Genomic DNA, 269,727 nt, shown 5'->3' on the forward strand with positions numbered 1-269,727 from the left:
ATTATGATCCGTGATATGGTCTCATATGAGACTCACTCCAAATTAATTATATGGATTATACTAAAATTAGATTATTTATAATTTTTTTGTCTATAAAATGATAAGAATATAGATTTCAATTATTAATAATGCATAGGAAATCCTTTTTGTTTTTTGGTAATTTTTCCTAATGTATATAAATGGATAAAAATAAATCCAACCGAATATTTGGTTCCCCGACATCTTGTCATTTATTCCTAGCTCCAACTTTGATCGGCTCAAATCAAATAATGGAGTAATCGAGCGAAAAGACTCAAATGCCCATTGTCCTTTTCCACACAGCTAAAAATTAAGTGGCAAAACATGGGAAACCAAAAAAAACCACTGGCTCGTCGCCGCGTAAGTACTGACAATGAAGGAGGCCTACCAAATTGGATAAAACTCGATAATTGACGTGTCTTGTCCGATCATTTAAGGAAAATTAGATTTTTGGTCATTGGACTGTTTTTTTATTTTAGTTTTGTAATTTGATTTTTATCTAATAATTTGTATATTATATATTAAAATTTATTTAAGTAAAATGATTTTTTTTACCTTTTGTTATGAAATATTGAATGCCGTATCTTTTTCTTTATTAATGCTTAGATGAATTTTAACATGTGTAATATGAGATTTATTTGTATGATATTTATCATCTAAGAGAGAATCAATGTCAAATAAACAATATTGACTGATTTATTTATTTACTAACCCTAACCCAATGCAAGAATTTATCGTAATGAAATTATGAAATGTGATATAATTTAAGGGTGAATTGATAGCTACAAGAAATGATAAAAAGATATTTTTAAGGGTGAATTGACATACCATAACATGTGAATTATGTGTACATAATGAGGTAGAAACAATACACAGATGTTGTGTCAAATAATGAAGAGTTTGATTTTTCATATCAATATTTTCGGGGTAAAAACTTGTGTGAGACGGTCTCACGGGTCATATTTGTGAGACGTATATCTTATTTGGGTCACCCATACAAAAATATTACTTTGTATGCTAAGAGTATTATTTTTTATTGTGAATATGGATAGGGTTGATCCGTCTCACAGATTAAGATCCGCGAGACGATCTCACATTTGTCGAATAATGTTTGTTGAGTATTATGAACAACAGGATTTATAAACAATTTTTTTCAAATTCAAAAATTTACCTAATTTATATAGAAATATAACAACGGATTTCCCCGTCATTTAAAAAATACGGATGCAAAAGATAAAAATTATGTTGGAATACAAAAATAAAAATATGAATATTCGAGTATATCCACAAGTTTCAGAGTCGAGAGGGCTCGAGGTGGAACGTGGCTGTCTGGTCCCACAAGTTAGACCAATCTATTAATGACGCCAATAAGAGCCTACTCACGTGGAATGATCCACGACCGGAATTTATTCCCATGCATTTTGTGCTTCAATATATATTTAAAAAAAAATATTTGTTCATATAAAATCAATTTTATAGTCCAAACAGAAGCAATCGATCGTATATAATTATATGGAATATCCTAAATCTCAAAATATATAATATGAAAATTTTTCTACGTTACTTAATAAATAAATTATATATTATTATTCGTCAATGCTTAATTTATTATATATATATATATATCATAAACAAATAAATATAGGCAAAAACTTGTGTGAGACGGTCTTGCTGCTCAAATTTATGAGACAGATATCTTATTTGAGTTATTCATTAAAAAATATAATTTTTTATATTAAAAATATTATTTTTTATTCTCACATGATATCCACTCATAAATATATGTATTTTGAAATAAAACTCGGAATATGCGGAGCCTGCATCCGCTCTGGTATTTAATGCCACCAACAAGTTGGGGAATGTATGTTATAGAGAGAATTGAGTCTTCGATTGCAACAAAATAATTCGCGGCCGGAGGTATGTCTAGAATTCGCATAAACCACCGGATGCTTACTTACGAAATCGGGGAGGTTGAGTTATCCGGTGACCCTGGAATTAATTTATCCGACACAGTTTTTGAGTTCTTAAGCGAAGAATCTGAGAGTCTGTCATCTATCTGCACCAGCTTCAATGATGAAGAAGAAGAAACAGAAAACGAAAATGAAAATATAAATGGAAATGCTAAAGTCGATGACAATAAATCATGGGAGACACAACTTCAGCTTCTACAAGTGATTTAATTTACAACCTCGTTTATTCGTGCTCGCCAATCTTTTATGGATTTTTCTAAGCTAAAATTTTGAGTACATGTTTAATGTTTTTGTAGGCTACGATATCCAGAACAAGTTGTTTAGAGTCAAGAATCAGGGAAACCGTTAAGGAAGAGTTGAAAGAAGCGCAGCAGGCAGGAAACTTCTGCGCCTGCAGGAAGCCGGGACAGAAGGGTTGCCGGAAATGTCTCATGGAAGTTGTTTGCCGGCGCCTGCAAAGTTCTGGTTTTAACAGCGGAATTTGCAGGTCCAAGTGGAGAAGTTCACCAGATATCCCCTCAGGTATATACATATATACAATACCCACTGTTTCTAGCTTGCTTTACATCTTTGGGAAGTTTTCATTGATTTGCGTCATAAATTTTTTTCAAAAAGTTTTTAATCAATTAGACATGATTTGCCAAAATATCATAATTTTTGTTCTTTGGCTAACAACTGAGACAATCATCATGATGCACATATGCGAGACGTTATTTTTATATATGTATTAACAAATTTATTTTGTAGATAATAATGGTATTGGTATACATAATTGTTTTTAAGATGATCAAGAAACATAAATGGTTGTTAGCATAATGATTAGCGAGAAATTGAACCGATTATGAAGAGCTGGTAATAAAAAAAAGATATGGTAGGGAAATGGAAAGTACTTTGAACCCACTAAGGATGATAATATAATAAATAAAATGACGGATCTTGTGAAATGGTTTAATGAGTATGTATTCGTTAGATGGTCCGATCCTATCTATTTTTACAATAAAAATTAATATTTTTTAATGAAAAAATAATGTTTTTTCATAAATCAGGTCGATATATATATATATATATATATATATATATATATATATATATATATATATATATATATATATATAAAATCATCATTTTCTCTATTTTCGTTAGTTATATTTTTAGTATATATAACGAAAAAAAACCCTCATTTATATAAAAATCAGACAATTGCCATGAAAAAGTTTATGTTTATGCAGGCGAACACACATTCGTGGATGTAATAGACACTTCAAACCCCAAGAAAGGGGAAGTGAGGGTGATCATCGAGTTGAACTTTCGGGCCGAGTTCGAGATGGCGAGAGCAAACCCGGAATATGACAAGCTGGTCGAAGCCCTCCCCGAAATCTTCGTGGGAAAAATCGAGAGGCTTCTGGTATTGTTAAAGATCTTGTGCACCGCTGCCAAGAGATGCATGAAGGCGAAAAAACAGCACATGGGACCATGGCGAAAGCATCGTTATATGAAAGCTAAATGGCTTAAAACTTGTGAGCGGTTTGCCGAGGCACAGACTCTCATGTGGCCGGAATATGGATATACCGGCAGGGTGGCGCGGCCGAGGGTATCGTTGCTAACGGTGGATCTTAAGGAAAGTTTTACGGATTTGTATAGAACTTCTGCTGTTGAAGCTGCGTGAATGAATATCTATCATTTTGGACCTGACATATTCGATTGTGGTACACGAATAAACTATATTTTAAAAATCTTTTGTTATGATTTGATCGATAAAAGTGTATATATTCCCCTTAATGTGTTTGACTCCCCAACTTGGGATAAAACACATTTAAGATAGATAGCTTAGATGTGTTTAATTAGCGGACTTGTGTGTCTATATATATATATTATGGTGTTGATAATTTATTGTTATGTGCACTTTATTTATGAATAAATATGACATATTTTTTATTTTTTATATATAAAGTGAAATGTAGATAACACAAAATAGATTGTAAATATCAATTCCTATGTATATAAATACTTCAATGATAGATAGATTAAATCGGGGTTCAAATCGTTAAAACGTTATATTTCAACGTAAATTTTGTGTTACACGAAAATATTAACTTTGTGGATCAAAATTTTTATTTTTCACTTACTTACCTATGTTCAAAATTAAAGAAAATATCAAATATCATGGTGCTACTTACTTACTTTGTTGTGTGGGCTGTACAGACCAGTTTTCGGTTTCTCCTAAAGCCAATTAAAAGAGACAAAAAGGAAAGATCATATTTGGGCTTTACCAAAAGCCCATAATCGGGAAAAAAAAAAAGAAATTTGCGGTGAACGTGGATCGAACACGTGACCTTCAGATCTTCAGTCTGACGCTCTCCCAACTGAGCTATCCCCGCTACATGCCAGACTTTGAATTAATTATTTATAAACAAAAACATATCATTTAAGCATAGAAAAGGAATTCAAAACATATCATTTAAACATATCATTCGTGAAACTGAGCTGATATTCGGCTTACTGTTTCACAAATTGGAGTACCAGGCTTACATATTAAAAGTAATTCAATTAATGATTAAATTCGCCTTTTAATTTTCTTAGAAAAATTACCATTTTTAAAAAAAATAAGAGAATAAATTTTTGTCAAGTGGAGAATTTTATGATTTATGCAAAAACAATTATTTTCATGTTTATAATTCTGTCCAAAAATAATAATTTTTTTTCCAACTTCATGTTCATCCCTGGAAACGACATTTCCCTATTGTGTTCAACCTTCGGTCAAAATTCTTCGGCCCGGTTATAATCATAACGACCCTCAACATTGTCTCACCAACTAGTCAATCAAACCCATCGTTAAATTATGCACAATCATTCAACCCACTTCCAAACATATATTAAAATCGAAATGCAACTTAATTTTTAAGATTATCACTCATAATTTTGTCTATTATTTTTACACCAAATGATTAAACACCATCAACCAATCATTATCGAGTACCTTGTAAATTTCGATCATTAGTGTCCGAAATATTTCATAAACAGAAAAACTCATGTATGGAAAATATATGTTTAACCATAGACTCTAGTACCGACAAGAAAATAATAAGAGATTCACCTCCCTTGTACGTATGTATTGGACCAAGAACTTGACAATGACGAAGACATTGCCTGCCCGAACTCTTCAAATGTTGGGTGTGAATTGAAATCGTCGCCAAAGGTTTGTGGGAAAATGCACCAATCTTTAGTTTCCATCATCTTAAGTAAAGGAATGTCCGAATCATCGTCTTCGGACTCGTTAAACTCGTTCTTCCCTTCGAGGATTTTCACTACCTGTCTCATTTTTGGTCTCGAATTTGAGTCTGGATGTGCGCACAACAAGCCTAGATGAAGCATTTGTTCCACTTTCATCTGGTCGAGCCCATCTCTTTTCCTTAGTCGTGCATCGACCCCGTTGACCACTGCCCCCTTGCTCATCAAGTCCCACATCCACTCTATAAGAGGTGGCTGGCCTTCTTCAATTGGCCTTCTACCACAAATGGTTTCCAAGATCAGTACTCCATAACCGAAAACATCGGTTTGTGTGGATACTCGGCCACTCTTCACCACCTCTGGCGCTATGTACCCAACTGTGCCAACCACACGTGTAGTGCCAGCCATCTTATTGTGATCGTGCATTCTTGCTAATCCAAAATCACCTAGCCTAGCATTCATTTGTTTATCGAGTAACACATTGCTCGCCTTTAAATCTCGATGCAACACTTTGGCCTCCCACCCGTCGTGTAAATACAAGACTCCAGAAGCCACTTGCTTTAGAATCCTTAATCTATCTTCACAACTCAACATCTTGCTTTCCTCACAATCGAACAACTTTTTGTCTAGACTTCCATTTTCCATGTAATCATACACTAAAATCAGGCTGCCCTTTTCTTTCTTGCACCAACCTCTCAATCCAACCAAATTTCTGTGTTTCAATCTCCCGAGACTTGATATTTCAGCCAGGAATGCTCTAATCCCTTGGTTGTTTTCAAGCGAAAAACGCTTCACCGCAACCTCGGCTCCTCCAGGCAACACACCCTTATAAACTTTCCCATTTCCTCCAATCCCAATAACATTTGCATCAGAAAATCTGTTTGTGGCTGCATCAATCACTTGATAAGCAATTCTATGTGGCCAATACTCGAATTCCCATTCTTCCATTTCCTCCATCTCCTTTCTTATCCTCCTCTTCCTTCTGACCAACAAGAAACCAACTAATGAACAAGCGAAGACTAAAAACAATAGCCCCAAAGTAGTTCCGGCAATGAAGCCTTTTCTTTTGTGTAATGGAGTCTTTGGGGGCTCAAAAGACGGTAAATCTTTAGTGATCAACCCCTCACTGAACGAAAAGTTATCGTTGCTAAAACTCCAAGCCAAAATCTTGTGACTTTCTACCAGAGCCCCTGTGGATGATGTGAATCCAACAAACATTTGATCCTCAAAAATTTCAGAAAGATTTACAGGAACACTCAACAAAGGTTTCTTAGGCCTTTTCACCCCCACAGGCGCCATAGTAGCATTAACAATACCATCAACATAATCAATCCAAACCTGATAATTTTTCCAATTATTAAGCTTCAATTTCTTGAATGAGTTTGAATCAGAACTACCACCTCCGTCATCCTCCAACCGATCAGGCCAATACCCCGCCTCGTAAGCGCTTACAGACGTGAGAGAATTAACATCAATCCCGACATGATTATCGTTAATATCGTGAAACTCTTGATTCTTAAACACATCAAACTCAACTCCAAAGACATGATTACTCGGAAGTCCGTTGTTACTGAAATTAAACAGGCCCAGATTTTGAGAAGAGGTCGTACCTTGAATCCCAGAGTGAGGTACGAACAAGAAAACTATGCCGTGTCCCGGGAGCTTGCCCACGTAAGGCGCCATGACGAAAATGAAAGACGTAGAAAAGGGAAGCACAACTGATGTATTCTCCTGCTTCGTGACGACTTTTGTCGGGTATAGAGCACGACCAATCGAGAAAGTAGTGTCATTTGTAAGCGTCAGAACGCGGGATTGGATTGTGGCGTTCCCGTAAAGGGAAACGTCGGAGGAACCGAAGCCATTGAAGAGAAAATCAATGGCGGAAGTGCGGCCGATGATGATCAGAAATATCATTACTATACGTTGGTTATATGGTTTCTTCATGGTAGTTCTAGTGAATATGGAGCAGAGAGGTTGACATGGAGGAGGTAGGCGGACCTCCATGATAATAAGAGAAAATAACATTTGTTCATTTTTAAGTAGACAATTTTTTTTATTTTTATTTTTTATTTTGCTCCCTTCTATACCAATAACACAAAATAATTCTTTGACTAAAATCGTGTTTCTTTCTTTAAATAATTATTTGACATATATGCTGGATCATATTTCCACTTTTATATATATATGTATACACACACACTACATTTGTTATTTATCACTTAGTTTTATATAGAGCCAATTTTTGCAATAAAAAAGAATCCAACACATTTCTCACATATATCTTGCCTCTAATAATAACAAGGGTTTAGACTAATAGCATCAATATTATATAATTCGTAGTATTCAAGTTGGTGGAGTAGTAATCATTTGACTAATAGTCAAAAGTTTGTTTCATCCTCGTAACATTTTCTCGGACGAGCATTTCACACATAATTTTATCAGAATGATTAACAAATATAATGTGATTGACAAATTATCATATTAATCCAAAGGTTATCTAAGTATACAAGTAATGATAACAACGTCGTGAAAAAATAAAATAAATAATCTGTCCTTTTTCCTTGCTTCTATTATCTACCTATCAAATCAATTAGGGTGTGAGACCTAGCAATGAATTAAAATATACAAAATAAATGATGATTTAAAAAAAATATATCAATGGTTCTGAATATATATGTCACGAATAATGGTCAACTTTCAATAAATCGGTTTTAAACTATTAGTATTGTTAATATACGTTCGCTTTATTCCAAAAGAAACTCTTTGTTCCACGGATACATCTTCTAACAAGCCGCCAGCCGGCCGGCCAAAGAGTTAATTCATTAGTTACATCAAATAATAAACGGTAATTAATATTTGAAATATTATGTGTTATCACTTCAAATTAAATTTTCAGTAATTCCTCAAACCAAAATCGCTAATTTTCTATTAATATTTCATTTCTAATATTTAATTTCTTTTCATAATACTTTTTATTTGTAAAACCTGCACCTATTGTGCTCTAATAACAAAAAATAATAATCCAATTGAATTCAAACATTTACAATAATGTTCCGCGACTCGTTTGAACTGATTATACCATTTCATTTATTTATTACGAAGAAATGGCAATTTGATGATCATTGAGAAGAAGGTTGTGAGTCGAATTTTTGAGTGAAACTCAAAATAATCTAAAATCAATTTTACTTGAATAAAATTTAATAAATCAGTTCAACCTATTCGCTATTGGTTGAGAAAATGTAAGATTTGAAAAGACTATGATGAATCAAAAAATAACTATTTGGGATTTGGAATTCATTGTCTAATCGATTTAAAAATTTCCGCATTTCCGCTTCAAATCTATAAATCAAAATACAATCTTATTGGTTAGAGTTTTAAGTCTTTGAAATGTGAAAATTATAATGAAATTTAAGAAAAGTCGTGTGAAGAAAACTGCTACTTGATAATAAATACTACATTAATTAAAGATATATAATAACTTACGTAGATTGTCAATAATGGAGTCTTAAATCGTATTTACACCGGTCGGGACTTTGCTTCCGTGGACTAAAGTTGGGAAATTGAAATTTATATAATCGTTCTAAAGTATTTCTTAGCAAGTGATGTAATTAATAGTGTATGCAATTATTTTTTTTATTAAGTATTTATTCATTTTTTGTATAAATAATAATTATATTTATATAATATTGAATTTTGGTCTTATTATATTTTATTTTTAGGTGAATAAAACAATTAATTACTTAACTATTATTCAAATATGATAACATATGAAAATTAAAGATATCACTCGTTCCTTATATTCATGGATACATGTGTAGAAATTACACATTTAAAAAAAAAAAATTTAAGGTTGTTTTCTTGATTTACTAATCAAAATATTTGTGGGCGTATTTTAATTGTAAATCATTATCTGTTTAATGGTTCGACATTGATCTGCGGGTGGATACAGTTTGACTTTTGATTACGATTGAAAAGATGTCGTTACTCATATTCCTGTTGAAATTATAATCAAATCTGATGGACGACTGCATGCAATTTTCTGAGATAAATAAATTCTCGTGACATACCTTTTTTTGTGTACAATGAATGTATAAATATTGGAAGTAATAATTGTTCACGAAAAAACAATCGACACTTATTAGTTAGGCACAATTTCGATTTAAAATATTAAAGTTACAACATTATAGTTAACTATAATTTTTGTTAAATCGACAAACATTTAAACATGTATTGATGTCAGAGTCAAAGTTATATGTTTGATTTTCATTGACTGTGAGGATGTTTGATTTCCGTGGAATACAAATAGTGTAATTATTGAAAAATAGACTAGCAGTATAGAGTATTTACCCATGTTTGAGAGCAATCAACATCTAAATCTTAAGCTGCTATTAGATTTAAAAAATTAGAACTTTATTATTACCATTAATTATTTTTTTTGCTCTTGGTAAAGCAAACATTCGATCCTACATAAAAACATAAATACCACCCTTGGCTATTTTGAGTTATAAAGTGAATAAATCTAACTACTTTTTATTCGTTTAAATAATCTAACACAAGCTAAGAATCTCACCTTGCAATTATGATCTATACCTCTTCATCCTCTAGAAGTGTGTAATTCAAAACGATAAAAGAAGCATGCAGAAGACAATTTTTATTGCATAATATTAGGTTGCACTGAATGAATTTGAAATATGGCAAAAACTTGTATGAGACGGTTTCACGGGTCGTATTTTGTGAGACGGATCTCTTTTTTGGGTAATTCCTAAAAAAATAATACTTTTATGCTAAAAGTATTACTTTTTATTGTGAATATCGTTAGAGTTGACCCGTCTAATAGATAAAGATTCGTGAGGCCGTCTCACAAAAGACCTACTCTTGAAATATATGAATTTTGATTACAATTTTATTGTTAATAATGAAAAAATATATGAAATAATAAATTTATTTTTTAATTATTTATAGGTAAAATATATAAAGTATAATTGACGAGTGAACTTGAAATTAATCACAATTAACACGAAATATTTGAAGTAAAAAATTTGAAGTTTATGATCTTATTTATTTGAAACGACGAAAATGTATTTGAAATTCATCAATCATATAACTTAATTCATTTTATTAAAATAATCTTAATTTTTAAAATAAATTTTCATTGTACTTGCATTATCACTTTATTTTTTAGCAAGCTTTCCGGTGAAGGCGGCTTCCAGGGACGTGGGAAAGAGAGGAAAGACCATCAGTGTGATAAAATGACACGAGCATGGAGCGAAATTTTGACGAGGAATTTCGAATTATGAACAAGCGACCCTTCAAACTTCCCAGGATGAGACTTGTAGTCAATGGCTATGTCTCCATTTGTATCTTCTTCTTTTTTGTGCGTGTGGGATTCCTTAAACTAATGTTACATTTTTACATATTTAATCAGACTGAATATTAGAAGCTTCGAGATTCTAGATTAGATCTAATCTAAATATTTAGGTCACATTCAAAAGTTATAAACCGTTGAATGTTTAAGTTAATGTACGTTGTAGCAACTAATAATGCATATATGCTATAATTGTCGAGATACAACAATGTATCATTATTGTATTCGCAATGTTATAATTCTTAGTTTTTTTTAATGATTATTATATAACTGATTTATTTGTTATGTCTATAATTTAATAACAATATGTTTTCTTAAGTAGAATTTCATATATTTTATTATTATTAATCATAATTATTAATAATAATTAAAAATGATATGGTTTTAATAATTTAAAAAATTAAGAAACAAATAAATAAAAGGAGGCGGCGGGTTTGTTACCACTGCCTCTCGTTTAAACCGCAAAATAATCTAATCGTCGTGGTTCGATCGCTCTATTTAATAGAGACAATTATTGCAATCAACAATCTCCTTCCTAATAATTGCATTCTATGTAATCAATGGTAATCGAAATCATGATTTTGACTCTAATACCAATTGTAAGACCAAACGTTTGCAAAAAATTATACCTATTTAGTAATGAAACAACTCAAATCTTTCAAATCAGAAATATTTATTTTTTAATTATTTTGTTTTTATTTATCAACTTAAAACCCTATGAAGGAACGAAGAAGCGCAAACAGAAAGCGCGATTTCAAGGAGAAACTAAACCCTAGATTCAGATCACTCAAAACCCCGCAAAAGAACTCACGGGGAAGTGACAACAATGGCAACTCGACGTTGCCTTCAATCCTTGACCCGTTATTTCCGGTCATCTAAAACCCTAATCCCCCTTTCTCATACCCGTGCCTCAATCTACTTCCTCCACCAAATCCAGAACCCGAAGCCTATCAATCGCATTTGCGAATATTTTTCTGCCTCTTCAGACCACTCTCCGTTTTCCCGGCATTTCTCATCCACGCCCACGGATGATGACGACGACAGTGATGAAACTCACGATGAAGAAGAGGAAGCTGAAATTGGGGATGAGGAAGCTGTTTTGTCACCTGAGGATAAAGACCGAGAAGCTGCTGAAATAGGGTACAAAGTCATTGGTCCGCTCCAAGAATCTGATCGGGTTTTCAAACCTTACGAACCCGTATTCGCAATTGTTCAGGTCCATTCATACGTGCTCTTGGTTTTCTTTTTCAAAGCTGGGTCTCTGTACCTTTTCGCCAAAAATGTTGTGTTTATGATTACTGTATTGAATTAGATATTTGTTTTGAATATGTCTGCACAAGACCTTGATCTTATGTTTTTCCTCCAATCAAGCCCCTTTAGTTTTTAAGATTAAGATCATTATTCCCATTAATCCCATTTAATTTCTAATATCTTAGATTGGGTCGCATCAGTTTAAAGTGAGCAACGGGGATAGCATTTTCACAGAGATGTTGAAGTTCTGTGATGTCAATGACAAGGTTAGCGTTGTATTTGAAAGCTTGTGGTGTTCTACCTACAAATATACCAGAATTGTTGTTAATCTTCCTTCTACGATGTTAAAGAATAAGGTTATGATTGTCCCATTACCTGCAAGGTCGAGTTTTCGAAATTTGAGTTCTAAGGTGTATGGGATCGGAGGTCATATTTATTAAGTTGGTCTTGGTTATTACTTATTAGTAAGGTCCTAAATTCCCTGTTATTGGGCCAAAACGATTGATTCTGAGCCTATGTTCCCTGTTCTCTGAAGCCTTTGTCAGCATTAAGTTACAACTTTATCTGATAAGGTGTTAACTGCATTATCTTATCCCTCACAGCAACCTCATCATTAGGTGAATAGGTGAAATCCTTTTCAAGTATCAATGTGTTTGTGGCGTTCTTGGTTAAATTGCTTTATGTAAAACGACAATCTGGTTCTCATCCTTGCATAGTATTCACAGGAAAACTCTAATATTTATTATCTAGGACTAGGGCTGGGGCTAGGATATAAATTTTGTGCACAATTCTGGACTTGCATCGGATGAAATTTAATATCTTGTAAATATTGTTTTGATTTCTATGTATTACCTCTAGGTAATTGAAAAAATGAAGTCTTAATCTTTTCCCCCGGTGTTACAAGTTTCGACAGTCGAATGGTTTTGAAACTAAGAGGACTAAAAATCAGTTTTACTTGTATCTCTGTTGATCTAATTATCAATCTTTCTACTCATTTTTTTAAGTGACCAGCGCTAATTAATTGCTTGAAGTTGGTGTAGTCTCAGTTGAATTAATTTTCTTTATTGACATGTTCTCGCAGTTGATTCTCAATAAGGTTCTTATGTTAGGCTCAAAGTCACAGACAATCATTGGCCGACCGATTTTGCCTGATGCAGCTGTTCATGCTGTTGTCGAGGAGCATGTAAGAGATTCTAGATTATGTTTAGTATTTACTCATTGGTTGCTGATTCCGACATCTGACTACTCATCTCTTACACTTGAAAATTTTGCGAGCCTGCCTTTTCTTTTTCATTTTTCAAAATTTCACCGTCTCGTCTTGGATTTTTTATCCAAGAAGTTCAAGTTCTGATGTTTCTTTTATCATGCAGGCATTAGATGCAAAAGTGATTATATTCAAGAAAAAGAGAAGGAAAAACTATAGAAGAACAAAAGGTCATCGACAGGTAATTGGGATTTCTATTAGATAGATTCCATTGCTAAATCTCGATGGATTTATGTCACTTCACTTTTTTATCGTGATTTTTCTTAATGCAGTGCTTGGAACTTGTAGTTCATTTCTGAAAATAAGAATCTGACTTTTTCCCTTGGAAATTTTAGGAGTTGACCAAGTTAAGGATAACAGATATACAAGGAATTGAGAAGCCAGAAAAGGTAATACCTTTAAAGACAGAAAAAAAAGAGAAGCTGAGGAAGTTGGAGATTGCAGCTATTTAGAACTCCAAGTTTGCATGGTAGAGTCTTTACCTATGACTCGTTACAACACCTTTGACTTTCTCGTCATTTTTTATTCTTTATAGAGGTTTTGTATCTAAATATTGTCAAGTTTGTTAGTTAAAGACCGAAAAACTTTCTGTTTCTTATCAAAAAAAAAAAAAAGACCGAAAAACTTCCAATTCAGTATTATTATTTTTTTGGAAGAAAGTATGATGTTTCGTATTTGTTAAAAATCCATAAGCCTTGTGTACAGGCTTAAGCCACAGTTCTTGCACTAGGGGGGGTGCCAAAGCACACTCCTCTTCTGGGCGCATGCCTTGGCCCTAAAGCTAGTGCCTGGTCCACCTTAAGGCTCAAGGCATGTCTTGAGCGTTCCTCTGATAAAGTATTTGAGCTCAAGTCCCAGAACAATTGTGCCTTAATGCACCTAGCACCTCTGATGACTAGAGAATGTGTGGCTTACATTCTCTTTGAAATTACTTTATTTTCTAGGCCGTGGTCATGAATTCCCATGGCTGTTCATCGTTCGTGTATTTATCGAAGGCAATTCATTATTACTTTTTTACCTTTGCCGGCAAACGTGTAATTCTTTATTCTCCGGATGAACGTCTTGCAAGCAGTTATGGATGCAATATCTGGCAAGTGGGAAGTCTCCAAACTTCCAAATCTGAAACTACACCGAAAATTATCGATGGTGTCGAGATGGGAGTCCCTTTTCCAGAAACTTTGATCGAGTGAATCCCAGTCAAGATTTTATAGTCACTGGTTTACAAGAAACATTTTAGTCTTATATTAACTTGCTATCTTTCGGCTACGTTTGCTGAATAATTGTGTAATGCTAATTTATTCTTAATTGTTGAAATTTTCAAGTATGGAAGTGCACTGCCTCCCATGGGATGATGTAATCCTTTCAAATGAATTTTTTTAAAATCAATGTCATGTTTGCATCTCGTTTTCTCCAATTTTTTTATATTTTATAAAGTGAAATCTTTCTCGTTCTGTTTAAATAATGGCTATGCTTTTATACTATTGGTTAAGTTATATATAATAATTGATTTGGTCCGTCAATATGACATCAAACAAAATTTACATTTACAACCTTTATATTTTAACTAAAATGATGCAACAAACAATCTCGAAGATAAGGAAAACCTGCTTTCTTTAATTTAGCTACAAAATCATCGTATAAGTTTCAAAAATTATCTTTCCAAAAACCAAAAATTAATCACACACATCCCGTGTGCCAAATCATTAGTATTCTATAAAATTAACGGAGACCTTCTAATGGTAACTTTCTTCTAAAGCTCCAGGAATATAATATTCAAATAACTTTTCTAAAGCATTTTGAGGAACCCTTTTTGAAACTTCGTGATGCTATAATGGAATTCTGTGTCATATTAATAGTTTCTCCACTCTTAAAATGCATGTATTTTAATCCCCATTACAGAAAGCAGCCATAAAAAAATTGAACCTTTTTAGGTTATTATAGGTATTGGCTTATGCATTAGTGATATTTTCCCCTGGAATAAAGACAACTGAACCGAGTCAAAAACTGTAAATTTGATTTAGCCTCTTGCATGAATTACAATTTACAAGAACCAAAACATCAGTTAGATTTTTAAGCCTACTCTGTGTTTAGGCGTCCCCTTATGATCCACCATCTTTTCCGTCAACCAACAAGAGGAAAATGGGTCGAAAGAGATGAGTATGCTACCACATGAAAGGGGAATCGTCCGCAAAGATATGCTTTGCATATTCCTAATAAACTTTATCATATACAATAGAAATAGTTGATCCATCTATCATCTCTCACAATATAAAAGAATCAAACAAGAAAGTCAACAAATAAGACAACTATTTTAAAAGTGGGGTGGCATAGTTTTCCTGAAGCTGTCAACTGTTTCCATTAGTTCAAAAACACCAAAAATATACTCTCATTTGCTTTAAAAAGCATACCCAAGTTCCAATCTTAATACATTTTCTCAAGCAGTTCCAACAAGGTGGACTCAAGTGCTGCCTTTTTAGTGTGACATATTTACTATTTTATACATAGAAAATGGCTCGATTCATAGGTTTGCCACCTTCTTGATAGGATCATGATGAAGATGCATAATAGTTCTTGTCCCAAGTGTGATATATCCCCAAACATTTGGACGGTTTAGAAATGGATATAGATAGTGCTCGATTGAAAAGCAGATCCCAAGTTTTCGCTATGGCCCATAATATCATTCACTTTATCAAAAACAGGCGATTGAAATCCCTAAAAAACCAAGTGTTGAATCCCTTTGTAATCCACTAAATAAGATGACAATCTAAAAGGGCCACGGCATAAACAGAAGTGGAAAAATTTGTGAATTGTGAGGAGCATATTCTCTCTTTTTAAAGAAAAGGGTTCTTCTATATTTTAGTTTTTTTTCGTTAAAATTTAATACTACATTTTTTTTAATATTTTACATCAAAACGTAACATCGAGACCTATGTATGTCATTTTCAGTAGTAAAATTTATGCACTTGCAATGTGGTATTTCCAACTAACATAGTGTTTCATACAGTGATTTATTATTAGCACAGTCACAGACAATAACGTTTAAAACTTATTATTTAGTTTTGTTTGATGATTAGGAATTACTGTCATTATTATTTAGATGTGCATCCGGAAAATACTCAAGAGCAGGTCTTTTGTAGACGGTCTCACACAATAAAAAGTAATACTTCTTAGTATAAAAAGTAATATTTTTTCATTAATAAACCAAATAAGAGACATGTCTCACAAAATACGACATGTGAGACCGTCTCACACAAGTTTTTGTCAATACTCAATATGCGTAGTAGCTTACAATCTACATATACAATATAAATCCGCAGAATATTGCAGACAAACACAAATTGAGAAGATTTTTATCTCAAATTTTACACACTCAACTAAATCAACTATCTGATTGATCATTTAAAGCTTATGTTTTCCTTTATAATGGTCAACGGCCTACCAAAGAGAGAAAACAAATTTGTTATGAATAATGATTTTAATTATAATATAAACTTTCAAATTTTACAATAAAAATTGAAAATTTTAGATTGCATAAGTTAGGAAAAATATATAGAAAATTTAAACTTTTTCGTAGTGAGGGATGATGAACCCTCACTAATAGAGTTTGGCCGTTAATACCACCTAACTCAACAATCTATATCATTTATGTTTTAATAATAATACGAATTTGAACATTCATATCTCTTGATTACATAGTCGAAAGCATGTACTTAAATTAAATTTATTGTAAAAAAAAAGGTAAAAACTTGTGTGAGACGGTCTCACGGGTCGTATTTGTGAGACGGATTTTTTATTTGGATCATCCATTAAAAAGTATTACTTTTTATGCTAAGAGTATTACTTTTTATTGTGAATATGTGTTGGGTTGACTCGTCTCACAGATTATGATCTGTGAGACGGTCTCACATGAGACTTACTCAAAAAAAAATTATGCGATTACTAATATGGGAGGGTAAGCAAGATGACAAACAAATTGAAGGGCTAAATGCTAATGACCTTAAACAAATGGAAGGGCGAGAGATTAATCTTGGTAATTGGAATATGAAAGAAGTCGTTTTATTTTATTTTTTTGAGAGAGAAATAAATCGTTTTTATTTTAATTTTTTAATAGATAAATAATGTGTGCAATTGTTTTAAATCCTCATAATAAAACTTAAGTTTGTATTCAATTATTGTAAGAAAATATGTGTGTCTTCTCTAATCAAAAAAAAAAAAAAATATATGTTTTTACACTCCCTTGCTCACATGTTTTCAAAAATGAAAATAGGTACAACATATAAAAAATATGGTATTGATATATAATATTTGAGTATTAATTGTTTTAAAACAAATTTTTTGTAAGATGGTCTCACGAGTCAATTTTGTGAGATAAATTTTCTATTTGAGTCACTCATGGAAAATATTAATTTTTATGTAAAAAAATATTATTTATTATTGTAAATATGACCAGTGTTGACAGGTATCACAGATAAATATTTGTGAGACCGTCTCACAAAAATTTTACTTATATTATTTTATATATGATACAAAAGATAAGACTTTAAATATCAATTTTATTATTATCAACATTTGCTACATATATTTGAGTACTAAAAAAATCATATATCAATATTAAATCTAAAATAATTGATACTCAATATCATACATTAGCATCATATTTCAATGTTTTTACTAACTTTATGCGAAAAGACAAATATGTCATTAATACTAATATTTGTTATACAAGTTTGATTACTCATTAACAGTTGGTATTTAAATATCATATATTAATATCATATTTGTAATATTTGTAGCGATTTTCATCCGAAAAAAACATGTGGATCTATGAAATGAAAAGTCTTTTTTTTAATAAGGAAGTACAAATATATAATTTTTGTGACAATGATTGAAGAGGTTTTAAGATTTAAAACAAATTTACTATTCGATTTTATACGATATAATATAACAAAAATTAAAACATTCTATGGTATATTCCTTGTATTCGATAAGATCCCTATGGATTAATTACCGGTCCCCAAACAACCGTTACGCAATACACTGAGATGATCACAACACACGGAAGAAATAAAGAAGTGGAGTATTGCTTTTTTTTCTTCAAGAATATAGGAAAAAGAATCATCTTTTGCCATGTTTGAGAACTGCAAAAATGGACTGATGGAGGGAATTTGGAGGGTCTCTTGTTGGCCTCTCTAAATTCCCTCGAGCTTTTGCTTTTTATTTTTCTTCTTACGTCGAAACCATTTATTCATCATCTGTCTTTTTCTTCCCTTTTTGCTGTGGACTCTGGCCAAGAATTTGCGGGAAAATTGGCAAAATAATGCTAAAGAACTGAACAAAGTGGGAGAAAATTAACTTGGCGGTGGTCAGTGTTCCATTTTATTGGATTCTGACAGCTTTTGGAGGAGGAGGTTTCTGATTTAGTGCTGTCTGGTTACATTTGGTAGTGTTCTTCTTTTGGGTTTAAGTGTTTCGTTCAGTAACCTTCAGTAAAATTATAAACAGGTAAGCTTTTTTGTCATCTTGAGTTTTATTTTTATTTTCATTTCACATTATTTTTTATCTTTTGTTGTTATTTTTTTTTAAATGTCATTCTTTTCATGTTTTACATGATGATTTTCGTCTCGGATGGAACGTTAAGATCCTGATGTTCATGTATTCATTATTAATATGTCATGTGTTATTTTAGTACTATTCAATATACAGACAGGATAATGAAACTTGTGAAGAATTTTATTTGGACTCTGATACCATTTTGATAGATAGTTGTGAGACTTCTATTCATGTCAATTGTATTGGCTTCGTGAGAATTTCGGTACTCGATCGGAATAATAGAGAGAATTCCAAAGAAGCCCCTCGTCATCTTTCAGTCAATTCATTACAGGGATGCTCATTATTTTCATTCATAGATTATCTTTATTTTACTCTTGTTCTGATGTCCAAGTTATTAGCTTTAGTACTTAATGGCTTGTTTGTTGAGAGTAAAGCGAAAATTGCGTAGATTGAAAGTACATTGAGTGGTTCTCTGCTTACATTATCTATTTTATTATATTGTGCACATGCAGGTTTCATGTTTATGCATAGTTAGCCATGTGAAAAAGCCAAGATGTTCAGTGTAATGCTGCAGACAATAAAATCAGATTTCTGTTATTGTCCAGTGATTAATTGATGTTACCTGAACTTTCACTTGTTTGAGAGGCAAATTTCACTTCTTTGGTGTAAAGTGGAGCTAACTGAAAATTGGCTACACTCGGGCAAATCTCCTTTGGCAAATTTTGGCTTCAGAAAGAACCAGAACTTTCTTTCAAGCCATTGAACTACATATATTATCTTCCAATAGTAACTCCAGCTAGGCCGTGCCAGTTTGCATCAACAGTTGAGGAGGGCAGCAAGAAATTTCCAGAACTCATGAGATTGAACTCCAACTGTTTTGATTGCTGAATTGGGATTTCTTTTACTAATTTGGCCGCATCTATTGGTAGAACTTTGTGATACTTTTTGTACAATCTCAGTTGGGAACCAGAGTTTTGAATAGACTTCCTTTGATTCCTTTCGTGGGCAAATCTCCTTTGGCATTTTTTCTCCATCACTGGAGAAACTCTATATAGATGGATTACAAGCAGAGATAAACCGTAGAGGTAACCTGAAAAAAATCTGTCTATTGTTGATATTATCTTTCGTGGACTACAGCATCTGTCTATCAAGAAACAGTACCATGGATTCTCTGCTCAGTGATTTTGATAGCCACAGCGAAACCAGCAGTTCTGATGATCAGGACGACCTTGAATCCTTATATGGAGGGCAGGCCCGTTCTATATTTTCAAGTCTTGAGGAAACCATCGAAAAGATTGATGATTTTCTCTTGTTTGAACACCGATACCTGCAGGGGGACATTGTTTGCATGGCATCGGACCCATCAGGGCAAATGGGAAAGGTCATCAATGTGGACATGGTTGTGGATTTGGAGAGCATTTTTGGAAGCAAAATTCAGAATATCAGTTCCGAGAAACTCCAGAAAATACGTCCTATTTCAGTTAACGACTTTGTGGTTTGTGGAATGTGGCTCGGAAAAGTTGAAAAGATAGCTGACAGCGTGACTGTCTTATTTGACGATGGTAGAAAGAGCCAATTATCCGCCAATGGCCCAGAGAAGATTATTTCCTTATCTTCAGATTCTGTTGAAGATCCCCAGTATCCTTTCTATCCCGGTCAAAGAGTTCAGGTCGAGTCTTCTTTTTCTAAGTCAACTAATTGGTTGTGTGGTGACAGAAGGGGTAAAGGAGATCTAGGAACCGTCTGCAAAGTTGATGCTGGGTTAGTGTATGTTGATTGGCTTGATTGTGTTGGCATAAACGGCGAGAAATGGCCGGCTCCCCCTCGTTTGCAAAATTCAAGAGATTTATCGTTTTTGCCATGTTTTCCCTATGGAAATTGGCAACTTGGTGATTGGTGTGTTCTTCCAAATGAGCATAGTTTGCCAAGCTTATACACGTCTCAGCTGGTTGAAGGAAATAAGAAACCTGAAACAGCAAGTGAAAGTAAGACTGTTGTTATTGTGAAGACAAAGACTATGGTTGATGTACAGTGGCAGGATAGCAGCCAATCACTAGGACTTGATTCATGTACACTACGCCCAGTCAATATTCTTGATGTCCATGATTTTTTGCCAGATTCATTTGTGCTGGAAAAGGGAACAGTTGACAATTTGCAGGCTCGTGAAAACAAAAAAATAGGTATTGTCAGATGTGTGGATTGTAAAGAACGAATGGTAAAGGTGAAATGGTGCAAGTCCTCTGTGAATGAAACTTTTGATGACAAAATACACGTGGAAGAGATTGTGAGTGCTTACGAATTGATCGAGCATCCAGATCATTCGTATTGCATAGGGGATGCAGTTTTTAGGAAGGGTTGGTGTGTTGGTGGTGTCACAGATTGCAGTTCGTTGACAAACTCTGACCTTGAAAATGGCGGCGATCAGTCTGAATATCTCAGAAATATTTTCTTATCTCGCATTGGGATTATACTTGATTTAATAAATGGAGAAATTGAAGTAAAATGGGCTACAGGTACCATAAGTAAGGTATGCATTCTGGGTACTTCGTTATTAAAATTCTGCTGCTTCGGTATTAAATTCAAAAATTCATATCCGCACTTTTCTTGAAGTACTAATTTAAATATTCAACATCATAACAGGTTGCACCATATGAGATCTATCAGGTTGATAAGTGTGAAGGGACGACTTCTACTCCTATGCACAGCAGTGAAAATGTTCTGCAACCTAATGAGGTTATTCAAGTGAAGGACAACCAGTCGTTAGGCCAAAAACTAAAGGTAGCACCAAGATACTCTCTCCCTTTATGTATGTTGCATGAATATTTACTATCTTACACTTTCAAGAACGTAAAACTTGTAGCAGTTAATACCTGCTACTCTCGCGAAAAGTGTAAAAGAATCAGTCACTTGCAGTTGGGCAAAGATGGCCTGTGATGATCCTCGTAATCTCTGACAGGCACGGATTCAGCAGTTTAGGAGAGGGGTTTAGATTAGATGATGGAAATATTTATGGTTTAGAAAAATTATGCATAAAATTCCAAAACAATACTAGTTTTACTGGGTCTGTTCATTGTGCTATAGCTTTGTTAGATATTTTTAAGAGCTAAAGGTACACATACCTGCCAGGATATGCTCGGCTTGGATCACAACAATTCAAAGGACTCAGGCTCAATTTCCTTTTCTGAAGCTGCTCTTAGTGTTTACACCAGTATTACTTCAAGCCTATTTCAGTCTCTAAGTACAGCATTAGTTGGCGCGTATAGATGCACATCTATGGATGCCAGAAATCATGGGAAACCCATGGGGGAGGATGCCTTGGAACTTTGCAATATGCACGTCGGTGGCCAACTTCTGGTGATAGGTGACTCGGAGACACGTCAAACAATTACTTCAGAAGAAAGTAAAGAATCAAGTGGTGATACCACATCACCATCTTGCAGCAAGCATCCAATACCTTTTAAGCAGTTTGATATTGTAAGTGGTTGCTTGGAACACCACTTTGTCAATGCATCTGGGACGGACCTTCAGTGTTCCCAGGTAAAAGAAAGAAATATAAGTTGATAAAACCAGCTCCTCTTATCCAACTCTAGGTTAATTTTTATTTGTTCTGACGAACAGATGAAAAGAGGTTGGCTGAAGAAGGTTCACCAAGAATGGAACATTCTGGAAAAAAATCTTCCAGGTGAGAAGTCGCACATTTTTACGGCTTTACATATCTGATGACATATTCTTAATGCTAAATTGTTTGGAAAATCCATTCTCCTATCATCCAAGAAACCGGGAAACAGTGAAATGTGGCTTCTCTATGTTCTTGACAGAAATGATTTATGCACGTGTGTACGAGGATCGAATAGACTTGCTTAGAACTGCAGTTGTTGGGAGTGCCGGGACTCCATATCACGATGGATTATTCTTTTTCGATGTCCACCTACCTCCACAATATCCCAATGAACCACCCGTAAGTAAAAAAATTTAGTTGTATACATCAAGTTGCACTATTTATGAACTCCATATTTACGCAGATGGTGCACTATAACTCTGGTGGACTTCGGATCAATCCCAACTTATATGAGTCGGGAAAAGTTTGTCTGAGTCTTCTCAACACATGGAATGGATCAGATACCGAAATTTGGAATCCAGCATCCTCCACAATACTTCAAGTCCTCCTTTCTCTCCAGGCCCTGGTGCTCAATGAAAAGCCTTATTTCAACGAAGCGGGTTATGATTCTCAGATAGGGAAAGCCGAGGGCGAAAAGAACTCCCTTAACTATAACGAAAATGCTTTTCTTGTCAGCTGCACATCCATGCTATACATACTACGCAAGCCACCTAAGGTATGTTAATCTATCAAGTCGAGTCTTGTGTATGAATTCTTGAATCTCGAACTTAGTTCTGTCGAAATTTCGAACAGCATTTTGAGGGACTTGTCAAGGAACATTTCAGTCAACGCAGCAGCAGCATTTTGTTGGCTTGTAACGCATATATGGAAGGAGCTCCAGTAGGTTATCCATTCAGCAGCAGGGAAACTGAACAAGAAAATCAGAAAGGAAGCTCCACTGGATTCAAGATTATGCTTGGCAAGCTCTATCCTAAGCTTGTGGAAGCATTCTCTAGCAATGTATGTGTATAATATCAGGTTCTATGTGGCTCTGTTATGATATTTTGTTCCACCGATATGCGCTACACTTCTTGTTCATATATCTAGAAAAAAATTTATACGTGTAACATGAGGAGTACAACATTTTGGAGCCTTGAATAATGTATAATAATGTGTGAAGAATAGTTTAAGTATGCTCTTTGTTTGTGTGTTGATTTGTAAGAAACTGAAGAAGGCTTGCAGTATTGTCGATGAGTGTTCGTCGAAAATGATGGCTTGTAATAAAAATCTGTACATCGGCTTGTTTTATCAGACGTCACAGAATATGCATGTGAGTTTTTATTTTTAGTTGATGACTGTTTTTCTCAACATTATTCATTTTGTTATATCATGGTAGCTATAAATTATTGTGGTAACATAGACACATGCATACATGCACGCAGACATACATGCACGCAGATTCATCCCAGTAATAATGAGTTTTGGGAATTTAATTTAATTATATTTTTCGTTATCAATATTATATATGTGCTGCATAAACTCTCAACTCATTCAGTATTATATATAGAGGATATATTCCCAACTTGTAAACACCTGCTCTTTAAAAGAGCAGGCTTGCACGCCTTATTTGAGACAAGCAAGGTAGACGGACTCTTTCGTGTTGGAAGGGGAGAAGAGGCTTTTTGCACTTCGCGTGCTTCTACAGCGTCGTAGTAAAAAGAGTAACCAACCACCTTACCCGCCAAGATCTTCTGCAACAGGGTACTTGGCGTCCATTTCACACTCGCTTTCTTCGGGAAGGAATAAAAAAGCAGGTTATTCGCAGAATGAATATCAAGACTTTACAAGGATTTTTTGGTTTAGAGGGTTAAAGCAGAATTTCGGATTTTGGACGCTTAAAGATATGCTCACTTTTTCGAATATTTTAAGTTAATAAATCTAATTAAACACGACCAATGAATTAATTAGCAACTCAGAACGATATACATAAAGCCACGAAATCAGTAGGATCATAGACACAACAAATCCATGACAGACAAAAGGAAATATGGATGATTAAAATAAAACAGTGTCCGAATCTAAGACTTGAGAGTGAATAAATTAATGAGATTATGAAGAGAGTAAACAAGTATGATAAAATAAACAATTGAAGCCACAAAACCAGCAATAAGAGCAGCTGTAACATGGTCACAAAATTTAGGAACTTGGCCGCAAATTGGTAGCCAACCCGCATTACTATTTCCATTCTTTCCCACTTGGCCTATAGCCAAGCATGCCGACATGCTAGAATCAAGCAACAATGTCATAACCTTCAAGGAAAATACGCACGAATAAAACTTTTCGAAGCATATACATTTTTACAATCACAAAATAGAACTTTTTTCCTTTTATTCCACGAGTATTATGGAAAAAAAAAAGGATTAACAAAGAAAGCTTACCAAATCGAGAAGAAAGACCAAGTGGCCGTAAGAAGTCTTAACTGGGAGAAATGATAGTATAAAGGTGTAGCCACTTGCTATTGCATTCATTATCACAAAATAGCTGCACAATCAAATACTGTTACGATCACACGTCCATTTTTAAATAATCTGATAGAAAATCCGTTCCCAGTTCAAACAAAGATACAAGGAGCCGTACGTTCATTAACGAAGATATATACTATAAAATTAATTTAAAAATGTGCCAGTGAAATGAACTTACTTGAAAGCCGGAGATTTCTTGTAATTGGCTTCGAATTTGACGCTAAAAAATTCAGCGGAGTCATGGCTTGTGACCATGATCAATGTGGCAGAAACTGTAGCTCCCAATGCCACCAGCCTCAGCACAAACATGGGAATCCTGCCTCTATAATCTAAACCCATCGACAATAAATATGCAGGTTAATTAAGTTTACTTCGAGCAAAATAATGTTTTTAACTTGAAACTTGAAGTGTACAAAGATATTTAAAGTTGATTTTTTTTGGCAAAGAGGGTTAGGATTAAGGTAGAAAATTGAGTGTTAGGAAAGGCTGATAAGTTGGGAGGTGGAATTTGTTTTCTTGAAAATCTTGGATGGGGCCCTTATATTCTTGGTAACCTAATGAAAAAGACAGATAATATTAATGATACTATTTAATATAGCAAAATAAAAATGTGATCTCGTTATTTATTCTTATTATTTTTGGAGTTTGACTTGCTCAACAGCACAAGTGTAAAAATGTTTGACCTTGATAATGGGTGTGCAAAATTCAGCTCAACCGTGAAGCCAAGACCCGAGTTCAAATTATATTTTTCGATTTGTAAGAAAGTTTTGATTTCATATTATATTTTAAAAAAAATAAATTGCTTATCTTCATAAAGGATATCTAGATGCATCACTACTCATTTCATGTCTGGTTGAATTTTGCTTTTAAAGAACTTGATATCTTCTCAAAAACATTTAATATGATGTAAGTTGTAGAAATTAAACTTGAAAACATTGCAATTGATTAAGATTTGGTTCGGGGCATTTTCATAGAGTTAGTGCTCACGTAATATTACGACATTCTTGCAACTCTTTGAATTTTTTTTTTAAAAAAAAACCGTTTGAGTGTTGTCTTGTCAGTTCAACTGCTCACCGGTTAAGAACTTAGGATGGGACCTAACTTTTTTTTTTTGCCACCTTTATCTTTGTCGGTATGTATGGAGATAGATCATATGTATGCATTGGTTTTGTTCAAAGACCAGGAGAAATGACTAAAATTTAAAATTCATATTACCCAAACAATGACTTACACGCGTATCAAAATTAAATTTACCGATTGAATACGTAGCAGGGCAAATTGTTCGTGTCCCGTAGTTTATAATTTTTAAATGCATCACCCTTTTTTTGAAATTGAACATCAAGAGAGAAATAAATTTTCCTGTTTGACTATGAAACTTGTCGAGGAAAGAATAAAAAAACTTAATCTTGTCTCAAAATAACTAGTTTAAAGAAATTCTGGAAATTCACAAGGTGTCTTGTTTTAAAAGCATCAGTGGAAGTGCAACATTAGAAAAGGACAGACAAATTATCGGAAGAGCAACTTCCAGTCATCAGGAGGGAAGTCCTCGTCTGAAGCATTTCCCGGAAAAGAGCCCAGAATCTTCCTTAGAATGAATGCTGAATTTTTATCATCCTGCAAAATAACAGACGTTCAATTAAACTTCAAGTTGATTTAACATATTCTTCTCTTTCTTTGCCGAGAGTATTCAATCGAGAAAATGTAATCTTATTTTAATTCTCCTGATGCAAGGGTTATAATAGTAGGAAATACCAAATAGAATATTATAGAAGATCTCTCACTTAGTTGTTCGTATCGTGTGAATGATCTTTCCTTCTCTTCTTCATACTTGGAGATCACCTCTGTCGATACCGAAATATAATGCAAATCAGGTACTCTTTATAGGGTCAGAGATGAATGAATAATACGCATAGGAAGTACCTTTCAAGGCCTGAAGATGCATAGCTTTCTCCTTGCAGAACTACCCACAAATTTCTTGAAACTTGGTTGTCTCGTTCTTCGGTAGATTCTCACACTGCAGGGATTCAAGAAATACATGCATTTAAACTGAACCATGGAAAACGAAATGATCTTGAAATACTCATAAAAGTCCCTTTCATTTCTCTGTGTGTGTTACCTCTTTCAAGTTCTTGTCGAGTGTCTTTGCAAAGTTCTGCCTGTCAAAGCAAGTCATGGTTGAAGAAGTACCCCAAAGTTAATGACAGGCAAGAGTCAGATAATTAAAGTGCTATCACCTTTCTTTCTCAAGCTTTGATTTCAATTTATCCAAACTTGACTTGATCTCTGAAGACACACTGCCAGGAAAATCACATATAAGGTCATGCATGACCTGGCTTGAAATTTTGGAGATTCTTATAGCCAAGGTGACCCAGCATGGCAGCATTTCATCAATAGTGTGAATGCATAGGAACATGATCACTCATTGTGAAGCGGGTTTATTTCTATTACAGAACACAATTCTGATTGGAAGCTATTTATGTTGAGAAAGAAAATGAGAAAACAAAAGTCGTGAACATGAATTTGACCTTCTTTTTCTCTTTGCGATGCATGCACACTCTTCTACAGTTACAAAAGTGAATAAATTATTTGAACTCATATAGTTCTGCTTATGTTACCCAAAAATTGTTTGATATGCATACATATTCCTGTGAACTAACATACTGTGATTCTGATAACTTGCATATGCATTCAGGGTAAATAAGTATAACAAGGTTCCTTTATCAATGAGATTTCTGAAGAACACGTGATGGAAATGGCCTGCTAAACGTTTCTACGTTATCAACCTGATTGATGTTATATTTGCCAAGATAAATTACACTTACTCCACTATTAACTACAGAAATTTAGAAATCACGATTGTTCTCGAACATTCTTCTACATGAACAGATATCCAAATACGCCTAAATCTGAGATTTAAAAAAAAGCTAACAAGGAACTATAACGATCAACAACTTCGTAATAAGATTCAACACATTCTGATCATATCACAAAATCGATGCAGAAACAGCATAAATATTTAGATCTAAAGAGAAATGCAGAGTCTCGCCTTGCAATTGTCTCCTCGTTCGCCTTCTGACCATCCTTTTGCACCTTCTCTTTGACATGCTGAAGAGCACACAAAATTCCTTTGATGTCACTGGATTTTCACTTAAAACTACATCATCTTATGGAATTTGTTAGTACACAACAATAATAATCGGAAAACGGAAGCCAACTTGGAGATAGCGGCATCAAAATCATCGTCGACTATGACTCGCTTTCGTTTCAGATTAATCGACTCCAACACTCGTTTGGAGATCTCCTTTTCTGCTGACAGTGCGAGTATTCTAGGCTCTGATTCTTCCCCCGCACGATCGCTGCTGCCGTGTAATTTGTAAATCTGTCGGGGTGGGCCGACCGCCAAAAGTAAAAACGAGCTAGTCCAACTTAAATTTGGGTTGAACCTTCATGTTTTAGCCCAATTGGATTGAAGAAGATATTTAATAACATTTTTTTTCTTTGAGCATGTCTTTTATGAAACGGTCTCAAGAATCTTCATCTGTGAAATGGGTTAATACTACCGATATTCACAATAAAAAGTAATACTATGAGCATAAAAAGTAATATTTTTCATGGATGACCCAAATAAGAGATATGTCTCACAAAATATAATTAATGAGAAGACCGTATCACACAATTCTTTGTTTTTTTCTTTTTCAAAAAAATTAACTTTTTAAAATTTTCTTGTATTAATATTAAAATTTTATCTATTTATATATATATATATATATATATATATATATATATATATATATTTCAACGGGTAAGATCTTGACACACATACAATTTCAAAAAAAAATGGATCCTATATATATATGCATGGACAAATCTTGGTCATCCATCTTATAATGAGAACAATGCTCACATACGTAACATAAAATAAATCAGATAATGACGGGGATCGGGGGAGTCAAACACATGTGTTTACTTTGTGGGTTGCATCTGCCACATTGCTTGCATTTGTTGCCTTCTTCTAGAAGAACTTGGAACTATTTCGGATCTAGAAGAAAAGTTATTTCTCAGATGCCGGCCCACGTTGATTTCGTTGCTCATTTATTTCTCTTTTCTTTCTCCTTTTGAATATTATTATGCAGCATTCTTTTACTTTAATTTCATACAATATCATCTTTTTATAATATAGAGAACACGATTTATTCATTTCATTAAATATTTACACACACACCAATAAATCAATAATATCATTTAATAATAATAATTTTATATATTGTAGACACTACATATAAAGTAACAAATCCAATAATTCATATGGTAAAATTATTTTTGTGAATCAAAGAAAAAAAATTATATTTATTGACTAGTTATATAGTGAGACGATCTCACATATTAATTTATTGATTAGATTTCTCATGAGATGGTGATATTTCAACTCTGTAAATATTTAGAGTCAAAAGTAATATTTTTGATATGAAAAATAATTTTTTTCATAGTTCGGATAAATATGTTTCATAAAAATTGATTCGTGAGACGATTTAATAAAAAAAAAAATTTAATGTAATTTATTATGTATATCGTGTGTGTTTTTTGCTGTTTGTATATTATAATGATTTTCTCAACATCTAATAATGTTTTTTTACTAGTCGTGATTGTAAAAGTTTTAATAATTAATGCGCATTTATTATAATAAATAATTAATGCGCATTTATTTAATGCTCATGCGAGAATCGTTGTTTGATCTAACAAGTTCTCTACCTTCCACCTTTGCGCTTGAGGTACCAAATCGAGCTGCTGATTGTGTTCTATCTGATTATTAATTCTGATTTTTAAATTTGATCTCCATCTTTTTCACAATCTTTAATTTTAGCGATCGGAAGTTTTGCTTCTTGATTGTGTTCTTGGGTTGTTTTTTTTTTAATGTAAATTTATCAAAAGAATTTCGGGGTTTTATCGTCTCTTTGTTGCTTGGATGATTTTTTTTGGGAAAGTACTGGTAACAATCCGTAGTTTGAACAAAAGGAGTGTTTTGTGCGCGCTCGCATAATCACTGTCAAATTCTTTTACTGCTGTACTCTGGATCATATGCTCCGAGCAGAGTTGTGCATCAGCTCGGCCAATCAATTAGATCGACGTAGAAAATTGGGTTTCTCTGGGTTTAGGTTGGATACGAATCACGCTGAATGTGTGAATAATGTATGGGTACTTGTTCGGGATTATCCAGGAAAATTTCCATTGATTTACCATTGAAGTTGTTATGTTCTGAAAGATTTGTTATTGAGATGCAAAGATTTATCTTATGTTATTTTATTTCAAAAATTAAGTTTATTTCTATATGATGTAATTTTATCACCTTTGAGAATCATCGTTATTCCAATAAAACAATTTTCCGCGAATAAATTTCCTGCTAAGTTGAGAATTTGAAGTTTTCCACCATGTAGGTTGTAGCCGTCCTATTAGAATCACAAAAGACCTCTCTGTATTGAATTTGACCGGTTTTTAGTACTTCATCTCTTGCATACCACGCAGTAGTTCCATATGTATCTACCTGAAGAAATTCGTCCTGACAACAGATTCTTTTCTTTGCAGAGTCTAAAGGATCCCAAGCCATAAAGAAGTACGAAAATTCAGCTAATGGCGTTTCAGCAGTACTTTGTGCAAGAATGGAGACCTGAAAATATTTCTGCTTGTTTCGATTGCAGCATATGCTTGGATTTTGCTCGTGATCCAGTGGTGACGCTATGTGGCCACCTCTACTGCTGGCCCTGCATATACAAATGGTTTGATTCCCAGAGCGTGTCGCTCCCCCCAAATGAGCTCCCCCAATGCCCAGTTTGCAAGGCCGAAATTTCTGAGAAAACCATGATCCCTTTATACGGCAGGGGACTATCTTTTTCCAAACCTGAACAAGAAGCCGACACCATCCCTCCTAGACCTTCTGCCAGTGGCATACAGCACCTCCCTTCACATCAGAATGAGCGGAATATACCAGATTCTTCATCAACCTTTCATTCTGACTCGGTGGGTATGTTTGGGGAAATGGTCTATGCAAGAGTATTTGGCAATTCGCAAAGTTTATATACGTATCCAAACTCGTATCACTCTGTTGGGAGCAACAGCACACGGTCAAGAAGGCAAGAGATACAAGCTGATAAATCTTTGAACAGGGTTACCATTTTTCTGTTCTGCTGCATTCTCTCCTGTCTTCTGTTGTTCTGAGCTTCATGACCATATATATATATATATATATATATATATATATATATATCTTTTGTATAATTTGTATAAAATTTTGGGACTTTTTTCTTTTTCCCTGTTTGTCGAAGAGATGATATTTTGCAGTCCTGTATAACGGTGACTTCATTGAAATGATATTTGAATCACGATAATTAGTTGTTGATCTCGAACAAATATTTGGAGACGACACAAACACTGGCAAGAAAAAGAGTCGAGTCTTTGCAATAAAACAGAATGAGAGCACGATCCCGCAATACCTTGTAGGCTTCACTATAATCATGGCTTCCGTAGCTTGTCTCGAGAGCCCGTAACCCCCCAAAAAACAGGCAGGATATCTCATCTCATTTTAAATATCCCATGTACCTTAATATGATATAGTGTCAAGACTCACTATTGTGTATTATACTGTCACATGGATCATCCCATAATATTTTGTAAATTTCACACTTTAATCATTTATTCTTAAGTGCGAAGAAGGTGTACTAAATGTCTCACATGGATAAATAGTTGAGAATTGTATTTTAAGAACTTGAATATTCATCTTCCTTGAACTGGCTTTTGAGTTGAGTTAAGTGTCCATCTTACTATATTTTTTGTAGTATTAAGTTCAAATCTAAATCTTACCATATTTAGCTTTTGATATTGAGTTTTAATTTTAACATATCACCACAATTGATTTGTAAAAAAAACTTATAAACGAGCGCCAAATGTAAATGTACCAATGTCGAAAAGTTTCATACCTGAGCTGTACTGGATTTTCATGTTCTCGTGAAAAGCCAAGAAACTTCCATCAGAAAGGTTGTAGAAAGTGGCATCAGATCTCCAAGAACGAAAAGTTTCTGTAAATTCTCGTGGGGAGCAGTTCAAACAGCTGCTTCTTCCCTCACACGGCTTGGAGGGTTACCGATTTTACTCTCGGAGACGGCCGACATTTTGAGGCAAAGCTAATTAAGGGAAATATGGATATACATCAAGAGTATCTTTTTAAATCTAAAATATCTCTCTCGTGAGTACTCGCAAAAAAAAACCATCTACTATATATTATACGATGATCACGGTCGTTATTGTTCGATTTCTCTGTTTATAAATCCGTTTCATGCGATTTTCTGACACTTGATTGCATAATTTTTGTGATCCACAAAAAATTGTAAATGTCCAAAATGAGTTTTTTAAAGTTAAAGTTGCTCGAAGTTTAACTCGGATTCCGATCAAATATGTTATAAGAAAGACTAAATGACTTGCCAGCTTCAAAAATAGTAATGTTGCGGAGGATGGAACGGGTTCGGGGAATCCCCGGATCTGAACTTATTATTATTGTTATTAATATTATTATTATCGAGGCGGTTCGATGTCCTTGAGCTATTTCGAGAATATTCCTGAACCCGACGCCGAAACACAAATATTAGTCTCCAAACCCACCTCATTTTAGGTTTTTCCGGGATTCCTATCTATGTGGAAAATTGTCAATCATATTCAAGACACTAAAATTTAAAATTTGTTTATTTTTAAATAAGTTTTTTTAAAAAAATTACATAAAGTTAATTTTCCGTTAAAAAAATGTAATTTGGGGATTGAGAAAAATAATCATGACACTAATTCATCTAATAAACTTTATATATGATATAAGGTCCAAACTTTATATATGATTTAATATTTGGACACCGGAAAATTCCAACATCTAAAAGATGATATTGAAAATTAAAATTAGCAATTGACGTTTTTTTGTTTGAAAACGAAAAAAATATTGGCTAAATTTGTGGCATTAAATTTTAATTTATTTGCATTTTATTTTTGTGACTTGATTCAAGCTATAAACCCCCTAGTAGACCAAATCAACCTCTACTTGGTTAAAAGTGTCGGTTATCCAACTTTCCATGAATAAAAGTAAAAATAATCTAGATTTCTTCACGCACGTACAAAATTCAATTATAAATCGGTTCTCTCTTTTATTACTCGTTTGTTGGTTTTTGGTTCTTAAACTTCTCACGTTGGATACTTCTTGATTGGTAGTCAAATGATTATGCTCCAACTTTCGAGTTGAAGTCAATTTTAATTTATGTCTTGCAAAAAATGCATTTCTTACATTAGTTTCTTCTAAAGCAGCTTTAGATTGAAATATGTGAAAACCAAGAGAATGCATTTATAAAAAAATTAATATATGTATGCATAAACAATAATTATTCTATATATCCAAGTTATCGTGTTCACGGGCTAAAATAAACATGGAAAAATTGCAAAAAGCAAGTTGGTGCAGTTTTGCCAAGAAGAAATACAAGACGATACATTCACATTTTGTGAAGCACTAACATTTGGGAAATATTTCGACCTATATCATATACATCTTAAAAGGTGGTCAAGAACAAGTTACCTGTCTTTGTTTAACCATGCTTTCCAAATGTTTGGATACCAATGAGGTTAGATTAGGATCCTCAAAACCAAGTTCCGGGCCGAGCCTGCAGCAAAAATACACACAAAAAAAGACCCCATTAACCTATCGATCCATTGCTGTACCTTCTATAGCTATCGTAGTTTGAAATGATAACAAGGTTGCATCTTAAGGACTGCTTACTTTGAATCAAGAACTATCTTCTGAACTTCTCTGATGGCTGAACTTGCGGCGTATAACGATATTTTTCCCACCTGAAATTATTATATGGTCCAGATTACTTCAACAAAACAATAAAGACTGACAACTAAGCAACCCATGGGATAGGTGGTGAAGAAAACGAGAATAACCCTGACCTCCAATATTTGAAGTTTTGCTTCATGGTCATTTGGAAGACCTCGAATTTCTTCAGACAATCTTACAGCCTCAGGTAGACTTTCAGGAGAGAGAAAATCGAGGCCCAACTGAACTGAGGACTGGAAATTGCACGATTGAAATAAACAAGCTTAGTTTACATTTGAACTTTCAAAAAATCTTCAGATCCTTAACTATATGAAAAAAGTGCCTCGGCAATCAGATTTATGCAAGTTGCTCCCTAGTAATATACACAACAGAATCCCTAAAAACTTTACTCCCCAAATTCATGCTAAAATGCTACTAAGGTTCAAAGCGGATCCAAGATACCATGTTAGTTAAAGAACCAAGCAGGCCAGAGAGAGATATCGAGATAAGGCTCCTTGAAGAAACTGTTATATATTAAGGACATATTCAAGGCAACAATGTTCCAGGTCACTTAAAGTATAATCACATCTTTAATCGTAAGGGTGGAATAAGATGAGAACCATTTGGGACTAATATGACTGATATCTTTTCAGCTCGAGCAAACACGTAAATAGCTAGTCAAACATGCTAACAGAAGAATAAAATCTGTGACTCACTTGAATATGCCTTGCTTGGAAAGCACATCCAGCAGGGATGAAGATAGCTTCACCTATACGATGTTCAAATGACCAAGGCTCCACTCCTGAGAAAAGAGTAAAACTAATTCAACAAAAAAAAATACATATCTCTATAGTAGCAAACTAGCAATACATTTTAGACATGCAAAATTATGCTCATTATGGAGTAAAAGATGTATTCAAGACAAGAACGTTTGGCACGACCGCATACATAGCAAAAAACCAGTCGCCCAAGCAACTGTATAGTCTGCAAAAGTTATAAACAAGCCATAATCATAAAAACTTTGCCACCTACCAAATTCTTCTTTCAGCTGTCTTCTGTGATACCTATTCAAATATATTACCCCATCATAAAGAGACCGAGATACCTAAAGTAAAAGAGTACATTAGCAACAAAGACAATCATATGATCTTTGTAAAGGATCAACTTTAAGTTGCTAAACCAAGAAAAATAAATCACATTATCATTAATGATATCGTCCGTCCTCCCAAGTTCCTTCCAGTGACTTCTTATATACCCAATCAGTAGCGGTACATCCTTTCGGTGGAACACATTCCATAAACCTCCAACTTGAGACTTGTGAGAACTGTTTTCTCCAGCTCTATTCTCCGCGTAATTGACAGCTGTCTCTTTGTTAAGGAAACTTCTGTTGGTTTCGTGGACATCCCTTTCCATTGTATCAGTTAGATGAACAATTGTGACAGGACCATCCTCTCCACCAGGTGATAATTTCAAGTGACTATCAGGGTTACTACATGATTTTTTGTCAGCAGATATTCCTCCAGACGTTTGCATTGTCTCATTCTTGGTAGGCATACCTAGTAAGTCCACTTCACTAGTATGAACCAAAAGGAATACCTGATCACAGAAGGGAAGAGCTTAGTCCTCTAAATATCTTCGACATGGCAGTTGGATGTAAATTAAAACAATCTGAGAAGAAAAGGACAGGGTATGATGAATTCCTCGGTGGGAATTTCAGATGAGAGTAAGGGCAAAACAAAGAAAGCTCCAACCTCTGTCCTTCTATCCACTATTCTCATCCTTTAGGATTCCTTAAGGCCTTAACTCATGAACATGTGCAATGGGTCGGTCAAAAAAATAGCGCAGAACAACAAAATTACACAATTATACAGCGCCATTAGCTAGAAATATTGCAGAGATAAGAAACTCGTCTCTCACCATGTCACGCATATTAAGATGAAGATTATCTGTCGAATCACCCTGACCAATCTCTTCGCGTATCCCATAAGTAATAGATATCCTAGGACCCACGTCATTCTGCAAGGAATAATGAGGCAATTTTGCAGCAACATTTAGGAGACCCCACTTGGAATGGATGAACTCGAGCAAGGGAAGTTTACTGATGAAGTCAGATCTATGGCACAACAGAAACTCTTCTGAAGCACTTGGAGAAGGCCAATCCTTCAATTTTAACAACTGTGGCAGACCGTTTTCATGAATTCTACCATCAAAGTATCCCTTCATAAACTCCCCGAGTTCAATATTAATCTGCAATTCCCGTAGCAAAAACAATTAAAATGCAGGTTTTAGAGAGTGGCAGAGCAGCATCAAATTTGAGGATAAAAGATTAAGCACGACACTAGATACCAACAAAATCAAGCAAGTTAATTCCAATCTACCTCAGTCCAATCAAAGTAATCAACAGCTCTCACAACTCTGTCGGCATCTTTAGTTTTCTCTTCGTTCATCTTTTTAATTCCTTCCCATATGACCACAGGATCCCAGCTGGACATTGCAGATGTATCACAAATCTCCTTAATGATAACAGGTTTCCCCTTGTTCCAGTGCATTCTGAAGTCTCCAATCCCTTCATTTTTAATATCTTGTGAAGATGGATGATACAAAAGATTATCATCTTTCTCTCTATTAGCAGCCTGGCATTGCCTGAGGTCAAATCCAGTTTTCTCCAGGCTATCAGAATTACGTACCTTGCAACCATCGACCATTTCTTCAACATTTTTTACAAGTTTTGCAACCCAATTCATCTTAAAGATGCGCTTTAAAGTTAAAAGGTATGACCCACAACCCCCATATTCCTTTTCAGGGCACGAAATGCTGCCATCAGCATTAGCTTTCCAATCAGGATACCTTCTAAACAAATTTAGCTTAACATCTGCTAACTTTATGTGCCCAGATATCGTTACTTCAACTTGATCATCACTTTCACCAGTAATGTCATTCAATTCCAACTTTTCCGAAGGGTCGGATGCTTTTCTAATATCCTTGCAGCAGTTAAGGCACAGATCATATGAGCACTTTATGCAGTGTCGATGATAATCAATGATGGGCATCCTGCAGGAATTGCTGAAAAACAGGTGTTACAAAGATTCACAAATCATATTTTATTCGATCAAAAGAAATTTAATCGGCTCAACATAAGCATACAAAAAGAAGCGAAAACACATTTGTGACCAGAAATATGCCATTAGCATTCCCCGCTCACCAGGGAGAAGAAAACTGATAGAAGAATAAAACATTTTCAGTATGATAATCTTCATACACTTACCAACACATCTGCTCATCAGCACTTAATTTAGTCCTGACAAGGTCTATTCCGTTTCCTGCAATTGTGATAAAAAAATAATTACCAACATGGAAGATGCAATCCCCGGATCAGCCTCAATATACTACTAAGATCCAAATGCAACATACCTCGAAGTCTTTTTTCCAGCTGTACCTCAGAACACTGTTCAGAATGAATCTTCTTCACTATCGGAAGCACTGCAGATAAAAGACAGTAGAGGTACTGCAATTTTTCTTTGGCTGGTATTTTGCGTATCCTCGTCTTCCCAGAACATATATAAGAAAATGTTAGGAAATTCATAATACATCTTGAACAACTTGCAAATTATCAAAAATCCTAAGGACAAACTGCTTAGGGAAAATATAAAACCTTAATCAGATTATCCCCTCGTAAGCAAACCCTACAACTGCATGTACCACGACATGCAGGACAAACCCTTTGAATCTCCTCCACTGGGATGCCAGGATACCTGACAAATAATGGGTCACGTGTAGGGGGGAAACGAGAAACAAATCCTTCGAAAATTATAATTGTCTCACCAAGTAGAGACGCAACAATCACAATATCCTCTTCTATCGCATTTAAGGCACCAAATCATTTCCCTGTCACTACGACGATATTGATGGCAAGGTTGTCCCCTAGTATCATCAGAAGATTCCAAGCTTCCATCAGAAGTCCCCTGAAATGAAAAGTGCCCCTCAATAGAATTTACAAATGACAAATAAGCATTCTACTTAAGAAACTAGTGGTAGGAACTGAACAACTGTTGTATGTAATTGTGTCTAAACCTCAATCACAACCTCCATACGGTGAAAAAATAAACTTCCAATCAAGTCCTAAAAAGTTTTGGAAGGTAGGACAGACTAGAGAAACACAGGGAAAGTAGAATGATTTGATTTTGCGTAGAATCGACCACGCCACTCACCATTGTAGGACTAACCTCAAATGTCTTTTGTGATCTGCTTCTGGATGAATCCACAGCAGAAGTTGGCGGTGTTCTACAAGACCTTGGACTTTCCTCATACTCTGATCCGTCAAGGTCATCGGTTGACCTTAGAGAACTTCGAGCTGAAAAGCTCCTTCCTGAGGGTATTTCAGGTGAATAATTAACCTGTCCTTTTAGTAATTTATCCTTTTTCTTCGTACCAGAGGCCAAGCCAGAATGGTCCCTAAATTGTGCACTGAGTGGTAGATCCATAACGTCACTCTTGCTTTCCACGTTGACATCACTTCCACCAACAAATTTCCTCTTAGTTTTCTTCATACTCGCACGTATTGCAGAATTTGCTGCCCTCTTCTTTGCCTGGATGTAATGCTTTTCGCAAACTGTCTTATCAGGCATGGACATGGCGGTGCATCTCCATTGTTTCCCATCGGACCTCTTACACCGCAAATCATCAGGAATCCCAATATTGTCCTCACCTACGCCAGAGGACAATTGGGGATGGTCCGTCATAAAAGTGTCTTCTCAAGATTTTATTGCAAGAAAACACTCAAAATCGTGTACTCTCTACCTGTCATCATCACAGTTCAAACATAAATTTTAAAAGCAAACACCCTCAACAAGTAGCAATTCATCTTCGATTAAACCAATTCAACAAAGAAATTCCCTTTGAACTATAGAACTAAACCCAGCTAGAGAATTCGACATAAAGATCACGGACTCGTATTATCAATTAACTTCGAAACAGAACATAACCTTAAAAAATCAGATAGATGAGCCCGAGCGTACCACGTATACAGGTTTTATAGTGTGATATGCGTTTCACCAAGCGCCGACGGGGAGAAAGAAACAAAGAACAGGCGCCGGACCTATCCACCGGAGTTGGGGCAAACAAATCTCAAATTAAGAATTATCATTTTCAAATTGTGGGAATTTATCGCACGGATTTTGTGTTTCAAAAGGAATGAAAGAGACAATAAGCAAAATTGATTTGGATTGTTACTCAGAGTATTTTTAAATTATGAAAATCTGTTCGCGCATCGCGTATGATTCGACTATAATATTTTCAGAATATACAAATCATTTAATTTTATAATTATTTTTTTACTTTACTAAAAACCTCCTCAACTCATTCCATATTTTAAATAATAAAAAATCTAAACAAAACTTCTTTTTTTTATCGAACAACTTTTTTAAATTGAAAATAATTTCGCGTTAATTATTTAGAATTATTTGATCAAATTAAAAATAATAATAACACATACAATGCGTATGCATATTTTACTAATTATATTATTAAGTTTGAGACACTCATAATAACAAATTTTTTGTTGTTATTGATATATATGTAAAGTATCAAGATTTTAATGTATGTCATATGTAACTCAGCTGATACAGTATTTGTTTTTTAAACGTCAAGTTGTAGGTTTAATTTCTGTTAGAGTCTTTCTTTCTTTTTTTCTATTTAATTTTTAATTTATACATAAAAAAATATAGTATAGTCTCACATTATTTCTTATAATTATAGTTTTATCTTTATTGAAATATAAACTAAATAAATTATAAAAAAAATATTATACGTGTGTCGATACACTAGTATTAATAATCATGTCTGACCAAACAAAAACAACCTTTAGGTTGTCCATGTAATAGAAAGAAAATATAAATTATGAATGCAAAAATTCGATTTAGAATTAGTAAAAATTGTAGAAAGTTGTAAACAAATACATGAAATGATTCTAATAATGTATTTCTTTTTACCAAATTTATGTAAACAATATCCAATCAATTCGTTATGATTTTGAAGATAATTATAAAATCAGAAGGCATAAAATATTATATAAATATTAACTAAGTCGACGTAAACTTTTAGGGGATGTATTGGTTCTAAATTTTTTATGGTTTTTATGGAGTTTAAAATCTAGAGATATTTAAATTAGACTTTTATATACTCTATAAAAGTCTAGTGGTATTCTATGTAAACACAGAATAACTATAAGTTTATAAGTTTATCAACACACATACAAGAATAACTATAATAAATTAAATATATTAAAATTTTATATAGTTATCCTAATTACAAATATTTTAACATACTTATTATTTATTTACAAGTACAAATAATTGTATTGTTTATTTTTTTATTTTTGACATATAGCTTGTATATTACATGACTATTTATATTTTTGAAGTTTTCAAAGATCATGTATATTATTTATTTGTTAATTAACTCTATAAATATGATTTGATGGGTAAATATTTTTTAGTGGATAGTGGATATCCAAATCGATGTCAATTATTGACTCTTTTTTCGAGATGTAAGATATTATCTTCAAGAATTCATAAGTCAAGGTCATCATCCTGAAGGTGTTAAAGAATTTTTCGATCTTCATCATGATTATTTGAATAATGTTATTGATTGAACATTTGGCATATTTAAATCACGGTTCAAAATATTCAAGATGAATTCTCCATTTCCATATATGAACCAAAAAGAGCTTGTATTGACTCGTGCTGGATTACACAATTTTCTTTGAAATAAATGTCGATTTGATGAATTTCAAATTGAACCAGCTAATGAAACTCAATTGTCTTCATCGACACGAATTTATGTATGTGACAATTGTGATCGGTTATTTGATACTCAAGAACAACAACGAGCAAATACTAATGCATTCAGAGATATCATAGATAATGGAATGTTGAGCGATGTTGATCAAGTTTTCAATAATAATTAGATTTTTTTAAAAATAAAAAACTACTCATTATTTTGATTGTATCTTTAATAAAATTTTATTTTGAACTTATACAAATATTGTTCATTAATATGTTGAATTGACATAAAGAATTGAAAATTTTATTTCAATCAATTGTATAGTTCATTTGTCGTTTTTCACAAATTAAATTGATTTAACTCTTAAGTAAGTAAAATTCTTTTACATTCATAAATAAAAAATAATTTAAAATTGAAGAGGTTATATATGTCCAATAATTATTTGAATGAAATTAATAAAAAAATAAATCACAGTTATAAATTACAGAATTCACATAATTCTATGAAAAAGTTTACAAAAATCTTGAAAAAAAGTTTATAAGAGTCTATGAAATTTGTTTTACAATTCTATAAGATTCTTCTATAAAATTCAATAAAAATCCATCTTGACCAACGATTTCGATTGGGAAAGCTAGCAAGTGCACTAGGTCAAGTTATAATATAATTGGATAGAATCCAAGTCGTTCCCACATAGACTATTGTCGAATTATTAGGATATAAATTATTTAATTTAATCTAAGGTAAATAGAAGAAGTGAATTTTGTTAATAGTTAAAATAAATGAAATTATTCTGAAGAAAATAACGCAATTCAATTAAATAACAAATTAAGTTTAGTAGAAATTCAAATAAATGACCGAAAACACACAACGATACCAAACATCAAATATTGACACGTATTGAATTTGATCTAATAATTATTATTATTTTAAAACCACGATGAAATTCCTTATCTTAAATCTATTTTTAGAATTAATAATCTTATTTTTATTTAACATTCCAACTATTTCTAATTGAATTTAATGAAATAAAAACACATTCAACCAGGGGCGGAGCCAAAGAGTCCTGTACCCGAGCTTAAGCCCGGGTGACCCAATTTTTTTTTAAAAAAAATTAATGTAAATTCATATAATTTTGAAATAATATAATATTAACCCGGGTAAATCAATTTAATATATTAAAAAATTATAGAGTTTAAAATTTGTCAACAACTATGAAATTCTAGCTTTTTGCTTAAAATCGCACACATAACTCCACAAAAGTCCATCATTTAAAAAAAGTTTTAAAAATATAGAATGAATACATCTCCTTAATGATGCATTAACGTAAACATCTATCCGAGAGTCCTATTCTAGCTAAGAGTGAGTCTCATGTGAGACCGTCTCACGGATCTTAATCTGTGAGACGGGTCAACCCTACCCATATTCACAATAAAAAGTAATACTCTTAGCATAAAAAATAATACTTTTTCATGGATAACCCAAATAAAAGATCCGTCTCACAAATAAGACCCGTGAGACCGTCTCACACAAGTTTTTGCCTCTAGCTAAAAGACCACCAGTCCACCACATTGTAATAAAATAAACCCATATCATCGCATGGTTGAAACTGGAAAAAACTTGTACTTTAAAAAGTGGAGGATTGAATCTTTTAAAAATTGTTGAGATCATTAAATAAAGAGAAATAAATGCAGTCGCGATCGACCCTATGGAATAAGAAGATGGTTGGCCCATCAAGGCTCGAGCTGTGGCCTTTCTGCGCATTAACTGTAAAAATTGTACAATAATGCTATTTGAGTGTCTTAACAAGAGTTACTAAAACTTTTTCAAGACTTGATCTGGACGTATACTCAGAGATCTCTCTGTATCATGCGCAAGAGCTTCTGTACAATCTCAGACATTGGTGGCCGGAATTCTGGTTGAGGCTGTGCAGCAGAAATAAACAGATTATTTAAAACGTGTCATTTTCTTTAATTTCAACAAGTCAAAGATTAAATACAGCAAATGTTGATTTGGGATTGGGGAAGATAACATTCGAATAAATTTAACAGGGCCGTTCGATATGTTTGATAAAAGTTGGGTACGGATAAAGAATCGAGTCACCTGGATACACAGTGATACTATATCAGCAAGCCGAGATAGAGACTTGGTCGGATAAGCACCAGCTAAAGAAGGATCAACCATTCTTGATAATGCATCTATATCATGAAGCTGTGAAAATGCCCATCTAACCAGATATTGCTCCCCTCGTGGACGCAACCTGTTTTTGAGAGTACATGTTAGATTTTTCATACATCCGCATTGGCATCTCTTATATTGTGTTCCAGCAAAAGATTTTCTAACCTGTCATTAGCTTTTCGCCCGGAAAGAAGCTCTAACATTACAACCCCAAAGCTGTACACATCACTCTGCCAAGAATAGTTTCCCAACTCGAGTTCTGGTGCACCATAGCCCGAACCTTGCAACTAATCAAAATATTTATCTAAGTTCCGAGTCAATGCAGTTCCGAACTTAATATTTAAAGGTGATTATTCAGATTCAGTTTTTCTTTATGTATCTAACTTTTACAAACTATAAGATTGTAAAGTGTCTAAAAAGAGTATACCTGAGTGAAGAAGTTGGATGACAGCAAAGGAGCCAAACCACAGTCAGAAACTTTTACGGCAACATCATCATCTAGTAACACATTAGCAGACGTAAAGTTCCCATGAACAATTGGTGGTTGACACACCTCGTGCAAATATCTTCAAGCAAAAACAAGGAGAATGAGACTCCTAATATTAACAGTTCAAGAAATGGCCAGAAAAGGTATTCAGGAGTCTATGAGCATTTATCAAACTAGAAACTTCAGTGACCTCTCAAACATCATTCTTGATGAAACTTACTCAAGGGCTTTTGCAGCTTGAAGTGCCAAATGCATGCGATCATTCCACGAAAGCTTTTTATTGATCTCGTCATCCAATGATAGTGCCTCATTAAGCATCCCATTACTGCAATAGTCGTAGACAAGAAGGCGTTGTCCATGCTCAAGGCAGTAACCTACAAGTTCAACTATATTTGCATGGTGAAGTTTGGAGATAGTTGACACCAGCGCGAGGAATTGCCGATCATTCAGTCTCCCTGAAGCGGCTTTGTCTAGTTTCTTGACCACTAGAACCTGGAGAATCAGAGGAGTAACCTTGTGAAAAGATATATACACACGTTAGGAACAAGAGAGAAAAAAATTTAAGGTACAATAAACAAGTACTATCCCTTTTAGAAACAAAAAGTGAAAACCACAGCTCCGCCGAGAAAATCAGATTATGTTAAGGTACAATCACAATAGATATTAGTATATCAGGTGCTCTGCAACACCCAACCCCCACCCCCCCGCCACATGCACAAGCATGCACCACCAACTTACTGAGTTAGATTAGTGGGAGCCATGGCCACGATGCAGTCCTTTTTGTTAGAAGCTTTTCGGGCATGGTAATATTCTCTCAAAAATGCACAGATAGCATTTCGCATCTTTACACAAATAACATAATTTCTATCATTACACTGTAGTCCTCACAATAAGCACAAGAACCTTCTCATTCAGCAAGGTGTCCACTAAATTAAACTACTTACCTTTCCATCAGGAAGCTGGGCTCTGTAAACCGAGCAAAGCGTGCCTTCCCCAATAAGACTTTCTCGAGCAAAGCTATTAGTGTACTGTTGAAGAGATGCTATTGTGAATAACTTGGCAAAGTCTACAATCTCGGAAGCATTTTCTCTAGGGGTTAAACATGTAATTATTGGATTTGTAACGACGCTTTCAGAAGGAACAGGTGCCGTGGGGGGGGCATCAGGAGGAAGTCGTTTCTCATCCAATCTTGTCGTACTTGAGCTATGATCGATTCCTTGCTTCATAACAACGTCCTTTCTAAGACTATCTTCAACAATTGGATATAAAACCACTTCCTTGGGCACTGGAATATTAAAGTTACTAAGGTGAAAAAGGAAATGATAATCCTCAAATGAAAAGAACAAAAACCTTGATACCCCGTCGCATATCGAACTGTGAAACGAGATTAGATGGCTTTGTAAATCTATTGCACAGCATCTTCTAGTAGGATGGGTTAATTATTTTTGTGAATGGAAATAGATGCAAAATAATTCTTAATAAAATGGCAATATAAAAACTCTCGCTTGTGCAGATTGTGGAATTGGGAAGGGAATGAAACAAAATTAAGAAAGTGAATCACCTTTCTGAACTTGGTGAAAAGGCTTTTTCAAAGACTTGTCCTGTGTGTGAGTATCCATGAGAACATTGTCCATTCCCATACTGTGACTGTTGGCGCTTTTTTCACTCAATCTTCTTCTACAATGTCGAGACATAAACAGACATAACACCAAGGCAAGTATTCCAGTCACAAGCGACCCTGCAATACCAATCCAAGTAATGTTACTCTTCTTCTCTTTCCTTCTAGCACCTAGTAACTGAGATGCTGATGGTCCATCTGCTTTAGTTCCAGGAGCTAAAAGAGGAGAAAGTACTTCGGAATGCGATGGGGGAGAGGAGGCTGGTGGAGATGGTATGATAGTAGAGTCAAAAGGGTTTCCATCTCTTCTGCACCACAAAAAAAATGTGAAATACGTTGCAAAATTATGAAAAAAAAAGGCTCGCAATAAGGGAAAAGTAACAGATTTAGAGGTTCATAGTCCAAGAGAGAGAAAATAGCTAAACAATGAAGAATTATCTTGAGAGTTTTACCTGAAATTGGGAACGCTCAGCAATTTCTCAGGGATAGTCCCAGAGAACATATTATTTTCTACGTTCCTGAGCAGAATTCGAAAACCCAATAAGCATTGAGATAAACACTTCATAAAAGAAAGTTGATTGTATTTCAGAAAAACTAATTTCAGATATCCAAGAACCATACAAGTCTCTCAGATGAAGATTTTGAAGAACATCAAGTGTTCCAGAAAGCTGATTGTTTTGTAAATGCCTGCATTAAACAAATATGGGTAACAGCAAGTATTATGGTACTTCACTAGTAAAAAAATTTTTTCGAGGATCATGTTTTTAGTCAAAATTCAATGGTATATTATTTCAGCTTACAAATACCAAACATTTGCTTTCATATGAAATCTTATAAACAAATTCAAATTCCCCGACTATTGCTTCAAAATCGGCCACTTTATTTTCATGATAATGACATACTAGGCCTGTGAGAGAATTTGAACTGAATCACCACAAGATTGGGGGAGCAATTCTATAGATTCTGCAAATTGATGATTTTTCTACAGAAAAGTAAGCTAAATTCAATTGCTTATTACAAGGAAAAAAAATGTTGGAAACTGAAAGTTGCCTAATTTACGAGCAACAAAGGAAATTACTCACAGTGTGGTAAGAGACGATAAATTTCCCATCGAGTATGGCAATTCGTTGGTCAGACTGTTTCCTGATACATCGCTGCGTCATCATAATAAATGACGTCAAACATAAATAGACCTAGTAGATTTTGTGGGATCTGCCACTTCCATGAACAGAGATAACTCACAAGTTAACCAATCCGCCAAGCTGTTGAAAGACATCTGGAATTGGTCCGGTCAAATGATTGTCGCTTAGAGAACTGAGAATGTTGAAAGCTAAAAGTTCAATGACCAATAATAAACAGCAAAATCCACCATTCATTAACAGTTTTATGGAATAAAAAACTTACAGATTTGTCAATTCGCTTAAAGAGGATAGAGTATCCGGAATGGTTCCAACCAACTTATTACCTGAAAGATTACTAGTGTTTGTGGTTTTAGGGAGGGGGGACGAGGAGGAATTTCAGAATAGTGTATCAACAAAAGTTAATTCCGAATGGAAGAAAACTTGAGATAAGAAACATACAAGGTTCTAAGAGTGATGGGCAAATCAGTTGGTATACTTCCTCCAATGTGGTTGTTGCTTAGGTCTCTGCTTTTGAGAAAGAACAAATTCTTTCATGAGGTTCCATATAACTAGTAATGGCCCATTCGATGAAGTGAAAGCACAGAATTTTCTTTCAACGACTTCACAAGTAAAGGCGAAATAACAGGACAAATAACAAGGCAATAAAGGAAAGATGCCAGTGGAAATGAACTCACAGCAGTCTAATTGAGGTAAACGACCCCAAATCATCATCGAGTTCACCTCCCAAATTCGCACCACTTAATGTTCTATCAATCAGAGAGTACGAAAGTCAATCCACAAATCAGTTCCATACCATACACGAGCGTAAAAAATAAAATAAAATATGTATATAAAGAAATCTTACATCCCTATTATGTTTCCATTTTCACACTCCAATCCTTGCCAATTCGGAAGCCCGCACGGGTCTACTCCAAAGATGATCGGTCCAGGAGGTGGCACGCCCAAAGAAGCATATAAATTTATTACAGCATATACTGCGAATACAGAAGAGCATAGTGAAAATCAAAACTGGAATACTGAACCAATAAAAGAAGAGAACAGTTTTTCTTTGCATACAGTCACGAGGGTCGGTGTAGCCACAAACCAAAGGCGCTGCAAAATGAAACAACAAACAAACAACCACCCACATCCGGATCTTCAAATACAACCTAGGCCTCATCAGTCATCAGCTATGGCCAGCCTATAGTTAAAACTTTCCTGCTTTTCTTTCTGCCAGATTCTTCCACAAAAATCTTCAGTAAAACCCCTCAATAACTCGAATAACCGAAGAATCAGAGTTCATAAGCCCAAAAAGCAGAAACCAAAATCCTTAAAATCCCAACGCAAAATTTCTTGTAGCCAAGACAATTCGAGAACTGCAGACTCCTGGAACGTACACAAGTCACACACTTTGTGAAAGCAAATTATTCATAAAAGAAGCCAACCATCTGGGCATTTGGGAAAAGCCTTAACAAGAACTCCTTTTGTCAAAAACAATGCAAAATATACGCATACAACAAACCGCGAAATCTTGACTGTGATGGATGATTATAAAAGCAGGGGCTTTGCACTCTGTTTTCTTGCTTTCCCTCTCAAAAAGTGCTCATAGACAACTTTAAAGAATTTGACGTTTGGTTGTTGGTGAATTACAGACTTACTGCCAATATCCCTTTTCATTTTAAAAAAATTTGATTAGGATTAGCACTGATCCGATTACGTTTCTGTTAAACAAATACTTATCCATAACAAAGGGGCAGAGAAATGACGCAGTTTTGCTGGGCACCGGAAGGCTGGAACTTCATTGGAATACTTTATATTAATTTGAAAGAAAAAAGAAAAGTGGATTATAAAAATAAAAAGCTGTGATATTGGTGTGGTACAATGGCTTCTCGAACATGTAGTGTAGGCTTACTCATGTTGACAATTTGATTGTATTATACATTAAAAATTAATTACGTGGATTGCAGCAATTTTTTCCATAATTATTACATGTAAAACAACTATAAATAAACAAAATGACAAAATTTGGGTAATATTTGATATGTTTTTCATGAAAACTTAATCGTTTGATGTGAAAAATAAGATATATATTAATTATTTATCTATCATTTTGTCAAATATTTGGTTAAGTTCTTAAAAAAACTCCACATTATAATCATTATCTTATTTAATTATATTGATGGGTCATCCATGAAAAAATATTACTTTTTATTGTGAATATTAGTAGGGTTGATCCGTCTCATAGATAAATATTCATGAGACAGTCTCAGAAGAGACCTACTCTAAAATTTTTGGTATTGTAAAAACAATGGTTTGATTATGTAACTGGTTTTTAAACTAAGATTATATATTTCATTCTTGATGGTTATGAATTGACTTGTACCATCACGATCAACTATAATATTCGACTAAGTTACATATATTTCGTGCTATAATTTCCAGTTTGTATGGTTTGACAGAAGAAGACAACAACGAAAACTTTTAGCATCAGAATAACAATTATTGTATGACAAGCGACAATAATGATACTTGGTAATTTTCAATTTGGACTTGATTAGAAAAATGAAAGAAAAGTGTGTACTCCATGTTTAGATCGTAACATTTATTCTCAATTCTCAAAGAGCCAAAAGTATATAGCTTTTACAAGAGGCCAGCTATTTTTTTTGTTAGCAGATCTTTTGTGAAACAGTCTTATGAATCTTTTATATCTGAGATAGATCAACCCTATCGATATTCACAAAAAAAATAATAATCTTAGCAAAAAAAATAATATTTTTTCATAGATGATTCAAATAAGAGATCGGTCTCACAAAATACGACTAATGAGACCGTCTCGCGTAAATTTGTCTTTTTTTTTCCAAGGGAGAGGTGAGCTATCTTAGTCTCGTTATCCCACTGCACACGTTTCTAATAATTCAATCTCACGTTTCATACCATAAGTGGCAGAAAAAGGGATGCAGGTAAATGTAAGTGGCCACTTAATGACCACTCTTCCTTTTAATATATAAAATCATTCGATGGTTAACTAATTTGGGGAATTTTATTTTATTTTTTTTTGGTTAACTGATTTTTGTAGAAGAAAAATCAAAAGACGATACAAGATTTTCTAAATTGGTAATGGACGTATTTTGAAGGAACTGTGGTAGATATTTTGCAAGCTTTTTAGGAGTTAATCGGACTTATAGCGAAAGAGGTGTCGCGGAACAAACAATTGAATTGGTAGAGAATTTTAAGAGTAAATTTAACTCAAAATTTTTTAGATAAGGGATATCATCTTAGTTTAAGTTTGCACTCAAATTGTTCACGATACAGGATATCATTTGTAGTTAAGTTTGAAATGTTTCGAAGGTACAAAAAAAAAATCCAGAAAATCTGATACATAAAAGAGTCAGAGTATGTCTCTTGTGAGACGGTCTCACGAATATTTAGATATTCAAAATAAAAAGTAATACTCTTAACATAAAGATAAAAATTTGTGTGAGACGGTATCACGAGTCGTATTTGTGAGACGGATATCTTATTTGGGTCACCCATGAAAAATTATTACTTTTTATTGTGAATATGAATAGGATTGACCCGTCTCACAGATTATGATCCGTGAGACGGTCTAACATGAGACCTACTCTAACATAAAAAGTAATATTTTTTCATGGATAACCCACATAAGATATTCGTCTAACAAAATACGACTCGTGAGATCATCTCACACAAGTTTTTGCCAAAAAATAGTTATATACGGGAAAATGTTAAAAGATGACATTCTTGCAAGTTATTTTATCAGGTAAGCTTTGAAGATTCCAAATTCAACAAATTATGTTGCAACAAAACAGGCAATAGAATCAGGATTCCAGTTCTTTGAAATGAGGACTCTTAGAATACGCATATTGAACAATAGATCTTCCAGCACATAAAAACGTAGGGCACAAGCCCAAAAACCTCTAAAAAAATTCTACAAAAAATATACTCTTCATTCTCAAGGTAATTTCTCATTTTATGTTCAAAGAAAGAACTTCATCTGGTAATCGTTAACGACCCACAAATCTTGATTTTTAGAAGTTGTTGGAGTGACTGTTGTCTACTCTAATCAGCCAGCTAATCACAAGATCCCTTCAAATGGGCTAATACCATTTATTTGGCTACATCAATACTAAAAAATTCTACGCAGCTCGATAGTAGTAAAGAGAATTCATTTATGTACAACAGAGAAAAACTTCAAACTCAAACTACATTAATTATATATATGCGTGTGTGTGTGTGTGTGGATATATGCGCATGCACGCGTTTGTAAGATAACAAAAGTGCTTAATTATCATTATCAGATGAAATAGCGAGAAGTTCATTTATGTTGGGCATTAAAGAGCTGACCGGAACGTGACTGCAGAAGCGGGGTGCATGTGGCGCATTTAGGTGTTGTAGGGCGAACGAGAGAGACTTGAACTGGGAAGTAGCTCAGATTTTAAATTGCCGTAACTTGGAATACTAGCCTTTGATGTTGATGCATGGAGCTATCCTCAAAATACGATTCACACACAAGAATTTTAATTTCATGGTAGAAGTCTTTTATTTGGTCATAAAAATTATTACTTATTTTTTTATAAATATAAACAGAATTTATGGATTCAAACACATATCTCGTTTGTAGGAAAAGACAATTATATAAGATTTAAAATCTACTGTCCAGTAATAACAATTATCCAGATTATAAATCGAATTCTGTGGAATCAAATTTGTGTACTTGGATATTAAAAAGATGATAGAGATGTAATATATAATATAATACGAACTGATTGATTGGATTTATTTTATTTAAGACAAAAAAACAAAGATTTTGCACTGTTCATTAAAAACTACTGTTGCCATGTCTCTGTCTGGTCAATTTCCTTGCCAACTAGACAAAGCCGCAAAATCTCTCCAACCTAGCTAATAAATTCATGCAATCTACGATTGGCCTCTTTCAACTTAATTCTCTCATTAAACACACTTCCCCTTCTCCAAACTCGAATCTCCGCCGCCGGGACGCCGCCGTTGCTCTATCACCAACTCTTAGCTGAAAAGAGTCCCGATGGGAAGCTGCGTTAGCACCAACCTCACCTCAGTACTTCCGAAGACAGTGAATAAACATCGCAAATCGAAATCAAGAAGCACAAGAAAACAATTCCGTGGCACTGGCAGCGGCGAGGCTCGCGGCGTGTCCCCGCCACACATTGTACGATTTTCAGATGAAGAAACAGTCAAAGAAGTCCTCTCCGAAATCCCCACCGTTGCTAAACAACTGTCACCTTTACCCAAACAAAACGAAACTCCGTTCATTAAGGCCGCCCATTTTTTGACAGACTTTTCCAAGATTCCATATGAAAAGCACCCAGAAGGTACCGTCACGAAGCAACCATGCGTGGCGTTCGGGGGTAACGAGCTCCCGGAGGAGATGCCTGAGATCTGCAGCACCCGTGGTGGCGGTGTTGGTGGTTTGGAAAAGATTAAGGAGAAGAGAGAAAAGAAGAGCAATGGAAACGATGAAGTCAGCGACGTATACCAGAAGTCTTCGGCGAAGCTCAAGAGCCGTCCCTCCAGCGAGGTGAAGAGGGAAAAGACGTTGGGGAAATCTCCGGGTCGGGCGACCGAATCTTCAGTGGATCGTTCAAGACCCGGATCCATATCTTCGTCCGGGCATGGAAAGAGAAAGGACATCGGTGAAATCTCCGGAAGACGGTCAAGGTCTCCGGTGAGTCGAACGAACGGCGGTTCGTCGAAAACCGACCTAGGTCGGAGCCCATCATCCAGAAGATTGGGGAAATCTCTTGGACGGGTCGGATCCGGGTTGGGGGATAGACTCCGAAAGGTGGACGAAGGGAAAGAGAATGGTCGAGACAAGCGGCCACTGACAAGTAACGAGATGCTTGAAAACCCAGTTGTATCCTTGGAATGTTTTATATTTCTCTAGTGTAGGGATTGTAAATTTTAGCCTTGTCATGGCTATTTTGGTCTTTAAACTTGTCTCACTCCAAGATTTGTGGTCTTGTACGAAACAGTGAAAGTCATAGGTCGTGTTCTTTTTTAAAACAAAAGGCTGTGCTTTTTTAAGTATGGACAGGATAGGTACAAGCACAGCTCGAATTGCGATATATGTGTTGAATTTTAAAATAAATATCTCTAGGATTTGTATCATTTTATTTTTAATTAAATGAGATATATATATAATGAATTTCAAATGATCTTTAATCCAATCGAATGAGTCAGGAGCCAACGAGTATCGCAGACATCTTCAAATATGAATATTGGAAGCAGGATTAAATGAACAAAAATGGATAGGATTTGAACAAGTTTATTGTCAATTCCAGAACAAGACAGTAAAGTCCACTTCATTTGAACTGACATTTGCGCACCTCAACCGGACTAAATGTTATACCAAATACTTGCACCTTTTTAGTTTCGAAACATCTTATAAACAAAACAAACGAAATGCTCAAATTTCTAGATACAAAAAGTCTTGGAACTCGACTAGATTCAACGCTATATACAATTTTAGAAACACTAGTCAAGTGCTAGTTTATAGATTATATACGTGACATCCATTCATCATATCATAAATTTCAAGTTGGGCTCAATGTCTAAAGATATCCACATTCTGCATGCTGGCACGATGTTTTCAGGTAGAAATCGGCAAAAATGCAATACTTTATAGTTGTTCCTGTCGATGGGAAGGCCATGAAACGTGCTCTGGAGGCAATGGAACAGGGGCAGGGTTTGCAATGAACTTTGGAACACTGTCACCGGGCATCACAACAGAAATAACTTTGGGTTGGATAGATATCTGAAATCCCAACAAAATTTAGATGAGAGTTATAAAAGAGAAATGAATGGTTTTAATTTGGTGCTTAGAAGCAGCACCTTTGGCTAAAAACCATCCACGCTGTATCCCTTGGTGATACTTCCTCTACATCATATGTAAATTTCCCTCCCCATTATAACGACACCTTAAAATAAGGACTGATCAAACCAAAAGCAGACTAGTCGACCCTGATTATTGATCTTAATTGCAGATGTATCTTACCTAAAGCCTAAATCTCAGCTGAAGTCATTATCCCAGGACATAAAACTTTGCATCCTTGCGCATGTTGTCCAATATAAAGACAGGGCAGTTCCTTTCAAGGCACCATATCTTACTAAACTCACATGTAAACACTCGTGGGAACATACATAGTTGTTGAAGCTATTCAAGGGCTTCTTTGTATGATATGATAAAGGTGAATGGAAGGAAATAGCTGAACAGAGAAACGATGAAATTCCCAGGATGTGGACCAATTACATCAATCATAAACAGCGATGATGGGCAATGGGCCAAGAGCAGATTATATACATCCTCGAGACTAAACTTCAGAACAAAGAACTGTAGTCAGGCTGATGGATCATAGCTTCAGGTATACTGTATCAATCCTACCTCTGAACATTTAGCATGTTCGCATTGAGACGATGCAACAACAAATGTAGTACAAGACTTGAAATGGAAATGTAGACCAATCGACCAGCAAAACAATTTCATGGAAAGGCTGTTTCTGTGTATGTTTTGCAGAGCTCTGATATTACCAAGACTTTTTCTAAAACCAAATCTCACCAATCCTAAAGTTGCCTAAATTTTCCATATTTGCTTAAAGTTTACTCTTATCTAATTTTGTTATAGGCAATAGCTTACCAAATACCGATCAACAACCAGGTTTAAAGGGGAAAAAAGGGCACATTATTCCGGAATTCCACTAGATAGATCTATAGCAAAACTACGCCAATCAGAACCTACACATTTCAGGATATTCGCACGCGCACTTGCTTTTCGAAAATTCTGGGCCTCATGGGACCTATAGAGTCTGGAAACAAATGCCTCAAAAACAATAGCACTGCATGTGTTATATATATCATAGTGTCCTTGTGGGTCCGAACAAAGACCCCTCAAAGGAAATATACAAGTTGCTTCACTCAACTCTGATTTCAATATAATTTATTTGGATTTTTCCCCTCCACACTTCAGTCGATGAAAAAGAGAATGCAGGTTGGGAAACAGAAAAAACGTGAAGAAAAACTAACTTTTAAAAAGAAGCAATGTTGTCAAATAGATAACGTAGGAAAAGGGAAGAAAAAGGAAACTAGAAACGACTTTCTGTAGTAATAGTAATCATCACCAGACAATTGTCAAAATTTGTCATCGGAAGTGTCAAACATACCGAGCTAATCACCAATATGGCAAAAACAGTGTAAAACGAATAAGAAACTTACTTTAGGAGAATTTGAGCCGACCTTAGAATTTGCGCTTCCAACATGACTTTGCGCCTCAACGTCGGAAAGTCCCCGGCGGCCACCACGGGGTGGCGAGGCCTCTGGTGAGGTAGTTCTGATGAACTTTTCAAATATGGCCATCACAATAAACATGGAAATGAGAATAGCCGTGGCAACAAACCCAAAAGAAACTGCATTCACAGAATTATCAAAATGCGTCAGATGCTCATCTCTCTGCAAGTACAACGGCGCACCACTAGGCGCCAGCGGCAGCTGCCATTCCCCGAAACCCTCTCCTTCACTTCCCATATTGGAACGTAACCTCCGCTTCAAGTATTTCGCCTCGCACAAGAGTTAAGCTTCAGCACATTCAACACAGAGTTATTCCCAGCAAGATTCAAGCTTTATCATCTTAAAAATTAAAACAATGGATTTTTGTGGGTAAAGCATACCCGAAAACACACTCTTTCAACGGACAATTGGAACAGTTTAAGAAGACGAGCGGAAGCTTTTCCAAGGGGCATGAACACGCATTTTATGAAAGCACGAGTCGTTTCAAATCGTGATTATGCGCAAGATTCTTTGACGGGACAAAGACAGAGAGGGGAAGAGTAGCAACATGGGCGACTTAAATCTTTGGAAAGAGGCGGAGATTGGAAAAAAAAAGTGAAGCTTTGGGATTTGGAGCTTAGAGGTGAAATCGATTGCCTCCAGTCTTCTATGAAGGATTGGGAAACAGCGTACCTCTGATGCTGCCGCCGCGTTTTTTGACACCTGCCTAAGTTTCGCATTTTAACTCGCCAGCATTTATTATATAATTGAATTAATAATAATTTTTCTATATTTATTTTTAAATTTTTTTAAAACAAATATCATTAAAGAGTTTAATTAATCAAGTCCTCAAGCTTGTACAAAATTTTATTATGCTTATAAAATATTATGCAAAAACTTGTGTGAGATGGTCTCACGAGTCATATTTTGTGAAACGAATCTCTTATTTTGGTCATCCATGAAAAAGTATTACTTTTTATGCTAATAGTATTATTTTTTATTATAATTATCAGTAGGGTTAACTCGTCTCACAAACAAAGATTCGTGAGACCGTCTCACAAGAGACATACTCAAAATATTATATTAAATAAAATAAATTTGTGACCTATTTGAATTGCACTTTATTGCTATCATACATGCTTTTTCTTTAGTGTACGTTTCTGGGTTTTAAATAATTATTTCATAATGATTATTGTTTATTAGGAATTGGTGTAGACTCGAAGTAGATCCAAAAATCTAATATTCACATTGAAATTCTTTTTTCTTTTAGAATAAGTAATTTAGATTGTGTAATTAAAATATGTATCAATGTCTTAAAAGATAAATACTAGTATTAAGGTTAATTATTTGTATAACAAGGTGCCATAGTTTGGTTTTGCTTGATTTAGATAATAAATACATAGTATAATTTAAATATTAAGGCATCACCATCCATGTCATTTATAACATGGTAGATCTACGTCAGAAAAGACAAAATGATATTTTGTATTTGAGTTTTAATCATGTAAGCTAAGTTAATTCATATTTTTTTGTCCGAATATTGATGTGACTCGCGCAATAAATTTGGTCGCTAATTTAACCGGATACTAAAACCAGTCTCCAACAATTAGCTACCAAATTTTGATGCCAAGAAAATGGCTCTCTAGTCGGCATCAAGAAGTTGTGTGGAATGGGTGCAAATAATGTAGTCGATTGTCAATTACAAGTTAGCCCAAACTTTCTATAATTGCAATCCATCACATCTATAAGGTACAGACCTAGCAAAATAATTGGTGATGGCATCATCAAATACACATATTTTGTTCTAAACTTGATATAAACAATAAACTGTAAAACATCCCAATACACATAAATTTAGTGAACTAAAAAAAACGAAACTTTTGTTAGTGTTTTAATGCTGATGGAAGATTGGTTATAACTAAGTCTGGAATCTGTTATTTTTGTAAGATCGAATGTTTATCATTTTATCAAAAATTATAGTTTGTGGTAATGATACAATTTAAGATACGAGTGATCAGTAGGGTTAGTTTTAATTTGTTTTGGACAGCGAGAAATAAAAGCAAATTAGGTTAAGTTGGTCGATTTGGAGACAAAAGAAAACAAAATTATGGATTTGATTTATCGAAGGAAAGGTGCCGAAGGAGAGCGAACATTTGTGGCCCCAAGAAGCATGCAAAATCAAATTCGGACCCTGCGTCCATGTTACATTAGACACAAAGACCCATAGAATGAAATTACACTTCTCAGTCTTCACCAACTTGCAAATTTCTCTACTCGATTTGTGATTCCAATAATTACGAGATCTCCGTTTAAGTAATATTTGTAATAGCTTATTTTAAGTATTTTTCAGTTTTTTAAAAAATTAAATGTTCGAAAATCGTGTTTAGAAGTTGATTTTCAAATTCTATTTTTATTTATATATTTATATTCAAACTCAATTTTTACTGAATTTGAACATTTTGATTATATCCAATATTTGTAAGAGTTGAGTTCATCCAATAATCAAACTAGTCGTACTATACCGAACTTTTCAAAAGTTAAAATTTTACTCATTCCCTCAAGTGGAAGTACAAATCTTAATGATGGATGAAGTTCATGGAGATGAAGTTGATAGAAAAACAAAAAATAATCAGATTTTAATAAATAAGGTGTTTACTGTGTTACAATAGCAGGATACATTATTTTTTAAAAATACGCTTTAGAAATTTTTTAACATATATAGTTTTTTAAGAGTAGATTTTGGAGTAATTTTCTCGAGATTAATATGTAACGTGTGAATTAATTGTATATATATTTTTTAAAATATAACTTTATCAAATTCAAATATATTAATGATTTATAATTCGGACTCGGCTTCATTGTTTATATAAAACTCAAAATTAAATAATTTATCAGTTTTTTTAAAAAAAAACTAAATAATTTATTTAGTAAAGCAAAAAAATAAAAATAAATAAATTGTTAATTTTGATTAAAATAATCAACATCCAGCCGACACATCAACTTTCCAAAATTGCGAGCCTTCTGAGGTTTCCACCCACAAACGAGACAATGTCTCGGAGGAATCGTTCTTAAGTTCATCAAGGTCATGTCCAATCACAAAATCTATTTTAGCGTAAATTTTATATTAAAATAGTGGGATTTTTGCATCAAATACAACATCCATCTCCAACTCATTTAATCAAATCTTACACCAAAAATAATATTATCGAAATATTCTCTTTATTTTACATATATTAATTATTATTTTTTATTTAATATATTTTTAATTATGAATAATGTTGATATTACATATATTAATTTATTGTATTTGCATTTGTATTTAAATTATGTGTTTCAAGTTACATCCGTGTTTCAATTTAGTTATGAATTGTATTGACAAATTATAGCGTATGAGTCAAAAAAATAGGCTGCCGCGAGTGTAGTGTAAAAAAAAATGAAAAAAAAAAGGTTCGAGTGAGACGGAAAATAACTTTAATTTGTGACAATGTCCCAAATATTAATTATTTTGCCTCTAAAAACCATGGATAAAAAGTGATAATGGAAGACAAAATCAAAAGCAACTTCTCTTTTTTCCCCCACTTGAAAGAAAAAGGAAAAAAAGAAAAGAAAAGAAACATTTGATATAGATATCTACTAGGATTGTGATAATCGCCAATAAATTTCTAACCATTTTTAATAGGGATGTAAATGATCCAAACCAAGTCGAACAGTATCAGGCTGAAGCTTGGCTCGTTTAAGATTAATTCAAGCTCAAGCTCGAGCTCGAGCTTGATTCGAGCTTTTATCATCTGGCTTGAGTTTGGCTCGTTTAAGATTGATAGAGCTCAAGCTCGAGCTTTATTCGAGCTTTTATCATCAGGCTAGAATTCGACTTGTCTTGAAATTACTAAGCTTGTGAATAGCTCGAGTTCGACTCGTTAAAAGCTCGTTTATCATGTTAATCAAGCCGGACTCGAGCTTGGTTTATTAATAGCTCGTTTATCATATTTAACAAGCTTGACTTGAGCTCGGCTCGTTTTCGAGCTCGTAAAACATACAATTGAGCTCGAATTTGAGCTTGTTAAAATTAAATATATCTATGAACTAATTTTATATTAGACATAAAAGTTTAACTTTTATTAGTACTAATATTTTTATTTGTCAACTCAACAAATGAGTCAAGCTCGAGCTTACGAGCCACCTAAACGAGTCGAGTTCGAGCTCGCGAGCCTATTAACGAATATGTTTGCGAGCTCACGAGTCGAATACGCTTAGGCTTGAGCTTGGTTTGATTAAGTTGTCGAGCTCAAAATCGAGCTTGAGCTTGGTTTGATATGATTAACAAACGAACTCAAACAAGCTTTTTATCGAGCCGAGCTCCGAATAGCTCACGAACGGTTTGATTTGTTTACATCCCTAATTTTTAGGATGTTCTTGGATAGATCATTTAAATGAAGTGATTTGATTTGGGAATAAATTTGAAACTTGGCTTTGATACGAGTAACAATCACAATTCAAATTATATTCACATTGGAATTCAGAAATTTAGAAATTTTTCAGTAAAACAATTGAAACGTTGTATGATTTTAAATATTAGAATTGCATTATATTCACAAGTTCTAATGTTTGATAAAATGACAAACACTTGCTCATACAATCGACATCATAACCAATGTTGCAGGTTTGATAATCGTTAATTGGAATGAAGGTAATTATTGGGAAAGAGATTTTTAGGTGCAATCATAGTCCATGCTGAATAGAGCAATCGAAACACAGTGTTGGAGTTACTATACGATTTAAAAGATTAGTGTGTTGTGTTGTTTGAGTTGTTGTACGGTGTAAAATATTAGATTGCACTGTTACAATCAGATATATTTTTTTCATAACAACAAACATATTCAGTTCTCCGGTAGTCGTAAACCGATCAACACATAGCATAATAACTTTTTAAAGCGCAACAGATAGCATAATAAAATTTGGAGGGATCTAAATATCTAATGAGAAGAAGAGGCATTTGGATCGGATCCGAGGCTGTTCACTGTTGCCATTAATTTTATATTTTAAGAACATCTTGTAACCCATTTGAAATCCACATTGAAAACTTGATTTGGGCAGCTGAGCTCTTTGGAGCTAGCAAACCGGATCGTCAACCCAATGGCAGGACAGACCTAGACAGATTTTAGTTATATTAGGCAGATCAAGGTGGGATGACCTGCCGACGCACCATTTGGTGGGACAAGACGAGCTCAAGAAATTGTCGACCCAACACACCTATTTAGTGGGATGGACGTATCCATTTTGACAGCTCTAGTTCTATGTTCAGGAAACACAAAACAATTTACGTCCAACACGAACTACATTAATTGTCAGAAAGCATCTAGTGTAAGTGTGTAATAGTTCAACTCTAAGTATCCAATAATCCACATTTACACGATCTTATGAGAGTCTATACAAACCTTAAAAAAATAAAAAATCAAATGCTCCTAACACCAGCACATGATCTTATAAGTAGAGGAGTACGTAAATTCCCTTTGAATCGTCTCACCTGATTCCGACCATTTGGAGCTTTCATATATTTTCCATACCGCCAGGTGGGGAAACCTGAATTGTTCAGACAGCAGGATCTTCGAGCATAGCTGTAGAAAAATCATTGATTCGAGGATAAGAAACTTTCTCGTCTAGCTGGTTTTGCACCCATGTCAGTATTTTCAATAAGCTTGGAAGCTTAGGATCTGTTAAAATCAAATGGATAACAGAATTAATTCCCCTCACTTTTCCTTATAATGCAGCAGCTTCGTGGCAAATGAGACAATTTTAACATTTTTTTGTGACAATACCAAATGAAAACAATCTCAATAGTTATTCGTAGAATCATATAAATATGAAATGTCAACGATGATAACAATGCAGAATTAAAGATCAAGAACACGCTCCATGAACACCCGGGCAAAAGGGTTTGGAGCATGGGAGTGGTTAATACCAACCTGGGGAAGTTGAACTAATTAAATTGCTGTAAAAATATTGAAAACGTAAACTCACAAACAACTTAAATTATTGAAATTCTTGAGATGGGTGTCTGGTGATATTCTGTTAGAGTGAATGTAATATGGTGACAACTAATTTAATCATCCGTTGGGAAAATTTTAGAAATACATTAGTCTTGCAGTTGCTGTACTTCAAAATGATGAATGAGTTGGGAACGATTCATGCTTTGAAAAATGGAGATATTTTTCTCCAAAAATCGGTGATAGTACACATTTTCGGAAAAAAAAGAGAGAGACGAGGATTTTCATCTCCAAAAAACAAAGAGTCACCTGGTTTTCAGGATGCATCATCATGAACTTTTTATAACCGCTCAATAAAAATTAAAGAAAGGACACATCATTAAAAGTATTCCGAGAAAACTATTTTTTTAAAAAAAAAACAAAAGGTCATCAGAGAGAAAAAAATGGCCTTGCTTCAGTCTGTCCTAGTGCCACTCTTTTGGCGAAACAAACAAAAAAATTAAGTGGGCTCATTAGATCACCGCATGAGATAATCATCTCCCTTTACCTAGAGTAGTCAGTTCCTAAAAAGTAAAAAACGGCAAGGATTTACAATATTGAGCAGAGGCAACCAAGATCACAAAACTTTATAAATTTGATGATATGTGTCAGACTGACCTTTTTCATGGCTTTGGCTGGTAAGGATGGCTGCATTCACCTCACTAGCAGTCTTAAGACGCTGTGATATATCTAACAGGTCACCCACAGGGCAGTTGTTGACATCTTCAAAAGCAAGCAACGCAACAGTTCTCTCCAACTCTTCTAGAAAGACTCGCTGAATCGATAAACAGTTCTTAATGAGCATCAGTTTTTTTTTAAAAAAAAGGAACATTCTTTAAATAATTTTTTTTCCTAAAAAGGAACATTCTAACACTATAGCACAATGTTTGGGAAAACATGACCGCAGGCACGCAGATCATAGACAGAATCCTTAAAAAGTGCTGAAACTCTTTAGATCTACATCAAAACAAACAAATAATAAAAAGTACATTTTCCTCTCCTCTTGGAGCAAGTTCCTCTTGAGCAAACTCCAAAGCCTCTTCCACCTTTCCATTACGGATCAATTCTATCAACCGTTGCTGTTGGAGATGGAAAAACAGTTGGGGATTTGTGTCCAATATCTGCATTCAAAAACATCTAAATTTATACTTGCACTATTAAAACCCGAAAAGCAAGCTGTCAAATCAAGTTATTGCAGCTAGTGTAATTGTATTTAATAAAAATTCAAGACTAGACTGCATCAAAACTCCGGGTAGCGAACATCTCAACTTACCTTAATTATGAATTCCCAGATAAACTATCAGATTCCTCGTACAAAATTGTGAAAGTAAAACAAACAACTAAAAACAAGGCATGAAGAGAATGATTGCATCGGATCCCAGGGAAGATCTTTACAACTGTAAAATATTATCATGTAGTTCACTGATTATGCGACCAAAAATAACAAAAAATATTAAAATCAAAATCTTGATCACCTAGCTTGGAAATTAACCGACCAAACAATTCCAAGTTCTTCTAGATTGTCAAAATTAAAACCATTTAATTCTCATGAAAACATCCAGAAGAACCAAATAAAGATCAAACACACCTCGGGGTTCAAATCGTTAACTTTCTCAATAGCATCCTCAACATTACCACTTTGCACCGCCTTCTTCACTGCCATGCGGTCAGTGATGGTTGCAAGATCGATTTCTGCTGTATATTTCAATAAGGCGAATCAAATTTATTTTAAGAAAACATGACTGCCACAAAATATGAAAAGATTTGCACAAAAATTTGTCACTTTAAAAAAATTGATAAAAGGATACGTTCAGTCCCAGATTCCATTCGGAATTTTTCAGCAGCCTCCACATAACCCTCGGTCACCAGAAAGTTCATCACCAATTTGTTCATATCCTCTTTTCTAACCTTGACATCACTGAGCCTCTTCTCCCATTCATCCCTAGTTATAACTTTCTTTGATGTAGTCTGCAAACATTAACCAATCTACAAAGTAAATACATTTAAAATAATCAAAATACCCAACAGAAAACAGTCATTTATCAGTGGTAAGATTAATAAATAATTAACCAAGCGATTAGAAAAATATAAACCCTAAACCCAAAGGAAGAAAGATGAATTCCTCTAATCTTTCCGACTATGAACCCGTAAAGACGTATGCAACAAGGCATTATTCCGTACAAAAAAATTTATTCATCATCAAGAATTTCATAATATCCAACGCCATAATCAATACGCATTTCCAAATCAAATCAGGCAAAGAAGAAAAGTAAACAACAGAAAAATAAATCTCGGCACAATTATAGATCCGGGTGATGGGTCGTAAACATAACTACAAAAGTAAGTAAATACTAAAAATCCATGATAAAATCTGCTCATAGTTGGAATAAATTCGGGTTCAATAACGTGAAACAGCATCATTATTCTTCGTTTTCAACTGGATTTTGGCCACGGCGGCGGAGTCGATGGATTTACCATGGCTTGGATATCAGCAAGTTGCCCAACAACGATCCAGAACAATGACATCAGCTTTCGCCTTCATAACCCCATGTAAAGATGTTAATCTCACCCCTCTTGATTTACCTTCCAGTAATCTAATTGGTTTTTACTACTGTTGATAGGGGACAGTACTTGTATTTACCTAATTAATCTGCTTAGTACGTCGATCCATTTCCCTTTGTTTTATTTTGCAATATAAATAGTTGTCTGAATTTCGTTGGGTCGGATTGAACCGGTTTCGGATTATATAAAGTAAAAAGGCCAAACCAATCCAATAGCATAATGGATTAGATTGGTTTCGGATTTTTGAGATGATGTATATGATTCAAACCAAAAGCAATTCAAAATGAAACGGATTCTTTTTTAAAAACCAGTTCTGGACCTGATTGTAGCGGTCCAGATTGGTTCCGAATCAAGTTTTTTAAAACCACTCCAATCCAATTAGAATATCGGATCTCCTTTAACCCTAAACCACATTAACTGGTTTCGGATTGAACCGGATTATACCGAACCGGTTCCAGATCGATAATGATATGTTAACCATGACTAAATAAATGATTAAATCGAAATTACACTAGTTGCTAAAATGGTTTTAACCACATTAACTGGTTTCGGATTGAACTGGATTATACCGAACCGATTCCAGATCGATAATGATATGTTAACCATGACTAAATAAATGATTAAATCGAAATTATACTAGTTGCTAAAATGGTTTTATCTATTCCCCTCAAGGATATATGGAGAATTGTTTTTAAATCTCCGACATCATAGTTAAATGTGTTATAAATCTCTGTCAAACCGAAAATTTCTCTACAATTACTGATTCAGACAAAAAAGTTTTCGCACTCCCTGACCCACAATTTTTTTTTTGGATAGCATTTTGTACAAAACATTGAAAACATGAAACATGTATGTGATATGGTAGAACAAAATGTTATAGATATGGTACAAAAGATAAAATTTTGAAGATAAATTTTGAGTATAAAATTGAAATAACTATATTAATATTAATATTTTCTACACTTGTCTGTGTGTTCAAATGTCATATATTAGTACATGACATCAAAGATTTTTACACTGAAATATCATAAATTAGTATAATTATAATGTTTTGTATCAATTTTAATCCGAAAAAACATGTGTCATTAATACCAAAATTTGTTATACATGTTTGTGTATTCAAAAATCATATATTAGTATTATATCTGAAACATTTAATATTCTAATGTCATATATCCAGGGCCGTGCCTATTAAGAGCCAAATGAGTCAAATGACTCGGGCCCATCTCTTTTTTGGGGCCCGAAATTTTTAAAAAAATTATTATGATACTAGTTACTAGATAGCTCAAAACCAAGTATTTATTAAATAGAACTTGCTTAGTATGTTATCGATTTATTTCCCAATCTTCCCAATATTCATCTGCAGACAAACCTTAATCGACTCCAGTCGTTGCGTCGTCTCTATGTTTGATTGAAAGACCCGTGAGGAGCTATAAGTTTATATTCTTGTATTTGCTTTGTTCGGAATTCTAATTTTTATTGTAGTTTTTTATTTTCTTCGAGGTTTTATGTGATAACTATAATCTAAGCTTTTTGACTGAAGTTTTGGTGGATGTAATGCTTATCCGTCTTTCAAATGCTCATATTACTTGTAAAATCTTGTTGACTGTCCTTGTCACAGTAGCAAGTGCAGAGCGAAATTTCTCAAAAATAAAGCTCATCAAAACTTTTCTCCGATCAACCATGTCACGAGAAAGATTGAATGGATTGGCTATATATTATCGATTGAGAAAGAAATTACTGAACAATTTGATTATACATAGTTGATTAGTATTTTTAGCTCTAAAACTGTTAGGCGGGTTGTTTTTTAGTTATCATTTTGGACATGTTTGATATTTTTATTTATTTAGTTTTTTATATCGTCTTTGACGTATATTGATTTAATTTGAAAATTTGCCATGGAACTAAAAAAAATATGAACAAACATTATTATTCAAAGGCCTCATTTTAAAAGTTAGATTTAGGCCCAAATATTGTTAGGATCGGCCCTGCATATATCAATATTATATTTTCAATGTTTTCTACCGAATTTTCATTTGAAAAATGTGTGATTAATACTAAAATTTGTTATACATGTTTGAGTACTCAGAACCCATATATTAGTATCATCTCTGAAACAATTAGTACTCAAATATCATATATTAATAGTCTTTTTTCAAGGTTTTGTATCAAATTTTCATACGAAAAGAAATGTATTATTAATATAAAAAGGTACACAAAATCATATATTAGTGTCAGATATAAAATATTCACTTCTAAAATATCATACATTTGTTCCAGATTTTTAATATTTCGTATCGTATTTAAATACACGTAAACCCATAGAGTGCATTAATTTTTTGTTTTATTCAGAGACTGTAGAAAGAGAATCGGTCTGATAAGAACTGAAGACACATTTAACTATTGTGATTTATTGATAATTTGCTCAAGTATATATCTATATACAAATCAGAAAATATATGATGCAATGAAAAATGTAACGTATCAATTAAAAGCATCTTCAATTTTTTGAAAGTTTTATAGTTTTTTTCTGATTAATGAGATGCTAGCATCATGGTATGATTTAAAATTCTCACTTGTGAGGTCATGTAAAATCATGGACTTCACGTTATGTAAGAATGGGTCATATTCAACCGCTTTTTCTGATAATGAAGAAATAACTAGCTAGAAAGATAATCCTTCAGCTTTGGTCGAAAAATGTAAATTTCAGTGAGTTTGAAATCTCGTGAAAAAATTTATCAACTTTGCAAATGAAATGTTGGAAATGCAACTAAAGTCCTGTATTGAAACATAAAAAATAAGATGATATGTTAATAAGATGAAATGATATTCCGACAATATGAAATTTTTTGTTAGAGTTCAAAAACAAATCTACGAAGATTTATGTCCAAAGTGGACAATATCATTACATTGTGAAGATATGTGTGTTTTATGACACAACAAATTGTATCAGAAACATGGTATATATCGAATCATACGGGTGGAATCCTCGGATACTAAAATGAAAGAGATGGGGGCTCCCGGTAAAATCCTAACCGTTCTCTCCAACGCGGTGAAGAGGAGTGACCTCGTTTGGAGGACGAATAAGACATGAAGAGAGGTCCAAACCTTAAGAAAACTTAAGAAAAATGGTAAAATTTCGTTTGAAAAGAGATTTATTGGAAATGCAACTAAAGTGTCACATTAAAAGAGGAGAAAGACGAATAAGACATGAGGGGAGACCCAAACCTTAAAAAAACTTAAAAAAAATGGTGAAACTTCGTTTGATTGGAGAATTATTAAAAATGCAACAAAATTTTCACGTTAGAAGATCATGAGTTAATAGACATTTGGGTAAAATCGAAAAATAAATGTACGAGAGTTTATACTTAAAATAGATAATAATATACCATTATAGATATATGTGTTTCCATTGACACAATTTCGAAGAAAATGATTAGTAGCCAAACTAAATTGCCAAAGCAAAATTTGATGGGAACTTGGACTTAAACCTACTGCGACAAGGTTCATTTTGCTTTCGATTGATTTTCTTGTCACTCACACAGAATCGATTGAGTAAAGTCTCAAGTTCAACTATATATATAGCCACTACTTAATGTCATTTGTCATTGAATATCCGATGAAATTTAGTTATTTTCACCACATTCCAAAATCAAATAGAGCTCAAATTGTACATATAAGGTGGGATCGAGTCTCACAAGTAGAAAACACAAGTTATTACACACACGAGTTACAGTAGTGGTACTACAGTAGAAAACATAAGTTATTATTACACACACAAGTTACAATACTGGTACTGCAAAGTCCTCCTTCAACAGCATTAACCCGAATACAGCATGGTGATTAGACATGGCCTTTGAGGAAGTTGATGATAAGGTCGTTCACTTCATCAGGTGATTGCTCTTGAACAAAATGAGTTCCTTCGGGTAAGTACACTATTTCCAGGTTCGGAACAAACGTTTTCACCGTTCCGCTCTTTATGTAGTCACTTATTCCTGGAATTTTGAAGACATAGTCCTTCTCGCCCATTATCAGCAGAGCTGGGACATCCACTTTTGGATCTGGTATATCTAGCTCCAAACCGAATGACCTACAGCGGCATGTACAATCATGAGCCATCACAGAAACTGAATCAGATCAATGTACTGTCTTAGTCCTGTAATTGTTTATGTATCAATACCGTTACATTTGTTCCGTTCCCATCAAACAAAAAGAGTCAGAGTGGATGACACATGGTCAAACCGAAGCGTTTTTCTGATTTCCGTTGTGTAGTTATATAGAAAAGGTCACGTGGTTCAAGATGGCTCTGGTTAGGATGAGCCGCGACTCTGGGGAATAGAGGAGAGGTGTGCGTGGCTGGATGCAGGGACGAGCGGCTGGTGCGATGGTCAGGGTACGGTCAATTACGGTCCAGGAGGGCTGGGCGTGGTATGGTCCATGGTGGCTCGAGGGTGGTTTGGGCTTCTTTTGGAGACACGCTCTCCAAATTAATTGTGAGAGTTGTCACAAAGTTTGATGAGTGCATCCTGGAATTCGTTTGTTTAAATCACCACCAAATTAAGTTTTCTATCGTACACAATCTCAGCTCCTTACCCAATACCCAAATTTGGCCAACTTCACTTTATGCATCCCATGCAGAGAGGTAGAACATGAAGTCTAATGAAGACTCGTCCACGACTCTTACCCAGCTCCACATAGATAGCATCGAAAGGTAGTCACTAATGCCAAATGTCGCACACTCGTGCCATAGGACATCACGCAAGGTTGCCTAATTCAGCTATACTACCACTACCCAAGTTGGATGTCTAATAAAATACATAAGTTTCTCACTCTAAGCTCATAACCACTTATAGTTTATATTTCACATTGCACATCCACAATTAAGGTATCACAAGTCTTACAAGGCCCAAACATATATTCTCAACACCTGTGTTAACATTAGAAAATTTGCCTGCATAATAATAGTACAGACCAGTTACCTATATGGAACTTTCAATGCAGTTCTGAAACCCGATTTCTCATACAATTCTCCATAGACTGCAAGATCTTCCTCACTAAACCAATGAGGCAGAGGATCCGATGGCTCCACCAAGTCCATGATCTCCTGGTTTTCACTGGCTATCGGAATATCACTCTTGGAAAAGAGAATATAGACATTCCTAACCACTGTTTTCGCATCGAGTCGACCAAAATCAGCTTCTGCACGCCCAGGTTCCTATGAGAAAAGTTAACAAGAGTTGGAATGGGTACACTGCACTAGTAAAACCACATTAAGATGATATTGGCCAAAAACCATGTTGAAACGAATAGGTTAAAAAACCCTGCAGATTATGAAAAATGAAGCTCACGCCCTCCTCTCTCACTTGTACGTTAAGTGAGAAGACCTGACTTTATATAACTAAATTTGTACATCCATTGCATGAATCCAAAAATACCCTTTCTCCTACTAAGAATACTTATTGGATTACGAGCTTCCCCTCTAAAACTCCAGATACAACTACTCAAAATAATTGTAAATCTAGTTCACTTCAAATTGTGTTTTATCACGTGTGTTAGTTCTATTTGATATTCCACCCATGATGAAGATGATGGGGGCTTTTAGCTTGTCTTTGAAACGGGTTTTGCGGCAATATTTTCAGGTGGACTTCTCAGCCTAATCTTGTTCTCATAATGCAATCAGTCTCTTAACTTAGGAAATAGAGATCGCATATGGGTCAAACATTAATTCCCGAAGTTAGAAGTCTGGCTATATAAATATTATTGAAATAACCTGCCATCTTTTAATATAGAAGCCCTCAGGTAGAGTCTGATGATGTATGGGAGGCCGCGGCAGCGTGAACGGCACGCCTAAGGTCACAAATCCAGAAGCCCTTTCTCCGTGGAGTAGGCAAAAGAGTGACACAACGGCAGCTCCAAAATCTTTCCCGATCAGAAACACCTAATATTTATTGAATACAATTCAGACAACAATTTCACCCAAAAACATGAAAGAAAAAAAAAAAAATTACCCCACAGTTTTTCTAACACCTCGAGTTGAACCTCTCATTATAATGTACCTTGGAGATTGAAAGGGCGTCCAGAAGAGCGAGGAGGTCAGCCACAAAGTCCAAGAAAGAAGAGTTCTCGGGTTCCGGGGGCGGGTCGGATAACCCATATCCTCTGTAATCGAATGCAACGGCTCGGAAACCAGCCGAGGCGACGGCGATCATTTGGTGGCGCCACGAGTACCAAATTTCAGGAAAGCCGTGCAAGAAAACAACAGGCGGCGAGGAAGAGTTCCCTATTTGCGCCACGTGGAGCTTCAGTCCATTGACTAGTACGTGCTCGTGCTTTATTTCTTCCATTATCGCCAATAATGTTTACAGTAGATGCAAGAACACGAGGTTTGTAAAAGAATATGTGGAATCTTTAGTAGTTGCAGTTGGCTGAAATAATTGTGCACACATGATTGACAAGTCAATAATCAGTTTTTCTTTGTATTAAATTAATGTAAGCTTGTGTCTGTACACATGAAAAAATAACGATTTCAAAAGTATATATATATACTCGTCACTGAATTAGATTATTATTATAGAAGATAAAAAGGTGTTTAATGTTTTAAGGAACAAGTAATTGCTCGTATCGCTTGTTTATGATTATTAAAAAATTATGCAATGAAAATCATTTTGCATCGTTGATCTATATTTATAGATCTTAGATAAAAATCATGAGGCTGTCTAAATACCATATGATTTTGTGTGAAGTGGGATTTTTTGTTAAAATTTAGAGGAAAGAAGCCCATTAAAGGTAGTATAATTTGGACCAGGCGTGGGCCAAAACCAGGCCCATAACAAACTCTATAAATTCTTGTCCAATTTAATTTTTATTTCCTGCGTTATCAGCAAGACTGCCACCGCTTGTCGTTCGCTCGGATTCACACGAAATTGCAAGTGCGCCTAAAGATGCCAGCGGAAATGGCTAACGGTGTCATCGACACTGTCTCATACCAGAAAGGTGATTTGAAATCTCAAGATATTGGCAATGCCACCAAGAAATCACGGGATGGCGATAGGCGCCGGAGGCGGAGGAAGCAGAAGAAGAACAACAAGGCGTCGAAAAATGACCCCGCCGGTGATGACAGTGACACCGCTGCGGAGGACGTTAAGGGAACTGTTGATGACAACTCCAAAGAAAACTTCGATCCACTGAAGGTTGTAACCCTAGTTTCTTGGATAAAAATATATTACTGATGATATTGTATTATATTATATTATATTATATTACATTATAAACACTTGCGGTGATGCTTGTTTTGTTTAAACCTTTCGTGATCAAGAAAAATAATCTATTTCTTTCCATTGAATATTTATTTTGATGATGAGATATATGTGTCCTGGTGTTTCTTAATATTTTCTTGAAATCCTATTAACTAATTCATTCTAATATGTATATTTCATGCACGATTTGTCACCACTATGTGTGCAAGGGTAAGAATTCTGAAGATAGCCTCTCTTTTTTGTTAGGTTGGTGACAAAACCTTGAATCTTCTCATCTTATAGAAACTATAAGAAGCACCAGGAACGATCATGATTTACTGTTATTCTGAAAACTTTTTTTTTCCTAATGTTGTTCATTTATTTTTCTCTGTGGGAACTAAAAATAATATCTATCTTTTGACTGTAGATGAAACTATTATCTGTTTTAATAATGTGATAGCATGGACGTGATTAAGATGGTGTCAGATTTATCATGGATTTTACCATTACTTTCTGTTTATGTTCATTAATCGACAGGTTCAAGAGCTAGTAGAGGTTGAGTATGTGCCAGAAAAGGCAGAATTAGATGGTGAATTAACTGAAGAATTCAGAAAAGTCTTTGAGAAATTTAATTTCAAGGAAATTGCTGTTTCTGAGGTGAGAATGTGAAGTATAATTTACTTGATTTGATGTTAATTTTGGGTTCTTGAGGTTTCCTTCTTCCTCGGTTTTCTCGTCCCATGTTCTTCTGGGTAGTAATAACTCCAATTTTTAGGAGAATATCAAAAAGGATGATTCTGCACCTGATGCAGCAGCCAAGAAGAAGGGTGACTCAGATTCTGAAGAGGAGGAAGAAGAAACACAACAAAAGGAGAAAGGGATCTCTAACAAAAAGAAAAAGGTTGCTACTTTATACTCTATTCACGATGCAACTGTTTTTTTGCATCTTTTGAGAAGGAGGTGTTTTTTTAATCAAATTGTTATGTGTGTGAAATCTCCAATGACATTACCAAGCTAAACCACCCTTTCTGTTTATAGCTCCAACGTCGAATGAAGATTGCTGAACTGAAGCAATTATCCACCCGGCCTGATGTCGTTGAGGTATGTTCGCATTAATAATACTTGTTTGACAGTTTAGATACTTTGTGGACATTGTGCTTAAAGTAATTTTTGTTCTCAAATTTTGATAATTGAGCACTCTTTTGCCTTTGATATTTTATGTTGGCACTTACATTTTACTTTGGCGTGAAAGCTAGAGTTAGACATCCCAATCCCATTTAAGTTTTTTGGTAATAGTTTTAGCAAATGGTTTTTCCTAAACAAATTGCAACCATGTTGATTTTCTAAGTCACGAAAACCTCCTTTCTTGAGAACAGCGAATCATATTCTTTTATATTAGGCACTTATGTCAGTCAGTCAGTGTGATGAAGATGTGATGATCAATTTTCGTTGAACCTAATTTTGTGATGGTTATTATTTCAAAATCAATTCTTTGGCAGTAATTATCCAACACTTATTGACTTTCTAGGTGTGGGATGCCACTTCTTCGGACCCTAAGCTGCTGGTGTATTTGAAATCATATCGCAATTCTGTTGCAGTTCCCCGACACTGGTGTCAGAAGAGGAAATTTTTACAGGTGAGCTACCGCAGATGATATACTCAGTTCATTAAATACATTTGTATAACCCAGGTTTGTGTATAATCTATCTGTTAGAATTTTTCTGGAAGGAAAATTTGGGGGTGATTGCATGATGGGTTTAGGGAAGAGTGTGATGGATGATAAAGTCAATGAGGTTTTGTCTTATACCTATATGTGGTTCTTGCAGGGGAGCGGCTGTGGCACTCGTGGAGCCTCAACATGTAGGTGTTTGGCAAGGGGAACCTTGCAAGAACTTCCTTTTGTAGACTTTGCTAGTTTGGGCTGGGGTTTGATTCATTTATAATGTTCTGTCATAGTAAATGAAAGTGCCTTAGGAAAGTACTCCATTCAGGATCTAATTCTGTAATTTTTGGCAGCAGGATGACAATGAATTTCTTGAGATTTTGTTACGCACCCATGCTCTTTAGTCTTTCCTAAGATTTTTATACTGATTTTGTTACTTGGTACATCTGTCTACAATTCGTTGTCTTTTTAGTTGTTAGCTCTCATCTCATTCTCTTGTTTTATTGGTTTTCAGGGAAAGCGAGGTATAGAAAAGCTGCCCTTTCAACTACCCGACTTTATTGCCGCCACGGGAATTGAGAAAATAAGACAAGTGAGACTTATCTCCTCTTTGTAATCGTATTTGTTTTCTTGTTAATCTAAGTGTTTTATGATGGTGGAATCAGTAGCTCAGGTATAATATTAATTGAATTATTAGATTTATGGGCCAGCATCACATTTATTAAGTGCGTATCTGCATACATGACATATATATTCCATTCTGTACTCTGCAGCAGGCTAATGGTGGTTTGGGGATTGTGAAAGCCTGTTATTGGCCTTTTATTTTGTTGTACCAAAAAAGCCCCACAAAGTATGCACATTGTATGAGGCACCCGTCCCAGCCAATCACATCTTAAATGCTCGTCAAACACTTGTATACCGTGGTCTATATCTGTCTTCTCTTTGTCTGTTATTTGATATTATGATTTATAGCCAAGATTGTGGCTTCCATATACTTCGTTATTTTGGTTAATTTTCACCTTGTTCTTGGATCTTCACGTTTTCAAAGCTTATGTGATTATTAAATTATGTTTTGTTGCTGGGTGCAATATTTAATCTTTGATCCATGACATATTTAATCTCCAATCCGTGACAATATTTTGAATGAAATTAGCTTTCTGCCATTGTGTATAGTTGTTGTTTTCACTTGACACTGACCTAGACAAGTTATGGTACAATCATGGTGCATTTTCTCTTGGATCTTTTTCTTGTAGTTTTGTCTTATGTCTGTTAACAAGTTCCTGTGTTTTGGCGTTTATATGCCAGGCATACATCGAAAAGGAAGACAGTAAGAAGCTGAAACAAAAACAACGTGAGAGGATGCTGCCAAAAATGGGAAAAATGGACATCGATTATCAGGTCTTCATTTATGTCAACAAGCTCAGGAAATCTTGCCTCGTCTTATTAAAATTTTCAATTGTAGTTTCTACACAATCCTATCTGTTTAATTTTTGTAGGTCCTCCATGATGCCTTCTTCAAACATCAAACTAAACCCAAGTTGACATCGCACGGTGATCTGTATTATGAGGGAAAGGAATTTGAGGTATGAAATTCATATTATATGTGTTATCCAAAGCTGTGATAATTCTGAGGTGACCATCCTTTAAGATTAATGATACACTCCTATTAGTTTTCTATGATATACTTGTGTAAGGTTTATTTGTAATTATAATGTTACCTATGATTTTAGTTGTGATACAATCTAATATTTTGGGTTATGGCGTTCAACTAAATTTGCTGCCGTAATGATTGTGCAATGAAATGTTGGTGTTTGTGTTTGGACTTTAAAAGGTGATTGTTAATGAATAAGCTGTGGACTATATATATACACATACTTATGTACGTATATTTTATTCTCTGTTGAATGGAGAGATTGTGTTACTGTTTCACAAACAATACACTATCGGTGTAATCGATCTTATTCTGATTCAAGTCTCTGTCATTCTCTTTTATTTGGATCATGATCATGCACAGGTTAAACTCAGAGAAATGAAACCAGGCATGTTGTTGCAAGAGTTAAAGGAGGCTCTAGGCATTCCTGAAGGTGCCCCTCCACCTTGGCTCATCAATATGCAGGTTTAGCAGTCTCACTTACTACTGTATTTTCAGTTTCTTTATCTATACTGCTATGTGAGGTCTCTTGCCATTTTCCAAGTAACAGATTCAGTAAGCTTATTATTAGTTGTTTCTTTTCCCATGGCAGAGATATGGTCCTCCACCTTCTTACCCTCATCTGAAAATCCCTGGTCTCAACGCTCCAATTCCCGCTGGAGCTAAATTTGGATATGGACATGGAGACTGGGGTAAACCTCCTGTTGATGAAGTGGGTTTTACCTTTATTTATTTTTTACTTCAATCTGTTCTGTTTATTTTTTAAGTTCCCCTGACCTCGTGTTATTTTTAACTATGAATAGTATGGACGCCCTCTGTATGGAGATGTTTTTGGTGTTTTGCAACAAGAACAGCCTAGTTATGAGGTAAACAAAATTAGCATACGAAAATTGATAACAGTAGTACTCTATGCTCGCTTTTTTGCTCTATAATAACGAAATTATGTATATTTTCTTTCCTTTCATCTCCTCTTACTCTACATACTGAATTGACTTTTAGGAGGAACCAGTTGATAAGACCAAGCACTGGGGTGATTTGGAGGAAGAAGAGGAGGAGGAGGAGGAGGAGGAAGAAGAAGAGGAAGAGGAAGAACAGATTGAGGAAGAGGAACTGGAAGATGGCATTCAATCTGTTGATAGCCTTTCAAGGTAATTATCTGCTATACTCCCTTGGTTGATGTCTTCCTTGAGATTAAAATATTTCACAAATTGGTGAAGTGGGAATGACTACTGTCATTGTAGGCATAAAAGTATGTGGCTTTTTTGGTGTATATTTCCTTTTTGTACTTGACCTGAAGTTCTCTCACCTTTTGCTTCGTTCTTGTTGGTGCATTAGCACTCCTACTGGCGTTGAAACTCCGGATGTTATCGACCTTCGTAAGCAACAGAGGAAAGAACCTGATAGGCCTCTCTATCAAGTAAATACATTTTTTGGCATTTTTCTTAATTGTTGGGGAACACTTTCTTTTGTTGCTTCTGAAGCAAACTATATTTGTTTTGTGTTGGGTGAAGGTGCTTGAAGAAAAAGAAGAGAAGATAGCGCCAGGAACCTTACTTGGAACAAGCCATACGTAAAGCATTGACCTCTTTGTGAATTGAACTTTTGCATTTTGAAATTTGAGCTGATATTAGACTCATTTCTTGTCAGGTACGTGATTAACACTGGCACACAGGACAAGGCTGGTGCTAAAAGAGTAAGAAAATTGATATCTTGGTTCTTTTTCTTGAACTTATTGATTGCATAGGTACAAGTTGTGATGTTGATGTTATTTGGCAAACATCTCGTTTAGTAGATCCCTGCTGTTAATTAAATCTGATTAGTGTTTCTGTAGTTAAGATTTATTCAATCTGACCATAGCTTTCCCTCGGGTGATGAAACAGTGAAATGCAAAAGGACTCTTGTTGGCCTGTCTGACTATTTAATTGGCTAAAATATAAAACGAACATGATTGATTCGTAAGGCATCCTATGAGTATCCTGGAAGCATAGTGTTAACATTATTTAACTGTGCTTAAGCTGTTGTGATGGCCTTTGATTTTTAATTTAAAATGCATTCTTTTCCATTTGAACTTTCTCCCTTAATCTATTTTTGATCAGGCGACTGATGGCTTGGAGATTTATCTTCTTTGACCACACATACCCTGAATTTGCAGTTGCATATTATTATCTCCTGTTGGTTCAGTGATTGGGGTATTTGATGCAGCCTAAAAATTCTGCAGTCTACATTGGAGGAATATATACGCGATGGAATTGAAATGTTACATGTGAAGTGTGACTTCAGTTTCTATTATTTTGAGCGTGAACTGAAATTCAATTGAAGTTTACTAGCTTTGCATACTTATTTGATAATATAGATTATCTTACTGTTTATTTTCATCAGGTTGATTTGCTTAGAGGTCAGAAAGCAGATAAAGTCGATGTCACGTTAGCCCCCGAAGAGTTGGAACTCATGGACAATGTTTTGCCTGCCAAGTAAAATCTAGCGCTCATTTGTTTCATTCAAGTGACTGCAGATTGTATTATAATATATTCTTGTGCCATTTATTTCCAGGTACGAGGAGGCGAGAGAAGAAGAGAAGTTGCGTACACAGCGGGAGGATTTCAGTGACATGGTTGCCGAGGTACAATCATTTATTCCTTTGTTTTTCTCTCCATGTTTTGAAGGGAAGAGCTTCTTTAACTTGTTTTGACATTTGTCCAGAATGAGAACAAAAGAAAACGAAAGATGCAGGAAAAGGAGAACAAATCGAAGAAGAAAAATTTCAAGTTTTAGGTGTGCGCGAGTTCTCATGCTAAACTTGCGTGGTATTACAGTATGAAGAATCCTTATACTGTGTGTAGTGCGTTTATGTTTGATGACATTTGAGTGCAAATCCTTCCTGTATTCCTACCGATCTTTTATGGTATACTATTCTCGTATAATATTTTCGAGGATTTGTTTGTAGTTTACGACAAGTGCTTCACTGATTGTTTTATATTTGATAATCTAATCTTTTGGTAGCATATTTTCCTGGCCCATTAGATCACGTCATGCAGCATCAATACTCAATAGGCTTTTATGTTGATTACGTCATGCAACGTCGATTTTCTCATATGTATTTTTGATCAATTTATGTATTATTTTTTTTTTATTATTATTTATCAAGAGTATTCAGGGCATTTCATTGAGATTAAACATTATAATCCAGTCTTCGTAATCAAAACAACTGCAATATTATTTTTCTCACTCTTTTATGCTTTAAATCTCATTAAAAAACTATCTTTATCTATTTTATCATTAATTTATCTTATCATTCACTTAAAACTTTTAGTACCTGAATGTTGAGATATTGTTCCTTTTAGTCCATTATTATTATGAAGTTGTTTAGCTTCTTAATTATCATCTAATTTGAAATTTAGAAATACTATTGACCTTTCCATTTGATTTTTTCAATATATGTTGCGTGCAATTTAGTTGTTTTTTTTTTCCTTTTTTTACTAAACTACTTCAAGGATGTATGTCAATGGAAATTGTCATTCGACGTTGCATGTTATGACAATCAAATTATTCCATAATGATACAAGGACCATGTTAGTTTTATTATTACTAAACAAAATGAAACGATCAAGGGAGTGAATGAGTAGAAGCATAGACGAAGAAAAGAAAAGGAAAACATATTCTTTATCGATGTGGATAATAATGAATGATATAAGCAAGACACTAAAAAATCAACATATATGCATCACACAAATTATAACACAAACTTGCACACAATTTGTTTATGCTTTATACAAACCCAATGTAAATTTAATAACAAATCCAAAAGATATCAATTTCTGGATACATCTCTGGCCAGTGGAAAAAAAATATAATATCACGCCATTGATCAAGCACCTGTGCATTTTAATTCAACACACACATCGGTTTTTTTGTTGTAAACAATCCAAACCTGCTGAAGACTAGGTAAATGAATGTGGAAGGCAAAAACAGGAAATGATACTGTACAAGGGGCTAGGCGGAATGAAGAATGGAAGAAATAACATCAATGGATACATGTTGGATAGAGCTCGAAGCATGTTACTTCAGCATTTTCTCGATAGGTGACAAGATGCACTAATGTTGTGTTTTGGACCGTGTTGTATTTGTAGGATGACTTATCTTTTAAAATTCATGCACTGCGGATTGAGGCCTATTTCTTGAGCTTTGAAAGAGCTACTCTACTTCTTAGCGACTGGAATTTTCTTAGTTACTGCAGGAGTCGAACCTCGAGCAGCTGTTCTTTCAGCGATTCTCTTTTGGCGCTCAAACAACGATTCTTCCTTTCTTCTGCGCTCCTCTTCCTCCTGCAAGGAAAAAAATGCATCTCACTCAATGTCAAAACAAAAATAAAGGATGATAAATTGCAGCCAAATCACTTCGAAGATACATGGTTGCGATACCTTTTCAAGCTTGCTCTTTTGAACAGTTGATCTACTTGTGGAAGATGTTTTCTTGCTCTTGGATAAAAGGTCTGTCCTGCTCTTAACAAGAGATCCCGCCAAAGGTTTAGGATTTTTTGCAGGGGAGCTTGAAGTCTTCTTGCCATTGGTGCTCTTACCATTCACAGGAAGTCCTTTTCCCATGGGACCATTGGCTTCAACGGTTGGATATTTTTTATCAGTTTCAGCGAAAGAAATTTCAAGTTGATAATCCATTTCTGGAGCCCAGGATGCCCCCGTTGAATCCTGTGACTCCCTAACAAGAACCATACAAAGGTCATCAGGCTCACTGGACATTGATTTTTCAAACCTGGAAATATTTGAATCTCCAATTCCGGGATGTGTTGACTTTTCAACTTCTGAAACCATGCTAATATCAGTTTTCCAGTCAGAAACATAAGGTTCATCAACTGCTGATCTAGACTGTATTATGAAGGAATCATCAACCACGGGAGTTCTAACAGCTGTTTCTTTTTTAACAAAGCTCCCTTCATAGGGCGCAGGGCCATGATCATTAAATTCTACTCGTTTAATGTCACCTGTTCTTGAAACTTGGGACAAATTAGCAACAAATTGATCTTCGTCTTTGTGGTTTTTCAGAACAGATGATTCGGAAACAAAATCTGCGGGAGTTCCCAATTGACTCATTCTTGAGTCTTCTAATTGTCGTGAAAACATCGCACTCTCATCTTGAGAAACAGTTTTCTTTATACCGGGACGAATATTTTCAACGTTCATAAAATCTGTCATTTCTGTTCCATCATAGCCTCCACCTCTCTGAATGGCAAGAACAGAATCATCAACATTCAATGGTTGTTTCTTAATTTTCTCGGATTCAAAGTCTAAAGTTACACCATTAGAAGTTGGCTCCTCATGACTCATTAGAAGATTCTGAAAAGCATCCCAAGTATTATTTACTTTCCCTCCAGAAATATTAGCATCAAACTCGTTTTCTAGATTCTGTTCATCGTGACTGTTTGATCCATTCTGCACATGGACTCCCCGTGGCCCCTTATTTTTACGTGCTTTAGCAAGTGCATTGTCTACCCCCTCTCTAATGGACTCTTCATCAAACGGAAAAGCCCCTCCCAATGAACCATCTGAGATTTCATTCTCCTCTCCGTTGTGCCTCTGGGAAGTTATGTAATTTATGTTCCGGATAACGACTGTTTTGGAGGACTTTTTCTTGTTCTTTTTAACATATCTTTGCCCCTTTGAATAATGCTTCTTGTCATTCTCTTTAACCTCTTCATAATCTGTCCCAGAATAGGAGTCACTAGATTCAGTTTGTTCATCCCCTTCAGATGTATCTGTCCCTTTTGCATCCGAAGGTTTCTCTTTCTTCTTATGAGATTTCCGGTTTTGACTATCTTTTGATTGTGGAACAATCCCACCAGGAGATGACCATCCCATATGCCCTGGATAATATGGCTGCATCCCTGGAAAAGGATAACCCTGGAAGTTGTGCATATACTGAGGAATCTGGTTCATCCATGGTAACCGCGGCTGAGGTGTCTGCTCTGGTGCAGGCAGATTACTCGCTGTGGGAGAAAATTTTAAAGATTTAAGACATACCAATTGTATGATACACATGATTCCAATTTTCTCATAAAACGTTCAAGTTTTCTGAAAGGGATACTCAGTAGCCATGCTATGCATGCCAAGAAATTTGTCTCATAAGCATTGATAAACAAAAACATCCAGTCGAGAATTTGTAAAAACAAAAAGAAAGGAAGTAAAAAGCACCTTTACTTCCATCTGAAATTGGAGTGGAAGCCAAATCAGAGAGAGATTCGGACAAGCCAGTGGAAAAACCATTCCCATTAATACTTTCACCTGCGAGCAAAATTCCAGGTGATCCCATATATGAGAATTCAGTTGCAGCAGATGCTTGCATTGCTGCTAATTCATCCATCCATTGGTCATCTGACTGCTTCTGTTTGTACAGCTCCTTAAAATTAATGCATGCTTCTCTATACAACGAATTTTTTTTATAATAAAACAGTTAGTTTAAAAAAATCCACCTTTGACAACATAAGATCATGCACATTAAAACGGGCTCAATTATTTTACTGTATACAAACAATTCAAGAAATAACTCTTATTGAGGAAAACATTTGAATGATTAAAGAAATCAATATCTTAGCCTAGCATTAGAATCTTATATTTGAGCCAGACTACCAAGCCACTGACACATGTACTGTGTCCACAATGTAAAAACATTTAGAGAAACAAAACATATTTGTAGAACAAGTGATACAATAAAAAAATCATTGATAAAAATTAAAATATAACAAAAACTGAGCATTCTTTTTCCTTCTGCAAGAACTTTGAAATGGAAAGACAAGGATAAAAACATGAATATTGTAAGTAAATAAGGAAATAAGTTTTGAAGCATCTCTTCCTGCACGCACGCGCACACAACAAAAGGAAGATCGATAAAAGTTCACCTCAAACGTGTGGCTCCAAATGTGTCTGCAAAGGAAATGAGATCATCAATGGTGTCCATTTCATATCCTGCTACAACTGCACGAGCATAAGCCATGGCTTGCTCTTTAAGGAGTAATCCTTTTCGAGTGTCCATAACACGCTGGAGGCGAATCCTACCCAAAACAACGACTTACTGATTCACATAACAGAGCTATTAAATACAGTAGTGATGCACTACATTTGACAAGTGACAACAGATACCTGGAATTTTCTTCCGGTGCAGCCCCGTTAAGTCCTTCTTCAGAGGATGACTAGAAGAGCCACGAGGAAATATAGGGTGTAAGGGGGGGAAGTAACAAAGATGCTCTGAACTACTAACCACTTATTGACATCAAAATAAAATACCTTCGCGGAATTGACCGACTTCTTTGTGATCCCATCAACAGCCGATAAACTTCCTACTGATAAAACAAGTAGCTTCTCTAAAAAAAGGCCAAAAAACAAGTAGCTTGGTAAATATTCGAACACTACACACATAGCTATAGATCAAGATATTGGCATCATGCTTGAAGACTGACAAATGTTTGACATGAGTGAAATATTACAGAACTAGAAAGTGTGCAATATGTTTTATCTTTTTTGTGTGCATCAATGTGTATGTAAACCATATACTTTCAATAAGTACATGCCGCAGCTTACCTTCCCCTGGATGTTCTGTCACCTCCTTCTTAAGAACTTCATTAGATTGAATTGCACTTTCAATCTGTGCAATTTCTCGTTCTATTCGAACAACCGTTTCAAGAATTTCAGGTGTACTCACAAAGCGCACAAATCTACGATGAAATGGAAAAGAAAGCAAGTTTGTGTTAGTGAATTATATCTTCTTTGAGATGTATCATAAAACCTCTCCCAAAATTCACAGAAGAATTTGATCCCAACCCAAGAAGTGACTTCCTATGATTTGGATCTCAAATTTCATCTTCAACATTTGTAATTCAGTCGAGTAAAAACTTGTTATCAAAATCTATCACCGTTTTCAATTAAAACTATTGCGATTAAACCAAAACCAGTTAAGAGTTCACAGCAACAGCAATTGATTTTTCGATATTGCATCAACGTCAGGGAAAAAAGATCTGCTTGAGTGAGGTTCAAAATTTCAGAGACTAATTGAGATATTGTTAAATTACCTCTGAAATGTGGCTACGGTGAACCATGAAGCATCATCAGCAGCCGTTGGTAGAAGTTTTATCGAATACCCACCTTTTGAAATCTGATCTTTTGCATAGTTCAAGTGAGAGATAAATGGTTCCACAAGCCCAGATGCAATTTTCTCACTTATCTTCCCAGAAAACACCACAAGATCGCATCTTTTATCAATTTCATCAAATGCCACATCAAAAAAGTAAACAAATTATCAAAATTTCACCCAGAGAACTAAAAATAAACACACATTTCACGATATTTGCACCAAAGAGGGCAGCAAGAAAAAGTGTACCTTGTTCTTGTTGGCGTGAGCTGAAACAGAGCATAGTCAAGAAGGGTCTTCGAATCCATACTCACTCACAATCAAGAAAGATCGTAAATGAATGAACTTCTAAGATTGTAATATGTCACGAGTACGAGTTCATTGAATGTGACATTTACAAGCTTTTCAAAGTCTTAACTGGATATGAGAAAAAGCCAGCCAGAATTGATGCAGCAGTCCACATGGGATCTGTGTTAAACTGGTGAAAGAGAGAGCGATGGAGTTGGAAATTGGATTGGATGGGAGGTTTTGAGCGAGGGAGCGGTTTTCTTGATTAGATTAATACGGATATGGGGCCCAATCTTCACGTTGTCCCCACCTCCACCATTATTTTACAATTGCTTTTCAGGAGGTTTTCGACGAGCACGATCCTTACACGAGCTTCATCTCAAAAATAAAATATTTTAATATTTAAAATTTTAGTTTAACGAAATTAAAATTTTGAGGACAAGATGAGTTTATTATATAGCTCAAATTCTCTCTTTTTTTTTTTCAATATTTTGTTTGATATGCTTTGCATTTGGATAATGAATTTCAAACGTATTTAAATATATATTTTTTGTTTTAAAAAAGTAAAACCATAAACTTCACATCCACATTTACATATATATAATGTTTTATATTAAGGCAAAAACTTGTGTGAGATGGTCTCACGGGTCGTATTTGTGAGACATGTCTCTTATTTGGGTCAACCATGAAAAAATATTACTTTTTATGCTAAGAGTATTACTTTTTATTGTGAATATGAGTAGAGTTGACTCATCTCACAGATTATGATCCGTGAGACGGTCTCACATAATACTCACTCTTATATTAATTATGATGTAATTCAAATTCACCTGATAATGGTATTATTTGAAATTCTTTCTATTATATGTAACTGATATGTAAATAAGTAAGACATAAATTTAAAATCTGATATATTATTTTATTTTCTATAATAAAAATATAATTGAAATCCATAAATTTCAGATTCATATCAAGTTTCCCCTAAAAATTTTAAAAATTAATTATTAGAAATTGGAGCTTTTCCTACACCTTTATCTGGACATTTCAACGAATAGTGTCACTTGCTAATAAAAGTGAATCTCATGTGAGATCGTATCACGGATCATAATCTGTGAGACGGGTCAACCCTACACATATTCACAATAAAAAGTAATACTCTTAGCATAAAAAGTAATATTTTTCATGGGTGACCCAAATATCAGTATCACAAACACGACCCGTGAGACAATCTCACATAAGTTTTTACCTACTAATAATTAGAGGACTTGATGAAAAAGAACGCATCCTAGATGTGAAAAATGCACGCAGATTGATTACAAACGATCAAGAATCGAGCAAAATTAATTATCTACAAGAGTTTTCAATTCGTTTTCGCAATAGAGTATAAATTTTTTGCTCCTTTTAATATTCAAAGGAAACACATTAAAGATTTGTAGAAATTTTTATTTGATTCTTTTTAGAGGAAAATTTGAACCACTTCAAGAACTTTACAGCTCAACTGATATCAAGATTGCTTTGTCAAGATCTATATGTTTAGGAGGTCTTGAGTTCGAATCATGAGAATGTAAAAGCTCCAGTATCTTGGTTGGAGAAGTTTTATGAATAATGGCGCATAAAAAACTTGTGAAAGAAAAGACCCAAAATCAGGATATCCCATTATCGTTACAATTTACTTAAACCTAACATTCCATAGGAAAACCATTAATGATGATAACCTTTCCTAGTAAATGAACAATAAATAATACAAGTTTTGTGGTCCAAAGAGAAATAATGTGCATTGCTTTATTTGGAGGTAAATGGGGACATGTTGGTTGGGTTGTCCTTATCGCTTTGTAGGAAGGTTAATTTGTAGAGTAAACAAATAAATCATTGTTATCTTGATTGTTGGCTCCTTTCAAATTTTTAATCCCTGATAGAGATTTCATTTTTAGACTATTATTTTATTTTTCGTCTGAGATCAACTAATAGTAACATAAATATAAACAAATTGAATAGAATAAAAACTAGAAATATTTTAATGTGCTAATTCGATCTTGAATCGCATATATGAACTCGATATATTAGTCGATCCATTCGCGACCATCATTTATATATAAATTCTAATATCATGCCTAATAGTGGCGGGAGAGAGGCAACAAGCAAAAGTGGTGTTTGAATAGAATAATTCGATTTGAAGTTAGGAGATTGATTTGAGAACGAGTTTGAAATGATATTTGTATTAAATATATTTCAAGTCCATCGTAAATATCATTATAAGCATCAAAAGGTATATATCAACAAAATAATAATCAAAAGTATATATGTCACATAATACCTATAAATATCAAAAGTATGTATGTCACATAATACCTATAAATATCTACACAAGATTGGTGTCACTGCCATCAGCTTGATTTTGCTTGTCCCTGAAGATAAGAATCATAATAAAGTTTCGATCAGCAGGAACCTGCACCATCCTCCCTCTTTGGCTAAATATCCATCTTTTGCTTACAGTCATTAATATTAATATTTGGAAAAAACACGTTGAAAACAAATTTTATCATATAACTGTGTGTCTGAGTTTGTGTGTGTGTGTGTTTCTTGACAAAAATTTGTGTGAGACGGTCTCACGGATCATATTTTGTGAGACGGATATATCTTGTTCGGATCATCCATGAAAAAATATTTTTTTTTATACTAAGAGTATAATTTTTTATTGTGAATATCGGTAGGATTCACCCGTCTTACAGATAAAGATTCGTAAGACCGTCTCACAAGAGATCTACTCGTGTTTCTTATGCATTATGTGTAGATGAAGATGCCAATTTAGGTTTGATTCGATAGGTCAACTCCACTCGTTGTGATAAAAGATGAGTTGAGTCAATGTTTAGCAATTTATTTGGAAGTGAGTTAAAATGAGTTAGCTCATTTGGGTTATGGATTATGGCATGCTGGGTCAAGTCGGGTTAGCATGCCATTTATGTTCGTTACTTTGTTTATATATTAGTTTATTGTTATTTTAATTCTTTACTATATTTGTCTTTGTATATTTTGTGTCCAAATAACGAAAATGATACACATATTAAAATAATATTTTTATTGGTGACATATCAAATATTGTAGAGATCAAGAATGAAGAAAAAGAGCGAAAAGGATGGAGAAGAATATTATGAAATAATACAATAGTTGATACATTTTGAAGAATTGCATATTATTTATTTAGTTTTTTAGGACTTTTGTTAAATTTTAATTACTCTCAATTTCTTATGCTACTCGAAACAGAAACAGAATCAGAATCAAATGAATCATTTAAGAAATACTCCTTGTTATAACTTATACATATACCCCACGAATTCTCAGTCCTAGAAACTTTAATTTACACTATTTGATTTATAGTTCCCAAAACATATTATTACATGTTTATATAAAAAAAAAAGATAAAAACTTGTGTGAGACGGTCTCACGGGTCGTATTTGTGAGACGAATCTCTTATTTGGGTTATCCATGAAAAAGTATCACTTTTTATGCTAAGAATATTACTTTTTATTGTGAATATGAGTAGGGCATATTAAGATCCGTGAGACGGTCTCACATGATACCCATTCTTGTTTCTATTCCATCACAAACCATGGACATGTTTCATCATCCCTATCCGGGGATGGTTAAACCTGCGGGCTCGAATCACAAATTCATACAAGAAGATAGTGGAAAAGCGATATGTTACGATATATTATCTGGGATTCATGGTAATCCACACATAATATACGAATTATCCACGACCATGCCGGGCAGCATAATATCCTCTTTGATGCCACCCGAGTCGAACAGTGGAGTCGGGTCGGGAACTCTACCAGGTAAGCTATCAAGAATACGGGAAGAAATATGAGCTAAGACGGCGAACTGGAAGGAAGATTCTTCGTTTGCCTTTGAAAGATCTGCCAATAAGAAAAACAACCACGTGAATGGGCGCCGGAGGGGGTCCCCGGCGTGGCCACTCCGATGCTTAAGTCAGCAGGGTACTCAAGCAATAAAACCAATGTAGCCAAGTGATGGCTGTGATATTGGTGTGCAATAAATGAGTGTGTTAAATGTTCATTAATATCTGAATGAAGGAATAAATGCAAAACCTGGTATTTATAGTGGAGGAAATAATGATGACCTCGTTTTTTGGGACGTGCGCATTAAATATACTAGGGCGGCTGATTATACCCTATTGTTCTGACATGTCAAATCATATATTAGTCATATCCCATCTGTCCAGTCACTCATTAATGTTAACAGGTCGGCCGCGTGTATTTTATTAAGTCAACATCATTAAATGCCTCCCTCGCTTCGAGATGTCAGAAGAGAAGTTATACCAGAACTCTGGTGCCATGTCCTGAATCAACCACTCGGGAGATGGGCTGTCCTGACCCGGGCATCGCTCATGGGCCTGACCCATGACCCGAGCATTCCCGAGATCAACTGCCCGGGACATATCGGGGTATCATCACTCTTCATATGGAATCGGATTGGAATCCAATAGTGGGATATTTTCAAGGAAGGATCATGAATCAATGCATGGGAATAATCAGGAAAATAATACTGACAATTAAACTGGTGATAATAGAAATGATGGGTCCAACAGTTCTGTTTCATTGCTCAATCAACATAATTCATTTCTCAAGGGATGGGATTATGCACCGTCGTGATTATATATCATCATGATTGAATCGATAGCTGACGTTATAGATACACATCTGTTCCTATTAATATGAAATGCGCGCAGTTTGATGAGTTGTTTATTAAAAAAAAAATTATAAATATTTTGTGATATAAACAGCATTTAGAGTGTACTCAACTATTTAAGCTCAAAATGATATTTGTTCGTCACACACTTGTAAAATAGTATGGACGATTTTTGATATATAATTTAAAGTTTAAAATCATGTAATCTAAAGTGTACAGATGGTAAAAAAAAAGTGAAACAATATATTTCTTTAAAATTATTATTAAGCACGACGTATTACTAGAGATTTGGTTTTTAGGATAACTGATTTCGACATAAAGCACGAATAACAATATAGCATGAAGAAACAAGTTGTCTTGTTTTTTTTTCGAGGGAATAAGTTGTAAGTCATGGAAATCAATTTTATTTACGGGAGGAATTTTCGAAATATGTGTCAAGTTAAAAATAAATAAATTCTTATCCCTTCAACTTAGATAGAATTGAGTGTGCCTAATACTCGAGATAGCATTTAGGCCTGTCTCGTTTTTAAATATTGTTTCGGAAGGAATTTTTTTGTTATATATAACAGAGAAACTATACAAACTAAGTTTTAAAAAAATTATTTTGAATATCACCTGATTTTTTAAAACTCAATGAAAATATATTTTGAATATCATCAGACTTTTATAGAGTATGCACAAATCTTAGTTTAATACTTCTAAACTTTTAAAATCTATAAAAATCATTAAAAGTCAATAAATCTTCTACATTGAATACACAACCCTTGATTGATTTGAGAGTAGACTATATGCTTATTTCTTCCAAGAATTAACAGGAAACACAGACTCATTATAACATAAAATAGTTTAATTTATGCTGTATTCAGAGTAACCTGATCAGTGTAATGCATTATGCATGTCATTGATTTTATATAAATTTACACGAATTTATAAAAGCTATCATCATTTTGTTTCACCGTAAATTTTGCCATCTGGAAGGTAAAGTTCCACGAGGGGTGTATGATCTGTTTATACCACTGAAAAATGCTTGAGAACAATGAACTCCGGAAGATCAAAAGTTGCCACCGTGTAATGAATTCTTATACCAGGAAACGAATAGAAAAAGAATTAACACCCATGCAATTTAAAGTCGTGCAATCCTATCAACTCAACAGCATAACCTTTTTTGGTCACTGAAACGTCCTCTCCCAAGTCTATGCCTCTTTCTCCACCAAATAAATCCGAGGGTGTGACCAACTAACAATCCCAATAATCAGAAACTGGTTTCTTAGAAGCTAGGATCCCATCAGCGCTTGCAGATAATGAAAAGGAATATTTACGAAAATTCAGGTGTTATCTTGGGGTCACCTGAGTGATTGTCGTGGGAAAAGTACTCATTTGATGGCTAGTTGAAGCTTCTGAGGACTTGTTATTAACCGTTGTGCCACTTACCAGACCCGAGGTTGCAAAGAAACCGGGAGGTGTGAGTTGCTTTTCGTTAAGACGTACATTTTTGGAGAGCATTTCAATGACCTGGCTCATTAACGGCCTCCTGCTACCATTTGCTTGGGTGCAGAAAAGGGCCACTTTCATGTACCTAAGAACCTGGTCCTCTGGAAATGCTTCCAATTCTGGGTCGACTAGATCCAAGAGTTTACCTTCTTCGTGTAGCTCCCATGCCTGTGAAGCAACCAATGCCGATGAGAGAAGGAATTATAGTGATAGGCACAAACAATAAAAAGAACTCAAAATAATATAATGGCTTGGAAGGATGCAACTTCAGGAAAAAAATAAGCAATTTCGAGCAGGAAATGAAGTTTACTGTCGAGATACTAGTCCATTTTATCTAACTTATGAGGAGATACTGTGTAGACAAAAGGTAAATGACTCAATCTCATTTTTGCTGTTCAGTTATCAGAGGATAATTAAAATCAAAAGTGATACAAAAAATTACAACCAAATATTCCTAACCCATTCGACAAGCAATTTGTGCATTCCCCCATGATTGGTGTTTCCACTGCTCCTGCCACTTACAACTTCGAGAGTTAGAACCCCGAAGCTGTATACATCGGCCTTCATAGTTAACTGGCCACCTAATGCATATTCAGGTGCCAGGTAGCCACTGCTTAGAACAACCCCAAGGTACAAATTAGGACCATAACTTTCAACGTTGCAGTAAATACAACTCTCAATTAGCTGTCAGGACTACAGTGCCATTATTTGTTGTGGTGTAGAATCAAAGAGGAAAATCAGACATACGTTGTTCCTGCTATTTTTGTGCTGATGTGGGTGATATCTTCAGGGAAAAGTTTAGCTAATCCAAAGTCTCCAATTTTAGGTCGGAAGTCCTTGTCCAGGAGTATATTACTAGCTTTGATATCTCTGTGCACAATGCGAGGTACAAGTTCTTCATGAAGATATGCAAGTCCACGAGCAGTTCCCAAGCAGATGTTAGACCTCTTTTCCCAGTTCAGAATAACAGACCTGTTCATACCTGAAATACAGGCAAGCATTATGTTCAGTCTACATTGGATACTGTGGGAATCTTTTAAATAGATTCAAATGTCACAGTACTCTATCCAATTACCTAACAACGCTCGATCGATGCTCTTATTCTCTAAATATTCATAGACCAAAATGTGGTTGGTACCGTTAATGCAGCACCCAACTAACTCAACTAGATTTGGGTGTTTAACATTGGATATAGTGTCAATCTCAGTTAAAAACTCACGCACTCCTTGCTTTGACCCGGTAGAAAGTGTCTTCACAGCTACTTTCTTTCCATTTTTTAGGGTTCCCTGTGAGATTGCAGTGGGTTTAATACGAAGAAAATAACAATGCAGGAATGATAGTTGAACGTTTCAATGTCCCATCATCTTAATAGTTCATAAATATGCGACCATCAAACAAAATAGTACTGGTTGAAGCAATTTTCTCTGCCTACAATACAGACCATTAAGAGAAAAACCAGCATGGAGATTCTTTGATTTCCTCTATTCATGTTTATTTGCTTAAATTAGAAAGATGATAAACAGTAAGAAAGTAGTTAGAACTTCGATGCATGTTATATCTTAATACCAGCAAAGGGTGGTGAAAATCAGATTACATACTGGCTGAAAGATGAAATTTTGCTGTGCAATATTTACATTTTAAAGTTATGTCGTTCAGACATGATGAATAGAGACTATGCGGCATTGAGTTAATACCTTGTAAACTGTCCCAAACCCTCCTCGTCCTATTTTGTTACTGTGATGGAAGTTGTTTGTTGCTTCTCTTAACTCATTGTATGAGAAGTTCTTCGTCTTACCAATTTGGGGCCCTAGACAGATATCTAAAATAAATCAATCAATCAAAGGAAAAAAATATACCAAGTAATAATTTCTGGACCGTCCTTAGAAAAATATTGAATGGAAATAAGCACCATTACCAACCACATGATTATATTTTCAGTGCCCCTACATGTTTCTTAAATTAAGATTGACGTTTGCACATCCAAGCACTTGCCCAGATCCCAAATATGTTCTAGATGGAAGTTGCAGATAGTTCAATGAGTGTGTCACACATGCAAGCTCATTCATACTCATGTTTCCCGCGGCAACCTTACCAACTTTGTGTGGTAGAATTAGGTTAAGTTGATGTTAACTCAGATTTATTTCCATGCAGTCCAAACATTCATATATCTGTGGCAGCACATGACAATAAAACTGTGAATGAGGTTCATTTCATGTAATTTGTTTGATCAAGTGTTTAAATTTCGATGCTCAAAGACAATTGAGCATCTCATAATGATTGAACAATGGTTCGGTGATGTAAAGCTCGTAACTTGTTACATCGGTGATATTTTGAAATACTTATTGATGCTTTATTACTAAAATGTCAATATGATTGCTACTATAGCCATAGTCACAACACTAATCATCTCGCTACATTCAAAATATTCACATCAGATCACATCTTTAAGTAAGGTCCTCAATGTGAATCCTCGTTTTCCATCTACATAACTTCAAACAGTTCTTTTTAGCATTCCAAACTTACAGCCTCTTCATCCAACTTCACCAAACTATCAACAGTGCAAACAAAATCTTCAGTTAATGGTCTACATGGTGGAAAATTTTGAGTTAGAAGTTAGTCATCTTTCATAAAAAAGCAACAATGCCAACATGATGAAGCCGCTTTGTGACTGAACCATCAGCATCCATGGAAATTAAAAGCAATCATGAAATCCCACCCTCTGCCTCTGGCATAAAGGGTGTATCTTCACCAAAAACTACAACGCAGAACCTTTAGAACTTGGTAGTTTTACATTGAAGATTGCAAAGAATGTGGATGAGTTAAGAAGAACAAACCTTCTTGGTCTTCTGTCGACTGACGAGCATCTTTATTCTGTTTCTTCTGGTGCAAAGTTAAGGCACCAAAGCAGCAACAGCCCATGTCCCTGATGGTCTATTGCACTAATCTGCCTACTCCAACACTGGTGTCTCAATCTGGAGAACAAAGAGCTACATGAGACATTTCTATCAGACATCACTAGTTTTTTCCACAGAATTTCTCCAGCCATCAGCTAGCCCTGCACACTATCCAAAGCATGATTGTATTCAAAAGTTCACGTGTTGCGAACAGCATTCTCTTGTTATCTCGCGAAAGGACAGCACAGTTCATACAGCGAATTGGAATTTGGTATCCATTGGTAATTTATAGTAATTTCAAAAAATATAAGGATCACTTCCCAAATATGTTAAGCCTCCACTTCACGTCTATTGCCCTCCATCCCTCAAATCCCTGGTTTCAGAATTAATTTGGCAAAACTCAACTATTTTCATGCAAATATTTACAAATGTTCAGCATCACAATGTCCAAACATGAAAATTTTACAGTAGCGAGTTCCAATGCACCAGTTGACTAACCAACCAAGTTCCACCCCACACCGACCCCCACCCCCGCCTACGCTCAGATAAACACACGAACCACGAACACAACGCTTAACCTCTTAGAATCACAAGATTAAACCGGTATCATATTTTGATTGACCAGATTAGTGCACACTCCTCTTGATAACACTACAAGGTGCATACAGAAAAGCAAGGCAACCACTCCACCGAGATCGCCTACCTTTGATTTAGACACAATTCGCATAACTTGAATTTCAGCACGCAACACAAACCCAGGGGCACAAAAACAATTAGTAAACACACAGACAAGTAAAATTCAGCAGTCAATACAGATACTAACAAATTATTCAGCGAGATCGGAGCTCGATAAGAATGAAGGAGTCTGCGAACTCTGAAAGCTGCAGCTGGAGAGCGAAGAGCGCCAGCAAACGTGGGCGTATCGCGTGTAGCGATTCAATCATACAGTGTGGAATCGCGTTTTTGGTCGCTGTAGAGGCGAAGAACTTTGGCGAGAATAGAGAGAAAGTGTCAAGAGTCATTTCTAGCGCGAGCAGTCTTCTCCCTCAAAAATTAAAACCAATGCAATTGACACCCCAAAACAACATTAGTTTGACTCATTCCACCCGGTTTATTTATTTATTTTTTTTTTTTTTAAGAGTACCTGGGCTGTAGCCCGGGTGATTTATATATTTTTAATTACGTATTAAGTTAAATTAAATGATTTTCTAGTCGGTAGATATATCCATGAATAAAAAAAGTCCAACGATCTTGACTTGATCCATTTTATTCAGCTTTTATGAGGCTACCCTAAAATGAAAACATTCAAGATACGAAATTGTAATTAGATTTGTCTTATTACCAATCACTCGAATCCTCAACCTTAAATCAATTTGCTCAAGTACACTCACTATATATTTGTACAAAGTTGAGTCAAATCCTCACCTCAAATCTTATATTTTTTTCAAGTTTTGAAATCTTGCCAATTCATTGTATCAATTCAATTAATTCCAATTTATAAATGCATCAGTATTAATTTTTTAGCTGATCTCATCTTATTCTATTTGAACTCATAGTTTTGTCATAAGCTTGCTTCACTTGCATCATCTTCTACTTATGTTTAGCTTAGGTTGGTAACCAAAAGAATATTTTAAATGGTTCGACATTGACAAGATTTATATTATCGATAAGAAGGAGCACCTGATGGAATATGAAATGCATCATTTAAGGTGTCAGCTATAACATTATGAGCTCGATATAGTTTGTCACGAGAATTTTTAAAAAATATCCACTATCTCATAATTATGATTTGTGCCAAGAGTTGTTTGAAATAAAAAAAAATTGTAAAATTATAATATGATGGTATTGAGAGAGAGATAGATTATTTAAGTATTAACTAAGATTATGTAACTAATAAATATTATACTTTAAACAATCATAAATCAAATTTTTATGGTACGTCAATTCAGCTTATCTTTTTATTTTTTAGTTAAAAAATATTTAGATATAACCATTTTATTTAAGATTCATAATTTTCTTTGCAAGGTGATGGAGATATAAAATATTACAATGTCAAAATTTTGACCGTAGTTTTCATATTTTACGAGTTAGCAAAAATATTGAAGATCTTGTTAATAAAAAATATTTTTAAATTACAATGAACATATATCTTATTATTTTAATTGTCGTATATTATTTTATTTTTCGTTAAAAATTCTACTCTGAGTAATGGCGGAGCCAGGATTTTTAGTTAACATGGAATGCCTCCAAAATTGTGTTGGTCGGTACTTTACAAACAAGCCTCCATCTGCCAAAAAAAATAATTAAAAAATGTGTTGGTCGGTCTCATAAATTTCTTCATTCTAAGCCACTCTCGAATCTCTTTTCAAATCAACTTTATTACCTCAAGCAGAAGAATAAATGTGATGTTGATTCATCCTCCCCGTTGCAAAAAACACATTTCTTATCATGAATATAGCATTGTCGGCTCGTGTGAGGAGCTTCCATGAGCGAACAACCGAAGTGTGACACGATATTTCCAAAGCCAATTACCAACTTTGTGTACAAAGAAATCATCATATGCACGGCTTATTCCTCTACACTGACAGAACCAGCTCTCAAGTATCGTTGTTGCATTCCCAACCGACCCCTGCCCACAATCAATTCGTCGCGGATTTTCAATAGTTGTTTAATACTTGGTGATTCATCCTTGTGTCATCTCCAATCCCAATCAGTTTCAAATTTGATGTGAGTTCGACGAACTCATTTAACAAACAATGAACCAGTCTGTTTGTGTATCATCCAGAGTGTCTTACCAAAAAGTGCATTGTTCCAAGTCAACAAAATCTCAATACCCATGTCTCTGTCTTCCTTAAGTTTACGAAGCGAGTCGCAAGGATGTTTTGCATGTCATCTCGTTTTAATGTCCGTATGCCATCTCGTAAAAAATCGAGAAAACATAAAACTCATATATATATCAAATTAAATCTTTATTCAAACCTTGTTCATGTACATTTTGAAGGAGTTTTACATTTGAATTTTATAAATATAAGATTTTAAAAATATCATTATTTTCATATGGAGATTATGAGTTTTTTTTAAAGGTTTTCGTGGGGACTGAATGAAATTGAATATTTACTACCATATAAAAAATATAGCAGCTACAAATCTAGTAATTTATACTCCTATAAAAAATTTGACCCAAAAGAAACGAATAACCTAAATATATAAAATTTCATAAGTTTTTTTGTTTCAATGTGTGATGTGTGAATATTCCATCCACATATTGCTGTTTAGTCCCAATTTGAACTTCCGAATTATAAACTTTTTTTCCCTTCATAAAACTGACCGTAGAAAATGGACATTTTCTTAAAAGAAAATGTTGAGTAGATCAATATGTCTTTTTTATAGAAAAGTTAACTTTTCATATTGCACATATGAAATTGTCAATTGATGGAATAAAAGTCTTTATCTGGATTTTAGCTGGAACAAGGCCTCGTACATAGAAATAGCTGGAAAATTATATAATGTTGGGTACTCACGAGATAATTATTCGGTTGACAATATAAACAACCAAACGAAACTCGTTCCCATTATATGCTCTTGGAGAAGAAAACAATAAAGAGGGAATAAATCCCAAAGACTGAATCGCTTTAAGAGGTTGTTCGGAAAAGAATAGGATGACATCGTGTTACGGATATTGAAAAAAAATTATTTTTGCGTTCATGTTCATTTTTATTGGTCGGATTTCGAAACCGATCTGAATCGAGTTCGGATTGAAATGAATATTGCATGGATATTGAATTAGATTGAGTTGGTAGGCAGTAAATTCATAATCATATTAATCTGGTGTGATTGTTATGATTCAATTATATATTTCTTTTGTTTGTTTTACTCCATAAATAACATAGTCATTGAAAAAAATTGAAATATTAATTCAAATTATGATTTAATTTGATTGGGTTACAGATCTGGTAATTCCGATATGATATCATATGAGTTTGATTCAGTTTCATTATTATGTCATTCGAAACAGTGTAATTCGTTTTAGAACTGGTCCAATCCAATTCAATAACATGTACTTTGTATCTAGTGTATTTGACACTTATCTTTCTTATCAAGTGCAAAAATAATAACACGCAACATAAATAAGTTCCAATTTCATAAATACATGAGAGGTTAACGCAAAACCTTTAAAAAATTATATAACTATTTGATGTCATTTTTCATTGACTTAGTTTTATCCCAGAATATAGGATGAAATCCAATTTTTAAGTAGTAGTACGTCAGTTTGACAGTTTATGCTCTAGTAACTTTCGAAAATTGTATTTTTTAAAAAATACAATGATTATGGATTCCTAAATTTTGTACAATAGATGTCGAGCCACATAGGTTGGATTGAAGATAAAATTTGTTGAGTTCTTAGATATACGTAGTTAATTTGCCGATCTGGCTTATAAAAGTTAGCCGGTTGACAAAAATTGCTAAACCTTTCGATTTGAAGCGTTAAGACGCACACGAAGTTCCACCCGACGAGTTATACCCAACCTTGTATCCCATTGTTGGGCATAGACCCCAAGTGGATTGGAAATATTACTACGATGGTGTAGTTTTATGTGATAAATGACAATATTACATGTAACGTCCCAAATTCGACGATTATTTTCATTGTATCAAGACGAGTTTTCCAGCTTTCTTATGTCATCACTCACACACACATTAAGAAACTTCTCAGGGATCATCCATTTCAGAATTGCACAAAATTAAGCGCGCTTACTTTTAGAATTCTTGTTTGATGAGCTCTCGAAAAGAAAATAAACCTTTTTGATATGAATAATATCCATCAAATCTTTTAAACACTCTTCAACTACACATTACCATAGCTGAACAGTTTTGGAATCTCTTTTACTTTCAATGTGAGATCAGTTCGTTCATTATCCCTTCGTCTAAAAACATGTTAAAAATCGTTAATTATTCATGTAATCTCATTACATCGACAGTCACCTCTCATCTCCTCTTGGCCCCGGACGTCACATTACATCATCAATACTTATTTATCATCGAGCTATATATACATACGCATTAACTTTTATAATCAAATATTTGTTAAAATTTCAAATCTTCGTTGGGCGTGCAAGTCCACTTTTTTCTATTACAACACTGACATTAAAAGAAAAAGAAACCGTTCGCTTGCGTGGTGGTCTTAAAGAAACCCTAACCCCACCGCCCGCCGAGCGAAGCTCCTTTCTCTTTCCCCAACTACAGTACTTGCTGTCGCCTTCAATTGGGGCCTTTCCCAGCCCACCTCCACACACGCAACTATATTATATTTTAGGGTTTTTGGTCATTTGGTATCCTAGATGAGTAATACTAATAATAAAGCCAATTCGACCCAGTCCCCACAACCACCAGTTGCGGGTGCCAAGGACTCCGAGGAAGACTTCCCTACCGCCACTTATGCCCTCCCAGAACCTCCTTCTGCGGAAAAATCCGATAACTCAGTTTGCGAAGACGATGTGGTGATGGAGGTCGCACCCGAGAAGGATTCGGCGGATGCGTTGTTGAATTCTGCCGATGATCCCGTTGATGAGGATTTTGTGAATCCGGCTACTGTTTTCTGCATAAAGCTTAACCAGCCGAAGTCCAATTTGCTGTATAAAATGAGTGTTCCCGAGCTCTGCCGCACTTTTAGGTGACGTTCTTGTGTTTAGAGCTTGATGGAATGGTTTCGTGTAATGAATTGTAGTTTGAATAATATTTGATGCGTGCAATTCTCGGTTTGGAAATTTGGTATGGTTCAAGAACTTGGTCTTGTATTTCTACTGGTTTTCAGTAGGAAGCTTAATTTCTCGATATTGGGTTTTATTTATACTTCTCGGTACTCTATGTGTCAGTAATGTTGGCAATGAAAGCCTACAGGCAGGGGGATGGATAATTGAACAGGTATAAGGTTTCTATGTGGTCTTGAATCTTGACTTGTCTTCAATTTCGAGATGCAAAAATCTTTGCCTTCTAATTGTAATTTTACAGTTGTTGATGATGGTCGATGAGCTTTTATATATATATATATATATATATATATATATATGATGGATAATTGGACAGGTATAAGGTTTCTATGTGGTCTTGAATCTTGACTTGTCTTCAATTTCGAGATGCAAAAATCTTTGCCTTCTAATTGTTATTTTACAGTTGTTGATGATGGTCGATGACCTTTATATATATATATATATATATATATATATATATATATATATATATATATATATATATATATATATATATATCTGCGGTCCGTTTGCGGTGTTGACCATGCTTTACACTGCTACACTTTTATTATACTGAAGAACCGATTATTTGTTATTCGAAGTATTCTAGTCTTGGTCACGGAGAAACAAATTGTTTGGAATCATTGTAACATGAATCCATATATATATTTTTCGTATTCTTTTTGAAAAGTTGGCGCTACCATTTGTTTCTTTATATTCTTCTTGTTTCTGTTATGTCTTCATTTTTATTACCCTTTTGAGGAGTCATTTTTTTTTATATTGCAGTGCTGTTGCTTGGTGTGGGAAGTTAAATGCCATAGCTTGTGCCTCAGAAACTTGTGCGAGAATCCCGAGGTTTTATTTTCACTCTGTTGTTTTTCTTTCTAAAGTTGGAATGTTTTTGCATTGATGCAATTTGCTCATAGATGACCTGATAGCTCAACGTGTTATCGAACCCTGATTCATTATCATTTTCTGTGTAGTTTGTCTTCGAATCCTCCATTTTGGATCCCTATACATATAGTCATTCCAGAGCGACCGACTGAATGCACAGTTTTTAATGTTATAGCAGGTATCCTTGCAACTTACTCATGATATTGTGTTGTGATGCTGAATTATTCGGAGTTTGCACAATATGACCGTTTACTTAAGCGGCAGGTTTTCAGATCATCCGGGCTTAGTTTTACAGTTATTGATATACTAACTCATCTACCATGTATTGGTTCACAAGTTATTATGTGTGTTGAGTTATTGAAAGTCTCTTAACATCTCTCTGACATGTTGAACAATGAGATGACAATCGGGTTGTGAACTTAACTGCGCATTTTTTGAAGTGCATAAAGTCAGTTTTATTAAATAGGATGAACTGGAGCACCGAAATAGAAACATGATAATGTCTAAGACATGAATTTGTGGGTCTTATAATTCAAACCCAATGAATTATGAGATTCTTTTGAAAATAGTAACTTCTGTACCACTAAAAACGTAAATCATCACTCTGTATCGGAGATTGACGATTATTCGACCATCTCTTCTGGTGGGATACTTATATTTTTTTGTTGTGAATTTTCTCCCTCTGATATTTGATGTTTGACAGATTCTCCTCGCGATTCTATTCAGTTCATTGAGTGGTCCCCGACATCGTGCCCTCGAGCGCTGCTGGCAGCTAATTTCCACGGGAGGATAACCATCTGGACTCAACCTTCTCAGGTGTGCTACTCATGTTGAGCACCTTGAATAAGGAAATAACCATGAACTGTCTCAAATTCAACGATTGTTAATCTATTGAGAAATTAAGTTTTCCCGTAACTGTTATAATTGGTTTTTTACTGTTTCTTGGTTGTACACGAGATTTCTGATTGCCTTCTTTGTATCTGACTGTTTTGATTGTTAGGGACCTGCAAATCTTGTAAAAGATGCTAGTTGTTGGCAGCTGGAATATGAGTGGCGCCAGGATATTGCAGTGATTACAAAGTGGCTTTCAGGAGTTTCTCCAGTACGGAACCTTTTATTTTTTGTTCATTTAAATGTAAGTATTTTTTATTTAATACATTTGCTTTGCTGTTGACATGGTTTGTATAAAATTAGTATAGGTGGCTCTCGGTTAGGTCAAGCGGTTCAACAAAGTCCACATTTGAGGAGAAATTTCTTTCACAGCAACCTCATTCTCCAGGTTCATATTTCTCGCCTAGCTTACTGATTATTTTCATTCAGATTTGAGATCCAGTTTTTCCTTCACATGTTTGCACACATGATATGAAAATCCTTAGATTTCAATGGTCGGTGTTGTTCTCCATTAGGGGTTGAAACTGGGCGAGATTTATCCTGGTTTGTACTTAACAGTTTGCAGCAGATAGGTAAAACTGCTCAGTTTGCAATACTTGGTAGTTGTTTGCTAGTTGGGGCCAAACCTGGGAAGCCTTGTAAGGAAATAAAAACTGGAGTGGACACTGTTTATACAAGGTGCATTATGTTTCTCGCGAGTATTAGACTATTGATATACGTGACCATGACAGTGGTTTGCCAATTAAAACTTTTGTTATCATTGATATTCTGTTCTTTGCCAATTATGAGTAAAAGGTCATCAACCCTCTCACCCATCTACAAAGAAAAAAGAACGAAAAATTACCTTGACCCTAAATGTAAGAGAGAGAAACAACTGTGGAAGAATGAAGAATTTGTTTTTGAAATGCTTCTTTGAGATTGAATGTAAGAATTGAGAGAAACTCAGCAGAGAAAATAGAAAATTATTCTAGTCACAAATGGTTGAGTCATAGAACTTTAACTTATATACCATGCATTGATTAAGAATAAACATGCTCTTCACGAGCTACTATATGTTATTTACAGTGATGTATGATTTGCAATTATTTAATTGGCCAAAGCTAAATTCCGGGCTTAGTAGTCCCCATCAGTCGCTGCTCACAATTGGCATTTGCAAGTTCCATCTATGCTTTCAATCTGCTTATGATGTTGCGCTTTCCTCTGTGCATCACCTTTCCTGCATATAGCAATATATGTACCACAAGATGCAGTTGATAAAAATCTGAAATTCAAAGCTATTGCTCTTTTAATTGACTATTTGCAAATGTAGCAGTTCATTTGATTAAATTAGCAACTATACACCGTCAATTATTTATGGATCAAATTTTCGTGTTTATTCGTCTCTGAGCAGTTTCCTTTGGTTTTGGCAACAGCTGGTTGGCCAAATTTTCTCTGTGTCTGCACTGTTTTCTCATCGGGCTCTGTTCAGATCCATTGGTCTCAGTGGCCACCTAATCAGAGTGGTGTGCCATCTAAGTGGTTTTCTACAAGTAAAGGGCTTTTGGGAGCTGGGCCTAGTGGGATTATGGCTGCTGATGCTATTGTGACGGATTCTGGAGCCATGCATGTGGCTGGTGTTCCGATTGTGAACCCCTCGACTGTTGTTGTTTGGGAAGTCACTCCTGGCCCTGGGAATGGTTTTCACGTTACTCCAAAAGCAAGTGTGAATAATGAAGTCCCACCACCATCACTTAGCCCTCCTTCCTGGGATGGTTATGCTCCATTGGCTGCATACTTGTTGAGGTGGCAGGAGTATCTGTTGTTAGAAGCAAAGCATGGCAAGAAACAGGCTGAACATGATTGCAGTGATATTGTAGCACTTCATTGTTCTCCAGTTTCAAACTTTTCTGCATACGTGAGTCCTGAGGCTGCAGCTCAATCAGCTGCGACTACAACTTGGGGTTCTGGTGTTACTGCAGTTGCCTTTGATCCAACACGTGGCGGTTCAGTGATATCAGTTGTCATAGTTGAAGGTATTCTTTTGCGCAAATTCAAGCTGTGTGTGTGTGTGTGTGTTTGTGTGCCTGCTGATTGATTTACTATTTGATGGTCCAAGCTGTTGGTCTTTTGATGCGGCATCAAAGTTTATTCGCGGATCCATTCTTGCCTTTTAGATTTCATTTGCTATTGCCGATCTCTATCCATCCCGTTTCTTTTTTCTCCCTTGTCTCTGTCATCCGCTCCCTTATCTCTGCCCTCCACCCTATTAACTGCAGCCGACATCGATACATAACATTGGAAAAGGAAAAGAAATATCAAAATGTTTCTTCATCTACTATTCTTGAATCATTCTTGTATTATATAATTTACTGGCTTGTTCTTATGTGCCCTTGATGGATTTGAATTCAGAGTGTTAAGTGTTTTACATCTATTTTAAAGCATCAATTATCAGCATCCTCGTTATCGTCCTTCGGGCATATTTCCTTTTGTGTTTATTGATACATTGGTCTGTTACGTTGATGGTACAGGGCAATACATGTCCCCTTATGATCCTGATGAGGGTCCTTCTGTCACTGGATGGAGAGTTCAACGTTGGGAATCATCTGTTGAGAACGTAGTGATCCATCAGATATTTGGAAACCCTAGTTCCAGCTTTGGTGGACAGGCACCTAAGCAGACAGTTTGGGTGAGTAAAGTAATCAAATGCATTCCAGCATCCAGCGAATTCAAGGGTCCTATAGCAGCAACTGTTGGATCAGTCTCTGATGGGAAAAATACACCAGAATTTGTTCCCGAGGCTTCGAAGAGGGTCAGTTTCGATCCTTTTGATCTTCCTAGTGATGTTAGAACGCTTGCGCGAATTGTGTATTCTGCGCATGGTGGTGAAATTGCGGTTTCTTTTCTACGGGGCGGAGTTCATGTCTTCTCTGGTGCAAACTTCACATCTGTTGATAACTATCAGATTCATGTTGGCTCTGCTATAGCTGCTCCTGCTTTCTCTTCTACGAGTTGCTGTTCTGCTTCTGTTTGGCACGATACAAGCAGTGATTGCACCATACTAAAAATTATCCGTGTTCTTCCACCTCCTGGTCCTATTAGCCAGGCGAAAGTTAATTCTGCTTCATGGGAGAGGGCTATTGCAGAGAGGTACCCTAATAATTAGTTGTGAGTTTGCCGCTGAATTTGGTCACATAGGACAGTTTCAGATACTTGATTTTATTGTGAGTGGATTTGGTTTTTAGGGCATCTGGATACTTAATGTTTTGCTGCTGTCTTTTCTTGGCAGATTTTGGTGGAGTCTATTGGTGGGGGTTGATTGGTGGGATGCTGTTGGCTGTACTCAGAGTGCCGCAGAGAATGGTATTGGTACGTATATTTAATCTGTATTGATGGGAGAACTATTCTGTCCAATTTCATGGTGACTTGAGAGTGTAGGTGAAGAACAAATGGCCAGACGTGATGAAAAGGGGTGACATGTGTTCATGCGACCAAGTAAAATGACTCTATGATCGATCCTTCTATGATAATGTTTATGCTATTCAATTCAGTAGGGGACGGAGGATATTTTTTTCTAAAACACAATCTTATCTTAATCTTTCAAGTATAATGCACATTATCATTCTACTAAGGGGTCTGTTTCGTAATGAAGAAATAGTTCAATCAAGGGTACAGTGGTCAGTGTTCCATAATTTTCATTACTTGGAGAATTTAATGATAATTATATGTTTTAGTCTGCTAAGGATTCTATATGACGACAAGTTTAAGAAGCCAAAAAAATCTCATCCATATGGCTTCTGCTCTTAGGAATCATATCCTTGCTTCCTGATTTTTGTCTCTCGCTGACGGTCCAATATGGTATTCTAGTTTCGTTGAACAGTGTTATTGCTGTGTTGGATGCTGATTTCCACTCCCTTCCGTCCACTCAACACAGAGAGCAGTATGGACCTGTAAGTCTGATTGATGGTCATGTTCACGCGTTGTATTTTTAGTTAAGCCTGTACTTTGAGGAGGCACTTTTTTGGTTGGTTGTCACGTTCATGCTTAGTATTTTTAGTTAAGCTTGTACATTGATGAGCTACTTTTTAACCCAATTCTTCTTAGTATCTTATGATGTGTATGGATGATGCAGAGTCTGGACAGAATAAAATGCAGGCTACTAGAAGGTACTACAGCTCAAGAGGTTCGAGCTATGGTTCTTGACATGCAAGCAAGGTTGTTATTGGACATGCTTGGCAAAGGAATTGAATCAGCATTAATGAATCCATCTGCCTTGGTGCAAGAACCATGGCAAGCATCAGGCGAGACATTGTCTGGTATTGATCCCGAATCAATGGCTATTGACCCATCTCTAGTCCTTAGCATCCAGGTGTAGTTTTAGACACTTCAATTTCCCATTATATCCCTATTTGACTTGTTTTTGAACTAATTATGCCATCCTATATTGCAGGCTTATGTTGACGCAGTCCTTGATCTAGCATCACACTTCATCACACGTCTGCGACGTTATGCGAGTTTCTGCCGCACTTTGGCAAGTCATGCTGCCACTGCAGGCACGGGTGGGAACCGTAATGTGGTGACAAGCCCTACCCAAAGCACTTCTACACCGGCTACAACTTCGGGTAATTCTACTCTAGAATTCAAGTTTTGCTATTATTTTAGCCTCAGTAGAATGTAAGTTTAATCACAGTTATTAAGGGGGTGCGCCTAGCTTCTCTAGCCACAGCTGTGGCTCCCAGAAACCTTCTGGCACCTCGCTTTCCAGAGATTTATCATTTATCTACGTGCATACCTTTCTCGAGGCGTAAGTTGTGTGTAAAAAGTGCAGCAGCACACCTTTCTCAAGTTGTAAGTTGTGCCTAAAATGCAGTGAGGCGTTTTTCAGGTTCTTATGGTAGAATAAAAATCCAGTGGCATATGTACCGTGCATTTAAAAAAAACACAGGCCCTGCTCAAAAGTCACTGCTTTGGTTTTTGTTGAAAATAAAAACCTCAAGGCCCAGTCCAAAACCCTAAATCTGCCATTACCAGTCTCTGAACGCTATTAATTCCAAAATCACCATACTGCAATTACTTCCCAGTCTTCCATAAGCCCTGACCCCTGTGATCGACTTCCAAACCCTGATGAGTTTTGTCTCCGTGTTAGGATATTCTGGCATTGTTAGCTTTGACTCGGTGCTTGCTGTTGTTTCATGTGTGTGTTGTTTTAGGTGCTATTCTCTCGTATATGCTTGTTTGCAGTTTTCCTCGTTTTATATTTTTGTCCTGTCATGGGACTTCTTTCTGCATTTGGTCAGAACATTGGAAAAGTTTACTGTTGTTTTTTCAGTTAAAAACCCCACGTTTCATTTCCAGTGTTTAAACACGAAAATATCATTGTCATTCCTGATGCGCCTGATTTTGGTGACTACCGCCTAAGACCTAAGTATAGATGTGAATGACTGACTTCATGTTCTATTCTTCCTAATTCTTAGCTAGGCCTCTCTATTTTCTCAAATTCCGATGTCTGACGCAAGCTGAATTTTTTTTTGCTCAGGTGCGCAAGGTGGAACTGTAAGCTCTACGGGAAGCACTCAGATGCAAGCTTGGGTACAAGGAGCAATTGCCAAGATCAGTAATACACCTGAAGGGGTTCCTAGTTCTGTACCAAGCCCCATAAGCGGTCCTTCAACTTTTATGCCAATAAGTATCAACACTGGAACATTTCCAGGAACTCCAGCTGTTAGACTTATTGGAGACTGTCATTTTCTTCACCGGCTATGCCAACTTCTACTGTTTTGTTTTTTCTTCCGGCGAACACAATTACCGCGGTTTATTGGGGCTGCTCAAAGAAATACTGATTCAACAATCCAAAAACCCCAACCTGGGGTGCAAGGCAAATCAGAAGAAACACACACAGTTACTGCAAAACCAGCTACTGCTGTAGTCAGGTTGGATGAAACACAAGCCGCAAGAACTGCACAGGTGGGAAATGGGCCAAAGGGACCTGAAGAAGGTCCAACCAGTCGGTCAAGATTAGGTTCTGGCAATGCTGGTCAAGGATACACCTTTGAGGAGGTATGCAAATACATGCAAAATTTACATGGAAAAAATGAGCAACAAGAATGGATGTGGCAGACTTTTTAAAGTTATCATATGATGTCATCTTATGGAAAAGGGGAAAATGAAAAGGAAGATTTCTCTTTCTTACTTAATTCAAAACTCGCATAAAATGGGCCTTATTCTTATTTTTTGTGGGTGGGGAAGGAAGCGTAGATTCGTCATTGAGAACCAAGATATTGAAGGCTTAACTGTAAGAATTAGATTTGCATCCAGCTAAGAATAAGACCAATTTCACATTGGTTGTTTGCAGCCATTGGGTCACAAGGGGAGCCTTTGTTTTTGGAAGTTTCTATTTTTGTATACTCTGTCCTCTTAATATTCTTAGTTTTATTACGACTGCCATGCAGGTGAAGGTTCTATTTCTTATACTTATGGATCTCTGTCGGAGGACATCAGGTTTGGTACATCCTCTGCCAGTTTCCCAGGTGGGGAGCAGCAACATTCAAGTCCGGCTTCATTATATTGATGGAAACTATACTGTTTTACCAGAGGTTGTGGAAGCATCACTTGGCCCTCATATGCAGGTACTTGTCTTTTGATACAGAACATTTTCCTAGTTGATGGCTTCTTGTACCATCATCCACCAGTTTTCTGGGGTGAAATTACACCTAAACGCACAGCCTATGAATTTACAAACCAATATCTTGATTTCAAAGATGCACATTTTCATCCATAAAAATCGTTCGTTTTGAGCAGAATATGCCCCGGCCTAGAGGTGCAGATGCTGCAGGTTTGCTTCTCAGGGAGTTGGAACTGCATCCTCCAGCTGAAGAGTGGCACAAGAGGAATATGTTTGGTGGACCCTGGTCTGATCCGGATGACACGAGTCTCTCAGATGATAGTTCTAAATTTAGCACCTCAATGGATTTACTCGACTCTGCTTCATCTGAGAATGGTGATGCTTATAATGGAGTTTATGGCTTGTGGCCAAGGAAGCGTAGGATCTCTGAAAGAGATGCAGCCTTTGGACTGAACACATCAATTGGTTTAGGAGCTTATTATGGTATCATGGGATCCAGAAGAGACGTTGTAACAGCTGTTTGGAAAACTGGACTTGAAGGAGTGTGGTACAAGGTATAGTCATATTGGATGTTGAACTCAACATACTGTTGGCCTATCATTCTTTTTATCCGCCATTGTTAGTCTTAAAGTAGCAATTATTTTCTCAGCTTTCTTTTAGTGCCAGAATGTCTTGTTAAAAGTTTCTTTGCATATATATATGCGTGTGTATTAATCGAAAGATGATTATGATCAATGGAAAGATGTTTATGATCAATAGAAATCTAACCTGAGCATAATCACTCTTTTTTAACGTCCCAGATGAATATTTAAAAATTTTGATTGTTGTAACTTATTTCTGTTTTATTTTTTTCTATTTTGAATGGCTTCATCCATAATTGGAAATGACGCAGTAAATTGAATTTCCATGTGTAACATTTAATTGCCCGAATTGGTACAGTGGAAAGTCATTCATCCAGCCGCTTCTTGTTGTTCAAACTCGATGTATATAGTTAAAGCTTATTGTCCCATGATGGATAATATCCAAAAACGTTGTATCTTTGCTATTCAAATACAATAAACTAAGTTGTAGTCTCGTCTTATGTGTGGATCCTTGATACATGTATGTACTCATCTATTGTCTTTGTTACTGATCCAGTGCATCAGATGCCTGCGGCAGACATCTGCTTTTGCATCTCCAGGTGCGGGCAATACTAATCAGAATGAGAAGGAGACGTGGTGGATCAGCCGCTGGGCATATGGATGTCCCATGTGTAGTGGAACATGGGTTCGAGTTGTGTAGCATCTGTCGGACTTTTCTGTTCTACAACACGCTAATGATCTTGATACGTCACATGTGGCTTGCTTATTCATGGAAGGTACAGTTTCTTTTGAAGATGTATGTAGAGAGAACAACTCGGAGCTATGACTCCTACTTTGCCCTTGCACATGAAAAAGACTATGTATGCTACGTGAATCATTTGTTTCTGTAAGTAACTGGAACTTAGGTTTACCATAAACAGCATATAGGGAACAGTACCGTGGGGCGTCTACAACATACAATTTAGGCATTGTATTTGTATGCTACCATGGCTAACTTCACTAACCCAGGACTAGGGATTAATTGATAATGTGTGGCGTTGATTTATTGTGTCGAATGTAAGTATGCCTTACGTCAAAGTTGAATAGGAAAATTACCATGTAATAATAGTTATCTGGTTCACTTTCGTCAGTAAATGTATCTTGACGTATTTGTAAAATGGGTTCGTTTTTTTTACCGCTGACTATGCATCCTTGCTCGCCAGTTTTCTAGTGAACATAGATATCAAAATTGGCATATATTTTATGGCGAGAAACGTAATTTCATTTTAATACTTTTAAGGGTCCATTTAATGGTGAATAATTTTATGTTATGGAAAGTCATAAAGAGTTACGATTCAACATATCATATAAATTTGTGAGTAAATTTGAAATAAATTATAAGTATATCATGTCACGAATTCGAGATTTCGTGAGATTTTGTATTCAATATATCATGAGATTTTAATAAATTGAATTTTTGTGATGTAAAATTTTTTGTTAATATCATGTGCTAATTTGATTACAATTCACAGGATACATATTTTAAATATGAAAATTGAACCGGTGATAATCTTATGAATCAGAAAGTATTCTACAGGAGCAGGAGCACCTTTTTCTATATATAAAAAACTTTTATTAATTTTTCGTTTTAATTAATGGTAAAAACTTGTGTGAGACGGTCTCACGGGTCGTATTTGTGAGATAGATTTCTTATTTGGGTCACCCACGAAAAAGTATTACTTTTTATGGTAAGTGTATTACTTTGTATTGTGAATATGGGTAGGGTTGACCCGTCTTACAGATTATGATCCGTGAGACGGTCTCACATGAGACCCACTCTTAATTAATTATAAATCATGCCAAATTTTATTCCTCGTGACCGGAAGATAGTTTTGTAAGTATTATGATTTCAAGATTAAAATATTCAAACCCATCGATTTTATTTTATACGAATTGTCTTTTTTTAAATGGATATTAAAAAAATTGGGTATAAAAGTAAAACTAATTGCAATGTAACAATCAACAGAACGAGACGTAAACCTAACGTAAACCCCTATTATAGACAAAAGAATAAAACAAGAGACAGCCCACTATGTGCCTATTTATAAATAAATAAACAATAATTTATTATTCTTAAAATAATTATCCGATAACATATGTATATATATAATAATATATTAAGTCAGCGGGGCATTAGTTTAATATATATATTATATTCTTTATAGTGCTGATATTTGACAAAAGTCCTTCACATTTCATTATATATATTTGTGCATACATTATTTTCTATAATTAATTAGATTTATATTAAATATGAGTAATATTATTATTGTAAAAATTATTAATGGTCTAAATACAATTTAAAGTTATTACTAGGGGCATAGCCAAGATTTTAAAATAGGGTGGGCTGAAATTGAAAATGTAAATATTATTTAATGTATTTTTCAATTTTTTATAATATGAACTATATAAATTTTAAAAATCATCTTGAGAATTTAATATATCAAGATACATGATAAATATCATTTATAATAATGAATTTTTAAAATAAATTCATAGTAAAGTAAGTAAAAAAATTGAATATACATATATCATTATTCATTCAAATAATTTAATTATATAATTTTGTACTCTAATAACTATCAGTTAATTTTATTATTATTTAGTACTTATATATTTTTAGTTTATTCAATATATTTATGTAAATACATATTTATAATCAGAATAACACACACACACATATATAATGTGTAAGATCAGAATGCATAAATATATAAATTAAGATAACCACATATATCTAATAAGCTCAAATGCTATATTATTTAAAACTCATAGAAATCCATCTATAAAAATTTTGTTCACTAACTAAAATTCCTAAAATACATAAATATATATACATATTAATCGCGAGATCTGGTTAGAACACGTTGCAATTTGAATTAGTTATATTTAAATAAAATCGTACTATAATTATGAAAAATAGAGATAAACTAATAAAACAATAAAATTAAAAAAGCCCAAATATCTTTTAACCACCATTTTATTTTTTTTAAAAATCAAAATATGTCCTAAAAATTCAAATATGTCCACGATCCATCAAACAAAATATTGGATTCGATTTTGAATCGTATCTCTCTTTCTTTCCAAATCAATTGTTTGGAATTAGTAAATATACAAAAGAATTGCCAAAAATAACTGAAAATATGCTTTCTTAAAATAATAATAATAATAATAAAATAAAAAAGAATATTATCCATGGATTGTGTCCTGCCAATTCAACCGAAGATAAGGCCATGCTTGATAGCAACATTCCCACCTTATTCTATATTTATAAAATGTTTATTAAAAATAATTATTTAATAAATAAAATATTACTTATTTTATTCTTTAAATAATAAAATAATAATATTTTTGCTTGGAAACTTTCTAGAGAGAGAAACCAAATATTATTATTATTTATTATTAATAAGTGAAAATTCAGAAATATCTTCTTACTCTTTCCCCTTCACTGGATAAATTAATCTTCATCTACTTTAGGGTAACTGATCAAAATTGATGGTCATTTTATTCATATATCTCCCGAGGTCTAAATAAGTTAAGAGGAGTGGTGGCCGAGATGTACGTTAGCGGCGGCGGCGCTCAAGTGCGGAAGTCGTTTAAGGATTCTCTGAAATTGCTTGAAGCAGATATTCAGCATGCTAATACTCTGTAACCGATCTTCCTTTGTATCTGATTACGAAGTTTTCAGTTTTTTTGGTCTTTATGAGCACTTTGTTTTTGTAAAAGTATTTGATGAGCAGTCTATTTTGTTCACTTTTTGGTTTGAGTTTCTGTTTGTTAATTGCTTATTGTTTTTTTTTTAAACAAAAATATATGTAGTTTTTAGGTGTTTTCTTTTCTTTTCTTTTTCCCCGAATTTTTTTTGTCTTTCTAGCCTTCAAGGACTGGAGCACTGGCCGTTGAGAATTAGATATTTTCATTTTTAGGCCCTTCTTTTTACTCAACTTGAATTAGATATTAAGGAAGGTTTAATTGAATAATGCTGGGCTGAATCTTTCTTGGTTGCTTCTTTTTGTGATAAAGGTATCATTTTCAGCTCCAACTAACTGCTGTTTTGAATTTTTGAATTGTTTGCTTAGGAGCATTTGAGGTTTGTTCATGATTTCTAGTGATGAGCTCTGTGATGATATGGAATCAATTTGCGTCTAGATTGATTGAAGCTTTTGCTAAATTTTCTTGTGTCTGTTATACTTGTTGATATGTTTATTGGCAGTTTTTGCTTGATTTCTTATAGTGTTTTTTGCTTTGTACGAGTTAGATACTCTGTTGAAAATTTCATATTTTTAAAAATTGGAAATTTCGTTGGCATTGTAGGGCATCTGATTTTTCACGTGAGTATGATGGCGCTTGCCTACAAATGAGGATGTCATATAGTCCAGCGGCGCACTTTTTCCTTTTCTTGGTGCAGTGGACTGACTGCCACCTTGCTGGTGCACTTGGATTATTGAGAATCCTGATATATAAAGTGAGTGTTTGTTTATCGCCCACCTCCCGTTATTTTTTGTGTAAAGTACTTTCAACCTAAAGGTGTTGCTACTTGTTGTCCTCGAAGAATTTACCATCTCTTGCCCAATAATGCATGCAATCAATTGATCAAACTGGACCATGGCGCAGGTATATGTTGATGGCACCACCACCATGTCCACTTATGAGAGGAAAGCCAGCATCAGGGAATTTTATGGTAAGCTTAAGTTTTGCTTGCAGATAGCAGTTTAACTTAAAGAGGCCTATGCCCTATAGGTGACGTGGATCCTGATGTGCAATTATGTCTTCTTTCCAGCCATTATTTATCCCTCTTTATTGCAACTTCAAAGAGGTGTTACTGATTCAGAAGATAAAAAGCAGAAAGCTGTGTGTTTCGAGAGATACAGGCGAAGAGATGAAGAAGAACATAGGCACTGTTCTGATTTAGATATTGAAAGGGAAGAAGAATGTGGAATTTGTATGGAAATGAACAGTAAGGTAGTCCTACCAAATTGCAACCATGCCATGTGCCTTAAATGCTATCGGGACTGGTACGTTCTGCCCCCTACTTTTTTTGTGTACGTCTCTTGGATCCGTGTGAAGAAACATACAATTTTGTTAATTTCATTCTTGGAGTGTCTTGTACGTGCTTTCCTGATCTCCCATGTCCTATGATCGATACATAGGAAATTGGTAACTTTTTTACCTGTTTGGTCATTGGTGTCTATGGAATATTTCTGATAAAATGAGAGAGACAGTAATCGTGTCTTCTGAATCGCTCTTATTTTTCCATTTACTTGTGTTCTATTGTAAAGTTCATAATTCATTGGCAGAGGAAATTCTGAGGCCTCCACTGAGTTAGTTCCATGTCACAAGCATTGGTTGTCAGAAATCGGAATTTATCGTACCGATTTTGTGAATCTTATACATGTGGGCTCACACAATGTTGTGGAGAGTAGAGATGCCATTCTTTCATAGCATGTTATGCATCTGATGCTTTTCGCTTCTCCATTTCATCGATTTTTTACTTCTGGTTGGTAACATGAAAGCTCTTCTAAGTGCAGGCACTCAAGATCACAATCTTGTCCCTTTTGCCGTGACAGTTTAAAGAGGGTTAACTCTGGCGATCTATGGGTTTTTCTGGATAGCAAAGATGTGATAGACATGGGGGCTATAACAAGGGAGAATTTGAAGCGACTGTTCTTGTATGTTGAAAAACTGCCTCTGGTGGTCCCTGATACTCTATTTGATGCTTATGATACGCATGTGAGGTAATTAATTTGCGTTTTCTGCAAAAGGCTGGGCAATGATCAACTCTAGGGGAATTATCATTCTGGATCAAGAAATGATTGTTCAAAATTTCATAATAGCGGCTTGTGTGGTTTATTCCACCTCTGATAAGAACCCAGCTGTGATTTATTACTGGCAGAGGTTTAAGCTTTAGGTAGAAACAGGGGAAGGTAAATATAATTTCCATCCAAAAAAATGTAAATTCTTGTACAGCTTGAAGTCTGCTTATTGAAGCTATTTCAGAATTTCTGAGAAAATAATCTTCTGTTTCTTTGTATTTATGGAATCGTCTTTACATCTAAGTGTTGTAAAATGTATATATTTCTGGTCGTGATGTTGTAATTTCAAGAACCATTTTGGGTGTTTTTTCCCTTTGAATTCGATTATACGGTTCAAATTTCATTGTAATCTCTGTACCATCATCTTGTTGCGCAACTCTGGTGGTGCATGTGTAGTTTTTAGTGGAGTGGTCCCTCTTTGCAAGGACCAGTTCCGTGACATATTTTATGATTTTAAAGACTCGTTTAAAAATGTTAAGCTTTGAGGATCTGAGAAATATTATCCGGTGTATTGTATCGAAAGATCACTGCTGTGTGTCCTAACAACTTGTGTTGGTATTTGGTATGAGTGATATATCTATTTCAATAGTAATTATTTGTGTGCGCTTCTTTGTAAATTGACATCTATCTTCTGGTCATATTCGATTCTTATCCAGTTGGTAGATAAGCATACAGAAAGGACCCCTGAAATTGGGTCCCTTCATTTCATCTCACCAACTTAAGATCTCGACAGATATGACTTTTATTCATGTTACCCAATTGTTTAGACAAGGGTGCATCCCAATCAATGATTGCTTTGAATTACAAGTTCTGATTAAACTTTGAGTGCGCATAATTTTCTGTTTTGGTTTGTACAAAACAATCTCATCATTAATCCTTCTCGTCGATTTGCATTTTTATTTTTGAGAATTCATTGGATAAGTAAAAAATAATTACATATAAGCATGCTTAATGAACTTGAACCAGTTTGTTAAGCCCGGAACGAGGACCGGTACGGATGAACGAGACCCGAAACTGCCTCCAATCCATTAATTGGTTCAGTATTTCCTGAACCAGGTCAAAAATCAACTATAAAAAAAACAAGGTAGTTTTTAATATTTTCACACTATTTTTTACAACTTTACTTTTCTCTACAATCAATTTTCTCTCTTTGATATCATTTGTCAACATATATTCAATACATTTTGTTATACATTTATGTATACTCAATATTCCCTTTATAATTATTTAGTTACTATTTCGAAATTTACGCAAATAAATAATTCAAATTTCAATAGTGCCATATTCTAAATGTCGTGGTGGTGGTGAATACATTTTCGACTTTAGTCAACATTTTTGGCTACTTCTTCGATTTCGATGAAGTTAAACTTGGTCACGAGGAGGACGAAACAATGAAACTTCCCAACAAAGATGTAGGGATACCATCGTCTGCTCGAGCAAGCAACACAATGGTAACAAGCACGATGACAACTCGAGCAAAGAGAAACAAAGTTGGATCACTTCGATGTTAAAAAAACAATGCATGAACAACTCTTTTATCGTATGTAAAATTTGCAAAACCAAATATTCTTACAAAACGGTTGGTAGTTTCGGTGGCATCGACACTTTGAAAAAATATTTAGTCAATGTACATAAATTTGACTCCGATACTTTACAATCATTCAGTAGGGAATCAACCCAACAACAATTAATACTTCAAGTGGTAAAACTTTTACAATTATAAAAGAAATATCTCGATAAGTCATCATTAAATATGTTACGAAATGTTGTCAACTTTTTATAATAAATGAAGAAGAAGATTTTATTGAATTTACTGGTAATATTCAACTTGATTTTTATAATATTTCTATGTACACATTTAAGAAATTTACTTAAAATCGCATCTTTCAAATATTTCTTGTAGAGTTAGTTTGAGAACTGATATTTGAACTCATTTGATACATGAAACTTATCTTGATGCATGTCATTGGATTGATAAAACTTGAACTATTCAAAAAATAATTTTAGGGCATGATTATTTAGAATTGTCACAAAACACATATTATAGTTGTATATGTTTTAGATATTGTTAAGATTTATGGAATACAAAATAAAATAACGTTGATCACATTAAATTATGCAAGTGATACTCTTGCGATTAAATACCTTAAAGATTTATTAAAGCCAATTTTAGATGGTGATTTGTTTCATGTTGGATGTATATATCATATTATCAACTTATGTGTTAAAATGCACATGTGACGAGCATGTATTTATTGTAATAGAAAATTTTAAAGTATGTGAAAAATTATTGCATGAAAGAAAACATGGACGTGATTAGAAAACATTAGTCGAATCACATGAGATTAAATTTAAAAAATTTCTCATCCATATTGAAAATAGATGGAATTCTTTGTATTACATGTTTCATATTTTTTTTACGTTTTTCAAGATTTAGACTTCATATTATAATAATATCATGGTGGATCTTTAATGTTAACCGACTATGGAAATTTTCATGAACCAATAATATCATGGTAATAATATTTTCTAGAAACTTTATATATTTTAGATTCAGACTTGTAAAAATAATTTATAATTGATGCAAATTTTAAAAATATTAATTTATTTTTAAAACCCTAAAAATAATACAGTCAATTTTTAACCACAATTAGAATGGGAAGATGAGTTTGCTTCAAACGATTGTTGGACTTAGTTGTATTGTCATAATTGATAGGTTTAGTGATTTTTTTTTTTTTTATAATGATGGAACCGACCATTATGTTTAGATGTATGTAGAAACAACTTCTGAATCAACGTACTAACTGTAAAGGATGTTGGCCAAATAATTTGTATTGAGCAAACCTTATTTAAATTTATGATAAAAATTTGTGTGAGACAATCTCACGAGTTGTATTTTGTGAGACAAATTATTATTTTGAGTCATCCATGAAAAGTATTACTTTTTATGCTAACTGTATTATTTTTTATTATGAATATCGGTATGGTTGACCTGTCTCACAGATAAAGATTCATGAGACTGTCTCAAAAGAGACATGCTTTTAACTTATATAGCAAAACTTGAACTCCAGTCTAATTTTATCTGAGAAAATTTTTGGATGACTCATATGACCCAAATGAGAAATTGTTGGAAAATTTATGAGTTGACAAATTATACATGAACATGCTATATAATAACAAACTCAGTCGAATAATATATTTGAATTTTAGGTTTACAAAAAATTGAATTAATTGGTATGGTTCATGAGACCCAACTAAATATGGTATCTTGAAATTCAAGCAAAGAAGTATTGAGTCTTGAAATTCAAGCAAAGAGGGGTATTGTCTCATTTTAAAAAAATTAGTGGACCTCCTGTATTATATAGTTAAATTTGAGCCCTTGATTCTATTACGTGGATAGTGTCCAACATATAAGATGAAATCAACCACTAATATATTCGGATAAGTTCCAAGGTTGTTTTTATCTTGGAACCGGCTTCGACAAGTTCTGGAACTGCCCGACCCAAAATGGACTTAGGTCTTTAAGCATGTCTGACTACATCCATCAGTCTTGGTGGATAATAATCTTCATTTCAAGAAAAGGTGAAAGATGAGACAAAACGAACTAGACGAATTTTGTTGAATCTGTCAGGTTTTGTGAAATTCAAGATTTTTTTTTTTTCATTTTTTTTTTTGCAGTTTAAAATCCGGTTACTGTTCCACCTTTTATTTTGAAACCGTGGAGACGCGCATTGCTAAAAATAGTGTCCTGGCACGCTTTTGAGTGTGGACCTGCAAGTCCAAGGCGTCCGTAGGTGAGATGCACTTGTTCGGATAGAAGCTCCTTCGCCATCGGATATTCACAGAAATCTGTAAGATTTTCCTTTTATATATTTTACTGATTTTGCTGTTTGATTTTCTTAGTGGGTTCACCAAATCTTCTGCAGAACAAGGAGAAAACTTTGGGTTGCATAAAAATGGATTTCGCTAACATGGATCGGAGGCAACTGACGATTGCGGCGTCAGGATTTTCCGTCATGATGACGCTGCACTTAACTTTTCAGCTATTATCTCAGCACTTGTTCTACTGGAAGAATCCCAAGGAGCAAAAGGCCATTATTATAATAATAATGATGACTCCAGTTTACGCTATTGACTCGTTTGTAGGGCTATTAGATTTACGCGGCGGCAAACAATTTTTCAGGCTGTTGGATTCTGTTAAAGAATGCTATGAGGCTTTGGTATGCGGCCTTTTGCGTATTTTTGTTCTTCATTTTTTTTTCTTGTTGATTTTTTGGTTGCTTCTGATAATGTGTGGAATTGTGTATGGTATGGTTATGGAGCAGGCAATTGCGAAGTTTTTGGCTTTGATGTACAGTTACTCAAATATATCCATGAGCAACAATATTGTGCCTGATGAGATTAAAGGGAGGGAGATTCATCATTCGTTCCCGATGACTCTTTTTCAGGTTGGATTTTTCTGTACCTCATCATTTATTTTGCTTTTTGAGATTTGGGTTTAAAAATAACTAATGATGAAAGTTTTGTATTTGAAAGAAAGATTGGATTTTTGCTATGATTTTTTGAGTAGCATTTTACAGCGATTTTCCTACTGAAAGCGCACCATATGCAGTAGGAAGTCTTTGGCTACTTTCACGAGCATAAGCTACGAGATGATGTTATATTGTTACATTTGCTTCAATTTGTTGGAATATTATCAACTTTTTTGAGAGAAATTCCTTTTTTTTTCCCCGGAAATGTGCAGCCTAGGAAGACACATCTAAATCACCGGACATTGAAACTTCTCAAGTACTGGACGTGGCAGTTTGTTGTTGTCCGTCCCGCATGCTCTATCTTGGTGATATTGTTACAAATGCTCGGGATGTATCCGAGTTGGCTCAGCTGGGCTTTCACCATTTTTCTCAACTTCTCTTTTTGCTTAGCAATGTATTCCTTGGTTGTCATCTACCATGTCTTTGCTAAAGAATTGGCACCACACACCCCATTGGCTAAGTTCCTCTGCATCAAAGGGATTGTTTTCTTCTGCTTTTGGCAGGTATCGATTGTTTCCCTTGGTCCCGTCTTAAACCTCATTGAAATTCCAGTTTGGACGCAAATTGTGATAGTGCTAGTTAATTTGCTAGTCATTGTGCATACATGTTTATCTTTTGTGTAGAATTTGGTGTGTACCTTCTCGTTATAAGTTTAAATGACCTCATTAACTGGAGCAGTCGATTTCTATAAGACCGCGAAGTTGAAGTTTACAATTTCAGCTATTGATGAGAGTCACTAAAATTAAATCTTGTTTCATGGATTTCTAACACTCTGTACTGTTGCTTTTTATGGTTCAACTCCATGGATAATAAAAGTCATATCTCGTGAATTAGAACGCCCATATTTGTTCATAGAAATTATTACCTTCTCGTGATTCATTTAATATTTATCTTTCCACACAGGGAGTGGTGCTTGACATCCTCGTGGCAACGGGCGTTGTTAGATCCCATCATTTCTGGTTGGACACAGAGCACGTTGAGGAAGCAATCCAGAATGTTTTGGTCTGTGTCGAAATGGTGTTCTTCTCCGTTATGCAGCAGTATGCATACCATGTTGCACCTTACAGTGGAGACTTAGAAGCAAAGCTTAAGCTACCGAAAAGGGACTAATTCTCTTTTTATGCATCAAAACAAGTGTCTCAAAACGGTGGTGAAACTCTTGAGAAAGTAATTCAGGTTGTGTGTAACCGCAGTATTTTTGTACAGCATATAGTTTTTATTGTTTGGAAACAGTGAATCTCGTCCATCCAAACCATGTGAGGGCAGTGCCCCACATGTAGCATCGACTTAACCCTAGATAACCCTTGATCCAAGATTTGTATGGAATGTGTTTATCTCGTAAAAGCTAACATTTCTCTGTCCCCTTGAAGTAAGGTCGCTCCACGTTTCAAATGTTGTACTTCTCTTCGTGCTGTCAAGTCGTATGTCATTTATTCTTTCTACAATATGAATTTCAATTTATTCATCTTCAATAATCTGTCACTAAACAAACTATCTATAGTCCACAGTCTGACTTTTTAAACTGTTTAAACAAATTGAAATTGATAAATACAGGTTTTCATTGGAACATGCACTCAACAAATGAGCCATTCCCACGCAATTCTAAAATCTTTTTAAAAAAAAACTTTAAAGATGATATAGAATTTTGTTTTTAATAGAAAAATAACCTAAAATACATATAAAAAGTAAAAAAAATGTTTAAGACCGATTCACCATGTCGTTAATAATCAGCTCAAATAATCGACCAGGCTCAACTGGACCTGGTCGGATTTGGCATAGCATCATCATAAATCATTACTTGACGAAAATAATAGAATCTACTACTGAGCCTCAACACAGTAACGAATTCTTACCTATTATATATGCATAGCTTTAACTTTGAGAATGTATTGAAGGCAAAAGCAGGTGATGGCAAAATATCAACCCGCCGAAATCTTCCTCCGATAAGTTGTCGATTTAAATAATCCAATCCTGATGTATCAGCTTGTCCGCTAATTTCCTAGGACAGGGGTGTCCGAAGGTAAGTGCAGTCCTCCAATATTTTCCTGTGTGGAGCCCGTGGAGACACATTTCTTGGCCCCAGAATTTGAGCCAGGGGACAACTCTTCCTCACGCTCCGGCTGGATATTAAGGTCTATTTGACCTTTCAAAGGCACCACAACCGGTTTATTCCCATTATGCTCATCAACACAGGCCCCATTGCCCCAATCTTCTAAATTTACGTCATTATTTCCCGCATTGTTACTTGGTTCTGCATTGATATGCAGCTGTTGTTCGGGTAATTGTTGCTGCTGCAAAGATTCAGATTCTTTCTCCAGTTGTTTCTTTTCACGCCTCTCCATCAGGGTTCTGAAACGGCGCCTTAATGAACTACATACAGCACACTCACATGATTGCTTATGTTTCAAGCCTTTCCCACTTGGGGGCTGAATGCAAACGATGCAAGAACAGCCAGGTTTATGACGAGGGTGTTTTGTCCTTGTCGGGGAAGAATGTGGAAGGCTTTCTCCCTTCCCTTGGATGGCTAGATTTGCAAGGGCATCCAGCCCTTCCAGGCCCACAAACAGATCAGAATGATGTTCGGTGGTCTTGTTTTTCTCAAAAGAAACTTCACAACAATTCAAAAGGGCCGGAAAACATATAAATGTGAGAAAAAAAGCAGGAAAATGTAATACTACTGCAAAGAAATACGAGCTTTTAAGTGTTACCTTTGCTAAAGGTAGGTAATAATTCATCAAGTTGTTCTGCGAATAATTCCTCGGTAGCTGAGCATAGAGATCTGTGGGGAGTTTAATACCTCAGAAAGGGGCCATATCTTATCAATCATGATAATTCTTTTAAAGAAGCAAAGCTAGATATCCACAAGTGAACATGTCTGTCTTTATTGAAAAAAAAAATGTCCAATTTCACTACATTTGGCAGGTGCAGTTAAATTTGGAAGAAAGCAAGTGCCATTAAATTTGGAAGAAACAACGAACATATCATCGATCGATGGACCACAGCTTTTTATACACGATTGCTTCCAGAGAGGACATACACAAGGATTCGTTTAAACTCAGATTACGTTTAAACTCAGATTAATAGTGTACGAACCAATTAATGGAATGATAACGAAGGAAAGATACATAACACACACTACCTGCCAAGGTCCCATACATTTTCAGAACAGGTCCACCTAGAAGAGAGAAGTGCATCTGCAGGTACTTTGCGCCACTTAAAACACTCTTCACATTGAGCCCACTGAATCTTTAAACTAAGGCAAGTAACAATTTGATGTCAGCCTTCCGGCAGGGAAAGTGGCAATACTGCTAGAGAAGGGGAGATACTTAAATGGGGCGGGGCTCCAGTATGCAACTTACCCTAAATTATCTACTACTGGAATAGTAGGCCTTCCAATAATTGGTGCAGCCTCCTAAAGATAACAAATAAGGAAGTTGGCCAATAACGAAAGTAAACTCTTTGTTATGTTTTACTATCACACATGTACTTCAGTCGGACAAGATAAGCACAGGTTACAATAAAAAACAAAAAATTCGGCTCTATGAAACAGAACAATCAGCGATCAAACAAAAAGTACATAATCGGCAATGAAGGCATTGAGCCAAATGCCACATGCTTCATTTTTCTGCAGCCACCTGTGAAGTTAGACTATGAAGGACAAATGAACTTATAAGTCCAAACATCTACATGTTTCAAAGTGCAACATGTAAAAAAAACAAAACAAACATGAATTAGGTGAAACAAAGCATGACAAAAATTTAATATTTAAGAAACCTAGTACCTCAAATTCTTCAATTTCAAATCCTTCTATGACAAAAACTGATGGAACAATTTTAGGAGGTGGGCGCATCAATAGTTGAGCTTCTTCCCAAGTGAGCTTCAACTCCATAATATCCTCATTTTCAATCCTAAGACGCTTGCTCTTTGTACCAAAGGTGCTATTTTTCCTATTGTTATGAGTCATTGGCTTGGTTTCGAGTATTTTCTTTGAATTGAAAGTAGATTTAACAATTGACCCTGCACTTCTTGGATTTGATTTGGCATCCTGGTTGATGAGTGGAAATCTCTGATGTGATTTACCATTCAGATTACCATTTATTGAAATAACTTCCCCAGACTCCACCACTGCCGATGCATTATTCCCAAATAAAGAAGCTTCATCTCCCTGAGAACAAGAAAACAGTATTAATAAGTAACTTAGAATCTAAACTCGGACTCAAAATTCAATAAAAACTGAAAGACTTTATAATGTGTGAGCACATGTTCGTGTGAACACAAGTAAATGTAATCACAGATATGAAGCTTTGTCATTTCAATGCCTAAAAGAAGCACGTATCAGTTTGGAAAGTAAAGATGCAAAGGCGGTTAGGCACTTCTTGACAGACCACTGTGAGATGGCAGAACATGGAATCACAATTTTTAATAAGGCTGTCATTTCCAAGATTAGGACAACGTGATGTTGGAGGACAAACCTGATCAAATGATGGCATAATTGAAGCCTTTCTGCATCCCATGATCAACTTTCCTTCTGGTTCAAGTCTACTAAATGTTACTGTCAAGGAACATCTTTAATCATTTTGCAAGTAAAAAAAGTAATATGTATACTAGCTCGGAAAAGAGTATTCTCAATAATATACTACATAAATGTCCAACAAAAAAAATGAAGTGCTTTAAACACTCTGTAATTTTTCAACATATGTGTTTGGTCATCATAGCTGTATGCAGTTCCCCCCCCCCCCCCCCCCCCCCCCCGCCACACACACACACACACACACACACACAAAAACAAACACACTTAGCCCTCGTCCCCTTGCCCACTCTCTTGGCAATTCCTGAAGCCATCCTGCGTGTCCACGGCATTAGTTTGCCAAACCAAGCAAGTGACAGCAAAAAAGGAGATAAGGTATATTTTATTGCACCAATACTAGACGTAAACGTTCTTCCATGTAGACGTAAACATTATGGAAGAACAACCATTATGGTGGCACATTAAAGAGAGGAAACTTCCGCCCCTCAAAGATTAGGGGGAAAAAATCAAAAGCAAGGCAGAAGCTGCAAAGACAAAATACCTGTATCACCAGCTTGAAGTTGCAAGGATTGTAAACATGGAGTAATTCCTTCTAAAACATACATTCGACTGTTATTGTTGGGCCAAAATCGAAACTGAAAAACCCATTCCTTCCCATTCACATCCCGTACTTCCAAAGGTAATCCTTCTGGTTGAGCAATTGGCGGAAAATAGGCCTGTGGAATCGTTAACAAGTTGAATTATGTCATAATGTCAGCACACGCAAGGGGCATAAAAAAGACTAGAAAGCATTCTGTCATTCTGATGTAGAAACTTCTCCTTTTGTTTCGCTTTTTTATTGTTTCCAATCAGGATATAAATACACATACTAAGAAATGAAAACCTAACTAAGTTTACTTTTTCCTTCAATTTTTGAAGCCAACAATTTCAATACAAAAATACCTACGAAAAAACCAAAACCAGATGGAAGGCTTACAACTAATATGCAAATTACAGATCACTCCAGTTATGATCCCACTGGGAGAAACTATTTCACCACCTTCCTCAATGAACGACCCAGATTAGCAATTGACATTTTCAAGAGCCAAAAGCTAATTTATAAAAATTTCACAAACCAAATGGAAATTCCGATTTCCAAAAACCTATCTGCAATACCAAACCCTATTATACTTTAACATGATTGTTGAAAAGTCTGTAGGTTCATTGCAAAATTTTCCTGAGATCCAAGGATGAATCTAAATTTAGAAAATAATACTACAAAGGAACTTATAGATGCTCAGAAATGAACAGAAATTTGTGTTGTACAAGAGTAATTCTAGATCTTACAAAATGCAGATACCCATACAAATTTGAATTTGAACAAAAAATAAGTCATCTCGCATCTACATTTATAAGAATATAGAAGAAAAATCACCATATGGCATGAGGACTCACCTCTGCACATTTTTTTGGCAGGACTAAACGCCCAATCCGTCCCGCATCACTAGCAGTCAACAATTTTTCAAACAATGGAGTAATGACCGAGTTCGAACTAACAAGAAGATAAGGCGAACTCAAGGTAGTGAACACTAACAATGTACGTATTTTGTATTATCGATCATGCAAGTCTTAAAAACGTGTGAATCGATAAATCAGGACCACGATACTAGGGAAAACCATATTTCAAATTAATATTTGACAAAGATCGTAGAAACTACAAAAGTAAAGGACACTCAAGAACCACAGGATACTCGGTAGATATCTGTTGAAGCTCCTTATCAGTTATTTGGGGGCGATACCTAGGAAGCAACTGACCTCGGCCACGATCATCTCCTCGATTTTTTCCATTACATGGTTGCACCTCACTAGATGAGCCCACTCTATCATGATTCCAGATCTGTTTTCTGGCTTGAATTGATGGAGTGAATGGCTGTGAAAGAATAGCAGAAAGCTGGGTAGAATCATTGGCTTCGTTTTTGGATGAAGTTGCAGCTACAAATGAACCTCCAACAGCAGAATCATTCTTTGGGAATGTTATTGGGCCAAAATCATTTATGGATGAATTTGATTGTTCCTTGCAGCTGGCTCCTGCAACAGAACACTAAAATTACATATGGGAGTAAAAATATCCCGGACAAGGCACAAGCAGCCTTAAGTTTATTCACAATATGATGAATAAAGTTACCAGCATTACCATTCACAAATGATTCCCTTGGACAGATTCTTGGCTTTCCATCAACTAATCTTTCAAAAGAGTTATCTTTCGTCCCAAGGGAAGCTGTAGAAAATCTCTGACATATGCGAAACCTGTCCATCCCACCCAGTAAATCAATTTCAAAGGGCATCCTTGGCTGCACATTTGATTGGATGGTAAAACCATTGAGCAAATTGGGTGCTGGATTCCATGGTTCTGGACCTGAGCCAACTGTTGCACTCAAAGTTTTCACAGAGAGGTCCTTCATTCTTTCAGGTTGCGAAGGAAGAGAGCGTGAAGGTGGTGGCCAGGCAGGATTTGGGGTCTGAAGCATGGGAAGGAAGGGTAAAGAATGAGGGCTCATTCATTTATCTAGACATAATAATAAAAGCAGAAAATTAAGTTTTGTGACGATAGAACTTCCTATGACACAAAATAGAAAATAGATCTCAACTGTCTCAACATGTTTTTATAACATTCAACACCACAGAAATTCATCCAGATGTGTTTTAAACTAACTACATCGTCCAAACTGAGCAATTCAAGGGCCTTTTGAGTAACCAGATCCTGCATGGATGCTCATTTTAACATTATTTGTGGACAGATAGTGATCTGCCCACCTTGAAAAAACCTTGTAAAATCTCAAAGAGCCGGAGTATATGCGAACTGAAATTAAAAAAAAAAAAAAACCAGTGCCAAGACAAGGTCTTTACCTACTATCATAAATGAAATTGAAAAAAGTTGAAATAAACTTGTATAATTAATCAAGGTTAGAGACTCGACAAGCTTTCTGAATGCCACATGCAATCAACATAATTTGAAACACAATAACTAGAGCATGAAGTTAGGGAAAGTAAAATCACATGTTGAAACAAAACCAGTAAAGAAACAAGGGACATAATTCTCACCAGAATGTCACTTTTCTTGGCACATGTTAGACATTCAATTCCTCCTGCATCCAACAGCACGAACATATGGAACGATACTATACATCCACAATGAATTTTCTGCAACAATGAAGTCATTTTTCGGAACTTACAAATTCTCTTTGCTGCAGAAAAAGTTGGACATAAAATTTCGAAGTCTAAGGAAATGACTTACATTTAAGCGAAAATCCAAAATTTAAATCCAGTTTACCTTTCCACAAGATTCGCAGCTTCTCCAACCAGAAGCATCGAGGTGGAATGTCTCGCAAAAATTTCCCTCCTCATAAGCAGAACTATATTGGCGATAAATCTCATCAATTTAGAAAGAAAGAAAAGAAAACTGATCTGAATTATTTGATACGATCTTCCAATCATATATAGAAAGGCAAGAGGTTAGTCATTTCCTAATTTTCCATCGTGTCATAAATTTACATGCCCTAGAAATAATGCATATTTAACTTTAAAAACTTAGTAAATGCTTACAAAATTTCAGTAGTCGAGATGCAAATCAACCCATATAACAACCATTGGGCATTATAAAGAGACTTTAAAAGCAGTTCCTGGTGGGCATGTCACCCCACCCAATGCAGATTTTAAATCAAATATTGTGACTGCAAGAAACTTCAACCATACAAAACATAACCAAAACTGACAATCAAATATCTGAGTCAAGTATCTTCTTTTACGTTATCAATTGAACAACAATGAACCACATCTAGATTCCATGTAAGATATAAGGAATATAGTTGATTTTATGGCAATTGCGAAATGTTTTTCAAAATTTAATTTTTTTTGGAAAAAAATACTCCCCGACTGGAGTCGCTATTGTTCCGTGAATATCCTTGGAACTGGATTAGCAGCCTCCCACGGCCTCTGCTACCGTTTCAGCTAAACATGCCTCCACTCCGTAATGACAAAAAATGGAAACTCGTAAAAAGATTTCCACAAATCAACGCAATGTGTCATGTCACTAAAAAGAAGAAATTGACCAAAAAAACTCAAACCATAACCTAAGTAAGATTCCCATGTAATGTAAAAAAAAAAACAGAGAGAAGCCAAACCAAAGTTCCAAAAAGAGAGAGAGAGAGAGAAAAAAAAATTTCTTACGCGCATCGATCGCAGAGATGAGCATAGTCACCAGTCCGGCGGGGCCAACCTCTCCTCCACTTCTCCGACCCCTCTCTACAGTTCAAATTAAAGCAAAATCCGGTTGACGAAGATGATGACGTCATCGTAACACAGAATCCCGACAAAAGAACATCTGATGTGGGACCAAAATTTCCAAGTACAAAATCAAAATTCAGCACAGAAGACCCTGTTCAACTTCAAACAGCACAGCCCTAAACAGAAAACGTTCGAATCGAGGACATAACGCACGGACAACTCATCTGAAAGTGGTCTCGGGGTAGTGGAGTGGGGCATCTCACACAGAGAGTGCGTGTGCTGCGGGTTTTATATGGCTTTGACGTCGTCGTTTTTGGAGAGTAATCTCTCTCCTCTGGTCCTCGTCGCTTTCATGAGATGCAACGTAATAAACTCCAACGTTATCCAAAGCTACCGCCTACTTACCTACCAAAGTTTATTAAATTAAAATTATATAAATTAATTATTTTTATGTTTCTAATTGTTTTCTCTTTTCTTCTTAAAATATCTTATATAATTATAAAAATATATATTATATAACAATTGTCTTTTTTTTTTCTTTTTTCAATTTTCTGAAACATTTCTTCCTCTGGTTAATAATATATCAAAAATTAATTTTTAATATTTTTAAACTTAGGAAAAAATATATAACTGCTGCATATCTGTGAAATGTTCATGTACTCAATGCATAGGCGTCTCATGTGAGAGGACCGTCTCACGGATCCTAATCCGCTGAGGACGTGTCAACCCTACCATATTCACAATAAAAAGTCTACTCTTCGCATAAAAAGTTAATTACTTTTTCATGGGTGATCCAAATAAGGAGATCCGTCTCACCCATACGACCCGTGAGGACAGTCTCATACAAGTTTTTGCCCTCAATGCAACAAAGGTGTCGGTCTACGAAATGCAAAATATTTTAATTTACATATTTTCCTTTTTTTAGTATGTAAATGTATATTATGAAATAATAATCATTTTCAAAATTGAAATCAGACGAAATTAACTCGTATCTTTGCTGGTATTTTGTATTGATATTAAAAGTTATTAAGATAACATTGAACCATTTTAAACCAATTAAACTGAAGAATGGTGACTATTTGTCAATGTTTTACATTTACAAAATTTATTGAATATCGGACACCGACATTATGAAATATTGAGCATTGATGCACGTATTGCTTGTTGTACAATGTTTTATTATAATTTATTTGGTTAATATTTAAATGAAGATCAAAATATAGTTATAAAAATAGTGAAGGACTACATTGCAATTTTGATATACGAATTAAAATAAATAAATAGAAAAAAAAATGAATCAAAAAAAGATCCAAATAAGAATTAAACATATAATTTGATGGCTAAAAAACAAAGACTATATTCGTTGAATTATAGATGACTTGCATCAAAGTTTTAATGCTTTAATAATATATATAATTATTAAAACAGAAATGATACCAAAAATTAGTTACTATAAGTGTTTCAAACGTAATAATATAGTATATATACATATATTGTAGCAGCTTATTCTTGAATAATAAAACTGAGTAATTATTATTGACCCTCAAAATTAGTACACTGATGCACACGTTGTTTGTTTGTACAATATTTTTTATAATTCATTTGGTTAATATTTAAATGAAGATCGATATATAATTATAAGAAATAGTGAAGAACTATATAGCAATTTTGATATACGAATTAAAAAAATAAATAGAAAAAAGAAATGAATTAAAAAAAGATCCAAATAAGAATTAAACATACAATTTGATGACGAGAAAACAAAGATTATATCTGTTGAACTATAGATGACTTGCATTAAAGTTTTAACGTTTTTATAATTACAGACCATAACACCAAAAATTAGTTACTTTAAGTGTTTCAAACTTAATAATATAATATAAATATAGATATTGTATCAGCTTATTCTCGAATAATTAAAACGCAGTAATTATTATTAAACCTCAAAAGCACAACAACAAGGCGGTCATGGCAAAGCCTCCCAACATAAATGAACATTTTCAAGCCAGAAACCACACATCAAGCCACCGTCGTTTCGTTTTCTCCCTTAATACTTTCCTATACAAAAGAAGTCCAACAAATTGATGTAATAATCTTCTCCATATGTATATATTAGACAATACAGCAATCAGTCACTCCGACAAGAAGACTTCGTTAATCAGGAGAAAATAAGGTGGCTAATCCTTGATCAACTTTAATGATTATTTTGTCATAGCTCATTAGAGTTTTCTCGTTGCACTTGTATGATCCTTTCCCTCTGGCTAAAACCTCCCCGTCTACGTCTATTATTCCGGCTTTGTCTGGGTTATCGGTTCGTGGGCCAGGTTGCAAAACCAAAGCTTTCACCTGTAGTTGTAGAAATTTGAAGAGTTGAGAATCAGATATCCAAGTAAATTATGTTTCAAACCATGTATATATTTGTGAAAATAAGCTAACAAATGGCTTGGCCATCGATTTTTTATTCGAGGGTTTAGTGTTTACAAGTATCAGTCATCGTTTTCAAAGAGTATGGTCTAGTCACAGTAACATTTTTAGGCTAAATAGTGATTGACGCACAAACAACATTCTAACTAGCAATAAAGTTTACCCTTGACAAACAATCAATGCACTATTTTAAACAATCTCACCAAGTGATTAAAAACCAAAGATCTTATAAATGAGAAAATTTTGGGGGTTGATTTCTACACATTCCAAGTACAACAGTCGCTGTTATGCAGACTCGATATTCATTACTGGTCGGAAATAAGGTTGAGCATAACAGATGTGTCACATGACATGCACCTAGCATTGAATCAGTGCAGTAGATCAGATAGTTTAAGTTATTTAGAAGGTATGCTCTGGTTTAAAGAGGTTGCACCTTGAGGTAAGATACAAACGGCGATTTGACATGGCCTCCAGAGTTCAATTCAGTCATTGACTTTAGCAATGCAAATTTTGGGATGTCCTTTATCATGATCAAGTCCAAATAACCATCAGAAAACTGCAAATCATTACGAGGACAAAATATGAAAACTGGAGGTTAGTAACACTGAATTCTTCCACGAACAATGTACTAGTAGTAGGATCAATTACTCCATATACATGCAGAACGGCACAAACCTCAGCATTAGGTGCTGCCATTGCATCTTCACCTCCCCACGGTACATTATGGAGCCATATTGAAACAAAAGGGCCATCAACCTTCCGCCAATTTAAACTTTTAACATCAACTTCAGGACCATGATAGCTGTACTGCTTGTCAGATTTCATTTCAGCCTCACCATCTACGACGATTTGATTTTCAAGATCCAAAGGTTCTCCATAAGTTTCATATCCAGGTGCTGGCACAAATATTACGCTACCATTATACTTTCTAAGACCAAGTATTCGTTGAACTGCCTGAACATTAAGAAAGTTAGCCGTCCACAAGAATGAATGCTGGAGTATAGACTATAGCCTCTCAATTTCTTCAACATCTTTCATCAAAAAACAAATCAAGAACACCTTTGCATGAAGCATGTGAAATGCCTCTATTTGCACAACGTTAAATGGAACGATCCATAACAAGATTAATGGAAGGTACTAGTAGTAAATGGATAAACTATTTGTTACATGCTATATAAGAATGAGAGCGAGTCAGTGGAACAATTACTTGTTTGAGAATAGAAATGCACGAGGGATAAAATTAAGGATCCAAGAAAAAATGGTGAATCAACAACATCAAACAAGTAAAGCTTCCACTGGTTGCAAAGAAATTAGATAACGGCAAAAATAACATAATTAATGCAAAACGTGATCGATGAACATATTCATACATCAAAACACACCTAATATGGTAATTGATATAAAAAGTTTTTTTAAATCAAAAAGAATGATTCTGTTCCTTCGAGGCAAAGCTTTTGAACTTATGAACGACAGGAAATGGATACGAGATACAACAATTGCAAAATTTAGGAAACAACATGGAGTGATACGTCTACTTAATATACTTGTATATAGATAAATATATAATATGTACACAAATGCTATGAGGATGAATAAAGATAAAGATATCATTTAACAATTAAATAATTATAATACGTCATACTGTAAAAAGTATAATTTTTCTTTTATTAACTTCAGCCTTTTATTAAAATCCCCATTCCACAATCTGCCCTGAGTATCGATTCAAAATTGCAAAACATGTCCACATACCCTCTGTGAGTCTGTTTCAGGTACCGGATCCAATTTTATTTTTTAAGTTTGCTTTTTGGATACGTTCCCAGCCATATCCATATTGTATCCGTATCCATGTCCTAAAAGTATCCAATACGGTGCGTAACAATTTTCTGAATGTCCAAGAAACATAGTTTGCAATCGATTATTTATGTCAAATATGCTAATATGTCACTCAAGAATGTTCTACTACAATCACAGTCCCAGACTGTGCAGGTTAATAATTGAAAAAAATAAAATAAACATAATGATTAGTTGTGATAAAGAACTGAAGAGAACTAGAATTTCTGAACTCACGTAGACATCTAGCCGAGCACTCCCCATCCACCTATATTTCTCAGATTCGATATCAATATCAGCCACAAGACCTTGCATTGAAACCACAAAAATAAGTAACTATATATCAATACATAAATCGACTACGAACGAAGCATAAGATCACATACCCCATGCAAGCATCAACACGCTAAAAAATTTGATGTTCCCTTGGGATAAAGTAGCTACATCCAATGACCGCTTATGCCCTGCAATTTAAAGGCCACAAAATTGTTACCCGAACTAAATCAAGGGCTATCATATTTCAAGAAAAACAGACCAAGAAAAAAATAGTAAATAAATAAAGAGGACCTCACATACCTCGAATGACAGCAAGTGTAGCATTAGAAGCTGCGCAAGGTTCACCATTCGAATCTAGGAGTGATTTTGCCATGCCATTTCCAGTTCCTACATTCAGCAACAAACGTAATTCCAGAAGGGTAAGAACAAAAATATTTAAATGAACAAAAGATATAAAGAACAAAAGCTGAGTTACTCTTACGTTGCTATCTTTCCTTGTCTGAAAAGAAATAACTACATGAGAAAATCTTCTCATTCATGAAATTCAAAGATAGGAATGATCACCAACAATCCAAATACCATATATGGGTCCACAGGGTGTAAAAAAATCCCACAATTAAACACCACATATTTGAGTTAAAGAAGTAACACATGGTGTAACGAATCAGCTTCTCAGTCAAACACTCATAATCCAAACATAGCAGCAATAACAGTAATCTAAAATCAAGAAAAACAGATATTTGACATAGTGCTTGGTAAAATCTTGAGATTCTTGTTCATTTTAAATATAAAGTATTCAAATAAATGAATAAGGCTTCACTCAAAAAGATACTTTTTTACTTTTATATTTCCTCAAAAGTACAATGTCACGAAAGCTGATATGCAAGTTAAGAGATTACATAAGACTAACGAAACAAAATAGCATTAACTGTTGTCTCCCCATACTGCAAAAAGAACCTATGTCAGTAGTTATCCCAGAGCCTGGATAAAATTGAAAGAATAGTACTGGATGAAAAAAGGAGAGCTCTGACAAAAATACTTGAAATGTCCTTTTACTGATTCGGTACATTCATGTCATGACAGCTCATACACAAGAAAACTGATCCATAAACATCACTTTATTTTTATGCTGAGAATAAGTAAGCAATTTTTTTTATACAATGGGGTACGGTTTTTTTACCAAAAACCTAAATAACTGAACAACCCCATGCAGTCGGTGGGATTCGAACCCAATGCCTCTAAGATCTTGAGGCCACGCCCTTTAGAAGGGTGGATAAAAATCGAGAATCAAGTATATTATCAAAACTAATCATTGAATGGTAGGAATTAAAATGAAAGGTGGTCAAACCTGCGGGAACCACTCCAATAGGCATTTTTATTGCATTTGCCCAGTCCTCCCTGTTAAGCAATCCATTTATTACCTACTAAAAGCATAGTTTAGAACATAAATGCCTATGATGTTCTCAACTTTCATCAATTCAGGGGAAATATCCATTTGTGCTTGAAAAAAGGTTTATAAATGGCATTCATCGTAAACTTGACGATAAAAAAAGAACATGTAATAAAAAATACAGAAATAATAATAATAAAAGAACATGTAAAAGCTTTTCATATGTAACAAAATTTAACAATCTAAGCATAAAATCATACTGCATTTCAAAAGTCCCAATAATCAACCGACCTCCACCAAGATTCCATCTCCGCTGACACAAACAATTCCATCATACTTTGAAAGATCCAACGACTGAACAACTTCCTTCGCATGAAGCTGATGTTCAGTTTCTGACAATCATGAAGTGAGTAAAAATCCAATATACATCCATAACAACGTCCTTAAAAATCATAAGGCCATCAGGAAACCCAAAGATTAAGAACATTGTAAGCCAAAAAGGCACCACTGACCTTGCACCGTATAATGGAGATTAGCATCGTCAAGCAAAGGCTTCACGTCATTCAAAAAAATCTTTGAAGCCGATTTATTCCCTCCGTACGGATTCACCAATATGAATAGCCTCTTTGGCCTACCTAAACTCGCATATAAACTACGAATTAAAAATAAAAGTAATCTTACCGAAAAGAAACAGAGATCGTGATGATGACAATAAGGGAGAAAAAGCGAGATGACATTGAACTTGATATGAAGTAAAATCGCACCCAAACTACATTAACACTCGGTAAAATTTCAATTCCGGGAATTCCAAGTTCAATAGCGGAACAACTGGACGTACACTAAGAAATGATTAAAAAAAATTACCAAGATAATCGAGATACTCATGGAACTTTTGTGTCCAAGTGCGAAGAGAATCATCTGACAAGAGCTCGAAAGTGAAATTCTTCCTGATGAGGCTTGATGCACCACCGAAGCAGCAGAATCCCGCCTCGTTCGGCACAACGGTTCTGATTTTGATTTTCAATCCCTCAACAGAAAACCCAAGGACTTCCTTATCAAAATCCAGCCGTTTGTCCGCCCAACATAATTGGCCGCCGGCGGAGAAAGTCGCCTCCGTCACGGCGTCCTGAGCTCGAACCCGGTCGGATAACACGGGTCCCGCAATTTCCATCTGATCAACGTGATTGTGTCCCTTCAATTTGGTCCAGATCATACGATTTACGGAGAAATTTCGATCGGATCGGATCCGGCCTGCGTAAACCGGATCTGTCCCAAATTGTTGGTTCCGATCAACTCACTTCTTCGTGAACCTATCTTTTCAGGTTAATCGCAGATCTTCACGCGAAACTCTCCGCAAATGAGTGCCGTATAAATTTGAGAAAAGGGGTCGTTGGTTCCAAAATCCAACGTCCGACAATCCATGGAATATAACTTTTTATCGTTTAGTTTTAGGATAATTATATTATACAATCACGCCTCGATTGAAAAAATTGCTCTCCACTGGCCAAATTTTTTTAGACATTTTTTAAATAAAATATGTTATAACTCTCTTGAAATGTGTTATCTATCTTAACATAATGTTAGAATATTGATTTTAATTCTTAAAATTTGTTATATAAGGAAATTTATTTTGTTTAATTGGTCAGTTTCATTTTTTCTCGTATTTAATAACATGTAAATCAAGCTATAACAATCAATTTTATTGGTTTTTTACGACGATAAATAGTAAAAATTTTCTGATATACATTTATAACTTGTAAATTTTTTTACTATTCAAATAAATCATACTAAATAAACTTTGTACGACAAATTGGTCTGGAAAAATTTTGATTGAGAAGGGGGCTCATCACCTTTGGATCGAAGGGGCAAGGACCACTTTTATAAAACTGCTCATGTTTAAGTTACATAAAACACTATTTTATGAATAAATATAATTACAAAAACACTATAATTATAATTTAAAAGTTTAATGATGATTTATTTTGAAAACTAATTCGACCCGATTCTGAAAAAATATTTAGCTAAGCAACCACTCCTCGTACTTGTTATTTTTTATGAGTAGATCTCTTGTGAGACGGTCTCACAAATCTTTATCTGTGAGACGGGTCAACCTTACTGATATTCACAATAAAAAGTAATATTCTTAACATAAAAAATAATATTTTTTCATAAATGACCCAAATAAGATATTCGTCTCACAAAATATGAACCATCTCACATAAATTTTTGCCTTTTCTATTAACGGATACCCCTCCATTCACAAATTTTTTTCAAAATAACAAACATATAGTCATGTACAATTGAATCGATTTTGAAGAATGACTAGGAAATATCACAAAATTTCCCCCTCAATTTATAATATTTGGACCCACCAAAATACAAAAATGTATTGGCGGTGGAAAATTCACAACCGCGTAAAGACTGCAGCCGCCTATTTAGAATCTTCCCTCCACTTCCCACTTTCCTCAACCAATCCTAGCCGTTGACCCAATCTCTTGAAACGTGTCAGAATCTTAGCCGAACTGTAACATGAAAGGACAATCCACACCGTGTGAAATTAACACGACTTCCGACGCAAGGAATCAGCCGACTCGGACCGACCACAACTCCCTGTTGTGCATCCCACCTCTCTCACCCCGACACGTGTCCAATCGCAACGGCTAGTTTTTTGTGCCTCTTATTTACAAGCCTTTCTCCTCTCCTTATCGGATCGTATAACCTGAGTTCTTCACGGAAATTGAAAAATTAAATAAATTATCGCCTAATTTGTTTTTTATTTAAAAGGAATTTTTTCTTTTTCGATTCTTAAGCGGGAGCAGACACATAGTAGAAGTGTGAGTGCGGGCGGATGCCTGTGTAGAGTTTTGTTGCGCGGCGGTTCTTGTTTCCTTCTTCGGTACAGCCGTTACATCAATCTCCATTTACTTCCTGCCTCTGATTAGGGGTTTTGGTTTGGTTTGTTTTGTTTTGAGGTCTTTTCCACTGTAGACACGCATATACATACGTCTCCTTCTATCTGTATTTCACTCCAAAAGGAAAGGTTCTTCGGGGCGTAGGTTAGACATCGGCTTTGGGGTTCTGAAATTTGTTCCATTTTGAGGGTTTTGCTGTTCATTTTCAGATCTGGAGTTTGAAGTTGGGGAAATGGCGTTCGGGATAAAATCTGGCGCAGATTTAGTTAGGGCAAATGACGGGTATGTGATTGGGCTGGTGAGAAGTACATCATTTGGGAGAAAAAGGGTTGCTTTTGGCGACGATAGTTTTTTCTGCACCTCTTCGAAAAAACACTGTTATCAAGATTCATTTCTTCCAGTTGATAAGTCTGCGCTTGAAGCCTTGCCTCAGGACATTCTGGTTAGTTCAGAATTTGTTTGAAAATCGAGGAAGATTTTGTTTTTAATTCGTTCATTTCATGAGTTTGTGTGCTGCTGATTGATCTTCAATTGAACCCCCGTGGGCGGATTTTGTTAGGATTAGCGTTGTGTTTTGAATATTAATATCTATGTTTGGCATTTCACATTTGAGCTTGAGATTGAATTTGTGGGTAATAATTGTTTTTGTGATGCAGATTAGAATTTTGTGTGGCGTGGAGCATGATGATTTGAAGAGGCTGTTTTTTGTGTCAAAAACAATAAGAGAAACGGTAGGATTTGATTATGAGTATATTGCCCTTCAATCTTGTGCTTCGCTTCTTCAGTATTTAAAGGTTTCTTGTGAGTTTTAATTTTGATTTCGATGCTTGATTTGTAACAGACTGTAATTGCAAAGCAAACACATTTCGCCTACAGAACACCAATGAAGACTGTGGGGTTTCAGAGAGTGGATATTTTTGGTGATTTTGATGAGGGTGAAGCTCCTAATGCTCCAAAACAATTGAGGGTTCCGCGGTCAAGATTGTGCAAGAAGAAACTTGCTGACATTTCTGTTGCCTTGTTTTTTTCTGATGAAGAAGATTGCTGGCCACGGAAAGGTGCATTTGTGAAAATGGAGACAGAACAGACGTGTGATTAATAAAGGCTTTGAACGTGTATAGACATTTTGTGTTGCTACTTTGTATAGAACTTGGTCGGAGATGGATTGGAGATGATCTGATATTCTTATCTGATTCTTGTTGTTTGTTTGTACATGATGAAACAATATGTTCAAGCCAGTTTTTCTTCAAACCATTTCATTGAAGATTGATTGGCTTGTTTGTACTTTACATGTAGAGTAGAAGCAAGATTTAGGCAATTTGTCAAGTTGATTTCCAACTTTTGAAAAGATATTGGAATGTATCAGTTAGTACACAGACATATATACGTTCCAATGTGTTGAATAATAATATGTTTTGCTCCATGTGTCCACTTCGTTGTCTTTTCTCATTTAATATGGTTCTTTGTTTGGTTATGGATCACTCACATCAATTTTCAAGGGGTCATATATGTAGAGGATATTGGCAGTGAGTTTCAGGCACAATGAATTACTTTGAATGCTCTGTGATCAGTAAGTAGAGATGTATACTACATATATATGTTCTCTAGGGGAGTGCTACTTGATGGACCCAATCACTGCCTAATATGAGTCATACTCTTTCTTCCCTTTTGTTCGGTCTCAGCTCAATTCCTGGAATTCGCTCTAGACCAGTAAGTTATTATTTAAAAGGAAAATGGGATACTAAGGAAGAACATGTGAATAATTACTCTATGGTTTCTGGAAGGGGGCTTAGTAAAATGGATATATAAATGTGTTTAGAATGAGAAACATTAGATTTTGCCATGCAATTTAAGTTAAACATTTTCGTAAGCCAAGGATTATTATGAAGCGAAGGTTCCATTCCCTAAAGTATTAAGCCATTTAGGTCCCTAATTTTGTTAATTTTGGAATTGGTATCAATTAACTAAGATTTTGTTATATTCACATCCATAATACATGGTGATTATCTTAATTAAAAAATTTCTTTTTGTCATACACGTTTTCCAATTTGTTTAATAATATGATGTTTTTCTCTATTACTTCACTTGGTTGTTAAAGATGATTTAAGAACCACAAATACTTGTGATAGAACCAAACTTTTGGAATTTGGACATACTTCTTAATTGTTGCAAAGTTACTTTGCTTCACTCAAATTGCATGGGGTTTGTGTTTGGACTTTGGATAGAAGGATATACGTTTAGTCTTTAATTGAATGGTATCATTTCATTTTTAGGAATGCAAATGGAAGCAGGGATTTCATTTTATTTTTTGAGACTAAGAAGTAAGAAGAGATCTTCAGTGATGCGAATAATTAAAATTTTGAATTATTTTTCAAATTAATTTTTGCCAATGGGCTTTTCTCAAGTTCTTGGAATTCGATCCACTTTTAGCCTCTTATGGGCCACACCTAATGAGCCCTTTTTAATAAAGGCCTTTGTCACAATCAATTTAGAAATTACAGAGGTTAAAATTTTAGGGTGATTGTGACTAAGACCAAAGGATGCCAGTTCATGAGCTGCTTTTTTGGCTGAACGTCGACAAAAAATGATGGTGAGTCCAGATGTTTGCAGCATTAGTCTTCTTATAAAAGAGATAATGGAAGCTTCAGGTGCAAAAGCATTAGAATGACGAATAGATTCAACTACATTAATTACGAGCATCAGTTTCTACAATTACATTAGTCCACTGGAGATGATAGGCTAAAATAATACCTTCTCGAACAACAAATAACTCAGTCAGGTAAGGTGTTAAAACCCTCAAGATAGCCTGCACTAGCCATTAAGATCATACCTTTATCATCTCGAACAATCATCCCTACATCGAAGAAATTGGAATCATCAAAGACGGCAGTATCCACATTTATCTTAAGACTCCCAACTTGTGGTGCAATCCAATTAATCAAAATAAGATTTAATTATCGTCTGGTGCGTTAAGAAAGGAACTAGTTTTTATTTAAAAAAACCAGACAATTGACAGAGGGCATGTATGTAGTATTAAGATTGAAATTTTGACCTAATTTAATTCCAAAAATAATAATTTAATTGGAGATGATTGTCCAAGTTTATATATACAACTCTCAATAACACTATCCAACCGATATGAGATATCTTAATACACATCCTCAAGTACGCTCGAGAATGAACAACTAGAGCGTGTATACATTAGCCCAACTATGATAAATCCAACACATAACGATGGGTTAAGCTCTAATACAATGTTAAAGATTGAGATTTTGATCTAACTCAACTTTAAAAGTTAGTTTAAAAAAATTATTGTCCAAATCCATATATATAATTTTTTAAACTCTACCCAACCGACGAGAAATATGTAACACACAGGAGACGAGTTGGGAAGTTGTTTTCGTTGTCTCGTTCAAGTAATGATTATGAAAACATGCCAATACCCACCATACGTCAACTTAGTACTCAAATCCAAACAACAAAGCAAAATAAATTAATCACTTTTAAAGCAAAGTTCTTCTTACTTAAAAGCCTGTCAATTCATAAAACATAACCACAAACATATAATATTATTATATTGATTGATATTACGAAATATTCTATGTATCGACTCCAAGATAACTTTATTTTTATGTCACAACTAAATAAAAAATTGAAACGAGCAAATTTTTGACTTGTTCATCACCACTCATTCACATGATGGGTAAGTGTTACCTGCTCGATTTTTTTATTTTTTTATTTTTTTATTTTTTGACAATGAAACATTTATGAACCTAAAACATTGTCAGCGTTAACAAACAAGCACAACTGTAAGAATGAAAAGGCATTCGGAAAGTATTGTTAAAGACAATGCTATATTCTTTTTTATGTAAAAAAATTACTTATTATTATAAATATGAGCTGACTTGACTCGTCTCTTGGAAAAAAATTCGTGAAATCATCTCACAAGATATCTATATTTGAACTATTTGAATTAGCTGAACAACTACTGAGTGATCTATTAAATATGATGATACTTTATTAAGTAAAGTTGAAACGAGAAGATGATATTGATATATTTGATTTTAATAAAGAGACAATTATCTTTATTTTTCGGGAAAAGACGAAGATGTACATATCATATCATGTATGCATGTGTTTATTTATGATAATAAGTCAGATGCACAATTTTTTTTAAAAAAATAACAATTATGGGAACATGAAGAATTATTGAAGGGGTGGTCTGAATACTAACCATGAAATATCATATTCCGTTTTGTTGACTTTGTGTAAAAGGTTGACCTTTTTTGTATGTTGCAAGATATTCGCACCAGAAGTACAATTAAAATTATTATCACCCTTCGGAATTCAAGAATCAAGTGGCAGCCGCAGGGCGTTATCTTATAATAATATTTTATTTTATTATAATTTGTAAACGTAATATGGATCGCTCATTGAAATGGCCTTGTAATATTCATACTCTTTTTTTAATATTAAACTTCTTTTATATTATTTAATCTGCATGAGTTTTTTATTTTATTTTTTATGGAAATATTTTATTTTGGGCTCTTTAAGAATTAAATCAAATTATTAAGGAAAATCCTCTTCAAATGACAAATGCTCGAAAATACCGTATACACAGAAAGTAACAAAAATGTTATCATGATCAAATAAATTTTTCTTTAAAATATTTTCCAAATTTTAATTTTAATATAATCTCTAAATAATTTTTTTACACAAAATAAAAATTCGATTCATCCATTTTACATATCACACGGATGAGAGGAAAACTTGAATGATATATCTGCTTTTGTAGTCACATACCTCCAAATAAAGCATTCGAAAGAGTCTGGCAGGATGTAGGAATGTCTAAAATGAACCGACCCAACAACCCGATATGAGTTGACACGAAATAATAAGGTTATGATTGGAGGTTTTCGGGTTCGAGTCAAATCGAATTGAACAAACCCTCAAAAAATGGGTTGGGTTAAGTTCGGGTTGACCTGAATCAAGTCACCCTTAATCTTAAACCCACCTGGTTCACTTTGAAATCAAAGAGGTGGAAATATTTTGATATACTTCCCAAAATAGAGGGAAAAGATTTCTTTAGCAAATGTAAAATATGCGGGGTTACATATAAAGCAGACAGTAGCATGGATACGGATAATCTTCGACCCAATATCCTCAATCAGTGACCTATAAAAAAACTCATGATATTGCTGAGGCTTTGTTAGAACAATGCAACAAAAATCTTGTCATTAGGTCACAAAAGTTAGACCATGAAAAGTTTAGAGAGTTGCTAATCTCAGTAATTGTGAGACATGATTTACCGTTTGAGTTTGTGGAATATGAGGTAATTAAATCAATTTTTACCAATTTGGAACCACAAATCGATCGGTGCACGATAAACACAGCAAAGAATGATATTCTCAAGATGCATAAAAATGAGTGCACTATTCTATCCCAAGAAATGCGTGTATGACTTGGAAAAATTTGTTTCACTTATGATATGTGGACTTCTATTGCCATTGATGGCTATATATACTTAACATCACTTTTCATTGATTCTAATTGGGTTTTGCAACAAAAAAAAAAGATTTTTTTTATCTTCCGTGCCTCCACCTCATTTTAGTATTGCCGTGTATGATAACATTAACCGTGTGTTTGGTTGGGTGGATTAAATAAGGATAGATTAATAGTCAAATATTTATCGTTAAAATTTTAAGATGTTTTAATAATCATTTTGACCCGGTTTAAGAACCATTTTTATTAATCAAATAGTTATCCATAAAATTGGATCATAAACTTGGTCAAAATGATTATTAAAACAACTTAAAATTTTAACGATAAATATTTGACTATTAATTTATCCTTATTTAATCCACCCAAACATTCAGTAATTCAGTTGTGTTTAAGGATAAATTAATAGACAACCAAACACACCAGTTGTGTTTAAGGATAAATTAATAGACAACGAATTAATAAACAAACAAGCACAACAGTTTACTGAATGTTTGGGGAATTCAGTGTAAGGTTTTCATAATTACATTAGACAACGATGTTGCAAAAATGATGTGTTTGTTGACCTTTTAAGAGATCGAATTGGTTTAAATTTTTTAGTATTGAATGTTGGAGAATTTTTCATGTTCGATGTTGTGCACACATTTTGAATTTAATCGTGTAAGAATTTTTTTTTAAAAATCGATTATTCTGTCTATATGATTTGTAAATGATAAAGTATGTGAAAGACAACCAATTGAGTAAGTAAATAGAATATGTTACCCAAACTGCACTTGATTCTAAGAGGCAAGATGTTCCTATTAGATTGAATTTTACGTCTTTGATGCTTTCTACAGTTACTTTTGAATCAGCTTTTAGTACAGGTGGTTGGATACTTGACCAATATCGCACTGCAATGAAGTTTGATGTTGTTGAAGCATTGGTTTGTCGTAGAGATTGGTTGGTTAGACATAAATTTCAATGGTTCGTCTTTTTTATTTTAATTTAAATTTATTTGTTTTATTGTTATATATATTTTTTAGGAGCTACCAAGGTGAAGTTAGATGATTTGATTGAAAATATTATGATTTTGTTCATAAATGAGGATGATGGCCGGATCAAATGCTATGGCAACAGATGACTGATGATTCTAAAGTCGTTATGATGTTGTACCAGGTTTTAGATGTAGTCGAATACCGACATTCATTTTGACATGTCGAAGCTTTAGGAATAAGTTTCGATGATCATGGTGGGGGTGGGCATGATGTTGTAGCAGGTTTGATTTGGGGTTTGAATTAATTTTCTATTGGTTTTTAATTTCTAGCTGATTTTATATAAAATAAATCAAATTTTGTTGGATTAATATTCAGATTTGTGATGAATTCTCATGTTATTGACATCTCTTACTCACTTGATCATAATATAAAGTAATAATTTTATGATCATTTTCGAAATTTTAGCAAGAAACCAAGAAGCACATGTTTTGCATGTAAATATCCTTTATATCATATGAAAAATGACTCATTTGGCAGGATAAGAGTACTATGTTAGTATTTATAGTAATATTTTATTAATATTCTACTCGTAACAGACGTTGATGATTAAAAATATCAAAGATATATGTGTGTTCTTTCTTAACAAAATTACTTATTTTTATGCAGTTAAAAAAATAAAAAAAAAATCATATCAGGTTTGGCGGGTTACTTGATTTGGTCGAGTTCGGGTTCAAATTTTTCGTGTTTGTTCGGGTTGGAGAAATTTTTGTAATCCCATCGCTTCAATGTGGAGAATAAATACAATGTACAGAAATAAAAAGGAATTGCTATTCAATATTTTCATATTCAAAAATTTTAACGTTATTTCTTACAAAACTATAAATACATAGAATATTTGATATCTAAAAAGAAGCAAACTCCGTGTCACAACTTATTACATTGTAAAGAAGTTTTTATGTAAAATTTAAAATAAATTAACAAAGTGAGGAGTTGCCAATTTTGCATAGAGTATATGTATGTAATGTGTTTTTTTTAAAATAAATAAATTACAGAATTGCGTAAAATTTTAATTGATGCTTTTTTCCAATTCTTTTTTTTTAAAAAAATTTACTTTTGTTTTACCTTTCGAACATTTGGGGAGGCCCATTTTCATTTCCATGTGTGAACGTAGACTTTCACGTTCGTTGCTTACAAGTTGACCAAATCTTGTTGGACTTGCGTGGGCCTACCCAACTTTTTAGTCAAGCCATCGTGTTTGAAAGTTTTGGGAATTCGTGGATATAGGAATTTTTATGAATTTTTTTTTTATGCCACTAGAATTCACAAATATTATTTTTATGTGTATTGTGTAGATTTTGAAAATAATACGATAGTTTCTACTTGATTAGTTTTGTATAACAAACTCGTCAGAAACAATGTAACCAGTGAAAATCGAATCTCCAATCATTGGACGAGTACTCACCTGCTCCACCAATTTTGACACTCTCGTAGGCGGTATGAAAATATTTTTAAAAAATCCAGTGTTGTTAAATTATAAATATAAAAATATACTCTATAGGGAAAATAAAGTATCATTCAGCCATAAGTTTTATAATCCGAAAATCAGATGAGTGTAGCATAAAATGATACACAATCAATGTAAGTAATTTTGTTTTTCAGACTCTAGTGGCTGGCTTTTCTCGAACAACCCTCATATTTAAGTTTAAAATTAAAAGTTTCGACTTAACGGTATCTTCCATCCGATGTCACATAACACGTTAGATCCCATATATATGAATGATATATTGTATCATATCGTATACAAAAATGCACCATGTATATCGTATCGAAAATTACAGTATTAAAAATATTTATACTTATACAATAATGAAAATTCGGTATACATGTATGAATAATTAGCATATCGATTATACCAAAATTGCAGTATACCGATATTTCATACGCTATCGGTATATACTGTTCTATTTCGAAAAAAAAATATTTTTTTTGTTAAAATAAAATGAACTTTATTATTTAAAAATATTATATATATTTTAAATTTATATATATAATTTTAGTATATATCGAAAATTTCACATTTTATATCATTAACGTGTCAAAGATTTCGATATCGATACCTTTCGATATTTTGATACAGTAACATGGATGATAAACTAAATGTATTTTTCACTACCACCGCCCAAAATACAAAATCTGACTTAATCAAGAGCGTACCACTGTGTTTCCTGTAATGTATATATAGCATGTCGGTGGTGGTAGTGTAACTTCGTGATACATAATGCTATATCAACCTACAACCCTATTTTATTTTATTTTTTGCTTAGACATAAATTAAGATATTTTAAAATATGATATATTTTTTTATTGGACATCATAATATAGAACAAACTTTTCAGCAATAGTAACATATTTTTTTATTAGTTTGATATATAATTACAAAAAATGCGACATTTTTTTCTAGATTTTTATACATATAAAATTAACTATAACGAAAACAAACTTTACATAGCATTTTGAAAAGGAAAAAAGTAAAATAACACAAAATCCAAATCCAAATTGTGTATGAAACTAATACTAAGGCAGTATTTAGAAAAAAAAGTTAGCAAAAACTCGTTTGAGACGGTCTCACGAGTCGTATTTTGTGGGATAAATCTCTCATTTGGATCATCCATAAAAAAATATTATTTTTTATGCTAAGTGTATTACTTTTTATTATGAATATCGGTAGAGTTGACCCGTTCTCACAGATAAAAATCATTGAGATTATACCATAAAAGACCTATTCTTAGAAGTTTGAAATCTTTCAATGTATTATGTCGGCGGGACGCTTTGAATGCACCTCCGAGCCAACGGAGAAACATTAATTTTTTTACTTAACGGCTCCTTTCGATAGTTGGATAAGATATTCCAACTTGTTGAGCATAAAATCCATTCCCTTCTCCGAATTTGTAAATCAAAAGTTTTTTTAAATATATTTTTAAAAAATAATAATCATAATTGAAAATTGAAAATGTCGATTCGAAACTTATTAAAAAATGAGTGAGTCTCATGTGAGACCGTCTCACGGATCATAATCCGTGAGACGGGTCAACCCTACCCATATTCACAATAAAAAGTAATACTCTTAGCATAAAAAGTAATACTTTTTCATGGGTGACCCAAATAAGAGATCCATCTCACGAATATGACCCGTGAGACCGTCTCACACAAGTTTTTGCTTTAAAAAATAGTGTTTCAATCCATATTTCATAATATTTATAAATATAAATACTTTTTAATTATACATACACGTATACACAAAATCCAACTTTACGTATTCACTTCAATCTTATCCAATTCTTAACCGTGGAGAAATTGTATTAAATTAAATCCGCAATCAATATGGAAAGAAAGAAATTCAATATTATCTAGTCAACTATAACAGGAAAATAATTTTTTTATTTTAATTTATTCATTAAATTAAAATATATCATTATTATTATATTGTTGTTATGCAAAATAACTTTTTTAACTTAAAGTTGACTCTTGACAGCTATTTTGTTCCGTGTAATTTCAAATTTGATTGTGTATATATTATATTACATATTTTAATTTACTCAATTTTAATTTATATATTGACAGCTAAAATGTTCTGTATATTTATTTCTTACGTAATTTAATTTCATTAAATTTAATTTAAGTAGTCAACATTCTCTATATATAGTCCTCTCCATGATAGAGAGTCAGTACGATTATTTTTCAATTTTCATCTCTCTTCTCTCCCTCCTTCCCTCCTCTTCTCTCCGGTGATAATATATACTTCAGACGAGTGAGTGTGTTCTGCGGAGACAAAAAAATGGCGGGTGGGTTTGTCCCAGGTGCCGGGAACGGGAAAGAATATCCCGGGAACCTTACTCCTTACGTCATCGTGACGTGTGTGATTGCTGCCATGGGTGGTCTGATTTTCGGTTACGATATTGGAATATCAGGTACGTGTTTATTCACAATGTTCATTCGGTTTTTGGGTTCGATTCAGGATCTGATTGTTTAATATACAGGTGGGGTAACCTCCATGGATCCATTCTTGGAGAAATTTTTCCCGTCGGTGTACAGGAAGCAGAAGGCGGACGACACAACCAACCAGTACTGTAAATTTGACAGCGTGACGCTGACTCTGTTTACGTCTTCTCTGTACCTGGCTGCGCTGTGTTCGTCGCTTGTGGCGTCTACGGTGACTAGGACGATGGGGAGGAAGCTGTCGATGCTGCTCGGCGGAGTCCTGTTCTGCGTCGGAGCATTGATTAATGGGTTTGCTCAGGCAGTTTGGATGCTTATTGTTGGGCGTATTTTCCTTGGTTTTGGCATCGGATTTGCGAATCAGGTATATTTTTTTTTCTTCGTAATTTTAAATTTAAATTATTTATTTATTCATCATTATTTTCGGATGGAGGTTGATCATAATTTGAATTTGTGGGTCAAAGGAAGTAAGTAGAATCTGTTAGATCTGATTTTTATAAAAAAATAATATGCAATATTATGAAAATAACTTTCCCAAAATAATATATCATTACACCAACGGGAAGAGTTGACCTATAACCTTTTTCGAAAAGATTTTGTTTTAAAAGAACATTTTTTAATGTATAAATTTATATGAATATTAATCCAAAAGGCATTCAATAAAAATATCATAACATTTAAATATTTAAAATAAGATAAAAAAAATGTTATGTCGCAAACAAACGAGCTGTGATCTAAACTTTTTTTTGGATATTAATTAATTTCAAGATTCTCAATTTTTCTTAGATAAATCTGAAAATGGTATACGGAAGGTTGCTTCCGATTTTTTGTCGGTTGCAATTATTGCTGTGCATTGATTACAAGAAAGAAAATTTTCATTATCGCAACTTTAACAATTTTTCTATTGGTTATAAAAGTTATCCTTTTGTTTTTTGTTTTTGTTTTGTCCTATTTGTGACTTCTTATTTTGTTTCTCTATCGTCATTCAAGACTGATAGTAAAGAGTTAAAAGTGGCCTAGAGGCCTCGACTTTATTCAACATAAAAACTTGTCCTTTTAGAGATCATCCACATTTTTAATTCGTCCCATGTTTCTCAGTCGTTAAATTTTTGATTTTATTTTCTGCAGTCTGTGCCACTCTACCTATCCGAAATGGCTCCTTACAGATACAGAGGTGCACTCAACATTGGCTTTCAACTCTCCATCACAATCGGTATCCTGGCAGCCAATCTCCTAAACTATGGTTTTGCCAAGATCAAGGGCGGCTGGGGGTGGCGCCTGAGTCTCGGTGGTGCGATGGTCCCGGCTTTGATAATCACTGTCGGATCTTTAATCCTTCCGGAAACACCCAACTCCATGATCGAACGTGGCAGAACCGAAGAGGCACGATCCAAATTGCAACGAATCCGAGGTGTAGGAGATATAGACGAGGAGTTCAATGATCTTGTCGCGGCCAGTGAAGCATCTCGAAAAGTCGAGCATCCGTGGAGGAATCTTCTGCAAAGGAAGTACAGGCCTCATTTGACGATGGCTATAGCCATTCCCTTCTTTCAGCAGCTCACGGGGATCAACGTGATCATGTTTTACGCACCAGTTCTGTTCAAGACTATCGGCTTCGGGGGCGAGGCTTCGTTGATGTCTGCTGTGATCACTGGAGCGGTGAATGTTGCGGCCACTGTGGTATCCATTTATGGTGTGGATAAGTGGGGGAGAAGGTTTCTGTTTCTTGAAGGTGGTGTTCAGATGCTTGTGTGTCAGGTAAATTAATATTCCATTTCACTTCAATTATCTATTTCTTTATCACATTTATAAAATAAATATCAGATGTAACTCAAAGTGTGAATGTAAGGCTTTAAGCACTGAGTTTTGTTTGTATATTTGTTATCAGATCGTGGTAGCAGCTTGCATAGGTGCGAAATTTGGGATAGATGGTAATCCAGGTGATTTGCCCAAATGGTACGCCATCGTCGTGGTACTGTTCATCTGCATATATGTGGCGGGGTTCGCTTGGTCATGGGGTCCCCTCGGATGGCTGGTGCCTAGCGAAATCTTCCCACTCGAAATCCGGTCAGCTGCACAGAGTATCAACGTTTCTGTCAACATGTTTTTCACCTTCGTGATTGCTCAAGTCTTCTTGATGATGTTGTGTCACTTGAAATTCGGGCTGTTCTTGTTCTTTGCATTCTTTGTGGTGGTGATGACGATTTTCATGTACTACTTCTTGCCGGAGACGAAGAATATTCCCATAGAGGAGATGGTGGGTGTGTGGAAGCAGCATTGGTTCTGGTCAAGGTTCATGAGTGATGTGGATTATCCTAATGGCAAGATTGAAATGAAGAAGGGTGGCGCAAATTACAGAGTATAACTATTAAAAGCGTGCCTTGATTTTATTAAAAACGCGTTCACTCGGTGTTATTATTAGTCTATCTGATAATTATTTAGGATTGAAAACTACAAAGTAAATTGTTGATGTTTATTATGTTGCTAGTTTGAATTTTATTCGTAGGAAAACTAAAGAAGTTCCAGGATTATTGCTATTTTCTTTGGCTTCTTTTCTTAAATCATATATATTGTATTTTTTTCTTTTTTTTTTGAGAAAAAAAAACTATTTAGTCATCATGGTGACAAATGTGGTTGTTCTTATCTTTATTTATATTTATCTGTTTTTTTAATGGTTTTCCTGAATAAATTTAGTCACGGCCACAGAAACGAGACAAAAAGCGTGACACCCTGATTAGTGGATGAACATGGATCACGCTTTTTTTGTCTCTAATAATGTGGGGATAGTAAATACAGTCATTTAGGTCACGGAAATTATGATTTTGCAACAACCATGAATCACATGATCTTAGACAATTTCATTGAATTTGAAAGACCCCAGGATTCGAATTTCTGGATAGAATTTGGGATGGTTAGAATATATCTCTCTTGCTAATTTCTACTTCTACGAGACAGATTGACAAATACATTAATTTTTTTTTATTATGGTATAAATGAAAATCTATAATATATGTTTGGATAATATTTTTGTAATTTTTTTTATAAAACTGCCTTTAAAAAATATGTTCTCGTAATATTATTTGGGTTATCCATGAAAAAATATTACTTTTTATGCTGAGAGTATTATTTTTTATTGTGAATATCGATAGGGTTGACTCGTCTCACACAAAATTTTATCAATTTATAAATACTTTTCCAAACGAAACTCATAATACATCTCAAATGGTATATACGTATTTTTTTTTATATCAAGATCTCGGAATGATTTGGTTTTAGCTAGCAATATCGGCATAAAAAGACTTCGATATTTAGCATAATTGAGGTGAATATTTTGACCTTTGCTACTAATAATGTTTTATTTAGTCATGAACAAAGAATCGTGGGCATATGTTCCTCTCTTTTCCAACTTTTTCGTGATTTTGGCAAAAGTTCCATTTTATTCTATTCGCACCGACCTTTTCTTTTATGGCAGAAAAGTACCTTATCCTTTCTTTAAAAAAAAGAACCTTATCCTGTTAGCCTGTTTTCTTGTAGCTTCCATGTCAAGAGTGTCCCGTAAACGCCATGGACATTACGTCATGAGTATTATTTCATACATGTTTTAAAATAAAATGATCAATTGATCGGTTTGAATTCAAAATAAAAATACGTGAAATCCAATATATACTCGATTATTTATCTTGTATGTTAAAACATGTCGGAATAGCACTTCTGACTTAGTATAGCGTCTTCCCTTCGAAAGTCGAAAAATGATATTTAATTGAGTTCTTGTGATACGCTCTCACGAATACTTATCTGAGAATGATTCAAATAAAAGATCTGTTTAACAAATTCGACCTGTGAGATCGTCTCACACAACTTTTTGTCACTTAATTTACATCTTTTCTACACGACCCGTGAAACGTTCTAACATAAGTCATTGTTTTTTTTAATTTACATCTCTTCTACACCATGTGGAGAAAAAATATATAAAAATAACTATTGGTTTATAAGGATTCACCTGTTTCTGTGGTGTCAAAAAAATACTTTTTCCAAATCCAAAAATCTGTCACCGACTAAAAGATATAATATTAAAAATTCACGTGACATAAATAAAAACAAAGATTAATCGAAAAAGTAAAATCAAAATCATTCAAATAATAAGTCTAGAAATATTTATGATATAAAAAATTTATAAATAAACGCAATATTTGTTTCTGACCTACTAGTGTGTGTCCTGGTAAGTTGGCCCAATATATTTTGGGCCTTAACATGAGATTAAAATCCAGACCCATTAACTTGTGATTTATACGTCCATCAACCAGCCCAAAAAGACAAATGTTTTCCAGTGTCTTTACTTACTTTACCCATGCCACAATTTTTATGCCTGTGCATTTATTTTATTTTATTTTATTTTGTAAAATAGTGTCTAAAATCACAATAATCCCAGCTAGCATGCTTGAATTATGTTGCAAAAAAAGTGTTAAAACTTTAATACATGAATTTCAAAGTTACAATGAAACCAAGTGTCTTATTCAATGGAGTAGCAGTCTAATTATCCAGAGGACACAATACCAAGAAAATCAACATGAAATTGCCCTCAAATGTGTATAATATAATCAGGCTTCTTATTTATATTCTAAAAAAAGGGCAAGAAAACTTGTGGACTTTCAGTAGATTGAGTTATATTAAATGGTAGAAGCATCAACGCAAAGCCATTGGCCAACAAAGAGTGCAGTGCAATTGAGGTTAGGGTTGACGGCACTGAAAGCCGATGATGTTAAGTGGTTGCTTTGTGCTATTCCAAAGCATGTGTCTCCACTCTCCACTCCAACCACGGTCTCGCATGCAAGCTTTGAACTTGCCTTCATTTTATAAGCTGCAAATTTCAAGAAAATTAGTTTGCGAAAAACAAAGAGAAATATACGATTGAATCGCAGAAATTAATTTGAGCGAATGGTAAAAAAAGGTTTTATTAGAAGTTTTGAAAGCTGACCTCCAAATATGGTTCTGCTTTCGGCCGTAGTGATGATGAGAACAAGCGCCACGAGCAAAGCGAAATTGAAGAGAATGGGACTTTTCTTGGCCATCCTTTTTATCTTCTTCCTATGACTACTCGAACTCGAATTCTAGATTCTAGATTGTACAGAGACTACTATTTATTACCAATCATGTGAGATTGATGCCAATTTATTATGTATTGGTAACTCAGAATTCGACATGGCCGGCATGCAACAATGATGATTAGAGACGGTGAAATACACAAGAAAATTTAAAAATAATTAAATAACAATTTTTTTTTTGAGTTGATTTACTTTACACATGGATTTTTATAATCTTTAATTTTTTTATGATTTCCCAACATTTTCACAAGTACTCGGAACGCTTTTTCCTTGATATATATTTTCCAAAATTATGTGAGACAAACGGACTTGGTGCGATGATACAATATGTTCGATTTTATTTTTAAATTTATATATCATTAACTTCAAAAGTTATTTATAAAAAGTAAGTCTTACAAGATACGATCTGACATATCTTTGTTCGTGAAACGAGTCAACTACACTCATGTTTACAATAAAAAATAATATTTTTTATAGACGACTCGAATAAAAGATTCGTCACACAAAATTGATTAAAATGACACGACAAGAGTTTTGTGAATTATGAATAGCATGACACTGTAGAATTAGGACCTTGATTATATATATTGTAATAAAATTTTCTGATCAAACAATAACACGATTAAAGTTATTTTACATTGGATTATCAGAATAAAAAATAATAATTTTTAAAAATGATTGCTTATTAAAACTGAAATTGCGAATCATCCCATTGTAGAACAGCAGAGCCCAGATTTTGCTCTCTTTTGAGCTTATCTTTGAGGAACCAATCGCATACCCTCCCCGCATTCAGATCCTCAATCGGACATCCCTCTTGCTCTGATATCACTCTCAAAAGATTCAAAGATGATATCTGTATATATGCAAACACCCAATCCAAATTTTATGTATAACCATAGAAGAATTCATCATACAGATATATGATTTAGTTTTATAATCAATAATGTACCGTTAATCTGCACAGAAATCGCTCGTGAGTGCTGAGACCGGACATTTCGACCAAACCTGCCTCCTCCATCGTCAGGAAACTTCTCTGTTCCGTTTTCTTCTCTCCACCATCGCTACATGCCTTTAGCACGAGCCTTCTTCCTCGGCTGGAGGCGGTAGCATCGAACGGTGAAGAAATCTTAGTTCCAGCTTTATTTTTACGATCATGGTTCGGGAAATTACATGATTTGAAGACGAATGGCGACAGTTGACAATTACCCGTGTGAAGTTTGAGTGAATTCATCGCCTGTTATCTGTATTGTAGCTAGGGAGGGTTTATCTCTATCGGCAAGATTTCTTTTCTGTGTGTGGCTCAAAAAGAAAACGATATCCATGCAAAAATTGTGGGTCTGTATTATTTTATGTTTTTAGTTGGTGTCATAGGATTGTGGTAATAGATAGTATTTAAACAAGATGTAAAATAATATTTAATATATAATAATTTGTTTATTTTTAATGATTGGTTAACTTAGAGATAAGATTATAATTTTATCATTTTCAATCATTAATAACTATAAATAAAATTAAGATAAGAAGGATAAAGATAAAGAAGGATAGTATTAAAAATTTCAATATCAATTATTTGATCAATAAGAAAAATAATTAATTATTTGATTAACATATGATATAAAATTATGATCATGATTGACCAAACGCATCCATCTAAACATGATATATCCAATCTTATCAATTTTTGTGTCCATCAATGACGTGAAATTCATTTTTAATATGTTTCGTCATATTCAACAGATGAGTATTACGTCTTACATAGACACAATGGTGAACATTGTTAATGGGACTGCATATCAAAACTATAAATATATATACACGCACACATATATATATTTTTATATAGTGTTTCATGCTAATTAAGATGAAGTTCAAATTCGTTCAATAATGTTTCATTTCGATTTATATAACTAATGTGTGAAAAAACAAGACTTGGATGTAACATATGATATATTATTTCATTACTTACAATAAAACTATAATCGAATTTAATATATGATATATTATCTCATTACTTACAATAAAATTATAATCGAAATCTTGCTCGGTTTTTAAAGTTTCGGTCACAAAACTTTCACAATCTTAGAAACTTCATAGTTTTGAATACATATTCGGACAATGGCACTTGAAAAAATGTGGAGCTAGAAAAAAAAGTGGCTGATATATTGAAAAGGAAACCTTAATTAACAGTTGGACAGGGGAATAACTTGGTTTGATTTTAAATGGAAAGAAATTGGTAATTGGATAGAAACGAAGTGAAAAGTTGAGTAGGACAAATTGTATGTACTTAATTAACATCACTAGGGCCTATCGCTAACATCTAGGAATCTACAATCCACGTTATTAATCTATTCTTTATTGCCTTTTTCTACATACATAAGATAACCAAGTTGAAACAATTTCTAAAATATGTTCGAATAAATTATTTTTTATGTTCTATAAATATTTCGATAACTCATAACTTTTAAATAAAGATTAAACCTGTGATTGGTGTCATTTATTAGTAAACTCGTGTGAAACGGATGATATTTTTTCCCAAAATTAATAATCAAATTAAATATGGAACAAATGTTAGAATAACGATATTGAAATAAATGAATTGGATTGAGTACTTTTCAGCTGTACGCTTATTTGGAGAGTCGAGAAATTGTACAAGTAGAGGGGACACGTCGCCTACGGTAGTATCAGGGACGGCACCGAATCCTTTTGACTTCCTTTCATTTCTTCCGCATTGAATTGTCTGCCCTTTTATTTGCTCCATTTTTTTCTACATATAAAACCCAGTTCCCACTTTCGTATCTTTCAAACTAGATCGTATTTCCAGGTTTAACTTTCTGACATGGGAAGAGCTCCGTGCTGTGACAAGACTGGGCTGCTCGTGAAAAAGGGACCGTGGTCGCAAGAAGAAGATCAGAAACTCCTTGATTATATTCAGAAATATGGCTATGGAAACTGGAGAACTCTTCCAATTAATGCTGGTTAGCTTCTCTCTATACACTCTGTGGAACATTTTTCAAGATTGGAGTAGTGGAAGAGGCAGAGTCTTGAACTAGCTAGTGTTCTGTTGTATTTTTGTTGCAGGGCTGCAACGATGTGGAAAGAGCTGCCGGTTGCGGTGGACTAATTATCTCCGGCCAGATATTAAAAGAGGGAGGTTTTCATTTGAAGAAGAAGAGACCATTATTCGTCTGCACAGCATACTTGGCAACAAGTACGTATGTAGCCACGTATATAATTTCGTGAACTAGTTATATATACTAAGTCGCGTAAATTGCACGAGTCCTGATATTTTCTTTATGCGGGATTCGTATATGTTTGTCGCTAAAACAGATGGTCTTTGATTGCTGCTCGACTTCCTGGGAGAACCGACAATGAAATCAAGAACTACTGGAATACGAACATAAGAAAAAGGCTGCTACGGATGGGAATCGACCCCGTCACCCACAGCCCACGCCTTCAACTTCTTGATCTCTCAACTATCCTAAACTCATCTCTGTGCAACAATTCACCAACCCAGATGAATTTTTCCAGGTTGCAACCTCGTTTTAACCCCGAGTTGCTAAGATTCGCCGCATCCCTTTTTTCTTCCAACTGCCAATCCCAAGATTTTCCGATGCAAAACCAGATAACCAGCAATAATCAAATCCCACCACCCTTGATGCAAACTTCAGTTCAAGATGTTGCAGTGTTGCCCGATTTATGTGCCGATACTGACCTCGGTACCTCATTCTCCGTTCATGATGAGGTTCAAGAACTTCAACAAAACCCAGCTGGATATGGAATGCCTTCTGCTTTAACAGGAGAGTATGTGCCAGTGCTCAACGACGGGTATTACGGGTCGGGTGACCAACCATTTGTAGACCCGACTCAATCGTCCGTGACTTCAAATTTTCAATCTTTTTACAATAACAGTCTCGGGTTCCAGTCCATTTTTTCAACTCCTCCGTCAAGCCCGACTCCATTGAATTCGAATTCCACATATGTTAACAGTTGTAGCAGCACTGAAGATGAAACGGAGAGTTATTACAACAGCATGTGGAAGTTCGAAATTCCAGATAATTTGTGTATTAATGATTTTATGTAATTTCGTGATCATGAATAACTTAAATAACCGATTATATATAGAATATTTTTTTTTGTATGAAGAGTTTTGTTTCATGACAAATGATTAATCCAGCCTTTACTATTTCCCTACTCATGTTTCATATATTACCAGTAATGGTCCCTGTCGGGAAACCACCGTCCGTTTTTAGTTTTTTTTTTTTGCTTCACTATACAAAATATCAATTTACATGTTAAATTTATGATGCAGTCTTATTTCTGCGGATTCGGGGACATCATCAAATGCTTAATATATGACATATATATACATAAAAAGGAATATTAAATATAAATTTGGTTCGTAGCAGCAGATTTTAATATTACAAGATCCATTAATGTGAAACGTATGACAAAGGTAAAGGTTTCATTGATCTCCGAAAATGAAACCGGTGGCAACGCGCCGCCGTGAGTTTGCGGGGTTTGAAAATGTGACATCATGTGTATACGCTACCTGTAACCTAACTATCAATACACGGACTAACATGAAAAGTATTTTGCTTTACAATTTGCATGGTGGTAGAAGGGCCTGGGGTTTTGACAAAAAGAAGAAGCACGTGTGGCAATCTGTAGAATGTAGATAAGATGCTACAGTGGAGGTATTACCGCCGTCGTAGATTTAATATCACTCATCAAAATATGTGGGTGTCATTCTTCATTTTACATGGTTTTTTTAGTACAATGATGACTATTTGATTCATCATGAAAGTAAGACTCTCGGTGTTGCAAACGAATCGAATCGAACTGAATATGACGAAAATTCGAATGTTCGAATTAGTTCTATTTGAATTCAAACTCGATTAGAAGTTCGAAAATTTTAAAACGTTTCTCAGATTAAAGCTTGGTCCAAATTCAGCTCGAAAAATTGAACATATTTGTGAACTATTTGAATTATTGTTCGCGAACTATTTGAATTCGAGCTCGAAAAAATATTCGAAATACTCGAAATTTATTTATTTAATATATATATACATTATATTAATAAAATATTAGATCTCGAGCAACTCGCGAACTATCAAACAAAATAATTTAAGCTCGAATTCAACTCGGAAAAAGTTCAAACATGTTTCAGTTCGACTCGGATTCGATAAGCTCGAATATGAATTAAATATTTTTCGATTTGGCTCGAAAAAGTATGCGAACCTACTCGATTCGTTTACTCTCATACTCTTAAGTTAGATTAAAGTGAACCAATCTAAAATGAGTAGATCTCATGTGAGACCGTCTCACGGATCTTAATCCGTGAGACGGGTCAACTCCACCCATATTCACAATAAAAAGTAATACTTTTAGCATAAAAAGTAATACTTTTTAATGGATGACCCAAATAAGAGATCCGTCTCACAAATATAACCCGTGAGACCGTCTCACACAAGTTTTTGTCATCTAAAATATAGTCCAATCCGTTGAAGACTATACAAATATGATGCATCTATCACAAGTCGCGAGTGTGCAATTATTTTGTGATTCCGAGCAATTAATGAGGCTAGGGTCAAACTTTGTAAATGCCCGAAATTTGGGCACGTAGTTCAAAAATTGCTACTAAAGTCTAAACCGGCCCCAATTTCGTATAGACATGGTAACATCAATATCGTAGGCATGACTAGGTAGGAACTAATACTACACTTAAACACTCGTAAAGATAAGATATTTTTTTTTGTTGTTGTTTATATTGGTTCCTAAATGATATATCGAACATAAAACCTAATATAGTTATGAATTAATTACTAATATAGTACTAATTTTGATTTAATTAAAACAATTATAATACTAACAACACAACGGTTCTTAAACTAAAACTTTTGTGAGACGATCTCACGAGTCAATTTTGTGAAACATATATCTTGTTTGGATTACACATGAAAATGTATTACTTGTTGTGTCAAAAGTATTATTTATTATTGTAAATATGAATATGATTGATTTGTTTCACGTATAAAATTCAGTGAGACCATCCGACAAAATATTTATATAGTTTCTTAAACTGTGTGCGCAGTATGGTATGATAACTTAATTTTATAATTGCTTTTGGAAACTATATATGGTAATAAAATTCAAGCGTGCACGTTTATACTCGCTCGATCATTCTCGGCTTAGCGGAAGTCAAATGTTTAAACTGCCATACAAATCAAAAGGCAACGTGCCATTGATGTCAGCGGCACGTCACAAATGCGTAATCATACAATAAGAACGTCGGACTTTTAAATCTCTCGAAAATAAAAGGAAAGAAAATTCAGAAGACATCTTTTTCTGGGGTCGACCGACCAGAGAAAACCATGTAGTCGAGAGTTTTGATTGGCTGATTGCATCCAAAAGTATGTTCATGTCTCTTACAACCTTTGTCTTTCCCCATTTTGTCAACTTTCTCTGTTGATTTTTCGATCGGGTGTTTCTTTATTGTTCGAACTTTCTTTTCTCTTACTAATTAACGAGGATGATGCCATGAATCTAGAAGAAATTACGTGATAATTTTCTCGCGTTTGATTAAAAAAGATTTAAATTTGAGTAAATATTATTTGAAAAATTGTGACTTAACTTGAATTTGAAATCTATCATAATAAATCAAAAAATAATTATTTGGAATTTGAAATCCATCATCAAGTAGATTTGTTCAAACAAATTAATGAATTTGTTATAATTGTTTTAAAATCACTAGATTCAAATTCATCAATACAAATACAACTTACATTTACGTTTTAACTGAAAGATTTGGATTTGAGGAGAGAATTTGAAACGATTTTGTGTTGGGATGATTTTAAAATCTACTACGATGACTTAATAGTAATTTAATTATTTGAGATTTAAAATTCATTTTCAAGTAAAATTGTCCAAAGAAAACATCCTGTTTGTTTTTATAGATTTGAAATCCTAATTTCATATCAGCAAAATAAGAAAAGTAATTAACTTTTTCAAATGATTTAATCATGAGATTATGTTTACTAGGAGTTTATCAAAATTTATAGTTCAACACAAATATCAATGTGATCACTTTTTGTTCTCTTTTTGTTTATGTGCTCAAAGAACAACCATACGTAGTAATTATTTATTTTAAAAAAATTACTACTAGTAATTGCAAGATTGAAGCCAAATTACCGACCCGTGGATCTCAGGGATCCGAACCGCTGTGGACTCACCACATTCCTCTTCCTCCTTTCCTTACATTGTCTCATTCATCGCCGCCCACGCTTAGGTTTTACGAAAGGGGAAATTTTATTTTGGTCCCAAAAAAATATCGACTTTACCAATTACTTATTCGTTTTCGCTTATCATAAATCACGATTGTGAATTTAATTGTATGGCGTGTTGTTATTGATGGTGGCAAAATTGAATTTGAATGGGGTTTGATCCGTATGGTTGAATCTGCCGAGCTTCCATTTGTTTTTAGAAAATGCTCGTCGGTGATACATCACGCCTCCTGCGCAAGTTAGCCTCGACCCTTTTCTGTCAAGTCCAGCGTTCGCCATGTCAAGGTCCCTGAAAGTCCTTTCTTTCTCACTGTGTATGTTTATATGCGTCAGAATGAATTCTTTGATGATTTCGTTATTTTTCCGTTTGCTTGTTGATTTAGAGCAGTTTTAATTATTCCTTCTTCCGCAAGCATGTGCTTCTGGCATCTCTTGGGCTTGTGTATTCCATACAATCGTTAATAAAATCATGCGGTTCCCATGCTATTTCTTGGCAAAATACTTGTAGTTGTAGATAATAAGCTCACGATTTTCTGCAAAGAGTTGCTTGGATGGGGCTTTTTTTATGGTCACATGAGCTTGATTTTATTGAATCATGAATACGAAGTCGGAACTTGGCCCAGCAATAAAAAATTTCCTATGAATTGTGAAATAAATAAGTTCAAGTGTGTGTGTGCAATTATGGATTTATTGAAGTGATGAATGGACAATTTTATGTTACTTCGTCTTTATGGCATTAAATCACCATCAAAACTCATTTAAGTACACTGAGCTGTGTTTAGTCATCGTTATGTGTGCAAGTGCTAGAAATTGTGTAATAATGGGGGACCTTGAGTGCTAATCAAGGAAAGTCTAGTTATGATTTTAAAACAAAAAAAATATTGATTTCTCTCCCACTTGGACTGACGATTCTTATTGATAGTTAATTTTCCCTACTTGAGGTGCTGCAGATCATTGACAGTTATCAGGAGAGTTTCACAAGCGTTACGCAGAAATGAGACTAGTATTTCTTCAGAGGAGTCCAAATATGGAACCATTCTCAGAGCTGGGCAATGTTTTACTCAGTACAGATTCTACTCTCTGTATTTGTTCCCTAGCAGAAGACATTATTGGAATGCAGCACGCGAGTTCGAAAATAGTTCCTATAACAGATTCATCAAGAACTATTCAGCGATTCCAAAGAGCAATACTATAGCCCAGCACGTCCAAGCTTCTTGGAAGAGGTTGGCCCGTAGGTCCGTACAGGTTGGCCAAAGTTGTCTGACCATAAACCTGGTTGCTCAGGCTTTCAGTTTGGCTTTGAGTCGTTCGCATTTGATTGTTCCCGGTACTTTTGCTCTGATGTTTGGAACTCAGTTAGCATGGGCACAATCGGTGCCAGACACAGATATCTTTCAGCCAAGGAATACATTGTATTCACGCGCAGAAAACAGCCATATCTTCTTGACCAGGCTGATCCTTTCTGTATTTGAAAGCATTTTCTTGTTGTTGAGAGCTTTATATTTGGCTGTACTGTTCTCACCAAGCATTGCCATGGCTCCTTTTGCCGATAGTTTCGGACCTCAGTATAGGAAATTGTGGCTGCAGGTAGTTCATCAAACTCTAGAAAGAGCAGGTCCGGCCTTTATAAAATGGGGCCAGTGGGCAGCCACTCGGCCTGATCTATTTCCTAGAGACTTGTGCATGGAATTGTCAAAACTTCACACAAAAGCGCCCGAACATAGCTTTGCATACACGAAAAAGACTATTGAGAAGGCTTTTGGCCGTGAAATTTCTGAAATTTTTGATGACTTTGAGGAGGAACCTGTGGCATCTGGGAGCATTGCTCAGGTGCATCGAGCCTCATTGCGGTCTCGATATCGCGGTCGTGAGATTAAACCTTTGCTAGTTGCGGTTAAGGTGAGGCATCCAGGGGTTGGGGAGTCCATTAGAAGGGACTTTGAGATTATAAATATCGTGGCTAAGATTTCAAACTTTATTCCTACTCTTAATTGGTTGCGATTGGATGAAAGTGTACAACAATTTGCAGTTTTCATGATGTCTCAAGTTGATCTTGCACGTGAAGCAGCTCATTTGAACCGTTTCATATACAATTTTCGCAGATGGAAGGATGTTTCTTTCCCAAAGCCTGTATATCCTCTTGTACATCCAGCTGTCTTGGTGGAAACTTTTGAGCATGGAGAATGTGTTTCCCGTTATGTCGATGAGCTCGAGGGTAATGAACGGACTAAGAGTGCTCTTGCCCATATTGGAACCCATGCACTGTTGAAGATGCTTCTGGTAACATAATGATTCTGTTTGCTTTATCCTGTTATCAATCTTATGCGTTATAAATTCATGTGTCATAACAAGTCTCAACTTCTCGTTATTGTGATTAAGCCAATGCAGAAGCACCCATCGATGAAAGCCGTTTGTCTAGACTGATTATTTTCTGTAGAAATAGCTTAGTTTTGGACTCCTGCGTATAAAATGTTGTTCATGAGTTATGGATTTAGTGAAAAAAACAGTGACAACACTAACTTATTTCTTTAACTGCCAAAAATGTGGTAGCAGTTTGTTTTTTTGTTGATTTTTCAAATTACTGTGCTTATGAGTTGGTGACATGCTGCATTAGATGTTGCTTGGGTGCCTGCTTGATACTTTACAACATTATGATTTGGGAACTAAGTTAGAGTATCACAAAGATGTGGCTTCCATAGCGTTTATTGGAATACATGATCAATTTAACATGTTAGGTTATGTTTATCTTTAATGGGAGAGTACCAGTGTACCAACAACCCTCTATGTGGGGGTAAAAAAGAGTCGTATGCCAACTGTTATTGTGTATGGTTGACTAGGGATGTCTATTCTGAGATATATCGTTAACCTTATCAGGTCGACAACTTTGTTCATGCTGATATGCATCCTGGAAACATCCTTGTCCGAGCAGCACGGAACAAGCCTTCCCGTAAAAAGCTCTTCAAAACCAAGCCTCATGTAATATTCCTTGATGTCGGCATGACTGCTGAGCTCTCCAATAATGATCGTGTAAATTTATTAGAATTCTTTAAAGCTGTTGCTCGGAGAGATGGCCGAACTGCAGCAGAGTGCACACTTCGATTATCAAAGAAACAAAACTGCCCGAAGCCAGAGGCCTTTATTCAGGTGAATCAAGAACTTGTTGATGTTTTCATTCGTTAAGATGAATTTCACTCAATGATAATATTAGGCATTAAATGATCGCCTGACTTGGTTTTGTTTCTTGATTCCTCTGAAATTTGATTTGCCTGTTGTGCAACTCTCCCGGGCTGCAATTTAATATAGTTCGTCTTTGTAATACTTTTCTATACATGACAATGAAATTTAGATTCTGCCATTAACTTCTTCATTATTTTTCCCGCTTCAACAGGTGGTGAAAGAATCGTTTGATTTCTGGGGTACTTCAGAAGGAGATTTGGTCCATCCAGCAGAATGCATGCAGAATTTACTCGAGCAAGTTCGTCGTCATAAAGTAAACATTGATGGCAATGTTTGCACTGTTATGGTTACACTTTTGGTCCTTGAGGTAGTTTCATGGTTCATTCTGAAGGATTCAATACTTATTAACACACATTTCGTTTCTCTTATTTCCTTTTCAAACTTGTGTTTGAGCTCAGTTCTTGAATGCAGCAGAATAGTATTATTACTTATTTTGGGGTTTTACATATAGGGGTGGCAGCGGAAGCTCGATCCAGATTATGATGTGATGCATACACTGCAAACGTTGCTTCTGAAAGCTGATTGGGCAAAGTCCCTTTCTTATACAATTGAAGGGCTAATGGCCCCGTGAATAAAACTCTGTTAACAGCTGTTGTTCCCACGTAACAAGTTCTGATAGTGTAGGAATAATACTCTCATATTTGGCCTTTGGCAATTTTGCGAGGGTGAATATATTCATCTTTATTTAGATAATTTGAGCTCTTTTTTCCGAGGATCCCCACCCCAAAAGACATTTGAGTTGATTCATTTATTCAAATTAATCTCATGTATCAAGACTGTGTTCTATGGTTTTGTTTAAATGATTCTGCGCTCGGAAATATGGTTTCTGAATATGCATGAATTACAAGGGGAATGGATATATATATATAATTTGGAAATTTACTTTGAAGCCATTAATCCGCAAACCAAAGACAAGAGATTCCAGAGGAAACATAAACGGGAGAAGTACAGGAAACGTGAGACGAGTAAAGGTTATGATAAACTTCAAACACAGTACAAAACTAAAAAAATTCTCTATATGCATAGTAATCCTCTGTGGAACATAAATTTTTCAGCACGTTTTCATTTGCACAAAAAATACATAAAAAATAGAAGAAGACCAACGTTCTAATGATTCATACAACAGATTGCAGGGAAACATTAAATCAAGATACCTGGTAAGAAGCAACATTAGAACAAGAAAAGTCACATGGAAAATTAGCATAGAGTCACTAGAAGAGAACGCCAATCCCAGCATCGCAGACAGACAATCCCAACATCAAGAATGCTATCTTCAGTGTATTCCAAGTGGGGCCCTGAAATTATAGCAGCAAATCGAAACTTTGAAGGATTTCATTACCGGGAAACTGGAATCTTGATTAAACAAGAGACGGAAAATTTTATACGAACGTGGACTCCAGGAGCCAAAGCTCCAAGCATCACTGCTTTAGCAGAGGACGTATCTTCTGCATTCGAGTGTCTAGTTTCCATCTGGGGATGTTAGATCGTCGAACCTCTGGTACGGTATCGTGCAACTGCGTGCGTGTTTCTTCTGTGCGTGTGAGAGACAGAGAGAGAGACTGGGCCGCAAGAAAATAACATAGGTCTACGGGCCTGTCCAGGAAGTAATCTGCTCAACTCGTTGTACAGAATAAAAAATTTATATATATGTATACATACATATACATATATAATATTTAGTGTTGTAAATAGTTTTTCGTATATATTATATCAAAGGATGATGTATGAATATATAACAAAATAAATTCTGACATACGTCAAGTACTAAAAAAGATATTGATTAAATTAAAATGAACCTACGAGGGGAAAGAAGGATAGCGATAGGTTGTGTCAGATAACAATTTCAGGAATGCTCACTAGTCTTACCAGGCGAACGACAGTTTAAAACTTTGATTTCAAATATCTACGTGTATATATACAAATACGCTCCATGGATACAATTATTATCATAATCATTATCTTAATAATTTAACTGACATCCACATCCAAGAGTGGGCAATGGATTTGGAGCAGCATTGCATATTTCCCCGACTTATATTCAGTTTCCGATAAAAGTATGACCCCTAAGCTGCAATTCTGGTTGCAGCAGCCACTCTCTCTCCTTAAGATACTGCAAAAGTGGCGGTTGTTCTTGCCTAATCTCCGTGCCAACACCACATAAATAAGGAACAGGTCTTTGGTAAGCTGTAAAGAATTTTTCCCTCGTCTGTTCTTGATCTGCTGACCCATATACAGGAGATGTATTTAGATATAATTGGGGGCTCCCCAGGTAAACCATTGGATTTGAAACCAAATGGTTTCCCCACTGATCGCATAGATCAAGACTGCAAACTTGGTTTGCTTGAAAATTCTCGAAGGCAGGGTGAGTGTTGTAAACAGGCGGTGATATGTGGTTGGAGGTATTCTCCACATTCTGACTGTTTCTGTAGTGATAAAGCCACTCTGAAGAACTCATTCGAAGAACTGGTGGGTAACCATCAACAAGACCAGAGATTCTGTGAGGAGAACATCCGATTGGTGAACGATTTGAAACACCATTTGTGTATGGTGCCGCACCTAGAATCCCATCTGATCCATTCTGGTACTCAGGTGAGATTAATGGACTCATTTTCGACCAAACGGTGTTTTCTGGTAATAAAGGAGCAGAAGGTAAAGGTGCAACATAAGGAGGTGAATTGTAGCTGATTGTTGAAATAGGCCCGTGGCCTATCTTGAAATTCTTTCTTTCCGATATGGATAGATCGGATAAGGACATAGAGACTATTTCCTCGATAGGACTGAGCTTCTTGTGTTCATTGAAGTCTTTCTTCCCATTTTCTGTTTCATACTTCGAAACTCCTCTATTGAGGACCCATGCACTCAGGGAGGGAGGTCCAGTGGAGTGGGTTGTCAAGTCCTTGAAAAGCTTGTGTTGTCCTGAATCAGACACGGTGGAGCAGAAACTGAATGAATCACCATCTTCCGACTGCTGACTGGTGGAAAATGTCGTGGCACGGCGTAAGCATTCATCAAGAAGTGTTCTCTGTGTATCTGTGGCTTCAGGACTAACCGGACGTGTTGTAGATTGAGGGGTATAAATTGGAGCCGAATTGTGTCTTGTGATTGGCTTGAAAAGAATTACCTCTTCATCCTCAGCAATCATTAATTGTGTTTTCTTTAGAGTTGACGATGTCTCTGCACTTATAATCACTTCAAGGCTGGAATCAGATCCTGTGACGGATGATTCTGCTTGTCTTAGACATTTTTCCTTCTTGAAACAGCAGAAATTTCTTCCCTCTTTGTCTCTGGAGATCCAATCTTGCGGACTTTTGGCTCGGTCCACAATTCTTGTTGCAGCATGAAATATACGCCGAGAACGCCTTTTATCACAATCGTCTCTCCATTCCTTGTTAGTGGTGGTGAAATCCAGCATTTCATGCACGTGGGCCAACGGGCAAAAGCCTCTCAACTCATGATCTTCCCAAAGAGCAGTATTATCTGCATCTATCACGCTCTCATTTTGATCAAGTCTGTTCAAGAACTCAGATAAAACACCGAAAAAGTAAGCCATGGCATTCACAACCCTTTCATCAGTAACATGCGTTTCTACTTCATCAAGTGCTCCGACTAACCACTCCACGAAAACCAGCACCGCTGGTAAAAGTGGGCATTTTGCCATGTTACACTTCTGACATCTCTCAGTCAGTCGGCCCATGCAAATGAAAACAGTAGCCAATGCTAATGGTGTATATTCAGACTGCATCTTCTCATCTATCCCTGTTGGGTCTTTTAGTTTTGGGTTCTGGACCAGTCTATGAAGCATGAAGATGAACGTGGAAACAAGTTGAATGGCACGATAAGGAGCCTTTATCAGTGAATCCACAAATTGATAAGACTCCATTGTTGCAGTAAGTTCTGCATCATCAACTACTAATAAAGCTTCTAAACTGCTCAACATATGGGTGAATGTGCGGGGAAATTCCTCCAAACTGCATTAAAATCAACCATTAATTATATATCATAGGTTGAAGTAATAGTAATGCACATATGCATCAAACAGTCGATAACTAAGGCGTAAATATTATGGTATAGATAAGTACCTGGATCTTATTATGAAGAAGCTTATAGTTCGGATGACAGATTGCCACAGATCAAATATTTCAGCAGAAGCATTCTTCATCTCAGCTATTTCTGTTTCTTTTGAAGAACCATTCTCTGCAGTAGATTTATTCTGCAAGAAATTTCTTCCGGGTATATCATAAAAGTCGAATGATACCTCAGTAGAAAATGAGGGCAACTGAGTAGACTTTTTCTGAAAATCCACCAAAAAAATCGTTTCTTAATTTCCATCACCTAAGAAATAATCCATTTGTATCAGTTGCCGTGAAGTGAAATCCAGTAGCCAAAAACTACGTTTACCTCTTCAAAGAGTAGCACAAGGTTTCTCCAGGCATCAGGAAATGGCTCTTTCGCCTCTAAACTCCTCAACGAATGATACAATGCAAGAAAAGAATCCCCAACATATGTTGCCAGCAAAGCCAACTGCAGACAAAAAAAATACCTACTTTTATTTCACGTTGTATGATGAATTTGATATAGTTGGATCATCTACCTGATTATGAGAATTTCCACTTTCTGGCCAAGTTTTGGTTGCTTTTAGGTAGTAGTTTGCTGCCACTGACCATTTTCGAGTATCGGGTTTTTTAAGAATTTCTGCATACCTAGCCAAATCACCCAGACAAATCAAAAGGCGGTGGCATGTAAATAGACATTTGCGCAGCTTCGTTGGCTCAACAGAAAACGAACTAGCGTCATTGTCCAGGAAACCTTCCTCCAGAAGTCCACAACTTCGTTTAAGTTTGAGAATCAAACCATTATAGAATTCATATGCTTCTGATAAGAACGACTTGAATCCTTCCAAATGAAGATCAAATTTGCTTGGAGAATTAACGTTTTGAGGATGAGTCTCCTTAACATTATCTTTATCCAAATATTGTTGACTGATTCTTTTGCGGAATTCGTTAATATGCTTGTAGTGCAGCTTCCATAGAAGATATTCCACGTCTTGAATCTCTGCCATCTGATCAGTTGACAAAAGAATTTTCTCCAATCCTATTCTGACTTCATGGTATACCTCAAGAACGTCACCATGTAAGATACCTTTGGAGTACATTAAAGGTAACAACCTTTTCTCGGTACTAACAACCTATAACAAAAGAAAAACATCAGATTCCTATAATTTCATTACTGATGTCATAGAACCAAAATATGTTAGAAATTATAATAGGAGGGAGATCACCTCAGCTAAAGACTTCTGTGTCTTGCATTGATTCTCTAGAAAGGAAGACATCTCAAAGCTTATCCGTGGCAGCCAAATAATCTTTGGTGAAATCAAAGCTTCTTACATTAGTTTAAATGCAAATCAGTAACCGCCAATCAATTTAACCCAAGCATCAGAAAATTGTAACAATAAATGTCCATATATTTGACATTACAAACAAGCTTTTACTATAAATGACTCTCTGCTTAATAACACGATGCCATTTGTGCAGAGTGCATTAACAACACAAGCCTTGAACGTGAGTTTGAGAATGGACAAGTCCCTTTCGTGGTGGCCAACAAATTAACCAAGAATGAAGCTACCCGGTTTCACACGGCATAGAACCAGGTGCCGTGTGTGTATCAGAAAACAGCCCCTTTTGCAGCTTCGAGCTACAATCTCAACCCTCACCAAGATAAGATGAGGAAAACTATATAGTTGCAAGTCATACTAATTCGCTTCATCAACAGACAAGTACACGAGACATAGGTGATCTAAACAAGGATCAGTCAAAATTAACTAATAACCTTAAAACATCCAATAAAAACCAAACAAAACAAAGCAGAGAATAAGTTCATAATCTAACTATAGAAATAATAATAATAAATTCAAAAAACACACAAAGTAAACATATTAGTAGCTCAATCAATACCTCACCAAACCAAAACAGACACGCTCAATTCCCTAGCAAATTCAATTTACACAATCAAACACCAAAGACTTTTAAAGAAATTAAGCAATAAATAAAGAAGTACCAATACGTGAGAGTACCTCAAGAATATGCAGTCAATTGAGAGACCTAGCAACGTTAAAAAAGAAAACCCATCAAAGTTTTCCAAAAAAATCTGAAAGATCACTGCAAAGTCTTCGTGCAGTAGGAACGAAGAGACTTTTTAGAGAGAGAGAGAGAGAGACCGGGATAGGGAAGAAAGAAAAGGGAAGGGGACACTTGTGCGAGTCGTAGTTGTGAAACAGACAAAGGATAAGGTGGCTCATTGATGGATTATTTAAGACAAAAGGATATTTAGTTCTCTTACACGAATTTCTTCTCGAGTGAGACGTTGAAGTGGAGCTTTCATCATACAATTACATCTTTATTCTTAAAAATATCTTGGGAGAATCCCTTGTAATCCAAGTTAACCTCTGAAGATATATATATATATATATATATATATATATATATATATATATATATATATATATATATATATATATATAAATTGTGAGCTTACTACTTTATCCTTTAATTTATTTACAATTTGTTATGTTTTTATGAGGCTCTTTAAATAATTTTCTATATTAATTTAATATGATCATTAATAGGCTACTTAATTCAATCAATATAATTATTAACTTGATTTTACTTTTAAATTTAATACTACTTTACTCTTTAATTTATTTACAATTTGTCATGTTTATGAGGAATTTTTTAATATTAATTTAATATGATCATTAATAGTCTACTTAATTCAATCAATATAATTATTAACTTGATTTTACTTTTAAATTTAATTTACTTAATATATTTTAAAAAATTAATAATATTATATCTATTTTATTTTTATAAATATATTATTTTCATTTGTAAACTTATTATTTCTACGTTAGTTTAATAGGATTATTAATTTACCATTTTGTTTTTATAATTTGTCATGTTCATGAGGTTCTTTAAATTATTTTGTACGTTAGTTTAATAGAATTATTAACAGAGTACTTAGTTAAGATATTTATTATTGTAATTTTACTTTTAAATTTAAATTTAATTACTTTAATTATACATTGACATCAAATTCATAGAAAATTACTATAATAATGTTATAAATTAAAAATTTGTTAATATTCCGAATATCAAGGTGATAATCTATTATTTTAATTTAATTTTAATTTCTTAAATTTATACATTGCAATCAAATTCATGAAAATCTCTACCATGTTAATGATAGATAATAATGGGAAGATGAAGGAATATGAGACAGATTGAATAAAAATAAATTATTAATAAATATTCTTTCCCCATTTAGAATAGAGATATTTTCAAACTCTTTATGTGTCAATTGAGATACGTGATTGAGAGAAATGTTTGTATGTAACAGATTTCAAACACTGTTTTTAAGCAATTTGGTCAATTTTTTATATATGCTGCTAAATAAATATTACTAAATAATATGATTCATTTGATCATTTAGTGTTCTTACAATGAAACGAGTATTTTATCCTAGAGTTAACATGTTTTATTGTTATATGTCATTTGTGTTGATTATGTTGTATGAATGTCATATAAAATGTCAATATTTCTAAGAAAATAAAATCGTTTTCAAAAAGAAAAAATTTTTCATCTAGAAAAAGAAACACATGAAAAACAAAGTGTACACAATTCTCATTCTAATAATAATGGTATGAGAATAATTCTAAAGTTTTGTGGACACAATAGATCAATTTTGTAAATTTTTAGTAAATTGAGGCATTGAGCCAATTGCACTTTATCTCATCCAATATCATCTCGATATATTCCGTGGTGGCTAAGAGGTTGTTTTTGTCTTTTTTTAATTCAAAGTGACTAATCAGCTAATTCATAAGATATAAAATGGTAGTATCGAAAACTCATCGTCAAATACATCCACTTAGCCAAATAGTGAAATAAAAATATAATTTTACAATATTTAATTAAATTAATTTTGACTATCATAAAATGCTCATGAAATCTAAAAGTTTTATTATTAGATGAAATATTGAATAAAACAAATATTTTTATATATATTTGAATGATATCTATTATCTTATTTGCATCTTAATTATGTTATTCATGTCTCTCCTCAAAATTTTTAAAATACAATAATTAATTTTTAAGCTGTTCCACAATATATAAAATATTATAAACAAAATGTAAACTCGATAGAAAAACATTTGTTTTGTTTCAATAAATAATATAATATTATGTTCTAGACACAACAATTGAGATTGAAACTATATTATCTCCATGATATGATGAACGCAATCATTGTTCCAAAGCCTATAAAAAATAACTAACGAAATTACTTGCCTGAATTACGTCAAATTAAACGAGGAAACAGTTCTAATATAGTAATTTGAATAGATATATTAACCTAATAGCTATATATAAACAGTTCTAATTTATTAACCTTATAGCTATATGTTAATAATATTGATATTAAACATATAAAATTGATATTACAAATATCACGATGTTTGAATAAATTACAACATCATTCATTGATTATGTTGTTGAAAAATATATAGGTTATACATACTTTTACTCACAAGTAAAAATCTATCACGACTAAAATAATTTTTTCTATGTTACTGAAGATGATTGTCATAAACTGAAAAATTATTCAAAAAATAAATAAATAAATAGTCGAAATATAAGATTACCGGATAAAAATAATGTAGAAAACTGAAAAAATATCGTGATAGAGAAACAAACTACAAGCATGTCTAATCTCCGATGAGGATTCTAAATAACATAATAAGTGTTAAAGATGATTATATACTTGTTGAGTATACCAAAATAATTATACGCATATTATAAAATCACGACAAGAGTTGTTGAATTGTCAAAATCAACCAAAAAGTATATTGAAAATGTGTCATGTAGATAAGATAAATTTTCTGATTCATATACCGTTTATGATCATGATTTTTATTTTTTGTAGTTTGATTTGTTTCAATTGATAAATACTACTATCCTTATTTTAATTCATTTAAATATTATCAAAATTTCATTCATATATTTTCAGCAGTTTAGTTGTTCACGTGCAACGCATGTGCATTTTTCTAGTATATATATATATATATATATATATATATATATATATATATATATATATATATATATATATATATATATATTACAACACTTCGATAATTTTTTCTTAATTTTTGTAGTAGGATATTTTAATGTATAAGAATATTTCTATTTATATCATATATATATATATATATATATATATATATATTCCTTTTTATTAATATTTTAATGTATAAGAATATATTTAATATATATATATATATATATATATATATATATATATTCCTTTTTATTAATATTTTAATGTATAAGAATATATTTAATGTATAAGAATATATATATATATATATATATATATATATATATATATGTACGTGCGTTGCACGTTGAGAAATATAGATAATTTGTATATGATAATTTTATTCAAATATGTTTAAATTATTTTTGAAATAAGAATAACTTTGAATAGATAAATAATTAATTATTTTGTTACAAATGAAATCATCATATTTTCTTGTCTTTGATTTGAAGACCTCTTGAAATCTTTTTGTGCCCGTCGGTTTTTATCTTCTTATCTCTTTTTTTGTACTCGGCAATTGGTTCTTCATCTCGAATCTCTATTTCATCTTCGTCTTCATTGATCTTCATGTTTTTGTTGATGTTTACTTCATTTGATTTTTCTGCATTTGGTGGTTCATTGTTTTGTTTAGTTGGCTTGATTATCTTTTGAGATCTCCGTTTCTTGATATTGACATTTGTTGTTGGATAATTGTCATGTATCTCAATAGCTTCTGCCACAATTTTTAACACTTCATCACGCTTTTTCACTAAATTATCCAACTTGAACAAGAATGTGTGGAGCTTGGAGCTTGGTTGATTTAGCGAATCTTTATATGTGTCATTTGGTAAATTCTGCATCGAAAATTTTTATTGTTAGATGCAATATTTATGTAGATATAAAATCATTTGTTTTTTTATCTTATACCTGGTCATGAATTTGAATGAAATCTTCAATAGAACATCCAACAAAAGACGCTCCAATTATGTTCACCATTTGCTTAATATACGATTTTGCACGATAAATCACAATTATAAGAAATAAATATTGCGTCGTGGGTCCAAATATAACTTTTGACATAAAGATTAAGCAACATTCGAAACTAAAAGATAAATATTTCACTATCATTCAGTTTTGTTAGGTTAAGCGTGCAAGATTGAGGGTAGTATCGTGATGAGTGAACTCCTGTGAAGTTTTTCGTGAGTTAAGCTGTCGTGATAATCTTATGATATTTTCAGCAATTACATATTTTATATTGCAGCAACAAAGTGTAATATAGCAAGAACTTGAACGATTATTGTTACGCAGTATCTAGAAAATCACTCGTGAGAATACAAACATAGTAATTAAATGTATTTAAATAACCGTCAACCGTTGAGCATAGTTGAGTAACTTGGTACAACTTTTACATTGAGCTTTGCACAATTTGTACAATTAAACCCACCGGTAGTATAGGTGACAACTTTGTGAATTGTGAGATTTATTGCAAGACTCGTACCACGGCGATGATTTGTTTTCAATTTCCTTGAATTCTTGCTTTGATATTGTAATACTTTATTCTATATGTAATGTTTGTGAACGATTATATACGTCTTGTTATTTAAAGATTTAGCAACATATAATATAATTATTTTAACTATCTATAGTTGTTTTGTTACAAAACTGGAATTTGTGATTTTCATCCTTCAATTGTTGTAAATTAGTTGGTTAGACTCTTTTATCATTTTTTTCATCCAAAGTTCAGTCGATGTCTATTGACTCGTACTTCTGCCAATACATTATCAACGGAGAAAAAATTCGTCGGAACCAAGACATCGACGTTCGACTGACTAACATGTTCCACATTCTTCAACTTTGGTCCATTTTGGCCATTTGGGAAATAAAATAGATATTGTAAAGAGTCGTAAAAGCACAAATAAGTTTTATCTGGTAATTACAGCCATCACAACCATGTATAATAATATCTCTATCATAAGATATGTTGGGTGAAAAAAAGTGAAAATTATGCCTTGAAACTTGAAAAAATATAGCACCGAAATATGTAAAGAAAAAAGACTATTGTCTAATTCAATTATGCGACGAAACTCTATTTCCATTGGATATTTGCAATTTGTGAACAAAGTCGTCAAACTTTACGGGAAAACTGAGTCGGCCAGTTTAATTCTGCCATAATCACAACAAAATGAGGGCCGCTCAAATTCAAATTTCTTTGCACAGCAAAAACGGTAGAAAGATAGAGGGGCTAACAATCGTTGGTAGTCGAAGTCGCATTTGAAACTGAAACCGAAACCGGAAAAGCGACATGAAAGCCTTGAATCGGGCTTTACAAGACTATTTTTCCTTACAAAAGAGGACAGTTCTACAGAAAAAAAAAACAACCAAACAAGAAATTTTTTGACAGTTAATAAGTTGCCTAAAGTGGATGGGAAATCAACATTTTTTTTGTATCCATTTTTGTATAACTGAATAATAATTGTAAATTGTTATGCATACGATATTATAAATTTCATAGATGTTGGACTCCCTCATCTATATTAACTTCCCATTTAATTTAAACAACACGATAGCTCACAAGCTCTCATCCACGGTAGATCGTAACATGGCACACATAGGAATAAAGAAAGAATGGAAACGACAATGAAACCAACCTTACAACGCATCACTGTTGTCAGACCAAAATCGGCAATTGCACAAATGATAAAATAACTTGACACAACTAAAAAAAGAGACAAAATGTATAATACAAGAACAATATAAACAATAAACAAATGTAATTTAAAGCAATTCGATTCAACTCAACTCATCTTTTTTAAAGATACATTAAATTAGATTTTCGGACTCTGCCATTCAACTAGTTGAAGATAACGATTCTAATGGAGAGACATTAATTTTTTCTCTGAAAGCAGACAACAACATTCACGGCTAAATTATGACCGGTTAATTGGCTATCCGAGAGCTCACAGATTCATGTCTGATTCAAGAAATACAAAAAAACAAGAATTATGGTCAACTGTTTTGCAGTTGATTGGCACCAGATGTCACCATGTTTGGATAAAACTTTGAACAAAACAAACAATTTTGGGCCGAAACAAGTCAAGATTTTTTAATTGAGGTAGTGTACGTGTCTATGTGAGCTTAATTTACCCATACAATAATAATAATAATAATCATATAATAATTAATTCGGTGGTCCAATCTGAGATCTATTAACGCAGCTATTTATTATTAAATTATTATTATATGACTACTTTTAATAATTCTATGTGCAAAAAAATATATTAATTCCTTCCGTTCATAAACAAGTCTATGGATTTATTAAAATCATATATAATTGATAGTCATATTAATTCCTTTCAGAATACACACAGAAATGTATTGGAGGAGAATCCAACCAATCATACATAAAAACTTATTTTTGGGGTTTATTATTAAATCCCGGGTATTATTCTAACTGTTGGATCTAATAATTGTAAACGAGTCACATGCGATTTTTCATACGAATCAATATATTGCATCACACGAAAATATATAAATTACCTTTCTATAATCACAAAAATATTTCATCCTACATGTAGGGGTACTGCCTCATGATAAAATCAAGAGTCCAAATTTAGCCACACATACATGGGGTCTATTAATTTTTTTAAAATCACATATACGTGTGAATCTTGTCTATCCAAACCATGTGGAGGCAGTTCCCCACATATAACATCGAAACAACCTCTCTGGCAAATGATACTTCAAAATAAGCTTGCACGGTTATCTTACCTTTCTTTTTTTTATTGTAACTTTGCCAAACAGAAATCTTGCGCACAAATGGTTTTCTAGTGCTAATCATAACGTCTCCTTGGAGTCAAAAAGAACTTTTGAGTGCACCCGCGACATCATGTAAGTTTGCTTTGTTCTTCCTATTCATTCATTATTTTACTCACCCCTAAGTATTTAATATCAAAATTCTGCTTTTTTTTTCCTTTAACAGAAATCTATGTTCAGTCATGGAGAAAACCACAATCGGAACTCCTTCATCCAACATCTCCATCGAAGGAGGGCGGACTAGACTAAGATCGCACTACAATCGTGACGTTTCTTCACAATAAAAAATTATTGATGTTGGATGGTCACCGATCTCTCATATTTTTATGAAAGTTTTACATTATATGAGAAGAAATACTCAAAATGTAGAATAAAATAATTCTATGGTCACACCGTCACTAAATTTCTCAGGGTGTATGTATGATTAAGACTCAACAGTCCCAACACAAAGGAGATGGAAACTGAACCAGCTAATGTTGATTTAAACCATCGAACAAACTATATCTAGCAGTCAACAATTGTATAATTTCCAGCTTGAAACTACACTTTTCTTGGAATCGCAGTCCACTCCCTCCCAATAAAAAAAAATTTAAGTTCTGTATTTTGAAATTTTTTGATATTTTATTTCAGAAAAGCGTATAAAAAGCAAACCAGACTCAATGGGTAAAAAAATCAGTTTTTTGTATGATTTATTTAAAAAAAAAAAGTAAGATTAGTGATTAATCTATATATAATGATTATATGCAATTCCTCCCACAAAAATCTAACACACATTTAATATAACTAACTTGACTAAAATGTATTTTTGGAGGTTTATCTCCATTTTTTTAACGCACATAGGAAACCAAAGCAGCAGGGCAGCCCCTCCTCTCTTGGCATCTTTCTTTTCACAAGAAGATAAAACAACAAAATAGTCAAAGATTCCATCGTCCCTTGTTTTTACTCCTCATTTGACAGCTAACCCCACTTATGCTTGCTTATGGCATTACCTTTTCTATCAAAGTCCTTCGACATTCACTTTTTTTACCACTAATAATATATTTTATATGCCCAATTACCGATTCTTGTACACAAAGTCATATCAGCCCTATAATCAAACTTTAGCCGAAAGAGCAATAAACTTGACAGCACACTTAAATCGAGATTAAGAAGAAATCAAGGCTTTGAGTGGAAGAACAATAAGAAAAAGATCCATCTTTTTTTTCTTTTGGGAAGAAAAGATCCATCTTTGTATTACAAAAAACTAAAACAAAGGTTTTGTTAAAAGAAATTAAATTAAAACGAAGGAGATTGGAAGTTCGTTTTTTTTTTATCTAAATAAGATAAGAATAAGATCCCAAATCATGTTTATGTTAATGCTTTCACATATAAATGTTATACAAATTAGCATAAAAAAGCACAAAAAATACCCAATTAGGAACAAGGAACAATGAAAAGGAGAATCAACTCAAGAACTAGAAGCATTACTAGAAGTCGCGACTCTAGGCGAGGTAACCGGAAATAGAGGCAGCAGCCGGGGTTCCGAATCCCTCGGAGTGTTCGCCGGCGACTGGTGCAAGTAGAAACCTTTCTCTTTGATGGCTTTTTCTTCCGCCCCCACGTCAATGTTATTGCAATTGGCAGCAGCCATTTGAACGTGAACGTTAATGGGTGACCGGTTGAACGGGTCGGGTATCAGAGGCGTGACCGGGCTGAGAACCAGTGAAGGAAAATCGAGAATACCGGGAGACAGAATTTCCGGCGTACCAGCTCTGGGTGTACCCGAATGCCCGGCCAAAACCCCGGGCCTAGTGCTGGATAGCCCAGGGCCCAAAGGGCTGATCTTAAAGTTTTTGAGGCTGCTTCGGCGTTCATAAAGCCTCGAGGAAGATTTGTCTTTCTTTGCTCCGGTCTTGATGGGTGGTATCGAGCTTCTCAGTGGTTCCGGTCTGGAGGCCATACGGGCGGTCTCCGACGACCCGGTGAGCATTTGGACCACTTTCTTGAAGGAGGTGGTGTCGGCTTGGACGAAGGTGGTAGGGCACTGGTTGTTTGGTTCAGATCTAGTGATTGGTTGCGGCGGGCGGGGGGAGAGCGGCGAGGTGTGGTGGTGGAGGAAGCCATTGCTACTGGTTGAGCTATTCGAGCTGTGGCTGTTTGGGGAAGGAAGAAGAGATTGGCTGTTGGTTTCTTGGACAGTAGGCGGGTTTTCCATTTCCGGGTCGGGTTTGCGTGCGAGCTTCTCTGTCTGTCTGGGCGGCGGAATTGCCGTTTGCGTAGGAAATAAATACAGAGAGAGTTGTTTCTCTTTTCAAACCTTTTTCTTTGACTCTCTCTCTCTCCTTATATTTATTTTAATATCGGAAGAATTTGGTGTGAATTCAAATATATATTTATTTATTTTCATATTCAGTTTTCCGAAGAAAACGAGATATTTTGTTATTTATTTATTATTATTATTATTATTATTATTATATTTAATTTTATAATCTCGTTTGTAAAACACAATGCCTATGTGTTTCTAAATTAAGAACCACAGAGACATATCGCTTAAATATTCCTAAAATTTTATTACAAACAACAATGACTTAAAATCGATTTAATTTTTCATAAACTCGACCCCGATATGTATGTATATTACCGATTTTGAAATATAAATCATGTCGCGTTACCACTTAATTTATTATAAGATGCAACAAAAATACAACATACGGTATCAAAATGTTTGAAATACGTAAATATTAAGTTTTAAATTTAAAATACGTAGTTATTAACTTAATTCAACAATTATGTGATTAAATTACCAACCACTTTGTCTAGTTTGGTAAGAAATATTTGAAGCCAATCGCAAAATCCAACATCAACCACGAGGAAGCGCGTGATTTACACTCAAGGAACAGAGTTAGCTAAGCTGGTAATGTAAGACACGCGCATTGGAAGAGAGTGGGATGAGTTGGCGTAGGAGTCCAGCTGGAAATATAAAATTTGATAAAATAAGAATCGAAGAAATTACCAAACATTTGACTTAAATGGGCCCATTAAATTTGACCATCCAGGAGTAATAATGGTAACATAGAGAAAGTGAATATCTCTTAAATTTTCATGACAAAAACTTACGTGAGACAATTTTATAAGTTGTATTTTATGAGACGAATCTTTTATTTAGGTTATCTATAAAAAAGTCTTATTTTTTATGCTACATGTATTTTATTTTTTATTGTAAATATCGATATAGTTGACTCGTCTCACAGATAAAAATTCGTGAGACCGTCTCATAAAATACCTATTCAATTTCTATTGGTCAAATTTATGATTAGAAAGATGAAGGGGTAACATCATATAAATCAAACTCAATTAAAATTAAATATAAAAAATTCAATAAAAATAATTGTTTTCCTCCGCACAAAAAAAAATTATGAATACATATATATCCTTCTCTAAAATATAATTTAAAGGGAAAAAAAGCATTTAACTTCTTAAAATTATTTTGGTGTTTTTATTCATATATACATCGCATGATAATGAGCAATTAATCAGGCATAAATGACTACTTTCAACTTTCATTTAGAAGAAATAAGGTGATATTTTTTAAATTTATAATCAAAACTGCATCATGGAATTAAATTTATCGATCAATTCGATTAATCAATTTCGATTGCATGAATTACAAATAAATAACTAAATAAATAAATAAAAATTGTAATTCCCTATGCCATAATAACTCCATAGGCGTGAAGCCAATTTGTGTATAGGATATGGTACCCGTACCTAGGGAGCCGTGAATTTTATGAAGCTTTTACATTGAGAAAACTGCTAATTTTTTTAGAATTCCAAGAACGGAATATACACTTAATAATACTAATAATTTATAGAATACTGACATATATATGTCGATAATGGATGAGACATTATTTAATATCACATTTTATAAGTAAAGTAATTCACCATGTGTCAAAAGGCAAAAAATTCTAGTGCTTTTGATTTGAGCAGGAATCCATATGGTAGTGGATGCATTTAAGAAAAGTTGCTACGATCATTGCGATATTAATTATTATAACGATAGTAATTAGGTATAAAGCCATGAGCTTTATTGGAGCACACATATTTTAATTCATTTTTCATATTAAACATGTTTCTTTGACAACTTACGTGCCATATATATATATATATATATATATATATATATATATATATATATATATATCCCATAATCGATCCTTATATAAACGTGAAATTTGTCGATCCAAAATTAAGCTGCCACTCAAGTGGGACAAAAACTGAAAAAAAGCGAGAAACATACAACCATTTTTAAGCAGAAATAATGCGACTTATATGTACTGAAGAGAGCACATTATATATCTATTTTTTTATGTAGGTAAAGTTTCACTTCTTTGTTGCTTAGTGGGCTCCTTTTGTATGCTTAAAAATGATATCTAAAAATATACAATTTCAAAAGGGAGTGGTGATATTCCAAAAGAGGTATGATTTTATATATTATATATTAAAATGCCAACATTTTCTTGAGGTATAATATCAAAACCTGTTTGAGATTGTATCCCAATCCTCTAGCTCGTTGTAGCTGAAGAAAATAATTTAATTCAGACCGAACGCCGTGCTTTAGGGCGGAGGAAGCATCGGATACGCTCGTAAATAGCAAAATAAACACTCGAAGCGTCGCCTGCAAAGTACAAACATTGCCTCACAAACTCATTAAAACGTGTCTGCCATTTTTGACACACTTGCTCTTTAATCGAGACTCTGCCCTGTATCAACATATTTTAATGCATATTCATCTTTAACTCCAGAGAGTTTTTTGTTTATGATATATCAAGATCATGAGTTTTGGACAAATATAATTACCACTAGATCGAGAGATCTTTAACACTACTTGAGAGTGCTTCATTGATACACAATCATGTAGATTGTGGAATATTTTCGTTGATATTTCAATCTATATAAACCGATGATAATAATTATAAATGGGGTAGAAAATTTCTGTTCAGCAAAGGGAAAATAAAAGTTGTATTAGTATTCATATTTTTATCCATTTGACACGATTTCACATTTATGACTGAAAAATCACGAGTGGATCGAACAGTGCTTTATATATATATATATATATGAAAGACAAGTATTCAATTTAAAAATATAAATAGTTGCACACTTGCACGTACCACAAGAAGCATGCATGAAAAGGGTAACTGAAATAAAAACAAATTAATTAAAGCTGCAACAGAGCGCGCATTTTCTTCACTTAACACAGAAAAAAAGTAGCATCATTGGCATAAGACAAATCACAATGCAGTCAAAGAAAACAGAGAGAACTTCAAATTATCATTTGCATGGCAGTTTCTTGAGGGGCTCGAAGGCGAAGGGTCCAACGGTGAAGAGCTGGAAGGGGAGCTTCTTGTCTTCGGTGGTGAGTGGTGGCTTTGTGGCCTTTAAAGTAGCACCGGTGGCGCCGCTGTTGAGGTTGGTGGGGGCGTTACATATGGAGAGGGGAGAAGAGACTAGGAACACCTTGCATTTGTGGGAACCAGATGTCGTCACCTTGTGCGGCATGAAGAAGAAGAAGCCATTTTTGTCTGTATTTGCTTGTTCTTCTAAGTGGAACTTTGTGTTGTTGCATTGCAGCTTCACCACCGCTCCTGTAAATAAGTAAAACACGATAAATATATTTGCAGTGATAAGAAAGTAAATAAAACGGAAATGCATGATTGGAAAAAAGGCTCTTTTTCAGCTAGGTAATTACCAGAAAGAGGGGCTGCGCCCATTAGAGTATCGACTCCAACGTACTTGCATGACTTGCAATACACAACACCTTGAACAGCCACGAATTTTCTTGGTGTTGGAGGAGGGTAGCTAGGCGGTGTCGCTGGTGGGGTGCTTGGTGGATGCGGCGGAGACTTGACAGTTGGCTGAGATGGGCTTGGAGGAGGTGTAAGGTGGTGGTAGGGAGACGGCTGCGGAGCGACAGCCGGCGGGGATTGTGACTGTGTGCTGGAGTCTTCCGTAGCAAAGACTGTGGAGATGAGTAGTAGCACGGAAAGCTGCAGGAGGAGATGTGAAGCCATTGTTAGTGCACTTGTGGGAGATGTAAATTTTAGAATTTCGTGTGAAACTGAAGAGTAGTGTTGGGAGGAGGTGTGAATTTATAGGGGAAGGACGAGGCCATTAATATTTTTTTTTGGTGAGAAAATAAATTGAGTTTTTATAAAATCGAGCAAAATTAACTTGATTAATAGAGCTTAAATAATTAAATATTTACTTGAAGAATAACTTCGAATGATTGTTGGATGGTTTTTGAGATCCAAGTTTTAAAATGCTACGATATATATCCATGCAATATTGTATACAAACAAAGAGAATGTCTCTTGTGAGATGATCTCTTTTTTTCTGTGCGACAATTTAACTCTACCGATGTTAACAATAAAACGTAATATTCTTAGCATAAAAAGTAATACTTTTTTCATGGATGACCCAAATAAGATATCCGTCTAACAAAATACGACTCGTGAGACTGTTTCCCACAAATTTTTGCTAAAAATAATTAGAGAATTTGACTACCCTCGTAATTAATATTTAAAAAACATTTGATTACATACATATTTTCTTCTCCTTTTTTTTTTTACTTCGGTCTACGAATGTATCTTAACTACTATATGTCTATTTTCTTTCTTATTCGATGTCCCTCATAATTATTAATACATATGAATAAAGTAAAATTCACCCAAAATTTATTAATTTACACAATTCAAAATGTATTTGCAATAACGAATTTAAATTCAATAATTCAAATGCACAATTTATTTTTCCTTTTAAACCATTCGTTTTTTTATCATACTAATAATAAGCAGCTATTTCTATCACAATCCTAAAGTTATGAAGTTGGTCATGTATGTTGAGTCATTATCTTAGTTCAGATACGAAATTGTTTTTTTTTTTTTTTAACTTCTAGGAATACTATTTGAAGTTATGACGACTTTATCAAAATTCATAGTCGTCATTTAGGTTGTGTTTGAAAAGATTAATTTGAAATCCATAAATTTTGATTATAATTTTATTGTTTATAATAAAATAATATATCAAATTTTAAATCTACTAATTACTAAATTTCACGTCATCAAGACAAAATATAATAAATTTCAAATGATATTATTGTTAGGTGAAAATGAATTCATCTAAATTAAAATGAAATACTATATAAACATATGAATAATTTGTTTAAAATTTATCGTCTTAATTTTTTAAATATAAAAAATACATATGAAAACTATAGATTTGAAATCATCAATCAAAAAGCAAAAGGAAAACAAACTTAACGAGAAATTTGGCAATAAAATTTGAAAATATAGGGGATTGAATTTATTGTTGTAGCCTGAATATTTTTTTATGACCTTGAACGCCGGGTGTTGCCTTATCTCAGCGTCTTGATGTGTATTGTCAACACCTAATACCAAATATCCTGCAGAAAACAATGGCCTTTGCCTTGGTGTATAATTTACAATGCCTGAAAATCCATATTAATTTACATTTAAATTATTTGATTTGATTCGTTACTATTAATTATAAATTTTCAATAAAGTGAGAATCAATCGATTCAGAGTCAAAGTAACATTTGACTCCCATTAGTTTTAAGAAATACATTTGTCAGGAACTAGATTATCGGGAAACAATGATTGTTACTGTTGAAATATTATTTAAAATGTGAAAAATATTTGTATTGAAAATGTGAATGTTGAATGTTGAAAAATAGGTGTTGAATATTGAAAATTAGTGTGTGATAATGTAGGTAATGATGTATTTTATTTTTGGATTATGTGTAAAGATTTCCTATAAATAGATCTCTCATTTGTGAAGAAAATCACAATTGAGTAGAGAGAAAAATATTATAAAGTGTGTAGTTTGGTAAATTTTGAGAGTTTGAGATTTTTACTTTTTACCATAAATTTTTACTTTTTCACAACACGTTATCAGCACGAAGCTCTAAAAGTCCTACATATTTTTCCAAGCTCCAAACAGAAGAAAAAGGTAACAAAAGTAATTATATTTATTTTACTGTTATTTGTTTATTGTGTATTTATTTAATATACAATATAATGTTATTATTAGAAATAATAAAAATAAATTTTTCATAAACTTGTTATAAATCCTGGGAGGATGTTAAGACGACATCCCACACTCCCGGCAAGGGATACGACAAGTATAAAAGCCTATAAGGTTTTTAAACAAAATAAATTATGACAGTCGTTATAATATTATGATATGATATATATAATTATTTAAACATGTCTAATATTAGATATACCATATTATTACCATAAAATTATACAAATACATACATTTATTCTTTTATTCACCAACGGTCATAAACGGTAACAAAACGGCTAGTTTTTGCCCTATAAATATGATCTCTCAAACTCATTCAATCACCCCAACTTTCTCTTCTTCTCTAAAAATTATTCTTCATCAAATTTTTGGAGAAAAAAGAAGATGGCTTTCGCAAGGTTATTTTTAATTATTTTAGTTATCATACTCACGAGTCTTGTATTTATCGGAGAATATCCTCCTCGTGTGTTTTCTTTATTTTTACGAATACTTGTACTTGTTGTTTATCCATTACTTTGTATTGCAATATTCATTAACTAATAAAATGCATCGTGATTTTTAGTACCATCATGACAAACTTGACAAAGCTCGAATTCATCGCTCTTTACATTACTGGGAAAAATTATATGCCATGGACTCTCGATGTAGAAATGCATCTTGAGTCATTAGGTCTAAATGAGACCATAAAAGAAAATGGCATATGCACATCACAAGAAAAGGCAAGAGCCATGATATTTTTGCGTCGACATCTCGACGATGGATTAAAATGTGAATATATGACTGAAAAAGATCTCATGGCTTTATGGAAGGGATTAAAAGAAAGATTCGAACATATAAGGGAAGTTATACTTCCGATCGCTAGGGATGAATGGAATACGTTAAGATTCCAAGACTTTAAAAAAGTCAGCGATTACAACTCGGCGATGTATAGAATAATCTCGCAGTTGAAATTTTGTGGGCACGAGATTACAGAATTGGAAAAGCTTGAGAAAACATTTTCCACTTTTCACGCATCGAATATAACTCTACAACAACAATATAGAGTGCGTGGATTTTTGAGATATTCTGAACTTATCGCCTGTCTCCTTGTGGCGGAAAAGAATAACGAGCTATTAATGAGAAATCATCAGGCACGACCTACTGGTTCAACGGCATTTCCTGAAGCAAATGTCGTAAGCAAAAATGAATTTAAATCTGACAACCAAAATCAAAGTTATAGACAAGATTTTGGTCGAGGACGAAATCGAGGTCGTGGTCGTGGTCGTGGACGTGGTCGGGGACGTGGAAATAGTCGTGGTCGTGGACGCGGCCGTGGTTTTGAAAATAATCGAGATAGTTACTTCAATAACTCATCTCAAAGGAACGTCCCAAATCATCCACCGAAAAGGCATCACGAGAACATGAGTGTAAATGAAAATCACTCAAAAAGATTTGAAAGTTCTTGTTTCAGATGTGGTACTCCAGGACATTGGTCCCATATTTGTCGAGCCCCTGAGCACCTTTGCAAACTTTATAAAGAATCAATAAAGGAGAAAGAAAAGGAGACCAACTTCGCTAAAAACAGTGAACCTTTGAGTAATTCAACTCATTTTGATGCTGGAGATTTTCTGATTGATTTCTCAGACAATGATCAATTTGCGGGTGGAATAAATATGTAAAACATTTTATTTTTCATGTAATTGTATGATAATATTTTATCGTGTGTTATATTTTGGCATATGTATTGTATTGTATTTTTATAAATGTATTGTCAGTAATTTTATTTCATTGCATATTTTTTTGAAGTTCAAATATGGAAAATACTATGAACAAAGATGAAGTTTGCATACCTGATAGTGGTACAACGCACACTATCCTCCGAGATAAAAGATATTTCTTGGAACTAAAACCAACAAAAACAATGGTGAATACAATATCAGGTCCTGTAGACTTGATTAAAGGTTGTGGTAAAGCACAATTTTTGATCAATGATGCTTTATATTCACCACAATCGAAAAGAAATTTGTTGAGTTTTAATGATATATATTCCCATGGGTATGATACTCAAACAATGAATGAAGGGAATGAGAAATATATGTGTCTTACCACATATAAATCAGGAAAGAAATATGTAGTTGAAAAACTACCAATGCTACCTACTGGATTGCATTATACATATATAAGTCCAATTGAATCAAACATGGTAGTTGATAATTCTTCAATACTGATCAATTGGCATGATCGATTAGGACATCCTGGTTCAACAATGATGCGAAGAATTATAGAAAATACACATGGTCATCCATTGAAAGACCAGAAGATCTTTCAGAATAATAAGTTTCAATGTAAAGCATGTTCTCTCGGAAAACTTATTATAAGACCATCACCAACCAAAATCCAAACTGAATCACCAATGTTTCTTGAACGTATTCAGGGTGATATTTGTGGACCAATCCATCCACCATGTGGACCATTCAGATACTTTATGGTATTGATTGATGCCTCCAGCAGATGGTCACATGTATGTTTATTGTCAACTCGAAATGTTGCATTTGCAAGATTACTTGCTCAAATAATAAAATTGAGGAATCAATTTCCCGATTATACAATCAAGAAAATTAGACTTGATAATGCTGGTGAATTTACTTCCCAGACTTTCAATGATTATTGTATGTCTATGGGAATCATTGTTGAGCATCATGTTGCTCATGTACATACACAGAATGGATTGGCTGAATCATTGATTAAACGTCTACAAATGATTGCTAGACCAATGATTATGAAAACAAAGCTCCCTATTTCTATATGGGGACATGCAATTTTACATGCTGCTGCATTAATTCGTATCAGACCAAGTGCATATCATAAATACTCTCCATTGCAGCTTGCATTTGGTAAAGAACCAGACATTTCTCATCTGAGAATTTTTGGATGTATAGTGTATGTGCCTATTGCACCACCACAACGAAAGAAAATGGGACCTCAGAGAAAGGTTGGAATTTATATCGGTTATGATAGTCCATCAATCATTCGATATCTTGAACCTCAGACAGGCGACGTGTTCACAGCACGTTTTGCTGATTGTCATTTTAATGAGGAAATCTTCCCAATGTTAGGGAGAGAACAGAAACATACCGAAAAGAAAATTACGTGGTATGTATCATCATTGTTACATATGGATCCAAGAACAAAACAATGTGAAAATGATGTACAACAAATTGTACACTTGCAAAGAATAGCAAATCAAATACCAGATGCATTTGCAGACACAAAAGGGGTAACTAAATCATATATACATGCTGCAAATGCCCCTGCTCGAATTGAAATTCCAAAGAAACAAATTGAAAATACTCATGATGTCATTAAACGCCTGAAGCGTGGAAGGCCAGTCGGTTCCAAGGATAAAAATCCTCGAAAAAGAAAATTCATAGAGAAACACGATGATCACAAAATAGAGAATGATGTTCCTGAAGAAACACATGATGATCACAAAATAGATAATGATGTTCCTGAAGAAACACATGATGATGAAAATGTTCTGTCAGAACCACAAACTGACGAGAATCGTGAAATATCTATCAATTACATTAATACTGGAAAAATATGGAACCGAAAAGATATAGAAGAAATTGATGATATATTTTCTTATAATGTGGCAATCGACATCATAAATGATAATGAAGATCATGAACCAAAATCTTTTGGTGAATGTAAAAATCGACAGGATTGGGTAAAATGGAAAGATGCTATCCAGGTTGAATTGGATTCGCTAAATAAACGTAATGTTTTTGGACATATAGTCCTTACACCTGAAGGTGTAAAACCTGTTGTATACAAATGGGTTTTTATTCGAAAGCGAAATGAGAAAAATGAAATAGTAAGATATAAAGCTCGACTTGTTGCATAAGGTTTTTCTCAAAGGCCTGGAATTGATTATGAAGAAACGTATTCTCCCGTGATGGATGCAATTACGTTTCGGTATTGATTAGCTTGGCGGTATCTGAAAATTTAGAAATGCGTCTTATGGATGTTGTTACAGCTTACTTATATGGATCACTTGATAGTAATATATATATGAAAATCCCTGAAGGATTTAAGATGCCTGAAGCACAAAGTTCAAAACCCAGAGAATGTTATTCTGTGAAATTACAAAGATCATTATATGGGTTAAAGCAATCAGGTCGAATGTGGTATAATCGACTAAGTGATCACTTGATGAAAAAGGGATATGTAAATAATTCAATATGCCCTTGTGTTTTCATTAAGAAAACAACATCCGGATGCGTAATTATTGCTGTATATGTTGATGATTTAAACATCATTGGAACGAATAAGGAAATTCAAGAAGTTGTGTCATACTTGAAGGAAGAATTTGAAATGAAAGATCTTGGAAAAACCAAGTATTGTCTGGGTTTACAAATTGAACAAAAAGAATGTGGAATGTTTGTTCACCAGACAAATTATACAGAAAAGATCCTTAAACGTTTTAATATGGATAAAGCAAATCCTTTAAGTACTCCAATGGTTGTTAGATCATTAAACATAGAAAAGGATCCATTCCGTCCATGTGAAGATGATGAAGATATTCTTGGTCCAGAAGTACCATATCTAAGTGCCATCGGTGCCCTTATGTACCTTACAAATTGTACAAGGCCTGATATATCTTTTGCCGTAAATCTGTTGGCAAGATTTAGCACATATCCAACAAAGAGACACTGGAACGGAATTAAACATATATTCCGTTATCTACGAGGAACGACAGACTTGGGACTTTTGTATTCAAAAGATGCTAATTCAAGTATGATTGGTTATGCTGATGCTGGATACTTATCTGATCCACACAAGGCACGTTCCCAAACTGGATATGTATTTACTCGTGGAGGCACTGCAATTTCTTGGCGTTCACAGAAACAAACGCTCGTAACTACTTCATCAAATCATGCTGAGATTATTGCACTACATGAAGCAAGTCGTGAATGTGTGTGGTTAAAATCACTGACCCAACATATCCAAATCTCATGCGGATTATCATTCGATGAGAAACCTGTGATACTATATGAAGATAATGCTGCATGTGTTGCTCAAATGAAAGAAGGTTACATAAACAGCGACAGAACTAAACATATTCCTCCTAAGTTCTTCGTATTCACCAAGGAGCTTGAGAAGAATAAATGTATTGATGTTCGTCACATTCAATCAAGTGAAAACTCATCAGATCTCTTCACAAAGGCACTTCCTACGTCAATATTCAGAAAGCACATATATAATATTGGGATGCGCAATCTACGAAATTTGTGAAGAATTGTTCATGTCAACATCAGGGGGAGTTTACGTGACTGCACTATTTTTCCCTTACTATGGTTTTTATCTCAATGGGTTTTTCCAAGTAAGGTTTTTAACGAGGCAGTACAAAACACGTAATGAAGACATCATCGTATCATGATCATCATCACAAGGGGGAGTGTTGAAATATTATTTAAAATGTGAAAAATATTTGTGTTGAAAATGTGAATGTTGAATGTTGAAAAATAGGTGTTGAATATTGAAAATTAGTGTGTGATGATGTAGGTAATGATGTATTTTATTTTTGGATTATGTGTAAAGATTTCCTATAAATAGATCTCTCATTTGTGAAGAAAATCACAATTGAGTAGAGAGAAAAATATTATAAAGTGTGTAATTTGGTAAATTTTGAGAGTTTGAGATTTTTACTTTTTACCATAAATTTTTACTTTTTCACAACAGTTACCACTGGAAGAAAAATTGAAACATTTATTATTATATGATTTAAAATATTTAAATTATATCTTTATCATCGACTATAAAAATCAGTAAAACAACATATAATTGCCAACAAATTTTAAAACAATCAAGAAAACTTCTCTTTTAGAAAAAATAAATAAATAAAAGATGTGGTTAGATGTTTACATGCTAATTTAGAAAAGATATTAAAAGATGACCAAACTTGTACAATATCAAACCAACCATGGTTTTGTGTTGTCCATCCACCTATTGTTTGGATTATAGAACTCAAAACATATATTATATGATGTCTAAAAAATCAAATTACTGATAAGTAATTCGTGAGCAGCTCCATCTTAACTCAACTCGAATTTTATTTGACCAAGCTCGAGTTGAGAAGCTTCACCTCTCGCTCAAATCAAGTTCCAGTAAATAACTATATATTACTATTATTTTTATCTTTTTAATTTAAAAATGTTTTTGTTCATATAAATGTAAAAATTAAACACTTAAATTATTCTACAAACACTATCGAGTTGTCCGTACGGCGTACAAGTAGAGCTTACAAAATTTAAATCGAGTCGAACTCGAGTATTCTCTTCATGGTCCCATAAATCTTTTACCACCCGACCATGATTAGCACGAGGAATTTAACCACATGATGCAGAAAAATTCCTAGTTGATATCTCACCAAAACGATATCATTTTCCAACATCATCAATTTTTAGAAGTTTTTGAGACACTCGTTTTTTCCCATAGAAGAAGAAAAGCATCGCATTAATTCGTTAAATGTTCTAATTTTATGTTATAAATTTTAGCTTTTCTTTGAAAATATCGAATACCCGACAGGTTTTTTTATATTAAAAAGAGTACCAAAGGGGGAAATATCAAATATGAAACCGGGAACCTTAAAATAGAACCACAATACAAGGGCGAAGTTTTTGGAATTTAAAGGCTTTCGGGGAACCAGAAGGTTAAAGGAATCGAGGCCACCTATGTTTTATTCCCTATATGAGATGATGAATTTTTTTAAAAAAAATAAATCATTTTGTAGAGATAAAATTATTTAAACCTCGAGAACATAGAGACGGTTGCTGGTAAATTTCCGAAGGAAGGAGATAAAGTCCCATAAGCATGCTGAAACTTCGAATTCTTGTTGGGTTTTTTAATTTCTGCCTTTTTTTTGAAAGCTATTGGATATTCTCAGACATTTGATACATCGTTTCTATAAAAATGACACACAATAATTGGACACTCAATGAACCAACAATCATTATATGCAAGAATATCGACATGCTCCAGTAGTGTTCTTCAAGGAAATTTATGTGCACGCCAACACTGCGTAATAAGTCGAACATGTAGCGATAGTTGGAACAAAAATTCAATAACCATAGCAAATGACTGCTAAGTTTAATGAATTACTCAAATTGAGAAAAAACTACTGATGAAAAATACGGGAAAAAAACTAAACACCATACTCATCACAGTTGTAACAACTTGAGAGATTAAGATAAAATTTAAAACCATACCATTTTTTGGAGAAAATGTCAAAATATAAAGATTATATGACCATAGAGATCGCATGATAATGTTACGCGCTATCAATATTTCAGCTCGGTATCGACATTGTATCAAAACTTCAAACATAGAACAGGAGAAATACTATTGCAAAACACATAGAATTATACCGAAAAAACTAATCAAGGCAAGTCTCCAATTGTTGCCTAAAGGAACAACCCGTTTAAAGGAACAACCAACAAGTAAAACTTCCACCACAATAAAGTATTTCGCTTTCGATAATTAAAAATTTGAAATAAAGCTATCACAAGAAACTGATCATTACCACTTAAGCAGCTTCATTGCCGCCAATCGGCTCATCTTCCACATCATTTGTGGTAGCAATGGCATCCCCTCCATCTGCACTCTCGCTCGGAGGCTGAACCTGTTCTTCCTCTGGCAGTGGCTCCTCCACATATTCATTATCAAAAGCATCCTGTGGGACGTCATAAATTCTCACCTGAGGCTTAGACGGATCCTTAACCAGTACATACTTGCCCTCCTTCAACTTCATACACAAGTCTACGATACTCTTCACAATACCCCACATATTCGAAGTATTCAAATTAATCTGCGCCCCAAACTCCCGAGGTTTGTAACCTACAACCGCCAATATTACATGGTTAAAGTGATCCCTTGGGTGAACCCTCGACACATAACCAAGTTTCATCATATCAGCACCAGCCAATAGAGCCTGTGCAGTCCACTTTGCCATCTTATTTGCATTGTTCTTTAACTCAGTAGCCAACACTGCACCTCTCTGCGTCTCCAGCTTCTGCCTCCAGTCTACACCTGAATACTTAGGATCAAACTCATTTAATGCATTAAGGGTCAAAAACGACCTCTGGTTATTCGTATCCACCACACTATGCACTTCACACCTGGAAACAAGATACATATCATCATCCAGTTTCCACCTCCTGTACCTATAGGCAACTGATGCCACCTCTTCCCCTTCATTGGCAAATGGGTTTGGCTCCTCAAAAGTCACCTTGCTCCCGTTCCTAACCAAAACCTGCTGCGAAAAATTCTGATTAATAAAGGCAGCCTCCAGACTCAACGACTGCATCGAATTAATGTCCTCCTTTGCATCAGGCAAGGATTCCTGGGACGTCTCGTGCACAGAAAGCAAATCCAACTGAGACCCATCACGCTTATCGAAGAACAACTTGTTCCCAACACGCTGAATCACGATATCCCAGGAGTAAACTGACCTGGTGGCGCACATGAGAGTCGATAAAATAGTATCGGTCGCAAAAACTGTTGCTTTGTCCTCATTAGCCAGTCGGCGAATTACAGGATCATCAGTAGTAGTAACTCTGAAGAAATTCCTGCTCTTGAAGCGCTCTAATGCACGACAGTTCTTTGGGGTAATCCGATCATAAGACCTATCGTAAAATTCAAGGCCACCGCAAATCAACAAGTCCTCAGGTTCGGGTACCGAAAAGGAGAGCTTCGAAAAAGTGGAGAACGGGATTTGGTCGAGCATATTCCATTCGGGCTGAATATCCACCGAGGATTTGAAAGCGGAAGACTCGCGACGCTGCGGCATCTGCGAGCGATTAAGATAGTACAATCTGTCGCGGCGCCCCCTCTCTTTTTCGGCATCGCGTTTACGAGATTCAGCTTCCTCATCGCGGCGCTGAGGGAGCTGCGAACGGTTGTTGTGATGGGGATTGAACCTCCAACGAGGGTTGAACTTGGGCCGATTAGGGTTGTGGTGATGTGACTTGGCGGAAGTGTCGACGAGACGGAAAGATGAGTCCTCATCGGCAGCGAGAGTCGCAAAGGAGTCGTCGCCGGAGAAGTCGAAAGCGGATTCAGAGATGTGCTGTCCTTGCTTTGATCCAGGTCGACCCATATTTGATACATTCCGGGTCCAATCAGCTATCCGTCCCAGCTTATCGGAGCGGGAGAACGGGGCGAACGGCACGTTTGAGGGTTGGTTAGGGACCAATATCGCGGAGGCGGAGGAATCTGGCGGACCCCAACCGTCGGAATTGAACGGCACAGACCCAAGTTCGAACCCGACCATTGTTAAAAACCTGGGCAATTTCTCTAGAGTTGATAATAGCAAATTGAGGTAGGAGATTCAAGGCCTAGCGCCGCCGTTGGTTCTGTCCGGAATGACCGTTTTGAGGGGTTAAAAACCCTAGTCGCTCAAATAATATTTGGTGCCTAACGTGGGCCTCAAGCCTTACAAGAAAGCCCATTAGGAGGGCTATAAGTCCATTTTGATATGGGCTGTAAAAGATTTTGAAGAATAGACGAAATTATAATTAATAATTAATCATATAAATAAAGCAACCCGAATCGTGGTTAAATTTTAAAAATAACATCTGTATTTACTTGCTCACAATTTGCGTGTATAAACTAAAAATTATTTGAATTTAAAGAAATAAAATTTAATCACTAGTTTGTCGAGAAAAAAACTCTGCTTTAAATTTTTTACTGAAAAAATTTCTCATATTAATCGAACATATTTTGAGAATAATTATTTTCCATAATAGTAGTTTAAAATGATTATAACCTAATGATATTTGAGTAAATCTATTGTGAAACGATATTATAAATTTATATGTGTGATATGGGTTGAGTAAATCTCTTGTAAATCTCTCATGATATTTGAGTAAATCTCTTGTAATGATATAACCTAATGATATTTGAGTAAATCTCTTGTAAATATCTCTTTTTTTAGTGAACTAAAATTGGTACATTTGTTCAATTTGAAAATCACAAAAATTCATGTGAGACGGTTTCATTAGTCAATTTCGTGAGACATATATTCTATTTGGGTCACCAATAAAAATTTATTATTTTTTATGTCAAAATACTTTTATTATAAACATGAATATGGTTGACTCGTCTCATAAATATTAAAGATTTGTGATACCGTTTAACAAAAAAAATACTCCGTAAAAATAAGAAACTACAAAAATTTCATCATGTATAATTTATTCTCAAAGTTGTAGTAAAATTTACATACAAAATACTTCTATCTTTTGTGTGGGTAAAATTTGTTTTGATGTCTTTTTAATTTTCTTTTTTTAATCACTAAATAGAACTTCATCCAATTAAATCAATAACTCGCACATAAACACAGATATTTCAGACTTGAATAAATCAAATTCCTAATAAAAAAAACTTGAATCAAGGGGTCAATTAGACTAACAATTTTAGATTGACGAGGATTTCAAATTATAACAAGCTTGATACTATGTTAAGATTAAATATAATAATAATAATAATAATAATAAAGTTGTAATCAATACGCTTAAATTTGAATCATCCTAGAAAAATTAACTCAGTTTCTGAATCCAAGACGACACTTTCTTGACGAGATTCAACGTGGTTCCATCGCGGGGCCTTCAGGCATACGAAATATTAGACGCTTGACGTGCTTGAGAAAAGTAGAGATATGACCCAGTGATTTCGAATCAGATGTCGTGGTCTTGATGTTGTGAGAATGTTTATGGAACAACTTGCCAAAGTATCCCTTCTTCTGTACTTTTCTTTGTGAATGTGGAGTCTCGAGTCCACGAGTCCGGATGGACGTTCCAGCATCGTCGAAGTCTTCGGAGTCCTTGAGCACTGAGATGGGAGACACGGTTTGTTGAGCTTCGGTGACATGAGTTGGCCTTGTTCTTGAATTTATGGTGGCTGAATCGGGCGAAGAAGGATTCGGGCCCGAAGTTGTTCTTGGTTGAAGAGTGAAGGGAATAGAATATTCCGGCCCCGATGCCTCGAAACGGTGGTAAACACTGTTGAAGAATCGAGTTCTTCTAATCAAAGATCCAGATTGTTCCTCCATGTCCAGATTGTAATAAAACAATATATTTGTTCTTCTTTCCTCCGAAATCAAGATTTCTCCTCAAATTCACTGAAATAATAAAGAGTCCAAATTTATGATCATGGAAAGAGAACGAATTCAAGCACCGTTCGTAGACGTAAATATATAGAATTCATATTGAATATAACCCAAATATTACACGCGAAACCCAAAAAAAAGCAGCGACCAGAAGTGCACGTACATAATCGAGTACGAGACAAAGAACAACCCCACAGGCACAGCCCGTAAAATTAATGTAATTAACAAGAGTACATATCTTTCACACATAAATTATAAAGTTCAGAGATTTTTACCAGTTAACTGCAAATCACTCGCAACGTTCTTCCTTTGATTCTTGAGAAAACAAAGAATAGCAGCGACACAATTATATATGCAGAGAATTAAGCCAGACTCATTCAATGATTTCAAGTCGAAACTATGTCGATATATATAGAGGGCTTACGAGTCCTTGTTCTGTTACAGATATTAGTCTCCTTGTTGTGTTCTAATATGGAATCCGAGATAATGGTTGATATATCTATGGTTGATATATATATATATATATATATATATATATATATATATATATATATATATATAGATAGGATATGTATACCGTAGGGATTGGAATGTGTTGGAACAAGAAAATCAGATTCAGTATCAAATTGCATAGAATAAAATCCGGAGTGGATGTGAAAATAGGAGTCATCACGCGTCGTGTAGAAATTTTGTGTATACGCACATACATATATATAAATTAATCGCGGGAGCGCGATTAATTTAAAAATGTATATCCTCGATTATGTGTGTTAAATATACGATTAAATATTATATCACTTGCGTACTCGTGAGAATAATCAAATTGTTGGAATGAATTATCTTTATGTTAGTTTATAATTAATATAAGCAAAAATTAGCCCACCTCTTAGTATGATAAAACTTTGTATTGTGAACTAAGAAATGTTTTAAAAAAAAAGAGTAATTAATTTCAAATCAGAAACAGAAATTCGAACCGGGTTTGGATTTGGGTTTGTGTTAATAAAATTATTTTTTCCCGAAAGTTTCCTGCGAAAGAAGGATTGGATTTTCGATATTCTTTTAAATAAAATTTTTTATGTGATTTTTTTAAAAAATATTGAATTATATTATCCCCTTAAAAAATGGCAGATGATTGACAAGAAATGGAATGTTTTTTGAGCTGATAAGGCTTGTTTTAACCCCTACTTGTCCAACCTAATGTGGATAAGAGGATAGGGCTTACATGGGTTAATTATTTTTTAGAATAACTTAACCAAATGTATTGTCTAATGTCAATGTTTAATGGAATCGATTGGGAGTTTTGGCTGTCACGATAATTTTTTAGTGACTCAAATGAATTAATTTTAGCCCATGTCCGACATGACTCGGATTTGATATTATCGTAGTCAATATCACATCAGCATTTTTAGATGAAAAACTTATATAATTTAAAAATACATATATACAACTCAATTGCCACATCCTATACTAATTTTTAAAAATATGCACACATTTATATCACCTATGGAAAATCTAGAATTTGTGATTGCATATATAGATGATATCAGACTTGTTACCTCAAGCCGAGATCTTGGTTGCAACAATATATTATAATTAATAAAGTAAAAAAAAGAGCACTGATTAATCGACAGCTAAAAACAATGTGTCATATAGTTTGAAACAAGTTACGCACAGCCAGTAGCAATGTAACATTCATAATTGATGGAAAAACGTCACGAACAACGACGTGTACAAAATCTGAAATCAAAACAAAATATAATATAAAACATAAAATATAAAATATACGTTCGAAAAATAAACATGAATTCATTATCGATTGGAAAAAGCATAAAATTTTAAAACAATTAAATGATCACAAACATTGAACAAAAAAACGAACCTAAAATTTGGTGACATTTTGGATTTTTTTTGAGATTATGAAAAATGAAACAACAATTAAAATAAATTGGAATGATTGTTAATCAAAGTATATGACGTTTGTGACTCGTGAAGAGAAAACACATACAATAGGCTGTAGAGTGTATATATTTTTTTTTGAAAGGAAACCACATAATCATTCACATAAATTACACTTTTATATATATATATATATATATATATATATATATATATATATATATATATATATATATATATATATATATATATATAACGCAAACAAGGGGTCCTATTTATAAAAAATTAAAAGCCTTGAATCGAAAGACACAACTATTCATAAAATAGTGTACCATTTCATAACCATCTCTACATAAAAATCAAATGTCCTTTTGGCCATTGTGATTTCAATTTTGTTTGAATATATATTATACTATAATATATACATATATACACACACACACACACACACACACACATATATATATATATAATTTTTTTTGATCAGAAACTATGATTAAATTAATTAGAGAAACAATTACAGGTACAGTGGATGAGTGTTCCACAATACATAGGATTAATGCACATACAATAGAATCCTTTTATCAATTTTGAAAACAAACTAGCAATAGATAAAACTCCAATCTCTAACAAGATCCGAGACCGACATATGCTGAAAATGTGGTATACTGATTGTCCATGTCGCCACTCTAAATCTGATTGTCTCCCATAAGGCTTCCGAAGATTCTTCTCTATCCCTGAAGATTCTACTATTTCGTTCCAGCCATATAGACCAATAGATGCAATGTACGACTATGTACCAGAATTTTTGCAGTCCCTTTCCCTTTAGGAAGCCCGGCTCCATGATGAACATTTCTTTCGCTGTCATTGGGAAAATCCACTCGAACCCCAAGCGACTCATGACTTTGTTCCATATTCCATTCGTAAAAGAACAATGCACTAAAATATGATCTTGGGTTTCTTCAGCTTTCTTGCATAGAGTACACCACTGTGGTGATAATGTAAAGCCAGGCCTTCGTCTCTGCACCGCATCGCAAGTCTGTAATTTTCCCAAAGCCACAATCCAAGAAAACACCTTTCCTTTATTGGTACATGTATTTGCCAGATATTAGAATAGTATGGGAACTCATCAGTTGAGTTGTTCGAAAAGAAAGAGTTATAAAGGGATGACACAGAGAAAGCACCAGAAGGATCTCCTAACCAAACCCGAACGTCCGCTAGCCCCACGCTCAGCCTAACTGAATCTAAGATACCTAAAAGATCACTGAACTCTCCCAACTCTACGTCGTTTAACCCTCTTCTGAACCTCACATCCCATTGAAAATTAGATACACCATGAGAATCGAAAATAGAGTAGAAGTGTTTAATTGGTTTGTTAACCGACAAAGAAATGCGAAACAGATTAGGAAACAACTCTTTAAAGGACACCACTCCCACCCACCTATCCTCCCAGAAACGTAAGAAATCCCCCCTTTAAGTACCGTGCCAATCAAGTGATGACAAATCGAGTAAGAACGAGAAATAAACTTCCATGGGCTTCTAAAAGTCGAGTTCTTCACCCACTTAATATCTCTTCCATTTTCCTGATTCCCGTAAATGCTCGCCAAGACTTTTTTCCACAAAGATTCCTGTTCCACCACGCATCTCCACCACCATTTACCTAAAAGCGCCAAATTTATCATCCGTATGTTCCCCAAACCAAGACCTCCTCTCTCTTTCGGCTTGCACACTTGCTCCCAACCGACAACATGGGAATGAGCCTCCCCATCGGGTCCATCCCATAAAAAGTCACGCATCAATTTTTCCATAAGTTGTGCCACCCTAATAGGTACCTTGAAGAGGGACATGAAGTAAGTCGGCATGGCACTGAGGACCGATTTAATTAATGTCAACATACCACCTCTTGATAGGAATGACTTTTTCCAACTCGACAATTTTTTTGACATTCTTGAAATCATAGGTGCCCAGAATTCCATTTTCATTGGATTGCCTCCCAAAGGTGCCCCAAGATACTTGATTGGCCATTGCTCTTTCTTGCATCCAATATTTCTTGCCACCTCATCTACCTCTTCCTCCGAGTAGTTCAAGCCTAAAACTGATGTTTTTTCGAGGTTTATTTTGAGCCCCGATTTAATGCAAAACAATTTCAATAATCTCATCGCTTTCATCAAATGACTATCGGATTGGACAAGGAAGAGCGTGTCGTCTGCAAACTGTATGTGTGAAATCTCGATTTTTTCCCTCCCAACCACAAGTCCTCTTACAACATTATCCTGTTTTTCCTTGTCGATCAAACGCCCCAAACCATCAATAACCAGATTGAACAGAAATGGAGATAAAGGGTCTCCTTGTCTGAGACCCCTTCCCCCTTCAAACTTTCCTCGTGGCCTTCCATTAATGAATATCGAGAAAGAAACATTAGAGATACATCCCTTAATCCACTTCCTCCACTTTTCTCCGAATCCTTTCTTTGTAAGAACAAAATCAACAAATCTCCAGTCTACATTATCGTAAGCTTTTTCCAAATCAACTTTCAAAATCCACCCTTTCTTCTTTTTCCTTCTATACTCCTCCACAACTTCATTTGCGATTAGACAACAATATGTTATCTGTCTTCCTTTTATGAATGCACACTGATTTTCCGCTATTGTTTTGCTCATCACTGCCTTCAATCTGTTAGTCAATACTTTTGCCAAGATTTTGTATAAGCTTGTGGTTAGACTGATTGGCCGAAAATCTTTAATCCTCATTGCCTCTTGTAACTTTGGAATAAGGCAGATATATGTTTCATTCGTAGATGCATTGACAATTCCTCCCTCAAAGAATTCAGCGAATACTTTGAAAAGATCCGATTTAACTGTATCCCAATTTTTCTGATAGAAAGCCAACGTGAAACCATCCGGGCCCGGTGTTTTGTTTCCATCGCATTCAAACACTGCTGCTTTGATCTCATCCTCTGAAAAGTTAACCTCCAAATGTTCTGCATCGACCGAATCTAAAGGACACCACTCCACCCCCTCAATGCCCGTCCAGTCTCCTTCCGATGCCCTATACAGATGTTTGTAAAAACCCACAATGGTGTTCTCAATTGCTTTTTCTTCTGAAACCAAGGACCCATCCTCCAACTCTATTTTTTCGATAATTGCTCTATTCCTTCGGCCAGTCAGCAAAGTGTGGAAAAACTTAGTGTTTTGGTCCCCTTCTTGGAGCCATTTGACTTTAGCTTTTTGGCTCTCCATTTGAAATTTCCGGATGTGTAAAGTTTCCAGCTCACATTTTGCCTCTCTTCGGTGCTCCTGTAAGTTGGGATATGAATTTCCCCCCTCCTCTCTCGCATCCAGCTGTGAAATTTTGTTTTGCAACTCCGAAATTCTTACATTGACATCACCGAATACCTCGAAGTTCCATTTTTTGACTTTTGATTTTATGTCTTTGAGTTTGCTCATGAACTTGAAACCCTCCCACCCCTGTATGGTACCTGTATTCCACCATGCCTCGACTTACTCTTTGAGTTTGTGGTGCAACAACCAAGCATTCTCGAACCTGAACGGTGTAGGGCCCCATCTCAGTCTCGCTGTGTCTAACAAAATAGGGTTGTGATCAGATGTGATTCTTGGTAGCACCGTATGTCTGAATGAAGGGAATATATCCATCCACCCCCTTGTTACGAAAAACCTATCAAGTCTGCAACAGATTGGATTGATCCTGAAGTTGGACCAAGTAAACTTAGCATTCAACAGAGGAGGGTCGTACAATTCCAATTCCTGTATAAGATTGTCAAAACAATACATACTAGGGGTAAGAGAATTGCTGTTCATTTTTTCGTTCAAATTCCGAACCACATTAAAATCTCCTCCAATGCACCATCTCTCGCCACAAATGGAATGCAAACCCGCTAGTTCATCCCAGAAAAAATCTCTCTGTCTCGGCTTACATGGCCCGTACACTGCAGTGAACCACCACTTGAATTCATCTTTCCATTTGATTTCAATAGAGACTGAGAAATCCCCAATCAAGTTTTCAGTTACCAAGATCACTCTCGGATCCCACATCACCAGTATTCCCCCTGATCTTCCTTCCGCCGGTAAAGTGACCCAATCTACGAATCTCGATTTCCACAAACTTGCAACGAATCGACGATCAACCATCATTTTCTTTGTTTCTAAAACCACAAAGATGTCTGGATTTTCCTTTCTAATAACTGTGCGAACTAGTTCCCTTCTTCTGGAAGACCCTCCCCCCCTAATGTTCCAAGAGCATATCTTCATGTCAAACGGTTTGCTCCCTTAGAATTCGAACCTTTCTCATAATTGATCCCCCATTGAAGCCTGCTCAGTTCTTTGCTTAAACTACCCGAAATCTTTTTAACATCCTTTTTTGAATGGTGCTCTGTTCCCACATTCCCAATTTCCTTTTTATCCCTACAACTGACCTCCACCACAATTCTTTTGAAAGCTTCAATCTCGGAACTCGACTTGTCATGTATGTATGATTGCACTCCTCTTAACAACCCACTAGAAAACCCCAAAGCAGAAAAAGACGAGGGAAAAAGAACGTGAAGTTTGAAAGAATGATTAAGACTCGAAGGAGGGAAGCGGGAAAATACCTTTCCCACTAGAGGTTTGGTGTTTTCCAGAATATGTGGCTCATGGATTTCATCTTCCTGTTTGAACAGTTCATGAATCTCCACATCTTCTGTGTCGGTGTTGGTGTTGGTCTTGATGTCTGCATATGATGATATTTCGCTTCCATCCTCCGAAGAATAAAGATTCTCTTCCCTAATGTCGTCTTGTTGATCATCGAAATTAAAATCATCTACCTCATTGAGATCGAAGTCCCCAGTCTTGCTCAGAACATCCTCGTTACCTTCCTCCATGTTCACCCTCTCTCCGGCCTCAGTGCACTTTAATAGGTTAATGTCTTCAATATCTTGAAATGAAACTGATTGGATTGGAGTATGTCTGAAGTCCTTTATCTCTTTTGGTACTATTCTTTTTAGTATCTTCTTGACCTTTCTTCCCATCCGTTGGTTAGCCGACAATGAGTTGACTGCTACCCCTTCTTTTGCTGAGGTAGAATGCTAAATCCCTAGCTCTTCCCCCATGTTGTCCTTGTGACAGTAAGTAGGCTCCCCCTTATCTTTGCTGGTCCTGGGGATATTTGTATTTCCCCACCCTGCCGCTGTCTTTTTGCCATTAATCAGTGCTTGGGCGTAAGTCTGTTTTGTGTAAGCTTCATAGGCCTTAATATCGAATGAGTCAACAGTAATTGTAACATCCGAACGTTCCCCATTCAAGAGTATAGACATTCTGTTTTGAATGAACCCTTCTCTATTTCCTTTAACATTTATCTTGGCTGCATCTAGTTGTCGGAAATTTAACGTATCTTTACTGATCTCCAACAATCCCCCGCATCGTTCTCCAATAACTCTGAAATTTTCAATCGTCCATAGATGCCATGATAAGCCAAAAATCCTGATCCAACTATTACAGCACTTGTAAACCGTATCAGCTGAGTTGATGTTAGGGCTCCACTCTTCAAAAGATAAAGAAATTCCACCTTCGAAAAATCCTCGTCGCAGGTCAACAAATTGGGACAATTCCTTTAGATTTGCAGGCCACCAAACTGCTTTATTATCTTGGAACGGGTAAATGACCACCCTTCTCTTGACTTCCTTGCCTAATACCGCTACAATCTTTTCTCATGATAGATTAGCCCTTCCTTTAGTGACAATCAGAGCCTCTTTCCAGTTCCTTTGACTTGTATTCGTTCCACTGTCATTATCATTCTTCTTCAGTTCTCGGTAGTACCTCCCTTCTTCATACCGATCTGCCTGTTGAGTATTATCACCTCTGATTGGGCCTTTCCTACGCTCACGAGTTGCTTGATCTGTTCTCGGAACAACCCCCCGATGATCATTCCTTTCCAGTAATTTATTGAAAATAGTTGAGATTCTTAGCCACCCTTGAGAGTTGGGACCGCTTGGCACGATGATGATCTGTTTCCTCCCCAACGAGTTAAACCTTGAGATCTCTAAGAATCTTCCTCTCCTATTAGCAAATTTCTGTAGAGTGACTATCGCATTCCTTCCTCTGAATCGATGAAACTCCGAGCAAGAGTGGGAGTTAAGTAAAAATTGCTGGATTTTTTATTTGAACCAACTAGCCTCCTCCCGATCTAAATCCATTAAATAGCTTGCATTCCTTGTTCTTTCCAAACATCGGATGGAAGAGCCTCCTTTAACCATCCCGAACGAGAACACTTTAAACTCGATCTTGACTGTTTCTTCTCTATCCCGTTGGAATCTGGTTGCCATTATTTCTGAAGACACTGGCGGAAGTTGAAATCCTGAGAAAAATTGTAGACCGCTGCTGAAAACTGCCGAATCGGAGAGGATCTTGAAGTCCAACCTATAATATCTTGATTACTCGAAGATAAAACCGAACAGATACGACCTTTTGAATTTTGAAATTTTAATTTAGAGAATGGAAAAAGAGGCCCGCCGGCGGCCGGCGGCCGGCGACTGTGGAACTGGAAATGAAGAGGGTTAAGAATCTGGGTTGATGGAGGAGGAATCCGAAAGGGTTTGACTGAGAGTGGGAGAGAGTATTTTGAAAAATTCTCTCACTAGAAACTGAATTTCTTTATATATATATAATCATTTCAGTTCAATCTTTTTTACTCGATTAATTTCTCATTCACCCTAAGTGGCAATCGAGAAATAATTTCGTTCGCTGCATAGTTCGTTCAAATTATTTTATCGATTTTAAATGAGTACAAAACTCATTTTTTCTAACAATTTACTTGTTTTATGAATATAATTATATAAGATTAGGGTATAATATATTATTATAATATAATAATATATTATACTATAATACACACACACACACACACACACACACATATATATATATATATATATATATAATCATTTCAGTTCAATCTTTTTCACTCGATTAATTTCTCATTCACCCTAAGTGGCAATCGAGAAATAATTTCGTTCGCTGCATAGTTCGTTCAAATTATTTTATCAATTTTAAATAAGTACAAAACTCATTTTTTCTAACAATTTACTTGTTTTATGAATATAAATTTATAAGATTAGGGTAAAACATTTTAAATAAAAGATTCTGTTCGATAAGATACTAATGACTTATTGAATCTTTTAAAAAAACCAATAACTTTTTAATATCATATGAATTTTATTTAAAATTATCAAAATAATATATATTTTATTGGTATACGCTAAATATTCTCAAATTCATTTTCAGTTAAAACATTTTTTTTTAAGTCGTGGGTGATTTCTAGCTCTGTTATCAATGTCTCAAATTTAAAACGAGATATCGGATTTGAAATCGAATTGTAACGATCTCAGTCCCAACTAACCAAAAATATTTATCTCCTCCCCTAATTTCATTAGTTTCTCTTGTGTTTCTTTTTCACTCTATAATGAATCAGGCATGTAACGTATGTTTAGGGATGTAAATGAACCAAATCGTTTGTGGGCTATTCGAAGCTCGATTCGATAAAAGCTCGTTTAATGAGGCTCGTTAAGATAAACAAATCAAACTCAAGCTTTACAGTATTCGGCTCGTTAGCTCGTAAACATGTTCGTTGGTAAGTTCATGGGTAATCTTTTACATGAAAAATAATAGTTTTGATATTTGATTTATTGATTTTGCATATTATTTATAAAACATATCAAAAAATCTATTAAATTTATTTATTATAATAAATTTACAAATTTTAATAAGAATAATATATTTTTCTTTAAATATATAATTATTTTTTAATTAATTTAATGAAAATTTAAACGTATAATTCATATTTATTAAGTTTGTTTAGGCTCGATAAAGGCTTGAATAAGCTCGTGAGCCATGCATATATTCGTTAAATAAAGCTCTAGCTCGGTTCGAATATAAACGAACCAAACTCAAACATTCAAGAGTTCGGCTCGGTTTAGCTCGATTACATCCCTACGTATGTTTATAACCATGCTAAATTATTTTATACAAAATATTTGATAATTTAATTTATTAAAAAATATTATAAACTCTAAAAAATATAAGATATTTAAAATAAACCTAATCAAATTCTTAAATAATTTGAAACTGTCCTTTATTTGGTTAATTAAAACTGCTAAAATTTTAAAATATAACAAGCACTTTTTATAAAATTTATAATAATCGATAATAGTATAATTTAAAATTTTTAAACCACTTAAATTTTCAAATGATAAATATTACAACAAACAATCATTTTAATTTGACTTTATTTGATTTTTTTCTTTACCACAGTCTGGTTTGTGTAAAATCAGAGGTTCAGTCAAATTTTTTATTATTATTTGGTTGAAAATTTGTAGGACCAAGGCGCAGAGGCGGCCAAAGGGCGTGTAAATCATCACAAATTTAAAACTCAATCCATCAACTGTAGAGTTGCCATAACTCTTTTTGTCTTTTAGTGGTTTTTTATTTTGAAAAATTTATAGTTATTTAACATACATCTATACTTCTTACTATTACATTAAGGATGAACACATGATAGTAACTACCTAGGAGAACATTAAGTTTTTTTTTCAATTTTACCCTTACATGATATTAATATTACACTTTTGTTTTTTGTTATTTTTTTTTAAATTTCAACACACACTTTTATTTATTTTTTTATTTCAACAATTTAAATATCAATTTAGTCACCCCATAAATTATCAAATTACACTTTAGTCCATTGATAATGATAAAAAAAATTGTACACACGCATCGCGTGTGCATAGTCACTAGTTTGAATTGAATTATAAACATGTTCTGAACAAGAAATGTTCCAAATATGGATTTCATATCTTAATATAGGCAAATATTTTAAGAGAAGGTTTCTTGTGAGACAGTTTCACAAATACTTATCTGAGATGAGTCAATCAGACTGATATTCACAATAAAAAAATAATACTCTGAGCATAAAAGTAATATTTTTTTTATGGATGACATAATTAGAGACCCGTCTCATAAAATACGACACATGAAACAATCTAACACAAATTTTTGTCAAATTTTAATAGAAAACTACTAACCGACAAAAAAATATGAGTGGGTCTCATGTGAGACAGTCTCACGGATCATAATCTGTGAGACGGGTCAACCCTAACTATATTCATAATAAAAAGTAATACTCTTAGCATAAAAAATAATATTTTTCCACGGGTGACCCAAATAAGAGATTCGTCTCACAAATACGATCCGTGAGACCGTCTCACACAAGTTTTTGCCAAAAAATATTGGATATATTTTTATTCCAAAGTAGACCAAAAATGTTATATTTTGGCCACATTTCCTCTATAAAACGCTTAAAAGGATTTATCAGTTACTTACAACTCCGATACAACACCATTGACCATTGTAGAGAGTAGAGACAAACTTCAAGAAGAAAAATGATGTCCGAATTCCTCAAATCTCTCTTTGTCCTTCTTATCTTCTCCACAACCTTCGATGGTTCACATGCATCAAAACGAATTTCAGAATCTCCCCAGCGTCCCAACACAACTGCTGACCCCCGGTTAATGAAGATTCAACAAGGAGGAGCACATTTACTACACACAGCCCTGAAACCAACTTTTCCTTTCGTCTTCGCCGGAATTCTTTCCTTCATCGCGGCCGTCATTTCCAGCGCCGGAGGGATTGGTGGAGGCGGCTTGTTCATACCCATCTTGACTCTCGTCGCCGGGTTGGACCTCAAAACGGCTTCCAGCTTTTCGGCTTTCATGGTCACAGGAGGATCCACAGCCAACGTCGTCGGTCATGTATGGTCCGGACTTCGAAAGCCCGGCGGCAAAGCTCTGATAAATGTCGACATCGCGCTTTTGTCAGAGCCATGCATGTTGCTGGGAGTGAGTTGCGGTGTGATATGCAATCAGGTATTCCCCGAGTGGCTAATCACTGTGATTTTTGCCAATTTTCTCGCTTTCTCCACCTTGAAGACATGCAGATCGGGGGTTTTGTGCTGGAATTTGGAATCGGAAGGGGGTAGGGAAAATGTGTGCGTGGAATTTGGAAATGGGGAGAATGATACCGATGGTAGAAGCGAGAAAATCCCATTGCTGAGCGAAAAATCGAACAAAGGGAGATCTGCAGGGATGCCATGGATGAAGCTTGGTATGCTGGTTATCATCTGGTTTTCGTTCCTGCTGTTGTATCTTATTCGAGGAAACCGCTATGGACAAGTACGTTCAGTTCTCTTTAATCATTTGAATAAGTATGCATATATATTATTAGATAATTTATTTAATTATTATTTATATTTATATTATACTTTATATAAAATTAAAAATTAATTATTATTTATATTTTGATGTATATCTCTTGTTAATTGTTATCCTCTCTGAAGCCATCGCTTATTAACATAACATATATATTACAGGCAGAATTGATGTAAAAGTTAAAAGGGTTTTTTAATCATATTATTAATAAACTCAGACCCAATTAATGATTTGAGGAAATTAATATTGGAGCATTAGGTTTCTTGCTTTCACAAATCAAGCCCAGGCACCCTATTTTCAAGTGGCATAGTCCAAGGTCGCGTGGCTACTCTTTGTTTAAATTTTTTTTACTGAAGCGTTATATTTCGTAACTGTTCACTCCTTCAAAGTTTTTCTTTCATCTGCTGGAAGAAGCAAATCATCTTTGGTAACGAAAAGAGGCAGTATTCGTGCATTTGGTCGTCCCATTAATGATTTCTTGGTGCTCGATCTTGGAATTCGTGTCGCATGGAACCTACGTTGCGTAAAAACATGTGACTCCAGTCAAAACTTGCAGGGTATCATCCATATCCATGCTTGTGGAAGACCGTACTGGATCATCTCATCGATTCAAATTCCTCTTGCTGTTGCATTCACGGCATGGATACTGTACCGTCGAGATGGTCTGAATGCTCCTTCCACACCGCAGGTGCTTCAAAGAACATTCATTTCTGGAATTTTCAACTGCATTTCATAGGAAAACTAAAACCAACTCTGTTTGTTTATCAAGGATGATGGGGGTGAAATTGATCAGTGCTCGTTCCATAAGCTCCTGTTCCCTATGATGACACTACTAGCAGGGGTTCTTGGTGGATTTTTTGGAATTGGAGGTGGGATGCTTATAAGTCCGCTTCTTCTCGAATTAGGAATGGAACCTGAAGTAAGCTCTGTTTCTATCATTTTCTAACTACCAGTTTCTGGGTTTCAAGTACCAACCTCACACATGCATCGCCTATCTCAGGTTACTGCAGCAACATGTTCATTTGTGGTCTTCTTCTCCTCGACCATGTCTGCTATTCAATACTTATTGTTGGGTATGGACGATCTACATGGTGCTCTAACCTATGCAATCGTCTGTTTTGTCGCCTCGATAGTTGGATTGACCTTAGTACAAAGGGCTATAAAGAAACACGGGAGGGCTTCCCTTATTGTGTTCTCGGTTGCGACGGTGATGGCTTTGAGTACTATTTTGATAACTGGTTTTGGGGTTATGGATATCTGGAGGGACTTAAGTAGTGGGAGAAGCATGGGATTCAAGCCACCATGTTAAATTTTGACTTCTAGGCTCTGCCAAAGAATGACACTAGCCCTCAGCTTGTATCACTCTGTTGTGGTGCATCAAGCCGTGGCTGTAGAATAATGTCGCTAGTATTTGTCACTCTGTTGTGGTTGAAGTTGTATGTTTCATCAATTTTCGCACCCCTCTACTAAATTTCTAGGCTGGTCCATGTCCATTTTCCAATGTATACAGTGCTAAATATTAGGTTTTAATGTGTTGGAAAAGGAATCCAAACTCCATAAATATCAGGACGCAAGCTTCGTACTCCCCGTTCTGCAATTTAAATCCAAAAACTGGGAGGGGTAATACACAGCAAACATTTAAGTACAGCAGACATGTCGTGAACGGTTAGAATCTAAATGTGTAATAATTATATGATATAAAATCATTAGCAATGATCTTAAAAAAAATAACATTGGCCATGAATTTTTGCTGAAATAAATGCAACATCTTATCACAAGTACTTGACTCTATAGCACATTTGAATTATATACCAAACATGAGTAAAATTTTCTCGTTTCAGCATCAATTAGAAGAGTGATAAATATATAGTTAGTAAGCAAAGAATAATCTTACTATATAATCAATGGAGGTCACACCAGCAGCCGCACAAGTTGAAGTTTTCTCAAAGAAAATCTTTATTTCTCTACGTCACCACGAGCTTTGAAAATTAAAAGAAGACCGACGAAATGTTTAGTGTGTCATGCAACTGGGGGACGGAGAGAATGATCCTCTGAAGTATCGAAAGCAGTGGGTGGCATGAGCTGCCACATAGAAATCCCAGGGTATCCCACAAACGGCACCAATTTGGTACCGATAGCCTGTGGGGGAGGAATAGGAGGGAGATGAGGTAGAAAGCCATGTGGAGGGTTCAATGCTTTCAGTTGCTGCTCAAGTTTCTCTTTCTCTGCTTTAAGCTTCGTTTTCTCTTCTCTTATTTCATTTTTCTCCACCTAAAAGTTTTGAAGTATATACACAATCAGCCATAGCATAAACAAATTCACTTGAATTTAGATGTATTAATAATCCTCATATATAAAATATTTTATCAAATTACAGTCCTAGAGATATAAAAATGAAAGTCAAGTATGCACCTTAAGTTCTTTAACATTCTCCTGTAATTTATTGCATGATTCTTGTAGCCTCTGGGCTTCTTCCCTCAGTTGAATAACCATGTTAACAGCATCATTCAATATAACAACTTTATCTGTTTTAGGTGGCTTCCCAGGTTCTATGACGGAACTTAGTTCTAGGAATCTAGAGATTAAACAAAATCAAACGTTAAAGTTTGTTTGTAGGCAATGCACGAGCAAACATATAGATGTGAGACCAAAAGATGCTTGCCTGTCGTTCAGTTTATCTCGTCGCACTTTCTCCTTGTAGGCTTTGGAATCAGGTGCACCACATACTCCCAACCTCATCCTATATGAAAATCGATTGCATTTTTACAGGACAGGAATTCAAAACATATCATTAAAGATGTGAGAAAGAATCAATAACAGATCAGAATTTCATTATTTGCCGTGGCAATCAATGTTAAGAGAATAAAAAAATTCCCAATGATTATGCACTATGAATACAGACGTTGAAACATGAGTTCAAGCATAAAAAAAATCAAGTATGCTAATGCACACCTCTTTCTAGAGCCAGACTCCTTCGTGCCATCCAGATTTCCGAAGCAGTTGTCAAATTTCACACTGAACAAACATACAAGTTTTCTTAGAAAATGCTAAAGCAATCATGTCCGCAATCATGTTGAATCAAGCAATCTACAACTAACAAAAAATTAAATAGCATCATTCCAAAAAATAAAGTTTTGGATTAGCTTCATAAGCCATGGGCTTCCGATTTCCATTCTATAGAATCTTCATCACAGACTAACCCATTACATTATTTCAAAAGGAAACCATGTGAAATTAGTCCACGAATATGGCCAGTATACAAATTCAATGCAATGCTCCAGTCGCTACTCCGACACAAAGTCGCAAATTTTCAAAGATCAGCAGAACCCTGGGCTCAAACTCAATACTAACATACTCGGCAGTGGAGAGATGCCAACAATGACAACCGCTACCAATTTGTTGCCTGCCCTTCAGTCTAATCTACGATATGATCACCAGATATATTGTCTGATGCTTTCGTTAGTTCCTACCGCATGATATGGTTAGGAAATATGCCAACAGTATAACACAAACCCAGAGACTAATTTATCATCCTTATATACCGGTACAAATGGGAAAAATACAAATGAACAAAAAATAAGAACAAACTTTTTTACGAAAATTAAAATCAGAAAATTCCCGACACTCAACCATTTTGAGCAAGATAGTTAAACTAAATAAACCAATATACACAAACTAATTGTACCCCGCAATGCAGAAGCTGTACCCGGGGATCAGATTAGATAATAGGAAATATGTAGGCAGCATTTTCATCAACCCACAAATACCTGGCCTTGAAAACGCAATTCACACATCACGTTGATTAAAATCGAGGGACTCGCCTGAGAGAAGCTGGAGGGCGCACATCATCGAGTGTTTGGGCCCACTCGAAATTTGAGTCAAGAGAAGGCAGATCGCCGCCGGGGACTGGGATATCTTCCAGCAAGGAGTAATCAAACACCCAATTCGAGGGGTTTTCCTCCAGCGGACACGCCATCTACCCGAGGAAAGAGAGACGAATAAGAACTAAATTTAGGGTTTTCCAGGAAAATTGGCCAATCTTGATGGATTTTTGGGGGCAGAGGTGAAAAAGTAGAAGGAAACGAGCGGTGGAGAAGGAAATATATGGCGGGCGGAGCTTCGGAGTCAAATGGTTACTGTGGGGCTGGCGCCGCAACTTATATCTATATTTTTATTAATTAATTTACTGGAATATCGACATATTTTATATTGAATTTAATTTATCATCACAATATAATTGTTATATAAATTCAATATCATCACAATATAATTGTTATAAAATGTGTTCTATAAATTTAATTGTATATATATATATATATAATATTACTCATTTTATAAAAGAGTGAGTCTCACGTGAGACTCATTTTATAAAAGAGTGAGTCTCACGTGAGACTATCTCACGGATCTTAATCTGTGAGACGGGTTAACCCTACCCATATTCACAATAAAAAGTAATACTCTTAGCATAAAAATTTATACTTTTTAATGGATAACTCAAATAAGAGATATGTCTCACAAATACGATCCGGAGACCGTCTCACACAAGTTTTTGTCTTTTATAATACCGTATTCCAACCACGCATCATGAATTATTATACTTATAAAAGTCATAAATTGTTTTTTTTTAAAATGAAATTATATGGATTTATAAAATAAAATAAGTTGGTGATATTTTCCAGTTGTTGAAACATAATTTTAATTTCTCAGGGATAATTGGAAGTTTGCTATATTATCGTATTGAGTCGGTATTTTGTGAGACGATCTAACATATTTATTTTTATAAGAGAAATCAACTTGATTTATATTTAAAATGAGAAGTAATAATTTTAGCATAAAGTATAATATTTTTTTCGTAAACCAGATCGAATTAAAGATCCATATTATAAAATGTACCTTTGTATTATAGTATCAGTGTATCACGAGAGGTTTTTAATTATAATATGTTATAGTATTTAACATATTTATATAATCTTCATAAAGATCGACAATCAAGGCCATAAGCCATCATATATTATTTTTTATGATTCAATAACCGTTTTTTTTTATTTATTGAATTTCGGTAGGTCTTCGGTCTCAAACTGAACCATTTTTTAATGTCGGATCCAAATTAAATTCATTCATTTATTGGACTTCATAAAAGGTATTTAGCATACCATTGGACTTTAGTATATGCAACTTAGGCTTTCTTTTGTATATGATAATATTTTGGGCTTGGAACTTTTGGGCCCAACTTTAAAATAAACGCAACAGGTTTGACTTCTGAGCTATTCGTGTATTGTCAGTGAAAACTAAATAATACAACAAAAGGTTTTTATACATCAAATGTTATTGTATTTAGTTTGAGTTGATTTCATAAAAGATTGCAAAAATAATTCTATAGAAAATTAATTTTTTAACAAATATAATTTATCATTCGCGTGCTAATTTATCACGAGCTATTACTCAAATATATCATTGTATAGAATGGGTAATGAGATGTTATTCTTATGATTTTATCTCAATGATATATCTAAATATGATCCATCGATTTTTCAGTAGAACTAACATGTACTGATAAATACGTGCTTGTAAATATACAAAATTTGTGTGTTATTGGTGTCATATTTTTCCATTATAAGCCAATGATATAAATATATTATATATATAATCAGATATTTTTAAGTTGTTTAATTGGAGCATGGAAAAATATCCTAATAACCTCATCATGTGACAAAATGGAGGCATCTAAAAATTTGTGATGAATAAAATCTTTTCCATCCACGTGTCTCAATCCCATTGCCTCGGGAGGATGTTCCAGCGCTCGAACACTGATTGGCCAAGATCATATCCAAAGTCGGATAAGACGCATTCTACATCACACATTAGAAAAAAAACACGACTTTATCAGATTATATCTTTCTTAAAAATCGCTTGTTTGTGCCTGTCAAATTCTGAGAGCTAACAAGTAAGAAGGAAATGGCTCAAGCTATGGCTTCAATGGCTGGCCTGCGTGGCTCGTCTCAAGCTGTCCTGGATGGTAGCCTTCAGCTCAGTGGCTCAAGCCGCTTGAATGGACCGGGAGCAAGCAAAGTTGCCCTGGCCACACCGGGGTTCGGTGTTAAAGCCAACCTGCAGCCTGAGATTGAGATCACCAGCCGCCGAGCTGCGTTGGGTCTTGTCGCGGCTGGTATTGCTTCAGGAACTTTTGTTCAAGCCGTTCTCGCCATCGAAGCCAAGCCGATTAAGATTGGACCGCCGCCAGCACCGTCCGGAGGGCTGCGTAAGTATAATTAGCATCTGTATGTACATATAGCGAATTTCCCTTAACTTCCCTGTTAAACTGTTGTTTGAAGAACTCGGGTCCATATCCAAAGTTCTACTTTCAAAATTTATTTCATGTCTCTTCGTATTGATAGGGGATATTATTATTAGCCTATCAGGTAACAAAGATGCTGGTCTCTAAGATATTTGTGAAATTGAACAATGTAAAATTGAATTTTGATCTGACTAATGTTCCCACTTTGGTACCCTGTGGATTTCAGCCGGAACGTTGAACTCTGACCAGGCAAGAGACCTGGACTTGCCACTCAACGAGCGGTTTTTCATTCAGCCGCTGCCCCCAGCTCAAGCCGCAGTTCGTGCTAAGGAGTCTGCCAAAGACATAGTGAATGTGAAATCTTTCATCGACAAGAAAGCTTGGACTTACGTCCAAATGGACCTTCGCTTAAAGGCTTCCTTACTTCGTTACGACCTCAACACCGTCATCTCTGCCAAGCCATCCAAAGAGGAGAAGAAATCACTGAAAGACCTCACTGGAAAGCTTTTCACCACCATCAGCAACGTAAGACCGAAACTCTTAACTGTTCCCTTCTTTGATTCACGGGTTATTATATTCTTCCTCAATTAAATCTCGTCTCCTTTTGTTCTTGTTTCTGTATCAGCTGGACCATGCGGCAAAGATCAAGAGCGGCCCCGAGGCGGAGAAGTACTATGCTGAGACTGTATCTACACTGAATGATGTTCTTTCCAAGATTGGTTAGAATGAATTAGCTGTGTGTACATTAATGTTGCAAGATCTTATTTCGAGCCTATGAAATACACTTTGTCTTATATGCAATTTCAAGGATTTTCTCGTGTTCTCTCGTACGTGCATCTATATGCTCCATGACTGCAGGGAAAATCTTAATCTCGAAATCAAATGGTATGTTTGAATTTGCACTGCTGAAGCTCTCATTCGAATCTCATCATAATTCCAACGGGAAAAGAAAGAAAGAAAAAAAGATGATTGATATGTATACTATTGAGCCAAGTATGCAATATACGTTAATATATATGTAAAAATATATGTACATAATGTATAATTACTAAAGACGCATGGATCGTAGGAAAAACTATCTTTTTTAGTCTCTTATGTATTCGTTTTTTTTTTTTTTGTGGTTTTAATTATATGTGTTATCAAAAGTTTGTCTTATTCTTTTATATTTGTTTTTTTTTACGATTTTAATTATTTTTTCTATGAGACACTAATGTAACGTTGACATGTATAGTGACATATCAACACTTCAGATAAAAAATAACTAAAATCCTCAAAAATCAGTAGACACACTACCAAAATCGAAATTAAATAACATAGAATACCAAAATTTGAAAAAATAAATACATTACCAAAAATGCAATTTATCTAGTATTTACACATAAAGAAAATAATAAAAAAAAATGTCCACATTAGCTGTCCGATAAACCCCGAGCTTGCATTATCTTGGAAGCGTGTGTTATATGTACTTGTGTATTTGATTTTTCAAACATTTTTTACCTATAGATAAAATCCAAATAATTGCCTAACGATTATTATAGAGAAAGATAGTTCTAATTGTTTAGTGCTTCATGATTTTTAATTTTAATAGATCAAGCTGAGATTAAACCATTGAACCGACTGAAATTATAAAATGAAACATTTGGTAAAACGATAAGAATATTTTTGATAATTTTATCAAGTTCGTTAGAAATAAATATCAAGAAAGAGAAGCATAGCCGAAGACACCCTCGAAATGGATTGGAATAAAGATGACAATGAGATGGGGAGGGGAGAATTTGCCATCCCCGCCCGGATCCTCGCTATTTCGGATTCAGAAAACCCAAAACCAGAAACTGTGAGGATCAAATCCACATCACCATGTCAATAATATTAATGGGGCAAGATCAATCTCCAAACCAAAACTTATTATTATTAGTGATAATATTAATAGTAATATCAATATTAATAATAACTTTATTTTTTAAAATATTATAATTATTATTTTCGATGCGGATTCGAAGATGAGGATAATATCTTCATACACCCCAAACTATTTCAGGGATTTTTTAAAATACCCGAACACAAAAAAATCGAGGATCTCCTTTCCCTTTTTCCCGCAAAACTCCGAACCCGTGGGGAAAAATTGACACCTAAATGAGAGATTTTCAATGGAAAGAGGTCCTAAATCTAAATATGAAAATAATAAAATTAAGGCAGTGTTTGTAATTTTCTTTAAAAATATTATGAATGTGATGATCGTTATCATTATCACAACGGAGGTTAGAATTCTCAATATGAGACTAAAAACCACGAAATATTACATTTAAGGGTGTTTTGAAATGCATGAATCCAATGCATGAACATGTACATTATAGCAGGATATTAAAATTGAAAGTATCGATATATTATACACAATACATAATATGAACGAGCTGGTATATGCCTCAGTGGACCGTGCCTAGAGATATAACTCCACTCTCGATGTCAGCAACTACATAAGACAAATCAAATCAAGTTTTCCAAAAACCTTCAAGACTCAACATAATATCATATAACAGATAAGACAAATCAAATCAAGTTTTCCAAAAACCTTCAAGACTCAACATAATATCATATAACAGATATCAACCGAAATGTAAACGAATATCAATAAGATATGCGTCTATATGTTCTATTTTGGATTAAAATTTGTTCCGCTTAGCTTTATTTCAACATTTATGTGTTACAAAATTAAAACATTTATTTTAATATCGTCTATAAATTTGATATTTTCTAATATAATGTTTAAACATTGTGAGAGCCCAATAACTATTTTGGACCCAATCCATTTCTATTTAATTATTTAAACCCATTTGATAAAAGAAGCAACAAATCGCTCAAATCCAGAATGGAAGCTTTTTCCCTTCCTTGCACCCTGTCACATTTCCCTTATGTTTTCTATTGTCCTCGCGTAGAGACTTCAGCCACCGAAAGAGTAGCACATCCCAACAACCGTCTTTCTCCAGTCTATTAATTTTTTCCCCGCCATGAATCAGAAGGTGATGAGCTCGATTGACTTGTTTTTCAGCTCCTATGCGCGTAGACTTTGATCCGGTTTTAAGTAAGGTTTTGGCTTCGATTCTTGGTTGTTCTTAGTGGATTAGTTTATATAAGTGAAGTATTAAGTTCCCCCCCACCCCCCCATTTTTCCATCTTGTTTTCTGACCGTGAATAGTAATTCCGGTGACTTTTCCGACGAGCCACATCCACGAGATCACCATTGTGCATTTATGCCTTGATTCTTGAGGTATTAAGCTTGAAATTTCAGATTCTAAACGAGTTTTATAGGGTGACCGAAATTTAAATTTTAACCAAGCCGATTTATTGTTTTAGTCGGTTAGAATACAGTATATTGAAATATATAGTGAATTTATATTGTAGGTTATATAGTTGGGCGAGTTAATCAGAAAGTCCTTAAGAAATTACTGTTGTATTGTAAGTTATAGTTGATATATGCTCAAACCTATATTATTTTGACACTTATATTGGCGTGTAAGAATATTCAGTGAATGTTGTTTGCTATTACGTGCCTTGAATGCTTATTTTGATGCATTCATGCATAAATTATATTGGCATCACATATTGAGCCTTGACTTCTTTGACGACAATTTATATTGATTCTGTTGAGATATATTGAGTCATCAGAGTGACGAGTGAGTTAGGATTAGCCACATTCCGAGATGACAGCTAGAGATGAGCGACTTAGCTACTTGCATTCCCGATGCTACGTGCATGTACGAGTGGCGATTTGATGTTGCATTTCTGGCATGGGTGGCCACTGTTACTGCTGATGATGTTATTCGTTTGGAGTCCGTTTGATATCCGTTATTCCATTGTTATAATTCATGCATCACATATCATTGCATTTATTACATGTCTTTTATATACGTCGTAATTTTACTGGTTTGTCGTACTGAGGTCTGACCCTGTTTTCTTTTTATGTTGTGATTGTTTTTGATGCCATAACATGTCATTTCAGGAGATTTGATGAATCTTGTCGAACGTCAGTGAGTGATACCCAATAGTCAGTTGGTTTGTGTCAGGGTTCCCAGATATCTATATATTATGCTGGTTTGATACATTTGCCAGGGAGATGCCTTGTGTAGCTGTATGATAATGTTTTTCTGTTGTTTTGGATTTTATTTATGCTATGTTGTGTCTAGTCCTGTTTAGTGTGACTGTATGATATTGATTGGTTGATTATGAACTTGATGTTATTTTCGAACATATATTGATGTTGTGATGTTTTGAAATTTTTGGGATGTCATACTTATGGAGAGGTCGTATCGAAATTTCTGGAGGTCCAAATGAATATTTTAAACTCTTTTTCGATGTTTACACCAATTAATCCTTGTTGTTTGATAATTATATTTTAATTAAGAACATGAGCCCTCCCTCACAAACACACAATTTAAATATTTGATTTAATTATTCTACATTACTTATTTTAAAATAATTATTCTTAACTATTATAAAATATTTAACATTAGGTAATCACAATTAATTTTTTAATTATAATGTTGCATAATTTTATAAAAAATAATCAAATTTTTTTTTTGGGTAGTACTTGCAATTTGCATCATTCGCCCACAGCCGAGTGTCTTCTCAACTCTCCTCGTTCTACTCTGTTATAAACCCTAGGTCCTAATAACTGCCCCATTCTCTCTCTCGGAATAATGGCCAAAAATCGGGAGCCCGAGAAACCCGTCGAGTCCGAAACTGAATCCGGCAAGGAAGGAGATGAAGCTTCGTCTGAAGAAGTTGGGTCCTCCGACTCCGACTCCGACTCCGAACCTGAAGACGGCAAGTCTCAATTTCTCAAGAAGCCCTTGCCAGTGCCTGCTGTACCCAAGAAACCCCAACCTCTGGCCACTTCAAATCCCCAGCAGCCTGAATCTTCGTCTGACGAGGAAGAATCCGGATACGAATCGGACTCCGAGGGACGGAACCGCGAAGGCAAACCTCTCGCTTCCAAACCCATGGATAGCCCGCAGAAACCTGAGGCCGTTGGAAAGCTGAGATCTAAACCCAACGCCTCAGGTTCCTCCACTACTGCCAAATCCACCGGCGCGAAACGTCCTGCGGAAGGGAAAGAGATGGAGGCGAAGGAAAGTAAGAGGTCTAAGAAAAAACCAGAACCCCAATCTGAGAGTTTGGTTAAGAAATCCGCTTTCACTGGTGATGAGTCAAAGAAACTACTTTTTCAGAGGTTGTGGAGCGAGGATGACGAGATTGCGATTCTTGAAGGTATGGCTGAATATGCGGAGAAGAAGAGGTCCGATCCGCTTGGTGATTTGAATGCTTTTCACGATTTCATTAAGAAAAATCTGCATGTAGACGTGACTAGAGTTCAGTTACAGGACAAAATCAGGAGGCTGAAAAAGAAGTACGAGAATAACAAGAGAAAAGAGAAAGAAGGTAAAGATAAGACCTTCCCAAAGCCGCACGAGCAAAAAGCTTACGAATTGTCAAAGATTGTATGGGGAAGTGAGAAGGGCAAAGAAACTGTAGTCGAAAAAGTAGTGGGGAGTCCAATGGCGAATGGGGGTGCTGCAAGAAAGAATTCGAGCGGAAAAGTTAACGTTGTTGAATATGGGCATTCCAAGGAAGTGAAGAATTTGGAGAATGCCGATTGTGAATTGACCATTTTGGGATCGAAGAGATTGATTTCCAATAGTGAGACTGTAGAGGAGAGGATTTTGAGGGCTGGGGCAGAATTTTTTGAGGGAGACGAAAAACTGGAAGGTGCAAGAGAGTGGAGAAAGCAGAGACAAGAGGAGGTGGAGCTCCATCTGAAGAAGCTGAACTTGTTGCGTGCACAGACGAAGCTCGTGTTGGATGTTTTGAAGTCTACCTATCCTTGAAACTTTGAAGTTGTAAATGACGTACTGGTTGATCTCTGAGTTGTCTTAGTAGTAATATTGTGAGGCTAAGGGTGGAATCCGTCTTTAGCTTTCTAGTTTATCATCGTAAGTGTTTTATATCCTGTTAACTGTTATGTGAATCTGCAGACTATTCTATTTAACCAATAAGCTTTTTAATTTGTGTTTAAGAACTTTCAAGTGTTTTATGCTATTTTTGGTCGGTTTGGTTTTATTTGATTTTTTTTATTTTGGTGGTTTCCAGTTTATACTTACGTTCGTGGTAGTTCCATTCTGATAATTTTACTGTTGTCGGCCTTGGGTATCTGTTTTTCAATGTGTGCATTATTTCACTTACTCTAAGCCTTCAAAATTACTCTTCTCTAACCAGATGAGCCAACGTAAACAATTTACCTATCTCATGATACATCCGGATTCAAAGCTTGTATAGGTCAGCCATCCTGTTGGTCCACTAGGTCTCTTAGTTTAACTACGGTGGTGAAAGCATTTCCGAGAATCGAACCAAATGGTTTGGGGCAATTGGACTTTTGTGCAAGTGAAACTGAGAGCGAATATTTGAATGTTCTGTGGAGAAATAGGGCTGAGCCTAGTGAAGTTTTCTTCCTTCATTTTTTGTGCTTTACATTTTTAATGTCACACTATCAGTTGCTGGTAAGAAAACACTGAACCAGTTATTAAAGAGGTGTGGACAAATGCAATTTCAACTGAAATGTGGATGATGGAGCTACCCTTTTTCGATAATAATGTTGGTTATACCGGGTAGAGAGCCAATCTAGTGTGCTTGACTGAAAATGCATCAACACGATATCTATCCTTGTACGCCATGATTATGATCCATAAATAGTTTCCTGCTTTTATGTATGGGTGTTAGGCATAGTCTGATGTTTGAGGAAATACTTGCTGTATAATTATTGAATGCTTAATTCTTTCGAGGATTATCAAAACTGGAGCTGCAGTTCATGTCATTTTTTTCTGTTTCTCACGATAAATTTAATGAAAAATTGTGGGTGAGGTTCACAGTTTTATTTCCCCCCCTCTCAATAACCTCATTGCGATTATCTTTTTAGCTTTTAAAATTTCTGCCTGGCACTTGTTATTGCAATCTTTGATTATTTCTGCTTCAGCTTCATTTTTCCTAGAAGCAGGATGCTATCTAGTTTGTATTGTATATGGGAATGCATAAAAATATGATCTTTCCCTGTAGATCATAGCATTTATTCCCCCTAATGACATAAAGCTTATAAAAAATGGGAGTGTAATTGATTAAAAGGTCAAATGCAGATTGTTGATGGATTCGACCAAGTTAGCATTTCAAATTTCAATCCACCCTTTTATTGTTAATAATGACATATATATTATAGTTAGATGTCGTTTGTTATCTTTCACCGGTATCTGTTTCGTTTTTTTGTTATATCACACGCACACATGTGCACACACCAGCTTTCCTGACTTGTATATCAAGTATAATCGCATCTGCCGGGGTACATGGTTAAATTAGCTTGAGGTACAAATTTTACATTTCCGGAACAAATTGTTTTATGTTTGTGCTAACAATATTCAAAATTTGTTCAAGGTAAGGCAAAGATTGCCAATATCCGTAGTGTTCGGTTTCTTTTCTCATTTATCTAACAGCTATGCAGGAAGCACAAAATATGCTCCTAGGGAAGGCGGCCAATGCTAGGATATACCTCAGGTTTTGTTGGCTTTGTCTTTAACATCAACTCCGGTGATAGGAGTCAATGCAACACCCAATATCGAGGAGTCGAGTCAGAATAGATTGGCCTACTCCAATCGAAAAAATTCGAGTCATTATCCCATTTCAAATAAAATTCAGGATATAACCCTGCTGCACCTTTTTGACTCAGCAACATGGCTCAGTTCCTGCAAACGACAACTTTCAAATGTATGTAGAATTTGGAAAAAATTACATAAAATTTTCTTAAAAAATATATCTAGTCTTTCCACTTCGTTGCCACTCACATTTTCTTAGACCCATCAAACAAGTCTACAATCTTGACATCAGAAAGACAACCGTCAGAGAGACCAACGAACAACAGTGTCCGTAGATACATTATAGAAAAACTTTTGATTTTGTTTAGCAGTAATAAATGGGCAGGAATCTGAACTGGGACATGTGGCTATAATGCCTTACATGGAGTGTGGCAGATATAAAGGCTTGAAGCAGTTGAATGTCATATTAATGAATGTATCTAACATTTTTATGCCTTGTATTGATAACATCTACATTAATGCCAGGATTTCACAATTTTTAAATAAAATACAGAAGAATTAGAAAGAAACAAAAATTCTGAAGCAAACTATCAGAAACTAATTGTCTGCTTTGATAGTGTTGGGTATGGCCTTTTTTCCCGGTGGTCTCTCTCTGTTAACTATCATGTCTACTAAAAGAAAACAGTGTCTATTATTCAATTTAATGAATTAGTTGCGAAGGGGACCATGTATGGTTTGGCCAATCCTTTTCTGTTTCAATATCAATTACCAGTAATGTATTCTTCAATTGGTAATTTTTCACCGAATAAGAAGAAACCAAAAAAGCTGATTCTTGAAATTCTGTATTTTTGACAGAGAGCAAAGTGAGGATGCCTGCTGTTTGGTTTGCTGTAAAGAGGTCTCTGCGCTGCAAATCAGAGCCCAAAAACGTACATGATCCAGAGGGTAATGGAAGTCAAAATCTGCGCAAGATTGTGACCAAGAAAAACCGTGTCAACCGTTCGGGTTGTTCCAGGTCTATTGCAAATCTAAAAGATATGGTGATTCATGGAAGCAAGAGGCATACAGAAAAGCCAACAGTGTGCAGCCCAAGATCCATCGGCAGCAGTGAACTCCTGAATCCGATAACTCATGAAGTTGTGCACAATAATTCAACTTGTGAACTCAAGATTACTAATACGGGTTACGATTTTCAAGGACAGAGTGGTGGTGGTGTTGCCGATGATGTTTCGGATTTTGTTGGAATAGTGAAGCCTGGAACTCCGGGCCCTGTACGGGTGCACCACGGCTCGGGAAGGAAGCCAGGTGGCTTCAGTATCCCAGTCAGGAGGACATCTAGTAGCCTTTCCACGAGGGGTTCTGGATTCGGTGCAGTTGTCACAAGGCCAAGATGTTCTTTAGGGGGAGATTTTCAATTATTCTGTCATAAATGTGGTGAACAATTTGTCAAGTGGGAAGCTGTGGAGGAGCATCACCTCTCTAAACATGTCGGTAAGATGTTAAGATTTGATTTTTAGCCGTAAGTTTTCGTTAATTTTCAAGTTTTTTCTGCGTATTCTTATTTATATTTTGATACTAAAGGTTCATCGCTTTAGCCTTGCGTATGAAGTACTTGTTTTTTTTTAATGCAATTTTTACATGTTTCGTCATCAACGTAGATATTAACTAAGCTATTATGGTATTTGGTGGCTTTCTCTTCGCGTTTCACCATCCATCATAATAGCACTAGCATGCAAAAGTTTGACACAATCGAACCAACCAGCTAGGCCGGATTAGTTTGGTAATTTGGTTTCTTTATTTCGGTAAATCAGCTGGAACTACTAAAAGTATCAGTTAGTTCGATTCGACTTCAGTTAATGAACATGAACTTTTTCATGCATGTAATTTTTCGGTTTGATCAATGATGGATCCGTCGCCTCTAGTGATAGTGGCTTTTCAGTGCCCGGTGCTTGTCTCAATTGAATTATGTAGGCACCATCTCAATTCCAGCTTCCCACTAGACAACTTAATTTCTTTGAACATTTCTGTTTTAGTTACTGAACTAGTTCAAGGAGACTCCTCAAGAAAAATTGTGGAAATAATCTGTGGAGGCAGCTGCAACAAGCCGGAAAAGTCCTCCAGAGGCATCGAAAGAATCTTGAAAGTCCACAACATGCAGAATGCAATAGCACAGTTCGAGGAATACCGCGAGCTGGTGAAAATCAAAGCCAACAAATTACCTAAGAAGCATCCACGCTGCATGGCTGATGGAAATGAGCTTCTACGATTCCATGGCTCCACCCTCGAATGCTCATTAGGCATGAAAGGTGCCTCCGCTCTCTGCTCATCAGACACATGCATTGTATGCCAGATTTTGAGACACGGGTTTTCGACCAAGAAAAAATCAAGGAGTAACAGCATTGGTGTATTCACATCCTCGACCAGCAGTCGAGCATTCCAATCAATCCAAATCGACGAAGAAAGCGTCCCATCCATCAAGAAAGCGCTTATAGTGTGCAGAGTCATAGCAGGAAGAGTGCACAGGCCTCTGGAAAATGTAGAAGAGATTGCAGGCCAATCAGGTTTTGATTCGTTGGCTGGAAAAGTAGGGCTTCACTCGAATATTGAAGAACTCTATTTGCTCAGCCCCAGAGCTCTGCTTCCTTGCTTTGTGGTGATTTACAAGCATTAGAGGCGATATAGGGAATGAACAGAAACACTCACTCCACAGATGAATCCGCTGCTGCATTATTACATCATACGATCCTTAGAGTTCGGTAACATAAATTCTTTTAATCTTCTCCTGGATTATGTGTAGATTTTTTTAACTTTGTTACCATACATTTTTACCACATTTGAAACCTCAGGTTCGCAACTCTCTTCTTTTTTTTTTCGCCTAAAAAAAGGGTGCAAAGGTTGTGATAAATTTAGAACCACAAGTAGTTAATATGTTTGTGTTTTATTTAATTATGCTAACAATATTAGTCAAGTTTCTGGTATCTTCCTTCCTTGCAAGCAGTATCGGTTCCCTTTGTACCTGAATTGTGAGGTGTCTCAATGGTAAACCTTAACGCAAATGGCAACTAATTTCATTAAATAGTCCTAAAGTGGTGTATTATCATCAGATCAAAGGGAGAGAATTTATCCTGCAAATAAATGCTCGGATTTTCTTGCAGTTGCTTCATGAACCATTCCTCAGTGGCATTCAGGCCTTTCTCTTTCAGTAGAAGTTCTACGAATGATGATTCAGAATCTTTGATGATAATAATATGAAAACTTAGTCAATCACGTGTCTCACAAATAATCAGAAAGCATATTAGAAGTTGTCGTGTTCAAGTTCTCGAGCAATTGATAAATTTGAAAACTTAGCTTTTAAGATTGGGTGGATTAGTGTGAAACCAAACTTGTCATGGATTTAGATTAACCAAACTTAGTCTATTAAATATGTCGGAAAATATCAAAAATAAGGTATACATGCTGAAAAGTACCTCTCACTCAATCTAAAGGTGTGAATGAGTCCAGCTATCCGTGAGTATAAACTCGAATCGAGCTTGATTTAATTGAAATCGAGTTGAGTAGCTGAGTAGCTGGAGTATATTTTTTAGTTGAGATCGAAATTTTGTTCACAAGTCAAGATTGACCAAACAGGCACACTCCAAGAAGATTGGATCCCCCAACCGTAAATCATCCGACAGATCTTACATAGCCTTAATATCAGTAATCAAAGACAACACAAAATCCAATTCCAAAACTAAAGTGATAATGCTATAAAACATATCCTTGCTTACCTTATTGGCAAGGTTGTAGAACTCAAGATTAAAACAAATATATATAGAGTCTCGGTCCGTGTGCCCGAGCATTTGACCAAATCCAAAACCAAAATATTTTGTAACCAAAATTTCATGCCTTGAAGTATAATACACAACTTAATTTATATAATGTAAATAATTTGATTTATATAAATATTTGGCCACTATTTTATTTTTGAAAAAAAAAACTAAATATTTGCAAAATTTTGTAAAATAATTAAATATAATTAATTTGATAATTTTACCGCTCCTGTTAGTACTTTCGTCAATTGTTAAATAATCATGTTATAATAATAAAAAAATTAAATTGTAATTTAAAAACCTAAAATTATCTAAAATAATCGTTTTTCACTAACAAATAAATAAAAGAAAAAAAATAAAAAATTAACTAGGGCATCAAATTAATTTGTTATTAAAAATTTGTTTTCGGCAGAGTTCTCCCCCTTCTATCCATCCCTTCTCGCTATATTCTTTCCCCTTGCTCACACTTTTGTTCCTCTAATCGCCTCTTCTCAATCTTTCTTTCACTGGAACTCAATTTTTTAATTTTGGGTTTATACCAGTGGAAGTTAATTTTTCCTGATTGATTATCGAGAAATTGAGATTTACTCTTCTTGATATTGTTTATTTTCGGATCTGGTAACATTTTATTTAATTAATTGGCAAGGGATTTTTTTTCTAGATTTAAATTGATTGATTGATTGATTGGGAGGGAAAAGTAATAAGAGAATGTCGAAGAAGAAGGCAACGATGACTCTGAAAGATTTCCATGGTGGCTCCATACCTTCCGATCTACCTCTCCCCTCTGCACCTGGCGTGTGAGTCTTGATTTTTTATATTTATTTTCTATGCTAAGATGTGTTTGGACCTTGCGTTTGGGTTCTGACGCGATGCTCTGATAATGCCCATTTGTTTCTGATCGCTGCTTATGGTTACTTTTATTCAAGATCGATCCTTTGTGGTAGGTTTGCTGATCAATTTAATGGGATTCTTAATCAATATTATAAATTCCTGCATCAAGATTCTCGGATTATTTTGTGAACGAGGCTTTATTTACTTATTTTTTTGTTTGATAAAGATCTTGGATCTAGATCTATCTATTCACCTGAGATTTCTCACATGCTGGGTTCTCGATAATTTGAGCTAATATTTATGTAAATTATGCGTTATGTATGTTAAGTAGTTCTGAAGGTGAAAGTAATTTCTTGGATGTGATTTATTTATTTTCTCGACAGTATGGTTCGGCCTGCAGATCGTGGTGGATTTGATCGCCAGGCGCCATGGGGGAATTCTGTGGGAAGGTCAGCTGATCATAGGTTGCGTCCGGCATCTGCAGGCTCTGCAAGAAACCTTGATGACAAGAACCGATTTTTAAGTCACAGTGCACAGATTGGTCGCAATTTTGATGAGGATGAACGCAAGCCTCTGGATGGGGCGTCAGGTCCTCGTCGAACAATCAGTGACGTGAACATTCATGCTCAAGAAAGTGGTTTGGTAGAGCCTAAGATGGATAATTTATCTGGTATTAGAACTGGTAGTATGACTTCTTCAGTTCAAGTTTCACAATTTTCAAGTGATTTAATGGTTAGCTCTTATGCTGGGAGGCGGATTGAAGTGCTTAACGGGGGATTGGGCGTGCAAAATTTTACAGGTAGTGTGAGTGCTAGGTCTAATTATTCTAATGTGGCTGATAATGCTAGGAAGACAGTGGGTGGATCCAATGCTAATGCCTGGGGGTTAAGAAAGGAGACTATTGCTGGTAAAGAGCCTATATTTGTTGCATGGTCTGCTCCTGATGCAGAAACAAAGTTGGCTCATGCCAGTGCTCTCGAGAAGGTTTCATCCGGTAGGTGGAACTCAAAAGAACATATTCTTCATCAGAAAGATGTCCAAGTCCTTGGAAATCCAGAAACCAGAGCAGATTTGCTTCACAAAGCCAACGGTATGTACGGGAAAAATAACTACGATCAAATAAACGTGGCAAATTCTCCCGACTATGACGATATTACTCTGGCAATGCATGCTGAAAAGAGTCTGATTGTTGATGATGTGATTCATAGCGGTGTTAAAGAGATACCTCCTTATCAGGGGTTCAAGCCTACCACTCAAATGGAGTCACATGAGAGGAATCCGTCGCTTTATTCTAGTGGGATTCGTTCACTTCAAGCTAGTGGAAAATCAGGCGGTTCAGAGTTTCATTCATTCTTGCCTTCAGAATCGTCAGAGCGACCAAAACTCAAATTACTTCCGAGGTCCAAACCGATAGAGTATTTGGAACCACAGGTTGATTATAAGCAGGTAATGGTTTGAGGCCGCGTGTTTGAATTGTATCAGATGTATGTCAATATAGCACTGCAATAATCTTTTTCGAGTGCAGGGGATTCAGCAGCCAAGTTATGTTCAAGTGGGGGATGATCATGGAGTTAATGACACTAAATATTCTGTACAACGTGAGAATACTGAACTTATGGTTCTGGATCAAACTGTAGAGCGCTCCAAACTGAATTTGAAGCCACGATCACTACATCTCGAACCACTAGATGGGAAAAATGAAATAAAAAGGTACGTCAAGTTAAAAACATTATTTTTTAAGGGTTGTTTTTGTAAGTTTCTTGTCTTGTACCAACAGCATTAGTTTATAGACACCTCACCTACTAGAAGCATGGTGCGATGAAAGCGCATGTGTATGGTTGATGCGATAATCCTTATCGCAAGGCATAGCACGTGCCTTACTAGTGAGGACTGAGGAGCCTCTGAGGGATGATGTGGTAGAATTTTTTTTATTTGAAAAACATTTAATTACATATAACCAAACATAAACCTTGTAATGTCGTATGACAATGGAGCAACTAATCATTGGTATATTATTGTAAACAGGTAGTTATTGTTTTGCGTTGTATCTGAGTTACTATCCCTACATTTAAGAGGCGCTTAAAAAACGGCTTGAGCATTTAAATCCCACTAAGAATGATGCTAGATGGTTAAGGTGCATGTTTCATTGAAGGATTGGGCCTTGGCTAAATGGCCTGTGTTGAGGCATTTGGTTGGGACTTGTTGAGCTATGGACCTATGAGTAGGCCTTGTGGATTTTAGTAACTATGAGAAGACCTTTTATCTAGGTATCTGCTTGATTATAAGAAATCTCTTGTTGAAATGCAAATTGTTAAATATTCGAGTACATGAAGGACAATAATATGAGCCGACAGAAAGTGGAACCTACTGGCTCTTAGCACGGACGGCATAATGCACCTAACTTATACCCTTATGCTTCTTGACTTCACATGTGATTCTGCTTTTTGCCATAATGGGTTTAGTTTTGTTGTTGCCACCTGTAATGGGCTAATAATCTGTTTGTGGAACTACATCAGCTGGTATTTTTTTCCCTTTTTTTTTGTATTAATATTGAACCATAGTAACACTCAGAACCATCTGGTGCACATGATTAATAATGACCTCTCATTGTTGGCCTAGAGGCTTAATTTGTTAATGTGGGATTTTAAATAAGGGGTGAGCAGTTGGGTAGTAAAACTCAAAAAAAGTAAAATTTCAAGCGAACTTTTACAAGATATCATTCATCATATGATGCAACTATGTTTATTGCATATTGTCTGATGAGAGGTTTGTTTGTTGCATGGTTCAAGCTTTCCTTTTTAAGAATGAGTTTTGGTTTAAAAGGGAAGAAAGCCAAAAAAAAAGAAGAGCTGTTTTCCATTGCTTTCTTGTTACACTTTGGAAATTCATAAGAGAGATGTATTTCTGTTCCTAACCTGCTTACCTTTGTCATTGCTTGTAGAGGCACTGTCTTTGGAGGCGCTCGGCCACGAGAACTGGTAATATTTCTCTTTTCTATGTTGACCTGCAACTGTGCTTCACAGAGAATGTTCTGGCTCAAGTCACATAAATCTCTTTTTTCCCATTCTGTATCTTACCTCTACCTTTAAAATGTTCCGAATGCCTTGTCTTCTGATGCCGCTTAACGGACTGATGTTTTTATTTCTTAAGTTGTGTTTGTGGATTTGATCTTTTCTTTGGGCGCATTGTTCTCATCCTTATATACACTGATATGGTTTCAGATTTTGATGGAGCGTGGGATTGATGATGAAGCTATAAGCAGTCACGTGCAATCTCCGTCAAGGTATGGACTGAATTCTTTTTTCATTCTATTCTCAATCAAGTATGTGAAACAGCTTTACGCATGATTATGACAAGACCAATGATTATGACAAGACCATTGAACCATTTTTTCCTTGGAAATAATGAAGGGTCAAGCAAGTAGCTCCCATGGCTAATACATCCTTTTATGTCACTCATTATGGCGAAAAAGCAGAAAATGTGAAGCGCACTGATAGGCGAGATCATCCAAGTAGTGGTGAGAGAATTGATTCACAGATGAGGAACAAGCGAAACGAAATTCGAAAGAATAACAAAGATATTGAGAAGCACCGAAATCTGCAGCTGCAGGATAGACCTCCATCACCAGAGACTTGGCGGAAACCTGTGGAACAACCAAGGGCAGCCTCTCCCCCTCTTCGCTATGGTAAAGCAGCTTCTGCAGTTGAGCTTGCCCAGACCTTTTCAAGATCAGTTTCTGATCAATCCCTTGGTGATCGATTTTCTGGGTCCAAAGGTCTTCAGAGTCCTGGTCAGATTCCATTTTCTCGATTAACAGGTCCAACCCCAAGACCCCAGATAAATGGCTACTAAGTTACAGTGAGATTTGGAGACCTTTACGACAATGAGAAATCGTACATGCGCTGAGCATTTATAGGGCAAGCTGCATCCAATGCATATGGTATTGATATAAATTTGGTTGTTGAAATCTGGGTTCCCCCACCTCAATCAGGCAACAAGGACAAGCCCACCCAAAGAGGAATCGATGTAAAAAATTATAATTTTTAGTTTGAAAATGATTGTAAGATTATATTATTATTATTGCAGGCTTGGTTCTAATGAACTGAATGTATTGGTGGCAATTGTACCCTCACGGTTGCTCATTCAGCCAATTTGAAATCACCATGTCCAGCTCGACTTTGGGGTTAGTTTCAGCTCTTATTTCTTATGCGGTTGGCCACAGTTCTGGCTAAATCCTATTTCTCTTTTGTGGAAAATTAATATTCGTACTAAATGTTCCAACACTTATTGCATTTGCATGAATTCAATATGGCCCTCTCATCTCCATCCGTCCCTGATGGTAGAGGGCTATACGTGGTGCATATGTCAATCTCAACTTGCCGAATTCGAAATGCTTGTCGAGTCTTCACACACACCAAGGGTAAAACAAAAATTGAACGACACAGCTTAATTGTAGATCGAATTCATTTCATTTCACCTATTCAAATTTAACTAATTTGACTTCTAAATGCGTATCGATTTAGTTTTTATTATTTTTATTTGATGTAAATTTCTATGCGTCATGTATAAAAAGATTGGCAATGTTTAGTTAATGCTCATTTATTTCAAACACAGAAGGATTTTTCGAAAAAACCAGTGGAACCAAGTCTTTTTTTTAGATGATCATTAGTCTTTTTTCGGATAAGTTATATATATCCATTGATTCTGCCTTCATCAATCCTTCAAGCTTTAGGTCTGAGTAAATTTGTGATCCCAAAAACGACATTTTTCTATCAACATTTGGAATGTTTATCAATCATCAAATCATCAAATAAGTCAAGAAACAAGAAATCGAAAAAATATATATATTATATATTCAAAAAATATATACTTTTCTACAGACTCAAAATCATCTGTTAACATACACTGTATGGATTCATATATATTTCATTTATTGATGAATTCCCAATGTACATCAAATGGAGATGATAATATTTGTATATATTTATTTAAAGGACCAAAATAATAAAAACTAATTTTATTATATTCACGGCCTCCCGCACATTCTCAAACTTTTTATCATATTTTTATAAATTAAACTATAAAAGAAATGAATTAACTATATTCAAAAAAAGCAAATGACTGCATAAGTTCATGGAACGCTGGGGTCCTTACGTGTGTGTTTATATGAATGTGTCAGTGTGTGCTTTGAATTCGGGTACGTTGAATTCTTGTGTAGAAACAGAATAAGCAATTGCTGACTTTCTCAGAAGAAAGTGATGGATCATACTGCAGCAGCTTAGGCTCACTGCACTGGTAAACAGAACAACTTATTTCTGATGGATTCAGATACCCGCTATAATATTCATTATCAGAAGAATGATTTTCAACAGGCGAGTACTGGATCATTTTGGGCTAGGCGTAGCCATGTAAGTAGATACAGATGGTGTGATGAAATAATTATATTCACCAACGTTGGCCTCGTTGAAATCATACCAAGAAGAGGGCGAAAATGAGGCCTGAAATGGAGTTGGAACCATGTTGTATTCAGAAGACTGGTATGGAGTCGAATAGAAATCATCTGTTCCCGTCGTAGTAGTTATAAAAGGACATTAAGAATCAAAAGAAGACTTTAAGTAGATCTCTGAACATCAAAATTTGGAAGAGATTCATACCGATGGTAGTGCAGATTATTACAAAGAAAATGGAGGAGAATCGTAGTGGGAGAGATGAACTACTCACAACTGAAATGGTAGGATCACAGTTGGTAGATTATGTTTTAATTGTAGACACTTGCTTCTTAGTTTTCATCCACTTGTACTACATTTTAGAGAAGTAGACTCCAGAAAAACGTTTGGTACGTCCACCATAGAGAGTTTTACCAATGTAGACACTCTATGCTCGGTGGAGAGATCAGGGATCAGTTTGAGGACAAAGTAGGACAAAGTTCATGTGGCTCTCTTCCTTCAGTTTATTAATTCCAAAACAGTGAGGGCGACAATTGACCTTCGGCATTGTTTTTCTGAGGTCATTTGTATTCAACAAAGAGGGTATCACATGGCTTCAAGATCTGAATTTTTGCAATTTGTAGGGGGCAATACAGGTGAGCATACCCATTCTTTCCCCAGCCCTCAACTATAAATCTATCCTTTTTATCTTTCAATTATTGTTTTTGTATTGTGGTGACAAAATGCTCAATCCTTAAGTAACTTCTAATAAAAGTCAAGTCCCCCGTGCAATCATTAAGGGCCACAACTTTTATCATTTACCTGTTCACTTGCTTGATTTTGATAGGGTCCCAAAAAAAAAGGGTGATGTTTAGATGATGGTAATAAGAAAATAAGACAGCAAGACTAGAATGAGAAATGAGAGCAATACGATACCGATTCCAGATTACACGCACATTATCTCGTTGAATCCACAAGACACTATGAAACTACTCATGGTGACAAATAACTGCTACTAAAAGCCATGAATCAACCCGGATACAGGGGAGGATCATTAACCTTGAATCAACATCCCGGCATCAGAGACTTGAAAGCATTATTTGACATGCTAACATTTCATAAACAGAAAATCAACAAAACTGATATGCCACCTGCAAGCCAGCACAACAGTAAGGAAGCAAAATCACTGTAAACAACGAAGTATTACTAGCATGAACACGGATATAAATCAGAAGGAATTTCACGCTGCTGTTTGACATACGAAGCAATGAATGCCTTGTTATTTTACTTTCATCGTGAACCAGATATATTAAATTAGTAATTGATATAGCCGATTTCTGTAAAGAAACTTCAACCTAGTGATCACAAATCAAGAGGCGGATTCAGGAGTCGCTCCCTGTCTTGTTCTTCTTTGGTCAGAAGGGGGGCCATCTCTCTGCCTGACATATGCCTTGCTCTTGTATTTGGAACTTCTAGCTTGCTTTGGTTGATAAGTTGGATACTGACATGGAATTATCTCTCCATTGATGTACTTATCACCTACAATCAAGGAAAAAAGAATATAAACTATTAAATACAATCGTTTCCAATTTAGACGTCGAACATAATAACGCTCATAAACAGCAAACCTCCATAATCCTTGTTTTTAACATCTATATAAGAATCTGGCAGGACCCATAAAACACCAGGCAAACCTACAAAAAAGAAAACTCTGAAAAGATGAAACTGAGATTGCTATGAATGGGAAAGAAGGAAAAAGTCAGACTTACAGTAGCAAAAGACATACCCTTAAATTTCTCGGATGTTTCTTCAGATACAGTGCATTGAAATCCAGTGTATGTAGTGGTACTAAATGCATACATGTTCTTCTTGGCTTCTTCCATGCTATCAAAATTCGAAATCAAGGTGAGACAATTGACATTGCTAATATATGAAGCCTTTTGTAATTTAAAAGTGTCATATTCAGCAAGGCTTCAAAAGAGATGGTCAAATTATCTATCCACGAGGGAAAGAAAAAGGACCGCCAGGAAAACAAATTGGTTATCAAGAAATAAGTAAACTTCTTTCGAAACACCAAATGACTTTATCGAGCAGAGTTCAGGTGGAACAAATTACAGACATCTATCCTTCACAATTGTCAGCAAAAGCACCATGAAGTTAAAAATCGAAAGCAAACAAGACGATGATACCTCCCAAGAACCGTAGCAAGAGTATCGAGGTAAGTTTCAATCATTTGCTCTCTGGTGGGAGTAGGGTCTTTGGGAAACTCCAAGACAATGAGCCAATGATTATAGTCGCAGCCCGGTAACATAATCGTCTCCCTTTCCGCATTACTGCTGCTTCGCCTGGAAGAGTATTCGCCATCAGCAAGTGCTCTTAAAGCGGGAAAATAAGCGGTTCTTGACGTTATCCGAGTAGACGAGAGGAATGATACAGATGTAGAAGGAAGTGGACAAAGAGAGGTTCGGGTTTTGGGGAACTGATCTGGAGTTTTAGGGAGTACACCTAGGCTTAGAGTCGCCATAGCCGATCTGCCCGAGGAAGATGATAAGCTAAGCTTTGCTAGAAGATTTTTTTTCCCCGAAGAATCGATTTTGATAAATCCGAGATATTTATTTACAGTTGTTTCAACTGTATAGTTATTTTTGTATCAATTTTGTTTTTAATTTAATAGAGTTACATATGATGTTGGTAACATACTATCGAGGAACACAAAAATTAACGTGAGATGATAACACATATCGGATTTTATAATGTTAATATCGATAGAATTGATCCATCTCATAGATAAAAATTCGTGATGTTGATAACGTACTTTCGAGGAAGACAAAAATTAATGTGAGATGATATCACAGAACGAATTTTATAATATGAAATTCATCTAATAAATAAAAATTCGTGAAATAATTTCTCAAAATACCTACTGCACATAGAATGAGATCCTCCACGTTTTTATTGTACCGTTTGAAGTTATCAAGGAAAGATTTCATCTTTGGTAAAAAAAAGATACATTTATCAGTTACTATTATATATTCATAAAAAAACTGAATAAAACTCACTGCAAATAAAAGAAAATAAGCCATTATTACTGATTTCCATATGAATTCCTTCAAGAGATGGTGGAGTACTTTCAAGAAAGATTGGATTTTTTTTGGCGCATTAGAGAATGAAATGGGGATATAGGAAGAAAATTTTCGGGGGAGACTCGCATCCTTGGCATCTATCTCCAATCGCCTCGTTTATGAATGGGATTAGCACACGTGCAGGTTCTTCTCATTCCATCCCCATGTCTATTTTTACGTGAAATTTTGTGATTTTTTTCTTTGTTCTTTGTCATTGTACTTATCGGATGAATCCTATTTTTTTGAAATAATATAGTTAATGGGTTCTCAGAAAGAAGATTTATGCATCTTCTTCAATGTATCGAAGAGATATGCTCTGCCTATGACGTGTTTGATAAAATGCCTGCAGATTAATACTGGGTTAGTTTTTGGAGTTGTTGGTTCATGACCCGCTAGTATGTACCAATATTTTATTGCATTGAAGACGCATTGGTTGGTTTCTTGTTTTTATGCCGTTTAATATACTGAAACGTTTCTAAATAATTAGTTCCAATATATTTATATTAATGAATTCATTTTTAGATTTAATTTTTTCGTGTGCTATTATTAATCTCTTTCAATATAATTGGCAATGTTAAATTAATTCATGTCATGTCCAACCTTGTCTCATTTAGACTTCATTTGAAAAAGTTGAGAATTTGTCTAATTTAAAATGAATGAGCGTAATTTTCAACAATAATATAATAATTAATTTTGTTATTAATGTAATTAATTACCATGCATTGGTTGGTTTTCTGTTTCCCATTTGCATGTAGATAAAATTAGATAGAATAAATAAATGCGAAAAAACATTTTTTCCTTGTTTTTTTATTAGTTTATAATTTTAAATTAGCTAAAAAAATGGATATAGACATGGATCTAACATAATACATGAGTGTCTCATTGTCATGTTAAAACTGTACGTACATTTCATTTTGATGCCGTCTGATTTATAAAGACGGAGTTGTCAAAGTGAGAGTGAGTTTCTTCGAAGATTTCTTTATCGGAATATCAGATGATTCTGTTTCTTGAGGCCTATGATTCGCTGTAAATGCGGGTTGCCTGGGGCGAGGGAGCACTGCAATCTCATTACTTAGCATCGACAGAACAGTTGAAATACTGGGTCGATCTTTAGCTTTTTCTTGGACACATAACAGACCTACTTGTACATATCTCATTATCTGCATTTGCAGTGCTGGATTAAATACTGCTGGGTCTATTAAACATGATATATCTCCTTCACGCCATTGCTTCCATGCCTGAAAACATCCACAGGGTTAGATCTTGAAACAAAGAAGACTGAACCACGTATTCGACGATAATCGCATTTTTTTCCCCTCATAACTTACAAATGCTATTAGGTTAAATTCTTGGTCTTCCAGATGAAAACTACTGTTTTCCTTTCCACTCACAATCTCTAATAACAGGACCCCAAAACTGTATACATCTGTTTTTTCTGAGAATCTTCCTTGTGATACATATTCAGGGGCCATGTAGCCACTGCAAACCACGAATCCCATATAAGGCAATAGAGTAAGAATTTTGTGGCAAAAAGTAAGAATTTTGTGGCAAAAAGTCTACTTGTGAAACAAATTTAAATCTTCTCACTATGTTCCGACAACTCTTGTCGTGTTTGCTTGAAGGTCTTTGCCTCCAAGAGTCCTTGCAGTACCAAAATCTGAAATTTTCGGGTTCAGCTCTTCATCCAACAAGATATTACCAGCCTTCAGATCTCTATGAATGATTCTTAACCTCGAGTCTCTGTGAAGGTAAATAATGCCTCGACAAATCCCCTCAATAATGATAACACGACGTTCCCAATCAAGAAGTGCTTGCTTATGCAAATCTGAAAAGGCTTATCCCTCAGTTTTATGAAAAATCATTTGTGATGAAAAAGATCTTTAGAGAAACTTTAAATTGACCTTGATTTACTAACCAAAGATATAACCATCCAAGCTTCCATTGGGCATGTATTCATATACCAGCATTTTTTCTTCACATTCCACACAGCAACCAAGAATTCTAACAAGATTTCGGTGCTGGAGCTTAGATATCACCTCAACCTCAGTCACAAACTCCTCCAACCCCTGATTTGAGGATCTCACAAGCCTTTTGATGGCAACCTCTTGCCCACTTGGTAACTTCCCCTGCACATGGCTATCAAAACAATTTGAGAGCGTCATAAAGCTGAGAAATCAGAAGACTTAAGTATAGGTAGCTGATACTTTGTAAACTGGACCAAATCCGCCCTGTCCAAGCTTATTGATTGAGTGAAAGTGGTCCGTTGCTGTTGAGAGCACCTTAAATTTGAATAATGTCAAATTTTCCAATCTTATTCCAAGCACATCACATCTGAGCATGCTTCCATCTGAATATCCTTCATTTGCTTCCACATTGCTCGATATTAACAGCCCATGATTCCGCTTACTTCCTGCTGAGAAAATTTTTAGAACGACAAGAACAAGCACAACATATTACCATTTAGCGTTTCAATTTTTGGAAAAAGGAATCATTACCTGTATACTTAAACAGTCTCTTGCACAGAAAGTACGTGCACACAAGAACAGTAATGAATCCTATAACCGCTATAGCTGCAATAATTGGCTTCATATCTTTCTTGTGGCCTGCCAATTTTGGCAAGAGACAAAGATAAAATCTTTGGTTTGTCTTTGGGTTCAAGGACAAATCCTATGAGCTCTAGATTTCATAAAAGAACAAAAATGTGGGTTTCAAGACTAATAATGACCATATTTTCAAGCAGATATATCATATTCTTGATTAGCAACAGGGACAGAGAAGAAATTCTGGGAAAATTGCAAAATGCTATACCTAGCTCTGAATTTGCCAAGCGGATGTATAGATCTGTATCACCACTGGGGAGATTCTGCATATCAATTAAGCTTCCAGTCCACCGCAAACAGCCAATACCAGAAACAAACGCATAAGCTATGCATGAGCAATCATTCGAGCACTGGTTTCTACAGTCCTCTTCCGAAGCCGAAAAGGACTTAAAATTTCCGGGTAATTTCACAGTCTTCAGCATCAGAAACCCATCTTCCTTTCCCATGTCACCGATGGAACTGTTCTTCTCGCACTGAAGGGGAGTTTTTCTTGTGCAGCCACTAGTCCAATTAGCTGCATTCCATTCCCCGTGGCTTTTTGGCTCAAATCCCCGCAAACAAGAGCACATTGGAGTGCGCCGAACATCACAGATTCCAAAAGGCCCGCACTTTCCATAGAGATCACATTGGGTATCTATAGACGACCATATAACCGCCCAATCTCGGTAACCGTTGGCCCACGCCTTTTGTTGTAAAACCCCTGATGCGTTCAAAGCAAAATACATTAAAATAGACACATTTGTATAGGAGAAGGTAAGATAAGCACTTTCAGGATTATGATTGACAACGTCAATTTCATTCTGATAATAGGCATCTGCCCCAGGTATTCCGGTAAAGATACGGCCATTCCATGGACCACTGCGCCAAAAAGGATACGGTCCATTCCAGACAAATAACTGTGGAATCTCTAGAGGTTCCACGGTAGAGGTAAATCTTCCAAGTGCTGGATCAGAAGGACTTCTCCATGATGTCAGCACAATCTTCTCATTCATACTTGAATCAGTCGAGAATTTCATTTTCGGTAGCCAAGAATCTGAAGCATGTTCAAAACTCTGCCACTTGACTCCAAGGTTCAAACTATCTTGTAAAACCAGATTCCCTGTGTCCAAGAGCTGGGCACTCGAATTTGCAACAGGACTTGAAGCATTAGATGACCAAACTATATCCTTTTCTTCGTCTAAGATCACAAGATTTCCATCTCCCGAAATCTGTACCGAACCATTCGGATTATTCAGAGGATTGTCTCTGTTGGCTACCCATATCACAGTCATCACTGGGATATTGTACATTATTCCAACATATCTGTAACTACTATTTGATGGGCTGAAAAAACCAAGTTTGAATTTCCCCCCGCTGGAGACCAAAGTCTCCCAGTCTCGAAGGGATTTATTGAACCTTAACGTGTCTTCTGCAGCAGTAAATCCTAGTAAGAAACATGAACATAAAAGAGCAAAAACTCTAAGCCTATAATTTGTGCTTGTTTCTTTGTCTGAACCCATGAATCAAATCAATTATTTTTGCTGCTAGGAAATTGGTATGTTAAATGGTCAATTTTCCCAAAATCTTCTTACACAAAGTCTAATTTGGCTGCTGAAGCCACCATATTTGAATATCATTTAGTTAAGAAATATTAATCTGGCGGTTCAAATACGACACACACAAACACACACATACACACATTAATGTTGGATAATTATTAAATAATAGTAAAAGATACATATGTATTATACGTGTTATTATTATTTTGATCAAATAATATTAAAAATTAACATGATATTATTTTCAATTTAAAAGAGTTGTTTGATTTAAAAAATAAGTTTTGTTTATATTTTTATGTAAAATATAGAATGACTTGATGATGTTTTTAGTAGAATAAGAAGAATAATTATAAAATTAAATTTTTTGATATCATATAAAATAATTACTACAAAGATCTCATTAAATATAGTATATATTTCTTGAAATGGACAACAAATCCCTGAAATTAAATAATCTTGCCCATGACGCTACTTGATTTGAGGCGACGGTTTGTAAGTTGAGTCGATATGAATCTCAAAACACGGAACGCACACTTTATAATTCATGCATTTAACTGTACATGAGACAGATATTTATGAATCGTTCAAAAAAAAATAAATTTTAAATTTTTTTATAAAGATTTTTAAAAATAATTTTAAAAATAAATATTTGTTTGAACAACTATTTAATAAAAAAAAATTCGTAATAAAAAATGTATCATACAACTGTTTTAGAAAAACATTGTTATAGTTTAAAATAATATAGAAAATTTAGAAGGTGTTTGAATGACTATTTTATAAAACTCTTTTAATTGTTTTTAAAAAAGTTATAAAAGATTTTTTCTTTTTATCGCTTTTTTTTTCCTTATTTGTGATTAATATATTTTTATTTCTCTCCTTTTTTGTGATTGATTTTATTTTTTGGTTCCTTATTCTCATTTAATGCATAATTAAAATACATAAAATTATATTTTAAAAAATGTACAAAATAAAAAAAAAAATTCATTTAAAATGTTGAAAACAATAAGACCAAATTTAAATCCATCATCAGCAGGCACCCCAGTCCATTTTCAGAATCAACTTTCACTTGTTCTGTCCATGTGTGCTGCATGCATCTTTCTGTTACACCAATCATGAAAAGCCAAGAAACAGAGTGAGCACAAAAAACACCTTGCAAAAGATTCCCTAATCAATCACAGAAAATGTTATCTATCATTGTGAAAATTTACCGTTTCTTTGAAGCATTCATATTATCCTGATTATCATTTATATTCTTGTTCAAATCTTCACTTCTTAGTGTTCCATGTACAGATACTGAAGTCTCTGGAGTACTCAGTGTTGCTGCTCCATTTGATCCACCCCACTCGAGGATCGATAAAGCCTTATCATATGAAGACAGTATCTTCTGCAGTATCAAGTCCTGAGCTTCCGATGGGGATGTCGGTCACAAACGAATCCGAAGCTGCTTAGTTTGCAGTTTGCACCATCCCCTGTGTTAGTTCGTTGACAAGTGCATTGTATTGCCAGGTTACAGCACTCTCCATTTCAAAGATTATCTGGCTTCAGAGCAATACTAGATTCATGCAAGTAGACTTCTTTAATATTGGATTTGATTCAGAAACTTGACTCTTTGTTGTAGGAATATGTCAAGTCAGGAACTAGCTTACCACTGATGAATAAACAAGTAATAACTACGAATTTGTTCTAACAGTATTTCAAGTCATGGCCAGCATGATTGAGTAAACGTATTAATATAAAGAGAATGTTGGTAACATTAACTAAAAACATAACAGATGACCATGGATTTGCATAGAGCTTGTTTTAATGTCACATCCACCATTTCCTTTCATCAACAAATATTCTCTACCTTTGCAGGCTTTCAGGAGTTCTTTCTGTCCAACACCATACTTGTCTTTACTCAGAGCAGCTGGATGGCTTTTGCTCTTATCGTACGGATTCACTAGCTCATCCCCTAGTCTTTCTCCATCGGCATACGACTGGAATGCCTCCGCGAATTCATTCACTGTGATGAACCGGTAAGGCTCATCCTTGCGTGCCCAATACTGCTTCTGATCTTTTTTGGATGTCACCTGTGTGATGTAATTTTAACCTCTCATTAGGACAAATGCAACAAAATATCTTTAAAGGGTTGTTATCTTTATCATTTTCCTGCTTACCTCTTGCAACAAATCGGCAACTCCTTTCCTCTTGGGGCATTTGAAACCCATGGATTCAAAGAAACCGACCACATTTTCTCTGGGACCGTGATATACTATCTGGCCATCAGACGAGGACAATATCATCGAACAGATAGTAGGTCTCGGGAGCTGGCTGCAAGAGGGAAAATAAAAGCAGTTCCCTTCATAATGTGTACATACTGTCGAAGCATATTGACGATCTGGTAAGTTGTGGAACTGTCCAATCCAATATGTAGGATGACGATTTCTCTCTGATTTAATCTATCAGCATGTTAGCACTCTGTCATATCCAGTATTTTTTTCTATTGCCACTCTATATTTCCTACAAACTTATACTTCTTTGATCGACTGATGAATATATTTTGTGATCGCATCACAATTCTTCTTGGATGAAATAAAAATATCTCGTAGATTTATATGAAATTATTTCTCTAAGCAGGGTTGTGGTGCCTATACTTCAGGTTAAGAAGATGCTGGGGACTTCACTGTGCGGAAAATTATAAAATATATCATATTTTGGCTATCGCGCCGCGTCTCAAATCAATTTCAGAACATTACAATTACCTTGAGAAGTTATTAACATCAAGGGTTTCAAGCAACGTCGTCACCACGGTGTCAGTGACGCCGGATTTTCCAACTGGATATGACTTCATGCGTTTTACGCAAACTGTGAGCATGCGAAGCCAACTCGTTCTTCTCCTTCACGCCGAGACTCGGAGGCTGCTTCGCTTTAATTTTCCCAATTTTCGAACTCAAAACATTCTTTAAACCTTCAGAAGCAACTACACCGGAAGCAATCTCGATTTCTGAATCTGTTTCCTTGATATTCTAGCACAGAAACATCAACTATTTCCCCGGCGAAGCGGCGGGTTGTTGGGAATGAATAATCCGGGTTTAGGCACGAGATGTGAGAGAGAGATTCGGTATGCAAATGACCCATTTAGAATATCATCCGGTTTATTGCCCGTTGGGCCCATTTTTTACCCCCGCTTTACACCTATAATTTGATCTTCAAAAACTATTCTTTAAAAACACTTTTTACCTATAATTTGATCTTCAAAAACTATTCTTTAAAAACACTTTTTCCATAAAAAATTTTCAAAATTATTGTCCATCGTATTTATACTTATATAACACTAAAAACATTTTTGAAAAAAACTTGTCCAAACAGCGTTACATTTCGATCCATTCTACGATTTAGTAGATAATTAATTCCTAGGACATTCTAACACGACATACTATTTTTCAAATCTATAAATACAAAACCGAAATGCATTTTATTCCTCGACATTTTTCGGGGAATGGCGGAAACATGACCAACAAAGCCTCACTTAGGCGGAAAAAGAAACACGAAGGAATCACATCTAACCCATCCGGAAGTCGCAAGAACAAATTTTGAGCATAACATCTGCCTGTAGTATGAGTTTGAGAACGCAGATCTTCAGGTTTAACTTGCCATTTGTTCATTTACTTCAGGAGTTCGAAATCCTAACGGCCTTCAATAACTGTCAAAGTGACAGCATTTGAAGAACTTTTGCTTGCAAACCTATCAGTTGATTCTGTTCCTGCAGTGTTTCTATTCACAGTAAAAGCCGGGATAATTAGGACGAGGGAGCTCTACAATTTCATTACTAAGCATCGATAGAACAGTAGAAATGTTGGGCCTGTCTTTTGCTGTTTCTTGAACACATAAAAGACCTACTTGTGTGTATCTCAAAATCTCCTGCCTCACTCGTGGATCGGGACATTCAGGGTGCATGAAACTTGACATATCTTCTTCATTCCACAATTTCCATGCCTACAAATATATACGCAATGATCAAGAGGATGGACTTTGACTCTAAAAGATCAAAATTCAATGGTAAACATTCTTTTCCTTGGAACAGTCCCAAAATCTATGAATAGCTTACATATGATATTAGGCTGAGTTCTTGTTCTTCATGATAAAAGCTGCTATTCTTACTTCCACTCACGATCTCTAATAACAGGACCCCAAAGCTGTACACATCTGTTTTCTCTGAAAATCGTCCTCGCAATGCATATTCAGGTGCCATGTAGCCGCTGCAGAAGATGAATCCCGTTTAAGTAATGCAATCAGGTCGGAATTTTGCGGCATAAATAATTTATCTACACATAAATTGAAGTATAAGTTCTCACAATGTTCCAATAACCCTTGTTGTATTTTCTTGATCTACTTTGCCTCCAAAAATTCTTGCGGTACCAAAATCTGATATTTTTGGGTTCAGGTCTTCATCCAGCAAGATGTTACTAGCCTTCAGATCTCTATGAATAATTCTTAACCTCGAGTCTCTGTGAAGGTAGAGAAGGCCGCGACAAATCCCCTCAATAATGATAACTCGTTGTCTCCAATCAAGAAATGCTTGTTTTTGCGAATCTAAGACGAGTTATCCCAAGATCACGATAATTTAAAAGCAGAGAAATACATGTGTTCCAAGAAAAAGAGCTAACTTTACTGTTGTTTACTTACCAAAGATATAACCATCCAAGCTTCCATTTGGCATATATTCATAAACGAGCATTTTTTCCTCAGATTCTACACAGCAGCCGAGAATTCTGACAAGATTTCTGTGTTGGAGCTTAGATATCACCTCAACCTCAGTCACAAACTCCTCAAGTCCTTGATTGGAGGATCTCACAAGCCTTTTAACTGCGATTTCTTGTCCATTTGACAATTTGCCCTTTACAGTAGCAAAATGAATCAGTCTTGAGTACATAAAACATTACTCGTAAATCTGATACTTGAAACATTAGAAGTCTATACTTTGTAAACCGGACCAAAGCCGCCCTGGCCAAGCATATTGGCAGAGTCAAACTGATCTGTCGCATTTGAGAGTGCCCCTAATGTAAATAGTGGCAGTTCTTCAATTCTAACTCCCTCAAGCACGCGTTCATTTGAATACCTTGGATCTGTCACCCCACTGATCTGTTTACTTCCTGCCATAAAACCAAAAACAAAAGGCAAAGGATATTAGATTACACCCATCACCTCTTGAACGAAAATGTGTTGAGATAAATAAGTTTAAAATATTTCTTTACTTGATAACAATATATTACAAATATTTTAAAAAAACATAATCTTATTTGATTTCTAGCATTTCAGGTATGGAATAATGGAGCCATTACCTGTATATGTTAACCTCTTCCACCATAATAATGTGCATACAGAAAATGCTACGAAGCCCAAAACTGCTACGGTAGAGATAATTGCCTTCAGACTTTTCTTGTGACCTGCGCATAGTATCAACAGTTGGGTTCAAGGAACAAATATATGAACTCCAGACGAACATATTTTCGAGCAGGTCAATGGTATATTCTTAAACATGAAGATATAAATATGACTTAAAACTGGGAACCCAAAGAAAACGAAAAGAAAAAGAAAATTTTTGGAAGGCAAGTGATATACCAAGTTCTGAAGATGCCAAGCGGATGTATAGATTCGTACCACCACTGGAGAACTTTTGCACATCAATAAAGCTTCCAATCCACCACAAACACCCAATGCCAACATCAAAAGCATAACCAGAGCATGAACAATTATTCAAGCACTGGTTTCTACAGTCTGCTTCAGGAAGTCGAAAACCAACTGAAATTATCAGGCAATTTCATTGTCTTCATCGTCAGAAACCCGTCTTCCTTTCCCATGTTGCCAACAGAACTGTTCTTCTCGCACCGAAGGAGAGATTTTCTTCTGCAGCCGCTGGTCCAATTTGCCGCATTCCATTCCTCTCTGCTTTTTGGCTCAAACCCCGGCAAACAGAAGCATATAGGAGTAGACCGAGAATCACAGATTCCAAAAGGCCCGCACTTACCGTAGACATCACATTCGTTGCCTATGGATGACCATATTACCGCCCAATCTCGGTAACCATTAGCCCAAAATTTTTGTATTAAAACCCCTGAGGTGTTCAAAGCAACATATGACAAAATAGACACATTTGTGTACGTGATGGTGAGATATGCAGCTAAAGGATTATCGTTGACAAGATGGAATCCATTTTGATAATAGGTATCTGCCCCAGGTATCCCAATAAAGATTTGACCATTCCATGGACCACTGCGCCAGTAAGGATACTTACCATTCCAGACAAATAATTGAGGAATCGGTAGAGGCTCGATAGTAGATGTGAATCTTCCCGGAGCTGGATCAGAAGGACTTGTCCATGATGTCAAAATATTCTTCTCATTTGTAGTTAAATCGGTAGAGAATTTCATCTTCGGTATCCAAGAATCTGAAGCATGCTCAAAACTCTCCCACAAAATCTCACCATTCAAACCATCTTGTAACACCAGATTGCCTGTATCCAAGAGCTGAGCACTCGAATTCACAGCAGAACCAGAAACATTAGATGACCACACTATCTCCTTTTTCCCATTCATGATCACAAGATTTCCATCTCCTGAAATCTGCAATGAACCGTTCAGATCATTCAAAGGCTTCTCTCTGTTAGCTACCCATATCACTGTCATCTCAGGGATATTATTATACATTATAGCAACATATTTGTAACTACTGTTCACCGGGCTAAAGAATCCCAGTTTGAAATATTGCCCGCTTGAAACTAACATTTCTGAATCTCGAAGGGATTGATTGGCCCATAACATGTCTGTAGCTGTGCCGATTCCAAAGAAAAAACATGCAAATATAACCCCAGAAACTTGGAACATGGATAGTTTATTCATTTTACTGCCGGAAACTATGTAATATCTTAGTTTGCTTCAGAAGTTACTTCTATAATATGATGCAAGAGAATTGTTAGGTTCAATCATCAATTCCTGAAAAATCTATCAGTTCAAGCTGATGTGATACCTTTTTATCTGTTCAATCGTCTTATTATAGAAACTGTCAAAAATAATTAAAGTGCTTGTTGACATACTAGCTACTAGTTTGCATTATTTAGAATTCAATGTGGAATCATTATAGTCAAAAAACAACAACCAGCGCAAGTGTTGCTGTTGAAGGCCCCGAACTTAATATATGAAGAGGCCATACCTATTTAGATGAAAATCATGCATGACATGGACATGATGTGAAATAAAATACCATTTGGATTGAAAGCTTGAATGAGCAAAATGACCTATAACTCATCCAAGATCACAAGTTTGGGAATAGGGTTCAAGACCCAATTGCTCCTCAATTAAAGTCCAACTCTGCTACAATAGTCCATATAAATATCTTCTCATAAAATTTGTCACGCTGCAAGCTTTTTGGACCGGATCAAACAAGATTAAATCAGCATAGTCTTAACGACATGACTGTCGATTTGCTAATTTTTTTGTTTTATTCCCAAACATGTGGTACATAAATTATAACCGGTAAGAAACCTGCGCATTTCTTGCTATAAGGAAAATGAGATGGTCTGTTGCCATAATTTTCAGGTCGTGAGAAGAGTATTCAAACTATTGTTTTTCCAACTGCTTGATCTTGATATTGAAGTCAATAATCTCATATTAATAAACAACTTTTAGCTGGTCAAAACATGAAACGCCCACTTTAAATACTAATACCCACAAAGTTGACTTTCTTTTTCCCGTATGATCGGGATATTCATGGGTTGTCTTAAAAAATTGTAAGATGATGTATGCATGAGGGTAGGGGACAATCTAGCGGTTTCCTGCATTCGCTCTCGTTCATTTCTTAGAAAGAAAGGGAGACCGGAGGGCAGCTTCTTGTTCCATGGCTCTGTGGAAGCTTGAAGGACCCTTCCACCTGATGAATAATTATCCAAATTTTATCGATCATTTTCCAGAACAAGTTCGCGATCTCATTTCACTCTGTTCCATCAATCATTTAATCATGTCTTCTTTCCTGTCATGATTTGCAGCAAGAATTTGTATTTACGATATTTTCTGTCATCATTTTCGACAAGAATTCGTATTAATCGAATGTGCATCCAAACAACAAAAGAAACTTCACGATACAAGAACACAAATGCAAAGAGCCGAATTTGTGTTTTTTGGAACCAAGAAATGTAAGAAGAACCAAGAAAAAGCCGAAACCTGTTGAATTTAATCGTAACTAACAGATAAACAAACAAACGACTAACTAAAAAAACACATTTTGTTCTTCGACCAATTACCTACTCATGAATTCGGCATACGAAAACAAAAAATCTGGAGCTTGGGATTTTGTCGAGCCTAAACCATCCCGACCCGCGTAGCCTGGAATTTACAACATCAAAACCTTCAAAAGCCTAGCTCCGATCCACCGCTTCCATTACTTTACACTGTTACTTCTTACACACTTCTATGGCTCCAGCCTCACTCAATTAATTAAATAATTAATAATTAATGAGAGAAGCGAGTTAACAAAAAAAAAAAAAAACAAACAAAATCTCCAAAATGCATTAGAAAATACCAACAACCACTAAAACTCGTAAAAATTATGAAATTTACTATGTCGAGTACTTGTACATATCTTTCTTTTGCTATTATTTTACTGTTTCATAGTTTTTTTTTTCGTCGCATTCTTGAAATTTAATTATAAAATATTTTAAAAAATTATTTCTATATACCTTAGCAAAACAATAAATAATTCCAATTCCTATGAATTTATGTACGTAATAAGCTTTCTACAAAGCCCATCATTAATGACAAAAGACAAAAAAAATAAAAGAACATAATTTTAAATTCATAATTCAAGTGTCATTCTCATAGTGATATAGAATATAGATAGATGAATACTTAAATCTAAAATATTGAGCAAATAAATTAAAATTTAAAAGTTTTTCTCTCTTCCACAAAATTTTTAAAACAGTCACATTTTTTAAAACCGTTGTTAAAAGAAAAAACACAACGGTTTTAATAAAAACCGTTGTCTTTGACGTATTATTAAATGTATATTTTCTTGTAGTGTGTGAGCTCTTTACACTTGAGTTCTGATCTTGTATTACAACAGTAGTTTGGTGAGAAAGATTGATTTCTTTCTCCGCATGATGAAATTACCATGTATATATATATTAACGGTTTTACAATAATCTTCTGTAAATGCAACAACTAAAATCAAAAGATTGCAACGCTAAAATCTCTAAATATCAAAAGAACTTAATATGTTGAGAACTTTCATGTCAAAGAATGAAAAGAGAGAGGCAATATAAGTCCTTTCGATTTTTCCTTTAGTTTCGTTGCTAAACTTCCATTGATTAAGCTTTAAATCCCAATATATTAATAGTAGTCAGATTGGAGGCCCAATATCATTAGCGTGTGTCTTTTCGACTTTTATTGAGTGAGAAATGAATATTCCGGAGTGTTTAATATGTATTTAACATAAATAAGGGATAGTAAATATCACACGTACGTTTCTCCAACAAAAAACCCAAGTTGGATCATGGCCATATCTACATCATTAAAATATATTAATCATAATGATTATAATATATTATTGTAAATATATAATTCTTATTACATGATGACAAATGCAATTGCATAACCGAAAGGAATGATAGAGAACTTTAAAAACAATAACCAAAGGGTGAAAAAATTTATTATGCCCAATTAAAGTGGAAGACTCTGTGCATAAAGATTTAATATATATATTCTACGGCAGATAAAGTCGAGAAATCATTCGTGCATTCGTTTGAGTTCATTAATTTGGTATATCATAACAAATATTAAACCTCCATTTCCAGGTTTATTTCATCCTATCCTATGTGGGTATTGTCTCATGATAAGATGGATGGTCAAAATTTACCCATGCATATATATGACCCACTTTTTTTTGGAAATTGTACGTGTGACAAGATCTTACTCATTGAAATAAAACAAGAGTGATGTCCACATAGATAAAATCTCATCTACCCCATTTGCACGCCTTTCTTCTGTTGTTTTAACCACTTTGATTCCTCTGTTTCAGCCGGAATATAAGGAGACAACGTACTATAAAACATTAAACCCAAGTAAAGAAACATGCATGTATACATTAATTGCCCATTAACTAAAGAAAATCAAAACCAAGAGAGAAAAAATATATGAAGAAATGTGAGCTGTGCAAATCGGTTGCAAGGCTGTATTGTGATTCAGACGAAGCAATCTTGTGCTGGGACTGTGATTCCAGGGTTCATGCAGCCAATTTTCTTGCTGCAAAGCACTCAAGAACTCTTCTTTGCAATGTTTGTCAAGGACCAACATCGTGGACCGGATCGGGTTCCAAGCTCTGCCGGACTATTTCTGCATGCGAGGCATGCGTTGATAGAAGATTCCGGGCTGTGGAAATCGATCGTCAGTCTTGGAGATTTGAATACAGTAGACGGTCGCGGAGGAGACCGTGGAATCGGGGAGGAGCAACTGCAAGATGATGGTGGAGAAAATCAAGTTGTGCCTCCACTCTCGGGTTCTAGTTCTTCAAGATGTGAAGATCAGTCTAATTCCAGAAGAGACGTGGCTTCGAATTCAAGTACTGTCGGTCCTCGAGGACTAAATCACCCGCTGAAAACTCCAGGTTTTCCTGAAATATGTACATGCATGAAAAATCTGAACTTGTCGATGTATTTTTTCACAGTATTTTTTCCATAATGAAACTAACATTCAAGATCTTCTCCTCATAATTTTGCACAGACTCGGTATCCATCTGTTCACTATATTTTCTATTCTCACCTTGCCGTATATAATATACCCAGAGCCTAGAGGCCAGAACTTGAAACTAATTGGCACGTACGCCCGGACTGATCCAACAAATTATCATTTTTTTATTAATTGAATAGGGAATCGATGGTCCAGAAGAAAAAGTAGATCAAGATTCGAGTGCTAGATGTCAAAGATTAGCTCATGGAAATGGGACAGCTTCGATCTGATCACGAGAATGCACGAATGATTTCTCGATTTTTGTTTTCCTGGGGTTAATTATATTATTTGCATTATATTAGTACTATTGCTTCCCCGGAAATTTTTTAAAATGTGCACTAGAATATGCATGATTCCGTAACACAAGAAGTATATTATGTAATTGGGATATGTAATACCATGTTTTTCTAGTCAAGATATCATATATGTTACTACTATTGCATCCCAAAATTAAACTTGATTTTTATGTTTTATATATTTACTCTTTGCCATTTGAATCATTTTTTCGACGTGCCTTGGGAATCTCGAATTATATGTATCCATAACATGCGTGGTAAGGGTTAGAAAAAAGGGCAGCATTTACATTTCATTTTTCATATCCCTCGGGTCGATGTCTGCTGCGAGATTGGTTTGTCATGAAGTTGTTCTCAGAGAGCTTATTTGTTTCATGCCATTGCTTCAAGAGTTCCATGCCTGTGCTAAACATCAGGTCTGCTGGCTTGCTCTTTTGGTTCCAAACTAAATCATTTCCATTTTTCCAGATACTCCAAGCCAAGACTGCTGCGATCTCCGTATCTTTTTTACAATATTTTTTTGAGATAATCTCTTTCCACCAGCTTTGCATTGAATTAGCTGTCCCTGAATCGCCGGAAATATATACTCCATACACTTTTCGCCAGGGGGCAACTAATTATAACAAGAGCATGAAAATCAACTTCTGCCTCTTGGTGACAAATTTATTTAAATTATTTAAAAATTTATGAATTTATTATTAAGAAATATAACGGTTACTCATTATTATTTGCATAGAGTTGCTGGTCTTGATCTTAATTATTGAAGCAAAATCAAATAAAACATTTACAATGTATTTGATAACATGAAATTTGATGGAATTGCGAATTACATTTTAGTCTTTGCTATAATGAAATTTCAAAATAAGATTGATATTTAATTAGATTTCATGGAATTTCATTTATTAAAATTTGGTCATTTTATTTTTAATATCATCTAGATAAGGTTTATATTTTTTCATTTCTTAAAAATAATATTCATTATATGTTAAAAGTAATTTTTTTTTCTTGATAAAAAAATATATATGTGAATATTTCTAAAAAAATTAAAAATAAGCATAATTTTCAAATTTAAATCAAAATTATATTTTAAATTTTAATCAAATAGCAAAATAGAATACTAATTCCATTAACTTAAATGCACAAACACAATGTAAAGCCGATAATTCCCGATTTCCCTTGAACCAACCGCTTGTGGTAAAATTTATTACCCCAATTCGATTAGGGTTTCATAGTCCCCGTCTCCCTGATATCTCTACTCTATCCCCTCGATAAATTCAACTTCTTCTCAAGTATTCTGTTTAGAATCCAAGCAAAAATGCCTCAGAGACACTCGAAGAACAACAATGATTTAGCTATCTTCACGTACAGTGAAAAGCGGCAGCTAGGATACGGCACACAGAAGGAGAGGTTGGGCAAAGACTCCATCAAACCATTCGACGCATGTTGTCTCTGTTTGAAGACTTTGATTGAACCCATGTCCTGCTCGAAAGGCCATGTCTTCTGCAAAGAATGCATTCTCGAATGCCTGTTGTCCCAGAAGAAGGACATTCAAAGGTTCTTCCCTTAATTGCCGAATTATTTGATTTTTGAATTATATTTTTTGTCGGGTGTTCATTCTTCCTTTCATGTCGCAGTCTTAGACGTTCGATCGAATTTTTGTAATCCATCTTTAATAGTGCCCGATCACAAGGGGGCAAGAGTTCAACTACTTAGCTTTAAGTTGATTTTTATTTTAGAGAACTATAAATTAGGGGAAAATATTTAATGCCACTTTTTCTGTTCTACATGCTAGTTTTGTACCGGCTCCTTGTAATAGATCTTGGTGAACAAATCTCGTATGATTAACTATTCCAGTAAAGGTGAATGCTTTACATGCTACAAAGTCAAGGAAGAATTGAATTATGGAGTATAAGCCAGCTGTTTGTTATCCCAGGGAAGAGGCAGCTCCTTGTGCTGGACTGAATTTAATCTTACCAATTGTCTATTTATTTCTATTGCTCATTGCCTGTGAAAGTTACAACAATTAGGTGTATAAAAATCACTTTTTTGACACACCTTCAAAGTTTAGCGGGGTCTGCCAACGTTGTAAAGTCACGTGTGGGAATTGTCCTCATTTGGTATATGTTGAGTTCCAGTTTTCATTTTTAAAGAAATTGCAAAACTAGAGAGTGTCACGCCCCGGGCCCGCGCAAGACTGCACAATGGGTTCCCATAAAACTATTTCGTATCCATCATTGCTTTACGAAAATAGAATGTTTAACCCAAGTTGGCTTTGTGTAATGTTAAGCAGCAGCTTATAGTAACTGCTTGCTTAAGAAGCTGATGAATTAATTTATGCAAGCAATAACCTAGCCACCTCCGGCTTGTGAGCAGAGTTATCCTCATCAAGCTATGCATCTCTACTTTTCAACTGGTAAAAATTTCCCAAGATTTGATGTTGCACAGTTGTGCACTTTAGAAACTTAGGAGAAGGACCTGTGTCACTAGATGTTGCATGCCTCGACCCAGATCGTTGTAGGCTTTCAGAAGAATTCGTGTAAGAAATTTATTTCTGAGTTCCTCCTCTGCCTCTGAATGCATCCTATGCGAAAGAAATGTTACTTTGCCTTTATCTGAGCGTGATTGATGCTCATCTTATGTTCCAGTTTTCAGAACATCTTTCTTTCTTACCTGCAGGAAGCTATCAGCCCTTGCCACTCAACAAAAGCAAGAAAAAGATGAAGAGGAGGAGAGGTTAATGCTTCAAAGGACCAGAGAGCTTGACGCATTTGATCAACAGAACCATGGAGCGGTACCACAGTACAATGACAAGAACTACAACAGTGGCAAAAACGGTTTTCATGGGGCAAACAGTGTAAAAGCCACTTCTTATGAGGAGGAAGCGCTCCGTACTATGAAGGCATTTTGGCTGCCTTCCGCTACTCCAGATGCTCCTAAAAAAGTGGAGGCCCCTTCAACTGAAACAATCTGTCCTGAAGGAAAGGAAAAACTTCGGTTAAAGACACTTTTTGCTATTAATTTTACAGAGGAAAAACGTGAACATAAGAAATCAAGTTCCCTCGATAAGACCTTTATATGTCCCAGCTGCAAGGCCACGCTGACAAACACGCTATCGCTTGTTGCTTTGGATTCTTGTGGACATGTCTTCTGCAAAAAGTGTGCTCATAAATTTGTGGCCGTTGACAAGGTTTGTTTGGTCTGCGACAAGCCATGCAAAGAGAAAAATCTTGTCAATCTGGCAAAAGGAGGAACTGGTTTTGCCGGTCATGGGGATCATCTTGAGGCAGCAGAGTTCAAACACTTAGGTAGTGGTTCAGGGCTGGGCCTTGTAAAACCTGTTCTAAAATCTTGATCTAGAGAGTAGATGCATCTTTTTCAGTGGTATTTTTCCTTCCTACATGGTTTACACTTCTCTCGTACGATATCTTTACCGTTGCTTTAATGTCATCATCTTAATATATCTGGTGAATGTGTTGCATATTCGAGTTGTATTGTATCGAATATTAAAATCTTGGTGACTTTCTGTTTATATACCGATAATATCTCCGGAGCCGACACTTTTTCATTCCATTAGAATAGAAATTGGCCTGTCTTTAATTGTTTATGACTTTGGTGCAATCTTGTTATGTTCTGATTTATGTTTATTTGTTTACGATGGACTGAAAACGAGAAAAGCTTCTTACCATTGCCGCCTGAAGATGGCGAGGTCCTCGTGGTATCTTTGCTCATCATTCTTTATGTTGGGAAAGTTACATTTCAATTAACACAGATAGAGTGAGGAAGATGATTGTTCTCATTAATTTCTCGATGAATACAATTACTAGTGTATATACTCAAATGGAACAAATGAAATAAAAATGACAAACTGAATCACAATCATTCATGTGCTTATTGAGCTGCCGATATTTTATTATTATCTTTAATTTTCCCCTGCAAGCACCACTTGGGAAGAAGTGCAACGCGAAGCTTGGTTTATGCACTTTATATGAGCTGCTACTTGTTTCCTATCGGACCAAACATATACAAGCATCGAGAAGGCATGATAAACTTCTACCATTTGAATATGGGGTTAGACGTGCTCTTGTAAGTGCAGTATGGATGTGGCGGCTGAAGACAGGTTTTTTATATATTTATTTTTCCAAATAATTTTTTTTTAAAAAATACGAGAGGTTCTTTATCAAATAAATTGTTGTTCGAAAGGTGTGGTTAATGTATTAGATGAACAAGCCATCAAGTCCCAAAAATGAAAAGATCCCACAAGTAATATTAATGGCACTCCATTATTGAACCCCTTTAAACTTGAAAGCATCCATTAAGCTCCACCATCCACAAAATTATTCCTACTCACCTCAACCACCTTACTTTTACAACTACATACATTGATTTGTAGCTAATATGGGCATCCGCATCCGTCCACATAAATCTATGTTATTAACTTCTCATCTCCTCAAAAATTATGGGATCAACGAGCCACATATTCATTACATTAATACTTTCCCATTATTAACACACACTCATATTCATTTAATATCAACTTTCATTATTTATGGATCATATCATCCACTTACTCATTTTTTTTAATTTTAATTAATTCAATATCTTTCTAATTTGTTAAAATTTTACAACAAATATTATTAATAATAAATAGTATTATTATTTTTAAAATAACTTAATTTCAATATTCATTAAAATAGTCGTTTGAAGAGATTGATATTTTGCCTCGCTTAGCGACGGTTTTAACGCAACCGTCGCACATAGCGACGGTTTGTAGAAAAAAAATGCCAATGAATTTCTTGGCTGACATGACATTCAAAATAAATAATTCATATACCCACATTGGTGCATTAATGAGTGATTAACACCCATTAATATGCATGCACCAATGTGGGTGCCCTAATGTGTATTTGCTGTATGTACTCTATGATTAATTTATACGACGAGACTTGAATTTTTACGTAAGAGACTATATCATATTTTTAGTATGTTGACTCTTAACTCGTTTTTCTTATCTATTTATTTATAAAATAATGAAAAAATAAATAATAAATCTTTTTTATAGTAACCATAATATTTTTTAAAATACCCTAGATTCTTGTGCTGACTTGGCAAAATCATCATCTCAATTTTCGCTGGCATGCCATTGTAATAAAACTACCAACTCGCCGACCACCAATAATTTGGCTTTTCCTTCCCCATTCTCTCAACTACGGAATCTGCTTCATTATCTTTTCAATAAATTACACCTCTTCTCTTAAAATCCCAAAACCGAACAAGAAAAGGAGCCGACCACTTTTGAATGACGACGGAGATGGAGGTGAAAGGTGGTGCATCGGCGGAGGGTGTAGAGGAGGAGAGTTTGTTGATGGAAGGGGTGGCCGTATTGGATTTTGATATGCTTTGTTCAACGGTTGCCATGCAGGCTCACAAGGGGAAATGGGGGAAAGTGAGTGATGACAACGAGGAAGAAAATCTTGTATCGCAGTATCAAAATGGAGGGGGAGTTTTTAGGTTGTGGGAAGGTGAGATTATTTACGACTGTTTTGACGATCAACGCGTAGCTCTTCAATCCACATGGTAGGTATTCTCTGTTTCCTCCTTTTCATTTATTTTCACTTAAATGGTCGTTGAAAAAAAAAATCTTTTGGATTTCGGGTGCTGCTTTTTTATTCGATTTCTAAAGATGGTATTGAAATTTGATTTTGCTTATTCTGGTGTTTTAGTTTATTTATTAGTCCCTGAATGTTAAATTGCTGTGCTTGGATGCTTCTGTGTTGCTTTTAGCTTTAGTTTGACTTGTTACTTATTAGAAATTGGAATTGTGTTTTGGGTTCTCATGAAGAGTAAAGTATGGCATCCGTAGATGGAATCGAGGTAAAGTTAATAATCTTTTTCTTGTTCGAGATTGTTGAAACAGTTTACTGGTTAAAGATAATAGCTATCCCTTAGTTTTGATATATATGTATAGTTTTGCAATGTTGTGTCCATTGACTTTCATCTATTGGATATACAATTTTGATATGCTTGATCGCATCCAATAGATGAATGTTTGGGCATATAAGAGAGCACGGATAGTGTGTGTATATGTGTGTGTGTGTCTTTGGATGCTTTCTTGAGTTGATGGTTTTGACTAAATTTGGTGGTGTTCTCGGTGTTCTCATGTTACCGCTTATCTTAGTATTGGGAAGCTTTATTTTTAGGATTCTTGTTTGTGTATTTTTCTCTGATGTGGAGCATATGTATCATTGGATTGTCTTGTATTGCAGTTGTCCATGTTATAGATTTGGCAAGAATATGAAACGAGCTGGATTTGGTTCTTGTTTTCTTCAGGTAAATACACATTCTTTCGTTGAAGGATTCTTTGTCACCCGAACTGCGGCATGCCCAACGTGAATATTGTGTTATTCAGAGACCCTCCATTTGAAGTTCCACTGTGGCTTGTGTTTGCTCATTAAACTTCTTTTTGTCTAGACCAGTGTCTGTTTCTTTTCTTTGTCTCACTTCTGAAATGGCGCAATTTCGATGTCTGTTCATTGATTATCAATTTTGAGTTAATGTTAATTGTGATTTTGTCATTACATCTAGAGTTTGATCTTCGTTTGCTCGTTTTTGGAAAGATTTTTCTTCCCTGAGTTTAACCAATGGATGGTGCAGGGATCCATTCACTTTATTCTTGCAGTTGCAGCCCTGTGCAACATGCTAGCATTTATATTTACTCGGAGACGTTGCTTCCTTTATTTGGCCATTGTATTTACAGTTTCAGTTGGAACATATATTGGATTTTACCGAACACTGATTAGGAAAAGGTTCAATATAAAAGTAAGCATTCCATTTTTACAATTCTTTCGAATTATATAACGTGAGACAATTGGATTATTAAAATGAAAGGGTCTGTTTTTACTTTCCTAACAATGTTGCTATCTTAGTTTTGACAAAGAATGCGACTTGTCTTTACTTATTTGCAGGGTAGCGATAGTTCTTTCGATGACTGTGTGTACCACCTTATTTGCCCGTGCTGCGCTTTATGTCAGGTCCATCCCCATTCTATACTGAAATTCCCATGTTTTATACATTGCTAGAAAGTATTCAGTATCAGAAACTAGTTTTCATTACCGTGCCAAGCCTAAAACCTTGACACTGAAACACGGACATATTGACGAGACTCCTGCCTATTATTTGCTCATTCTGTTGTCTGGCCGAATAATACTTTTTTCTGCGCTGACATGTACAGGAGTCAAGAACATTGGAGATGAACAACGTCCAAGATGGTATCTGGAATGGCAGAGGGGACACTATATGTATAGGTATAGGCACAGCGTCAACAAAGTCGCCTGAATGCCTAGGTATGCAAAAAGACACAAATGACAGTTAGTTGGGGCATTCTCCTGTTTTTCCCCACAAGCTGAGAGTCATTCGTGTTTTAAAATGGATGAGCTTGATTTTACAAGGCGGTTGAAATCTTTCTTGAGTTGGTTTTGATCATATGCTGAGTGCGGTGTATTCTCTTGTTTACGAAGCTAGATGAAAATAATGACCATTTTCAAGTGAGATTATTTACCAGTTCAAATCTGGTTGTTCAAGTTCTGCTGTATATACATCTGTACATTTTGAAAGGGTTGCAAATATTGCAAATGTATATGTAACTAATAAGATTATAGGTTAACTATCTTGGTTGTGTACAGAAATCAATCGCTATTAGTTGTTCCTTTGAAGGGTGATTGATACAAAAATGTTATATAATGTCAATATATTTACAGAACCCTCTTAAAAAAACAATGCAAGATTGGATTTATCAATCATCTCTCGTGGGACAGGAGATAATGCCTGTGTTCATAGCTCTATTTTATGGCCGGTATAGAACCTGAGGACTCTGAGCCCCGACGGCACAGGGAGTCAAGTTAGATTAACATCTGACAGATTCTTTTATTTTGTAAAACTGCATTTGGTCCATTAAATTTTCTCGAATACGAATCAATACAAGTACTTGTCTACCTCAAACCTTGTTGATATTCTACACAAATTGCAGATGCTTCTCACAAGGTTTGGGTATTTTTAACCAACCAATCATACGTACATTTATCCCAGATCCAATCAAATCTAGCATTGAATGCACGATAGTAAAAATACAATATGCCGAGATTTATTGTTACATTGCAGGCCTACATTTTCATGGGCAATGAGGTAACTGGCCGTGCCCCGCTGCATCAAGCCCGGAGCCCTGTATTTCATCCACACCAGAAGCTAACATGCCTGGATAAGGACCTTGAGCGATGGCTGCATTTCTAACCCCTTTTGCGAAATACATCGCTTGATTCGCACCATCGTGAACAACTCGGGAATTCAAATCGTAAGTCCTTACACTCGCCCCATATACCTGACCCATGCTTGATACGGTTTGAGGAAACCCAACGGGTACTTGACTCTGAACAACTGGGTATGGCTGGACATATTGAGCTTGCATTGGGAACGGTTGCACCGAAATATTAGAGGGTTGAACTTGATGCCCTCCGGGCACGTAGTAAACAGTCTGCATGGGTTGCATAGCTGGACCAGGGTAGTGCCACATGGGTCCTGGCCCACTGGAATATACTGGTGGCTGAGGAGGACCTGTATTTTCGCCCAGCATCTCATGATCAACTCGATTTTCCTTCAATTGCTCCATAGTTTGAACAGGGTTAACAGGTTTGGTTTTCACAGGCGGAAGATCTGGAATTGCTTGCACGTTGGGTGGCGCCAGGGATGATGAAGTGGACCCGAAAGGCGAAGAAACAACCGGAGCAGGTGAACCCGGATCAGATATGGAAACACTGTCGTTCAAAAGGTTTTTGTTTCTGAGCTTGGGTTCTTTTAACGCGTCATCCTGATTATCCAACCCGAATAAGTAATCCGGAACTTCTGAGACGATGGATGAAACCTCGGACCGGCCACGCTCCAGAACCGGGCCCGAATCCGGCCCGCCATTCAGGACGTCGACGAACCAGTTCTCGCGCTTAGCGGAGCCGTCGAGGAGCGAACTTATACTGGTGGTTCTGGAGCTTGTATCGTCGATATTGAAAAGAAAGAGCCTAAGCCTAGCCGATTTATTCTGAGAGAGCCGATCATACTCTTCCATCATGTTCTCAATATCCTCGTCGGCGGTGACAGTTATCAGAGCGTCGAGGTCTTCGTTCGGAAGCTGGTACTTTATGCTGATGTTGGCTGTGCCCGCCAGCTTCGAGAGCTTTGAGAGAAGAGAATTGAAGGTTGTGTGTCGGTGAACCACCACAATTCGGGTGTCTCCGCCGACGTAACGGAGCTGGTTATCATGCGGGCGGGGGATGATTTTCCCTCCAAAGCTGCACATAAACCTGACCCTAGGCTGCTGCATCGCGGCGCCGTCATCGTGGATGTTATGATAGTGATCTGAGCGCGGCGTCGACGCCAACGAATCGGCAGTGCCAGACTCCATTTCACCTACCTGGTAGTGTGAAGCTGCCATTCGAGAAACTGCTAATTCTATACCGATAAACAGAGGAATTCTTCATGAGTGTAAGAAGAAATGGAAAGAGAGTGAAAGAGAAATGTATTGGTCTGGAGAGAAGGGCCGGTGGTGGTGGGGCTATTGGCCGGTGGTGGTGGTGGGACTAAACAAAGCGACGGGTCCCTGCTGTCTCCATCTCACTCCAATAAATAAAAGAAAAAAGTATTTATTCGCTCATAACTCCAATTTTATATATTTTTTAATAATATTAATAGGAGTAGTCGTTGTGAAAAATAGATACACTTGGGCCACAAATTTTTTGTGGTGATTTGCTTCTAACTCATACCTGCTTTTGCATCCATCCGATTCGAAGAGTGGGTCTCATGTGAGACCGTTTCACGGAATTTAATCTGTGAAACGGGTCAATCTTACCCATATTCACAATAAAAAGTAATACTCTTAGCTTAAAAATAATATTTTTTCATGGATAGCCCAAATAAAAGATTCGTCTCACAAATACGACCCGTGAGACCGTCTGACACAAATTTTTGCCCAATCCGAAAGCTATAGTTTTCATTTATTGGAATACGAAAATTATACCTAAATCATCTTTCTAAGAAATATAATTTGATCGATTTTCATCATGAAATAGATATATCCATATATTTCCGACTCATATTTATGATATGCTAAAAACATGATATTGCATTTAAAAGATCTTGTATTCTTATATTAGACCCGTGTTTTCTAGTCTACCCCAAACCAACTTATATTTTTCTCCAATAATTGTTCGTGGGTCCATGAGATTCGGAAATGTATACGATCTTGGTCTTGATTTGCAGATTATATTATTAATTAAACTAAAATATATACATATATTGGCTTTGAATTCACTGATCTCTCACGTCTCGTTGGTCGAATGTATATCCAGTTTGAGAATCAAATTGTGGTTTATGTTTTTATAGGTTTTGCTTAGCTTCAAAACTTTGGTCAAGTAGACTATTGCTTTACCGTTATTAGGTTAAAGGGGAGATGATCTTTTATCATTGGGTGCAATGGTGTGATATTTTCGCTTAATAAAACTTCATCTCAATATAAATTACCATTGTAAAAGAGTGTTAAATAGACAATTCGGTTGAAATCGTTGCTGCTGTGAGACTTAACGTCTTTAAGATGAATTTGTTTGACACACCGTGTTGGTAGTTTATGATCATTGTCTCACAATATACAACGATTTATTTTTTGTGATAGTAGCTCTCTGAATCACAAGAAACAAAGATTTTCTAGATGCTTCGTGAACTCTCGTAATGAGAACAAAATCCGAAAACTTGAAAGATCTTTGTGTTGTGTTTGATTGCATATGATGGATTACGGAAATGTGGCTACCGTTTGTATGCTCCAAAAATGTCCACCAAAGATCGTGCAAAATCAGGGTAGGTCATACTTTTCATGAGGTCAAGGAGGCAACCACCTCAAGGTCCGATCATGGAGAGAGCTCAATTTTTTTTCTACATATATACGTCGAGTTTGTAGCCCACTAAAATAAACAATTTGACCCAATATTAAATAAAGAGAATTGATATTTATACTGTTATGTACACTTCACTTCATGTGTAAAATAAATTTGTTCACAAAATGAATTACAAATAACTAGAAATGAAATGTAAATATCAACTTCATTGAATAAAAGATGACTTGAAAATGTAGGCGTGCAATGTAACAATAAATCAATTGCACCCGATTTTTTTTTTTTTTTTTGGTATTTGTTGAGTTTGAAGAGTTAAAGAGTTGGCATTTAACTAGCATGATAAAGTATAGTATCGAAATTCAACAATTTTTGAATATGATAACTGTTTGGAGAACCTGGATGATTTATCCCCAAAGGAAGCTCTACCTCCCCCCCTGAGTTCAAGTATCACGTTTCGATTGCTCTACACAGCAGAGACAATTATTGCAAACAACAATTTTATTCCTAATAATTGTACTTCTTGCAACCAATAGGAATCTAACATGTGACATTTACTCTTATACCACTTGTATGATCGAGTATTTGCCGCTTTACCAAAAACTATAATTGACGGTAACGGTACAACTAATCTTTTAAACCGTATAACGGCTCAAACAATACGTTTCAATTGCTCTAATTTTCAAAAATAATTATTGTTCTCAACATCTATAAACACAAATTAAAATATAATTTTAGTTAATATGTATCTCAACCTTGGAAATTTTAGTAGATTCAAGTTAATTTTATTCATTTAACATATACACATGACTTGTGTTGTAATGTATTTAGTAGGATTGCTCATAAAAATTTAGATGAAGTTCAAATCTCATACCCATAACGTGCCACTACATTTTCTTTATATATACATATATTCCTCAATCAATCTTTCCTTATTTCTCGTGCCCATATCGAAAAAAAAAATCTATTTGCATTTGAAGACCGGGAGATTCTCAAATCTCAAGGAAAGATTATTCTTCTCTGATAAGTCCATAGAGGTATGCGATAATTGCCTATACTGCATGTGAAAAGAATCTTCTTCAAAAGTATGAATCTTTTGTTCAGACTTTATGGTCAACGATTTCTTTCCAACACGTAAACCAAATTAGTTAGAAGCGAAAATTTTGTTTTAGGAGCCAATAAATCGCTCATTTTCATTCTGGCACTTCATTCTGTTTCCCAGGGTCTCTATTCTTTGGTCATTATATAAACACCTTTGACCTCTGTGTGAAAGTGCTGCTGTTTCATTCATTTGTGTAGCTGAATCTTGAATCTAATTGAAGTGGGTTAGATGTTTTATTTTTAATCTGAAAAGATTATTATTAATATTATATCTACTATAGAAAGATTATCTTTTTTTGTTGGGGAATTCAGGCAGTGTAATATTGAATTAAATGAAATTTTCCCAAGTTCTGTTTTGATGAAAAGAAAGTTTTTTTTCCCTCTGTTAATTCATCATCTGAGTCTGTTGTAATACTATTTCCATTCATGTGTTCGTATTTTGAAATAACTCTTTCTCGATTTTTCTTGTTACTGAATGATGAATATATCAAAATGTAGAGGAGGAACAATGACTACTAATCTTGATACGAGTGAGATCACCAGTCCCAGCATGCTCGAGGTTTGTGTTCATTTTTTCTCTGTAAAAGTTTTATCTGGGATGCAGATTTTCATTGTTTGCTGCAAACAAATATTGATCTGTTTTCTTGAATAAATCTCAGGGAAAGTACAAGGCAATTCTGGTCTGCGGGTTTCTTGGATTGGGATCACTTATTTCTTGGAATAGCATGCTGACAATAGGAGACTACTACTACGACTTGTTCCCGGTAATTGCAATCGTAAAGCTCATTAACTGGTCTCCTCAACTAAGGAAAAACAATTTAACAGATTCGAGTTTCTTCTGTTGCAGAATTACCATCCTGCAAGGGTACTCACCCTTGTTTATCAACCATTTGCGCTTGGTACAATGATGATTCTTGCTTATAATGAGGCAAAAATCGACACAAGGAAACGTAACTTGTTTGGATATATTCTTTTCTGCTTGAGTACCTTTGGACTTCTGCTGGTGAGTTCAGTTCTCATCAAATTTTAACTGATTTTACCATGATGTTTTCTTATCTCCTGCTGCTTTTGACAGATAGATCTAGGATCTTCGGGGAAAGGAGGAATTGGAAATTATATTGCCATTTGTCTTTTTGTTGCTGCGTTTGGTGTCGCAGATGCCCATGTTCAAGGTGGAATGGTCGGGGATCTGTCTTTCATGTGTCCTGAATTCATCCAAGTAAATTATTTTGCTTCCTGGGCACTTTTTATTATACATTGAGACATATAATAGAATCAATCTGTTAGATTTACGGTTGTGTTTTGTGAATAGTCATTCTTTGTTGGCTTAGCTGCATCTGGTGCACTTACTTCTACCATGAGGCTAATTACTAAAGCTGCATTTGATAAAACAAACCACGGGCTTCGTAAAGGCGTTAGTAAGTTGAATCGATAACGTGGGACCTTTCCAAAAAGAGACAAGATTCTTGCGTTCATTTAAATTTTGATGATAAAATGTTGTTTTGTTCTGATTGTGCAGTGTTGTTTCTTGCCATCTCGACATTCTTGGAGTTCTTGTGTATTTTCTTATATGCATTCGTCTTCGCTAAACTACCGATTGTCAAGTACTATCGTAAAAAGGCAGCTTCTGAAGGGTCAAAAACAGTTTCTGCTGATCTTGCTGCTGCTGGCATTGACACCGTACACAACAAAACGGTAAAGAGAATAACATTGAAGGAGTAAGTTCTTTTCAATTGAGTGAATATTTCAAATATGATATTACACATTTCGTTTGTAGGGTGGAGATGATAAAGAAGATCGCCTAAGCAACAAACAGTTGTTACTTCAAAACATTGATTATGCACTGGATCTTTACTTAATATATGTCCTCACTTTATCGATTTTCCCTGGATTCCTGTACGAAAATACCGGCTCTCACCATCTGGGATCTTGGTAAATTCACAAAAACAAGTTAGAAACGACGGTTATGCTTCATTAGAAATTATATTGATTAAATTTTTGTATTCTGTTGAGTGCACAGGTATGCTGTTGTGCTCGTTGCAATGTACATGGTGTGGGATCTTATAGCAAGATACCTTCCTCTCATTAAGAGTATCAAAATGGAATCACGAAAGGGTCTTTTGATGGCATCCTTGGCACGTTTCTTGCTCATTCCAGCTTTTTACTTTACAGCAAAGTATGGAGACCAGGGATGGATGATAGTGCTTGTGTCTTTTTTAGGCCTATCCAATGGGTACCTCACAGTGTGCGTTCTTACAACTGCTCCAAAGGGTTACAAGGTAAGTTTTGTCAAACGAAATTATGTTGGACTCCTAGAAGTTGACCATTGTTTAACTTGTACGAGGTTTTTGTATTTTCAGGCACCAGAGCAGAATGCATTGGGTAATCTGCTGGTACTGTTTCTTCTTGGAGGTATTTTTTCTGGTGTCGCTCTTGATTGGCTTTGGATAATCGGCAATGGGAAGTTCTGAGAATGCTGCATTTGCTGAAATCAACCTCAAACTTGAACGAAAAAGGACACAAAGAAGGACTACAATATTTACAGGGCCTACAGTGTCACCATGTATTGTTGCCAGTTAGCTTTATGCACATAATGTTAATGATTTCTGGTATGTAATCTCAGGCACTTCATATTGTTCTGCAAAAATTGTAGTGCTTCTTTTGTAGAATCATGCCTAATATGTTCCACACAAAATATCAGATAATAAATAAATGTGAATCAAATATTAATTTTGTTGTTGATTAGGATGTGTATAACTACACGAAAAATTGTAAAATAAATTACGGTTTATTTTCTTACTTTTTTGAAGACAACTATCTCGATTGTGGCTGAGGGCTTGAATCATTTGATGAAAGATTCAGTCTGCTCAGAGAATTTTCATAAGTGGAATATGGTATAAATAGGCTTATGACTGCACTAGTAAAAACAGGCTCAAGTTTCCTAAATCATAGTAACAACGCATCTCTCAAAAACTTTTTAAAATTCTCTTGCTTTTTCGGATAAAGATTGCTTAAATATCGCATGGGTCTGGGATCTAAAGAATCAACATGTGAAACCTGGCTCTAGAAACTCTAGCTTTCTATGACCAATCTCATCGGGCCATCAGCTCTAATACAATCTTGAACGTGCTTGCAATGATCCCTAAACCACATTAATCTTGCCTTAATGACGATATGTAGAAGATAAAACGCTAGCTCTGCATCTTATTGTTGTCACTAGCACACATAATTTACTTCGAACAGTAACTCAAGTCAAGTTTGACGCATAATCCCATTCCACCTACAATTATCCCTACAAACGGTAACTTTATCAGTTATTCTATACATGAACATAAAACTTCAAAAGTTTTTAAGTAATTCGATTATCCCAACAAAATATAATCGTAATTTATATAATATTTTTTAAAATTTTATTAAATGCTTGATTTTATGTTTAATTTGATAATAATTGACAGAAATTAGTTTCTGACAGTTGTTATTAAATTATGTGCCTAAACCTCAATGGCAACAATACATGGTGACACTGTAGGTCATATAAATATTGTAGTCCTTTGTATCCTTTTCGTTCAAGTTTGAGGTTGATTTCAGCAAATACACCCTTCTCAGAACTTACCGATTATCCAAAGCCAATCAAGAGCAACACCAGAAAAAATACCTCCAAGAAGAAACGGTACCAGCAGATTATTACCCAATGCATTCTGCTCTGGTGTCTGAAAATACAAAAACCTTGTACAACTTAAACAATGGTCAACTTCTAGGTGTCCAACATAATTTCATTTGACAAAACTTACCTTGTAACCCTTTGGAACATTTGTAAGAACACACACTGTGAGGTACCCATTGGTTAGGCATAAAAAGAACACAAACACTATCATCCATCCCTGGTCTCCATACTTTGCTGTAAAGTAGAAAGCTGGAATGAGCAAGAAACATGCCAAGGATGCCATAAAAAGACCCTTTCGTGATTCCATTTTGATACTCTTAATGAGAGGATGCTATATGGCTATAAGATTCCACACGTTGTACATTGCAACGAGCACAACAGCGTACATGTGCACTCAAAAGATGACAAAAGTTTAATCAGTATAATTTTCTAATGAAGCATAATAGTCGTTTCTAACTCGTTTTTTGTGAATTTACCAAGATCTCAGATGGTGTGAGCCGGTGTTATCGTACAGGAATTCAGGAAAAATTGATAAAGTGAGGACATTTATTAAGTAAAGATCCAGTGCATAATCAATGTTTTGTAGAAACAACTATTTGTTGCTTAGGCGATCCTCTTTATCATCTCCACCCTACAAACGAAATGTGTAATTTCATATTTGAAATATTCACTCAACTGAAAAGAACTTGACTCCTTCAATGTTATTCTCTTTACCGTTTTGTTGTGTACGGTGTCAATGCCAATAGCAGAAGATCAGCAGAAACTATTTTTGACCCTTCGGGAGCTGTTTTTTTACGATAGTACTTGACAATCGGTAGTTTAGCGAAGACGAATGCATATAGGAAAATACACAGAAACTCCAAAAATGTCGAGATGGCAAAAACAACACTACAGAATCAGAACAAAACAATATTTTATCATCAAAATTTAAATGAACGCAAGAATCTTGTCTCGTTTTGGAAAGGTCATGCGTTATCGATTCAACTTACTAACGCCTTTACGAAGCCCGTGGTTTGTTTTATCAAATGCAGCTTTAGTAATTAACCTCATGGTAGAAGTAAGTGCACCAGATGTGGCTAAGCCAACAAAGAATGACTACATATTCAGACAACACAACCATCCTCATGGTAGAAGTAAGTGCACCAGATGCGGCTAAGCCAACAAAGAATGACTACATATTCAGACAACACAACCATAAATCTAACAGATTTATTCTATTATATATCTCAATGTATAATAAAAAGTGCTCAGGAGCAAAATAATTTACTTGGATGAATTCAGGACACATGAAAGACAGATCCCCGACCATTCCACCTTGAACAAGGGCATCTGCGACACCAAACGCAGCAACAAAAAGACAAATGGCAATATAATTTCCAATTCCTCCTTTCCCTGAAGATCTAGATCCATCTGGTAAACGCAGCAAGTGATAAGAAAACATGAAGGTAAAATCAGTTAAAATTTGATGAGAACTTTATTAAGATTGGAACTTGGACCTAACTCAATCCCAAAAGCTAGCTCAAGGAGGGAGGATTGTCCAAGTCCATATATGCAACTCCCAGGTTATTTATCCAACCGATGTAGGACAACTAACACACCCCCTCACGTCCAGGAATGAACATCTGGAACGTGGAGTTTACAAATGACCCAACTATGGGCAGAACGGGTGGCCTAACTATAGGCAGTCCAAAACATAATGGTGGAATATGTGCTCTGATACCATTCCTCTGGAGCCAGGCCACAAGAGAAGGGACAAACATCAGTGCCGCAAGCAAATGTAAAATAAGCAAGCCATGGCGGTGGTTGAAGGTTTCTAATTGTCTGTCACTATAGCTTCTTGTAGATTCTGGGCTACTAGAGCAGTTTACAGCACCAGAAAATAGCTTGCTTATGTCACCTTCAGACCTGGAGTCGTATTGCATTGAGTTACTTTTACACTCATTTCCAGATTCACATAACTCTTCATTCTGAACATGGCTGCGAAATGAAGCCATTAAAAAACTCGAGAGGGCACTGTGGCAGCACAGAATATGAGATAAGAACAATACAAAAAGTCCCAGGGCAGGATGGACAAAACAAGCCAGCACAACAGCAACAAATGCCATAAGAAGTAGTGAATTCACCCTCATAATCCTTACCACCTTAGCAGATGCAAAGCTGGATAATAGGTTAGAAAACCATTGGAGAAACTGAAAACCAAAGTTTCCTTCCCATGCCTCCCACCGTCTCTTTGTGATTACATGGGATTTTCCAGTAACATAGAAAAGTAATTGAGAAAGTGATATCAACGAGATCACGGCCCCATTTGCTAAAATATAGCAAAGCAATGACACAATAATGAAGTTTATAACTGGAGGGAGCGATTGAGAGCTTAGCCAAGAATAGAGCAAAGCAAATAGAAGAGGCATTGCGGCAAGGAAGAAAAATGGCCTTGGTAATCTCAAATTAGATTCGACAGCTGATAGCAGTGAAGGTATTGGTTGATCAAATTCCCACGCATGTGCTTGCCTCGTCAGAGCAAAAAATATAACAGCAATGCTAAGACCGCTGATCTGAGAGAAATACAAAAGCAAGAATCTACCAGCAGCGGCAGTGATAGAAACACCAATAGCAGCTTTATATGAACAGTGTGGGTCTACCAGTAACAAAGGCTATAGAGATAGAGGATTATAACTACAGCAATCCCATGTAGAAAATGCAATTTTGGAGGCTGAGAAAGCTAAGGAGAGAGAGGAGCTCATGCCACATGAGCTGAACAAATCTCAGAAAAGGATAGAAGAACTGATCTCTGAACTTGTTGAAGAACAGAAACTAGTCACCACCCTCCAAATTGATGTAGAAAAGCAAAAAACTCAACATGCGATTTTCCGAAAGGTCGTTGATAAATTTTACAGCATCAGACAAGATTACCTTGAAAACATAGTTGATACGAGCTTGGAAGAAAAACCGTGACTCCCTTTTAAGAGATTCAGGTGAAATATGGAGGTTTGAAAATGATGAAGAAACTTCAACCTCTAGTTACATTAGCTCTCTGGAATCAGAAATTGGTGTTCTGAAGAAAGGTGTGGATAATCTACAAAACAAGCTTCGCGTGGGGCTGGAAATCGAATCCCATTCAAAGAAGAAATTTAAAGAATTGCAGAAAAGTAAAAGTCTTTCTGCAGAGAAGATGAGGAAGCAGATATCAGCATTAATGTCTTTCTATTCTCAGTACAAAATTAGTATTACGAACTTACTAGATGAGTGGCGTACGGAGCTAACATCAATCAGTGATATGGTGGTTGAGAAGGCGAGGGAGATTGAGCTTAGTGAGTCTTAATCCCGCCCTCCAAATTCCAAATGCTTCTGGAACCTGTGATATCTCCAAGGCCCTTGCTCAGGCATTGCAAGAGAAGGTTGAAGCATTGTTACTTTTATTACAACAAGACGAAAGACACCTACTGGAGAGAAACGTGAATGCAGGTCTACAAAAAAAGATAGAGGAGCTTCAGAGAAATTTATTGCAGGTTACAAATGAAAAGGTAAAAGCTCTCGTACGCTTTACGATTGCAATTACCGGGAACAAGTCATAGTAGTAGTCTCCTATTGTCAGCATGCTATTCCAAGAAATAAGTGATCCCAATCCAAGAAACCCGTAGACCAGAATTGCCTTGTACTTTCCCTGAGATTTATTCAGTAAAAGAGATCCATAGTTGTTTGCAGCCAAACAATGGAGATCTGCATCCCAATAATTTCATTAATTTTTCGTGTATGGGCTAGAATTGATCAAAATGGGTTTATTATGTTGACAAGTTTACGTGTGGAAATATAATATTGATCCAGAATTAAATTATTTGAACTCACTGCTGCCGCATATCGATCTGGTGAGTGATATAAATTATTTAATGGCAAAACTTGTGTGAGACGGTCTCACGGGTATTATTTGTGAGACGGCTCTCTTATTGGGTCACCCATGAAAAGTATCACTTTTTATGCTAATAGTATTACTTTTTAGTGTGAATATGGGTAGGTTGACCCGTCTCACAGATTATGATCCGTGAGACGGTCTCACATGAGACTCACTCTTATTTAATTGTATTTGTATTAATTTTCTTGATCCTATTTTATTTGACAAATTATTTATTTTGTGTATTTATCCTATAGTTAGTGTTAACATGATTTGCTTAATTCGACGTCTACCTGATACAAATTATGGCTATTGATTTAATGTATGTTTGGATTAATAAAATTATAAATTAAAAGGATAATTTTTCAGGAACAATACAATTTTATACAATAAAACATTTTCTTTTTTTGGTGTAGAGACAATTTTTGAAACAAAAGATGATGTCATCTAGATTATTGAAAAAATAACATATTATTCAATAGTGCATCAAAATTTAACATAATCATTGCTAATATTTTTTTGTATATTGAAATATCAAAATGTATTGTGGTAATATTATAACTCAAATATTTTAAATCGTATATCCCTTCAAATTGCACAATGACCAATCACTAATTTTTGTCAATTATTATTAAATTAAACATAAAATCAAGCATTTAATAAAATTTTAAAAAATCATATATAAATTACGATAATATTTTTGCACACACGTTGCATAATTTACTAGTATTTCATTAAAGTTGACACTCATATACTAAATAAATTCTAATTGATTTAGTGAAATCTTATTTAAAATTATAATTATACCCTCATTATGTGAATTATTGAAGAATCTTTTATTTCTTGAAATAATATTTTTTTTAAAAAAATTACATCCTTATGTTTATCTATATTTTTAAATTCAATAACATCTTTATCTATATTTTAAAAGTTTTAGATATTCTGTCACCCTTCATAAAAAATATGAAAAAAAAATCATCAATTTAAAAATGAATATGGCTCGTATGAGATGATCTCAGTTATCTTTATCCGTGAGATCGGTCGATCCAGTTCATATATAAAGTGAAAAGTAATTTTTTTTTTTTGCATAAAAAATATAATAATTAATTAATCGGGATGAGTAAGAAATTCAACTCACAAAATTGAATCATAAATTGATCTCATATGAGTCTTTTTTATATATATAAAAAAAGGCCACCGGTACCTCGTAAAGCCGAAGTCGCTATACTTGCTAACTTTTAATTTATTTGGTGAAGCTTAATTAAAATTACAATTATACTCTCATTTATCTATATTTTTAAATTCAATCCTATCTTTATTATATTACAAATTTTTAATAGTTCATAACTCATAAAAATATTAAAAAATATATTAATTTAAAAATAACAAAATTATCGTGTTTAAATAAATATTCTAACTGTATAAGCATATCATGTCATTGTTTAGTATTATTATTATTATTATTATTATTATTATTATTATTATTATTATTATTATATTATTATTATTATTATTCATTATCAATCAAAGGTTACAGCCTTATACTAAGTAACTTTTAATTAAGTTGATGAAGTCGTATTTAAAATTACAGTTATACTCTTATTTATGTATATTTTTAAATTTAATTTATCTTTATTTATATTTTCAAATTTTTATATAGTTTATCTTCTAACAAAAATATGAAAAAATCATTAATTTGAAAATAACAAAAATTATCATAAATTAGATAAATATTTTAATTATACAAGCATGCAACTTGGGTAAATGATCACTAGTATTAATATAAGTTGATGCTACTATGCAAACTAATTTTTGATTGGTTTGGTGAAAGTTTATTTAAAATTATAATTATGTACTCATTATATAATTTTTTCGATGAACCTTTTTTATTTTTCTATCTATATCTAAAAAAATATATTATTTTGAAGGCAAAAACTTTTGTGAGATGGTCTCACGGGTCGTATTTGTGAGACGGATCTCTTATTTGGGTCACCCATGAAAAAGTATTACTTTTTATGCTAAGAGTATTACTTTTTATTGTGAATATGGGTAGGGTTGACCCGTCTCACGAATTATGACCCGTGAGACGGTCTCACATGAGACTCACTCTATTTTGAAAATAATAAAAATTATCGTGTCTTATATTAACATCAGATAAATTCAAGTCACAAATAACAAATATTTAAATAATTATTTTATGAAATATTTAATAATAGGAAAAATATAATAAAAAATTAGAAATGAAATAGAAAGTAGCTCATATGTCCTTTACGTTTTCTCATTAAATCTCATTTTCTAATGTCTATAGCTTGTAGGTATTTATATAATTTTAGTAAGAGTGAGTCTCATGTGAGACCGTCTCACGGGTCATAATCCGTGAGACGGGTCAACCCTACCCATATTCACAATAAAAAGCAATACTTTTAGCATAAAAAGTAATACTTTTTCATGGGTGACCCAAATAAGAGATCCGTCTCACAAATACGACCCGTGAGACCGTCTCACACAAGTTTTTGCCTTTTAGTAATCATTCAATATTTTTTCTTAAGTTTATTTTTAATGTAGTATTTAATAAATAATTAGGAATCGATATATTAAATATTTACTTAAAATTGTCTTCTCATGTAGTAGGAATATGAGTAATTATTGATTTTTGAAATTTTAAGTTTTTGCTTAAAGTTATACGTAAGTTATTGTCGATATTTAAATTTTATAAATAATTTATTTTCGTAATCACTCTATATATTTTTGTGAGTTTATTTTAGTGTAATTTCTAATAAATGGTTACGTATTGATATTTGTTTGTTTTATTCTAAGCAGATTTTCTAAACTTAAAAGAGAAATTGATATATTAACTCTCTAATAAATTTAATTAAGTACATTCAATTCATATGTGCATTTATAAACATGTAATCATTTTGAAATATCATATTTCATATTTGTCCTAATTTTTGGCACCCATTTTCCACCCAACGTCTACGGGAACACTTTATTGTGAATATCGATAATATTGACTCGTCACAATATAGAGATTCGTGAGACCGTCTCACAAGAAACTTATTTAGAATATTAAAATAATGTAAGGTGGTTTGCTTGTGCTGCAACGGGAGATGAGAAAAAAAATCACTTACACAAACATACACATATTGCCAAAAGATTTTTTTGCAGCAGTAAATACTATTTTTGGCTCTATCCTCATTAAAAGTGAAATATATTATAAAAAAATTGTAACTTAGACGTCTACTTTCTCATTTATACTATTTTGTAAATTTATAAACTAGTGTATAAAATAATTATATTGTTCGATACCAAATTTACCTTTATTTTATTTAATATTCGCAATTCAAGAAAAGTGGATAATCGTAAATTTATAATTATAAAAACCCAAAAGATTTTCAAAATTATCTATATAATTTTTATTTTAACCAATTTTCACAATTTTTACACAAGAAAACGTTTTAAGATAATCTTTTCAAAGCTAATTCTATAATGTATTAAAAAAAAAATTTACATGATATTTAGATAATATAGAGTGTGAGTAGAAAATTATGATAGATTACAAATTACGAATTTAGTGGAAAAGATTTTAAAAATCTAGTCAAAATCAAATGTAATATTCGTAATATTAACATGGATCTGATACTATAATATCATAAATTTATTTAAAAAATAATAATATCTCATCATAATTGTTGGGATTTAGTGAATACTGTTGATACGATTGTGGCCAGTAAACACTTTTACTCAATTCCAAGTGACCGAAAGATAATTTATATTTGAATGAAAGAGTCAAAAGTTCCACAATGCTGCCAAGAATTACCTCAATTACCGTAACCATCTTCGCATAATCGACATGAGATGCCGTTACCTATTTGGGTGGGTCCAACAGATAATTGCGTCAAATATCTCCGTGAAGTTTTAGTTGAGCTATTATCTTTTATATATCAAATTTGGGCATTTAAAAATTCTCGTTGAGCTAATA

General features: G+C 34.9%; 42 protein-coding genes, 3 long non-coding RNA genes, 1 other non-coding gene and 1 pseudogene across 71 annotated transcripts; 21 read left to right on the forward strand and 26 right to left on the reverse strand.

The window, feature by feature from the left end:
• Nucleotides 1–1,832: 1,832 nt before the first annotated feature.
• LOC140829906 (uncharacterized) lies at nucleotides 1,833–3,736 on the forward strand. The gene is made up of 3 exons (XM_073193192.1): nucleotides 1,833–2,189; nucleotides 2,285–2,510; nucleotides 3,218–3,736. The coding sequence occupies exons 1-3, from the start codon at nucleotides 1,938–1,940 to the stop codon at nucleotides 3,652–3,654; spliced, it is 915 nt and encodes a 304-aa protein (XP_073049293.1). The 5' UTR covers nucleotides 1,833–1,937; the 3' UTR covers nucleotides 3,655–3,736.
• Nucleotides 3,737–4,293: 557 nt separating this feature from the next.
• On the reverse strand, nucleotides 4,294–4,366 carry TRNAF-GAA (transfer RNA phenylalanine (anticodon GAA)). The gene has a single exon. It is a non-coding gene; the product is annotated as a tRNA-Phe (tRNA).
• Nucleotides 4,367–4,893: 527 nt separating this feature from the next.
• LOC140829046 (L-type lectin-domain containing receptor kinase VII.1-like) lies at nucleotides 4,894–7,246 on the reverse strand. The gene has a single exon (XM_073192002.1). It carries the CDS (start codon nucleotides 7,239–7,241, stop codon nucleotides 5,079–5,081), a length of 2,163 nt encoding a protein of 720 aa, XP_073048103.1. The 5' UTR covers nucleotides 7,242–7,246; the 3' UTR covers nucleotides 4,894–5,078.
• Nucleotides 7,247–11,310: 4,064 nt separating this feature from the next.
• On the forward strand, nucleotides 11,311–14,491 carry LOC140829047 (large ribosomal subunit protein bL21m-like). Its single transcript, XM_073192003.1, has 6 exons — nucleotides 11,311–11,797; nucleotides 12,018–12,098; nucleotides 12,914–13,015; nucleotides 13,203–13,277; nucleotides 13,432–13,565; nucleotides 14,169–14,491. Exons 1-5 carry the CDS (start codon nucleotides 11,408–11,410, stop codon nucleotides 13,546–13,548), a joined length of 765 nt encoding a protein of 254 aa, XP_073048104.1. The 5' UTR covers nucleotides 11,311–11,407; the 3' UTR covers nucleotides 13,549–13,565; nucleotides 14,169–14,491.
• Nucleotides 14,492–18,078: 3,587 nt separating this feature from the next.
• LOC140829048 (probable ubiquitin-conjugating enzyme E2 24) lies at nucleotides 18,079–23,552 on the forward strand. Its single transcript, XM_073192004.1, has 8 exons — nucleotides 18,079–18,598; nucleotides 19,159–21,173; nucleotides 21,287–21,424; nucleotides 21,773–22,183; nucleotides 22,265–22,328; nucleotides 22,465–22,604; nucleotides 22,669–22,980; nucleotides 23,058–23,552. The coding sequence occupies exons 2-8, from the start codon at nucleotides 19,809–19,811 to the stop codon at nucleotides 23,274–23,276; spliced, it is 2,649 nt and encodes an 882-aa protein (XP_073048105.1). The 5' UTR covers nucleotides 18,079–18,598; nucleotides 19,159–19,808; the 3' UTR covers nucleotides 23,277–23,552.
• Nucleotides 23,553–24,204: 652 nt separating this feature from the next.
• Nucleotides 24,205–25,553, reverse strand: LOC140829050 (CASP-like protein 1C1). The gene is made up of 3 exons (XM_073192006.1): nucleotides 24,945–25,553; nucleotides 24,683–24,785; nucleotides 24,205–24,553 (listed from the first exon to the last, which is right to left on the reverse strand). Exons 1-3 carry the CDS (start codon nucleotides 25,103–25,105, stop codon nucleotides 24,323–24,325), a joined length of 495 nt encoding a protein of 164 aa, XP_073048107.1. The 5' UTR covers nucleotides 25,106–25,553; the 3' UTR covers nucleotides 24,205–24,322.
• A 491-nt stretch (nucleotides 25,554–26,044) lies between these two features.
• On the reverse strand, nucleotides 26,045–28,152 carry LOC140829051 (uncharacterized). Of its 2 annotated transcripts, none has more exons than XR_012117380.1 (5): nucleotides 27,001–28,152; nucleotides 26,883–26,922; nucleotides 26,687–26,780; nucleotides 26,548–26,607; nucleotides 26,045–26,380 (listed from the first exon to the last, which is right to left on the reverse strand). It is a non-coding gene; the product is annotated as an uncharacterized lncRNA (long non-coding RNA). The 2 variants fall into 2 exon arrangements; XR_012117381.1 differs by lacking the exon at nucleotides 26,045–26,380 and adding an exon at nucleotides 26,410–26,434.
• A 1,306-nt stretch (nucleotides 28,153–29,458) lies between these two features.
• On the forward strand, nucleotides 29,459–31,430 carry LOC140829049 (E3 ubiquitin-protein ligase RMA1H1-like). The gene is made up of 2 exons (XM_073192005.1): nucleotides 29,459–29,535; nucleotides 30,347–31,430. Exon 2 carries the CDS (start codon nucleotides 30,392–30,394, stop codon nucleotides 30,974–30,976), a length of 585 nt encoding a protein of 194 aa, XP_073048106.1. The 5' UTR covers nucleotides 29,459–29,535; nucleotides 30,347–30,391; the 3' UTR covers nucleotides 30,977–31,430.
• A 1,725-nt stretch (nucleotides 31,431–33,155) lies between these two features.
• LOC140829052 (E3 ubiquitin-protein ligase JMJ24-like) lies at nucleotides 33,156–38,818 on the reverse strand. Of its 4 annotated transcripts, none has more exons than XM_073192011.1 (14): nucleotides 38,618–38,818; nucleotides 37,811–38,399; nucleotides 37,425–37,564; nucleotides 37,255–37,354; nucleotides 37,014–37,146; nucleotides 36,868–36,922; nucleotides 35,981–36,653; nucleotides 35,520–35,849; nucleotides 34,800–35,198; nucleotides 34,635–34,707; nucleotides 34,319–34,404; nucleotides 33,737–33,856; nucleotides 33,564–33,634; nucleotides 33,156–33,447 (listed from the first exon to the last, which is right to left on the reverse strand). In XM_073192011.1, exons 2-14 carry the CDS (start codon nucleotides 38,339–38,341, stop codon nucleotides 33,348–33,350), a joined length of 2,811 nt encoding a protein of 936 aa, XP_073048112.1. In that variant the 5' UTR covers nucleotides 38,342–38,399; nucleotides 38,618–38,818; the 3' UTR covers nucleotides 33,156–33,347. The 4 variants fall into 4 exon arrangements, with proteins under 4 accessions (XP_073048112.1, XP_073048111.1, XP_073048113.1 ...); XM_073192010.1 differs by having other exon boundaries at nucleotides 35,981–36,665; nucleotides 38,585–38,818; XM_073192012.1 differs by having other exon boundaries at nucleotides 35,981–36,665; nucleotides 37,826–38,399; nucleotides 38,618–38,817.
• Nucleotides 38,819–42,005: 3,187 nt separating this feature from the next.
• On the reverse strand, nucleotides 42,006–47,623 carry LOC140829053 (protein STRUBBELIG-RECEPTOR FAMILY 3-like). Its single transcript, XM_073192013.1, has 16 exons — nucleotides 46,861–47,623; nucleotides 46,649–46,778; nucleotides 46,479–46,550; nucleotides 46,243–46,308; nucleotides 46,067–46,138; nucleotides 45,905–45,976; nucleotides 45,745–45,816; nucleotides 45,284–45,349; nucleotides 45,115–45,180; nucleotides 44,606–44,970; nucleotides 43,989–44,329; nucleotides 43,265–43,536; nucleotides 42,985–43,123; nucleotides 42,723–42,844; nucleotides 42,483–42,639; nucleotides 42,006–42,304 (listed from the first exon to the last, which is right to left on the reverse strand). Exons 1-16 carry the CDS (start codon nucleotides 46,961–46,963, stop codon nucleotides 42,230–42,232), a joined length of 2,190 nt encoding a protein of 729 aa, XP_073048114.1. The 5' UTR covers nucleotides 46,964–47,623; the 3' UTR covers nucleotides 42,006–42,229.
• Nucleotides 47,624–52,163: 4,540 nt separating this feature from the next.
• On the reverse strand, nucleotides 52,164–54,828 carry LOC140829054 (uncharacterized). 2 transcript variants are annotated; one of them, XM_073192015.1, is made up of 2 exons: nucleotides 54,070–54,828; nucleotides 52,164–52,594 (listed from the first exon to the last, which is right to left on the reverse strand). In XM_073192015.1, the coding sequence occupies exons 1-2, from the start codon at nucleotides 54,355–54,357 to the stop codon at nucleotides 52,460–52,462; spliced, it is 423 nt and encodes a 140-aa protein (XP_073048116.1). In that variant the 5' UTR covers nucleotides 54,358–54,828; the 3' UTR covers nucleotides 52,164–52,459. The 2 variants fall into 2 exon arrangements, with proteins under 2 accessions (XP_073048116.1, XP_073048115.1); XM_073192014.1 differs by having other exon boundaries at nucleotides 54,049–54,828.
• A 4,568-nt stretch (nucleotides 54,829–59,396) lies between these two features.
• Nucleotides 59,397–62,766, reverse strand: LOC140829055 (protein GID8 homolog). Of its 3 annotated transcripts, none has more exons than XM_073192018.1 (6): nucleotides 62,598–62,766; nucleotides 61,931–62,090; nucleotides 61,711–61,817; nucleotides 61,112–61,243; nucleotides 60,741–60,897; nucleotides 59,397–59,810 (listed from the first exon to the last, which is right to left on the reverse strand). In XM_073192018.1, the coding sequence occupies exons 1-6, from the start codon at nucleotides 62,646–62,648 to the stop codon at nucleotides 59,689–59,691; spliced, it is 729 nt and encodes a 242-aa protein (XP_073048119.1). In that variant the 5' UTR covers nucleotides 62,649–62,766; the 3' UTR covers nucleotides 59,397–59,688. The 3 variants fall into 3 exon arrangements, with proteins under 3 accessions (XP_073048119.1, XP_073048120.1, XP_073048118.1); XM_073192019.1 differs by lacking the exon at nucleotides 62,598–62,766 and adding an exon at nucleotides 62,475–62,558 and having other exon boundaries at nucleotides 59,397–59,714; XM_073192017.1 differs by lacking the exon at nucleotides 62,598–62,766 and adding an exon at nucleotides 62,475–62,558.
• Nucleotides 62,767–66,219: 3,453 nt separating this feature from the next.
• LOC140829057 (uncharacterized) lies at nucleotides 66,220–66,643 on the forward strand. The gene is made up of 2 exons (XR_012117382.1): nucleotides 66,220–66,433; nucleotides 66,489–66,643. It is a non-coding gene; the product is annotated as an uncharacterized lncRNA (long non-coding RNA).
• LOC140829056 (epoxide hydrolase 2-like) lies at nucleotides 66,334–69,100 on the reverse strand. Its single transcript, XM_073192020.1, has 4 exons — nucleotides 68,741–69,100; nucleotides 68,455–68,622; nucleotides 67,664–67,899; nucleotides 66,334–66,774 (listed from the first exon to the last, which is right to left on the reverse strand). The coding sequence occupies exons 1-4, from the start codon at nucleotides 69,026–69,028 to the stop codon at nucleotides 66,528–66,530; spliced, it is 939 nt and encodes a 312-aa protein (XP_073048121.1). The 5' UTR covers nucleotides 69,029–69,100; the 3' UTR covers nucleotides 66,334–66,527.
• A 461-nt stretch (nucleotides 69,101–69,561) lies between these two features.
• LOC140829058 (uncharacterized) lies at nucleotides 69,562–76,207 on the forward strand. The gene is made up of 18 exons (XM_073192021.1): nucleotides 69,562–69,874; nucleotides 70,457–70,576; nucleotides 70,695–70,820; nucleotides 70,958–71,020; nucleotides 71,448–71,555; nucleotides 72,097–72,174; nucleotides 72,888–72,980; nucleotides 73,079–73,165; nucleotides 73,597–73,698; nucleotides 73,826–73,945; nucleotides 74,037–74,099; nucleotides 74,233–74,381; nucleotides 74,569–74,650; nucleotides 74,745–74,803; nucleotides 74,881–74,926; nucleotides 75,613–75,704; nucleotides 75,784–75,853; nucleotides 75,934–76,207. The coding sequence occupies exons 1-18, from the start codon at nucleotides 69,626–69,628 to the stop codon at nucleotides 76,003–76,005; spliced, it is 1,779 nt and encodes a 592-aa protein (XP_073048122.1). The 5' UTR covers nucleotides 69,562–69,625; the 3' UTR covers nucleotides 76,006–76,207.
• Nucleotides 76,208–76,876: 669 nt separating this feature from the next.
• Nucleotides 76,877–81,957, reverse strand: LOC140829059 (COP1-interacting protein 7-like). 3 transcript variants are annotated; one of them, XM_073192024.1, is made up of 9 exons: nucleotides 81,616–81,957; nucleotides 81,308–81,487; nucleotides 80,820–80,953; nucleotides 80,526–80,578; nucleotides 80,382–80,431; nucleotides 80,141–80,293; nucleotides 79,437–79,663; nucleotides 77,652–79,231; nucleotides 76,877–77,555 (listed from the first exon to the last, which is right to left on the reverse strand). In XM_073192024.1, the coding sequence occupies exons 1-9, from the start codon at nucleotides 81,672–81,674 to the stop codon at nucleotides 77,430–77,432; spliced, it is 2,562 nt and encodes an 853-aa protein (XP_073048125.1). In that variant the 5' UTR covers nucleotides 81,675–81,957; the 3' UTR covers nucleotides 76,877–77,429. The 3 variants fall into 3 exon arrangements, with proteins under 3 accessions (XP_073048125.1, XP_073048124.1, XP_073048123.1); XM_073192023.1 differs by having other exon boundaries at nucleotides 80,526–80,581; nucleotides 81,616–81,956; XM_073192022.1 differs by having other exon boundaries at nucleotides 80,526–80,602; nucleotides 81,616–81,956.
• A 5,458-nt stretch (nucleotides 81,958–87,415) lies between these two features.
• Nucleotides 87,416–91,803, reverse strand: LOC140829060 (cold-responsive protein kinase 1-like). 2 transcript variants are annotated; one of them, XM_073192026.1, is made up of 7 exons: nucleotides 91,570–91,803; nucleotides 90,687–90,824; nucleotides 89,547–89,659; nucleotides 88,928–89,138; nucleotides 88,600–88,834; nucleotides 88,312–88,462; nucleotides 87,416–88,020 (listed from the first exon to the last, which is right to left on the reverse strand). In XM_073192026.1, exons 2-7 carry the CDS (start codon nucleotides 90,769–90,771, stop codon nucleotides 87,694–87,696), a joined length of 1,122 nt encoding a protein of 373 aa, XP_073048127.1. In that variant the 5' UTR covers nucleotides 90,772–90,824; nucleotides 91,570–91,803; the 3' UTR covers nucleotides 87,416–87,693. The 2 variants fall into 2 exon arrangements, with proteins under 2 accessions (XP_073048127.1, XP_073048128.1); XM_073192027.1 differs by lacking the exon at nucleotides 91,570–91,803 and having other exon boundaries at nucleotides 90,687–90,845.
• Nucleotides 91,804–95,914: 4,111 nt separating this feature from the next.
• Nucleotides 95,915–106,262, forward strand: LOC140829061 (mediator of RNA polymerase II transcription subunit 16-like). Its single transcript, XM_073192028.1, has 16 exons — nucleotides 95,915–96,417; nucleotides 97,280–97,348; nucleotides 97,477–97,565; nucleotides 98,091–98,203; nucleotides 98,388–98,489; nucleotides 98,582–98,666; nucleotides 99,691–100,290; nucleotides 100,786–101,404; nucleotides 101,544–101,623; nucleotides 102,122–102,204; nucleotides 102,387–102,623; nucleotides 102,705–102,876; nucleotides 103,791–104,311; nucleotides 104,704–104,880; nucleotides 105,053–105,430; nucleotides 106,014–106,262. Exons 1-16 carry the CDS (start codon nucleotides 96,086–96,088, stop codon nucleotides 106,155–106,157), a joined length of 3,801 nt encoding a protein of 1,266 aa, XP_073048129.1. The 5' UTR covers nucleotides 95,915–96,085; the 3' UTR covers nucleotides 106,158–106,262.
• Nucleotides 106,263–108,927: 2,665 nt separating this feature from the next.
• Nucleotides 108,928–111,658, forward strand: LOC140829062 (E3 ubiquitin-protein ligase AIRP2-like). Its single transcript, XM_073192029.1, has 5 exons — nucleotides 108,928–109,144; nucleotides 109,811–109,961; nucleotides 110,111–110,177; nucleotides 110,277–110,511; nucleotides 111,025–111,658. The coding sequence occupies exons 1-5, from the start codon at nucleotides 109,053–109,055 to the stop codon at nucleotides 111,233–111,235; spliced, it is 756 nt and encodes a 251-aa protein (XP_073048130.1). The 5' UTR covers nucleotides 108,928–109,052; the 3' UTR covers nucleotides 111,236–111,658.
• Nucleotides 111,659–114,913: 3,255 nt separating this feature from the next.
• LOC140829064 (uncharacterized) lies at nucleotides 114,914–117,197 on the forward strand. Of its 2 annotated transcripts, XM_073192032.1 has the most exons (5): nucleotides 114,914–115,160; nucleotides 115,236–115,529; nucleotides 115,635–115,757; nucleotides 116,054–116,344; nucleotides 116,745–117,193. In XM_073192032.1, the coding sequence occupies exons 2-5, from the start codon at nucleotides 115,266–115,268 to the stop codon at nucleotides 116,949–116,951; spliced, it is 885 nt and encodes a 294-aa protein (XP_073048133.1). In that variant the 5' UTR covers nucleotides 114,914–115,160; nucleotides 115,236–115,265; the 3' UTR covers nucleotides 116,952–117,193. The 2 variants fall into 2 exon arrangements, with proteins under 2 accessions (XP_073048133.1, XP_073048134.1); XM_073192033.1 differs by lacking the exon at nucleotides 114,914–115,160 and having other exon boundaries at nucleotides 115,167–115,529; nucleotides 116,745–117,197.
• A 339-nt stretch (nucleotides 117,198–117,536) lies between these two features.
• On the reverse strand, nucleotides 117,537–125,007 carry LOC140829063 (B3 domain-containing protein Os07g0563300-like). 2 transcript variants are annotated; one of them, XM_073192030.1, is made up of 13 exons: nucleotides 124,576–125,007; nucleotides 123,680–123,761; nucleotides 123,451–123,549; nucleotides 122,543–122,867; nucleotides 122,100–122,436; nucleotides 121,804–121,900; nucleotides 120,911–121,085; nucleotides 120,314–120,393; nucleotides 119,623–120,006; nucleotides 119,201–119,253; nucleotides 118,981–119,094; nucleotides 118,550–118,620; nucleotides 117,537–118,449 (listed from the first exon to the last, which is right to left on the reverse strand). In XM_073192030.1, exons 1-13 carry the CDS (start codon nucleotides 124,698–124,700, stop codon nucleotides 117,833–117,835), a joined length of 2,559 nt encoding a protein of 852 aa, XP_073048131.1. In that variant the 5' UTR covers nucleotides 124,701–125,007; the 3' UTR covers nucleotides 117,537–117,832. The 2 variants fall into 2 exon arrangements, with proteins under 2 accessions (XP_073048131.1, XP_073048132.1); XM_073192031.1 differs by having other exon boundaries at nucleotides 123,451–123,593; nucleotides 124,576–124,685.
• A 1,708-nt stretch (nucleotides 125,008–126,715) lies between these two features.
• On the reverse strand, nucleotides 126,716–131,986 carry LOC140829066 (sphingosine kinase 1-like). Of its 2 annotated transcripts, XM_073192034.1 has the most exons (10): nucleotides 131,417–131,986; nucleotides 131,065–131,187; nucleotides 130,844–130,944; nucleotides 130,511–130,583; nucleotides 129,463–129,549; nucleotides 129,273–129,350; nucleotides 129,124–129,194; nucleotides 127,732–128,010; nucleotides 127,490–127,612; nucleotides 126,716–126,978 (listed from the first exon to the last, which is right to left on the reverse strand). In XM_073192034.1, the coding sequence occupies exons 1-10, from the start codon at nucleotides 131,763–131,765 to the stop codon at nucleotides 126,787–126,789; spliced, it is 1,476 nt and encodes a 491-aa protein (XP_073048135.1). In that variant the 5' UTR covers nucleotides 131,766–131,986; the 3' UTR covers nucleotides 126,716–126,786. The 2 variants fall into 2 exon arrangements, with proteins under 2 accessions (XP_073048135.1, XP_073048136.1); XM_073192035.1 differs by lacking the exon at nucleotides 131,417–131,986 and having other exon boundaries at nucleotides 130,511–130,586; nucleotides 131,065–131,188.
• Nucleotides 131,987–133,169: 1,183 nt separating this feature from the next.
• Nucleotides 133,170–134,887, forward strand: LOC140829067 (F-box protein At1g61340-like). The gene is made up of 3 exons (XM_073192036.1): nucleotides 133,170–133,906; nucleotides 134,121–134,195; nucleotides 134,306–134,887. Exons 1-3 carry the CDS (start codon nucleotides 133,697–133,699, stop codon nucleotides 134,561–134,563), a joined length of 543 nt encoding a protein of 180 aa, XP_073048137.1. The 5' UTR covers nucleotides 133,170–133,696; the 3' UTR covers nucleotides 134,564–134,887.
• An 8,779-nt stretch (nucleotides 134,888–143,666) lies between these two features.
• LOC140829068 (sugar carrier protein C-like) lies at nucleotides 143,667–146,522 on the forward strand. Its single transcript, XM_073192038.1, has 4 exons — nucleotides 143,667–143,905; nucleotides 143,975–144,297; nucleotides 145,062–145,691; nucleotides 145,822–146,522. Exons 1-4 carry the CDS (start codon nucleotides 143,773–143,775, stop codon nucleotides 146,296–146,298), a joined length of 1,563 nt encoding a protein of 520 aa, XP_073048139.1. The 5' UTR covers nucleotides 143,667–143,772; the 3' UTR covers nucleotides 146,299–146,522.
• Nucleotides 146,523–149,596: 3,074 nt separating this feature from the next.
• On the reverse strand, nucleotides 149,597–150,363 carry LOC140829907 (uncharacterized). The gene is made up of 2 exons (XM_073193193.1): nucleotides 149,985–150,363; nucleotides 149,597–149,888 (listed from the first exon to the last, which is right to left on the reverse strand). The coding sequence occupies exons 1-2, from the start codon at nucleotides 150,264–150,266 to the stop codon at nucleotides 149,721–149,723; spliced, it is 450 nt and encodes a 149-aa protein (XP_073049294.1). The 5' UTR covers nucleotides 150,267–150,363; the 3' UTR covers nucleotides 149,597–149,720.
• Nucleotides 150,364–151,726: 1,363 nt separating this feature from the next.
• LOC140829070 (transcription factor MYB102) lies at nucleotides 151,727–153,227 on the forward strand. Its single transcript, XM_073192040.1, has 3 exons — nucleotides 151,727–152,010; nucleotides 152,114–152,243; nucleotides 152,363–153,227. Exons 1-3 carry the CDS (start codon nucleotides 151,872–151,874, stop codon nucleotides 153,114–153,116), a joined length of 1,023 nt encoding a protein of 340 aa, XP_073048141.1. The 5' UTR covers nucleotides 151,727–151,871; the 3' UTR covers nucleotides 153,117–153,227.
• A 3,039-nt stretch (nucleotides 153,228–156,266) lies between these two features.
• LOC140829069 (uncharacterized) lies at nucleotides 156,267–160,313 on the forward strand. The gene is made up of 5 exons (XM_073192039.1): nucleotides 156,267–156,600; nucleotides 157,266–158,595; nucleotides 159,190–159,459; nucleotides 159,704–159,859; nucleotides 160,004–160,313. The coding sequence occupies exons 1-5, from the start codon at nucleotides 156,593–156,595 to the stop codon at nucleotides 160,121–160,123; spliced, it is 1,884 nt and encodes a 627-aa protein (XP_073048140.1). The 5' UTR covers nucleotides 156,267–156,592; the 3' UTR covers nucleotides 160,124–160,313.
• Nucleotides 160,314–161,430: 1,117 nt separating this feature from the next.
• LOC140829071 (nonsense-mediated mRNA decay factor SMG7-like) lies at nucleotides 161,431–165,845 on the reverse strand. Of its 6 annotated transcripts, none has more exons than XM_073192045.1 (6): nucleotides 165,623–165,845; nucleotides 164,831–164,911; nucleotides 164,144–164,737; nucleotides 163,951–164,073; nucleotides 163,632–163,843; nucleotides 161,431–163,520 (listed from the first exon to the last, which is right to left on the reverse strand). In XM_073192045.1, the coding sequence occupies exons 2-6, from the start codon at nucleotides 164,879–164,881 to the stop codon at nucleotides 161,591–161,593; spliced, it is 2,910 nt and encodes a 969-aa protein (XP_073048146.1). In that variant the 5' UTR covers nucleotides 164,882–164,911; nucleotides 165,623–165,845; the 3' UTR covers nucleotides 161,431–161,590. The 6 variants fall into 6 exon arrangements, with proteins under 6 accessions (XP_073048146.1, XP_073048145.1, XP_073048144.1 ...); XM_073192044.1 differs by having other exon boundaries at nucleotides 164,831–164,928; XM_073192043.1 differs by having other exon boundaries at nucleotides 164,831–164,931.
• A 7,969-nt stretch (nucleotides 165,846–173,814) lies between these two features.
• LOC140829908 (VQ motif-containing protein 4-like) lies at nucleotides 173,815–174,806 on the reverse strand. The gene has a single exon (XM_073193194.1). It carries the CDS (start codon nucleotides 174,683–174,685, stop codon nucleotides 173,939–173,941), a length of 747 nt encoding a protein of 248 aa, XP_073049295.1. The 5' UTR covers nucleotides 174,686–174,806; the 3' UTR covers nucleotides 173,815–173,938.
• A 2,849-nt stretch (nucleotides 174,807–177,655) lies between these two features.
• Nucleotides 177,656–178,599, reverse strand: LOC140829909 (non-classical arabinogalactan protein 30-like). Its single transcript, XM_073193195.1, has 2 exons — nucleotides 178,223–178,599; nucleotides 177,656–178,118 (listed from the first exon to the last, which is right to left on the reverse strand). The coding sequence occupies exons 1-2, from the start codon at nucleotides 178,542–178,544 to the stop codon at nucleotides 177,805–177,807; spliced, it is 636 nt and encodes a 211-aa protein (XP_073049296.1). The 5' UTR covers nucleotides 178,545–178,599; the 3' UTR covers nucleotides 177,656–177,804.
• Nucleotides 178,600–188,002: 9,403 nt separating this feature from the next.
• On the reverse strand, nucleotides 188,003–190,000 carry LOC140829072 (eukaryotic translation initiation factor 3 subunit D-like). The gene has a single exon (XM_073192048.1). The coding sequence runs from the start codon at nucleotides 189,890–189,892 to the stop codon at nucleotides 188,147–188,149; it is 1,746 nt and encodes a 581-aa protein (XP_073048149.1). The 5' UTR covers nucleotides 189,893–190,000; the 3' UTR covers nucleotides 188,003–188,146.
• Nucleotides 190,001–197,121: 7,121 nt separating this feature from the next.
• On the reverse strand, nucleotides 197,122–197,889 carry LOC140830301 (uncharacterized). Its single transcript, XM_073193585.1, has one exon. It carries the CDS (start codon nucleotides 197,887–197,889, stop codon nucleotides 197,122–197,124), a length of 768 nt encoding a protein of 255 aa, XP_073049686.1.
• A 5,118-nt stretch (nucleotides 197,890–203,007) lies between these two features.
• Nucleotides 203,008–205,399, forward strand: LOC140829073 (sulfite exporter TauE/SafE family protein 5-like). Its single transcript, XM_073192049.1, has 4 exons — nucleotides 203,008–203,837; nucleotides 204,430–204,561; nucleotides 204,643–204,792; nucleotides 204,874–205,399. Exons 1-4 carry the CDS (start codon nucleotides 203,049–203,051, stop codon nucleotides 205,180–205,182), a joined length of 1,380 nt encoding a protein of 459 aa, XP_073048150.1. The 5' UTR covers nucleotides 203,008–203,048; the 3' UTR covers nucleotides 205,183–205,399.
• Nucleotides 205,400–205,740: 341 nt separating this feature from the next.
• Nucleotides 205,741–208,008, reverse strand: LOC140829074 (transcription factor bHLH115-like). Its single transcript, XM_073192050.1, has 5 exons — nucleotides 207,695–208,008; nucleotides 206,826–206,888; nucleotides 206,536–206,613; nucleotides 206,286–206,448; nucleotides 205,741–206,144 (listed from the first exon to the last, which is right to left on the reverse strand). The coding sequence occupies exons 1-5, from the start codon at nucleotides 207,847–207,849 to the stop codon at nucleotides 205,893–205,895; spliced, it is 711 nt and encodes a 236-aa protein (XP_073048151.1). The 5' UTR covers nucleotides 207,850–208,008; the 3' UTR covers nucleotides 205,741–205,892.
• A 1,773-nt stretch (nucleotides 208,009–209,781) lies between these two features.
• On the forward strand, nucleotides 209,782–210,991 carry LOC140829075 (oxygen-evolving enhancer protein 3-2, chloroplastic-like). Its single transcript, XM_073192051.1, has 3 exons — nucleotides 209,782–210,132; nucleotides 210,395–210,693; nucleotides 210,794–210,991. The coding sequence occupies exons 1-3, from the start codon at nucleotides 209,829–209,831 to the stop codon at nucleotides 210,890–210,892; spliced, it is 702 nt and encodes a 233-aa protein (XP_073048152.1). The 5' UTR covers nucleotides 209,782–209,828; the 3' UTR covers nucleotides 210,893–210,991.
• A 3,782-nt stretch (nucleotides 210,992–214,773) lies between these two features.
• On the forward strand, nucleotides 214,774–216,227 carry LOC140829077 (GLABROUS1 enhancer-binding protein-like). The gene has a single exon (XM_073192055.1). The coding sequence runs from the start codon at nucleotides 214,863–214,865 to the stop codon at nucleotides 216,048–216,050; it is 1,188 nt and encodes a 395-aa protein (XP_073048156.1). The 5' UTR covers nucleotides 214,774–214,862; the 3' UTR covers nucleotides 216,051–216,227.
• A 193-nt stretch (nucleotides 216,228–216,420) lies between these two features.
• LOC140829076 (uncharacterized) lies at nucleotides 216,421–220,825 on the forward strand. 2 transcript variants are annotated; one of them, XM_073192053.1, is made up of 3 exons: nucleotides 216,421–217,971; nucleotides 218,655–219,290; nucleotides 219,833–220,825. In XM_073192053.1, the coding sequence occupies exons 2-3, from the start codon at nucleotides 218,669–218,671 to the stop codon at nucleotides 220,468–220,470; spliced, it is 1,260 nt and encodes a 419-aa protein (XP_073048154.1). In that variant the 5' UTR covers nucleotides 216,421–217,971; nucleotides 218,655–218,668; the 3' UTR covers nucleotides 220,471–220,825. The 2 variants fall into 2 exon arrangements, with proteins under 2 accessions (XP_073048154.1, XP_073048153.1); XM_073192052.1 differs by lacking the exon at nucleotides 216,421–217,971 and having other exon boundaries at nucleotides 218,019–219,290; nucleotides 219,833–220,824.
• A 1,191-nt stretch (nucleotides 220,826–222,016) lies between these two features.
• Nucleotides 222,017–226,677, forward strand: LOC140829078 (uncharacterized). Its single transcript, XM_073192056.1, has 6 exons — nucleotides 222,017–222,405; nucleotides 222,823–223,885; nucleotides 223,965–224,149; nucleotides 225,381–225,417; nucleotides 225,661–225,722; nucleotides 225,850–226,677. The coding sequence occupies exons 1-6, from the start codon at nucleotides 222,317–222,319 to the stop codon at nucleotides 226,289–226,291; spliced, it is 1,878 nt and encodes a 625-aa protein (XP_073048157.1). The 5' UTR covers nucleotides 222,017–222,316; the 3' UTR covers nucleotides 226,292–226,677.
• A 2,095-nt stretch (nucleotides 226,678–228,772) lies between these two features.
• Nucleotides 228,773–230,466, reverse strand: LOC140829081 (DAG protein, chloroplastic-like). Its single transcript, XM_073192058.1, has 5 exons — nucleotides 230,055–230,466; nucleotides 229,652–229,749; nucleotides 229,494–229,559; nucleotides 229,221–229,404; nucleotides 228,773–229,016 (listed from the first exon to the last, which is right to left on the reverse strand). Exons 1-4 carry the CDS (start codon nucleotides 230,387–230,389, stop codon nucleotides 229,235–229,237), a joined length of 669 nt encoding a protein of 222 aa, XP_073048159.1. The 5' UTR covers nucleotides 230,390–230,466; the 3' UTR covers nucleotides 228,773–229,016; nucleotides 229,221–229,234.
• A 1,368-nt stretch (nucleotides 230,467–231,834) lies between these two features.
• Nucleotides 231,835–235,191, reverse strand: LOC140829079 (G-type lectin S-receptor-like serine/threonine-protein kinase At1g11300). Its single transcript, XM_073192057.1, has 7 exons — nucleotides 233,796–235,191; nucleotides 233,483–233,590; nucleotides 233,192–233,397; nucleotides 232,903–233,113; nucleotides 232,575–232,812; nucleotides 232,316–232,466; nucleotides 231,835–232,225 (listed from the first exon to the last, which is right to left on the reverse strand). The coding sequence occupies exons 1-7, from the start codon at nucleotides 235,084–235,086 to the stop codon at nucleotides 231,917–231,919; spliced, it is 2,514 nt and encodes an 837-aa protein (XP_073048158.1). The 5' UTR covers nucleotides 235,087–235,191; the 3' UTR covers nucleotides 231,835–231,916.
• Nucleotides 235,192–236,777: 1,586 nt separating this feature from the next.
• On the reverse strand, nucleotides 236,778–238,212 carry LOC140829082 (pleiotropic drug resistance protein 1-like). The gene is made up of 3 exons (XM_073192059.1): nucleotides 237,867–238,212; nucleotides 237,282–237,435; nucleotides 236,778–237,194 (listed from the first exon to the last, which is right to left on the reverse strand). Exons 1-3 carry the CDS (start codon nucleotides 237,977–237,979, stop codon nucleotides 236,883–236,885), a joined length of 579 nt encoding a protein of 192 aa, XP_073048160.1. The 5' UTR covers nucleotides 237,980–238,212; the 3' UTR covers nucleotides 236,778–236,882.
• A 234-nt stretch (nucleotides 238,213–238,446) lies between these two features.
• Nucleotides 238,447–242,924, reverse strand: LOC140829080 (G-type lectin S-receptor-like serine/threonine-protein kinase At1g11300; annotated as a pseudogene).
• Nucleotides 242,925–247,325: 4,401 nt separating this feature from the next.
• Nucleotides 247,326–249,714, forward strand: LOC140829083 (E3 ubiquitin-protein ligase CSU1). The gene is made up of 2 exons (XM_073192060.1): nucleotides 247,326–247,726; nucleotides 248,849–249,714. Exons 1-2 carry the CDS (start codon nucleotides 247,488–247,490, stop codon nucleotides 249,522–249,524), a joined length of 915 nt encoding a protein of 304 aa, XP_073048161.1. The 5' UTR covers nucleotides 247,326–247,487; the 3' UTR covers nucleotides 249,525–249,714.
• Nucleotides 249,715–251,291: 1,577 nt separating this feature from the next.
• On the forward strand, nucleotides 251,292–253,659 carry LOC140829085 (protein PLANT CADMIUM RESISTANCE 11-like). 2 transcript variants are annotated; one of them, XM_073192063.1, is made up of 5 exons: nucleotides 251,300–251,746; nucleotides 252,436–252,499; nucleotides 252,824–252,988; nucleotides 253,135–253,200; nucleotides 253,401–253,659. In XM_073192063.1, the coding sequence occupies exons 1-5, from the start codon at nucleotides 251,469–251,471 to the stop codon at nucleotides 253,539–253,541; spliced, it is 714 nt and encodes a 237-aa protein (XP_073048164.1). In that variant the 5' UTR covers nucleotides 251,300–251,468; the 3' UTR covers nucleotides 253,542–253,659. The 2 variants fall into 2 exon arrangements, with proteins under 2 accessions (XP_073048165.1, XP_073048164.1); XM_073192064.1 differs by lacking the exon at nucleotides 252,824–252,988 and having other exon boundaries at nucleotides 251,292–251,746.
• Nucleotides 253,660–254,267: 608 nt separating this feature from the next.
• On the reverse strand, nucleotides 254,268–255,816 carry LOC140829084 (uncharacterized). Its single transcript, XM_073192062.1, has one exon. It carries the CDS (start codon nucleotides 255,645–255,647, stop codon nucleotides 254,337–254,339), a length of 1,311 nt encoding a protein of 436 aa, XP_073048163.1. The 5' UTR covers nucleotides 255,648–255,816; the 3' UTR covers nucleotides 254,268–254,336.
• A 2,186-nt stretch (nucleotides 255,817–258,002) lies between these two features.
• LOC140829086 (equilibrative nucleotide transporter 3-like) lies at nucleotides 258,003–260,711 on the forward strand. 3 transcript variants are annotated; one of them, XM_073192067.1, is made up of 10 exons: nucleotides 258,214–258,415; nucleotides 258,694–258,754; nucleotides 258,855–258,959; nucleotides 259,043–259,198; nucleotides 259,271–259,414; nucleotides 259,508–259,613; nucleotides 259,715–259,890; nucleotides 259,973–260,127; nucleotides 260,216–260,474; nucleotides 260,556–260,711. In XM_073192067.1, the coding sequence occupies exons 2-10, from the start codon at nucleotides 258,704–258,706 to the stop codon at nucleotides 260,664–260,666; spliced, it is 1,263 nt and encodes a 420-aa protein (XP_073048168.1). In that variant the 5' UTR covers nucleotides 258,214–258,415; nucleotides 258,694–258,703; the 3' UTR covers nucleotides 260,667–260,711. The 3 variants fall into 3 exon arrangements, with proteins under 3 accessions (XP_073048167.1, XP_073048166.1, XP_073048168.1); XM_073192066.1 differs by lacking the exon at nucleotides 258,214–258,415 and adding an exon at nucleotides 258,003–258,131 and having other exon boundaries at nucleotides 260,216–260,711; XM_073192065.1 differs by having other exon boundaries at nucleotides 258,206–258,415; nucleotides 260,216–260,711.
• On the reverse strand, nucleotides 260,640–264,531 carry LOC140829087 (uncharacterized). 4 transcript variants are annotated; one of them, XR_012117385.1, is made up of 4 exons: nucleotides 262,574–264,531; nucleotides 261,987–262,490; nucleotides 261,851–261,905; nucleotides 260,640–261,475 (listed from the first exon to the last, which is right to left on the reverse strand). It is a non-coding gene; the product is annotated as an uncharacterized lncRNA (long non-coding RNA). The 4 variants fall into 4 exon arrangements; XR_012117386.1 differs by having other exon boundaries at nucleotides 261,987–262,093; nucleotides 262,336–264,531; XR_012117384.1 differs by having other exon boundaries at nucleotides 261,987–262,252; nucleotides 262,336–264,531.
• Nucleotides 264,532–269,727: the final 5,196 nt, after the last annotated feature.

The sequence above is a fragment of the Primulina eburnea genome, chromosome 4, assembly GCF_022965805.1.
Source record: "Primulina eburnea isolate SZY01 chromosome 4, ASM2296580v1, whole genome shotgun sequence".
Lineage (NCBI taxonomy): Eukaryota > Viridiplantae > Streptophyta > Magnoliopsida > Lamiales > Gesneriaceae > Primulina > Primulina eburnea.

Excerpts from the sequence above, each read along its gene's own strand:
- LOC140829907 (XM_073193193.1), bottom strand. The coding sequence starts at position 150,266 with ATGAATTCACTCAAACTTCACACGGGTAATTGTCAACTGTCGCCATTC. Across the intron at positions 149,889-149,984 it reads GATTTCTGTGCAGATTAACG|ATATCATCTTTGAATCTTTT; the intron begins GTACATTATTGA and ends GCATATATACAG.
- LOC140829071 (XM_073192045.1), bottom strand. The coding sequence starts at position 164,881 with ATGTCTTCCTTTCTAGAGAATCAATGCAAGACACAGAAGTCTTTAGCT. Across the intron at positions 164,074-164,143 it reads GTGGAAATTCTCATAATCAG|TTGGCTTTGCTGGCAACATA; the intron begins GTAGATGATCCA and ends TTTTGTCTGCAG. Across the intron at positions 163,844-163,950 it reads TTGTGCTACTCTTTGAAGAG|AAAAAGTCTACTCAGTTGCC; the intron begins GTAAACGTAGTT and ends GTGGATTTTCAG.
- LOC140829909 (XM_073193195.1), bottom strand. The coding sequence starts at position 178,544 with ATGGCTTCACATCTCCTCCTGCAGCTTTCCGTGCTACTACTCATCTCC. Across the intron at positions 178,119-178,222 it reads GGGCGCAGCCCCTCTTTCTG|GAGCGGTGGTGAAGCTGCAA; the intron begins GTAATTACCTAG and ends ACTTATTTACAG.
- LOC140829064 (XM_073192032.1), top strand. The coding sequence starts at position 115,266 with ATGGATTTCGCTAACATGGATCGGAGGCAACTGACGATTGCGGCGTCA. Across the intron at positions 115,758-116,053 it reads TCCCGATGACTCTTTTTCAG|CCTAGGAAGACACATCTAAA; the intron begins GTTGGATTTTTC and ends GGAAATGTGCAG. Across the intron at positions 116,345-116,744 it reads TTTTCTTCTGCTTTTGGCAG|GGAGTGGTGCTTGACATCCT; the intron begins GTATCGATTGTT and ends CTTTCCACACAG.
- LOC140829047 (XM_073192003.1), top strand. The coding sequence starts at position 11,408 with ATGGCAACTCGACGTTGCCTTCAATCCTTGACCCGTTATTTCCGGTCA. Across the intron at positions 12,099-12,913 it reads TCTGTGATGTCAATGACAAG|TTGATTCTCAATAAGGTTCT; the intron begins GTTAGCGTTGTA and ends ATGTTCTCGCAG. Across the intron at positions 13,016-13,202 it reads ATGCTGTTGTCGAGGAGCAT|GCATTAGATGCAAAAGTGAT; the intron begins GTAAGAGATTCT and ends TTTATCATGCAG.
- LOC140829062 (XM_073192029.1), top strand. The coding sequence starts at position 109,053 with ATGTACGTTAGCGGCGGCGGCGCTCAAGTGCGGAAGTCGTTTAAGGAT. Across the intron at positions 109,962-110,110 it reads TGAGAATCCTGATATATAAA|GTATATGTTGATGGCACCAC; the intron begins GTGAGTGTTTGT and ends ACCATGGCGCAG. Across the intron at positions 110,178-110,276 it reads CAGCATCAGGGAATTTTATG|CCATTATTTATCCCTCTTTA; the intron begins GTAAGCTTAAGT and ends TCTTCTTTCCAG.
- LOC140829049 (XM_073192005.1), top strand. The coding sequence starts at position 30,392 with ATGGCGTTTCAGCAGTACTTTGTGCAAGAATGGAGACCTGAAAATATT.
- LOC140829076 (XM_073192053.1), top strand. The coding sequence starts at position 218,669 with ATGCCTGCTGTTTGGTTTGCTGTAAAGAGGTCTCTGCGCTGCAAATCA. Across the intron at positions 219,291-219,832 it reads TCACCTCTCTAAACATGTCG|TTACTGAACTAGTTCAAGGA; the intron begins GTAAGATGTTAA and ends TTTCTGTTTTAG.
- LOC140829068 (XM_073192038.1), top strand. The coding sequence starts at position 143,773 with ATGGCGGGTGGGTTTGTCCCAGGTGCCGGGAACGGGAAAGAATATCCC. Across the intron at positions 144,298-145,061 it reads GCATCGGATTTGCGAATCAG|TCTGTGCCACTCTACCTATC; the intron begins GTATATTTTTTT and ends TATTTTCTGCAG. Across the intron at positions 145,692-145,821 it reads TTCAGATGCTTGTGTGTCAG|ATCGTGGTAGCAGCTTGCAT; the intron begins GTAAATTAATAT and ends ATTTGTTATCAG.
- LOC140829061 (XM_073192028.1), top strand. The coding sequence starts at position 96,086 with ATGAGTAATACTAATAATAAAGCCAATTCGACCCAGTCCCCACAACCA. Across the intron at positions 98,490-98,581 it reads GGCTTTCAGGAGTTTCTCCA|TATAGGTGGCTCTCGGTTAG; the intron begins GTACGGAACCTT and ends GTATAAAATTAG. Across the intron at positions 101,405-101,543 it reads GAGAGGGCTATTGCAGAGAG|ATTTTGGTGGAGTCTATTGG; the intron begins GTACCCTAATAA and ends TTTTCTTGGCAG.
- LOC140829053 (XM_073192013.1), bottom strand. The coding sequence starts at position 46,963 with ATGAGGCCTAGGTTGTATTTGAAGATCCGGATGTGGGTGGTTGTTTGT. Across the intron at positions 45,181-45,283 it reads AATCTTCATCTGAGAGACTT|GAACGTAGAAAATAATATGT; the intron begins GTATGGTTCTTG and ends AATTCTGCTCAG. Across the intron at positions 43,124-43,264 it reads CAAGCTGCAAAAGCCCTTGA|ATATTTGCACGAGGTGTGTC; the intron begins GTAAGTTTCATC and ends TTTTGCTTGAAG.
- LOC140829056 (XM_073192020.1), bottom strand. The coding sequence starts at position 69,028 with ATGGAAGAAATAAAGCACGAGCACGTACTAGTCAATGGACTGAAGCTC. Across the intron at positions 68,623-68,740 it reads ACGCCCTTTCAATCTCCAAG|GTGTTTCTGATCGGGAAAGA; the intron begins GTACATTATAAT and ends AATAAATATTAG. Across the intron at positions 67,900-68,454 it reads TCTATATTAAAAGATGGCAG|GAACCTGGGCGTGCAGAAGC; the intron begins GTTATTTCAATA and ends CTTTTCTCATAG.
- LOC140829054 (XM_073192014.1), bottom strand. The coding sequence starts at position 54,357 with ATGGGAAGTGAAGGAGAGGGTTTCGGGGAATGGCAGCTGCCGCTGGCG. Across the intron at positions 52,595-54,048 it reads TCGGCTCAAATTCTCCTAAA|ATATCTATCCAACCCAAAGT; the intron begins GTAAGTTTCTTA and ends TTGGGATTTCAG.
- LOC140829066 (XM_073192034.1), bottom strand. The coding sequence starts at position 131,765 with ATGATCTGGACCAAATTGAAGGGACACAATCACGTTGATCAGATGGAA. Across the intron at positions 130,584-130,843 it reads GAGATGGAATCTTGGTGGAG|GTAATAAATGGATTGCTTAA; the intron begins GTCGGTTGATTA and ends TGCTTTTAGTAG. Across the intron at positions 129,195-129,272 it reads CGTGTTGATGCTTGCATGGG|GTCTTGTGGCTGATATTGAT; the intron begins GTATGTGATCTT and ends TTTCAATGCAAG.
- LOC140829084 (XM_073192062.1), bottom strand. The coding sequence starts at position 255,647 with ATGGCAGCTTCACACTACCAGGTAGGTGAAATGGAGTCTGGCACTGCC.
- LOC140829058 (XM_073192021.1), top strand. The coding sequence starts at position 69,626 with ATGCCAGCGGAAATGGCTAACGGTGTCATCGACACTGTCTCATACCAG. Across the intron at positions 72,175-72,887 it reads GAATTGAGAAAATAAGACAA|GCATACATCGAAAAGGAAGA; the intron begins GTGAGACTTATC and ends TTTATATGCCAG. Across the intron at positions 75,854-75,933 it reads TCAGTGACATGGTTGCCGAG|AATGAGAACAAAAGAAAACG; the intron begins GTACAATCATTT and ends ACATTTGTCCAG.
- LOC140829048 (XM_073192004.1), top strand. The coding sequence starts at position 19,809 with ATGGATTCTCTGCTCAGTGATTTTGATAGCCACAGCGAAACCAGCAGT. Across the intron at positions 22,184-22,264 it reads CGGACCTTCAGTGTTCCCAG|ATGAAAAGAGGTTGGCTGAA; the intron begins GTAAAAGAAAGA and ends TCTGACGAACAG. Across the intron at positions 22,329-22,464 it reads TCTGGAAAAAAATCTTCCAG|AAATGATTTATGCACGTGTG; the intron begins GTGAGAAGTCGC and ends TGTTCTTGACAG.
- LOC140829050 (XM_073192006.1), bottom strand. The coding sequence starts at position 25,105 with ATGGGTTTAGATTATAGAGGCAGGATTCCCATGTTTGTGCTGAGGCTG. Across the intron at positions 24,786-24,944 it reads AAGAAATCTCCGGCTTTCAA|CTATTTTGTGATAATGAATG; the intron begins GTAAGTTCATTT and ends TTGATTGTGCAG. Across the intron at positions 24,554-24,682 it reads TGGTCTTTCTTCTCGATTTG|GTTATGACATTGTTGCTTGA; the intron begins GTAAGCTTTCTT and ends TTTTCCTTGAAG.
- LOC140829081 (XM_073192058.1), bottom strand. The coding sequence starts at position 230,389 with ATGGCGACTCTAAGCCTAGGTGTACTCCCTAAAACTCCAGATCAGTTC. Across the intron at positions 229,560-229,651 it reads AACATCCGAGAAATTTAAGG|GTTTGCCTGGTGTTTTATGG; the intron begins GTATGTCTTTTG and ends TCTTTTTTGTAG. Across the intron at positions 229,405-229,493 it reads TAAAAACAAGGATTATGGAG|GTGATAAGTACATCAATGGA; the intron begins GTTTGCTGTTTA and ends CCTTGATTGTAG.
- LOC140829070 (XM_073192040.1), top strand. The coding sequence starts at position 151,872 with ATGGGAAGAGCTCCGTGCTGTGACAAGACTGGGCTGCTCGTGAAAAAG. Across the intron at positions 152,011-152,113 it reads AACTCTTCCAATTAATGCTG|GGCTGCAACGATGTGGAAAG; the intron begins GTTAGCTTCTCT and ends TTTTTGTTGCAG. Across the intron at positions 152,244-152,362 it reads CACAGCATACTTGGCAACAA|ATGGTCTTTGATTGCTGCTC; the intron begins GTACGTATGTAG and ends TCGCTAAAACAG.
- LOC140829059 (XM_073192022.1), bottom strand. The coding sequence starts at position 81,674 with ATGGATTCGAAGACCCTTCTTGACTATGCTCTGTTTCAGCTCACGCCA. Across the intron at positions 79,664-80,140 it reads TTTGGAGCCACACGTTTGAG|AGAAGCATGCATTAATTTTA; the intron begins GTGAACTTTTAT and ends TTCGTTGTATAG. Across the intron at positions 77,556-77,651 it reads AAAAGAGCAAGCTTGAAAAG|GAGGAAGAGGAGCGCAGAAG; the intron begins GTATCGCAACCA and ends TTTTCCTTGCAG.
- LOC140829072 (XM_073192048.1), bottom strand. The coding sequence starts at position 189,892 with ATGGTCGGGTTCGAACTTGGGTCTGTGCCGTTCAATTCCGACGGTTGG.
- LOC140829067 (XM_073192036.1), top strand. The coding sequence starts at position 133,697 with ATGGCGTTCGGGATAAAATCTGGCGCAGATTTAGTTAGGGCAAATGAC. Across the intron at positions 133,907-134,120 it reads CCTTGCCTCAGGACATTCTG|ATTAGAATTTTGTGTGGCGT; the intron begins GTTAGTTCAGAA and ends TTTGTGATGCAG. Across the intron at positions 134,196-134,305 it reads CAAAAACAATAAGAGAAACG|ACTGTAATTGCAAAGCAAAC; the intron begins GTAGGATTTGAT and ends GATTTGTAACAG.
- LOC140829073 (XM_073192049.1), top strand. The coding sequence starts at position 203,049 with ATGATGTCCGAATTCCTCAAATCTCTCTTTGTCCTTCTTATCTTCTCC. Across the intron at positions 203,838-204,429 it reads GAGGAAACCGCTATGGACAA|GGTATCATCCATATCCATGC; the intron begins GTACGTTCAGTT and ends CAAAACTTGCAG. Across the intron at positions 204,793-204,873 it reads AATTAGGAATGGAACCTGAA|GTTACTGCAGCAACATGTTC; the intron begins GTAAGCTCTGTT and ends CGCCTATCTCAG.
- LOC140829075 (XM_073192051.1), top strand. The coding sequence starts at position 209,829 with ATGGCTCAAGCTATGGCTTCAATGGCTGGCCTGCGTGGCTCGTCTCAA. Across the intron at positions 210,133-210,394 it reads AGCACCGTCCGGAGGGCTGC|CCGGAACGTTGAACTCTGAC; the intron begins GTAAGTATAATT and ends TGTGGATTTCAG. Across the intron at positions 210,694-210,793 it reads TTTTCACCACCATCAGCAAC|CTGGACCATGCGGCAAAGAT; the intron begins GTAAGACCGAAA and ends TTTCTGTATCAG.
- LOC140829046 (XM_073192002.1), bottom strand. The coding sequence starts at position 7,241 with ATGTTATTTTCTCTTATTATCATGGAGGTCCGCCTACCTCCTCCATGT.
- LOC140829079 (XM_073192057.1), bottom strand. The coding sequence starts at position 235,086 with ATGGGTTCAGACAAAGAAACAAGCACAAATTATAGGCTTAGAGTTTTT. Across the intron at positions 233,398-233,482 it reads GAGACTGTTTAAGTATACAG|GAAGTAAGCGGAATCATGGG; the intron begins GTAATGATTCCT and ends TTTTCTCAGCAG. Across the intron at positions 232,467-232,574 it reads ACAAGAGTTGTCGGAACATA|TGGCTACATGGCCCCTGAAT; the intron begins GTGAGAAGATTT and ends CGTGGTTTGCAG.
- LOC140829085 (XM_073192063.1), top strand. The coding sequence starts at position 251,469 with ATGACGACGGAGATGGAGGTGAAAGGTGGTGCATCGGCGGAGGGTGTA. Across the intron at positions 252,500-252,823 it reads TTGGTTCTTGTTTTCTTCAG|GGATCCATTCACTTTATTCT; the intron begins GTAAATACACAT and ends TGGATGGTGCAG. Across the intron at positions 253,201-253,400 it reads CGTGCTGCGCTTTATGTCAG|GAGTCAAGAACATTGGAGAT; the intron begins GTCCATCCCCAT and ends TGACATGTACAG.
- LOC140829060 (XM_073192026.1), bottom strand. The coding sequence starts at position 90,771 with ATGGGCTGTTGCTGCTTTGGTGCCTTAACTTTGCACCAGAAGAAACAG. Across the intron at positions 89,139-89,546 it reads GGTTTGGGACAGTTTACAAG|GGAACCCTAAAAAATGGAAA; the intron begins GTATTAACTCAA and ends GCAATCTCACAG. Across the intron at positions 88,021-88,311 it reads ACAAATTGCTTGTCGAATGG|GCATGGGAGCTACACGAAGA; the intron begins GTTAGGAATATT and ends GTTGCTTCACAG.
- LOC140829908 (XM_073193194.1), bottom strand. The coding sequence starts at position 174,685 with ATGGAAAACCCGCCTACTGTCCAAGAAACCAACAGCCAATCTCTTCTT.
- LOC140829069 (XM_073192039.1), top strand. Across the intron at positions 158,596-159,189 it reads CACTGTTGAAGATGCTTCTG|GTCGACAACTTTGTTCATGC; the intron begins GTAACATAATGA and ends TAACCTTATCAG. Across the intron at positions 159,860-160,003 it reads TTACACTTTTGGTCCTTGAG|GGGTGGCAGCGGAAGCTCGA; the intron begins GTAGTTTCATGG and ends TTTTACATATAG.
- LOC140829052 (XM_073192010.1), bottom strand. The coding sequence starts at position 38,341 with ATGACGGACCATCCCCAATTGTCCTCTGGCGTAGGTGAGGACAATATT. Across the intron at positions 37,355-37,424 it reads GATTGTTGCGTCTCTACTTG|GTATCCTGGCATCCCAGTGG; the intron begins GTGAGACAATTA and ends ATTATTTGTCAG. Across the intron at positions 35,850-35,980 it reads ATTACTTTGATTGGACTGAG|ATTAATATTGAACTCGGGGA; the intron begins GTAGATTGGAAT and ends CGGGAATTGCAG.
- LOC140829078 (XM_073192056.1), top strand. The coding sequence starts at position 222,317 with ATGTCGAAGAAGAAGGCAACGATGACTCTGAAAGATTTCCATGGTGGC. Across the intron at positions 223,886-223,964 it reads CACAGGTTGATTATAAGCAG|GGGATTCAGCAGCCAAGTTA; the intron begins GTAATGGTTTGA and ends TTTCGAGTGCAG. Across the intron at positions 225,723-225,849 it reads CACGTGCAATCTCCGTCAAG|GGTCAAGCAAGTAGCTCCCA; the intron begins GTATGGACTGAA and ends GAAATAATGAAG.
- LOC140829063 (XM_073192030.1), bottom strand. The coding sequence starts at position 124,700 with ATGACGTCATCATCTTCGTCAACCGGATTTTGCTTTAATTTGAACTGT. Across the intron at positions 121,086-121,803 it reads TGCCAAAAAAATGTGCAGAG|GCCTATTTTCCGCCAATTGC; the intron begins GTGAGTCCTCAT and ends ACGATTCCACAG. Across the intron at positions 118,450-118,549 it reads ATTACCTACCTTTAGCAAAG|TTTCTTTTGAGAAAAACAAG; the intron begins GTAACACTTAAA and ends ATTGTTGTGAAG.
- LOC140829074 (XM_073192050.1), bottom strand. The coding sequence starts at position 207,849 with ATGGCGTGTCCGCTGGAGGAAAACCCCTCGAATTGGGTGTTTGATTAC. Across the intron at positions 206,614-206,825 it reads GAGTCTGGCTCTAGAAAGAG|GATGAGGTTGGGAGTATGTG; the intron begins GTGTGCATTAGC and ends ATTTTCATATAG. Across the intron at positions 206,145-206,285 it reads AGAATGTTAAAGAACTTAAG|GTGGAGAAAAATGAAATAAG; the intron begins GTGCATACTTGA and ends CAAAACTTTTAG.
- LOC140829083 (XM_073192060.1), top strand. The coding sequence starts at position 247,488 with ATGCCTCAGAGACACTCGAAGAACAACAATGATTTAGCTATCTTCACG. Across the intron at positions 247,727-248,848 it reads CAGAAGAAGGACATTCAAAG|GAAGCTATCAGCCCTTGCCA; the intron begins GTTCTTCCCTTA and ends TCTTACCTGCAG.
- LOC140829077 (XM_073192055.1), top strand. The coding sequence starts at position 214,863 with ATGGCCAAAAATCGGGAGCCCGAGAAACCCGTCGAGTCCGAAACTGAA.
- LOC140829055 (XM_073192017.1), bottom strand. The coding sequence starts at position 62,543 with ATGATGCTGTTTCACGTTATTGAACCCGAATTTATTCCAACTATGAGC. Across the intron at positions 61,244-61,710 it reads TTAACGATTTGAACCCCGAG|ATATTGGACACAAATCCCCA; the intron begins GTGTGTTTGATC and ends TTTTGAATGCAG. Across the intron at positions 59,811-60,740 it reads CAGCCAAAGCCATGAAAAAG|ATCCTAAGCTTCCAAGCTTA; the intron begins GTCAGTCTGACA and ends TGATTTTAACAG.
- LOC140829906 (XM_073193192.1), top strand. The coding sequence starts at position 1,938 with ATGTCTAGAATTCGCATAAACCACCGGATGCTTACTTACGAAATCGGG. Across the intron at positions 2,190-2,284 it reads CACAACTTCAGCTTCTACAA|GCTACGATATCCAGAACAAG; the intron begins GTGATTTAATTT and ends ATGTTTTTGTAG. Across the intron at positions 2,511-3,217 it reads TTCACCAGATATCCCCTCAG|GCGAACACACATTCGTGGAT; the intron begins GTATATACATAT and ends ATGTTTATGCAG.
- LOC140829086 (XM_073192066.1), top strand. The coding sequence starts at position 258,704 with ATGACTACTAATCTTGATACGAGTGAGATCACCAGTCCCAGCATGCTC. Across the intron at positions 259,199-259,270 it reads GTACCTTTGGACTTCTGCTG|ATAGATCTAGGATCTTCGGG; the intron begins GTGAGTTCAGTT and ends TGCTTTTGACAG. Across the intron at positions 259,415-259,507 it reads TGTGTCCTGAATTCATCCAA|TCATTCTTTGTTGGCTTAGC; the intron begins GTAAATTATTTT and ends TTTTGTGAATAG.
- LOC140829082 (XM_073192059.1), bottom strand. The coding sequence starts at position 237,979 with ATGCTCACAGTTTGCGTAAAACGCATGAAGTCATATCCAGTTGGAAAA. Across the intron at positions 237,436-237,866 it reads GATGTTAATAACTTCTCAAG|CCAGCTCCCGAGACCTACTA; the intron begins GTAATTGTAATG and ends TCCCTCTTGCAG. Across the intron at positions 237,195-237,281 it reads TTGCCGATTTGTTGCAAGAG|GTGACATCCAAAAAAGATCA; the intron begins GTAAGCAGGAAA and ends TACATCACACAG.
- LOC140830301 (XM_073193585.1), bottom strand. The coding sequence starts at position 197,889 with ATGAAGATATGCTCTTGGAACATTAGGGGGGGAGGGTCTTCCAGAAGA.